This window comes from Colossoma macropomum, unplaced genomic scaffold (assembly GCF_904425465.1).
Source record: "Colossoma macropomum unplaced genomic scaffold, Colossoma_macropomum, whole genome shotgun sequence".
Classification (NCBI taxonomy): domain Eukaryota; kingdom Metazoa; phylum Chordata; class Actinopteri; order Characiformes; family Serrasalmidae; genus Colossoma; species Colossoma macropomum.
This window is the reverse complement of record NW_023494787.1, coordinates 24,840,746-25,107,419: the sequence shown is the minus strand read 5'-3', so window position 1 is coordinate 25,107,419 and position 266,674 is coordinate 24,840,746. Positions and strand designations below refer to the sequence as shown.

The 266,674-nt window shown below is 39.7% G+C and overlaps 1 protein-coding gene across 9 annotated transcripts; it reads left to right on the top strand.

Annotated features, from left to right (window-relative positions):
- The first annotated feature begins 97,318 nt into the window (after positions 1-97,318).
- trps1 (trichorhinophalangeal syndrome I) lies at positions 97,319-234,287 on the top strand. Of its 9 annotated transcripts, none has more exons than XM_036566610.1 (9): positions 97,319-97,666; positions 97,783-98,023; positions 103,061-103,375; positions 133,317-134,173; positions 138,471-139,058; positions 140,289-140,824; positions 154,341-154,950; positions 222,226-222,348; positions 231,599-234,287. In XM_036566610.1, the coding sequence occupies exons 3-9, from the start codon at positions 103,363-103,365 to the stop codon at positions 232,763-232,765; spliced, it is 3,894 nt and encodes a 1,297-aa protein (XP_036422503.1). In that variant the 5' UTR covers positions 97,319-97,666; positions 97,783-98,023; positions 103,061-103,362; the 3' UTR covers positions 232,766-234,287. The 9 variants fall into 9 exon arrangements, with proteins under 9 accessions (XP_036422503.1, XP_036422506.1, XP_036422510.1 ...); XM_036566616.1 differs by lacking the exons at positions 97,319-97,666; positions 97,783-98,023 and adding exons at positions 98,211-98,364; positions 100,258-100,351; XM_036566612.1 differs by lacking the exons at positions 97,319-97,666; positions 97,783-98,023 and adding exons at positions 98,211-98,496; positions 100,258-100,351.
- The last annotated feature ends 32,387 nt before the right edge of the window (positions 234,288-266,674 follow it).

Sequence of the window (266,674 nt, the reverse complement as noted above, 5' to 3'; positions counted from 1 at the left end):
GATGCCATGGTCTGTTACTGGTTCCGTAACTAATCTGGAGACTGAGCAGCGGTTGCCTATGGCATTTATCCGGACCCCTGACCTGCAAACCCACACACACACGCATACACACATGCACGCAAACACACACAAACACACTTGTCCCACCGCCATCCAGAGTACAGTGGTAGGGGCTGTTGTCACAAAATATATGTCACTAGCTAAGTGATGGCACCATGGTGTCCTGGTTTATAGGCTTCGAGCAGTTGATGGCTCCATTCGTCATCTTTGTATCAGGGATTGTAATGGGTGGTGGTGTGGCAGAGCAGTTAGGCAAGGTAAACAGGCTCAGAGTGGGGCTGAATGATTGTCCATTAGCAGCAGTGTTGGGAAGGTGTGGTGGCTGATGATTCAAACTTCATAGTACTGTCTATATGTAATCATTTTGTTCTGAAGGACCAAACCTGTCCTGAATTTCTTTATGAACAGCAATTAAGACCTTGAAGCATGACAGTATGCTCTGGTACATCAGAAAAGAGGTCAAAGCCTATATGAGTCTCAATAAATTCTCTTGAAGAATCAGTATTTTTGGATACAGCAGCTTGCAGTCAAGGTCATATTACTTCTGCTTCTGGGTTATATTACTTCTGTGTTTTGAAGATAACAGGAAAGGCCTTAACCTTTAAGTGAAAGTTTTCACTTATGTAAGCATATCTGTGAGAAACATTACTGTGTGTGACTACGTATATATATTCTGTCTGAACATACATGGCCTTGTAACCTTTGTATGTTATGAAAATGTACATTACAGTTTAAATTCTTGTAATATCTTTACATTTAAACTCTACAAAATAATGCAACTTTTTATCTAAAAAAAGAAAGAAAGTAAGCAACATGGTTAAATGGTTCATTTAAAATTTCACCAAGATACTTTTACCATGGCAACGTTTACATGGCTGCATGCGTCCACTAATAAGGCACTAAACATCACTTATTTACAATGACGAGATAAACACACAGCACTACCTGCTCCACTGTTTCCCCTGACTGTAGAAATGTAGCTGTGCTGAATTAGCACAGGCTTACAACAGGAAAATTGTAGTTTTCACTTATTTTTCCTAAACACATAGAGCTAAGGGCTGTAAAAGGTAGGACACTGGTTAATTAGCGTTTACCCACCATGCTGTCAGCTGTTGTAGTAAGTTAACTAGGCAGTTAAATGCAAGGGTAGTAGTTTTGTACTGTCTTTAAAATTTCTGTTTTTTTTAGTCTCTGATTGTAGAAGCCACAATGCAATATTTTAGCTGGCTAACATGCCTGCAGTAACACTGACGGGCTGATGTCAAAGAGGGCAGTGAGTTGTCTTCTGCCCATGCTGCACTTGTGCCAAAGTCTGCAGTGGCAGCTGATCTTCCTGGCAGGCTCCCGTTTCCCCATTTCCTGCACCACCAGTCACTCCACCGCCACTTGCTTGGGGGTCGCTCGGCAGGTTGTCTCCTCCTCAAGCTCCTCTGACACATAGCACTGCGTAGCTCACTGCAGCATCTCTACACCGAGGATGAGTTCTATTCTCTTTACCTCGGTAGCGGTTGCTTGAGGGCTGGCTGGTGTGGTGAGCTGCACATACCCTCTCAGCTCTGCTGGCAGCAATGTACTCAGGAAGTGTTCCAGCACCAACTCTTCCTGCACAGCCTTTTCAAATGTCGGTATGCTTGTCGAACCACTGTGCTGAGCTCCGCCATCAGCACACTTACTTTAGCCTCTACCTGTATCTGGCCAACCACCTGCAATGCAGTGGCCACCGGTGCAAGGTTATTATGTTGTTTCAGTGGCAGTTCCACAAGCACCTGTAGTGTTTCTCCTCCAGTGCCACACACAGCTGCATCAGGGTAAAGGCCATCGTCTGGATGTGATGCTAGGCGATCACCTCATAGTGATCATAGTGCCCGACTCGCTCTCTGCTGGTTGGACCCATCCAAGAGGGCACAGATGTAACACTTGGTACCCCCTTTCTCCGGGCTAAGTCTTCCTCGTTGTCTGCCTTTATGTTCATTGATATGCTGCTCGACTTCTTCCAGCTCGACGGCCATATCCTGCTTTTGATACCAGTGTAGCATTGACAAAGAAGAAGACGCAGGCAACAATGCAACGCCACAGTCTGTAATTTGCTTGCTACCTGTGGCAGCTGATTGTGTGACTTTGTGAATATGAGCATTACAGCTCGAGTGCAGAAAGTGCTGTAAACTCAGCAAGCAATCTTTTGAAGCATGTAGTCATGTTAATATGAAAAATTAAGGGATAAATATCACTCTGCTGAAGGAAAAAGAAGCCTGAGCCCAGACGTGACTCAAAATTCATTCAGAAACAGCTCTGTAAGCTTTAAATTTTGTTTTTAACATTTTTATTTCGAGGCAGCTTTTTTGAGCTGTTTCTGGATGGATAGCATTAACCAGTATAATTTTATTCAACATGACTGGCTGTCTTGCTCAACAGCAGGGAAACTGACATGTCTTTTTTAGTGATGTGCATTGTAGCTGGCAATTTCTTTTTAAATAAATTACAGAAAGGACTACCGACGTTTACGTTGTATTGTGCACAGATTAATATTTCCAGAAAGTAATCAGTAAGGGAACTACAGTTTGAGAGAAGTAATTAGTAATTTTTAATGTATTCCTTTTTTGGAGTGACTGTTGAACACTGGTTAGCAGTTGGTAACAAAAGGATAACATCAGTGAGTCAGTTGGTGAGTTTATCTGGACCATGAATTAACTTTGTCTATATATTCATTTTAAGTACCCCAGCTCTCCACACTGCTCTTAATTTGGACAAAAAGGGAGTTCAATGTCTTACAGCTCTAACATTGCTGTAACAATTCTGAAAGGCAGACTGCACAGTTTTATCATTTCAGCAGATCAGTATAGGGCACCTCTTATCTCTCTCTTGTCACAAAACCTTACATCAACACGGCAATGACTTAGAGTTTCACTGTTCTGGTACCGCTTATCAGATGAAGAACTGATGCTGACAACAGCAGCCAGTCATCATTGCGACCACTAGGTAGATTTCCCCCCAAGTATAATCTGATGCAGACTGATTTGACCACATTCTCATGCATGCACTAGTAGTAGCAGTGTCAATCTGAAAATGCACAGAAAAATGCCGATATTGCACATAAAATCTGTATGTGTATCCTTATGAGGCATTTGTGTCCTCATATTTGTGATATTTATTCTCTTTGGTTTAACGCTAATACTACAGGTTTATCATTACTTTAGATTATTCAGTATTCAGTATCTACTATGAAGAATTCAATAACAATCATAAAGTATACAATTTTCACTATAAAGTATTCAGTAACTTCTAAAAAGTTTCAGAAACCTCTATATTGAGTCAATCCTATAAATTATTCAGTAACTACTATAAATAATTCATTAACTACTATAAAGTGTTCAGTAACTATTATAAATCATTCAGTAATTACTATGTATTATTCAGAGCACTACACAGTATTCAGTTACTACTATAGAATATTGAGTAACTACTATAAATCATTCAGTAATTACTATGAATTATTCAGTGAGCACTATACAGTATTCAGTTACTACTATAAAGTATTGAGTAACTACTATAAATCATTCAGTAATTACTATGAATTATTCAGTGAGCACTATACAGTATTCAGTTACTACTATAAAGTATTGAGTGAATACTATAAATCATTCAGTAAGTACTAGGCTATACAGTATTCAGTAACTGATATAAATCATCCAGTAAATGCTATCAAGTATTCAATATAAAGTACTGAGTAACTAGTGTAAAGTATTGGGTACCTAATATAAATGATTCAGTAACTAGTATAAAGTACTGAGCAACTACTATAAAGTGTTCAGTTACTACATTAAGTATACGGTACAAAGTATTGAGTAACAACCATAAAGTATTGAGTAACTGCTGTAACATATTCAGGTACTACTATAAAGTATGCAGTACAGAGATGTTGAGAAGGTCCCCGCGAGCATCTTGTCGTAATTTGTCTGTGGGCTGAAAAGCCGAGTGTTTTTGTGTTGTGTATAAATAACTGTAGCTCTCCGTCTCCACACCTGCTCCCAGTGTCCTCACTCCTCCCATCCTTAAAAGCTGTTACAAAAGTATTGAGTAACTACAACAAAGTATTGAGGAACTACCATAAAGTATTCAGTAACTATTATATATGATTCAGTAACTACTGTAAAGTATTCAGTAACTGCTATGAAACTAATGTGTAATTTTGCAGTTATAAAGTTAGGGAAGTATGGGCTGACATACAGGCCTTAGCAATTCAAGTGGTTAAACTTGAATGTTACTCTGAATGTGATGTCATAACCCCATATTTATAGCATATTAAAGGGAGGGGTGTCCTAGCCACAGTGGCCGCTTAATTGCCGGATGCTGTTAAACAGGGTCATTTTCATGCTGCAACCATGAATAAATTCCCTGTGACAATATTTGCACTTTGTGAGTAAACAGGCACGGTGGCGGCTCCTCGTTTGCATATAATTAATTTGTCGGTGTCATGCTGCTCCTAGCCGGCGCTCGCGAAGCCCCATGTCAGCCGTCATGCCGCCATCACTGCCCCTCTGCCCGCCGCCCGCTGACGCCTTAGCATTTGTCTGAGAAATGCCAGGCCACGGATGTGACACGCCATGGACAGGCGCTCCGGCCTGATGGGGGCGACGTGGTCCCTGCCTGGGAGGGGGCCCTCGCCGCCAGCTCTGTAGTGTAAAACTCATATAAATTGAAGGGCTTTCTGATACCCCCCACGGGCCTGATGAGTGCACGTTTCTAAAATAAAGATGGATGCTGAGTTCAATTTGGTGCTCGTGTTTCTGATTTTGTCAGGCCAGGGGTGGAAATGACAGTGAAGATGAGGCAAGCTGTCAATCAGATGGAATGGGCCTGCTGTGCACTCACCCTGGCTGTACAGTATAATGGAGTTTAGAATGCCAGTTTACCATTTAAAAGTGTGGAATCAGCTGTTAAAAGTTTGGAACCAATGTTTTCAAGAATGCACAAACAATTTTGTTACAGATTAATGTGTAAAATGCATCTAATGTGTTTGTCTTGTGCAACTTCACAGGTTTCAAATCATGAGTAGAAAGCTGAGAAAAAAAATGAAGTGGTGTAAATGATTTCAAACAACTGAGAAAGCTGCATAGCACTGAGAATAAGGTTAAAATGAAATTAATACCCAGAATGTAGCATAATTTTCATCATTTAATATCTTCTTGTGGAAATATTGAATAAAACATAATAGGAGGTACATTAGTACATTATGTGAAAATCACTAAAATCACTAAAATCATACATAATAAACAATTTGTTAAGATTTTGTTACGTGCATTACTGAACATAATATAATCATCTACATTCACATCTTTTTAGTGTATAACATTTTAGTGTAGCAACATTATATTCCTCTAGGTTTAGGTAGCATCAAGTCACTTCTAGAGTTTATTACCTTATGAGTCAGTTTCATGGCTGGACATTAGTCCTGGACTACATTTGCTTTTGAATGGGAAATTTCAATTCAAAATGCTGTACTGAATACTCTAAATTCAGTTCAGTTAGGTTATTATGTCATACTACTATAGCCAGCTAAATTTGAGGAAAGTTGGAATTTTTTGTTCAGATGCAGTGTAACTACTCTCAAAAGTAATTACACACCTTCTGCTACAATCAGACAAGCTTTGTTGAAAAAACAGCAGTTCACCCAATTACACACGAGAAAAGTGACTACTACCAAGATACACTTAGTAAAACATGAAGTTGATATATATGTATTTACATAAGCTGTACTACTATAATCCATCTATAACAAGGGAATACATTATAGTAGTTAAAATTCTTTGTATGTATTGTTAATGTATGTAACTACACAGTTATTAGAGGCACTGAATATAATGTTGGACCTTAAAAAACATTAAGTTGTCAAATCACATCACAAATTAAATACCTATTCATGATATTTTCATTGTAAAAAAAAAAAAAAATGGAAAATTCTTCCATGCAAAAGGTTTATCCACATTTGTTTGTTAAACTGGGTTGCAACTAGAAATCGTTTGTATGTTTTTGGCTACCAAAAAGCCACAAAATGATTTTTACTTTAAAATATTGAAACAAACTAATAATTACAACTAGTAATGTGCTTATTAGTTATTTGCACATTAAATTCAATTATGCACTTATGCAGGTCATAAATACATAATTGAATGTAATGTGAAAGCAATAAAGTTTAATGTACATGTCTAATTTGGGCTTTATTGAACAAAGAAGATCTTAATTAATCTCCAGTATGTCTTCTATAAAATAGTGTCATCTAGAAGTGTTACCAAAATATCTACTGGTGTCCAGTTTATAAAATCTAAATGTACATTGTATAAGTTAAACTTGTATGAGTTATTAAACTATTAACGTGACAAGTGATTCCAAACTGAACATTAGTATTATAATTTAGCATCACACTGAAATCATTTGTACATTACTGTTTGAGTAAACTTTGCTGTGGCCTGCTGAGTCCTATGGAAGGCAGCTGAAGTAGCCACGTAGTGAAATGATCTATTTGCAATAATTTATCAACTTAAATGTCTCAAGATGTGATCCCTAAGAAGTGCTAGTGCGTGCTGCATTAGGACAGGATGTCTTTATGAATCTCTGATGGTGGCATATATTTCCTCCATTGTGATGCCATCCTGCCACTAATGCTTTAGCGCCACTAACTGTGTTATATTGCTGTCTGAATGTGAGTCTCACTGTGAAAGCACTAATTAAATCATTCACTTAAACCACATTAGCATGCATATTCCCATATGAATCAAGCATCCACTCTACCCATTCAGTCTCTCTGTGGCTAATTGCATTTCTCTGGATTCCTGGCCGTAACCTATTGGATCCAGCATCCATCAGGAGCCCATGTCCATCACTATATATTGTACCAATCAACAAACACCAATTAGGTTACCCACCCATTTGAAGGTCCAAAAATAAACAGAGTTACACTCCTTTCAACTGTTTTTTTCCCCCTCTCAAACGCCTCTGAACTCCGCCTAAACTCCATTTTCCTCTGTCAGACAGTCAACCATTTCTCCAGTTTTTCCCCTCAGACATTTTACTGGCTGTTTCTTTTCACCTGGTGATTGGTTTTAGTGCACGCTCTCTGCAATGAGGCTAGTGAGTGAATGCTGTCGCACGGCCTCTCTCCATGCGGAACAGCATTAGAGCAATAAAACCCTCACAGACACACTCGTGGCCCTTATTGACTTGTCAAAAGAATGGAGGGCTATAATACAGTACACTCTCAACAACATGAAAAAGTCACTCAGAAACAGAAAACAACTGGGCTTTTATGACTTTCCAACTGGGTTCTGACACACATGGTGATTTACTTTGGTTGTAACTATTTTTTGTGGAGTTTGTGTGCGTAGGGTCATTGAATGAAAAGCATTTATTTCAGCGATTGAAAGTAAAGAAAAAAGAATTTTAAAGAAATCCTTGCTTTAAAAAATGTATGTTTGCTTGTATTGAAGCGAAGAAAGCAAAATAAGGGCATTGCTGTTGAACCTTTTTAGACAAAGTATGGATGTTCATGGAGAGCCTGGGGACATGTTCTGTGGAGGCATATAAAGGAGTTGTTTGTTTGTTGGTGGTGTAGCAGGATCTAAATGATGAGAAGCCTGCTGAGTGCATTTATCCCTTACTGCAGTGTGTTTGACCTCCTGCCCAGAGACCAAACGCTTACAGCTCAATAGGTTTACTACTCTTGATGGGCTTATGAAACTGGGAAGGCAGTTAAGTAAGGAGCCAAGTGATTTTGTGGGTGTGTGTGTATGTGTGTATGTTTTAGTTTTCATACATTTTCAGTACATATATATATATATATTTATATATATATATTTGCCCATTCTTCTAGAACAGCATTTGTGGGGTCAGATGCTGGACGAGAGGGCCTGGCTCATAATCTCTGTTCTAGTTTGTCTGAAGGTGTTGAGGTGTTGATGGGTTTGAGGTCAGAGCTCTGTGTGGACCGGTCAAATTCTTCCACACCAAACTCACCCAACCATGCCTTTTTGGACCTTGCTTTGTGCCCTGGGGCTCAGTCATGCTGGAACAGAAAAGGACCTTCCCCAAACTGTTCCCACAAAGCTGGAAGCAAACAATTGTCTTAAATGTCTTTATCTGCGGAAGCATTAAGATTTCCCTTCACTGGAACTAAGGGTCCTAGGCCAACCCCTGATAAACAACCCCATAGCTTTATCCCTCCTCCACCAAACTTTACAGTTGGCACAATGCTTTCAGGCAGGTAATGTTCTCCTGGCATTTACCAAACCCAGACTGGTCCATCAGACTGCCAGACTGTTGGAACAAAAGCTAAATGTTACAACTAGATTTTTTCCAAGTAATTTTACACCATTTTAACATAGAACAATACAATGTAACGGACAAGTGGAGTTTTCAAATTATGCCAAAACAGTAAAAAATGACAAAAATGGAGATACAAAGTTTTGTTGTAACAGCAGCAATATATTTAACAATTACACAGAAATCTCAACAACTAAATATAACATGAACATTTTGTCCACTCTTTGCCCTTAATATGGCCTTCATTATGTTTGGGAGACCTTCAAAGTTCAGTCTTAGAGGTTGGTTGCATTTTTTGCTTCTCATAATCCAAATAATCCCAAACACATTCAGTGATGCTGGGGCTTGGACTCTGGGGTGGTCAGGCCATTATTCTGAGAACACCAGCAGCTTCTTTGTTCGATTCACAAGTTTTCTTCTTTTTTGTTCCTTCTCTTTTCTCAGTAAGGGCCTCTTGACATCTACACATCCTTTCAGACTCATAGTGTTGAGTTGTCTTCTCAAAGTGAAAGGAAGGACAGAAATACCTACATATTTTTCAGATCTGAAGCAACAGTGGAGCTCTTTCTCAAAGAGGAAAGCTTTAAGTACTGTTCATCTGATGGGGACAGTTTTGGTGATATACCAGGTCTTGCACAGTTTTTTGGAGTCCATTTTTTCTTTGTATCGTTTAACCATTTTTGATTTTCACACAAGAAAGCTACAAAGTAAGAACTCTCTGAAATGTTCTGTTTCTGTCTAACTTACAAATGTGAACTGGGTCTAGCAACTTATTTTGCCTTTCAGGATAGGACTCTGGCTCAAACTAATACGACAGAACCAATGTCATTGGAAAAATAGCCACAGTGGTGTAGGGACGGAACTTGTAGCAGGATGCTGCTCTGGTGGTTGACCAACTCAGAACAAAGTAAATGAGCTGACCAATCAGGTGGGGCTTAAAGACACAGGAGCTCTAACAGAGTGTTTCAGACAGAGGGTGAATGTATTCATACTGTATTCTTGGAACACTGATATATATGAATCTTTTCTGGTAGACTCTGAATATAAAATTATGAACATTGAAAATAACCATATGAATCCCCTTTAAGCTGCTACAGAAATTCACATCAATGGTTTTGTGCTGCTCTTCACATTACTGCAGTGTTTTAAATAGGATATGACAGTCACACTCAAACCAACCAAGTGCATAATGTCTCTGATCTCCCCCATGGTTCAAAATGTAATTTTGAATATAATTTTAATCCATGAACCTTTTAGCCTGAACAGTTGATCCTCCATATGATGTCTTTTGGCTGGCTGTGTTGTTTTGTCTCCAAATTAGCAGTCTTTGATTTCTCTCTGTGTACTGTGGATTAACTTTCCAGAGGACTGTTTATAATGGGTCTGAAGTCTATGCCCAGACAAAAAGTTATTATAGGAAAAAAAGGTCACCATGAAATGCCTCAGAAATGTCTGTCCACGCCATTCCACTCTGTATTGTTGTCTGTGATTTATTTGCCATCTGTAAATGTGATGGCTTTTCCAGTGTCCTTGTAATTATCTGGCCAAAAACATGGAACTGAGACCTCTCTTTCCCACCTCATAACCATATTATTAAAGAAGGCAATTTATGAAATACATTTTGGGCTACTATAGTTCTCTGAGTATAAAAGGACAGCGATATTTTATTTTCCCTATCATGATGTGCAACATTATAAAAGAGCTTGCCTCTGTCTCCAAACATTGATAAATGTTAACAAAACCAAGTCAATACAAAGAATAGTACTTCTTTAGATCGCAATATTTCACGGATATAATTATTGCCTTTTTTTTACCCTCAAAAGCCACAGCGCTATGGAGTGGGTTGCTATTACCCTGGTGCCATTTTTCTTCTTATCCCAAATACAATGGCTCTGATTAATTAGCGAGGACAGAGAATATCAATGGCAGCCACATTTGCTTGGTGCACAGAAAGCAGGACGAGTCGGTGAGACTCCACATGGTGCCTAAGTGCAGCTTGATAGCAGCTAATTGGCTCCCTGGGTTCTTAGATGTGCCTTTGCTGCTTGTTTCATTGCACTGCACCGATGCCACTGCATCAAAACAATTAACCGTTGGCTTTGATAAGAGATATAATACAAATACATCAACTGAACTCACCGAAACCCAGCGTGATGTCTGTGAGTGTGATGAATGCTTCTGCGTAAATAATCACCCTTCTTTTGCTTGTTTTAGATTATTTTTAATTAATTTAGTCCTAAAAATTAGAAACAGTAGAAATGTTTACTTACATGCAAAACTAATTTTCCTACTGTTTTTGTTTCCACCTAAATTGATCCTCCCAAATTGTATCGTTTATAACATGTTGGTTAATTAAGCATTGCAGCAGAATCCACTACACAAAGATTTTTTTCTGTGTTGTCATTCATGCGTTGACATTAAACATATTTAAAGCTTGTACGCAGCAGGAGCTCTGTAGGCTTCCACATTCAGAACTGAAAGCTGGCTGGGTGGAAACCCTCACAGAGCTGCAAAGATGCTGACCTACTACTTTGGAGGCTGGAGGAGCCAGTGTCTTCTTGACTTTAAACTATTTTAAGGCTTGCGCTAAGGGTGTTGTAACATGACATCAGCTAACGCTAACCCACCAAAGACCAACAATGCTGAAGGACTCTTTTCTTGTTGACGCAGGAAACCATGTAATCACTGATTAGCCAGAAGACACGTTATTTATACTTTAGAGTATTTTTTATTTGCTATTTTAAAGATCTCTTTCACTAAGTGAATAAGTGATGTCCATTAGCATGTTTAATAGATGACCAGGATTAATACTCCTCACAAGTTAATGAATAATTCATTTAATTAATGTCATCAGGCAACCACCCAATAAGTCAAATCATGTTGTGGTTCCCAGTACGGCAATTTGTGATCATTGGTGGGAAAAATAAATAAATTGAAAACGTGTGTCTGTTGAACTGGTGCCACTTGCCATTTTTGTTCGTGGCAAGGAATAACAGTTGATAGCTCACATCATTATATATCATTCCTGTCATAGATTCAAAACCTTGTAATTTTAAAAACATAAACATTGCCAGTAAATGGTCCAAAATTACTTGGAATAAAATTCCATTTATATACATATGAGTTAAGAATGTTTTACCTTCTCCCATGAGATCGTTTTTTGACAGTGATTATGGAGATAAGCTGGGAGTTATGTGGTTAGCTAATCATTCCTGAACATAAACATAAACATAACTTACTGTATGTCAAATAGTAAGACATGTTGTGCATGTTCAGTTGTGTTAAATGTAGAGTAGCTACTCAGCTAATCCTGGCTCACCAAAAGCAGCTTTAAGTCACGAACACTTAACTAATCAATAACACCCCTGTAGGCCTAAAATGTCACTTGACCTTTTTCCTGCTGTGTCCATTTTAATGATAGTCATCTGCTGCATCTCAATGGGAGAGTAATGGAGGAGAAACATTAGGCCTTCTCTGAAAGAGATAGCAAATATTAGTCCTGAAAAAACATTGATATGTTCAAAAAACTAAAATAGTTGATTGTAATTTATGTATAGTTACTGCCTTAACACTGTAGTGAACTGTAACTGGTTCTAGGCCTTCAGTTTGTGTCATAAATATAAAAAAACACCTCTAATTGCTAATTTCTGCCTGCACCCTAATGGGTTTTTATAGTATGTTAGCGCTAAGCTAAAGACGACGCTCCTGAGCAACTTTTGCCATTCTATGTTTAAGTGGACATTTGAAGCTGACACATTATCTGACATGATAGGCCTTCAGTTCAGCCCCTGAAGTCCTAACCAATGGGAGAGGTAGCTTGACTGTTTCTACTTAGATACCACTGAGAAAAAATCTGATTGGATAATTTTCATTGGCTGTCAAAATTTTAATCCTTTCCAACCAATTGAACAATGAAATAATTGCTACAATACATGCAGACTTTAAACACAACAAGGATGATGAACATATGAAACAAAAATGAACTAAAAATTAGGCTTTTTTTCACAGAGATCTTTAGGCCTTCTCTGAAGGCATAGAAGGCCTTGAGGGTTCCTCTCTGATTTAAAGTCTTTAACATCACAGTGGATAACACACAACCCCAACATGGGACCACCGGGTATGTTTCCCAGTTCATTTGAACACTGCTATTCCAGTAAAAATACTTTTATATGACTCCTCACACTACACTTACCTACCATAGTAAATCACTATGGACAAGAGTGTCTGCTAAAAACGTAAGTGTAAGTTTACAGACAGATATGTGTGTTTAGTGCACAGTCCATCCCTGTGCACCAGTGAAATTCTGAATGTTATTAAAGTAAGCTGCTGACGCCTATTGCTTAGTCACTGGATGGGGAAGTGGTGAAGATTAGGAAGAGATAAAGCTGTAAACAGGAGGAAGAATATGTGACATTATCTATAAATAACACAAAATCTGGTGTTATTGCCTTCATTTTGTAATATTATGTAGATTAGCCAGTGAACTATGTGGATCGCCTGCAGGGTTATGTGCGGCAATTTACTGATCAGTATGATTAGTATAAATGGATTTTGCACAGTAAACATTAACATTAGTGATATTAATGCTTAAAAACTGGAGTAACTGTCATGTCAGTTAACTTTCACAGGAATATAACATAATTTAATTTCTGTTAGTATGGCTGCTAGCAAGTATCATCCTGTTCTCTCCTTTAAATTAACTTTAAAACATTCCGACTTCATCTTCATTTTTTGGTAACTTTCTTCTCTTAAATGGTTTTCGCACACAGCGAACGCACAGCTGTTCTATTAAGTAAACCTCTGAAGCATGACTAAGGCAAACTGTTAGTAAAGCTGTGTTATTTTAACCCTTGTTTTCCCCTCTCAAATATAAAGACTTTTCCAGCTTTGTGGACAAACCGCTATTTTCATTCATTCCTTCCCATCAAATATGACACATTAGTCATTCTGACATGAAAGCGGGGGGCAGGATTGATGTCTGAGAGCAGCCCAAGTCTTCTGCTCCACTCTGTGAATCGTCACTCTGTTTGTGTCAGTCCTAATGGTTACATATTGCTTTCTATTGTGAAGCACTGTAACCACAGTTCCTCTTCTTCACAACGTGGACAGAGGATTATGTCAGACAAGCAATAGTCTTGAGGTGAATGAATTGCGACATGACGTTCACATGGAAGGACTTGCTCATGGCAATGTGATTTGTTTAGCCTGTGTTACTGTTCCAGTAATAAACAGATATTCTATTGGAATTCAGGTAAAAGTTACAGACTTCTATCAGTAAAGTATCGGAGCCCCAGTGCCTCGACTTTTCACATACAGAATGTGGCGTCTATATGCACACCTGCTAGACTCATTAAGCCCAGGGGATGAAATCGTTCCAAGTCCCAACAATTTGACGATTTAATGGTGATCTATAAAAATGTGTGAGAGGGGCTCTCTGGGAGAGGTTCTATGGCAGGGCTGCTCTCAAAGCAGAAACAAATACCGGTTCATTGCCTGGACATTATAGTCCAGTGGAACTCCAGACTGCTGGCTCATGTCTCGAAGGCTAGCCCTGTCTGTGTCTGTCTACACCATTCTCCTACATAGCGTTCTGCCTCATTCGGATCTCTCTTTATCTTTCTGTTTTTTTTTTTTCTTAAAAAAAAAGAAAAGCACTTTAAAGAAAATATTTTGTTAAAATATATTTTTATGATAAACTTGATGAAAGGTACTATTTAAACTATTTTTTTCCATCATATACATTGTTGGGAATGGGCTTTACACAAGAAATATCAATGCTATGTTATGATGAATACTACCTTTATTAGAGAAATACATGTTTTCCATTATACATCAGCTGTTATTCTTTCATTAAATCCTAAATTGATATAAATGGGAATTAACCCCTTCATTTAGTAGGTACAACATACTCAACATCAAAAATTTGGAGACACTTATTTGCCTTCTTTTGAAATTTTCAGAGAAATGTTTGATTTTGATTGTTAGTTAGGAAAAAAAATACATGCAAATATTTTGTTAACATAAAACAGCTATTTAGCAATATTGTGGGTATTTTTTGCCACACTCAGCTTCATGTTCAACAAAGTGTTTTGCTTGGTATGAGGAGCAGATGTTGGCGGTTTTCTTAAAACACTTGAAATTTCTGAGCGTTGTTAAGTGCTAACATCAAAACAAGGGAATAACATGCTTGGGTTATGAAATTATACTCAATGTAGCCCTTTCCTCTGCTACTTTAGTTTGTGCAAATGGCTAAATCTAGACTGCTTTCTGTTAAATATATTACATTTTTGCAAAAGAAAGCATTTAGCAAAAACATTTTACAAAGCTAGTTGTACCCAAACTTTTAAAGGGCAGTGTAAGTGGAAGACAGTTTGTGGTCAATTTAATTAAAACAAGGCAGTGATATAGCGACAGCCACTCTATCTGCTGTGTCTATGAATTTTAATATCAATAAAAACTTCAGGACAGCGTTTTGTTTGACTCATCATCACATATCCACGTGCAATATGGGCAACGCCCAATGGCAAGAACAAGCCAAGAATAAGTAAGCCATGTAAAGAAAGCTATGTGTTACATCTAAAAATATTTGAAATTAAACATTTGTGTTTTAAAGATAAAGGGAACAATGTGTTTTTCCGCACACATTTCCAATTTAATTTCCACTTCAAACTCCATCGGCACATAGTTGTGGTTAATTGTGATCTCTTTCCCATAGTTGGTGGCCAAAAACAATTGCTCGTAATCTCTGTGATGAGTTGAGAAACAGACGTATGAACACCCACATGACTTTGTTTGCCTTCAAAGCCCAAACTTTTTGAGAGATGTTTCTGTGTCTCGCCCACAAAGATGCAGAATATGTGTTTGATTTGCAAGCTTTCCTCATGACTATCAAGATTACTGCTTGGAGTCCATGCACCATTATTATCCCGGCTCTGCCATCACCTCTGATGCTTACAGAAAAAAAAAGCCCATAAAGAAAAAATTAACAACAAAATTTAATTTGCACATAAATCTGCTTTAATCAAATGCTTCTAGCTTTTATACAAGGGTCCTCTTTTTTCAGAGCAGCTGTCACATTGATTTGTCTGTTGTCTGAGAGGAAAGATGAGACCCTGTCAACCGTTTATCAAAGGATCAATTTCACTCCAAGTCTTTGGTCCATAACTCAGAAGATAATGGCTGCAGGACGGCTGTGTGTTGTACAGAACCTCTCTGCTGCCTGCTGGGCCCCGGAAGCTCAGGAGCTTGTTAGAGTTTCAGCAGGATTAATTAGCTGGATAGCTGCACAAGTGAGTAATAGTTGGTAGTGGACAGACATCCTGGTGTTTATTGTTAATTGAGGAGCCAATCGATTGCAGAGAGGTGGGAGTTAGCAGTTGGCAGACTCGTCGGTCGATTGATGCCAGAGACTTGCACTGAGTGTAGAGTGAGATCCCTGCCTTAACCTCTGCCACTTTTTTTTCCTTTCTCGCACTCTCTTTCTGGCACATTCATATTAAAGTAAGGCCTGGAGGGGCCTAAAGGTCAGATTTCAGTACGTCTGCACAGCACAACATCATCCATTAATGATGACCACAGGATGGAACTCTTTTTGGCTCTACATGAAAGAATCAAAGGAGAAAGTTGGTCGATTCAAGATGTTTCTGAACTATTTTGTCTGGTGCTTGCTTCTCGCTGGACTCAGAAGAATGTTGTGCATTCCTTAAGGAATCAGTGAATTTACCCTTTGTTTTTTTAAAAATTGTTTAAAAATTAATCATTTTTTGTACAGCAGCAAATAATCAGTACTAAAGCTAGATGAATTACTAGGTTATCAGTTGATCAGTCCACGCTCTGCTCACAAATGCCTTACTATCATAACAGCTTTTGGGAGACTGGACAAGCTTTACAGAATGCTGACAAAAATTACATTCAACCTCAAGAGAAATTCAGTTTTTGTCTTTTGAAAGATCAAACTAATGGGATAGATGGTATATAGTTTTTTTCTTCTTCAATCTAGTCATGCCTCCAAGACATTTAAAGCCAGCTACTGCAACTTTTCAAACTGCTGCTAATGCTATCATTTTACAGCTCATGCTTTGAGGAGAACACAAACTGCCAATATTGTTTCGTTAGCTAACAGTCACCTGTCTTGGCTAGCACTGAACTGAGTAACAAGGGCCACGGGGCGGCTATCCTACGCAGAAAGACCAATATGCTCTCTTAGACTCCTGGTCGCAGATGGCTGTGGCATCACCTGTTGTCAAGGATCTCCCAAAGAGAGGACCAATGCTTAAATTGTTGTACCACCACACTGTCACGAAAAAAGGTGCTATACAGGGACATTTTTATATATCGAAAAACAATGTAATTTTGCCGTACAACCATGGTCTTAAGGTTCAACTGTGTACCTTGAATATTTTTTTTCCCTCAGGAAAAGGTATGTAAAGCTAATGTTTTAAAACAGAACAATAAAATGAAAAGTATATATACATATACTTCGTATCTCAAATATGGTAACTTTATAGGAGAAACAAAAAAAGTACTTTACTTTTAATGTAAGTCACTGGAACCAGACTTTTTACCAAGTAATTTTAGGTTATTTCTTTTTGACCATCCTTCATGAGATTTACACACACACACACACACACACACACACACACACACACATACATACATACATTTTTTTGTAGTGTAATCTAATTTATACTTACTATTGATGAAGCTTTTCTAACCTAGCAACAGTTGGTACAAAAGAATGCATTTGTGGGCAGGGTGTGGATTGGTCAATTGAAATAATAATAACTGGAATAACTGGGCTAGATTCTAATTGGACAGTGCTACCCTAGATAACCATTTTACTTGCTCACTTGTTCATTCTGTGCTAAGCTATGTAACTGTTGAAGGAGCTTTCTGTTACTTTTATTACTTCATTCATCCAGGTCTATAAGATCTACCCTGATCAAGTCTTAACAGCCAGTCAGTACACACACCTGCATATACAAAAGAAAGCAGCTCACGTGGATAAAAGGTAAGCTTGATTTCACTCTTCTAAATGGTGCCATAACATGGTAGGCTGCATTTATGACTGTTTTATTCTGCGTGCAGTAGAGCTCGTTTATATGATATAGTGGAGTTTGTATTACCATTATTCAATTAAGATGCAGTTTGGCTTATGGTGCTGGAGCTATCAAAGCCCATTAGTGCAGTGGCTCAAGCAGGCTCTGTCACGCTGCCACATGTAAGCACGCTATGAGAAATCCTGTGCAGCACCGTGCTTCCACATGGGGGCCTCTCAGCCAGCCAGACTTTACTGTGGGTTGCTAGGGAACTATTGTAATATGACACTGAAATCAAACAACGTCTGTTAATTTCAGCAGATTGGAATTAAAAGCAGGTCTTTTTCTTCTTTGTGAGGCGAGTGAGGATTTTCTCTGCATTACGGGGAGCTTTTGCGAACATATGTTGCACCATAGGGGCTAAAATGAATGCTGTTTTAGTGAGTTGAATAAGCCCCCTTAAAGTACACCCAGAAAGTCAGCGTCTTTTCTGCTTGAAGCATGGCAGCTCCTGTCTTCCTGTTTCTGTATAAGATCACCCTAAAAGTTGTCCTTCCACACCGCGGCTGTTTTAATAGCAAAATTCTTTCTCATTATTATTTTAGAATGATAAATGCATTCTGGACAGCAGTTCCACCTAAGGCACTGTGGTGCTTCTGACAACGTTAGCATGTAGACTTATATACACTCACTCCTTAGTGCAGTCTGCCACTAAAAAGGTAGAAAAAACATTGCCCCTCTAGACAATGAACTAAATATTTTATCGTTCACAAATGTATGAACCCAAATAGATTCTCGTCTAGATTACAAGCCCAAATTCTGAATGATACATAACATTAATAATTCCCAAAAAGGTGACTTTGAGTATAAAATCTATAGAGTTCTGAAATAGTCTGTTTTATCTCTGCCTACTGTTGTTAAGTTTGAGCCATTTCCTAAATTCAATTCCTCAGAAAAAAAACCCTCAAAGATTCTCATAAAACAAAGAAAATATGTTGTTTAACAGATGCATTAACTTTTTAGTGTCTGACTCATCTCACCCAAGTCTTAGCTGACTAGTATTTACATAAGAATCTGTCAGATCTCATCCCTTTCTTTTTTAACTCTCTTCTATATCTCAGAGGTCTTTTAGCAGTCTATCCGTGCAGAGGAAGAACTCATGCCTTTCTCATCCATCACCAGAACTTCATACAATGCAATGCTTATGCTAATCTCTTGTTCTCTCCTAAGGGGAGTTTAGAAGAAAAGTATTTAGAAAGCAGCGATCCTTCATTAATGCAATACCAAAATCTGCTTTATTTCTCTTGAGACATTTTTCCAAACTTCATTCCAAAAAGTTTGTGAGTTCACATAGTTATATGTGAAGTGCATATAAAAACACAAAGCAATGATTTGTAAATCCACTTTGACCTGTATTTAAAACAAAAAGCACAAATACAGAATATTTTTTTACATCAACATTGTTCCCTGTAAACATACACTTATTCTAAAATGAATGCCTGCAACACATTCCACAGAAGTTAGTACAGGGGCATTTAAGACTAGGAATACTGTGAAATGTCAAAAACAAAAAAAAATCTTAAACAGGTGCTCGGGTATAAAAGAGCATTCAGAAAAGGCCTAGTCTTTTATGAGCAAGGATTAGTCAAAGCTCAACAAAAAGATATTCAGGGAATAATTTAAGAACAACATTCCTCAAGGAGTGACTGCAAAAAATTATTTTTAGTATTACACCCTGACCCACGTCAAACTGGAGTCCTGCCAGGCCAAAGTGCTGCAAAGATCAGTGTTTACCCTCATCTAAAGCTCTAAAATCAGTTCACAAAGGCCTTGCAAATTAGCTGATGAGCTGAATCAGATGTGTTTAATGAGGCAGTGTGCTGAAGTCTGCAGTGTTTTGGCCACTTAGGACTGGAGCTTGACATATGTGCTCTATGGTGCATAATATCATCAAAAGATACAGGGAATCCTGAGAAATCTACATATCGCAAGGTCAAAAATCACAACTGAGTGCTGTTGTGTTGTCCATTCCAAAGAAAATAAGGACCATCCAGATTGTTACCAAAGTAAAGTTGAAAATCCAGAGTCTGTCATGGTATGTAGGTGTATTAATGTACCTGTTATGGGTAACTTGCACATCTGTAAAGGCACTATTACAGCCTGAAAGATACATACACATTTCTGCACATCATAATGTCACTGTCTGAGGAAAAATATGTATCTCCAAAATGACAACTTCACAGTAGTGTGCAAAAACATTCTTTACTTTTAATATAAGTTAATGTAAGGAGATTGTATTTCAAGCAGATTTGGAGCACTTCTTTCATTTGGTCCAATCATAATGAAATTTTCAGACAACATAAAGGGCAGCTGCTGAGCTCAAATTGTACAGAAAACTAAAAATTGCAAAAAATGGAGATACTTGTTTGTTTTTAGACAGTGATGATGTGCTGCCTTCAAGACAAAGTCCATGCATATTTCAACTTGGCGATGCTAAGCCATGTTCTGCACATTACAACAGCATGACTGTGTTTTCAATATAAATCAAACAGAATTTACCAGCCACTGCTTTCTGCCTTTTTTAGCATTTTCACAAACTTTTTTGGAATTGAGGTTTGTAAAGCACCATTTAGCTTTTATCACCATCCAGTTGTACGTGTAAAAAACAGCTCGTGAGTTGATGGCTGAGATAGCCTGCAGGTTCTTGCGTGGTTGACATCTGAACTTCGGTGGGATAAATCTGTGTGAGGCACACACTTTCTGACAGAGCTGAAATCCTACACAGAGGCGTGCTTTATTACTTTTGTGACAGATTAAATCAGAGGATACATAAATACTACTGCTGTTTATCCATACCCCGAAGTGCACAGAGAAAGGGTGCAGTGTGACAGCGTTGCAACAAGTGAGCCAAATTGAGAGTGACAGTAAACTGGACTTTTGGCTCGAGCTGCAAATATTCGCCAGCCATGTACGCTCCTTCCACGACTCTACCCATTTCATCACATTGCCCTGTGACTTCAGAAAGATGGGAACATTTTTCTCCCGGTGACGGACAAGGCACAAAGAGCTGATTGTGTGGGTCATTAAGTTAACTAGTCTATTTTGCCTCGAATAGGCTCTGCTTCGAGTTAAGGTGAGGTAATGTTTATGTACCATTATACCAAACCACTTTTCCGAAACCAAAATGAGCACAATAGACATATTCACACACGCCGCTTCACGGAGCGAAAAAACCGAGTGTAAAGCGAAAAGATGAAGGGAGAAAAAAAGAAATACAGAGCAGAATGAATCCTATATTTCTGGGCTCTAATAGGCCTAATTATATTGCTGATATGGTAATGTGGAGCTGCTCCCCCCGTCTGCTGCGAGGGAACAAAGAGGCAGTTGTGCGATGCTGGCGAAAATCAGATGTTAATGATATTTCAGGACCTTGTTGAGTCTGGACAGCGGGGCTGGAGCACCTAGAGGGGAAATGACTTCCATGCCTAACCTATTCCAGCAAGTCTGAGTGATACTGAGGGGAGTGCAGGGAGGAGGATGGGGGGCGGGGGGCAGGTTGGCAACAGATTTAGCCCTTTTACAGTCTGGGCGAAGTGTGAAGTAAGACTTTCAAGACAGCCATTTGTGAGCTTTTTCCAGCCATCGCAAAATTCGCAAGATTTTGGTTCACTGCCTTACTGTTTTTGATTCCACATCAACAAGAGTGGGCGAGAGAGAGAGAGAGAGAGAGAGAGAGAGAGAGAGAGAGAGTTGGGAAAAGACCCTCAAACAAGAGCATTGCATGCACCATGCAACCCAAGTCAAACAGTTTGCACCGAATACCCTTTTTTCTTCTGTTCATTCCCCCTTTTTTTGGAGATCATTTGCACTTGGCACAACGTCATCCCGAATGCTGAGAATGCCAGATGGATTTTCCACAGTGCTCCCCTTGACGGGGCGTGTGCTGGACACGTCTTGCCAGAGACAAATCCACTATGAGTTTCTGTACCACAAAGGGCACTACTGTTCCATAAAGCAGCGGCTCAGAGCCCCGTAAACACACAGAGACATGCTCAGGAGAGCTAGCAGTTATTCCGCATATTTACATACTGTAGACCTTTATAGACATTTACTGGAAAAATCTCCACCCTGAAGGACCCGATGATGAAAGGAATCAAAGTCAAAACTGTAATCTTAAAAGGGAATAACACTTTTTTTCCATTTTGCAACATTTCTGCATTATAAAATCATTAAAATGTAAACAAAGTCATTCAGAGAAGTTTGGTGTGAAATGTTCCTTTCTAGAGAAACTTACTGAGCCAGAATTGTTCACAGTGGTGTTGATAGGAACCAGACATCTAAACTAAGCTGAATGGCTCTGAAAGCTCCCTAACAGAACATTATTGCATGAAATGGTTATAAATACATTACTGGATATCTAAGACTTTTGTGATAAGCTTTTGGCTTAAAATATATATTTTTATGATGCATATATATATGTGTGTATATATACATTTTTTCCCCAGATAATTTACTACTATTATACCATGTAGGTAGTAGGTATGTAGTTTTGTATAGTACATTAAATGGTTATATTTGTGTTGTGGACATTGTGACCCCTAGTTCCTATCACCACCACTATAAAGAACTCTGAGTAGAAATGTTTCTCTACAATTAACCATTTTGCATCAAACCACTCTGAATGACTTTGTTTACATTTTTGTGACTAAAATATGCATAAGTTTTGAAAAAATTGGTGGCATTCCCCTTTAACTCTGAAAGCTAGCTGAGATTTAAATCTGGTTGCTTAAAAGATGTGTAAAATAATTTACATAAGATCATTTGAAAAATATACCTCACAAAAGATGAGGGGACAAAGGTTTAAATTTATTTTTTGCAAAAAACATACAAGTCACATGCACTTCAGAAACTATTCTTAAGTGCACAATGGTATATTAAGATGGCCACAGCATCTAATTTCCTCTTTAATGTCCATGTGAGAGTACATTAGGCATGTATTTATCTTTCTTATTGTGTTCTTTATTCTTCTTATTTACAGAGTTGACCATTAATGATTCATTTTATTATTTGGTCATTTTGAAAAGCTCAAAAGTGTAAACATCAGTGGTAAGAGAGAAAAAAGAAATTCCAGCTTAGCTGAGAACAGAGCTCGGTAAATTACTTTGCAAGTCACATGGCTGTAAATGACAGAGAAAAGACCAAGATGACTTTAAAACATTTTCACTGAAGACAACTTACATAAGCTGTGCGTAAATGTAAAATGTATTTCAGCTCCTGTGAAAAGCTGTCATTTAATTCAGTCACTGTGCAGAACTGTTAAAAGGCAAGACCAACACTATTAACATGCCGGTTTGTCTTTCTGTACTGTAAAAATAGGCTTGCCGCTTTGCCTCATTTTAGGAGGGGGATATTAATGGCTATTTTGGGCTGTAATTTGCCGGAGAAACTAGATGGAGAGTGTGTGCTTTTAATCAAAACAGTCATTCGCATTATCTCACGAGCTAAAAATGGTAAGCACCAGCCAGCCTCAACAAATAAACCCAATTTTACCCTTATTTACTTTTCTCGAGTTTTATAATACCGGGCAGACAAAGAAAGTCTGGAGCGGTTGATTGAATTTGCCACTGCCTGATAGCTGTGATAACGCTGTGACTTCTTTAGATATTTTAGAAAATATGTGTTCTTTGTGCCTTTAATTAATTCGCTCTACAGTGTAATAGAAAACATATATCCAAAGAGCTTTTCTGGCTGGTGTTTTGTACACAGGACTGAAAGCTGTAGACCTGCAGTGGGTGCAACAGGTGCCATACTTCTTTTGAGCTTTATTCTAAATGTAGTTGTATTGTTACTGAAACCTTTCAAATAAGAATATTAATATCGTCATTGTCAGAACAAAACCTCAGATCTCCTACAGAATTAGAAACTGCCTGCTGCTCTGTGCAATGTGTTTAAAATTCCTGATATAATGGCGATACAAGGTTTTGGCATGACAGCAATCATACACGCTTTATACAATATAAGAAAAAAAAATACCATAGTAGCACTGGACAAATTTCAAAGTTCTTACTTTATGGAAAGAAACACTTAAATTAGTTTGCTATAATGCTTCTAGTGAATTATTATAAAACAGAACATGAGTGTTTAAATGTACACACACTGGGTCGCCAAGCCTTCAGAACGTATACACTGACAAACATCAAGCCTCTGCATCAAGTCAATTTCAAATCAAGACAAAGTACAGACCTATTAACTGATAGCTTGAGAATTCATCTGCAGAATTTGTGCGGATCAGCATTACATTACATATGCTCAGTGTAAATCCATCTTTCAGATCATTTTAGCTAGTTTTTTTAAGCTATTTTCCAGCTGTTTACAAATTTAAACACAGTATTAGTAGTAGATTCAGGATGAAAATGAAACATGCAGCTTTTGTAAAGAAAAAAAAGTTAGAACTGTTTTTCTCTGGTTTCCCTACAAATGCAGGACATTATTGTTCTTAAAGTGTTTGAAAACACACACACACACACACACACACTATGTATTTATACAGTAAATAACCCACCGGAAGCATTAGTTGCACACTGACAGACAGCCACCCTCACACTCGCCTGGTACACTTAGGTGCACATTAGTACATTTGGGTGCAAGAAATTTTACTGCAATTCTGTGGCATTTTTTCAAACACAATAACCCCTTATTTTACAAAGATGGTCTCATTTCTCAATCCCTCAGCTCTTTATGTGCTGGACAGGCTTGACTTTGACTTAAACTGAGAAAGCCTGCTTTGTGAAATACCTCCAACATCTGCAGATGCTTAATTGATAATATTAACATAAATTACATAGTTAACATACAAAATATGGCTCAGAGAAGAAAATAACAAAAATACATGTCTGTAATTTTTGGTTCATTGTTTATCATATTTGTTGTATTTAAAGTCTGCAAGTGTTGTAGTAATACTCCTTTGCATTTTTAGGTTTTGCTTATAGACAAAATTCTTAAAACATTCAATGGAAAATGATACAACTAGGATTTTTGTTTTCTTTGACATCTATGTGCATAATCTCATTGGTTAGGACTTCAGGAGCTGAAATGAATTCTCACACGTTAGATTAAGTACTAACATAATTAGGAAGTGACAATAGAATCAACGGGTTTTGATTTACAAAGCATGAGTAAAAACTACTAGATATATCACCAGCTGTGAATACAAATAGTAGCCTGGCCTGATCTGTTTCAGTCATATGTCAGAAATGGAAAACACCAGTGGTTGTTCTATTCCAGGGCTCTTTACTAATGGAGTCACTGTAAAGCTGCTACAGGGTGAAGTTAATGTTAACGTGTCTGTCACAAGCTTCAAATAAAACATAGCTTAAAAGGTCTAATGTGTGTGTTTAATTTAGAATGTTGAAAAAAGTGTGTTGGCCTAGAGCTAACATACTCCTAGAATCGCTCACAGAAATGAACATTACTATAGAGTTAGAGTGACATTTATATCCCAAACTGAAGTCCCAGCACTAATAGGTACAGTTCATCACTTTTTCGTTATGCCAAAACAAACCCTACAACTTTCTTTGATGACCATGGCTGATGGTAACGCTTTTTTGATTTTTATGAGAGTGATTTGGTGTTATCGTCATCAACCACCTGTTATGTTTACTGTTAGGACAAGGTGTAAAGCAGTACTACAGGAATATTACACAGAGGAGACAGTGCTGTTGATTGTAATTAAGATCATATACAATACTAAAGAAAGCCTACAGTTACTGTTTTTACTACAGTTCTTTTTCTCATGGGCCTGCTCCATTTGAAGCCCACTCCACCCACATTCATTCAGGATCCCAGTCTGTCTGAATAAGCTTTTACACACCATCCAATCCTAATCTGCCACTTCATTTAGTATTCGGCCTCAACTTAATCTATATGCCTGCGTGTCTCAGGCTCACTCTGCTTTCAGTTTAGACATGAAGCTTTCATGTGGCGCATTGTCTGGTACGCTTTGGAAAGCGAAATGCATTGCACCATATGCTCTGCTGTAACTCATTAAGCCCCATGTCTGCTTCAAAGGCCTGTGACAGATTGATCCTCTGCTCTAAGCCCAGCCTGAAATGCATTGGAGGCAGGACTTTGAAACAAATAAATAGGGTTTGAAATAGCTGAACTTTAAGTGATAATGCTCTGCCATTACTGCCAGTGAATGCTGCACATTTCTGATGGAGGCCACTGACTGTATGACAATAGAGACACGTTCTTTCTACAGATGTGTCTCTTCCTCCACCACTCTGATTGAAAGTGTTTGCCTTTGTGTTCCTGTGTACTCTTACTTCTCTCTGCTCCCTTCTTCTGAGTGAAGATGAGGGGTTATTGTGTGCGAGGGAAAAAAGGGGAGTGAAGAAAATTGTCAGTGAAATTTCTTAAGCTGCACATATCAGCAAATGTGCATAATTTATGTGCACTTAAGGGTACTGTGCAACAGTACGTGTGGCTGTCAGTGTGTAGCTAGTGCTTTCTGATGGGGTATTATTTTGAGTTTGTGTATGTGTGTGTTTGTTTTTGTACATTATCAGGACAAGAATATCCCGACTTTGTGGGAACATCTGAGAAAATCAGGAGAAACCTGCAATGCCTGGACCCTGACTTTGTAAAGCGCTATTTTAAAACTGTTCTGCAATTTATTTTTAAATGTAGATACTTCCCCATATATGTAATAAACATGGGACAAATCATTATTAGACAGAGGTAGTTACATACAGTACTATGCAAAAGTTTTAAGCACCAAAGCAAATTGTTTAAAACCATTTACCAGAGCAGTGTGTTTTTTGTTTGTAAAAATAACATTTAACATTAGAAAAAATGCAAGCAAATATTATTGAGGTTAAAAACTGACAATAATAAAAAAGTAGTTGATATCTGCTGAGCTTGTTTGAAGAATAGCAGTTTAGTTCTAGATTTGCTGAAATCCATCACGAGCATTCCTCATTTCATTTAATGAAAAATGATTTGCCAAACCAATATTAGATACTAAGGAAAGGTTTGCAAATGTGTAAACAATTAACCTGAAACCTATTTTTTTTTTTTTAGCAAAATCGCTTATTGAACAAATAAATAGCTTAGTTTTCAATGTAATTTTATTAATATTATTAATATTATATTATTAATGTGCCTATCTATCTATCTATCTATCTATCTATCTATCTATCTATATGTATATTTACATATGGTGCATATTACTATTTCATTGATAGATAATTACATAGATAATACAAATGGGGCATGATGAGTGGACCAATAGGAAGGGCCCAAAATCACTTGGAATAAAATTGTGTATGTGTTAACATGTATTAAAAGTTAAGGATGCTCTTTCCTTCTCCTTTAAAGGAGATACAGCGTTATGTTCTGACAGTGATGATTCATACTATGCATGTTATGTATGTGTGTAGCAGCTCATTTAGAAATGTTTTAGCAAATACAAAAGAGCTTTCTTGTGTGTGTGCATGTTGTGCGTATGTGTGGGTGCGTGTGCGTGTATGTGTCTCTGTGCATATGCGTGTGTGTGTGTGTGTGTGTGTGTGTGTGATTGTGTGTGTGTGTGCATGTTTGTATCTGAATGCTCCTCAGCAGACAGCAGGTTGAAGTGACGCAGGTGAGAGTGCTCGTATGTCTGTCCATCTGGTCTCCTTTAAAGCTTTGTTCCTTCACTGCTTTTACAAGCTCATGAAACACACACTCAGTGAGAGCCATGTGATTCTACTGTAAACCTGTCACAATCAATTGCCCTGCAAAAAGCATATCAGCTCCTCATAAATTTCTTTAAGAAAAAAACTGAATAATGCTTTGCTCTGCAGCCATCTGGTTCCATATAATTATTAATACAATGATTATAATTATTCATTCTCATAATTGTGCCTGTCCCTGTCATAATATTACAGATCTGATGAAGGTAAGAGCTGAGTACTGTAATTGCCTGTTTTACAGTATAATGACTCTACCTCAATAAAAGGTAATGCAATTTGCTCATTGGAAAGCATGTTTTAATGACTTGGCTGTGCATCAGATCCAGTCTAAATATTAGTTGGATTGTATGTGCTTTGTGCAGTTAATCGCCTGGGAATTTTCATTGCTTCCTTTAAGCTTAAAGACTGAAAAATTACCTAATACCATGAGAAAGCTCACTTTTACAGAAGAAGTGGGAGTGTGCAAAACGTGCAAACTGTTTTAATATGGGCTTTATTCAAGACCCTGGATTTGCAGAAGATGTTATCTAAATGAAAATGTGAGAGAAAACAAATGGAATCTCTGTATTTTGTTATCTGTTTAGTAAAACTTTCCAAAATTCTTTCAGTAAGTTCCTGATATGATGTTACATTTCCCAAAAAAAGCTGTAAAGCTGATTGTCTTTAAAATGCATCAAACTGTCAGAACAGAGGAGAATAAATAAAAAAACAATCACAAATTACATTGTCTTAGAACTTCAGATTGGTGAGGGCATATGGGTCCATCCGCCCAAAAACACATTTCCTCGCAACTAGCAGAGAATAAGCAAGCACAGAAAAGAAAAGACAAAAAAATGAAGAGAAAAGAAAATATCAAAATCTGTCTTCATTCAATACCACTCGATTTATCCCAGAAATGAAACACTTTTATGTCTTTACACGCAAATATGGGCCTTCATGGGGCCTCCGCCTGGCTGCTCAGTGAGCGTCCGACAGCATGTGGGTTCTATTTGGCCTGTACAGTAACATGCCATCTGTATTTGGGCTTGTAATTGTGTGATTAATACTGGGGAGGAACATCACACGCTCTGGCTGAGGGATTCAGGCAGGGCTATCAACATGCATGGCTCACTTTGATGTATAGATCGGCAAATTGAAGCCAAATGCACTAATGATGTGCTTTTGAAACAAGTCCTTATCTTTTATATGTGGTTACTGTCTCAAAACAACAGGAATCATGTGAGTTTTTTTTCTTTCTCTATGGCCTTTCAGCTAAACTGCGTGCACTTTGGAAATGCATCTGTGTCTGCTCTATCAGCAGCATCAGAGCCGATCAATAGGATTCAGATTTACGGTAAGTAATGCTGAAAAGGTCAGGCTGGGTCTAATTGTTTATTAGCTCGTTAAAAGGTCACGCTGGGCCAGATATGCTTTCACAAACTTTGGCAGACGTTCTGTAGTTCTGGCAGATTATCGCCATTGTCATGGTGGTATTATGTATTTCTGGATGCCGAACGGCTGTGTGTATTCGCCACAGTTCAATATGTGAAATGAGCCGTAATAAAAAGGCTTTGCTGAAGCTACCTCACAATCCTAACGGTCCTAGATAATATCTCATTTCACCACAGCTGGATGGTAAAAGGCCCATATCATGGAAAACTGAAATAAGAGTTGAATGTGGTGTGTAAACATTGTTACAGTTTCAGTCCATGAGGTCTATGTATAGAAACTAAGCTGCAAAAACAACTTTTTTTTGTGAGGTCACAAAAACTAGTGCATTTATAAGGCAATGGGTTTCATTATTTTTAGGCACTTTGGCAGTGTTTTTAGGCACTTCAATGTTGAAGTGTTTCACCCATTAAATTCCCAGGCTTATTACATATTAAGGATTATTATTCAATAGCTACAGGGACTTCAGTGCAAACTAGCTTAGTTGTTTTTAGATCACAGGAGTGTGTAATAAAACTTTGGGCCATACATTAATACAGAAATTGCAAAAGATCTGTGTAAATCATGATTAGAATTCACCTAATGTTCTTCACAGGAACTGTCCCACATGGCTGACATTTTTCCCTGTCCATATGTGGCTGCTCAAACTGTGCTGACCAGCACAAGACAGTGAAGGAAAAAGTCTCATTTTCATGTCATTAAAAGTTTTTGTTAAGTGTTTGACACTTCATTGTAGGCCTGTTTAATCTTTGCTTAAAATTTTCAGCTTTTTTCTGTTTCAGTTAAAACCGTTTAAGTTGTAAGTTAATGTAAACACTTTAATTTCAAGTCATTTTGGGGCATTTCTGTTGGTCCATTCTTCATGAAATATTCACATATTTGTAGAAAAATAAAAATCAACAAAAGTGTCTATTTTTTGTTCATTACCTTTGCAGCCTGCATGAGCACAAGAAGGCAAACTTTTTTTAAGTAAACACAGATAATTCTGTTGCAAGTGGTTGTGTTAGATACCCAAATAGAAGCATGCAATAGAACCTGTTTTTGGATGAGGCGGGAAATGTCACGCTCGTTATCCTGCTCTAACCCAAGCAGACGACGCGGGCCGCTCTCAGGGTCCTTTCAAACACTCCCTCTCATCTGTCAGCGTCTGCTTCAAAATACCTAGCCATAACCAACACTGACAATATGGATAATTATGCCATCCAGTCCATTGAAAACTCACAAAACCCGTCCGGAACTTGTGAGCTTTGAAATCAGGGAAGTAATTACGGCCTTTGAACAAAGGGCTATATCTTTCGGAATATACTCTCAGGTCCTTTGTGGAGTTGGAAACTTGAGATTAAGATGTTTGCAGTCACTTCTGAAGTCAGAGAAAATGTGGAGGTGGCAAATATCTACAATGACTTGCTATTGCCATGCACTCTTTCAAGACAATGGTACTGAATAATTTCATGGTGAACGGCTCATCGCCAAGTGAACAGACTGAAATTACACCTCATTGTGTGAATGTGTATGAATGTGCGAATAGATGAAAAAAAGAAAAAAAAAGAAAAAGACGACTGAAGCTTACTGAAGCTCCTTGTTCAGAGTGACTAGATCAGTATGTACAATATCTCAACCACAGCAATCTACAGCAGAAGGGAATCATTAAAGCATTATGATCTTTATCAGTGAACTTCTGACAAATAGTCTTAGTATCTTTGTTATGGAACTGTCAGTCTGATTGCACAAGTAAGAGTTTCATTTGGTGGAAAAATGTCAGAGCAGACAGTCACCAAGGTTGTTTCTGACCCACAGTGCAAGGCTGTTCCCCTGAACCCTTCATAGCACAAGGTCTGAAATTTTGGATTTCATGTCTGATGTTCTGGATTTCACCGACTGTGTACATAACCAGGGGTGGAAATGGGCCAGAACTCACTGAAACATTGTTCCACAAGTAAGAGACAGGAGGGAACCGCATTCCAGCTCAGATTCCAAAATCTAGCTATTTGTTTTTAAGGAAAGTAGTTGTTTTACACTGTTTCTAAAGGAATGTGCATGAACCAAAGTGGTGTTGAACGCCTCCAAATTCCAGCCTGCAGCCTGTTCAGCCAATGGAAATTCTCTATGCAGCAGGTCAGTCCACCTATGGAGCCAAAAGTTTCAAATAAAACAATAAAATCCACAAGCAAAATATTAAGTATCAACATGTCCAACATATTTTGCAAATACAAATAATGAGAATTAAATTTTGAACTTTTCAAAAAGATTATTACTTAGAAGAGGGCGTTCACCTGCACTCTCTATTGGTCAAATGATTTGAAGTGACACATAGCCACTCAGTGTGAACCACCCCCAGCATGGCGGATTTTATTATTTTATTTAAAACTTTTGGCACAAAATCAACTCCATATTGTGTTTACATCATATATGAACAAGATAATTTAGTATTTTTGTTGAATTTGAAGTGGTTGAATGCCAAGCATTTGAAGTTTTGTACTTTGCATTGATGAAAGGCTTGTTTGGTAGTTCTAGTGAAAGTGCTGTTCAGTTAACTTTTAGAAAAGGTATATTTAAATGTATAATTTATAAACCAATTCAGTAATATTTTTAAAAGTGAATTAATATTATAACATTCTCTTCAGTTGTTCTGAGTCTTTGAACACACTTTTGGCTTCACTTTCTATGGGAGCCAGCATCTGATTGGCTGAAGCTTTGTGTATCCTCCAGTCAGTGATCACAACACTGAAACTGTATCTGCAAACTGTGTGTTGATGGATCTGATAAATGCAGGCCTTCCTGCATCCAGCCTGACAGCAATACAATGGAACATACAGTGATTGATGTATAGAGATTAATTGATGTCACTTTCAATTATGATCGTGCTATACAAAATGGAGCAAAGTAATAGGACATTGACCACTTTTTGTTTATTTTCTGTAATATGCACAAATCCCTTAGACTGCAGGGTTATTTGGTTATTAACCTTTGGATTTATTATTCATTAACCACTAAAAATTATTCAGTAATAAAACCAGTATGTAAGTTTCTAAGGGTGTAATGACTTCAGTGTGGAATAGAACAATCTGAAACAGTGTAAATGTCTAACTGTATCACTGACACATTCCTTGGTCTCTCATTTGCTGTCTTTCATAGAGACCACTGTCATTCAAAGTTGGGAGGGGAGGACAGGGGCAGAGTTTATGCTATGCAAGCATCCACACTCAAATAAGTGAAGCTGCTTATATATATATATATATATATATATATAGACAGTGCACAAACAGTAATGTAAATCCATGAATAATGTAAAGGATGTTCAATTGGAGTTAAGTATAGTTATGGCCACGTACTGAAGCAAATATAAACAGCAAGTACAGCTAAAATTGAGTAGCTAATATACATGTATGTGTAATATATTTATTATGCGATAAATGAAGTGCATATGTGTAAAGTAGAAAATGTTCTTGTTCAGAAGACCAATGGCGTGGGACATACAGTGGTTACGTACATTACAGTGTATGTAATGTGTGTAATACAGTGCATGTGCTGCAGTTTAAAGCAGAGGGATGTGAGATGGGTCCTTGTTTAGGAGGATTATGGCTTAGAGAAAGAAGCTGTGAAAGTGACGGTTGGTCCAAGTGTTTAGGGTTCTAACCTCTTAAACCTCTAATAACTTAAAGCCCTATAAGATGTGGTTATGAGAGTAAAGAACTGAAGTGTGAGTTCTCAGACAGGGTTTGTCAGTATATGGGTTAATGAACATACTATTACAATACATTCATAGTTATTCAGAGTTTATTATTAATAGTTTAACAGTATAAACTGCTTTTTCAGGGGCTCAAGAAAAAACAAACCCACAAATAAATGATAAAGTTTGCATTTTACTTTTACTTTCTTCAAGCAGTTCACTCAGAATGCAGGAAGTCTTAATAAGCAGCATCAGGATTTCTGGCTGGATTTGTCGGAGTGAAGTTGTTTCTCTCTGCTGAAACGGAGCAGAGTTGTGGCACTCTGCATGCAGCAGACACACTCCATCTTCTTCAGTGTGAGGCTTCCGCTTTGTTCAGCCCAGTTACGGGGGGGTGCATGTGTGTGGGGGGGGGGTTGGCTTCCAGGGAGCATGTTTGCCAGCCCTATCGCGTTTCCAAGAAACCTCAAAGAACATCTAAAACATGTTTTCTCTCTCTCTCTCTCTCTCTCTCTCTCTCTCTCTCTCTCTCTCTCTCTCCTTCTCCCCCCTTCTCCTCCTACTGAGAGAGGTGAACGTACTCTCTCTCACTCTCTGTACATTGCAGTGGATGGCGTCTCATCAAAATTCATGACCTTGACAGCCTTATTGCTGAAAAAATTTGATTTCATTGAACTTAATTTTCTTTACATTGTTACTGTGTGTTGATTTCTTAAGATCAGCTTTAATTAGCCAGCACTAACTGATGACTGCGGTGGCATGACAGTGGTGGGGTGCGTTCATTTTCCCCAACAATGCCATGCTTTTGTTCAGAGGACACAGTAACTTTGATGTCTGAATTGACCAAGGACATTTCCTCACAGAGCTATGATGGGAATTAAAAGGAGCAGCGAGCTCACATGAAGAAAATAAACTAAAATTAAAGCCACTCAGTAACTTGGTTTTGAATTTGACTTGATTGTTGTTCAGTAATATGACGAGAGAAAAGCATTCTAAACATTTGCAGGACTTCTAAGAACAGAATCTTCACTTTGCAGTTCGAGTGCAAAATTCATTCTCTGTCTTTAAAAGCACGTAACACATTTAATCAATTTTCTCTCCTCCTGTCACTGAGAGACAAGCAAATATAAAAGTGATTAACTTATGATTTGTTCTTCACTAGCCCAATAGATATATTGATTGCAAAAAAATCAACATCAAATTGTTTTTGGGGCAGGTTATTTTAAAAATGCAAGAGCAAAGTTTTGATCCTAACTTATTACATTACGTGTGTCTTAAAGGAATAGCATTTTAATTTAAATACTGTCTGTTCCATCTGTAGCATTTGATTACCATGGATAATAACTGTGATATTTTTCCTTGAACTTAGAAAATAACAGCAGTATTTATTCATTTATTTAATTATTTATTTATTTATGTGCTGTCAAATTGGTTCTGACTCTTGCTCTTTTTGATCATATGGGTAGTATTTCCCAGAATATCCTCTTTTCTTCTGTTTGTGTCTTTAGACTGCTGAATGGCTTATTCATGATTCCTGATTGTCTCCATCCATCTTCTACCTTTAATTATTCCTAATTTTCCTGACTGTTCCGTAATCTTTTCCAAAAAAGTTGGTTTTCCTCATAATATTTGTTTGTTTTCTTCACCGTTGAAGTCTTTCAAGCATTATCAGTCTTTGCCGTTACACATCTTTAAACCAGCATTCAAAGGCATCAATATTTTTCCTAAGTTCCAATTTAACAGATCAGACGAAAAATCTAAAGTTTCTTTTAATGAAATCTTGTTATTTTAAAGCTATGCTATGTATGTTATGGAGATTTGGAGACCTCTCTGGTAGAAATATGTAATTGCATGCAGCCTGTGTAAGAACATTTAGTTATGTCGGTTGTGCTTCAGACCCCTTCCTTGAGTGGGTGAATCTGATGATAGCCAATGCATTGAAAGCATCAAGCTGGACCTTCTTTTTGAGGCTGTGCATGTGACGTCAATATGTAAAAAGCATGACATAGTCCAAAAACTCCCGATCAGAAAAAATCCGACCAGACATCTCTGACTTTTAACTGACAGTTCCAGGCTTTGCAGGGCGACCCGCAGCAGCGCCATGTGTTAATGTATTTTTTCTTCCTCACTCAGTAATGCTACTACTTTCAATGTTAATACAACAATCTATCTTACATAGTACAGCTTTAAAGTGCATTAATGTTGTTTTTACCTCTCTATAAAGTTATATTTTGTAGATGCAAGGTTTTTTTCCAATATGTTTCTTGAAAATGAAGCAATCAAAACCAAACACAATGACGACCACATAAGAAATGCTGGTGACTTGAACAGTCATTGACGAATATGGTTGAACTCATGTAAAGCATTACAGGCTGTTTGTTCCTGTACATGTTCATTTCCCTGAACGCTGCACTGCTGGAGAGAGGAGCTCAATGTGTATGACTCCTGAAGTCTCAGACTGACTGCAGTGCTCTGTATTCACACAAAGACGCCAGAGCCCTCCACAAATTAACTCCCCATGCAGGCCCGGGCTGATAAAGAAGAGGAACATCCCCCAGTGTGATTAATCTGTCCCTGAGTCCCTCTCTGTCTCTCTCCCTCTCTCCTTTTCTCCCAGTGTCTCTCTCTCCCAGTCCAGACTGCTGTCTCTAGCAACTGGGACAGCGTGAATTATTAACCTGCAAAACAGCCTTTTAACTTACAAATCATGTCAGAGTTGTGAAAAAGAGAATGCCAGGCGGATTTGAAACTTCGGAGCCCCCAAAAACTTCTCACATGCCGGCCACAACCCCCAGAGAAAGGGCTGACAGTGAGCGATGTGTGGCCATAATATGAATTCAGTGACTTATTCCTGAGTCAGAAAAATGCTTAACATCAGGCTCTTAAGCCTGCATCGCAAATCAATAATCACTTCAGAGGAGACACTCATTCTGATGCTTTAAATTCTCACACATAGGCCCTGTTTTATTCTGTTTTACGGCCAGTGCTAGAGCAGGTCACTGTAGCTGCCGTGTGATCTCCAGCCATGGGTCAGCAAGTCAATGTTTCTGTTCTGGTCTTTCACAATTGCTTCATAAAAAGCTTTATTGTCTAATTAAATCTGGTTTGCTACCAAAAAAAAAAATCATTCGAACATCAGTGGACAGGGAGTTTCATTGTCACTTTCAAGTGGTCGTAAAAAAGCCTTTCAAAGCATTGTTTTGGTGGAAAGGTTCAATCTTCTTACAACAAAAAAAAGAAAAATCTATATTTGGTCCACTTCATGTGGTAGATCGGGTCCGATAAATAACTTTGTTATGAGAATTCGACGTAGCTTGGCATGGATTGTCTGGAACTGTCTGGGGTTCTGGTTAGCCAGCTGCACGGAAACGGCTATAGCATTATCTCATCAATTGTGTGCTGATTGAGGTCACATACTACGAGAGGAGGATACGCATCAGTGCTCCAAATGCTGGAATAACGAGACATCAGGGAGTTTTTTTTCCAACGTAAATGAAGGCCCATATAGGCACAGCAGGATCAGGTACTTTAATGAAAAACATAATCAGATCATGAGTGCGTGCTGAATGTTGCATGATGACTTCACACTGCCGTCCACCATATAGGCCATTTATTTCGCACAGGCCACACTTTATGCTTGATTTTTTTTCTAATACGTTCAGTCCAGCAAATAAACAGTAATTGTGCATTAAAATGTGCAGAAGTGTATTCTTTGTATAGGAAGATATCTGAATACATATCCTGCGTTTTAAATGCAAACTACTAAATTCTAGTGATAAAATTCATACAGAATACATTCTTTTTGTATTTCCAAGATATTACTTGCCAAACATCAAATATATGTTATGCATGAAAAGAAATCAATTCCATTCTATTCATTAATCACCACATTACTTTTTAGTCTTTAGTTGTGGATTTCACATAGACTGACCTCTTAACACTGAACACTCATCAATTTTCACAAGTCAACACTAACCATAAAGTTGTATGTTGTATTCCAACAAACACAATACACTTAAAACTACGCTCTCAAAACACTGCTTAATGGACAGAGAGCATGCTACCAAACAGTGTTGGACAGTGACAGACTACTTGTAATACTTGTGATCAGAATAAGATGTCTTTGAAAATATGTGTAATCACATCAAACTTTTTAAGAGTGGTTTTGACTAGATAATATCAATAAATGAGTCATTTTTCCCTTACTGTGTCTCTAACTGCATAACGACCGTGTCACTGTGACTGATACCAATAGTTGCATGTGGGTTTTGGAGATGGAAACAAGGAGGGAGGGATATTATGGCTGTGTCTTCAGATGGTTTGAACAAACAATATAGAGTGGTCTGCATTTGCCTCATTGGATATACAGAAGCGACTTTTATTAACTTTTCTGGAAGCAAAGGGGAAAAGAATATAAGATCAGATTCCAAAAGTAATCCAGAAGCAATCAGACTACATTACTACATAAATAACAGAAAATGACTGATTACATGAAATTTATACTCAATACCAAAATGCATCTCTTAACACTGGATACTAATGCAGTGCTTTAGATTAGATTAGATTAGATTAGATTAGATAAGATTACACAAACATAGTTTATTATCCTCCTGAGAGGAAAATTCTTTCATGGTCCAGATACAAACGCTTCATACAGTGAAGTGTAAGATGTAAATGTAGACTGAAGGTCGAATGTTCAGGAATTCCGGATTTACTCTGTACAATTCACTCCCTGCAGCTGTAGGTTTCTAAAACTACACAAGAGATCAGTAAAGCAGCTGATCTCAATTAGAAGGTTCTTTTAAGACTCTAATGTTGCTCTTGGATGCATCTTGTTACGTGTTTTTCAGGCTTGTCAGATACAAATCATGAAGAGCTCAAATGCAGTTGAAACGTATTACAAAAACATACGACTGAAATGTTGCCTGTCTGACTGATTTGGCCACTAGGGGCACATGCATATAGGAGAGAGAGAGAGAGAGAGAGAGAGAGAGAGAGAGAGAGAGAGGGAGAGAGAGAGGAAGGGAAAAAGAGAGAAAGACAGAAATAGTGATAGCGAGAGAGAGAGACAGAGACAGAGACAGAAAGAAAGAGAGAGGAGGAGATAAATGGAGAAAGGGAAATATGAAGAGAAAAAAGAGAGAAACAGAGACAACTGAGAGCAAAAGAGAGAGAAAAAGGGAGATAAACAGACGAAGGGAAATAACAGAGAGAGAAACGAAAGAACCAGGGAAGAGAGACAGAGTGTGTGAGAGAGAGTGAGAGAGAGAGAGAGAGAAAGAGAGAGAGAGGAGATAAATGCAGAAAGGGAAATGGAGAGAGAGAAGAGAGAGAAACGGAGAAAACAGAGAGCAAGAGAGAGAGAAAAGGGGAAATAAAGGGACAAAGGGAAAAACAGAGAGAGAGGGGAAGAGATAAATGGAGAAAGGGAAATAGACAGAGAAAGGAGAGAAACAGAGAAAACTGAACAAGAGATAGAGAAAAGGTGAGCTAAATGGACAAAGCAAAAAAACTAAGAGAAAAACAGAAAAGAGAAAGTGGAGAGGGAAAGAGAGAGTGAGAAAGAGAGAGATAGCGTTAGGGTGTTCTCTCTTCACCCTTGAAACGCGCTAAGGCTGCTGTTTTTGTTCATCTTAACTGTGAATTGACCTTTGAAGTGGGGTGCAAACACTTAACTGTGCTTTTCTCTTTTGCTGTGACCCAGACGCTCGTTCACGGGTTGTGTGGATGCAATCTCTGCAAATAATATGAAAAATTCACTATCAGGACACAGCCTTTATATTTGCTATCTCACCTTCTCTTTCGTAAACAAACTCGAATGCCTTTCAAATGTTGCAAATATTTGCCTTCTCATTTTTACTAAGCCTGAGAGCACCTTCAGAGGCACTGAGTAATATTATCCACAAATAGACCCTTAAGTCTTCACAGGCAATAAACTGTTTTATTAACTTTCTAACAGACTGAAGTTAATCATTAGCAATGCCTCTTTGTAATCAGTGTGTTCATTTATTATTCAGAAGCTCTTAGAGTAAAATGTCAGTGAAATCTGCAGTCAGAGGTTGTGTTACCATCTATATGATAATCTCATGAAAGAAAAAAAAAAGTCTTCATATGTGAATCTGACCCAGGCCATCATTTGGTCTGGCATGAGTGGCGGGAATAGAGGCGAAATAAATTAAACGTTAAAGCATGGAGAGTTACATGCTTGAATGATTGGTGCTGATTGCAGCCTGATGTATTGACAGGGACATTTTCTCGTCGGCCCCTCCCACGGACAGGGCACGGTGTGACAGGAGGGATCGACGTGAGCTGTTATGAAATTTGAATTCCTTTCAATTCCCTGCACTTCCATGGCTGAGATGGGAAAAGAATGTGCTTCGCCAGACGCCCGGCCTGGCTGCAATTCCCATCATCAGAAAAGACGAATGGCAAATGAGGCGCTTAAGGCATTTGTCCTTTGCATGTGAATTCAGTCACCTGTGGACAATTCAATCAATATTCCATAGAGTGACAGCTGCCATCTAAAGCGAGTAAGCGCTAACCTTTACACATTGTGCTATAGCAGGTATGGCATGATGAGGTCATATATAATGTAGTCATATACAATATACTGAGCACCATCGTCTAAAGAATTTATCAACGTTTATAACAAGGGAAAGCAATTTCATTTCATTTCACACAAATAAGGTCATAAGACAAGCAATGAGCATTAAAGCCACTCTTAACCTTCACTCTTCACTTTTTCACATTCATGGCCATTCGCATCAAGAGATCCTGCGCATTATTCATTTTCATCATTTGAATTTGTGGTAACTTGTTGCCTGTGTGGTGCCGTGGATTTAGCTTTCACAGACTTCTGCCTGATTGTGATGGATAACAGAAAAACTAGGGAAAGAAAAAGCTACTGGAACTGCTTTTTCTTTTTCAACCATAGTGCTCCAATATTGGAAAACTGGATAAAACCTCATAAGAACAGCTTTGGTAAGACTCTCATGTCCTCATCAAGTCTGTCTCACCATAAGACCTGTCTTGTTAGAGTGTAACAGCTTATTGAACTCATGTTAAATTGTCATTGTCGTGTATCATAAACGGATTTCTGCAGTTATCCGATTATTCAAATGGTCATGTAAACACCATGCCCCCGATCTAGAAATCTGATAAAGAGAGCAGGATTTTATTTCAGTAATCAGATTCCTCAGTGCATGTGTACTCTTACCCGGATTTCTCAGTCTGCACATGTACAGAAAAGACTGCTGTACCGCAAATAAGCAAGCAATGAGGCAGCAAAACACTTTTGAAGCACCTCTGATACCAACTACTTTCTCAACACAATAAAGGATTTAAGTATTCTTCATCTTCTAGGTGATGAATGTTCATTTTTTTAGGTAAAGTGGCGCAATACTTTTTTTTTTGACTTAGTAAGGCATGGAAATGAGATAATTAAGTTGTGACAGTTAAGTTGTGGCCATGATTTAGTATGGTGTGTGAAAGAGTTATTTAAATCATGGCCATGACTTAGTAAGGCATGGGAACCAGATATTTAAGCCATACCCACAACTTAGTAATATGTAGGAGTGAGATAATTAGTTAAAAAGTTGTGTTCACCACTTAGTAAAGTGTGGGATTGAAACATGGTACCCATGACATAATAAGATGTGGAATGAGATAGTTAAGTTGTAGCTTTGACTCAGTTAGGCGTGGGAACGAAATATTAAGTTGTGATAGTAAGGCATGCGAATGACTTAATTATCTCATTTCCACACCTTACTTAGTGTGGCCACGACTTAACTATCTCGTTCTCACGCCTTACTAGCTTACTAAGCCATGCATTAGGATCCCATAAAGGACAGAAGAACGCTTTAACATTATCGTCTGTGGTAACTGACTGAAGGCTGGATGGATGCTGCAGACTGAGAATAGGTGGGAAAACACTTGAATATTCATTGAATGCACCCAATTATACTGATGTCTTTTCCATATGAAATAAAAGAAAGAAGCGAGGGTTTTGTTTATTTCGGTAATGAAAGTGAAATTCTGGAGTTCTTGGATGCCTATAGACATTAGAGCTGAGTCTCAGAAGTGCCCCCCCCCCAGGTCCTCCTCCTTCGCCTCTGTTTCAATCTGCAAATCTCCTCAGCTCCTCTCCTCACTCCTCTTCACACATGCTATTACAGGCTGGAGGAGTGTAGCTGTCAGCATGGCCGCAGAACACGAGTCCATAAATGTCCCAGGACTCTGCTGGGGCCTGCGCCTCTCCGCCACTCCGATTAAAGAGCCCTCCATTTGCACTTATTCATTTCTCTGATTTATGTGTCGTCGTGTAGCGGCTGGCTTCATGTTTTTCTTCCACTGAGGAAGAGAAGTTCATCTGAGGACCTCTTATGCTCCATCTCCTCTAAGTCAAGCCATGAAGTAGTAGTAGACACACGTTAATAGCATGCTAATAATCTAGCCCCGAGGACAGAGCTTTCATAACTACATTGAGTGCGAGGATGACAATAACTAAAATGCCTCTGGGTTGACTGCTGAAAGTAGACGACTTCCATTTTCTCTTCAACCCTTTTAATGTGTTGCTCCCAGTTGCCTTCATTTGACACATTTTGGCGGTCTAGGCAACTGCTGGTGCCTGCACCTGTACATACTGCAAGAATAAGGCTTAGACAGATGTCTTTTACCCTTCGCCATTCAGATGACAGAGCAAGCATGTCTCGCCGGCATTGCAAAAGGGCCCAACAGGATTGCTTTAATTTGAGAAACTGGCTGAAAAAGCTCTTTCTGTATGATGGCCAAGATCATCAATCATTTTCCCTGTGATTTCAGATGCATATGAGTTCAATTTAGCATCTCGCAGCAGAGAGTCATCTGAATGCGATGCGTAATCCGCCGGTTACGTGATACAGTGTGAACTGGAGACCAAATGATATTTTGGCAACTTGACTGATTTGTGGAAATTTACCATTAGAGGAGAAGCTCAGCAGGCGAAGCAGCTTCTCTTCGGTTGACATTTATAAAGTCCCTTTCACATCCAAAGCTTAATTAAATTCACAATGCTGATAGCCCACACAGAGCTGCAGACACGTAACTGAAACGCTGTATCTGAATGGATGGAGATCCACTGTGATTATGGAGTGTTTGTGCATTAGCTGACCTGTGCTTCTGGATTCATAAACCTTTCTCTAGGCTGAGAAAATTGATGGAGATTAAATGCAGAACCAGGGAAAAAATTTTGTTCTTTTTACTGTGGATCAAACAGATGAGGACATGGGTGCTATGCAAAAAATTTCACACTTGTTAGTGAGCGCCTCTTACTGTAAATATGAATCTTTACATAATTCATCAGAGGTTAATAGGTTCATTTACAGTGGAGCTGAGTGAGTGTTTACTGTGCTGGCAAAGTATGACTATTTAAGCTAAGCATTCACTTTCAAAATGCTAGCAAAACATATCATAAAAATTACAGTCGTATCATCTCATGTGATTGACCTCTCCATGCTCTGCATTTTTAGATGTGAAGCACCTCATAGAAAGGGCTTGTAACTCAATCACACATTCACCCATGTTTAGCAGACAGTTCATTTGTTTTTGATGTTTCACAAGAGCTTTTCACATCAATAACACTTTGTGCTTATGTTTTGTAACAGGTTTTGCTAGATTGTACAAGTTTTAGAGAACTTTGGCAAAAATCCTATTCAACATAACAAGAAACGTAGCACACACCTCAGTTTTGGTCAAAATGGCTCATTTTAGAATGTATTATCAATTTTGTATGTGTATGAAAAGTCACACTGTTAGAATAGACTTAATTTAGTTTTTTTAATTTGATGTTTGGGTGCAAGGTTTTGGGGATAAACATGTTGGGTTGATCAGAAAGTTCATCAGCTTCAGCTGTTTTAATGTCGCTAGCAAGCTAACCTTGTCCATCACTAGCTACGGTAGCATAGCTGAAGTCACTTTAAAGGATTTGATGACAAAATGTTGTCATATTTGCTGTATATACTGACATTATGGCAAAATTGAAGAGGCCATGCAAAGTCGCTAACATTAAGGTATAATTCAGTCATAGATACTTGCTGTAGCTGTAAGGCAATTAGAGATAACAAGTCAAAAACAACACAATCTGTCCTCTCAATCATGTGTCATTCAGTGAAATATCATTTGCAGTTGATAACATACTCTAAATGTAGCTACCCAGGGCTGTTGAAGTTAACATAATAATAACGCATTAATGCAATCTCACTTTGACGCAGTTAAAAAATGTTCTTTTTGACCCTATGAATCACCCATAGTCCACGCTGCAAATTGAATGCACCCCACTCTAACCTTTAAGTGAATCGTATTGTATCAGAAGTCGCTCTATACTCTTTGAATTGGTAAATGATGGAGAAAGGTCTCTTGAATGGGACATTCCATTTTAAAACTTTGCCAGACAGCTTGACAAAACTAAGGCTGTGTGTAGTTACCAACAGGCTAGGTTTAGTTATCCAGCCTGCAATATCACATACAAGCTAAGCACACATCTAATACCAATAGTGTTAGCCCTGGTAAAATGTGACAGACCACACTCGACAGTGTTCAGCAAAAAACAATGGTTGCGACAGTCTCCAGCAAAGTAACCCTTGAAAAGGGCCCACCTGCAGGCCCTATAGTTGAAGTCCCTGTAGTTACTGAATAATAACCCTTAGTATGTAATAAGCCTGGGATTTTAAGGGGTTAATGATATAAATTACGCAATGAATAGCCACAGTGTGCAGGCCGAAATAATTTGGATCACGTCCAGTGACGGTCACGCTTACTGGTGACTACTGGATATCACTAGGGATTCACAGCTACCTTGGGTTTACAGCCCATTGCACTGATGAACAGTGGAACCTGCATTCACATGCTCTGACCGTTATGAAAACAGAGGAGAGACGTCATGCTGAGGTTAAGTAAATTTGTATAGAGCATATTGTGTCTATTCGCCTGTTTAAAAAATATATTTGTGATTAATCGTGATTAGCTACACAAAGTCATCCGATTAATTGCAATTGAATTTTTTAATCGCTTGACAGCCCTCATATTTTGTCAAAAACTGAGCAGTGCAGTACAATGTCATATTAAGTTAAATGGGATTTTGGCCAGTGTTCTGTAAAGTTTGTCCAACCTAGCTACCAGAAATGGGGAGCATGGATTGGAAAATTCACAATACATGTCATAGAAACTTGTACGAGGAGTTGCTAAAGCAGCGGTGTAATTGCAGTCAGTGTAGGCAGGGCTTTAGTTATATTGCTAATAACACAATTTTACATAGGTAGCTATGATAATTTTAAAAATGCACTTCAACCATTAGCCTGCATAAGAGAACCAGCTTGACTAAAGAAGCAAAGGCATTTTTCATAAGGCCAAGTTTTTTTGCACTGAAGCCCTTAAGATCCTAGTTATACAACTGAGCCAAAGAATTGATGCCTTGCTACTAATTAAGATTCCCAAATGGTGCTGAGCTGTCAATGCAATCATAAAAAAGATGCCATAGATGCAACAACCAGCCAGAATTTAAGACATGCTGCCTTGCCAGAGCTGATTAAAAACACCACAGTTACATCATCAGCTCAAGTATCTCCGGAGACCACTAGAACCACACTGGTATACATTATTGCCAGGTTCAACAAGGTAGATGTCAATTTCACACTCACACATGTCACATCACCCCATTAGGAGGTGCTGGAAGGTGGATCCAGCTGACCTCATATTCACATTGCTTAAACAATGGCAGTGCAGTGGTCTAAAATCTCTACAGGTGGAAAGCAGTTAAAGCATTCTATTTTCCACACTGTACAGCCCTGTGTGAAATTCTGCTGCATTGCTTTGCTGCTTTGCAAATGCTACAGGATGCTGTGTGATGTTATCTGATTCAGGGTTTTCAGTTTGCCTCATCTCATATTGCTGCTGTCACTCTATTAAGCTTCCTTTTCGCTGTTTTTGTGCACTATTTTGCATAACAACGTACAGTACCTACCTGTTTTCCACAGCATGTCCTCACCGTTTAAACACTGTTACTCCGTCTTTTTTTTTACAGCATTTTTACATTTTACATCCATAATGTTAAAGTAGATTTTAAAGTAAAGGGAGCTCTTTTCTTTTCTTTTCTTTTCTTTTCTTTTCTTTTCTTTTCTTTTCTTTTCTTTTCTTTTCTTTTCTTTTCTTTTCTTTTCTTTTCTTTTCTTTGTTCCCTGGGGTTTACTAATGACATTTGTGTGGTTTTGCTGTGCCTTTAAGACTGATATACTGATATACACTATATGACCAAAGGTATGTACTTGATGAACATTCCATTTCAAAACCATTGGCATGGACAGGACGTTTGTCCCACGGTTTGCAGCTAGAACAGCTTCCACTCTTCAGGAAAGGCCTTCCACTAAATTCTGGCTTCTGGAATTCACTTACATTCAGTCACAAGATCATTACAGAGATCTGTACACTGATGCTTGATAATAAGGCCTGGCTCACAGTTGGTGTTCCAATTGATCCAAAAGGTATTAGAGGTCAAGGCTCTGTGGAGGCCTATCTAGTTTTTCCACACCAAACTTTCCAAATCATTTCTTTATGTTTATACATGGTTCACTGTCATGCTGAAACAGGAAAGAGCCTTCCCCAAGCTGCTGCTTTGAAGTTGCAAACACACAATTCTCCAGAATCTCATTGCATGCTGTTGAATTAAAATGTCTTTTTACTGGAAAGGGGTTCAACTCAAACCATGAAAAACAGCCCCAGACCATAATTCCTCCCCTATCAATCCTTACAGTTGGCATTATACAGGTAGTGCAGGCATCTACCAAACCCAGATTTATCTGTTAGACTTCCATGACGATCACTCCAAACAACTGCAAGGACTTTACGCCCCTCTGGCCGACGCTTGGCATTGCACATGGTGATCTTTAGGCTTATATACAGCTGATCAGCCATGTAATCCCAATCCAGTTCTTGTTCTGATGAAAGGGTCTTGTGATGACATTGCTTCCAGAGACAGTTTGTTGGCAGTGAGTGCTGCAACTGAGGACATACACTTATTACACGCTACATGCTTCAGCAGTCAGTGGCCCCATTCTGTGAGCTTGTGTGGCCTACTGCTTCACGCTTGAGCTGCCGCTGCTGCTCCTACACATTTTCACTACACAATAACTGTGCAAAAGCTGCACAATAACAGCACTTACATTTGACTGGGGCAGTACAAGACGTTCTACTGCCAATATTTGCCGATGGAGTTTGCGTTGTGGTATGTAACTGAAATAGAAGGGGTGTCCACATACTTTTGGCCATGTAGTGTATGGAAGTGACTTAATTGGTTGTTCGGTATTGTGGCTCATTCCAAAAAAAAGTCCAGCTTGATACGTTCCTTATAACGTCTACATGAATGGCTCAGCTGAACTGCTGTAAGCTGAACAGGTGAATATGTAAATGTGTTTCGTGACATCAGTTTTCAGTTTTTCATTATATGGACAATTAAGAGTAAGGCGGCTTGTTTACTTGTAAGAATCTGAAATTCATTCAGAATTTTAAACACACACTCTTTTTCGCTCTTAGTCTCTTTCTCTGTCTCTCCAGCTGAGCTTGTGAGTGGAGGTAGGCTGGCTTTGTTACGGTATATCACAGAATGCTCTTTCCCTGACCTCGGAGCCTACACTGATTCCGGCTGTTGAAATATTAATGGAAAGGCCTGCCATGCGTCCACACTCAGGCCTAATCAGCCACCGGTCATGGTTCTGATTGGACCCGCAGCTCGCAGTCAGGAGAGGAGCCGGGTCTTGGCTTGTTGAGGGACTGGAGAGCTCTCTCTAATCCAATATAGGAGGCCAGTAAAGGAAGCGGAACCCTGGGTAATTCAGCTCAGCCGCTGCGGGCGTTTCCATTTGAACTGCGGCCTGTGACTGGCAGACCGGCCAAGTCCACGCGTATCCTGGGTCTGCAGGACTGGGAGACGCACGGGCAAAATAGCGAAGGTCTCGGGCGTCTGAGGAGATCAAAGCTGCTCCACTTCCTCTATGGCTTTTGTTTGGGCTCCATGTTAAATGTATAATCCAAAAGAAAGAGGGGGAAGGAGGGGTGGGTGAAGAAGAGATGGAGGAACTGTGAGAGGAAGCTTCTAAAAGAAGTCCAAGAGGCACTATCCCTCCCTCCTCCCTTTCTCCTCTCTCCCCTTTCTCCCCTCTCCCCCACCAACCTCTATCTCCTGGACTTTCAGCAGTTCCGTCTTTCATTCGGTGTGTCGGGGATGAAAGTGAACGCGTGGCTCCAGGAGAGATCTCTCCTCTCTGATGCTCTCTCTTCGTGGAGGGAGGTTTTTGCCTGATGGCTCATGTTTGATTCCGTGTGAAGATGGAGGGTGTGTGTCATTGTGTGCAATGTGTGCATTTATGTGAGATTTGCTGGAGGACACTGTGCACTCTATGCTGGGCATTTTTCTGTTTACCAACAAATGAGAATGAATAAGGAGGATCAAACGGTCTCTTCTCAAACACATCTGACTAATCAGTCGTGCGTCAGCAAACAGATGTAGTCTACTGAGTCTGCATGGGAATATTAAAAGGATAGTCCAGCAAAAAATCGAACTTACTCACTTTTCCCCTTATCCCCAAAAGGAGTTGATCAACCTAGATATGTCAGGTATCTGGAGTTTGCTGCCAACTTAGCTAACAAGAAGTGAAAGCTTATATTGCACCAATAGTATATAGCATATATAGTATATAGCATAGCTAAAACAGCAGTAGTAGCCATCAGACTATTGGTGGGCAGGGGTGGTTTGTTGCTCTACCTAAGTGTTATTTTAGAAGATTTGGACTGTTATCAATTATTTTTAAAAAAGTTTATGTGTACTTTTGCTCAATTACATTTCCAAGACAAAAACATATGTTTTACTTCTTACATTTTCATTTACAGCTTCACAGTGCTCATTACAAATCTCAGCGGTCAGGAGTTTTTTCCGGTTTTACTTGCCAATCAGTTGATTTCCTGTGCATGCTGTAAAACTGCTCAGATTGAAACTGCTAATTTATCTTTGCGCGAGAAATAGCACACTTAGTCACCGCACAGCAGACGACTACATGCACCGCAAAAAAAGAAAACTTTCCATTTATTTGACAGAACCACATGTACAAACAGAATATATTTATATAAATGTTTAACATATAAAAATGTAAATATTACAAATGGACACTATTTGATATATTACATCTACATATGTTGGTATATTTAAACATATTTGCATATATGTGCTTGTTGGCATATATTTAAACATTTTTGAAAAATGGCACAGTTAAGTTTGTCACTTATGTTTCAAAACACCACATACAGCGAGACCACTAGTGAAAATGCTTCATCTCCAAATTAACCCTATAAGTTTTTCATTACAAATTATATCAGCATAACAATCTGAGTGAACAATAGAATCTTTGAAATTGTAACATGAATTTCAGAATTTCTTTTGTGGTTTTCCCCCTTTTGCTTTAATGACAGTGTGCACTCGAGCTGGCATGGACTCCGATCACTAAGAGTGACAAAAACCTCTGATGAGTAGATTAAATCCACCTGAGAGTCATCTGAACATGAGTCTCAAAGGAAGGAATGAAACAAAACAGATCAAAAAAAATTCTGAGCTTTTTGTACAAAGACAACTTTGAATAGATTCGAGTAGTGACCTAGAAACAGTGCAGAATCTTGAATATTTCTTTTTCCTTTTACTTGTCATAACTTTTCTTTGTTTTAAATTTTTCAAAATGATAAAGCTTTCTATTGTTTATTTGTAAGATTAAATAAAAAGAATACTACATTTCCAAAGTGGTCTCAGACTTTTCATTGCACATATATATTTTAGCAAGAGCAAAAATATTGTTACTGTTGTGCAAAAACCTTGTACTTCCATTTTTGACATTTTTAATTTTTTGCACAATTTGAAAAGTCTAGTTGCCCAGTTCATTGTGTTAAAACATTATGACAGATAGAGTGTTAGAAATAGCCCAAAATTACTTGGAACAAATCTTGTAATATTAACTTCCATTATAAGTCAGGATTTTTTTCCTTCTCCTGTAAAATGACCATTTTGGATATATGAAGTTTTGTTCTGGCAACAATATGTACATACATTTTTCATCCATCTGAGACATTTACTCTTCACTTTGATAAACCTGAGTATGTTTACATGTAGATACTTTTTTGCCTTCACTCACATATACTGAGACATTGGCACGGACGAATTGTGCCCAGGAAGCATCCTGGAATTAAATTGTTTTTATTGGCTTGTATTTTCAGCATGTATCTCCTAACACTCAGCAGCTAGCTAGAGTACTAGAAAGTTAGGGAAAACAAGGGGAAACAAGCCATCGGCCTCCCACTGACAGTAAAATTTCACAAACACAATCCCACTGGGTCACAGGACACCTACACACATAAACAAATGGAGCAGCACTCTTTCAGTTAATAACAGCGCTAACGCTCATAAACAGCAACAGCTTCACAGTTACAAGCAGCCACAGGGGCAAATGGGAGAATTCAAATGAACTGGCGACCTTGCAGAGCTCAGGGTCGCCACAATAAGATTTTGGGTTCTCTGAACTTATTCCACCCCTGTTCGTGGATATAAGCTTCCATTACTTGAAACAGGGCTTCCGCCACATCAGCCTCATAACCTTGTAGTGTCATTGCAAAACTGAAGTATTTCATACATCAAACATGCTTTGGTTGATTGACTAACCCTACAGCGTTAGGGCTAGGATCAGCACCAAGAAGGGATAGGACTGGGTTTTGGGCTGAAGTTAACCCCTTAACAATCCAGGCTTATTACATACAAAGGACATACATACATACAAAGGACTTCAATGCAAACTAATGGAGTTATTCTTAGGTTATAAAAGTGTGTAATAATACTATGGGCCTGCCAGTGGCTTGTTAAGGGGATTATGGGGGATATAAGCTACTTTACTTATTACAGAGTTTCCACTACATTGGCCTTACAGCCTTGTTTCATACATTAAACATGCCTTGGTTGATCAACTACATTTGCAGTAAGGGAATAATTGTGCATTTTTTGCAATTGCTTTAACTTAGAAATGATAAAACACAAATAAACCGCTTAAAATCCCAGGCTTATTACATACTAAGGCTTATTATTCAGCAACTACATGGGCTACAATGCAAACTGATTGAGTTATTCTTAGGTTATAGATGTGTGTAGTAGAACTTTGGACCTGCAGGGGGGTCTTGGTCATTTAAGGGGTTCAAATATTCAGACTAGTGGCTTTGTATTGCGGAAAGCATCTGTTTTGAATGTGGACGGTCAATAAGAAAATACTACATTGCTATTAAAGATGCTCACAAGTCAAGATCACCCTTAAATTGTGTATTTTCAGCAGTCCTACACTGAGGGATAGCAAAGAGTTTGGCAGTTGTGCTTCCAGCAGCAAACAGCGCCACTATACTCTAACTGCATTAATTTAATACAGTAAGACCTCAGATAGAGAAAACTGGCAAAGGTTAGAAAGCTCATTATGTGCAAAAGATCAAGCTTTTAACATGCATGCAGGAAAAGCTATTAAGTAATGAGTAAATGGAACACATTTAGGGCAGGGGGAGCTTTGTTCCCCGTGTCAGAGGACTGAGGCAAGCGATAAAATGAACATAATTTGTTTCAACTGGCTGACACGAGGCTTGCAGAGAGGGCTAGACAAAGCAGGGGCTGCTTAGTGGCTGCTTGTGTTGTTTAAATGAGCTGCTGATGGAAGTCTTATTGTCACTCAGCTGTCATAATGCGATATTGACTCCATTAACATACTGATCTTCAAAGACCTGAAATCTTACAAAGTGGGGTTTCTTCCTCAATTTGTGAAGCGGCAATGAGATTGCTTGTAAAGTAGCCAGTATTTATATGTGTGTGCGTGTGTGGGTGGGGTGGGGGATGGTTCCAGTCCATAAACATACATATGTCAGTTGTTAGGGCCAACTCTGCTACGGGGTGTGCACCAGCAGTAGTAATAGGAGAAAGATCCTCTGGATTTTTCTGAGAAAATTCAAAGTTTCTTTATTTAATATGTTTAGCTACAGTACTGTGTAAACGTCAGAGACAACACTTTGTTTATTGTCCAGTCAAAATGGCCATTAAGATCAAGTCTAGTCTTTTTTAAGGAACAAAAGCAGATAAAATATATTTAACAGAAAATTATACAAAAATATAAACAACTAAATTTAATATCAAAGGTTTAAGTATTTTCAGAAGACTTGCTTTCAGGTTTCTCTAAGAAATCTGGAGGCACATTCTGTGATGTTGAGGTCTGGACTCTGGGGTGGTCAGTCCACTGTTCTGAGAACACACAGTTTTGCTGTTTGATTTTTATCTATTTTCCTTTCTCAGTAAGGGCTTCTTGGCAGCTACACATCCTTTCAGACTTGTTTTCTCACAGTTAAAGGATGGACAGAAACACCTGTGGATTTGTTAGATCTGTAGCAAGAGTGGAGCTTGATTTTCTCCTCTATCTCAAAGATGAAAGCTCTAAGCACTATTACCAATGGGGACAGTTCTGGTGGTCTACCAGATCTTGAATAGATGTTAGGAGTCCTATTTTTTCTACATTCTTTTAACCCCTTAAATGGCCAGGACGCATCAGCAGGCCCAAAGTTTTAGTACACACTTCTTTAACTTAAGAATGGCTCAGGGATTTTGTACTGAAGCCCCTGTAGTCACTGAATAATAAGCATTAGTATGTAATAAGCCTGGGATTTTATGGGGTTAATCATTTTGTAAACTCCACTTCAGAGAACTCCTGTTTTTCACGTGTTTTCCTTTGCCTTTCCCTTCCTTATGCGAGTGAATTATATCTTATCTTCTCAAAAAATATCTCCTGATAAATGAATAACTTTTACTTAATGGCCATTTTGACTGGAAATGTGATAAATGACTTTTCACAGTACTGTGTATTACATTAGCTCAACCACCTCAGAAGTACTGCATGATTCAGCTTATTTTAAAAAATGTAAATGTGATAAACTGGGGAAATGTTGATATTCACACTTTTCTACAGAGATTTTAATGTCTTTAGTTAATCTGCAATATGTATCATTCTTGTCGTTATGCTGGAAAAATGCCAAGACAAAATTCAGCATTTTATTTGAACAGCCCCCATATTTTCTACAGATCTTCAAATTATTAATAAACTATCTAGTGAAACTAGGTTGATTCTTAGCAGCATTAGGGTTATGATCAGCACCAAGATTAGGTTTAAAAGACAGGTAAAGGATAGGATTAGCTTTTGGGCTGAAGTTAAGGTTATGGTTAGACTGAGTGTTAGGTGTATGATCAGGAAAAAAAGGAGTGAATTGAATAGATACTTAGATTTAAATGCAAATTAAAGGCAAGGCAAGCATCTATGAAGCATCTACAGTGGGCTATTCAAATAATGTGTCATTCTGATGAAAAGATCCACTTTTAAGATGGTAAAAATGATCTGGGACAAAAGCTGTAATTTAACGCAATGCTTTAACCCGGTACCAAGCCAGGTCTTATTACACGCTTCTATAACCTAAGGAAAGCTAGTTTGCTTTGAAGTCCCTGTAATTAATGAATAATAAGCCTTAATATGTAAAAGCCTGGAATGTTTAGTCACAATGTCACAAGGCAGCTTTGAGCCAGTCCCCTAATGAGAAAACCTATAAAAATAGAGGCAGAAAACCTTCCTGAATGCTGATTGGATACCCCATTTTCAGCTTCTATTGCTTAAACTGCTAGTTTGATACTTTTGTTTTAGAGCCAATATGTTTGAGCATACAATTGAGTTTGCATCATATATAATTTATTTATGTACATTTTATATGTTAGCATATATTATTCATATGTCTATATTATTTATTGATGTACATATCACTGCAGTGTACCAAAGACAAGCGCAAAGCTTTGATCATGGAATGTAATTACCTACCATATTCAATAATAATCCTTGCTTTGGAAGACACAAGCTTCTTCTCAGAGTCCTATAATTAAGCACGGCCTTACAGAAGTAGGATGCACACATGGATATGCAGATTAGCCTAACAGACAGGAACATGTTCGAGGATTTCATGTGAATTCCATCCAAAATCAATTTCTCATGCTTTTCTTCATAATTTTCCATTAAAATGCTCAAAACTCTTTAGGCCTACCAGATGCTGTCTTCAGAATGTATTTGTTTGTGGAAAAACTCCACGGTCAGATGCCAGTGTAGCAAAAACTACAGAATGGTCTGCTATTTCTTTGCGCTTGAAAGCATTTCAGACCACTTTTTAGAGCCTTAAAAGCAGATTACTGCTTTTCATACAGCAAGCCACAGATTAAAGTACCATTTGTTGTTTGCAAACATTGATAAATTGTTTCATGGGAGCTCTTGAGGGAACAAACCATCCTATAAATGTGTTTATAAATACTAAAACTAGAATGCAGAATGGCATTTGGTGTTTGTGAGCTCTTAAAATCGTGCCTTTAGTCAAATACTCTGCAAACACTTTGTTATATTTGGGTCTTTTGATTGTTTTTCTGCTGCCAGTGTGGTAAACATTGACGAAATCAATTGAACTCAGTTATGAAAGTGTGAGGTCAGGAGGAAAGCAGCTATCAGTTAAAACAAACAGTCTAGCTCATAAATTGTGTTTACTACTGTAGTATAACTATAATAGGTACACAGTGTAAATATTTTGGTGGATGGTTATTAGCTTGTTAGGCACGCTTACAGCACATAAATTGTAAGAGCTAAAAGAAACGCAATCTAATTCAAAGCGCAGCTACAATGACTAGCAGCCTTTTGCCCATTCGTCATGCCACTGCTTCGGCAGAAGCCAAAGAGTGATAGAGGGTAGAGAGGATTTTGACTAAATGTTCCCTGCAGAGCTAATTCAACTGAACTAACCACAAGTTCAAATGCAACATTTCCCTTTGTAATGGATGTTAAGTTAGTGCTCTAATTATCATTCCATGACATTAATTGACAGAGATAACAAGGCACACATGCGAAAATGAGGCAGGTGATTTGGAGTAATTACTGTGCTTTTTGTGTCTAGAACATTTTGATGAATCCGTTCAGCTCTAATGGAAATTATGATTAAAGGCCATTGATTTACCTAATGATCTAATGAGTCGATTTAATTATGCTCAGGGAAGGTTTTATGATAGCGCCGTGCACATACAAACCTGAGAGCACAAATCTATTTTATATTTTATTTATCTATTTATATAGTTTGAAGACAATATAACAAAATAGCTGCACGTGGACTGAATTATTGAAGTAAGACTTGTTTCTTTCTCAAAGGATAAAACATGTTTAATTCTTTTTTTGGTATATCACAATAGAGAAGGCTGTGGTATCGAAAGACTTCCAGTGGGAATAATGAATCCAGTTTCTGTACGTGAAGGTCCTAGGGCATGAAGACCCCTGAAGAAAGAAACACCCCCTTACAGTATAGTAGTTATGTCTGACTTATTGGGAAGAATACACATTGGCCAGGTTTCCATTGACTTTATGCGCATACAATCGATAAAATGAAAATGAGGTAAAAATGTTTGGGAATTTTTCTATTGGCAACTTTTAGTGATAAAAATGGTTTGTAATAAGGTCATTACCTTAAAAAAATGTTTAGATATTTGTGAAATTTTTACCTACATCCTCAAAAACTGGGACTGTAGCCTCTCTGGTGATGCACAATTAGTGATAGCTTCTAACTCTTCATCAGTCCACAGTTTTTTGGTGGAAGATGGATTTCCACAACAGACACTCATGTGTGTAAAAACTCTATCAACACAGCTCTACCTGATACACTCATACCAGCACCACACACACTACCATGATGAATGAGGTAGAAGTCTGAAAAATTGCACATGATATCAGATCACAGGGCTGCGGTAACAATTGTTCACCTGTATACTGGACCTATAAGGGATGTGGACCTCATAAAGTGTCCAGTAAATGGAAGTCAGATATGCTTACTTTCACTGAGGTGTGAATCCGAGTCGAGTCTAGATTCACTGTGGGGTGAGTGCAAGTTGAGTCTTCAGTAGAGAATTTTGGTTTAGTCTTGTTGTTAGCTGCAGGCCTAGCATTGTACAAAAATGCCTGTGGCCAGAACAACCTGAAAAAACATGGGTTTTTTTTGTGTGTTACTGAGCCAAACGCAACAAACTATTTATAAGGTTTTGTCAAATTGTACCAGTGATTTCAAAAATGGTAATTTGTCCTTCAGTTTCAAGTATTTTGGTCTCACCCCATTCTAAGGGATAGGGGTCTGGCCTTGTATGGAAATGACTGCCCGGTGGCATAACAAAGATGGCTGCCAAGTGGACAGACTTTCCTATAAGGACTTTATCCCAACTCCTTTAAACACTGCATTTTACACTTCAGTTCTTTCCTACAGACTGACTATTTTTCTTGAATGAAATGTTCAGCATTTGAAGCCGTATCCAACTTGATGCCACTGCGAGCTGTGCAAGAATGGCATTGCAGCGATGACTGCACATGACCAAATCTCTGACTCGAGTCCCCGTCTCTAGGGGAAGTTTAAAGAAGGTGTTTTCAATAAAGTGGTCTGTGAGTTTATGTCACTGTATATTTTTTAGGAAGGGGCTTAGGGCCTTTTGGACAACACAAACAGTTTTTGTTCACATAATTCATAAAATTGTGTCACACATGCAAAGCAGGAAGAGACAAGTGGATTTAGGTGCAAGTTTCAGTTTGTTGAAAATAAAACCAAACAAAAGCAACAGCTAACGGGAAAACCAGGAACTCAGAAAACTCACAAAACACAAAGTAGCATACACATTCAAACACATGGAACCATTCAAGACCTGACAAAGGAACAATGAAACACGATTACTCAAACACAAAACCATACACAGATGAAGACACTGATTACGGAGAACGGGGACAGAGACTGGGGAAGGCAGAGCCAGGACAGAGGAACCGTGACATCTAAACAGGTACATTTTGTAATATCTAATTTTATGCCTTGGCGTGGGGGAAAAAGACCTTCTGCTCACAGCATGTTCTGATGTCTCGAGGACCCTTATCCCACTGATTAGAAATGCCTGAGTGTACCATGGACATCTGTACCCTGCTCATGGTGGGGGCCTGAGCAACATCATGTGACAGGGCTCTGGCATATTCAGAAGGCTTTCTGACTGTTGAAGATGAGTTTGAGTGTGAAGAGCTACCCCTCTTCCCAGATATAGCCACCTCGGCCTGTCCTCACACGGGGCACCAGATGAAAGAGACTTCACTGCGCTGTTCTTCTCACCGCTGCCAGGGGAGCGGGCTGTGTGACACGGGGTGCTGGACGAGCTGATGCAGTGCGTGTGGCTCAGAGCAGGGATGTGCAGCCAACCGATAAGGCCACATCTCGGGGCTAGGGAAATTAATATCTCAACGCGGGAGGCATAGCTTTGAATACTGAGATGGTAGATGACATTTCTAAGGTCTTGGAACGAACACGAAGCCGCACTTCTGCAAGATAGACTGTGTAGGTTTACTTCAGTCTCTTGATAAGTAATATCATCCCAATAAGTGACAAGCACTGCTAATTCTCTGTAAGTAGTAGCCTAAACTTATACACACAGCATAAACCCATACCTTCAGCACCAGGAGGACTGCTCTCACATATGACAGAAGTCGCAGCCGGGGGAGTAGTGGAGCTGACTATTCAGGGTCCCTGAGTGTAAGAGGTGCTCAAAGGCAGTGGCATGTGTGGGAGGGGCTGAGGTGGCCCTGCCCCCCACAGAAATTTGACTCCAGCACAGGTGCCAGCGGGCTGCCTCACTGAAGCTGCTGGTTTATAGGTTATTAGGGTGTCAGTCCTGAATATGGTTAGTCATCATTCATTCTGACACGACCTGAAGAGCAGAAACTTTCTGCAATGCTGTGTTTTCACTTGGGTCAGAATAAAAGACAGCAATCCATGCAGCCAGATAAAGCCTCACAATTTAGCTTGCTAATTTTGTTGTTTAGTGTCATAGTGTAGATTATTGCTTAATTGCCTTGTTTATACCAGTCTGTCTTTACGCAGTTGTGCCATCATATAACAACATGGAATAGTCCATTATAACTATGACCACTGGGTGGGGCTGCATTGAAATTACTGAATAGAATCAATACAATTGCGAATAACAGCTAATTTTAAAATGTATTTACTTTGGAGTAGGTTATCATAACATCAACATGTATAGTGTAGCTATCTTTTATTTTCATGGTGCTTTTGGCTTACAGGGCCTAATTTTGCCCCTGGCCCTGACCCCCTGCCCCTACTCTTGAAAACTGATCTGGTTAAAGTTGGGAAGAGGATTTACAGAAACTGCATTTGCACAGAGCCCAGGCAAAAGACAAACTCCCTGAGTTTTCAGCAAGTGCAAAGAAGACTGGAGTCACTCCATCATCACAGCACTGCCTCTGCCTCACTCTCCTCACAGCAGATCAGAGTAGCAGAAACAGCATCAATCAGTCATATTCAGCGTGCAGAGATGACACCACAAGCTGAGTAATGAGTGCCATGCAGCCTCCAGCCACCTCTACCTGTGACCACACTGCGCTGCCATCAGTACTGCATGCCTGCACGTCTGTTGCCGTTTAACATATAACAGAACATATAGCCTATTAACCATTCTATTTACACCTGTCCACATAGATGCACCTCTGCTAGACAGCCTGAAACCTGTCATCAATGCTGATTTTCCCATGTTACATGCAAATCCAAGGAATTCTTTTCCAAAACCTTCTGAGATAATATCATGCCAAAAAAATTGTTCCATGTTGTTCTATTTTGTAAGGAATAAAATGAGAACCTGTTTCCAGTTTTTAAGACGCTTGCAGTAAGTCAACAGGAGGTGTTGTAGGGGAGGGCAGAACACAAGTTTATGCATGGCATGCTTTTAGTCACAGTCTTGTATTCCCATAGCAACATCATCTGCAAATTTGAACAGCAACCAGATTTTTTTCCAGATTCACCTTGAGGACTTTTGTACAGTCAAAGTAATTTTAATTCATCATAAATATGTTTCAATCATTGAGTCGTGTGTTTAAGTACTTTAGATTTTGTTTTTGAAGCATGTAAATAACTCAGAGTGTCAGCTAGCCAAGCAATAAACAATGTGACACATCCAAGTCTCCCTACAAAAACTCAACACAGTCCATTTTTCTGGAAGTTTTTTATGCACAGATTCTTCAAATACATACCACGGATGTCACGTAAATAAAATAAATTCAATTTTTATCACACTGATATTTGCTGTTCTACTTTTTCTACTTTTTTCACTTATTTTTACAATGTTTTTTTTATATAGAATTGGATTGAATCAATTGAGCTCCTCCAATGAAAAAACATATATTAACCATTCCATCTTTTTTGATTAGCAGTTATTTATTCTGCTTTATTTTGTACAAACATTTACATTTAAGAGCCAAATCATGCTTTATTTACATTTTAGTGACCCCCTTTTATTAAATACAGGGCATCAAACAATGCCATACCATGCTTATATGACTTTTACAACAATGTCACATACACTGCAAGGGCTCAGTTGTGTTTGCGTTCATTTACCAGACCTTTTAGAGACGGTCATAAGTAGCCACTCTGTCTATTACAATGAACTCCACCAAAGGGGTTAGTTATAACTTTTGCACTCACCCTGCTTCCAGCTGAAGGTTAGGTGCTGGAAACAAAGTTTGTTTTCATGTGCAGCAATATGTGTATGTTTCTAATAATATAAAAGGATCTTGCTCAAATGCTTTTAAAATTATTAAGCAAACACCAAACTGTGTTGGAAATTTATTTATTTATTTTGCTTGGTGATTTATTGTCCATAACTGTTTGGATTTGGGCTTTTGTGTTTTAAGGGCTTGAATCTTTTTTTGTTGTTGTTGTTTTTTTTTGTTTGTTTGTTTTTGTTTGTTTTTAAGTTTCAAAATGTACCATTCGTTTCCCAACTAACTGGCTAAACTGCAAAAATGCTCCATTTTGAATTCAATGCTTTGGTGATGTCACAAAAACCAACACATTTACATTTATCTGCATATTAAATCTACAGCATTTAGTCCCACCCATTCACAATAAAGATATAAGGAGTATTTCAGCCTGGACTGAACAGTGCACAATAAAGGGCAGCCAATCAGAACAGAGATTATCTAGTAAAAACTAATGAAAACAACCTGTTTAAAGTGATAAACATGGAAAATGTTCATGCAAAAATGATTTATTTTTACGTGATGTTTTTGGTATATGAACCTCATAAAAGTTATAAGTGGCCCTCAGGAAGAAAAATAAAAATGGAAATGAAAACATAAAAATACATGATAATGATTATATACGGACCTTTAGGGGCCTGAATCTGCACTCATTAAAACAGCTGAGTGACAGAACTATCTGACAGCGTCATTATATGTCAGGTTTAGCAAACAGCTCTAAAAATGTGTAAAGTCCACAGTCTAAACATCCTAAGTGAAGATTTCATCTTTAAATCTATATAAACATGATGGGGATTGGTTTAACAATATTTCTTTCAGGGTAGCTTTAAGCTCAGCAAGAGAAGCTGAGCTGAAAATGGGAAACTCAACTGAAAAATAGGACAAACACAAAATGACAGGAATAAAAATGTACAAGTACATGATATCCTGCCTGACAGTCCAGATGTGTCACTCAGTGGGATGAGTGTGACTCTCCTAATGACTGTGTGAACTCTGCGCCTCTGCAGTGTGGTAATGGAACAGATGAACGATGTGGAGTGTAACTCAGCCGGATGTGAAGGTCTCTTAGCAGCATTATCATCAAACACACACATATGCACACTTTTGCTTTCACACACTTAGTAAAAATGTGTCCTAATTGAGCACATTGTACACGGGCACATCACTGCCTCCTACCAAGAGCTCAATGTAGTGCAATTAGTAAATGCTGAGCCTCAGTACGGCTTGTTCTCCCAAACCAGAATGGTTTCTAAGGCATCAAACACTGATTGCGCTGTGTTCTTATAATACATGCTCAGTCATAAGCGCAAACTTGGCATGATAGCTAAGAAATGGAACAGTTTTGTGGACTCTGGGTCTCTATGGAAACAGCAGCTATGGGGACCATGTTCCACAAGCTTATTCTGTGGTCAGAATGGCAGTTCTCCTTGACACAGCATGACCTCACCGTCACGATTTGCATAATGCAGGGCTAAAAATTCTGACACAATTAGAGACTCCTCTCCAAACGAGCGTGGGCGCAAAAAAAAAAGCAGGGGCCTCTCCGGTGTGTGGCGTCTTGGTGAGCGGGACTGTTGTGTTTGGCACGGCGAGCGTGAGAGGGAGATTGAGTGAAGCCTTGTGCTCGCTCGCCCCAGGCCCACTCCCTGCTACTCCTGCCGCCATCAGTGGAGAAAAAAACAAAACAGGCAAACAAGTTTCCTAATGACTTCACGTTTTAGACGCGACGGTTAATGCTCCACTACTCTGTGCAGGAGAGTTTGTGACCGGCGCAATGAAGGGACAAATACATCTCTTCTTATTGATGTCCAGGAGTCAGCATTACCTCATCGAGCGTACAGTAGGAGCTCCCTCACCATATATCACTTGCCATTAGACTGCTTCATTAGTGACTGAAATAGTTGTGGTGCAATAGCAGCAGCAGCTGCGGCCTGCACTCCACAAAGATTTCTTATGCAGTCTTGGATTTAGTCGACCTAATGATTTATTATAGCGCCCAACCTTAGAGCGCCATCCCGCAACAGAATTTTCCAAATATCACAAAATGGCTACATAATAGTCAATTTCCCCAAGTCTCAGTGGTTGAAAAATGTACCAAATGACTGGCACTCTTGGGGGGCGTATTTTCTCAGCGAATTTTCCCATGCCCACGATGTCATTATAAATAAGACACCGATCTGTACTGCAGTCTTGTCCAAATGGACGAACATCAGTCAAGCATTCGTCCCTGAATGGTTCCATAAGCATGATTTATTCGTGCTGCAATCAAATATCACCCTTGTTTTCCTCCTGCTCTCTGTTGTGCGTATGCATCACTTTGTGCCACACTCTCAGTATGGCTTCTCTTTAAGAGGGTCCAGTCTTACAATTATATCTGCGCTTGCTCGGATTACCCTCAGAAGAGGATAGCAAACAGTGGACAAATCATTTTTACTCAGAAAATGGAACTTTAGACTAAAGTTAGTGTACACTCTTAAAAATAAATGTTCCTCAACGATTCGTGGCTTGAACATTATTACTTTGTACAGGGCAGGGGTTTCAAATTCAGATTATCTGGGGGCCAACAGCAAGGTGGTGTTCTCCAAAGAGGCTCAATGAAAAATGCAGGGGATTTTTTTTAAGTATGAATTTTAACCACGTACAGTTTTTTTTTTTAATCTAATGCTTACATAGCATTTTAAACTCAAATATGGGGAAAAAAGGTGTCCCATATTTTTTAACATATACACTCATTTCAGCACATCCACAAGCCATGACTATGACTATTATTATTATTATTATTATTATTGTTATTATTATTATTATTATTATTGTTATTATTAGTAGTAGTAGTAGTAGTAGTAGTACTCAACAATTACAACCCAAATTCCAACAGCAGGTGAAACGCTTATAAAAACAGAAAGCAGTGATTAGTAAATTCTGTTTGCTCTGTATTAAATTGAAAACATTACAAAATCACAACATTTGATTTTTTACCTTATTGACTTACCAATGTGTTACATTACCTTTCCTTTTAATAACACTTAATAATGGTTTGGGAACTGAAGACACAAACTGATCCAGCTTTGAAAGTAGAATATTTTGCCATTCTTCTGTTATTCAACTCTTCAGCTGTGCAACCGTATGAGGCCTTTGTTGTCGTATTGTGCGCTTAATAAGACACATATCTTCAATGGAAGACAGGTCTGGACTGCAGACAGGCCAGTCTAGCACCTGCTATTCTCTGACTATGCAGCCATACTGTTGTAACATGTGCAGAATATGGCTTGATGTTGTCATGTTGAAATAAGCATGGACATCTCTGAAACAGACATCTACAAGGCAGCATATGTTGCTCCAAAATGTGTTCAGTGTTGATGGTACTTTCACAGATGTTACCCACTAATACATGCCCCCATACCATGACAGACCCTGGCTTTGGAACTTTACGCTGGTAACGATCTGGATGGTCCTTTTCTTCTTTGGCCCAGAGGACACAAAGTCAATTATTCCCATAAACAATCGGAAAAGTAGACTCATCAGACCACAATACATTTTCCACTTTGAATATCCATTTTGAGAGGAGCTTGAGCCCAGAGAAGTCAGATGTGTTTCTAGATGTTGTTGATCTATGGCTTCCACTGGACATTCAGTTCAGTTCATGAATTTGGGGAAGGAGTGATGACAGGGTTTATAGACAACAGTTTCTGAAAGCATTCCAGAGCCCATGCAATGATATCCATCGAAGCATGTCAGTTTCTAATGCATTGCCATCAGAGGAGTTGAAGGTCATAAGTATTCATTTGTGGTTTTCAGCCTTTTCCTTTACACACAGAGAGTTCAGCAGTTTAATTTAACCATTTAATTTACTTAATTGAGTTTTAACAGTATAATTATAAGCAACTCTTATTGTAATAGCTTTGGTATTAGAGCTGAATGCAAGTGAAGCTATTGCAATGAAGTGTTGGCAAAACAAGCAGTTAAATCTGCATTTTCAGTAGATTTTGTTTTTTGTTTGTTTTCCATTCATTTCTTAATTCCAACACACTGTATTTACGATGTCATGAATGAAACCACCAAGGTTTCATGCTGCATCAGGTTTTTGTTTGAATGGTTCCTCCTGCATGCAGTGCTCACTTTTTGCTTCTAACATTGTAAGCATCAGCCTAAGTTGATTTTATATAGCTTATGTTGGGTAACCAGCCACAGTGTCTGGTGAGCAAAGCAGATCTACCCATCATATGTAAATATTTAGTTGAAGGAAAAATGTTGTTTGGATTTAAGGATAAATTGCATATATGCGATGAGTCATGTGAAGCTTCTTCACAAACCGAATGTGGCCCGCAGGTTGGTAGTTTGAGACCCCTGGTGCAGAACCAATTAAATTACATCATGTGGAGGTCCTTAAACTTTAAAACATTCTTTACATTCATGTATCTCGTTTACAGAAATGCTTCTTTAACCCATTGATTCAACAACTGTCTTCAATATAATAAGGCCATAATAATACCACAGAATTCAGATTGGTCTAAAGTAAAGGTTTTCAGTCCTGGTCCTGGAGTACCACTGCTCTGCACATTTAGAGTTTCTTCTGTTCCCACTACACCTGATTTAATTAAATAATTAATTATTGAGCCCTTCCTGAGGTGGACTGGGTGTGATAAAGCAGGGAGAACACTTCAAGATAGAAGAATGCAGGTCTAGGACTGAGAACTACTGGTCAAAGTGATGAAATATTGTATAGTTATCTTTGTCTTTCTTTCTATTGCTCTGTAAAAAAATAGTAGTCAAATGACTAAAAGACTGCATTTAGTACGATGAAGTTATAAAAACTCACTCTGTCGCCATACAGTTTGAATAACTTGAAAAATCTCTTTTGATTTCTGCTCAGGCCAGCACAGATAACATATGGACTAAAGGAAAGGTAAAATTTCAGTCTTAAAAAAGAAGCTTCTTCAAGGGTTCTTTAGTAAAGACAATGGATTTACTTAGAACCAATGAACACTCAAAGAACCATTTGCATGCTTGAACTGTTCTTTGTATGGTGAAATCGTTCTTCAGACTCTATGTAGCACCAAAAAGGGTTCATCTATTGTAACAGTGTCAAGCTTGTAACAGTAGAGAAACCATTTTTGGTGCTATATAGAACCAAAATACTACATTCTCCATCAATCTGAAGAACTGTGTCACCATGCAAATAACTGTTTAAGCATGCAAAGGGTTTTCTGAGTGTTCATGGTTCTATGTAGAACCTCTGTCATTACAAAAGCGTGGGTTAAAAAACATCCATTTCATTCTTTAGGCATGCATATGTGGTACTTCACCCCAAAGAACACTTTTCAGCCACTATTTTTTTTGGAAACTTTGCTGTCATATTTGTTTAATGTTGTTTGCCTGTTTACTGAATATGTGCTTGCTTCCATTAGGACCAAGAAGCTATCTTAAGCGCACTAAGTGTAATTAGTTCAGATACTACACAAGAAGGATCTTTGGTAAAATTCATTGAATGTTGTGTTTGAGAAGACTGCGTGTCTTCTGCTACTTATGTTTTAACATTATGTATGACTGCCTGTAACAGCCCTGTTCTCAAAGCTAGAATGTAAATAAAGACAGAAGCGAATGTCAGAGCGCAACATTGGCTTCGAGAGATGTGGTTTTCTTCATGGATATATAATAAGTTAAAGATGAAGTTTGGCCTCTAGCTCCCTTCAGATCTCAGTACAATCAGTATTGCTCTGGGTCTGTAATTCGAGTCTTTTCTCCCCATCCGCTTCTCTCCATCCCTCGTTTCTCGCTCTCCTCTCGTTTTATGTGAAAGCCACATTGGCATTGTTGTCGTGACTGTTTGCAATGTTGGGTCACAGTGCCTGGGCAAAGATGGATGAACTTAATGACAGTTTGTGAACATTTGTGGAATTTCCTCTGAAGAGGCCCCAGTCACACTGAATCACAAAGCCATGTGCTCCTGTGAGTTATAAATGACTTGTTAATCCATTCATCAATGTCACTTCTGGAGCATCCATATGTATCAGATGATGAAAAGAAGTGGGAGAAAATATGCTTATTGGTAAATATAACAAAGAGGGTTTATAATTCAAAGAGACTTGAGGAAAGAGCGATGATTGATAGGTGAATAATCTCTGAACGCTTCACATTTACAAGGCTACCTCTGTAATCAGACCACATCCTGTTATAACAATGTGTTTCCAAGAAAACACAGTAGCTTGAAAAACAAAGCAATGTGCTTAGCTCCATTCAACTGATCAACATATAAAAGATGGCATAAAAACGTCCATTAACAAGTCACAGTTAAATGATGCTTACAATGATTTCAGTGTTCTTACAAGTAGGAGGGATACCTGGTAATGCATCATTTAATCTCATAAAATTCCAGCTTTATTACATCCTGAGGCTTATTTTTCAGTAACTACATGGACTATACTGCAACCTGACTGTGTGATTCTTAACCCTTAAATGACCAGGGCCCACCAGTGGGCCCAAACTTTTATTACACACTTCTATAACATAAGAATATCTCAGCCAGTTTGCATTGAAGTCCCTGTTGTTACTGAATAATAAGCCTTAGTATATAATACTAGTAATATAATAATTATAGAGGTGCACAATAAACGTTTGAACTAGCCAGCAGGTCCTGGCCCTTTAAAAGGATAATCTACACTGTTGACCACCAAGTGTTGATAAAATTCTACAGTCATACAGAAGATTACCAGCCAACCCTGTCCTCCCTTTTTCTAAGAGGGTCACCACCCAATACTTTCGTTGTAAGCTCTGATTGTATGTTGCTTTTGAGAATCTGAGAATGGCCTCTTAAGAGAAGCAGCATTCCCACAGATAAAATCCAATCATGGTGTTAGTGGTTGGAAAGTTTTATGGATGAAAAAACGCTTTGGCTCCAGAAGAAAAAAAAACGACTGTTGTGTTTTGATCTTCGGGCATGGAGGGACGAAGGGGAGGAAGATGAAAAGACTGCATGGTTGCTTCTAAAGGAGAACAATGCCAACAGTGCCAATCCCAATGCATTTGTCATGTCAAAATATAGATGGCATTACAACATAATGTAACAGGCACTTTAACACTAAGATTTTTTTTAGTAGAACCAGAAATATGCTGGAGAAGACCTTCCATGTAGATAGGAGCAGTCTATTTTAAACTTATGATTTGTTTATTTCGCATAAAAACATGATTTAATTAACACTAAAGACATTACAAATAGATTCTTTTTTAAGATTTATTAATTTACACTTCAGTTCAATTAATCATTATGATCTGTTTACTTACTGCAATGTTACTAACAAGCCCAGCTCAAACTAAAAAAGTAAATATAGAGCTCTACGACACTAACAAGATAATTATCACTTTCATCATTATGTTCATTAAAGGCAGCATAATCATCTTATAAAGCACACACCATCATTGTCAAGCAGGGCACTTAATAATGACAACTTCAAATATGACATTTGCAAGAACCAGAAAAAAGCTCCCTTTACCTTCGTCTCATTTAGCAGTTTAAGGTCCTGCAAGGACTTCTGAATCATGTCTTTCTCCAAGTTTTCCATTGCTGGAGTCATGAAGGTGGTGCAAGAATAAATTACTCTGCTATGAACATAGAAATGTATTTTACATTTTTTACTTGGGCTGCCAGCCTCATTTATACAGTATGTAAAATGATGCAGGCCCAAGTTTAAATCCAAGCACTTCTGACAAGCATATTTATATTATACACATCGCATGCATGCACACATTGGCTCCTTTCAGACAGAATGCCTGAGAGCCATGAACATGCATGTTATCAAGGCTGATAACAGATGACTTGTGCAAATCAGGATAAAAAAGATGCCTTTTTCAATGTAAAAAAGAGTGTAACACAGTACTGGTCACTGACAGCTGGTCATAAAATTGGATGGGAGGGCTAAAAAATACCAATTATCAATATCCCACACAGTGTAGCATCACATCTCAGAGCTCCTTCCCATCTACAACAATTAACAATGAAATGAGCTGTCTAGCTTAATGCTATAGCAAGTTAACAACAATCACACTAAATTTCACACCAAGGACAGAACATGAAATGTTTAAGGTCAAATCTTTACTGAAGGACTCCACTGAAATATCCATGTACCACTGCTATAACATCACCTTTAGCTTGGTGCTAATATAACACTGCAAATCCCGTAGATGCACTGACAGAAACTGCAGTGGTGCAAGTCTTATTATGAAGCAAATTAAAATGTTTCTGTGTTAACCATTGCCGTGTAATGATATACATTTTGACTGCATCTGACTCTCACTGTAAACAAAAGTAAAATAGTTCATGTTCATGTTTATGTATACCACATTTTACAGTGGCTTCTAGTATGTTTCAACCAATTAGATTTTAGAATCGGATTTATCCATCCCGGATGGTACTGACTGCAGACTGCAGGAAGGTAGAGCTGGATATTACAAGCTTTAAAAACATTACCCCAAATGGATAGTGAATCTAGGGGGGAATTTACTGCATTTGACACAAAATTACAGACTGTGTCAGTTCATATATTTCTTACAACCTATTTGTGGTGCTATTGCTCTTGGGTCCACAACTCCAAAATAATCACTTTCTGGTCAAAACAATGCGGAAGCCAACAATTAAACTGTATTTAGATGCCCTTTTTTTTTATGAAAAAGAGGAAAGGTTACCTGATTAACTTAAATTTCCAAATTTCATAGCTCTAGTTAAATACATAAACAAGGAAAGATAATGAAAAATTAAGTGCATTTTTAAAGCACAGAGGTAAAGAGCAGAGGACTGAAGACAAATGGGCTCAACCCTTCTAGCCTATTTATATCAGCCGCCCAGTACTGATTAAGCTCAAGTGCACTCACAATATCACTGACAACAAGGAATAGTGATACAACTAGACCTAAAACTAGATCAAAAATACTTAACGTGGCACCACAAGCTGAAGGCATGTAACTATTTTTCTAGGACAGTAAAATTCCTTCAACCATCTTTGTGCAGATGCGTAACGTCTCCAGACCTTTAGTATAAACTCTGAACTAATGGTGAGACTGAGCATGGTATAAACATCCCTTTTGAGCTGCGTCATAAGATTTTTTATTTTTCTTTACAAAAAATCATGGTCAAAATGTTCTTTAATGGGCCACAACATTCAAGAGTACATTTAAGACTAAGCATTTATTTTGTGTAATTGGTAGAGTAGAACAAGTCATTTTCAATGTAAAATTGCAACACAGCCACCCATTTCTGGACATTCTTCAAATTTAAGCAATTAAATCTGTACAGTTTGAGAATAAAAACAACTTTCCAGACTTATCCACATCCCCCCCATAATAACTACTTCCTTTCCAAATGAATATTGTTTCGTTCTGAACTGTTTTCCGCTCTTTACACCAAATCTGACGTCTCATAGAACAGTGATTCAAATATCACATTGCAACAATAAACAGTGCCTCTGACTGTTTATTTCCCAAAGACTTTCTAACCAAGCCCATAAAATTCCATATGCAGAAAGTGTATTCTGGCGCTCTCCATTTCTGATTCAGAATGATTCAGAATGCTTAGTCATGATGAAGTAGCAGACTGCAGTGTTGATTCATTTGTCAGTGGCTCGGCTCGGTAATGTTGGGTAAGTCATATTCCGTTCAGTAAATCAATGACTTGTTTGGTATTGATTCATTATGCATTCATTCATGTCCACAGACATGGTTTGCGGGATATTCAGCCAGAGGCAGAGCTCTATGGGGCCTTGAATCGCTAAAGGAAGACACAGAACTGGTGAGAGTGGAAATCATTAGAAATGTCATGTTTCAGCCTTCAGGCGCTGATGAGTTTCTTGGGCTGCATATTTGAATGCTCAGGGTACTGGGAGTCCATTATTGATCAGAGCTTGTCTTGTTCATGGATTATATGGTTTACATTAGAGCTGCCCAGCACAGCTTGGTGATTTCATTGCTCTTTCACACCTGATTCAACCTGATTTCGGTCATTACCAGCTTTAGTATGTGCAGGTTAAAAGAGGGAAATCATCAAACTGTGCTGGACCCCTGCAGGACCAGAGCAGGGCTCAGTCAATACATTCACAAGATGTGTCAAGAATACTCTCAACTTAAATTCCCAGTAGCTGCAAGTTCAAATCCAAGGTAAAAATACATAAATTCAAAAAAGGCACGCTCCTATTCGGCAAATGTTTTAACACTTAAAAAATTTTATGTAGGCGATGGAAACTGTTATTGACAACATGGATGCAGGAAGTGGACCCCAGCAGTTTAAATTGTTTAAAAATAACTTTTAAGAACATAAAAAGAAATGAACTTTAAAGTAAAGTGGGTGTAATAGAGACCCACTTGTTCTAATGGGGAGTTTGTATTTTTATTTAAGGTTTTATTTACATAATATCAAAATCAGCTGTAGCCATGCACTGTTAATGTCAAGCACTGTTTAAGTTAATACTGCACTTTCTTTACATTGAGCTGAGTCACCTTCCTGGCGAACTGTTGGTCACTCTAAGGGCACGTTGCTAAAACTCATACAATGTTAGCAGCCTAATATTGTTTTTAAATAATAATAACAAATATCTGACATTGTAATGCTCCAAGTTACGAAAGCATACAGTTGTATGCACAATTTTGAATATCCCTAGTCAATTACATGCTTTGTTGATTTTATAAGTAAAAATAAATCCTCTACAGGGAATAAACACAAACATGGCATTTTCTGCTACTTTAGTGCACAGCTTCTATTTATTTGCTGAGCTTAACACATGACAAAATAAAATATATAAAACTTGTGATAACTTTTGCAAAAATACACAATTTACGTTTTTTTTTCCTGATCTGAAGTTTAGCAAATAAACAGAAAACGAGCAATAAAGTGTGCAGAAGTGTGTTCTCTGTCAAGGATCTGTTAACCTTTTTTCACCTAGAAAATCAACACAATGTCAATTGACCAGGGGCGCCAGATATCTCCTTCTCAATGTGTGGTCGAGCTTCGAATCTCTGTGTTTAGCTTGAGTGAGCATGACACAATCAGTTGCTGTGCCACATATCAACAACCTGATTGGTCTCCACTCAGTTTATTTGCATAAAGTGCATCTAGAAGGAAAGAGCTCTGAGAGAGCAGGGTGTACATGCTTTGATGTCAGTAACATGTATATTGTCAACACTTTTCCTTCAAATTTAGCAGTTAAATCATTTGTCAGTGCTTCAAATGGTAACTATAAAAAAACTATAGTAGATATGTTTTGGTTCCAAAAATTATGCAAATATGTGTCAATTTGGCATCATGTGACAGGATTTCCATCATGTGCATCTTCTTCTCTACACCCTCCCAGAACTTTCTTTCCCATGAATATGCTCTATGGTGCTTTAAAAAGCACAGCAATTGCTTAATTACTGCACTTTCTGCTTTGGAGAGAATATTATATATTATATACATTATAACTAACCACCATTATCAGTTGTACATTCTGTCTATTTTTTCAATCTTATCAGTCAGCTATGGAAAAGTCAGAGAAGCCAAACAAACGGAAGTGCAAACAATTTGGGATTTACATGAAAGTTATGGAAATGATGGGGATGAATCAAACAAAATACTTGAATTCAATAAAGCAAAATTTATTTGCATGAAATTAGCATATATGAAGAATTTTCATTGCTATACATCACTTTGTTTAAGCTGATGGCAGCAAAATTCACAAACCTTTTTTCTTGCAAAATGCATGTAAAATCAGTGAAAACCTATCTTTGTATATTTGAGTGCAAGATACTCAATATCCACATCTGCTAAGCTTAGTCTAGTCTGGAGCTCACTGCAGGTGATTTCTCTTGGAGGAATGGAGGGTGTGGCAGAGAGAAGAAGGAGCTCAGGACAGATGGTTGTACTTTTGATCGATGTTCACCGTGTCTAAAATTTGCCGCTTCATCTTCTCTGGATTATTCCGCAATCAACAAATGCATTCTCACAGCGAAATGCTGTCATCAGCTATTTCTGCAATCTCTTGCTGCACGTAAACAGCTGTGGGGGGGGCTCCCGTTCCTCTGCCATGCATAGTCCATCACTAGCCTGTGATCGCAGCTGAAAACTCATTCTTTACATACATAAATGGAGAATAGAGTCATTCGTTACTCCATGTCTCCTCCACTCTGTGCCAGATCCCGGCCTCGAGGTTTACACACTGGGAGATGCAGAGTTTGCAATGTCAGCTGTGAGTGCATGTCTGATTAAACTCTTTAGGAGCTTGATCATTAGCTTGAGCCGAATCAGGTGTTTACAGCAGGGGAACCCTGGAATCCAGAGGTTGACGTTACTGTATTTTTCAAATGTTTATCAAATTTACACTACGTAAGATTTGGGGATTTGGAGACCTTTTTGGTGGAAATAGCAGTGTTTGACGCTAATTCATAAAGACATATGACTTGGTCCGAAACACTACCGTAAAATCTGACCTACCACCTCTGACTTTTAAATTTTCAGGCTGTCTTTACCAGGTGACTCGCAGCTGTGCATGGACATCATATTTTAGCATGTTTTTCCCCCTTGACTTAGTAATGCTACTTCTTTCAATTTTAACAAAACAATCTTACATAGTGCAGCATTAATTACATTTTAGGGCTGAAAGTAGACTAAGAGAAACCCCTATCCTGCAAAAAGATAAAAAAATAATTAATATAGTACTGGAAAACCTTAGACTATAGAACTTACAGTAATTTGAATGTTAAGTGTTTTGTTTGACTACATTGTCATTGAAAACTTTATTACATTTTTTGACCATGGCCATGTAGTACAATCTGGATGATAACAGTGATCTTATCAATGTTGTATTTTAAGTAAAGGACACCCTTAGAGTTTACACTGACATATTTAACCTTGAAGCAAAAAATGTAAACAAAAGTCACACAAGTAAAACGTCACAACTGATTGGGCAATTTATGATGTACAATAACTGTGGTAATGTCCACCGAACTTTCTGAATCATGTTCTCTGTTCTATCCGGTCTTGTTGATTTCATTTATGCCTGTTTTATCTATTTATATTAAAGCAATAAGCCACTGTGGTTTTGCACAATGCAAAGCAGGGTGAAATCCCTGTAACAGCCTCAACCGTGGCACCTTAATGCATAATGTAATTTACATATGCAGTCAGATGTGCATGTCAAGTATTTTGTAATGACTTCAAACATGCCTCAGCCTTGTTTCAAAACTGAAACTATCCGTTCAATAATTACCGATTCTGAGTTTCTGAAGTGATGATAAAACACATGCACATGTCAAAACATCAGAAACTCATATTTTCCACATACCAAAAAGTTGTGCAGAGAGGAGACAGGGTTTGTTTAGATGTTTTTGGTCTGTATTGTGTTCACAAAAGAACCTCACCAGAGATCATTTTGAAGTGAACAGAGACCAACCTGCTCAGGGGGTCTTGGTCTGCTTATTTATTATTATAGCCACATTAACAGAGCAATCACAACAAGGTTTGTTTTAATAGAACCAAACTCTGAACCCACACTTGTCCCAAATACTTGAGTCTGCACCCAGAACATATTCTGGGCTCGTTTGGGGGAGGGGCTCATTATCACTGATTTGCTTTCACACACAAGAATTTCATCTGAACTATGGATCGATTGCAGAATCCCATACCTCACTTCTCTGCACACAGGTTGCAAAATAGGCACTAGCTTCATCCTTTGCTGATTTTTATTATTTTCTGTGGATACAAACACTCAACTGAGGAAGAACAGTGCTTTTTGGATACATGGCATTTCATCATGCAGGAGAAACTGCAAACAAGGAGCTGTTTAGCTATGCAGGCCAGTACGATGTGATGTAGTAAGTCAAAGGAGTCAAGCTACAAAATAAACCAATCACGCAACCCCACACGTGGCACTGGGAAAGGATAGCTTCTTCACACACAGCGAAGTATGACAGAGTTTGCTGGAAGCGAACACCATGCCACCAATTTCTGGAAGACCAGAAATCGGTTCTCTGTACCGGTCCTCGGCTCAAAAAACAGCTTTTACACTTGACCAAATACACCAAACTAGCAGAGCAAATGGTCCTGGGTCTGGAACAAAACTCTAGCGTGAAAATGCCCTAAGATGCTCCCGAAGACCTTCAACAACCAAAAAAAGTGTTTAGATTAGGGTTGAGACTATACTTCGCTGCACAGTACATCTCCAGTAGGGCACTGATGTTCTACTGTTTTCAAGAGTTTCTGGCCCCAGTGTACTCAGCATTTTGGGCCAGTTTCAGGTGCAAATTGGACACATTCTGCCCAAATGCTATGTGTGAAACTGGAAAGCAAACCTAAATGCACAGTTGGAGAAAGGCAGAATGCACTTACCTCCCCAATGCATATGCACACAACGTGGGAGGACTGTGTGGAAAATGGGCATAAACACTGGAGGTGTGGTTATTCCTCGATGTACTAAACTTTAAGTAATTAGTGGTGGATAGTTTTCCAAAGATTTTGCTCCACCTTTTAAAATCAGGTGTACATTTTTCTTAATGCCTTCCTTCAGATGTAGCCATAGCAACTACACAGAGGCACAAGCCACAAAAACATGCTAAACGAATATTTACCAACAGAAAAACACTAATTTAACTCAAGATCAAAATGTATGCATGTGAGAAGGCAGAGTGTAAAAATATGTTTGTTATTATTTTCCAAATTCTGTTTTTGTATCTAGAGTAGAGTAACACCTCTACACTCTCAGAAAATAAAGGTATGAAACTGTCACTGGGGTTGTACCCTCAAGGGTACATCTCAGTACCTTTAGTCAGAGAACATAATTGTACCAGAATCCATTGAAATTATAAGTTGTATTGACTCCACACACCCCGCCTCGTCTCCAGGCTTTTTATTTGTAATGTATTGTTTAAAACATTAAGTTATGAAAAGGTACAAATATGTATTTTTCACCTGGGAAAAACGTATTTACGGTACACAGTTGGACCTTAAAACCACTGTTGTACCTTTGTGGGTACATTTACATTGTTTGTACCTTAATGAACGGAAAAATGTAGCTGCACAGTATCTTTATTTCTAACAGTGTAAGGAAAGTTTTGATGGAGAAAACTTCTTTTATTAACATACTGTCTCTTCACCTCTAAACTTTCATTTTGTCTTTTGTCCTCTGGCCTGCCTTAGTAAACCAGACATTAATTTTAGATGCATTAGCAAAGCATTTTGTGCTGCACCTGCACTTCTACGTATATCTGACCCTCTGTGTTTCTTTGTGCCTTTGGGCCCAGTAGGCCACTGTTGTTGAAGCTGCTGAGAGGGCTGAGAAGGGATTTGTGGACACAACAATCTGGTTGCTAGGGCAGAAGGTCAAGTATGATATCAAAGATATCCTTCACTCTCAATTTAGGTTTATAATGTCAAACCTCGCAAAGCCTAAGCCATTGTCTGCTGCCTGCTCTGCAGTGTCTGTATTGTGGTGTGTCTTGCGGTGAATTGTTTTCCTGTACCATGCTGTCCCCTTCGTCTGGAAGTGGCCTCTCCTCATCGCGTGACAAGTTGACTGGGTTCAGTGCGTGCCGCAGAGCGAAGAGCAACAACAACAACAACAACAAAGGGATCAAAATTTCATATTGTAAATTTTATAACTTTATCATCTTCCCGCCATGAACAATCTGAGAGACTGTAATTATTACAACAAGGACAGTGCGTTGAGCAGGCCAGTTGGTTACCAAATGGCGACCATCGCTGCTGCTGCGACTGACCAAATGATGTAGCGGTCAGCTCTGTCGCCTGGGGCTGGAAAGTTGTGGGTTCCCACTGCATGCCAAGTTTGAGTCAGCCCAATCCTAAATCTAAAAAAAGGGGACTTCTCGGGCAGACAGGCTGACCACAGAGACATCAGTCGGCCCAGGGTTTCCCTGCCTTCTCATGAAGGCCTGTGGCCTGCCAGTCCTTAACAATACAGGTTCAAACGGGCCAGCGATACTCGCACTGTAAAAGACATTAGCTGGGAATAGCCGCGGCCGCCGACCAGCTGCTCTGTGCGGGACGTGCGAGGAAGGGTTGGCATTCGGGAGAACAAATTCTCTCTCTCTCTCTCTCTCTCACTCTCTCACTCTCTTAGTGGTGTTATTTCCTGCTTCATTTTTTCGTGCGAGGACGTTCGTGCCTCCCTCTGCTTCCTGGCATTTTTACACATGCCCTGTGCCTTTGAACACGCCTTATTTGTTGAGGTTTCCCTATTTGTTGAGGTTTCTTCGTCGCCCCATTCTCTGGGCCGTTTAATTGGTCCCGTTAAGTTTTTTTCCAGCAGGACGCTGAAGACACAGAACAGGGAGAGAGCTGGGCCGCTTTGCCCCTCTCAGATGCAGCAGCGGTGGTCAGGCTCTGCGTGCCTGGGTGTATCGCCTTACCCCTGACCACAGCTCCTAAAACAGAAAATCCAAGAGAAGGCAGAGATAAAGTCACGCCGCTTCCTCTGAGAGACCGGCTCTGTCTGCCAAATGCGGTGTCTGGACCCCGAAAAAAAGGGGCCCATACATCAGAACAGATGTCTCTGACTGCGCTAAACATCTCGCGACTCCAAAGACCAATCACGCAACCATTTGTCAGGAAAACTCTCATTAAGAAACCTGTCAGCTTTTTACACCTTGCAGTATTTCAGTCATACTCCTTATCGCCAAAACTGCGTCTCCTCTTCTGCTGAACGAGGGGAAAGCAGGAACGTATTACCGCATGAAATGCAGCGTTTTTGATTCGGCGAATTACTTGCGGCTGAGTGTTTTTCAAAACATTCAGGTTTTTTCCCCCTCAAATCAATTACAACTTGACAAAGTAACTAACGGCACTAGCAAAGACAATCCCCCTGTTTGGTGGGCGTAATTCACTTTGGCAGGCCTGCATATTTCGCTTGGCTCCACGCCTGCCTGCTACAGCTGTGCAGGAGACATTTCCTAAAGATCTTTTTTTCTCCTGCTCTCTTTCTTTCCTCCCTCTTCTTTTTCTGTGGGAGATTACATTGTCTTTTTGATGTCTGCCAGCAGATATATGGCACATACTCCATGCTCCTATCATGGTCCCAGTACTGCAGTACACCATGTCCAGAAAATGAATTGCCCCCATCACTTTGCAGGCCTGCCCTGGTGGTGCATTATATAACATCGATGATGGCAATCTCTCCCCCTTCGGACGTGGCCCGTGATTGATACTGGAAAGCATCCATTTCATGCTCAGTCACTGGCGCTTACAGCGTGAAGCTGATATTTCTCTCAGTCTGCATGGTTGGAAAATAGGGCTGTGTTTCTTTTCTTTCCAATTACCATCCAAACCACCACCAGAATGGTGCAGAAAGCAAGGGGATAGAGAGCGTATGCGGGTGAGTAAAAACAAAAAAAAAACCCTGTGAGACAGATAGAAGGGGAGGCAGAAAAAGATATCAAATCATTCTTTCCACCTCTCAACAGGAACGCAAAAGTCTCGGAGCTAATTGTGTGGATCAAAGAACAAAGGAATTCACTCGGACGTGATTGAATGGAAGCAGACCGAGGAAACCTGTTTCAATTACAGCAAGCAGGGACATTCCAGCAGCTGGACAGAGGCTGAGAAACTGCCCCCAGGGAAATGGCTGGCCATTGAGAGGAAAGCGAGTGCTGAAGGTGCTGACCAGATAGGCTATCGCACAGATCAATCACCCAGCCAATGAGGCTCAGCCAATAGCAGGTGACATAAAAATGCGATGGGGTGAGAAGTGAGTAGCAAATCATGTCAGGCCATCAGCAGTTGAGTGGCCAGTTACTGCAATTAATTCAAACGAGGAAGAAGGACAATAAAGGACAAAAAGGGACAGAATATAGAGGGATATCTCTTTAGAAACATTTTTTATCTTGTGAAAGATCAAGGCAAAGCAGGTTTGCTTTTAACTAACTAGTCTCTGGTTGATTTGTGATATGGCTCATGTCTCAACCTCATGTCTGGCTCACACCATAGTATAAATAGGCCATTTTCAAAGCTGAACAATTGTGAAAGGTGACTCATTTTCAAGCTGATCCTGAATGATTATGTGATACTAAACCTGTTCATTATTTATGACTCAGTATCCTGTAGTGTAGGGGGAATGGGCAGCTGGCTTATTTGAAATGCAGTATTGACATCATGCAGGAAAATCTGATAACCAATGAGAGCTGCGCTGGACAGAAAGCCTGGCTGACCACGAGGATAAAATTAAATTTATCCAAATGTCGATCATAAAGGTAATTTCCACTAGCATTCCTATGGGATTTGTATTGTTTTTGTACCATTCAACAATTGCTACATTAACTTTTTTATGTGTGATAACTTACACAATGTAGATTTTAATCTTGTGATCTATTTATGAAAGACTATTTTTAAATGTTTTATTCAACATTTAAAGAATTCTGCAAATTCTGAGCAAATATTTTGTCACATTATCTACCTTGAGATTTAATCATCATGAAATGTGATCAATTCTGGATTATGCAATTTTATTACAGATTAATTTTTGATGTTATACAGCTTTCTCTATTTTTTCCATTCATCGTTCAGGAAACATTTTTTTTGGTCCTATAACACGTTAAGCCACTCTAGTTTGTTTTATGTTATTGAAAACATCAGTTCCAAGCTTTTAAACTGGAAATTCCAAACTCTTGACCTGCAAATTCAAAATTTTTGAACAGTAGTGTTAGCACCAAGCCTGCAGTACTGTATATTCACTTTCCCACCCTGGATTTAATATTACTTACTAAAAATGAATGTAAAATTAATGTATTTTATGCCTATCAACACTGTAAAAACCACAAAAATAAACCTTTTTTTCTTTAATCTTTTCACTACAAAACACACACACCGCAACATGTGCTTGCTGTCATCCGGCATGCTTGTTCTGACATAGAGTCACATTTGTTCACGAGAAATTGCGCAAGATCCCAGGTTCTGAGAGACGAGGCGATTGATTATGATCTGAAAGTGTGAGCTGTTTTGTACTGGCCAAATCTTGTAATGTGGTGGCTTTGATGACTAGGGTTCAACGAAAGACACAAAGTACCAGTGAACCGTGTCTTTATGTGTAGGCCTCTCACATTTTGAACATCAGTTATGATTAAGTCCTGTAGTGATGGCCAAGCTATAGGCTGAGGTGAACCTTTGCCCCTCACTGAAGGTGTTTGTCTGGAAACATTTTTTTTTTAGCCTGCAAAAGCTAAAGGCGAAGCTGGCAACTTGTTTCTGGCAGATATGCAAAATGGCTCTTGTCCCAACCTAAGGGTGAGGTAAAACTCTTCCTTCCACCGGAATGGATGAGAGAAAGATGGGAAGTTCCTGCAGGTGACAGGAAGCTGCAGATGCTGTTTGCTATCAGCGAGGAAGAGGCCCAGGATGATGACATGTCCCTCAGAGCAGACCCTGTCACTGATAGCACACACTTACACACCTACACACACACATATATATTCAGGGGAGGAAGTGATATTTCATTTCTCATGATATTCTCATGCAGCTCTATAGATCAGAAGGTATTCCTATAACACATAAATAATTGATACTGTTTTATAACCTTTTAAATCAAAGCAGGTTTTTGTCCATAAAGAACTTCAGTCTGTGTGGAAATAAAAGATGAATCCTTTTGTTGCCTCCCTAAGGAGGCCTTATAACTATATTCAGACTGATGATGATTTGTGTTTGGGTGAACTGGAAGGTTTAAAAGTGAGAGCAAATGAAGCAGTTCAGGAGATCATAATGATTAGATATAAACGAACACTCTAAAATGCCCTTATCTCAACAGCTGTTTGGATATGGAAGGTTTCTTTTAAATACATATCAAATACACTGCCTGTCAAAAGTTTGGGGACATCTAGCTTTGTGTTCAAAATGAGTTTATTCCTTGTCAATCTGCAATAATGAAACAGATCAGAGACTAACCAGGTTTAGGTGTAAAAGGTGGTGTTTAAACTATTATTTGGGCTAAAATATTTTCAATATGTAGTTTTGACAATAGTTTTGGGGACAAAAATGTCAAATAATTATTTAGATAAAAACCTACTCTTTACACCAAGGAATGCATTTCAAATTTACATAAAGCATAGTGCTGCAAAAGTGTACTCAAGGTATTAGTAACTAACTGCTTTATATTAAGAAAACTTTTGCATGTGTCCAGTAAAATCACCCAGGCATTCAGGTTCTCTTACTTTGAAGGTTACAATATTAATTAATTAATGAATTTAATTAATTAAATTAATTAAAATTAATTCATTTTCATGCAGTCATCAAAATTTTCAAAACAAACACACTGTCCCCAAGCTATGTACAGTTGTGTCCCGTCAATACAGCCATAAATGTAATAATATTATTTATTATTTGATATTATATGATACTGTGGTATTATTATATATTATTATTGATATTGTTATTATATATTATACAATATTGATTACAAGATATTATTAAGAAGACTGTATATAAAAAAATACACTTGCATGAGGAACAGCAGTTTCCAAAACTGGTGTAAAAATGATTAAAATCTATAGACATCAATGGGATTCCTAACAACCATGCAATCTGGTAGACCACCAAAACTATGACCACATCAGATACACAATACTTAAGTACAATAGTCAGCAAAGTCATTCATTAAAACACATAAATAATAATCCAGGTTGATTTATGATTGTTAAATATTGTTCTTTATTATCATTCTGCCCAAGAAAATACTAAAAATGGTATAGGAATGTCCCTAAACCTCAACACTCAGTAGGAATATGAAGATCTATTAACATATGAGACAGTTAGAACAGATGAGATGAGGCGGACCAGAAACAAAGCTCCCAGTGTAACTTTATTATACTGTCTTTCTGTCACTCCAGCACCAGTCACTCCATTTCACTCACTCCGATTTGAGTTTAAATTGCTGGAATTGCAGGTGGTTTAGCTTACTAATTAAGCTAATGGTAGCCACTAGTGCTGACAAATATCAGTCTATATAACCATAATAAGCCACCCAAGAGAAGTTAACCATTTAAAAAACACTTTGTTGAGTACTGAGGGTCTAGTGAAAAAGGAGGAATCCTAACAACCACAAAAGACCTGGGAGACCACTAAATTCGTCACCATCAGATAAGCAGTATTCAAAGAGAAACACAGGTGTTTCTATCCATCCTTCCATTGTGAGAGACAAGTTAACACAAAGTCTGAAAAGATATGAAGCTGTCAACAAGCTGTTACTGAGGAAAGAAAATAGGCAAAAAAATGTGCTAAATCAAACAAAGAAGCTGCTGGTGTTCTCAGAACAATGGATTGTCCACCCCAGAGTCCAGACCTCAACATCATTGAATTTGATTATTTGGATCGTGAGAAGCAGAAAATGCAACCAAACTTCTAAGACTGAACTTTGGAAAAAAAATCCCTGCACATCTCTTTGAATAGTCTCCTAAAAGAATGTAAAGTGTGAACACACTAAACATTACAAACACTGAAATATTAGATATTATTTTTATTGTATTTAGTTGTTGAGACTTTCTATCTGTATAACTTTCTGTGACATATGTTTTCTGCCGTTTTCCTGATGCTAGAAATGAATAATTCAAATTACTTAATGACTGTTTTTACTGGAAATGAAATAAATGAAGGGTGGTCTCTGACTTTTGCACAGCACTGTATATGCCGTCAATATTTTATTCTAAAACTTTAGATTTGTTCATTGAAGCCAGTAAAGTCTCCATACGCTGCCTAATGTGGATCACAGTTGTACATCTTCATAGTTGGTTTAAGGTGGAATTTCTCTCTTTGTCTGCCGATGGAGAACACTTGGAGTGAGAAGAGGCCCATGATGCACAGAAGTATCAGGGGGCGTATCAGTTATCCTGGAGCCCCTCCATAACTCAGTTACTGTCTGGAGGGCCTGGAGAGTTGGCCTGGCAGCTACTTAAGACCCCCTCCCAGTCCCTGTCGTGCTGCAGGCAGCTAAGAGCATATTTTCTGCATTAGCACGGACGTGTGCCTCCGCCACCGGTCAGGATTCTACCGCCTGATGCTCCGGGATGACCTACACCAGAAAGTATTCGCCGTGCATGAGCTGCTGATGTTAATGGCACTGGCCTTTTTTGAGCATACGAGAGAGGGAGAGAGAGAGAGAGAGAGAGAGAGAGAGAGAGAGAGAGAGAAAGAGAAAGAGAGAGACAGAGAATATGAGAGAGTGGGGGGGGTGGTCTTTTCTGAAATCATGCAGAGATTCTCAGAATCAGTCTGTCTGTATGTCTGTCCATCCGTCTGGCTGGCTGGCTCTGTTGTCTTTCGTTCCATCTGATTTATATTTCTATAACAGGCAGTCACAGGCAAACAGACACACACACACACACACACTCAGTCACTTAGCATTTGAAATGAAAACAATTACATCACATTTGCCTTTGAAAACTCATTGTAAATCATTCAAATTAGTTACACAGTTAAATATGTGATGTAACAGTGGAGAACTGAAAAATCATTATGCATTGTTCAAATTAGTTACATAGTTACAGACTGTGATGGAACAATGGGGATACCCATATGAAAATCTGATATATAGCCATACATGCACATATATCATAAAAGGTCGGGCCTATTTTTCAAAATACATGTACATATATCTTGTGTACATATCTGTAAGTATCAAATGTTGGATAAATGTGCTTAAATTCTTGAGTATACATATATGTCTGATAGGTGAGTGAACACATATGCATAATATCTGCAGCCTCAGTTATAATTGTTACAATATAACTATATAAACTATTTATAACTATATAAATGATTGCTTTTAAATATGAATGAATATGAACGCTGTGCAAAATGTATATAAAAACAAACAGCAATGATGTGCAAATCATGTAAAGCCTATATTTAACTGAAAGCAGGCAAAGACAACACATCAAATATTGAAATTTGAGAATTTTTGTTGTTTTTTGAAAAATATATGCCTATTTTGATTTTGATGCCAGCAACATGTTTCAAAAAAGCTGGGACTAGGGCAACAAAGGGTTAAAGGTCTTTAGGTTCATTTATATAATCCCCAATAATAATGTAATATTAATATTACATTATTATATTAATAATAATTATAATATAATATATTCATGTAATAATAATATATTCATTTAATATCATTTAAAGCTTCAGAGAATCCGAACGAAATTTCTGTGTAAGCAAGGGACCAGGCCAAAAACCAGTACTGGCTGGCTGTGTTCTTCGGGCCTTAGGCAGCACTGCATTAAAAGCAGACATGATTCTGTAGTGGAATTCACTGCATGGGCTCAGGAATACTCCCAAAAATCACTGTCTGTGAACACAGTTCGTCGCTGCATCCACAAATGCAAGTTAAAACTCTATCTGGCAAAGAAGAAACCATATATAAAGAGGATCCAGAAACAACGCTGGCTTCTTTGGGCCAGAGCTCATTTAAGATAAACTGAGGTGAAGTGGAAAAGTATCCTGTGGTCTGATGAATCAAAATTTGAAAATCTTTTTGGAAATCATGGACGCCGGGTCCTCCAGGTTAAAGAGGAGAGGGACCATCCAGCTTGCTATCAGTGCACAGTTTAAAAGCCAGCATCCATGATGGTATGGGGGTGCATTAGTGCACATGGCATTGGTGACTCAAACATCTGTGAAGGCACCTTTAATGCTGAATGATATATTCAGGTTTTGGAGCAACATATGCTGCCACCCAGACAGGGTCTTTTTGAAGAAAGACCTGGCTAATTTCATCAAGACAATGTCAAACCACATTCTGCATGTATTACAACAGAATGGCTGTAGTAAAAGAGTCCAGGTACTGAACTGGCCTGCCTGCAGCCCAGACCTGTCACCCACTGACAACATTTGGCATGTCATGAAGCAAGAATGGAAAAATTAACTTTCAAAACTACTGCAACTGGTTTCTTTGGTTCCCAAACAGTTACAGATTGTCAAAAGAAGAGATGATGCAACACAGTGGTAAACATGCCCCTGTCCCAACTTTTTTGAAACATGTTGCTGGCATCAAATTCAAAATATGCACATATTTTTCACATAAGTTTCAACATTTGACATGTTGTCTTTGTACTATTTTCAATTTAACGTACAGTTTACATGATTTGCACATCACTGAATTCTGTTTTTTATTTACATTTTGCACAGCATCTCAACATGTTTTGGAAACAGGGCTGTACATGTTGAGCTACTTACATTCACATCCACATATATATATATATATATATGTACAGTCTTCTGCACAACTTTGGACAACCAAAAATCTTATTAAACAATATGGTAGCATATATAAGTAATGTATGTCTGTATATTTAAATAATATTTTCTATCATATATTGTTAAATATATGTTGTACATATATATTTGTATATGTTGATTTGTGGCTGAAATATAGGTTCCATGTTGGATGTTCAGGAAATCCATGTATGTTAGTACATGTTATATATTTGAAATTCATATATTGCCATATATCAGACTTCCATATGGGTACAAAACCATTGCAAATCATTTGAGTTAGTTACATAGTTATAAATTGTGATGTAAAAATTGAGATGTGAAAATGAATGTATATTGCTCTAATTAGTTACATAGATACAAATTGTGATGTCACAATAGGGATGTGAAAATAATTGTTAATTATTCAAATTAGTTACATGGCAACACACTAATGAAACAATGGATATCAAAATCATTGATTTCACCAATTGCAAAATAATGATTGAACTTACTGTTATATCAAGGAAAAACTCAAGAGAAACCTGGAATGAGCAGAGCAGTGGCAGTAAATTAGTCAGAATTATTAATCTAAGAGTGGTGAAGATGTGCTACTGAGGAACAAATTAATTCAAATACATGTTATCCTGATCATCTGGGTGGGTGGTGTTGCTTTTTAATTTTATTCCTAGAGTTTTTAATTAATCTATGCAGAAGACTACACTGACAGCTCAGTGGCAAAACTATTACCAGGCAAAATTATACCTGTTCTAAGATAAGCTGAAATTCATCTGGGTTACTGTATTTTCAGTGTACCTTTTAATACAATATCTAACAACAAATAACATTACAGAGCAATTTTAAAATCAGTGAGCTAACTACTGACAGTTAGCTTGAAAAGAGTCCTATGAAACAGGAATGTACAGTGCTTACATTTCTAAATAAAAATACTAACAAATTAATTCACTAGTATTGGGCATCTACACATTTGCTCTGACTAGCTCCAACGTTAGATTTAGCATTAGCTTTAGCATTAGCTCATCTGAAAGACCTCCTCCTTATTAGACATGAAAGCCTGGCTAGTCACTAACAGATTTCCCTGGTTTGATTAATGTAAACTTGGCTGAGCACGTTTATTTTTCAATAATGAAATGTTTCCAGAGGTACTCCTCTTTGTGCTTCTTAATGTTTCTTTGTGCTACCGAGCATTAGCACAAGTGTTATGGATGCTACCAAGTGGCCTGAACTGACAGTTTGATGGACATTACAACAGTGACTAAGTGAGTTGGGACATGTCAGAATTTTACAAGTAGCCAATTAGTTATGTAGCGATGTAATACTGAAGATATAAAATCAATCAAATTACAAAACAACTATTTAAGAATTATGATGCAACAACAGGGATATGAACAATCATTTTGAACAATTGTGCAATTGTGGTGTACAACTTAGGACAGTAACAGTGAGTGAGCATAAAATAAATCTAAAAATAATGATAGTACTGAGAAATGTATAAATAAATGGCTACAGCTTTCTGTATGTGTGTTTATTCAGTTCTCCTTTCTGTCTGTCTGTCTGTCTGTCTCTCTCTGTCTCTCTCTGCCTTTAGATAAATGCATGAATGGAAAGTGATTACTGGCAGAGATTAGCACTCAAGTGCAAAGACAACAATAATATCTGGAAGGATGTGAGTCAGACTCTCAATTGACTGTTGAATTGTTGATTCTCATCAATGACAAGAATGCGCTGTTATCCTGTGCTGAAGGATTAGCGCATTGTGACCGCCTCATGACGCTCACTCTACTATACTATTTTTATTCAGACTACATACAAATTTTCAGATGTGATTCCATTTATCCACCACTTGGTGTCTGTTTACTACTTATAATATTCAGCCTCAGTGACTGAAAGTGAATGCGAAGTATGAAATGTATGTGTATTCCACATGTCAGAAAGCTTAATTGGATGCTATTTATTGTGCTGCTTTGCCCCATATGTTAGCACTGCAGCCAAGCTCAGTGATTTAATAGTACAACAAATACAGCAGTGTTGCTTTATTATCCTTGGGAACCGGCCAAATGCTAAGCAACCATCACTGTCCCTGACTGAACTACTCCATATAGCACTTCAGCAGCAATGATTCTCTCTTTCTCTCTTTCTGTAGCAAGAGTTTTTAAATACAGCATGATCTGTATATGATCTAGATCTAGATTATACGGTGAGATAAAGAAGGAACGAGGGGAGGGGATCAGTGAGGTAGCCTATGACTGATTCATCTGAGAGAATTCTTCAGCTAATCTGTTTGCTTTAATCTATCGCTGCTGCATTATCTTATAATTTGCGTCCCCTTTTTGCATAACTGTGATGAAGGGGAGGTGAGGGGAAGATTCATGAGGGTGTATGGCCATCTTTCATATCAGCACACCTCCATCATTAGTATGCTGAAATATGAATAGTCACCTGCTGATCTCGCTCTTTAGCCGGCTTCCTTTAGTTCCATGGGATCACAGAACATCTTCTACCTGCTTTAAATGTGCGAGTGTCCAGAGAACAACGAAGGCCGTGATGTAACTACTGGGGAGCACGGAGGGCAATCGCACTGAGGCCCAGAGCGCAGGGGGGCTCATGGTGACAGGCTTCCTAAAATCTTTAGTGAGCCCCTCATATAGACAGTGACACAACTGTACACCCATGACTCACAGGAAGATCTAATTTCTCAACAAAATACTTCACCAGCTTCCATCAACACTGCACAGACAGCCCTGATGTCTATTTATCTCCTATTTTTCCTAAAGCATCTCATCCGTGGTAACTATTTTCAAATGTATACCTCACAACCTGAAACATAACTTGCAGATTTTAAATAGGCAGTCTAATGTAACTGTTCAGTTAAAGTTAGATGGTAGTGGGTGGAGTGTATTAAGAGCATCAACTTGTAACACTGGCGAGTGAACAATCAAATTGCAATGTTGTTGTTTTTCATTGAACATCATTTCCGTATAGGGGCCATTCATTCTTTTTGCACTTGGCCCTATTAAACCCTAGTTATGCCACTGAAAAGGCACTGGAGAAGAATTACATTGAGAATGAACATTATATTTAAAATCAGAAATAAAATAGAAATAGAACTGTTTTTGGTCAGAGATGCTACTTTCAAAGAATTTGTCTTGTCAGTAGCGTACATTAAGAAAACAGGTAATGAAACATCATCATCGTCTAAACTGCTCATCCCTCTGGGTCACAGGGGGGCGCTGGAGCCTATCCCAGCTGTCATTGGGCAGAAAGCTGGATACGTCCTGGACAGGTCGCCAGTTCATCGCAGGGCATGTAATGAAACAGGTACAGGTAATTATTTAGAATATAAGAGAGAAGAAATGTACACAATACGGTACAAAAGTCAGAGACCATCCTTCATTTGTCAATTTCCAGTCAAAACAGCTATTCATTTCAAGTTTTTCATTTTTTAGCATCAGGAAAAATCTGAAATTTTGTATTTGATAGAAAATTGCATAGAAGACCTGATATTAAACATATACAACACAGAAGTTTAAATAATGTCTTTTTTTCAAGTATTTAGTGTTCACCCTTTTCAAGGATATTTGTCCACACCTCAAAAGTTCAGTCTTAAAAATTGGTTACATTTTCTGCTTCTCACAACCCAAATAATTACAAACGCATTCAGGTAGGCTGTGATCTGGACTCTGGGTTTTTTCAGATCTGAAGCAAAAGTGGAGCTTCATTTTCTCATATATCTCAAAGGTGACAGCTTTAAGTGCTGTTTATCTGATGGTCTGACAGTTTTGGTGGTCTACCAGGTCTTGCATGGTTGTTAGGAGATCCATTTTTATTATAGCTTTTAATACATTTTTGCACTCCAGTTTTGCACTCTTCTATTTTTTCACTTATATTACTTTGACTTTCCCCTTATGTATGCAAGTACACTGTCTTATATCTGATCTTCTCAGAAATATCCTCTGAAACATGAATAACTTGTACTTAATGATTATTTTGACAGGAAATCAAATCAATGAAGGGTCTCTGACTTTTGCACAGTACTGTATTTGTATATATCATCACTGTTATAATGAAGCCTTATGTCTGAAAAATTGTAACTTTATTAGAGAAAGAAAAAATATTCTCAACCTTGAATGAGCAATGTGTAGGATTTTTGTTCAAAACATCCCAAACTTAACTAAAATTATCAACAGAAGGTGGAGAAATAACAGTTTTGTTTTTATGTCAAAGACATCTATGTGCTGTTTTGCAAAGATACCTACTGAAGTTAGCATGCTAACCAGCTAGCCCTGGCCCGCCCTGTCTACTAATACCACCTCAAGAGGTGATAGTGAGTCACTGTAGTGTCAATTCTGGCATCAGTCCAACATGAGAGGATGAAGATGCAGCATGCCCACTCCCAGCAAGAAACCACAAAGAAAAGAAGTGATGTAAATATAAGCAAAACAAGAGTTAACAATGGTTTTGCTTTCCACCACTGGAAACAGCTCTTTGCGAGTAAAGGAATGAAGTTTGATGCCAAAATCTCACAACGTTTCTTCTAGACTGGTAAGCAAATGGGGCAGGAGTGAAGAGGGAAAAGGAGGGACTGTGTGAAGTATGAATTCGACAGGTTGTGTCATCTTACATATTGCTTTTTTAATGTACGTTAATGTAAGAAAATTTCAGTTCATGCAGTTGTGGAGTATTGCTAATGGTCCATTCATCATAAAATATTCACACAGTGTAAAGGGAAGGTGGTGTTTTCAAATGCTGCAAACAAGAAAAAAAAATTACAGCTACTGATTTCTGCTTGCATAGATGTGCAGTATATCTCACCAAACTCACAATAAAAGAAGATGCAGAGACGATGATGTTTGACACAGTCCAACTGAAGAAACACCTGGAGACTTCAATTCAGGCCTGCAAATCCAATTCTCATGTAATGACAGAGAGGGGTATAGTACATTTGTTCAGAAATGACAGAAGCTTACAAAATAGGGGCGCCAGAAGGAGATATCAGCTACACTGAGAGATCCAGATGAAATGCAGATGTCTGATATTCAGCATCTGATCAGAATCTCAAATGGAGAACGGACCAGAGGAGAGCAAACCCTTATTGATTTCAATCTCTCTTGAAGCCACTCTTCTACCAGCTCTTTTTGACGTCTTTTTTTTCTCTGATACAAATGCTGGGATGTAATGCTGTTTGCGGACTGCCTCTACTGCTCGTGTCAAAGTCACATTTCGCACATCAAGATAGTATGAAATTGCACAGTCTGTTTCTTCCCTTCATGTCTGTCCTCGTGGCTATCTCAGCGTTCAGGGTGTGATGGAAAAAAGAGTGAGAGATACAGAGAGGAAATGTGTCAGAGACCCCAGAAGACGCAGACACTGTCACAACCAGCATCGGTAGGGAATTATTTATATTGGAGCAGTCATATTTGAAAATCCCAATGGAAATGAAACCATCTAAGCAGAGAGAGAGACAGCGAGAGCTCCATTAGCCACATTGCTCCTGCATTATAGGCTACATTCACATTATAAGCCTTATTGCACAGCACTGATTTTTTGCTCAGATTGGTTGACATCTCACATTCATGTTTGTAAATGATCCATCCATAGGCCTTTAAGGTCATATATTTTGTGGCTGAGGACATGCCCAAATAAGGAACTCCAGGTGTAAGCCAGTTTTGCCTGTGCAAAAAAAATAGCAGCATATGTGAAGATTGCTGTCATAAACACAAATATTGCAAAGCTGATATGTTTTGCCCTACTACATTTCAGCAAGATTAATTTATTGAGCTGTAAACATTCAGAGAGGTTTGATGTAAAATGGTTCATTGTAGAAAACTTACGAGCTCAGGTTTCTTTACAGTGGTGATGATAGGAACCAGGGGTCACCACGACTGCAGCACAAATATAGTCATTTCATTTACTGCCCAAATTGACCAATGAACCTACAGGTGTCATCTGAGTTTGTATATGTAATGTTGAAAATGGTAAAATTGTGGTAAATCTAAAAAAATAAATAGTTAATGAAATAAAATAGTTTTACTTGAAGACTGTTTTGCCTTACAATGCCTTTCATGTATCTCTCCACCATTAATGGATTAAGAAAAGAGTCTTAGTCCAAAATCTTATTTCAAAACTATAATAAAATGATGATTTAGGCATCAGGCTATGAAAGTCCAGAGAGGACTGTTATCTTGTGATAACGAGTTAATGATCTTGTTATCTTGAGATAACGAGTTAATTATCTTTTTATCTCAAGATAACAAAGTTGTTAACTTGAGATAAAGAGTTAATTATCTTGTGATCTCAAGATAACAAAGTTGTTACTTCTGAGAGGCACCACACAGTTATTCTGTAAAGTGGTTATGAATATGCTGCCTGATACAAAAGTCTGGAGAGGCCATGCTAGAATTTTATATGGATTGTTATCTTGAGATAACAAGTTAATTATCTTGTGATCTCAAGATAGCAAAGTTGTTACCTCTGAGAGCTACCACCACATTCTGGATTTTCTGGATTATTCTCTTGAGATAGCAAGTTAATTTTCTTGTGGCCTCAAGATAACAACTTTGTTAGATAATTCAGTTGTTCAGTCAAAATTATAGCAACAGTTTAATTATCTTGAGATCACACTTTACATAATAACTTTGTGTGGTGGTGCCTCTCAGAGGCATTCAAATCTTCAGACATCTGGTTCCTATTACCAACACTGTCAACAATTCTGTTCTTGTAAGCTTCTCCAAAACAGAGGAGAATTTCATATTTAGCCATTCTGTATGTCTTCAGTTATATCTTAATCTTTTAAAAATCAGTGGGATTCCCCATTAATGCAACAAGCAAGCTAGCATCTCTGTACATTCAGTTGATGAAAGAAAACAATACAACACACAATACTATATATAGATACTATCCCCCAACACTATTATATACCAAGATCAGCTTCTCAAACTGTAGCCTAACACTACCAAATTCACTACACACCTGACAAAGCTTGCTGATATGCATGTGGCTTTTCAGTGAGGTTGCCGGCTTTATGACGTCAATTAAATGCACAGGAGTGTTAGCTTGCTTGTAGCATGTATGTTGCAATATTCCCAATTTGACTACACTGTAAAAAATAGCTCATCAGATCTACTTTTAAAAATGACTTCATGTGGTAACAAATAAATTAACTAGTTTTATTCAACCTAAATAAACACTTTGAATGAACGATCCTTTCAACTTTTTTTTAAGTTGAATAAAATTAGTTTATTTACTTGTTACCACATGAAGTAATTTTTTTGAGTAGATCTGATGAGCCACTTTTTATAGTGTACTTAATGATCTCATAATTCAGAAGACCCAGTGATAAAATAAATGTACATTGGACAAAATGTATCAACTTTGGAATATTTTATTTAGCACATTGTATGAACATCAATTTTCAAAAGTACCATTCATTTTTCCCATAGGCAAAAACAGCTTTGACTCGGGGCTCGTACAGATGCTAATGCTAATGGTGAACTACAAAATGACAAAATGTCTTCTGAAGTCATGTCTTGCAGTAGTGTTAACAAGCCTCTGCTTCGAGGTGACCCATATGTGCACTTGCAAATCAGTATTGTCCTGTGTATCATCTACAATAAAAAATGAATGAACTAGCACTTCAGTTCTTCATTGTAAAGATTTTTTGCTCTGAACAGCTTGTCACCTCATTGTGATTAGACAGAAGAGGAAAAAATGGCAGATACATTCATGCTTTTACAGCTATTGATGGCTCTACTTTTAAATTGACCACAGATGGGAAATTTGGAATTACTGTTTTCATTAATGTGAAAGCAGTTTTATTGCAGATACAGTACCATTATTTAAAGTCCAGTCAAAAAGGATTTCATGTTATTAACTTCTCTGCATCTGGAAAAAAAGGAGGAAACATATACTAACAAAAAAATTACACAGAAGCTGGAACAGCTAACATTTTCTGTTTTTATTGAGGCTACGCTTTCTCTTGATTACATCTTTCATTCTTATTGTTCAAACTTGCTTTCAGTTTTTTAAAGAAATCTGAAGGGATATTTTTCCACACCTCCACACTGCATTTTTTGATTTTCACAATCCAAAATCCAAAAATGTTCTTCTTTTGTATATTTTCTATTCTCAGCAATGGCTTCTTGACAGCTACACATCCTTTCAGACTCCTAGTGTTAAGTTGTCCTCTCACAGTGGAAGGATGGACAGAAACACCGGTAGAGCTTTTCACATCTGAAGCAAGAGTGGAGCTTTGTTTTCTCCTCTCTCTCAAAGATGCTTTAAGGGCTGTTTATCTGATGAGGAAAGTTTTGGTGGTCTACCAGCTCTTGCATGGTTGTCAGGAGCCCCTTTTCCCTTCAAATTTGAATCAATTTTTGGAAACTCCTGTTTTATTGCTTATTTTTCTTTGACCCCCCCCCTTTCCTTACACGAGTGGATTATCTAATTATGTCCTCAGAAATGTCTCCTGAAAAATAAACAACTTGTAGCTGTTTTAATTCAACCTATACAACTTCATAGGTTTTAAATGATTTTAATGATTTATTGGGTTGAGGTTAAGGTTAAGGTTAGGGTTAGGGTTACTATAAGGTTTAGGGTAAATTAAGGTAAATCTAATTGATAATTAGTAAAACAGAAGTTAAATGCAAGAAAGGCATCTATGAAGCATTTACAGTGGGCTGCTTAAATAAAGTATTACAGGAACTTATAAAAAAACAGGATTTTTTTAAGTGTATTTAGAAAACAAAACTGTAATGATTCCATAATATTACAGAAAGCTGTAAAACACTGAGAATAAATTTAAAATAAAATGAATAATAAAATTAATGACTCATATTTGAAAAGTTCATGTCAAGTCTTGAGGTAGATAATGTCTCAAGAAATAATAATAAATAATTACAGAATCCTTATTTATGATTAAATAAATTCACCCCAAAACAAAACTTGTTAAGTATTGTTAAATAAAATAGCAGCAATTATTATTTTCACAAGACAGAAACCTTAATATGGTCTGTTCTCACTACAGTTGCATGGCCATGAAACTGTATGTATCCATTGTAGGACCATATATGATAGTGATTTTTAAAAGATCAGATTTGCGTTCACACAGCACTGAAAAAATCAGATCAGTGTCACATTAAACCAAAAGAATCTGATTTGTGCCATTTCAACCAGGTCATGTGAACTTAGCCGCAGGCAAATATGGAGGGAGTCGTCCTTTGGTGCACTCTCGTCCTCTCATTCTCTCTCTCTCTCTCTCTCTCTCTCTCTCTCTCTCTCTCTCTCTCTCTCTCTCTCTCTCTCCCTTTACAGCAGTGAACAGGTCTGGTTAATAGTTCCAATGCTCATGGAATTTCTTGACCTCTTAAATGGTGTGTGTATGTTTGAGAGAGAGAGACAGAGAGAGACATAGAGCAACAAGTCCAAGAGTTAGTTTGCACTATGATTAAGTACTGCGAGAGCACTTTAAGTGCCCATCCCTCAGTTCCAGTCACTTGGGTTTATATGCAGACAACTTTTGAGAGAAGAAGCACCAGCAGAAAGACGAGACACAAAGACCAGCTTGTTATATTCCTCACGGCAGAATGGATCTCTACTTCTATTCCGCCTCTCATTAAGAAGAGAGGGATGACCTTGGGGGGCATCATTTTGTCAAGTGACAGAGAGAGAAGAGATGTGGTTTTATGCCTATTTTAATGCTTTCTTTCAGTCACAAGGTGAGGAACGTTGCAGGGGTGACGGGTCCGCCGAGCTCCGAAAGCAATTTGGCAGCAGTTTATGTTCACTCCCTTACAGTGTAAATTGCTCTCGGATCAATTTGAATAATACAGAGTCTTTGGATGTTTCTGACCTCTTTCAGAAGTCTGGTGAAATCATCTTAGAATATTCAAGCCTTCTATCCTTGGGTGGAAAACGCATTATTTTACATGGTTACAATTCCATGCATACTCACAATTTCTACGATTTCCTTTCTTTCTTTGACTTTTGACAATTGCAGCACTGCACTCATTGAAGGGGACAGATTTTGGAGAAAGCTCTAATCTTTAGATGGTGGAAGAAAACACAAATTAAGTCTCCCGCCCATCTCTCTAGCTCTTACTTTCCGTGCCGGGTCTCCATGCTGAGTTTAACCACTCACACTTTCTGTCTGCTCCTGCATGGTGGAGTTATGGAGAGATAGATGCAAAGCTGCTGAGTCGACGACTCCTACAAACCACACAAGGGCTTCTGCTCATACCAGTAGCTCATATTATCTCATTTTGTTTTTGCGGATGAAAGAACATTAGTATCTTGTCTTGCAGAAATGTATGTGTGATATAAAATGAATAGCGCTGTCTTTTTCAGGCCCCTTTTCTTAAAATCACCCATCTTGCTCCACAGAGTGAACCTGTAGTGAGCAAGTCCTCCATTCTAACTTTTCCTTTTACTCAAAAGTTACAGTGTCTGAGTTCCATTTAAACTGCCTGGATGGAGGCAAACATTAAAATTGAAAACTGCTCATTTATGAATCGGATTTGTTCTGCATATACGGTTCCATAGGAGATGCACTTGGAATGGATAGTCAAAGAAAGAGAATGCGCCTGCATTTTAATGAATATCTCTCTCTCTCTCTCTCTCTCTCTCTCTCTGTCTTTCTCTCTCTATTTCACCTATAGGCTATTTTGCTGTGCGTGTGCTTCTCAGAATTAGGGTCGCGTTTGTTTGGACATTTTCGAGCACAGATCCCAGATTTCCCCATTTTGATCATGGGTTAAGCTCCACGCTGGGAGTCTTTTATCAAGTGGTCCTGAGTTCCGAACTGAATTAGACATTCTTCACGGACTCAAATTCAATTTGCGCTGTGCTTTAATCAAACCCTTTCATAAAGGTCATCATTATCCCTGATTTTCATATTGTCATACCCTGCGCTAATCTCAGCACAGGGAAGTAATTTTCATTTCAACCTCAATGTGTTTTATTATTTTCAATATTCTATTCTACACTGAGTTTATAAATGTCAAAATGACTCCCCCTAAGCTTTTTAAATATACCATTCTGTTCCTTTATTTCTCTGCGAAACTGCTTTCATTATAGAGCCAGTAGGGAAGACTATGCAGTGCTCTGTCTGTAACAGTTGGGTCAGACTGATACTCGACTCCACTGTGTCATTCCTCAGGGCTGGCATTTGCAGAATTTCACACATAAAACAATTAGCATCTGTTTTCTATATCTTCTAATTTCAGTATACAAAACTATTAGTGATGTAGCAAATAAAGACCACACATCTTTTTTTCTATACAGCAAAATGGAGATACCTTATGGCGTTTATCTGCGTCCAGCTAAACTTAATGACCACTCTTCAAGGGTTATTTAGTAAAGACAACGGTTTTTATATGTATATGTATATATATACATATATATATATATATATATAGAGAGAGAGAGAGAGAGAGAGAGAGAGAGATATGAGGATATATATAACACTGCCGTTGGAAAACTTTGTCTCTCCAAAATGAGAAGGAAAAATATATTTTACTTTTAATGTAGGTGAATGGAACTGAAAAATGCCAGAATATATATATACATATATATATATATATATTATATATATATATATATATTTAGTAAATGGTTCTTCTAAAAGGGGGTTCCGTATAACACTGAAAAGGGTTCCACTATTAATACAATAAAATACAATAAAAGTCCTTTTTTTGGTACTATACAGTTTTTACTTTAACACTGAGGATTTTACTGTGTATTTTTTACCTTTTGTAGAAATAATCTATTAATTATCTGTTTGTTACATTGTTGTTATCATAAAAAACCTCCAAAATGTTAATGTAATGAACTCTTATGATATAAGAAATTTTGAACTATTTCTGCTGGCCTATTCCTATATGGAATTATTCACAGAATTTAAAGGGTAGCTGATGTTTCCAAATGGCAAAAAATAATGATATTAATAAACTTCCAAAAATGGTGAAGTTTTAATATGACAGTGATGATGTGTTCTAAGTGAGTGCCTTGTCACAGGGCTAAGCAAAGCTTACTGGTGCAGTAAGAACAGTGTTTATTTCAGAATGCTCCTCTAGACAGGGATCCAAATGGCAAGTTAGTCATTCCATCAGATTCAGAAGAGAATGGAATATGCTGACTGTTACCACCCTTAAAGTGGTTAATTAGTGCTTGAGCTAAGAGAGTGTGCGGTATGTTTCGATTGGAATAAAGCGTTCAGTGGGAGGCAGTGAAAAGCTCAATTGAGGGCAGTCACCTACCCATGGGGAGTTCTAAATATGACCACATGATGTGTCTGGCTGTTAACATGGACAGACGAAAGGCAATACTGAAACAGTACCGAGCTGAGATAGGTGACAGTGAGTGCCGAGCCAGCTATCAGAGTATGTAATGTATCTTGCAGAATATAGCTACCCAAACTAAAAATATTATAGTGACGGCCACCTCATGGCATGATATCTCGAAGTGAGATAAACAGCTTTGATTTCACTCCTCAGGTTTCCTCTGGCCAGAGTCACGAGCAGTATAGCTCATAGTGTTGGGAGGTTATCAAGGGAAAAAGCAAAGCCTTAAAAAAATAACATTTGGGACTTTGGGTTTGGATAGACTTTCTTGGTGAACTTCAAAATATATCCATGGAAACATATAATCAAATTTCTGGAATACATATCGACTTCACAGAGGCATCATTTTTCGTTAGGTTTCCTAAAGCCATTTTTGCACTATAATCAGTTGGCAGAAGCGGCTGAGAGTTTTTTCTTCACATGTTATAAGTCCAGCAGCACCACCACCACCAGCCTGGACTGAAGAGAACAGAGGGATATTATACAAACTGCTGGAAAAGATGAGAGCAGCCTTCCTTTCCTTGCTCTGCACAGTGTAACTTTCCCATCATTTAAAGTCCCACGAAACAAATTGTGTGCTTGAACGTCATCAATCAAAACCAGCCAATGTGGAGAATTTTAATGCTATTCATTTTCTATACGGTCAGCTGGACTGAACACAGACAAAGAGCTAGAAAGGATGAAAAAAAGAGAAAGGCCTTAAAAACTTTTACGTGCAAGTATAAAAAAAAATACACACACATAACGAATGTTCTCCCTCCACTCTTTCTTTGCCATTTATTCAAAAATGAAAAAGCATACAAATTCTCACCGGACTGGCTGGAAAAAGAAAAACCCAGTGCCCCACGCTCCATTTACTTTTTCCTCTCACTGAAAAATTATTTCAGATTTTCTTAATGCAAAGAATGAGTCATTTAAGGAGGCTGAAAAAGCATCAATATTTGCAGAATTTCACCCAAGGCTTACATTAATCTTTAGCCTCTAAATGATTCTTGGTCATTTCATTTCGTAGATTTATAACAATCAGCTCAGTGTTTGTAGGACAGGACTTAAGGCATCTGTGTCAGGAATTTAATTTCAATCCTTGTTTATTTCTGCTTGTTCACTGTTAAGAGATTTCTTGTTCCAAGCAGCAATAAAAAGTAGAGAATCCTCAAAAAGTCTCAGACATAATACATTTTAATTTATCATTTTTTTATTACTGCTGTTTTGTGCTTCATGCTATTCTAATGAGAACATTACAACATGACATCTCACAGTGGTCAAATGATTTTAATAACCTTTAATGATAACTCAGCTCTGAAACTACTGTCTAAATCTCTTAGAGTTATTCTCTTATTTTATAATGATGTACAAAGTTCTTTGAGAGATAAAAAAACTAGAAAAGTATTTTTGTTAATGCTTCTATTTATATGCAATGTAAAATGGATTAGATTGTTTCATAGCTTTGTGTTTTGTTTTGGTTATTATTCATAGTAATTACTGAAGAAAGGCCCTCTATATGAGTATGAATGGCAAAGGTAAACTGATTCTGTGCTTTATTGCATTTTATCTGAATCATTTTCTAGCTATGTAAAAAAGATTTATATAAGAGCATAAAGCTATGTGTAGGTCAATGGCCATTTACTTCAGCTGAATATATCATCGGTGTCAGAACAAAACCTTGTATCCTATGTTTGTTTATTTTTTCTTTTTCTCTTCTTCAGAATTTAAAAATGCCTAATGGCCTTTACAAAATGTTAAAATTTCACAATAATTACAGCACTATAAATGATCCAAAATTACACTGATTTTTTTTTTTTGCTTCACCTGTTTTGCAGCCAGCCACTGCTGAGTTGTCACCTGTTAGCATTATGCATTAGCAGTAGGCTTATATTAACATCCAGATTGCAGACTGTACCTTCAACATTCTGACAAGCTAATCATTAGCAAACTTATGATGGTTGCATACAATTTCATATTTTAGCCACTTTCAAAGAAAAAGTCATAATAATGTGCTAAAATTTCTCTTGAAAAATGAAACTGCATTTAAAGAGTTAAAGGGGAATTCCATCGATCTTTCAAAACTTCTGCATAGGTCAACCAGTGAGATGTAAACAAAGTCAACCAGAGTGGTTTGCTGTGAAATGCTCTGTCGTAGAGAAACTTGACGAGTCAGAAATGTTCACAGCAGTTCTGATAGGAACCAGACATCCGAAGAGTTTTTCGGCTGTAAAAGCTCCCTCACAGAAAGTTATTACAAGAAATGGTTAAGTTTACGTCGCTGATGTCTGAGACACTGTTTTACGACACTCTTTTGGCCTAAAAAAACATAAATGTTTTTAATACACTCATGGCGGAATGATACATGCAGGGCGTTGTGAGGCAAAATACTCCCAAATAAAATTATTTTCCCCCAGATTTACCTCTATTTTACCATCATTGTTGCATTCAAATACTCAGAAGACTCATACAGGTTCACTAGTGGTTTTGGATAGTAAATAAAAAATCATTACATTTGCACTGTAAACATTGCAACTCCTGGTTCCTATCACCCCTGCTGTAAAGACATTCAAGTCGGTAAGTTTCTCTACAATGAAGCATTTCAGACCAAACCACTCTTAATGACTTTGTCAACATCTCGACGATTGAACTATGCAGAGGTTTTGAAAAATGGGTGGAATTCCCCTTTAACGTGAGAAGAGGCTGAGTGCGGCTACAGCAGTGCTCGGAGCTGAAGGTGTCTGTCCCTTTAAGAGCGCCCGCTCTAGGGTGGCGCTTCCCTCCGCAAGGGCTTCTTGATATTAATAGTGTTGGTGTCTTGAAACTGACGTAATGGTTGGAGTCTGAGGTCCTGACAAGCGATAACGTTTCTGATAAAAAAGAACTGAGATCACTGCAAAACTTCACCTTTTCTTCCAACCAGACTCAGACGGCGTTTTTTTTTAAATACCAAACACATTTCACCCCGGTTTCACTTGCAGAGGAGCAATCTTATGTGCCCACAAACAGAGAGCGAGAGACAGAGAGAGAGAGTGAGAGAGAGAGAGACAGAGAGACAGAGAGGGAGAAAAGAAACAATTCCCGAGATCAACAAACAAAACAACACAAAGACGGTTTCAATGGCTCACGCCAAAAGCTCCACCATCTTTCAGACCGCAAAGCCAAATGCAGTTTAATCAACAGGTAAGGAGAAAGCGAGATGAATGAGCATGGCGAGCACACACATCAGATGTGCTGTGTGTTTTTTCTTTAGCAGTATAGTTCCTGAACGGGCTTTTTTTCTTCTTCTTCTCGTCCAGGCGAGCGTTATGTAATGCTGGAGGAGGCTGAGGGATTTTCGCGAGTCACTTTGTGAGCTACTTTGCAGTGAAAAAGGGGAGCAGAGGCGGCTCGGATTCCCCATGGCATTTAGGTTTTGGTGGGTCAAACGCGTGAGAAATTGAAATCGGCTGCTTCTGCTCGGTGCCCCCCTCCTTCTCCTCCTCCTCCTCCCGGTAGTGGGGTCACGTTCACACACGGGGGAAGAAAACATGACTTCCAGTAGGTCTTTTACTCATTTTTTTAAAAAGTAATCTTTCCCGTTTCTTAAAAAACGACGGCGAGCCGCTTCGACCTTCCTGCGTTTTCGTAACGCCGCTGGCTTTGTTTTTATTATTACTGTCGCGCGCGGTTAGCATGGATGCTAGCAGGTACTTTGCTGTGTGAAATGCGCTGTAATGCTGTAATGTGTGTGTGAGCGAGTGTGTGTGTGTTGTGGGAGATGGGAGTGAGCGGGATGGGGTGGCTTTGTGCCGCAGCGTGGAAACCCTTCTGCTCCCTTATTGTTTGGAAGGAAATGCGTGGTGGGAGAGAGCAGAGGAGCTCTAACGTCCATATCAAAAGTAAAGTCCGAGCGGCTGGCTAGTTTGCTCTGAGGCGCCTTGTTTTTTTGACGGTTGTTAATAATCCCGTTAATCCTGGACAAGAGTTTTTTTACACGCAACTTTTCTTTTTTAAAAGAGAGAAAACTTTCCGTAAGTGATGTTTTGGTGCTGATAGAGCGCGTAGGCACGGCAGCATGCTGAAGGCTGAACTGAAAGAGAGCCCCGACTGTGTGTCTTCTGATGGGGAAACTAACTGGCCCACTCTGAGAAGTTTCTCTTGAGTGGATTAGCTCCTTTTTTGTGGGATTATTTGTAGCCTGTGCTCAAGTTTGCCGGGAGTCGTTGTTGTTGTAGCTTCTTCGAGACCTTCTCGAGTGAGTGGGTGAGCGAGTGAGTGAGGAGACATGGAGCAAGTTTTTGGGAAGAAGTTTGTGAATTTTCTGTGCTCCTAGAAAAATAACAGGACTGTACACACGTGATTTGGATGGCTGTGTATGTGTACAAGACGTGCGTGGCGTTTTTAATGCGGTCGTTTTGGTAAACCTGAAGGGCATTCTCTGGCTCTGCTTGCTGTGAGGCTGTAGAATTTTCTTGTAAACTTCTTGAATGATTAGGATCCACGGTGCTGCAAAAATGGTCAGAAATTCTCTTTAAAATATGTACTTAATTTTTTTTATTTGTTAACACATCCAGTGTTCACATCTTATAGTCATCACTTTAGTTATAAACTAGTAACTACACAAGTCTGTGTCTTCAGTGATCCAAAAAACAGGTGAAATTAAGTTGAGTTCTGTTAGCTTGTCTAGTTTGTGCTGCTGCTTTTACAACAAGTGTAACTTTGCTAAGAGTGCCAGTTGACTGGATTTTACGGCCCTAACCCACAGTGATACATTACTGGTAGGTTTAAGTGGGTGGAAAAAAACCACTATTTTACTTTAACCTGAGATAAAAATCACCCGCCTTTTGTGGCACTGAAGCATAACCCGTATCTGATTGTTATGACACAAAATTCCCAAGTTGGTTCCAGTAGATGGTTTGTACTGTTTCCTGTAAACTGTGAAAGCAGCCACACTCAGGCAGTCTGGAAATGATGCACGCACCGCCGCTGAAAGGGCTGCTTTCTTGTCAGTGAAAGTTTCTTAATGACAAGGCCTGTGCAAACAAACGCCGCTCATCATTTGGAGAAAAGAAGAGAGACTCACAGCTGTAAACAGAGTTTCAGATAGCGTCAACAAGGAACCAGTGGGTATTGTTCCACACTCACAGCCATGCCAGTTTAAGACTTTTGTGTTTTCAATGTGTATGTGAATCTTACATGTAAAAAAATGGACTTTTATTGTAGTGTTGGATTTTAATGTTGTGGTAGTTAAACTAGCGTTAGTAGTATTACTCCCTGCAGACAGCTTCACTAAATCCCCCCCTCCTTTATTTAGCATATCTTTTTATGCCTCAGAGTTTATACCTTTTCAAATATGAGTCCTGATGTTCGTCTGTGTGTATTGAGATTCACATTGCTGCTTTCAGTTCTCTTTTTAAAGAGAAGAATGAGATCTGCATGGGTTGTCTGATAAGGGCTGTTTGAAGTGATTGAAATGGCTGAGGTAGATTTGAAATGTAAATGGGTCCGCATCTGTGAGCCCTTTGGGCGGGATGCAATAGATCAGCGTTGTATAGTCAGGAACTTTACGGTTGACAGATGAATTTGGGCCTGGGCGTTTGGAGAAAGCACCAGTGGGGGGGCTTGCATTTGTTCTACATGGCTTTTGAGTTTGCACAACTTCTTTTCTGGACTCGCTTCTTATCACAGCAAGATGAGCCCCACACTTTGTCTCTTCCCTGCAGATTCATGTGCCTGCTGCTGAATGAAAAGGCTGTTGAGAAAAAGAAATCTTTTTTTTTTTTTTATTAAAGGGGTACAACTGGCATATTAAGTCTCAGCCTGGACTGTTATAGAGAAAACACAATTGAAGCTCCCTGCACTGTTTTTCTCAGCTTGAAAGGATTCGTAAGTGGCTATTGTGCATTATTTGTTTGACGATTTATACTTTTTTCATGTGCTTTAACAAAAGTTGATTTACTCACATGCGGTGCCAAAAGTAGCTGCAGATGAAGTGCTTGTAGAGTTTTGTGGGAATGTCTGCATTAAGAGGATTGTCAGCTAGAATTACTGAAAGTTGTTTGGATAGAGTTAAAATATGTATTTTTTAACATTTCTGGAAGCCTTCAATTTTTGGTGCACACACCAAATGTTGATTCTTTTTAAAAGATATTTTAAAACTGCTTTAAAATGATGAATTTAATGTTGTGACGGTTTATTGCACAAAAAACAAAACTAACAAACTTCTGAAAATTGGCGTTAGCACTGAAACGTCAAATAGGATTCTGTATTGATTTTATAGATAGTCTGTTTTCTTGCCTTTATTATTTCCACCTTCCACAGTTGTTAGAAGTGTTCAGATGGATAGTTATCAGGTAGATTTCTGCTGAGTAGTTCTAACTTGTCATTAAAACTGTTTAATCGATGACTGTTTAGATATAGGGATATTTTTCGGAATTTTTTTGTGAACCAAAGTTTACACAGAAAGAATTGTTTTCTGTAGTTGGTTGTCTCAAAGCGTTTAGAATAGAACATCTGAGTCATCCCAGTTTTTTCATTTTTTGTTTTAGTATTGCATCAAAGTGAGTCATAGTTAAAGGTTTTCACTGTGATTTGATTTTTCTTTAGCTTTTCTTTTTAATAGCAACATGGCTGAGATGTCTGTAGTGTTCTATGTTGTTAGCTTGTACTATAAACTGACCGCTGCTGGTGTCGTCAACAAAGGAGACCGCTCTCTAAGAGTGTGAAAAGTTTGTGCTGGGGTGAGAGGACAGTTTCCTGAAGTGAGGTGCTGTATGAAAGGTTGTTGAGATGTCTGTTTTTGTCATCCATGCGTGTGTGTGTATGTGTAAGTGTGAGAGAGAGAGGCTGAAAGTGTTGTCAGTTCTGGTGTAATTGAGCAGACGTTATCAGTTTGCTCTGGTGTTGCTGTCCACAGGTGGATGTGAGAAGTTGCTTCTCTTTAGGTCGCTGATATTACAGTTGTATTGTTTTATTGTCTTTGCTATGTTCAGTATGTTTAATTAAAACACTTTATATTTTATAATATGTTTTAAATATAGATTTATAGCTGAATCAGCTTAATGTGTTTTTCAAGCGAGTTTAAATTCCAGAAATTGCTTTGTTGCTTTTAAGACCTAGTAAACTGGTCATCTGCAGCTCCGGTCATCTGTAGTGTTTAATTTTAATTTTTGGGTTTGTAGCTCATGATGGTTTCGCTCGGACTCACCGTTCTTGCTGCTTGCTCGCTTTCTTTCTCTGGTGTGAGTTTTTAAAGGATAATGACTTCCAAGAGTTTTTTCAAGCCTTTTTTATTTATGTTTATATAATGTATAGTATAGTAGATTGGGTTGTTTTAAGGATAATAAGGGGAAATTTTAGTATTTGTGCATTATTTAGATTAAAGTCTTGAACTTATGTTGCAATCTAAAATTTCCACAAAACTTTAACTAGTAAATGATCAAATTTTATAAAAAAATGTGTTTAAAAAGTAAATACTGACCCATATTTTTTCCAAAACTTTATAAAAAATTGCTTATGTTTTTATTTGTAATTCTACTCTTGTATTACAGTGATATAACAGTGGTACTTTGAATGTCTGATGGACAAACTTGTCAAGCCTAGCTGCGAAAAGTAGGGGTGCATCGGGCCCATAAGTTTAGGTCATTTCTAGCAGACTCTGTCTCAGTGCCATGTCTCTTTGAGATGCGATTTCAGATGTGCTCATGCACCAAACCTCTGCTGTTGGCTGGGGAAAGTTTTCTAAAACTTTTCTAAAACTTTTGTGCTTCTCCGGCAGTGCCTCTTCCTCTCTGTGACTGTGGCGAGTTTCATGCATACGCGCCCGATCGCTGCATACAGCCTGCGTTTCTCTGGAGCAGCGATGAGTCAGTTTAGCCTTCTCCCCTTTTCTCTGTGCTGTGGCGTGCGTTCCCTTAGCACACTTCTAGATTTCCTTTTCTCTCTCTCTCTTTCTCTCTCTCACTCTGTCTCTCTATCGTGCGCTCTCTCTCTCTCTCTCTCCCTCTCTCTCTCTCTCTCTCTCTCTCTGTCTGTCTCTCTCTCTGTTTCTCCCCCTCATTGTGGCTGAGTATCCCTTCTCCATCTGTGTGGTCTTGGAGGCTTGTGTCATGGCTATAACATAGACTCCTACATTGTTGGAGACAGGTCGGACAGAATGAGTCGGAGAGAAGGTTGGCTGGGTTTGGAGGGGGGGAACGGAGGAGTATTCCTTCAGAATGTTTGTTTTCCTGTTTCCAATTTGGTCGGCCAGAGGGCCTGTTCTGTCAGAGATCCCATTCATGGACTCCGCCATACAGAGCTGCGCTTTTCTCTCTGGATGTTTATTGTGGTCTCTCTGTTGTAGTTATCACAACGTTGCCTTTTGAGTCGAGCCAAAATTGTTGTTCTCAGTCGCTGATTGTATGGTTGTAGACTCCACGGGAGGCCAAGATGATTTCCCTCAAAGTTCTGCAGCAAACTTTCATATTGTTTTAGCGGTATGCCCATTTACATGATAACTGTATGTGTGATGAGCAAAAGCTGAAGTTGTGTGTGTTCTGTGTTAAAGTCTGTCATATCTAATCTGTGGCTGTTTCTGTGTGTGTTTGGTGACAGGTTTTGCTGTGAAAGCGGAGAGTGGTGTGATGCAGCTCCCGGTGTCATCCAGGATCACTTGTGAGCACCTTTGAAGAAGAGACGAAGAAGAAGGAGGGCGCGTTTTGGAAGAGAAACGAATGCGGAAACAACCCCAACGCAAGTGAACTCGGCTCACGCTGATGGAAACAATGGAATAAATTTGAAGTCAGCATGGACGTGGAATAAAGGATACCTTAGAGGCAGGGCAAGGGCTTTGGATTTTTCTGCCAACTCTGATATCTGCCTCCCTGTGGAACTGGTACTGATAATGCTATAACCCAATGCTCAGCAGAGGTACGTATTCGCATCATTATGTGGCAGAAAAATACAGGGATTATACACTATTTGCGAGTGTGTGAGAGAAAAAGAGAATGAGGTATTATTGGGCTTTCTCAATTGCGAGTGAATTGCGAGAAGTCTACCAGAGTGACCAACAGCATAGCAGATGCCACAAAAAACGAGAAGTTCTTTTGCTTTGCTAAATTCCCACATTATTATTGTGGTAGGCTTATTATATGAGGTTATGTGAGGTTCACCTGGCTTTCCTAACTCCTTTATGGTCACTTCTAACCCAGTCTTCCTGTTCTCGGCTTCCTCCCAGTCATCTTCACCATTAGAGAACTCAGCTGTTAAAGTGCTTTGATCTTGGGCAAGGCCATCGTTCCATGCTTTAGCTTTAGGGTTCACGTGGAACGGCAGTATTTCTTGACTGTCATTTGCTTGCCTGCCAGTACGTTCCTTCATCTGTAATATTTTACAAGCTGTAGAACGTCCTAGACTGTTCCGCAAACATGCTACTTTCGGATGATATGCATGTGGAAATTGGTTACGTTTTATTGTCTAGTACAACTTTTTTAGTCATCCAAGCTCTTTTATATTATCTCAAATATATTGTAGCATTATTATTGTCAGCTTTGTTGTATGGTAACGTACATGTGGTTATATAATTATTTCTTTTATAAGTTGTTCAAGTGCCTTCTTAGTACCATGGCAGGACATCTCTGTTTTATATTCCCATCTGCATTTAGCACATTCAGTGACAGTTTCATTCATATCATGTCTTTTTCCCCCCCAAAGTTGCTTAATATTTTGCTGCATTTGGAAGTTGGCTTTCATATGCATGTCATTTTAAGCCATTGGACTGAGTGATGAATTAAAATTATAGCCCTGTAATACATCAACGTGAAGCACCATTGAGAAACGTCTCCAATAGTGAATTGCTTGTTGAGGTCATTTTATGCGATTTGCTGTTCTGGAACCCTTGACGTCGTTTTCAGTATAACACAATGTCCTCCGTTGTACTTTTGTACATGTGTTTCTGGCTTTAGTCTTGAACTAATAATGCAAAAGCAATGAGCGTAGAAATCCAATAATCTTATTAAGTTCCGAAAATGACCGCATACTTCGCGGTCTGGATTTCCAACAGTAGTTGATCCTAAATAAAGTAATGTGAAAGAATGTCATAGCTGACTGCTTTTCTCCTGTGCGGACGTGCATATTAAACGCCCTGTAACGAGTGCCGATTACGAGATACTCACTTTGTTAACGCTGCAGAAATGGAGGCTTCTCTGATGTGCCATGCGATTTCAGCAGATTAGTGTAATGTTAAACATATGCTATCTTTTCCAGACTGGGTAGGAAAATCTGTCTGTGCTTTTGCACTTGCAATTACCTCCTCTGCTCACGTCTGGGTAATGTGCTTTGGCTGCCTGCATTTTTAGATCTGGTGAGTTATGCAGGAAGACTGAGAGGGGATGTAGAGATTAACCTCCATGGATCCCTCGCTCACACACTCCTACAAAGGCTCCTAGGTCAGAGGTCACCTGACATCTCTAACTACTAAGACGAGTGCCTAGAGGCCCCGGTGTCTCCTGTAGAATGGCTTTGTGTTTCTTTGAGTGCCAAGGAGAAAATCTGTGATTTTTTTCTTGTTGTTCAGGGCATTTTCTTCGAATTATCATGCCTTTTCACAAGGCTAGATAGATGATTAAAAAGTAATTCCGATTTTAGGCTGCATGAAATTGCTGTTTCTCAGAGCCGTAACTTATATTGTTTCCAATTAGCACTTTTTAAGGAAAGCTTGGTGTGCTTTTTTTGTTTGAAAAGTTAAGTTTTGGTTATGTTTTGCCTGCTTTTATCCCAAACTCAGTCATAGTTACAGATGTTACAGTGCTCATTTCATAGCTTTACTGGAACCTTTAATTGTGGGAAATAAGAAACAGAAGGTACGCTAATGTCTGTTTTGATGTGCTGCACTGGCCAGAACAGACCGTGCACTTTTGACAGGCGTTCTGTGTTAGTAGAAGTACTGTATTCAACATGGCACCATGTACAGTGACTAAATGAAAATCATCTGAATTTCAGCTTGACCAGCTCTGCCTTAAGTGTAAATGACCCAGATATCCACACAGATATGCGGTTTCTATTTGTGTGTGAAAGTGTACAGTGAATCTGAGATATGCATGTGCAGGCTAAAGCTTGCCTGTTAGTATGGTGAGTCATATTTATGGAGATTTTATGTCATCATTTAAATGGTTTGTTCAGGGCCCGAGTGTCTTTTTTTGGAGTTATGTATACACAGAGCTACTCTGTGTATGAGCCTTCACCCTTTAAGGTTTGTCTCATGCGCAGAGACATCCCTTTAACGTCCATTTTTAAGTCTAAACAACATTTTATGCCTGCCGTTACTGCTGTGCTTATTATCTGTAACCTTGCAGTGTGCAATCTTGGTGACTTATGAGGAGAAAATGCAAGTGGTCTGCATAGTTCCCCAGAAGGTGCCTATGTGATCTACGGTGTGCCAGCAAACCGAGAAACGATTGGTGGTAAATGATATCGTAGTGCTAATGCTGAAGTTTAGAGTTTAAAAAATCCTCCAAATCTGAAGCTGTGTGGGCTCGCCATCTGCAAACGAAAGCAGAAGCACATGGTTTTCAGGCGTTTTCAGGCTACATTTAAGTCACATAGCCCTGTTTTCATTTAACTTGCGACATGCCACAGCGCCGAAAAAGTTCACAGCAGGTGAATGTCAGAATATTTTTTATAGCTAATCAGCTCCCAAAAAAGCTGTCAAGGCTGTGTTTCTTTCAGTTATGGTTTACATATAAAATTTTAGTTGGTGGAAAGAAATCCGCTTCCATCTGCAGGCCCGATTCCGTTCTGAACACAGGCCTTAATTAACTAGCTCAGGCTTCAGGAGTGAGAGTTGTCATTCGAGCGCATGCTTAATGAGACGTGCAGGTATTCTGTAGCTAACCTCCTCTATGGCCGTGTATGTTAACTCTCCAAGCCTGCGGTAAGCTAAGTAAATATGAAATTTGGAGACAGTTGCAAAATGACAGTAATGAGTGGTGGTTGCAGCTGGTGGGTGGGGTGAACCTGCTGAAGAGTGAGGAGGAAAGGGCTGCATCTGCCAACCAATTAGGCCTATCTCTCCCTCCCTACATGGCACCTTATTGTACTAACCCCAAACCCACCATCCAACTAATATAATTAGATCGAGAGCAAAAATCCTGGGCCACTGGCAGAATGCAAAATAAGGGAGCGATTCATTCTCTTGTAGTGTTAAAAAAAAAATAGAAGAAGGCAATGGTTGAGTGCAGGCCTGTTGTTTTTAGCGGATTGTTTCCGTGAGGCCTGCAGCATATGGTGGTGGAAAAAAGGGCCCTGAAAGGGGCTAAAGAAAAGGGGGCTGGACGCAGCAGTGAAGCTGCAAACAAAACGTCTTGAGTTGGTGAAACGGAGGGCGAATGGTGAGCGCCACACACTCAGGAGTTGTTTATTTAAAAAGCCAGGCAGAATTAATCACTGTCTTCATCATCATCTTTGGCAGATTGAATAATGAGCTATTTTTCACCCAGTGTTGTTTTTTCTCTTGTTTTTTTGATAATTGCCAATCCATTGAGTGGCTTTGACAAAGTGGTCCCAACCACACTCTTCACACTTTGAGTGATGTCTGCACAGCGTCAGTACGCAGTGCTGTACTGCTGGTTCAGGGCCCAGATCCCACACTGTACCCGCTGCACTGTGTAACAGGCAATTTGGAGTCGACTCTTGGGCTTTCTGAAAAGACGCAGATTGTGTTGCTTGATGCAAAGGCCTGCTTTGAACTACATGACCAAGCCTGCCACCTTGACAAGACAGTTGCTGCTTGGGTCATTTGCATCTCCCTCTTTCAGGCTGTGGTTTGAGACCCTGCGTTGTAAGCCCCGGTGGGTGAATTCAACCTCCTTGAATAGCAGCCCGAGGCCATTGAGAGTAGCTTCGTGTATCCAGGCCGTGTCTTTGGCAGACACAAACAAGGGCCTTCAAAGATCTCCTCATTTATTTAGACGAAGTCCCAAAGGCTTGTTCCAGTCCCCAGCCCCCTCCTCGTGAGGCTATCAGATGTTTCCCTGCTACAAGGAGGGCAATTTACAAATGTAGGTGTTGTTACAGCACAGATGAGACAACAGGCATGGTGTCAAACAATGGTGTAGCTTGCTGTAAAGCCCGCATTGTCTTGCTAATTGAGAGGATCAGGTATAGAAGTTTGTCTTAGTCCACTGGTTAAAGGTATGGTGTGACATTAGAGAAGTCCCTGCTAGCTTTGAGTTACTGTTTCTCTGCCTGTGCTGGCGCTGAAAGGGCACTGTTCCATTACCATATGTGCCTGTGGTCACATGCGGCTTAATTTGAGCAATGTGATTGCACAATCCGTCGTAGATGATGGAGTAGTGGGGTTTCTGTTAGTTTACCATTTGAGTAAACACAGTCCCCTTAAATGCTTTCTTTCTGATTTGTATTAGTTTTTAGGGAACCATTGCTAGTAACGTCAGGTCACGGTTTTTAATTAGGCCAAAGGGGGGTAGGGGTGTAAATTAATAAACAGAACATCCAGTATGTCTTCAGAAAGGGGGAAAAAGTAGATCGGTCTCATAATACTTTTACTTCTTTTTACTAAGCTCCCACAAGCGTGTTGCTAGCCGCTAGCCGTCTATGGTCTGGCCCATCTGCTCGTAGCCTCAGATAGGCATCAGGCCTGGAGGACAGGAAGGCAGAAGATGGTCTTGCAGTGTAAAACACAGTGCTGGAGTGTTGAACAGGCCCATCCCCGTCTCTCCCGGACTGAACCCTGGCTGGCTGCACTTTGTCTCTGTCATGGGGAGAGATGTAGAAGGAGAAGTTTAGCGGGCCTCCCTCCCCTCCTCTCCTTCGCCGCGGTCCATAACTCTTCAACTGGACCGGGGGAGCTGAGCCCAGAGGCGGTTCTCCCCTGGCCTGCGCCGCTCGCCACTCTCAGCACCTATTATGGTCATCGGGCCCGGGGCCCTGTCAGGCCCTGCTGCCTTTTTGATTCACCGCTAGCCTCAGATTCCGCCCCGCATTTTTTTTTTTTTGCTCTTTCGCCGTGTCCTCAACTTCCAGATAGGAGATAAAATATCCATAAACAGCACTTGAAAGAGAATGTAAATGTTTATAGGCTTCCTGCGAGACTTATCTGATATTGTTCTTATTTATATGTCGGGGCCAGTTGATTTGGAGGCAGACGGGACCGGCCGAATTGGAGCCAAATGGCTTTAAGTGCTGCCTCGGTGCAGCTTTGCCAATGGCTGCGGGGTAGGGGGGTGGAAAGAGGGGGAGATTTAAGTGGACAGTTGGACGGTGGAGAAGCTAGCCGGTGACACCAGGCTGGAAAGAATGCATAGACAATACAGCGCTGATTCAACTCTGGCTGCCAAATCATTGGCAAAACTTCACCTTGCGAAGGCCGCTACCTGCAGCTTAAGGGTGCGTGGGAGATGGCGAACGTCCTTCTGCTCAGTGGCTGATTTCTTATTCATTCATTCATTTATTTTTTCAATCAGACAACAAGAAGAAGTTATGAGGAGCATTTTCCATTTCACTGGAGTCATTATTTAGATTGGCCACATCAGGCCAAAATCCCGGCTACTTCAGCTTGGGCTCTTGGGGCCAGATTTGACCCCCTCATGGTTGTGAACAGCGCTCAAAGCCACACCAATTTCCCAGAGAGCTCAGGCATGCAGTAAATCAGTGCCGTGCTGCCGTGGTGCAGCATGGAGAGTGGCTGGGTGGGAGGCAGTTGTGTGGAGAGCTCAGTGTTGACGTAGGCGGAAGGATCGCACTCTTAACATTGCCGTCGCTCTCCTATTGATGAGTCAGTGCATGCCCTGAGCCCAGAGAGCCACACTCACACTGAGAGGCACGTAAATGGATTTTTAGGGGAATGGATTTGTACGTTCACATGTGTATGTGCACGCTTGCCTCACATTATTTCCTAAAAAAGGCCACAGTCTTTTTTTATTTTCCATTTTTGCAGGTGCTCTATCTCTCATGTAGAAGTCGTATAGGTCACCTATAAGTAATTGTTACACCCAAAATGTGGATATTAAAAAAGTACACCTTGAAAAAAAGCAGCCACAGACATTTACATTTACAAGTATTCATTTAGCACATGCAGAGCACCTTGCAAAATGTACCAAACAACTGAAGCCAAATTGAAATGATGTGCTCAAATATTCTGCAAGGATCTATGAGGCCTTATTGTAGCTTGACATAGTTAAATAAATACAAATGTCGATCTTGAGGACAAGAAGTTTTTCTTGTCTCTTTTTTTTCAAAAAACACTTTGTCTCCCCTTTTTTAGTGGTGTCAATGCTAATGGCATTAATAATGTGGCAATGCACTATATTATCTACACCACTAATTTTTTTAACGACATTAACTAATTTTCACTGAACGATCTGTAGTTACATCCTTAAGCCCAGCTGCTCACACGGTGCATATTGCTATGATTGACTCTGTGACTGTAGCCCTCTCTTTCAAATATAGCTTTTGAATGGTTCATTTAATGGCTCTCTTGATAAAAATTTTATCCAGCTACTGTCCAGCTGCTGCCATGGTAAATTTATTTATCATGGATGCTGGCAATATCAGTAAAGTTTGCACGGACGCTTCGAGCAGACTGCACTGCAGAGTGCTTGTGAGAGAACTATGGATGAATCAATGCACAGCAAACAAAAGCAATAGCAAAGTGGAAAACTGCAGTTTCTCTCAAAACAACTCAATGTATCGGTATAAGAGCAGTAATCGCAGAGCTGCTTGAATGTGCAGCCACTGTGGTTCTCATTAGATGTTAATGACATAAATTGGAAACTGTGTTCACTTTATTTTCATTTTCACCCTGCATTCATGTGGTCCATTTGAACTCTTCACACAGTGAAAATAATCATATTGAATTATTAAAAGTAATAAATACATTCTGATCCTTATTTTGTCCACCTATGCGGCTATCACAATATACACTGCTTTATAAATAGGAAAAAATCTTTCTTTAGGACAAAATTGTGAGCAAATGCAATTAATAGCAATTAACTACACAAAAAATGATGCAAAATAATGTAATTAATCAAAATGTATTAGCCTTAGATTTTTTATGGCTTAAATTTTAAAGGTTATGTACCAGTGAAAAACATTTTTTTCACTTTTTTTAAAATAAGAGTTTGATATAGCATGTAAACATTAAAGTTTCAAAGCACACAGTTCACTCTCCAGTATATGTATATGTAAACTAAGCTATTTCAAATTCGTTGTTTTTTGTGATATCAAGAGAACCAACACATTTGCATTCACGTTGAATTTATGAGAAGTGTTTCAGGCTGGACTGCTTTTTGAAAGAGACAGGATACAGGGCAGCTAATCAGATCAGAGTTAATTTACTTATTTCAGACTTAAAGGCATGGTAACAAAAACAGCTTGTTTAATTCTAAGGGAGAACAGAGAGTTTGGAAAATTGTAAAAGTGAATTTTAGCTTTTTTGGTACATAAAACCTGCACAAATATGTCATAAGTGAATTTCAGATAAAAAAAAAATATGATGTATGATATGGGCCTTTAAATTTTGAACAACATGAAACAGACCAATAAAGATGTACCAAAACTGTTAATTGTGAAATTGAGGGAGAACAGAAATCTCTTGGATGCAAGCAGCTCCACTGATATCTGTCCCTCTAAAAGCCAGTGTGCGTGATGTTGTTAGCTGTGCGCTCAGGCCTGGACGTGTGTCTGACCAGCCCTGACTCTGATCTCCCTCAGTTCAGTAGCCTAGACGTACTGACCCCATGTTTGGCCTTCTCACTTATCACTCATCACAGTGAATTACTGCAGATCAAGTAGTAGTCATATGTCATTGGTGAATGTGTAATTTATTTGCCTCTGTCTTTAAAAGTGATTGTGAGGAAGTGATTTCTTTCTGTGATTTCCTATTTTCACCTACAGATCACAGTGTTTGAGAAGCAACAGGAGGCAGCAAAAGTTTGTCGAGTATATTCATGTCACACCTTGTACAATTAAGAGAGATGAAAAAGATTATGGAACAAGAAAGCTACTAAAGCACATATGAGAAAGCTGCTGAGAGATTGAGTCTTTGACGTTACTTGGGACGTTCTAATGACTCAGGTTGTTCCCATGATAAGCAAGACAGTCAGGCCCGCTTTGCTGTTGTAGCTATTACAGATGGTATAGGTCAGGGTGTGGTTGTTTTATCAAACATGCTGAGATGACTAATCAGTCCTAGGGCTATATGGCATATGAAAGGAGAATCTTTGTACAAAGCAAATACAGGAATCTTGTAAAACCAGTGGGAAGCCCTTTATGCTTCGAAAACGCTGTACAGCTCCTCTAAATGCTATACTTTAATTCTTGAAGAATGGCACCTTTGCTTTGATAAAGAGGGGTTTGGGGTGTAAGGGAGTGCAGTGTTACGCGGGAGCAGAGGGAAAAGCAGGACCTTACACACAAGTGAAGAGATACGGGCTGGGTGGACTGGATGTTTATCACACCCGTATCCGATAACCAGGCAAGTGTCTTCTCTCCAGTCTTTATCTCATCCTATCTGTGTCAAAATCTGCAAGCTGATATTTGCCGAGTGTTTGCTTAGGCGTTTGAATTGTGTCTGGTAAGTCAGACAAGAAGTATTGCATGTCTTTTAGGATGGACCAGAGTGGTGCATGAAAAATAATCTGCCTATGTGTACGTCTATAGTATCCAGGGACAGGGGACGTTTTAAGTTAGGGGTCCTGAAATTGTTAGCTGTATACATGAACTCAGTGACATAATACAAATTGATAGATTTTAAGTGCTTTGTATAATTTACTTCAGACAGAATGTCTGACAACATGCTGTAATATAGTGAGAGACAACAATATACACATACAACTGACACATCAAACCGCTGATATACACCCTGTTCACTCTGCACTCTCATTCTGAATGAACTTTTTGCAAATGAGCTGAGTGGCAGCCAATCAGATTGTTGATATGTGGCACAGCAGCCGATTGTGTCACAGGCAATAGTCATATGTTGAGATTCAACACTCACATACACACTGAAGTGGGAGGACGGTTGAAAAAACAATTCATTTATCTAAAAAAAAATTTTAAAACAATATTAGGCTGCAACTCGGCATACACTCTCACTCTGGACACCTAAATCTGCTTGCAGAGAAAAATTACTGCAGAAAAAATATACATAAAAATACAGACTCCACTCTAAAACAAGCACACATAGGTCTTAACTGCAGTAAGATTATTTTAAAGGTGTTCTTTTATTTTTCTCTTAATTATATCTAGCAGTTGCAGAGTTGTAGCTAGACAATCCTGAAATCTGGGGTTGCTGCAGCCCACTCAGCACCCCTACTTGTTGCGTGCCTACATTCTCAGAAATAAAGGTATGAAACTGTCACTGGGGCATTACCCCTCTTGTCACTGGGGTTATACCCTCAAGGGTACATCTCAGTACCTTTAGTCAGGGAACATGATAAATGTACCTCTGCAGTACCTTTATTTCTAACAGTGTATATGTATGGAACTTCATTTTTCTTTCTTTTTTCTTTCTTTCTTTCTTTTTTCACCATTTGCTCCCACACATAGTCCGTACTTGGGTGCCCCCCCCAAAGTCTCGTTCTCAGTTTCTGTTTCATCCCTTTTAAACATTTCAGTGACCTAAACCTTCACTTTTGCCAAGTCCATCTATCTATCTGTATGCTTGTGTAGGTCATTTTTCAGATTGAAACAGTTCCCTGCAAAGTTTCTTTCCTAAATCTCTGAAAGTAGCAGAAATCACAGACCACAAGGTCACAAAACCTAATGGTATGTGGAGCTGCACTCTGCACTTGCATGATACTATGCAAATCTTTGCCTAAGGTGCTGGTTGGGTGGTGGCAGGCCTAATTTCCTTGACTAGCACGTTGCTGTGTGTAAGATCTAATCACATCAGAGGAAGGTTGAGAGCACAGAGGCAGCGTATTACCCTCGCACTGACACCAGGCCTTATCACTGCACACACACCGTCCCCTTCACTCCCCTCCAATTCTGCTCCTTCGGGTTAAATGGTGAAGAACGTTGCTTTAAAAACAGATTACTTTTTCCTGCTGTGACTAGGCAAGGTTTTCTCTTTTTTATTCTGTCCACCCTCACCCCCCATCTCCACGCATTGTGCTGCATCTCGCCATGAAATATTCATTCAGACAATCAGGCATGTAATGCCTCTGTGTTTTTGTCCTTGTTCTGCGTGGTTAGCTGTCGGGAGTAAGGTGAGGGGAAGAATAGTATTCTGCATGTGTGTGTGTGTGTGTGTGTGTGTGTGTGTGTGTGTGTGTGTGTGCTGGGGAGTGGCCTAGCTTCGGATTTGTCCTGTCAAGAATTTTCTCTGAACAAGGGTGAATTCTTGTTGAGCGTGAATTCTTTTACAAACGGTAATTCTGTCTCCTACATGTTTGATCTATACAAGATGTGATGTAAAGTAGCCTTTTGTATTTATGTAATTTTCTTGTTAGTTTTACTCAGATAAGGAATTTGTAAGTGGTCTGGAAAATACCCAAATCATGAAAGACAGCCTTTATTTGAGAGTGACTGCTTTAATGGTGCACCTCGACAACTTCTTTAAGCACATGTACACAAGCCATTATTGTTTCCAGATGTTAGAAACTTGCTTACTTGTTTTTTTGTTCCAACAAAGTAGCACACAGGTTCTGCCTGTTGTTGGCTTTCCTTTGTTGTGTTGAGTTAAAACGCTGCATTAACTGGCCTGAGCCTGAGAACGAGGTGACTGTGCCTTCTTTAGAGAAGCTATAGCCATGTCGCAACGTTGTGTGATTTTTACTCAGAGGGGAAATGCATCTGAGGCTGCGGTTTGTCGTCGGTTTCACACTGTAGCAGCAACGGTTCACTATGAATCGTAGGAAAATTGTTGCACCACAGCAGGGGAATCAACGTGATTTCGAGTTTTTGACTTTTTTCTTTTCTTTCCTTTTGTTTTCTGTAAATGCCATATTGTCATTTCAAATGCCCAGATTTTAGTCACCCGCCCCCCAACCAACAACTCAAGGCCTCAAAGTCTCGGAACCTTCTTATCTCTGGAGGTGTGCCACAGTGACGGCACGTTTGCTCGCAATTAGCAATTTCCTCCTGGCCAGGAGAAGGAGGGAGGTGGCAGTTTGTGGAGAACAACTCTCGTAACCATTTCAGTCGCCAGGTCGAAAGAAGGAAATGAAATCTGTTGTCCTGCCTGCAGGGCTGGCATAAGTGTCTGAAAGTCCTTCAGAAGCGTTCAGAACCTTCATCGAGTAGCTAGAAAGAAAGTCCATTTGGTGCTACGTCCTCAACAGTGCTAGATCGGAGGTGAAGCTGGAGAACAGAGGTGCCCCAGCAGAAGTGATTTCCCATCAGCAGCACATGGCAGCACATTGGGCAACATTGCCATCGCGTCAGGCTCTTTCCTGTTGCTAAATGCTCATATTTTTAGGTGGAAACTGCTGCTTTGTTTTTTGGAGTGTTTCACAAATGTGAAGCGTTGGTTCCAACCTGGCCCTGATGTAGGGCTGCATGATATGGACTAAATACAACGTCGTGATTCGATCGTGATAGCAATATGACAGGCAGTATATTAGAAACACATTGGTGAACGCTTGATATGACAGTTTAAAGACTGGGCTGCATTATTTTGACCAAAATTATTTACATTTGTTGGAAAACATGAATCTTTTGATTTGATCAGAACACCCACAGAAACTCATCTGGAATGGAGATTTGGTCAAGATGCTCACAGCACACAATAAAGCAACTCTGTGATTTGTTAGCAGGCTCATTTACATACCACAGCTTTCTGCAGTATCTATATATTTGTATATGAAGCATTTTGTTCCATAAAACACCACTTTCATGAGTTTTATTTTTCATGATAAATGTTGTTGGGAGTGGACTTTACACACATAAGATACAGAAAATCTATGTAATGATTAAAACCACCTTTATTCAAGAAATAAAAATGTCTTTTAGACAAAGTATGTTACATGAAGCTCCTCAAACTATAGGTTTATGTTATAAATACTACAGAGGCCAACATTGTGATAACATCTCTCGTTTTAACAGATAATGTATCTATACTACTGTTAAAACGTTTGGAATCACATGTTTCAACTAGTTAATTGTAACCTGAAAAAAGAATGTTGGATGTGTCCAGACTGATGAACAGAGCTGTAGATGATTCAGTAAAGACTAAGAAAGCTGCTTAACACTGGGTATTAAGTTGTAATAAAATTAATAACATCCAGAATGCCTTGCATTTGATAAGAGGTGATCAAATCTGAAGGCAGGTAACACATTAAGGAATTACTGTAAATCGATAAATACAGTATATAACTTATCATTTGGTAACTTTTTGGTGTTCTCAGAAACATGAAATATCACATAAAACATCTTAATCTGTCTAACCTACTACTAAAGGAAAGTATACACTTTACACACTGACACACATTTTTAAAAGTAGGACTACAAGTTCCTACATTTTGAAAATGTTAAAATGTCACTTATGTTACAAATGCAGTCCAGTAAACCCTCTGCTTTTCCAGAATATGGAATGAATATATTGTGCAGCCCTGTCCGCCCTACACGTGTTGTTGTTTTCCCTGCTCTAACACATCTGATCAGCTAATTAACAAGCACTTCCTGTGTTGAAGTGGGTGTGTTAGTGCAGGAAAACAGTAAAATGCACACGGCAGGAGTACTACACTGCTGCAAAGGAACCTTTCTGAATAGAGGAACTGGTGTAAAGTGAGTGGGTGAGAGGTGAGAAAGACCAACTTTCAACCCCCCCCCGACTCTGCCAAGGGTTAAGTCTTTACAGTTGTAGACAGAGATGCAAGTAGTAGAGTCAAATTTTAATGGAAAATTTTGAAAATTTGTTTCTTTCTTATTTTTATGTAATGAAAGAAGCCAGCTCACCAATTATTTGATGTTTAATCAAAATCACTTTAACGGCCAGGCACACACACACACAGAGTCTATCTACTTTCTCTCTCTCTCTCTCTGTCCCTGACATGACAATTTTACATTTGTATTTTGTCAAAGCAACAATCATATGTACATACATACCTAAATTACATATTTTATATATATATTTATATATATATATATATATATATATATATATATATATACACATATGTAGTGTGTGTGTTGGTTTACGCAAGTTTATCAAGATATATATCGAGACTAAATCAAAACTCTCTCTTTTACTCACTCTGCTTATCTCTTTCTCTTTTTGTTGTATTTTCCCTCTCTTTCTTTTTTCTCTCTATCTTTGCTCATCTGTCTTTCTTTCTCTCTCTCTGCTTATCTCTCTCTATCTCTGTATCTCTCTACTTGTCTTCCTTGCTCTCTCGCTCTCTCTTTCCCCTCTCTCGGTATCCGTCTCTCTGTATCCTCCTCTCTCGGTATCTCTCTCACTTTCTCTCCCTGTCTCCCTCTCTCTATATGCCTATATCTTTCTCCCTCTCCCTCTCTATATTTTTGCTTATCTATCTCTGTCTTACTTTCTCTGTATCCCTATATTGCTCTCTCTCCCTGTCTTTGCCTGTGTCTCTCTCTCTCTCTCCCTCTCTCTGCCTCTCTCTCTCTCTCCCAGCGCGTGATCTCTGGCCTGGCTGGCAGCTCCAGTGCTCTGATCAGAGGAAGTGGAAGGGAAGCAGTTGTTGTGTGTTGTCTCCGGTTCCAGCGTGCGCTGATTGAGTGCATGGAGGCCAGGTCGCTGAGACAGGAGGAGGGGGGAGGGGTGCAGGGGGCGGGCCACGAGGGCAGGGGCGCGGGGTGTTAGAGAAAAGGAGCCTCCAGAAAGGCCCTTCTTTTAGTTTTTTGCCTTTAATTACCGCTCACTGCTGTGCTGCCTTTGAAGTGCGTGAATTAGGCAGGTAGTTGTGAAGCAGTGCAGGGACGAGGGTGACTCCAGTATAGCGCAAGCTGACGTCACGTGCTGAATGAAAGGGCCGCATTGTTGCTGGTGTGTGCAAACTGCTGAGGAAAAGTTTCTCCCCTGAATGTGAAGTGATTTCCATGCAGGGCTTTTCAAAGCTTTTCAGTCGCGCTCCTGAATTCAGTCACTCGCTAAAAGAAGATGAAGCTTTGCGCAAATCACACTGATAAACCCCGCTTATCTGCATTCGTGTTGTGCACGGTGTTGTGGTTTTTACTTTCTCATGTTGGACTTGTGAAACGTGTTGCTAAAGTCGTTTCTGTTCTGAGCCGTGTGGCCTGCTGTAATCTCTTACACTTGCGCTTCTGATGAGAAGATATACAGTCACACCACCAGTGAAAAGTTTGGACACATCTGATTGAGTTTAAGACACTTTCACTTTAAGGCTTACGCTCAAACCCGTACTTATTTCACCAGCATAAAATATAAATAGTTGTAATATAAATTCTGTTTATTTAGCTATTTATAATGTAATGGCATTGTATATTTATTATGCTGTTAAATTACAGATAAAAAGAATTGACACGTCCGTATGAAAATATTTCTAAAATTTTAAGGCCCTACATTATGGGTGTATCAATGCTTCATGATATTGTGATATTGCAATACAAAACTGAGGATGTGAAGATGTGCATCATGGAGATGTGGTGGTGCATCATGGAGAATGTAATACAACTGCATTGCAAACGCCAAGTCAATCACCAATCAATACCTCACTCCAGCACTCCTCCCACCTCCTATTGTTATTAGCATGTTATACAGCAACATGATTACAGTCATCGTTTTTCTTCATTCAAATTTAGTTTAAAATATTGTGAAAAAATCCAGTCCATAAATGCCACATTAAGCTAAATAGCTTGTTTTGAGTTCATTTTTGTGATGTCATAACAGCTAGCACAATTACATATATCAGCTTACAGCAGTTTAACTCGTCCATTCCCATTGCAGTTATAATAAGTGTTTCATCCGTGCTTTTTTATGGGTCACCAAACACGGCAACCAATCAGAAAGAAGCATGAAGCGCAGTAACAAAAACAATTTGTTTAATTCTAAGGGATAAAGAGAGGTTAGAAGATGCATTGTGACTCTTTGTGGTGCACAAACCCACACACACTTCATAAATAGACCTAAATACAAGGAAAATGTAGAATATGGCCCCTCTTTTTTGAAACTCTCCCCCAACAAGTAGTTGTCAGCAGCAAACAAGTGCTCAGCATATGTGAAACTTCTTCAAGCCTCTTAGAAAAGTGTCCCAGGTGGCTCCTCGTGAAGCTGCTTGAGAGAATGCCAGGAGTGAGTAAAGCTGTATTGAGGCAAAAGGGGGCTTTGAGTAATGTAACATTTAATGTACAAATTTACAAATTAAAACCTAAATTTTAGGATTTTATGATCTGTTGATTTGTCATTTATTTGATAACTATACAATCCAGCATGTGTTCTTCATACTTTTAATATATTTAGTCATGATTGAATTATTCTTATAGCAATTACTCTATAATAATTATTGAATTATTTTGGTTATTCTAAAATATGTTAAAGGGTAGAAATAAGGAAAGCCCGATGAGAAGGTGTGTGCAGACTTATGAGTGCTGCTGTGCCTGACCGTGTGTAGAGCTGAGTGAGAGTGCATTGGTGAATCTGAGGGTTTTGGAGCAGTGAGGAGCTCTTGCCCAGGCCACGCTGCTGAAGGCACAGTTCTGAGCAGCCACTCTTTGATCTGAATGTGTGCTCATGAATAAACATGACTTGTCTTGCTTGTGTGAGGAGTGAAGAGGGAGAGAGAGGGAGAGAGAGAGAGGGAGAGAGCTGTGTTTTTTGCATTGTGCTTGATGACATGCTACATAAAAAAAGTCACAGAGAGGCAGTTAGTCACGGACACTTCTTATTGAGCATGGCATCTTTTCACACTCGTGCAAGGAAGAGAAAAAAAACAGTAGTAAGAAGAATTATGGGAAAAGCTCTTTATTTTTGACATGTCATCCCCTCCTCCTCCTCCTTTAGTCCATCAGCTTTCACTCTCTTTCCTCTCTCTCCCTCTCTCAAACCCCCCCTCTCTCTTTCTCTCTTTCTCTCTCTCACACTCTCCCTCTCTCTTTCTCTCTCTCACACTCTCCCTCTCTCTCTCACACACTTTCCCTCTCTCAAACTCCCTTTTTCTCCCCCTCTCCCCAGCAAATACTCTCGCCGTCTCTCTCCTTTTTTCTGTTCTTCTCTTTCTGTTTCTCTCTCTTGTTTTTCCTTCATTTCTTTCACTTTCTCTTGTCATTTCTCCATTGTTCTCTCTTTTCCCCTATTTCGCTGTCTCTCTCTTCCCCCTCTCTCTCTCTCTCTCTCTCTCTCTCTCTCTCTCTCTCTGTCCCTTTTTCCTTGATTTTTTTCACTCTCCCTCTTGTCATTCCTCTATTTTTGTCTCTCTTTTCCCCTAGTTCTCTGTGTGTCTCTCCATTTTTTTCTCAAACTCTCTCTCTGTCTCCCTCGCTCCTTTTTATGTCATTTCTCTCTCTCTCTCTTTCTCTCTTATTTTTTGCTTCATTTCTCTCTCTTTCCCTCTTTTCCTTATTTTTGTCTCTGTGTATCTCTCTCTATTGCATTTTCTCTCTTTTTCTTTCCCTTTTTCTCTGTCTTGCTTTCTCTTTGTGTCTCTTTCTCACACTCCTTTTCTCCCTCTTTTCTCAAATTACACACAGATTAGGGTGACAAGTCTTTCACTGACAGTGACTGTATCATCAGACCATGTGGGCTGAACATCAAACTGCTCTCTCCGTGTGTTTGCGAGTGTATGTGTGTGTGTGTGTGTGTGTGTGTGTGTGTTTGTGGACCTCTTCAACACAAACATGCAGGACTGAAATCCCGATCATGCCCCGCAGGCCTTCAACTCTCTGTCAGCTTCAAAGGCTGTGTGGTGGTTTAAGAACACTAAAGCGGGACGGAGAGTGTGGGCAGGTGGAGAGAGTGTCAGAGCGGGCAGATATTGCCTCGTGCTGGAAGTGCACATTTCTTAAAGTTTTTTGCTTGACCCTCGGTCCATCTCGCTCCACACTTCCATTTCATGCCTCGCTCAGAGCTGTGTGAAATAAGTATCACCCCTGGCTCGCCAGTGCAATTCCCTAAATTTCATACATCACCTCTGACATGCGTTAGCGCCTGGTTTTGAAGTCTCTGTTTGGGCTGGGAGGATTGTGTGTGTAGTTTCCGCTTCTGCTTGTAACTCAGTCTGATAAAGCTCAGCTTTTACTCCAGATTTATTACACGTTCAGAAGAAGTCTTTTTTGGAGTGATTTTTTTCTTTTCCTTTTTTCTTTTTCTCCTCTCTTGCGCTCAGAGATTTCCGAGTGTGTGGAACACCGGGTGTAGTGCAGAGTGGTGTGTGTCGGGACGTCTGCGCGGAGACAGATTTTGGCAATCTGGGCCTCCTTCAAAGACCTCAGTGTTGCAGCGGCAGTGTTGGATTTATTCTTTCACTCTCTCTCTCTCTCTCCCTCTCTGAGTGTGAGGATAGGAGGAGATTAGCATGCAGTTCTGCACTCACTGTCTGTCTACGTATGTGTCTCTTTCTCTCTTTCTCTCTCTTTACTTTCTCTTTGTGTCTCTCTCTCTCCACGTCTCTTACACTCTCTGTTGTCTTTCGTCTCTGTACTTCTGCCTTCACATCCCTCTGTCTGCTTATCTATCTTATGCTCTTTCTTTCTCTTTCTCTCTCTGTATCTCTCTCTCTCTCTCTTTGTCTCTCTCTCTGAGATCGTATGTATGAAGAAAGCTGTCTCCTCACAGGCCTGTCAAGTAAAAGTCCTGGGAGTTATTTCGGTCTCCAAAGAGGCTCTGAAGTGAGAAGATATCTCCTCAGCGCTTGTTTACATTAGAGACTGAGGCTTTGCTGAGCGCCTGCCTATAGCTCTCTATGCTCCTTATTTGATTTCCAGTGCTCCAGCGCAGGATTGGCTCACTTTGGAGCTGCCACAGTACTGAACATACAGGATAATCAGAGGAGACACTGCGAGGATGTCTTTGTTGCACACTTCTTTTTTGGAAAGGCAGGATAGAAGTGATTCAGTGGCAGCACGAGCAAGTAGCAGTACTACCTAAAAAAACAAAGAAATATACAGTAGTCAAGAATAAAGCAACCGGAGACCACAGAACAATAAAATCAATAAAATATACATATGGATTTTGAGATTCATTAACTGTGATTATTTATGTTCACAGTTAATTATCACATGCACCAAGTAAGCTTATATTAAATGTTGCTGTAACTGTGTATAATTTTTTGTACAGGTCGAGTCAGTCCAGTGTGCAGGCCCAGGCCGGCAGTTCGTAATGATGCTGTGCTCAGTGCATACTCATAGGTAGGGATGAGTGTCATCTGGAAGTTCCATTTCCACTGATGATTCCTCAAAACAGTCCTGGGGCTGTATCACAGAAACCTACTAGCTTTAGTCCTAATTTCCTAAGATCTGACAAGCTGAAGATAAGAGTTTTCACAAATTCATATTACAGAAGCCAATCCTGTCTTAATTTAGGAATTATGTCTTATTTTACAGCATCTTATCTCAAGTTAGGGAATCCTAATCCACTCATTCGAGGTCAATTATCAATTAGCATATCTGTTACCAAGCAGCTAATGATACGCACAGCTGAGACGTAAACATGTAAGCAAGATAATGTAACAAAAGTGTAACAGTTAGCTAAACAGCTACTGGTGTAAAAAAGTAACCTTGATGAAAAATATGAAGGATGTTGTCACTGCGCCTCTCCCACTGTTTAAATTTACCAAAGCCAAGCAGTCTGTTTTTTTCACTGTGCTATTTCTCCTAATAAACAGCCACATGTTCAACACTGTTCCTTATTATTCACTGCCATTGCAGCAGTATTTTATGTGGCAAGTTTTAATTTTGTGACTTTAACACAAACAGGTAAAGAGAGGGTATATAAATGAACAGAAGGCGATAGAAGTCCGTCTTTGATCTTTTGAACCGTGTGGTTAGAAAAAAATCACAGGTTTGCAATATGACCAAATGTAACATCATACGCTAGGCATTGGTAGTGATTTTGTTGGAAATTGAATCAGATGCTTGAAACAAAATTTAGGGTACCTTTAGGGTTAGTTAGTACAGGAGTTAGGAAATTTTGTCTGGTTAGGACAGACGGTAGCAAACCCTACTGACAGGACATCATCAAAATATTCTTCTGAACAGTTTGTGAGCACCTGTAGCATCTTCTGTAACACTTCCTCCCTATTTGGTGACTGGCTGAAAGTTTCTCTCTTTGTTTCTGTGGGAATGCAGGTGCATTTCACTATAGTATAAGATGGCAGGGCACATTTGAGCTTTTGACGGTGGAAGAATCTTCACTAAAAACTTCTAGCTGGAGAATTTTAAATTTTTCTTTTCCATTGTTAAAAGTTGTTAAATCTGCATGAGCAGCTTTAAAACCCAAAGTAATCAACGTTTCTGTGTTGTTAGCCTTTTAAAACTAACCAGCTCACTTTATCAGGATGATTAATAGAGTGTGCAAGTGAGAGGAAAAAGGTCTTTTTCTCCTTCTGAGACTCAACAGTCATCCGTAATGTGCACATACATTACATCGACATGCAGCTAAAGCATGGTTATCCTGATCTAGAGTCCTTTTTTCATCAGCATAGGCAGATTTTATCCCAGGGTCAAATTAGCGTGACACATGGCTACACGGTGAGTGTGCATGAATGTGTGTTTCTCTCAGAAAAGTGAGAGAGGTGTGTGGCGGGGAAGCTGAGTCATAGCCCGATTCCTCCTCTTGACATTTGGCTTAATGATAATTAATTGCAGCCCGTCTATCTTGCATCTCGTCTGTGTGTTTTCCATAGACCCTACACATGCTCGTCGCGTTACTACTCAGACACTAATGTGATTTATTCTTAATGGTCCAAATGAGATTAAACACCAGAGGGAGACAGGCTGGGGCGCTGCGAGCGCTGTTCCACCGCAGACTCCATGGCAGTGACATCATACGGGACAGGAGGAACAGTGAGGGAGAGAGACGCTGCAAGGTGGAATTGTGGGATTGGCGGGGGAAACACTTTTATGGCAGCGTGCTCTTAGACGTGACCGCACACACATGGTATGCTAGGCCGACTAGAGAGGGGGCCACTTGCCATGTGTGCTGCTCAATGTACCATTGTTTTAAGCAGGGGAAGGGGGTCGTTGCACTTAAAATGCATTTTTGGTTTAAGTATCAGAAGCACTGAGTTTTAGTCTTACAGAGGTGGTTTGGCAAAAAATGAAATTTATACTTTTTTCTCCTTACCCTAAAAGTAATCGATCAACTAAGACATGCTTGTTTTTTTAAGTTTGCTTCTTTAGGTTTGCACTGGAGCAGTGAGTCTAATGGAGCTAACAGATAATGGATCCTAGAGATAGTGCTGATCTGATACCCAGTATCAGTATTGGGTGGATATTAAGAGAAAATGCTGGATAGAATATCATAGGAGAAAAAAGAGTGAATCAAATTGTATCCTGTAACAAATCTAGTCTGACATAGAACAAAATAGTTGTTTTCAATAAAAGTAGATAATTTTAAAGCTTAGTAGTTTCAGCCATTATTGAAAATTTCTATATCAATATCGGTAACTGAAAAAGGTGGTATTTTGGCGTCTCTAAAGAACCATTCTCTAGTGGAGGCATCATGTCAACTGCGTGCCTAAATCATCACACACTTGCCTTAAAGTACTATGAGTCGTTAAAGGGGAATTCCACTAATTTTTTAAAAATTCTGTATGGTTATATCATTAAGATGTAAAGCAAGCCAAAATGTCTGAAGTGTTTAAAACCTTAAAAAGCTTAACAGAAAGTTATTACATGAAATCTCTAACATGTAGGTTTACTTGTAGCATTGGATAGTAAATAAAATGGCTGTGTTTGCACCGTAGACATTGCGACCTCTGGCTCCTTTCACCACCATTTTAAAGTTAGCAAGTTTCTCCAAAAGTGACTTTGTTGTCCGATAGTCACATTAAAACACTCTGAATTCATTTTTGGATATCTCAATGATCCAGGTATGCAGAAATTTAGAAATATTGATGGAATTTCATTTAAATACTCCTTATGTGGTTTCTGACATTGAATGACACTTGGGCGTTACGAAAGTTAAATTGGACGTTACATATTACAATAATAACAGCCATCTTTTATATGTGTTATTTCATCATGCAAATTGTATGATACTAACAGTTATAATAACCCTCTGTTACTTAGCTACATTAGTTTTGTAGCTCCAGTGTAAAACTAAAGAAGCGATGTTCAGACACTAAAGTTGTCTTAGCTGATTGACCACATTTGAGGTCAGGGGAAAACAGCATTAGTTTCAATTTTTGCTGAAGTAGTCCTTAAAGTGCTTTGTCTTGAATCAGAAAGGCTGTTCACACTTGGTAGTAACATCCTTCTCAAGTGATCTGATCATAAGTAAACAGTGAGGCCTGTAGCTTTTCACACCTGGCATTTCCATGCATTGTCTCCATTGATGGGATTTTGTGACACATTTACTATGTCAGTCTCTCGCTGCGTTTGTTTTCAGACAAAAATACTGCAAGTGTGTATTCTTGTGAATGAAAGTTCAGTGTAAACAGTACAAATGCTTAGACCACATGAACTGCTAACGTGACTTGTAAACGGTTGGTAGAAGAGGCAAAAAACTTCAGCTACGCAGCTGCTTTCGTCTCTGCTGCGACAATGCAGCTGATTAAGGCACTGTCGAAGAAGCATCACACTATAAATGTTACATGGTCATGTGCGTTTCTGACCACCTCCGAAGGTAGTTTGAGTGATTGCTTCACAGTGTGTCTCCAAGACGTTTTGTGCCCCACTCACACCTGTAATGCCCACTTACGATCGGATCACCCAGAGCGCATGTTAATGCCAAGTGTAAACAGGCCCGAACTGTATCTGTCAGTGTTGTAGAGGTTTTGCTACTTTGCTGCATGTAACCTGTCAAGTGATTTCTCCAGATTGGCATCAATCAATAGGTCAGAAAGTCTTGTTTTCATTATCGGTAACTCAGGAGTATGTCTTGCCTGGAGCGTGGGTCAGATAGCAAGCTTGTAGTGTCGCATGCTGACATGACATGAAAGCATAGGCAGTTTAAGAGCCAGGCGCAAATAAGGATATGGTTCGCCAAATTGGTGTTTCAGTTCTTTTACATTTCAGTCCTGCCGCCATGATACTAAGAGTGATTCATTTGGTGATGTGGCACTGTATGCTCTGCCGTCTGCCTGCTGCGACAGAAGGCAATCATGTTTTATTTCTTTATCGCTTCAATTTAGGAGGCCAGTAAATAAAAGATGCAAAATGAGTCCCATTGTCTAAGGAGTCTGGAAACTCAATTCTCTGCCTGACTGATCAGGACAGCGCTGTGTGTGTGTGTGTGTGTGTGTTTGTGCGAGGTTGTTACGGAGGCCTTTATTGAGATCCCTCACCTCCTCCCCCTCAGTGGACCTAAAGAACAGGGCTGAATTATGAGGGTCTGCTTGTGGTAATGTAGTTTTAATAAAGCCTCTCGCGGCCTGAGAGCTGAGTCCTGGGCCGCTCCATGGGGTCCTCCAGCTGGAGATGGGACCTTTGCTCTTCCCCCTGAGGCAGAACGACTGTACCAGAAAACACAGCAAGACTCTGTTAGACATTGTTAGACACTTACATTAGTGTTCAAAAGTTTGAAATCACTTAGCTAAAATGTGTCCAGTTTCGTTCTGTATACCTTGTATACAGGGATTGCGTTTAAGCATAAGTTATATGCAGAGGATTAGCTGTTAGCTGCATGTTTGGTACCATTCAGTACAAGTTACTTTAGAGCTATTTTTGTCATAAGGGCAGTACAGTTGCCCATCTCATGATAACAAAAGCATGTTTCAGTGCTACCAAGAGTATAAATACATGAGTGTTCAAGCTCATTGGTGTGTTTGGAATTAAGTCATCTCTCTGCATGTGAATCTCTTAATCACTAGCATCATAGTTTTACTATCAGGCTATAACTCTCAATCCACTCTCAAATGGCTGAGGGATGGAAGATTGTGCAGTAAAAGTCTTGATTTACTCACAGCCCTGAGTGCTCCTAATGACCTGGGAGGCCTGCAGGCTAATTTGGAACACCTGGCCTTTGTCTAGGACACGGCCGGAGCCATAGACTGGCAACGATGCCCGGGACCCTTCCTGACACGAATTAAACCCAGCACAGAGAAAAGAGCTCAGCGGACTGGGCCTGGCCCACTAAGGAGATCCCCTCCATTTGTTGTCGTGTGGGAAGAGAGGCAGTGAAACGGGAGCTCCTAAATGAGTTTGACATTTAAGATGACATATTTGGAATTGAGCTGCCTCTTTGCAAATGAGCCTGTCGGTGCCTCAGCTCAGGCTTGCGAGGTTGGGGAGAAAGAACAGGGGACTTTAGCATGACTGGACCATTTTAACAAGATTTATTGCTATCACAAGATGGCTTTCAGGCCATGGCACTTGTACCTGTTCCTCTCGTCACTGTGAGCTTTCAGTGCAAAGTTGATATCTGTCTTTGAGATCATGTCAACAAGTGCTTTTGGCCAAAATCTGTGCATGCATCATCCAGCTAAGCATTTGTTTTGTCTTATATGTTGCAGTTTAAATAAGGACGGTCTGGTACCAAGTATGACAAAGCCTCTGACAATTGCGGTGCATTAAAGGGGAATTTAACTGATTTTTTGTCATTTCTGCATAATTAAGATGGAAACAAAGTCATTCAGAGTGGTTTGAACTTGCCAAGTCAGAAATATTCATAGTTATGGTGAGAGGCATCAGACATCTGCAGAAGTTAATGTCTTTAAAACCTAAAGTAAGAAGGTATTATGTGAAGTTGTTATGAATATGCAGCCTGATGCCTGAGACAATGTTTTATGATAGTGTTGAGATAAGGTTTTGGCCTTAAAACGGTATTTTTACAATCTTAAAAATCATCATATGGCAAAATAGTCTACAAAGAGATTCTTTAAAACATTTACCACTACTTAATCACTATCAACATTAGATGTAGAAACTCATTAGGTTCACTGGTTGCTTTGGAAAGTAAATGAAATGGCTATATCAGTGTTGTAGACATTGTTACCTCTGGTTCCTTTTACCACAACTGTAAAGAAGTTTCTCTAGAATGTAACATTACACATCAAGCTACTCTAAATGACTTTGTTTACATCTCAGCGATTGAATTATGCAAAACGTGTGAAAATCTGTGGAATTTCCCTTTAAGTGGCTGTTTACGTTATATGAATCTACATACACTTTGGAACCATCCACTCATAATGTTAATTTTCAGTCACCTTGAGATAATGTGTGTTTAACGTCTTCGTTTTTCTAGTGCCTTTCAAATCAAAAAGTCATTTCACATTCCTCTCAGCCTGTATTATAATAAGAGAGAAAGAAAACATTGCTTTTGAAAGGAGCCCATATGTTACATCAAACAAAATGCGAACCTGCCTTCTTTTGTTCTTCTGACAGAGCACAAAAGGATGGATCAGGCTGGAGAATATTTTTAGGCTTGTTCATCTTGACTGCTGAGTTTTTGACTTTGTGTGAGCTTCGAGTCACCTCATCGTCAAGTTTGATGGGTGTGCACGCCTTTTGTACGCAAAAGTAATCCACCGAATGCCTCTCTTTTCACCCTGTCACTGGGGTGATGATGAAAAGCCTGTCAGCGGGCGGATTTTCCTCCTGATAAAGTGTGTCACGGTGTCACGTGCTAGCTTTAAATCTTAAAGTGCCTCTGCAAAGGTTGGCACACCAACCTTCCTATCTTGTTAACTGACTGCTCTGAATATGATGCTGATCCACTTGGCATTTTACTTTCCCTCGTACTAAACCAAGGGTGTCAAGCTCTAGTCCTGGAGGGCTGAAGTCTAGCACAGTTTGATGATATTTTCTGCTCAAACTCAACTACAAAAATTACTCAGAAACAGCTGAGGTGAATCATTTAATTTTCCATCCTCAGGTGGAACTGAATTTGGGCATTCCTTGGCCTAGAACCCATCATGTCCAGATTTATGCCATTTTTATTTGTGCATAACCCAGAACCAATTTTGTCTTTGCTTCTCAGTTTCTCTCTTTTAGCATCTACTGTTATGTTTCTACGTACACCTTGGCTACTTGACTCCAACTTGACTTCATTCTGCTTCGTCTTATTTTGAAGAACAGCAGATCAGCTCTTGTAAAACAACTTTACGTGGCGATATTACCCCGCCCTGCGATTCCTTGTGGCACTGGTTTTGTGGTTCCGGACCAGCTGGTTTATGAGGCTGAGATTTTGCCAGCCGAGAAACAAGATGCTTTTTTTGGTGGAAATGTACAGAATGATTAGAGTACCAGCACACTGTAGGTGGAAAAGGGGTATCATTTTTAAAAGGCGTGCATTTGCATGGAAAAATCATCAAGGTGTGATGAACTGAGAGTCTCCAGGACACTGCTGGTCACTGGGGCTGCAACATATAGTCAGCAAAGTCAGTTAATCAATGATAATGTAGACAGAAAAAGTCAAATGCACTGGGGACAACAGAAGGCATAAATGGTTCATCAGTCAATTGAATAATAGTTGATATAATAATGCTTTATAGAAATAATCATTGCTGGTAGGCCTGTGCCCGGTGACGGTTAACTTAGTCACCGCAGTAACAGCCCTCAATAATAATGTTAGAAACTAATTTTTACGCTGGTTTAAAAACCTGTCATTCATTTATTGTTTCATTTAATGCAAATCTTAGACACTAGTATTTCCTCACGTGAACATAATTAAACTTTTAAACCTGTTGGGTAAATTGATAGTCCTACATTATACCAGAAATGCTTATTTATTGCACCTGACATTTTAGATGAAATGTGAGATTTTTCTGTAAACATGGCTGTTGAGCTGCTGTGGTTAAACACACTCGGTGCTGCAGGCAGATATGACGCCTGTACAAAAAGCTGCCTCTGTGGTACGGTGTACATTTTGTGTCGTCCTCACACCACAGCATCAGGTTTCACACATCAGACAAAACAACTTCAGGTCTGGGGAGAAACACATGCATAAAATCTTGTTTTAGCTCTCGTACATCAGGCAAAACAGGCTGTTTTAAGTGCCGTCAGGCGAAATGGCTTTAGAGAAGAAGGCATCAGGCCAAGCTAAGCAGCCTTGGATGGTAAAGTTTGTGTACATTTGCAATTCCATTCATTTTTACTAAATTAACTGCAGTTTCGTGTCCAAATTAAAGATGTTTATATACTACAACCACAGCTTTTACTGAACTGCACTTTAGGTTCTTCTATTTCATTTTCTTTTAAGATGAAGCTTCAACTCACGTAGAATTACTGTATTTGCTCCTGTGTAGTACAGACATAGTTTCTAAATTCCTGCCTAAAAAGTGTTGTTGTTGGTATTATTATTATTATTATTATTATGTAATAAATATAAATAAATATCACCCACCTCCCCACATGGGATTTAACCATCAACTGCATTTTTTCCTTATACAGGCCTGCGTGTGTCCCTTCCACCCTAAACGCATGCAAGTGTTTTGTTTGGGGTCTCTTTTGTGAGTCGCGGTGGAAGGAGCTGTGCCAGGCTGCCCTGTGATTGAGTTGTGGCTCATGTCACTGAGCTGCATTAGTGCAGCTGTAGAATAGCACTTCAGGGACAGACCTGAGCTTGTCTCCTCTACTAATGTATGCAGGCAGAGGCTGCTGTCAATTGACCCCCCCCCTCCCCCTCACTTTTTTAATTAAGAAAATTGATTGTCCCGTCCTCTTCAAAAGGCATATTATACTTTATTAAGTAAGTTCTTGAGTAGGCACAATAACAGATGAGGAGCAGTATAATGTACGGGTGGAGGGGGTACCAGAAAGTGAACCGGCGATTTGAATTGACTGGTACAGGAACGCAGTGAATGCCTAGGGGCTATAAAAGTAGATTATTCTGTCTTTTGATGGGGGATTGGAATAGTAATGTCTTATTTCTTCCCCCCGAAGTTTTAATGTAATTGCGTGGCATATCAAGGATTAAAAACTTTTTTTCTCTTTTACATTTCATGCTAAATCACCTTCTCTGGTGAAGCGCCCTGCTTAGGCGAACTTGTACATCGCTGTGCTTCCTTCTGAAATGAAAAGAGAGAGAGAGTGAAGTAATGAGAAAGAGACAGTGCTTCTGCTTCAGGTAATGAACAGTGCTTTAAAAGATTACTCTGTCTGAAATGTGATTAAAGTTGGTATACAAATTTTTGATGGGGTTACGCTGATCCGGAGTTTATTGAAATAAAAATCCTGGCTAGCCGTTCTTTTTTTCCAGGGGGAGATGGAATGAACGTTGTGTTTATGCACAGCATTCTCATCATTGCCAGCCATTTTAGATCAGTCATCATGGCACTAATGTGGGTTTATCTTGCCCTGCAGATAGTGCTTTAATATGATAGTCTGTGGTGATGCTTTGTGTGATGCCACTAATGATGTGCAGTTTTAGAGCTTTATGACAGTTTAGGAATGCAAGCTTACATGAAAAGAAAATAAACCTCTAACTTTCTGTTAGATATCTCCCATAAGTCACTTTTAATAAAAAATATTGTATACCTTTTTTGTGTGGCGTAGGAAACTCTTCTTTGGAGCGATGTCCTAGCAGAACCACTTTTAGTTGCCTAAAAAACCTTTCAGTTGTGTCTTCAAAGAATCATTTGGGTAAATAAGCAAGTGTGAGGAGCCTTTTTAAAGTTTAAAGGCCTCATATCATGGAAAACCATATTTTCTTCAGTTCTTTAAAGAGTTTGATGTAGCATGTAAACGCAGTTTATGTCCTCCCTGGTCGCAGGTAATGTCCTCCCTGGTCTTTACAATCAGTTAAAGGAAACTAGACCGAAAACCTTTTTTGTGATCTCATGAAAATGAGTGCATTTACTTATATCCATCTATTCAGAATACAATGGTTTAGATCTGCCCATTTAGGCTGAAGTTATAAGGAGTGTTTCAGGTTGGACTGCTTTTTGAATGAGGCACAATAGGTGGACAAAGGTCATTTACATAAATCGGTCTTAAAGGCTTATTGAGAAAACCACTTATCTAGTGATAAAGGGTAAAGAGATCTTGGAAAATGGTCATGTAAAAGTGAAGTATGACTGTTTTTGGTAAATAATATTATAAGTTGAAGGACAGGAGAAATGATGGAATTGGGCCCTTTAAAAAATCTCCACATAAAGTAAAGGTTTTATACCAGTTAATGGTTTGTACTAGAGTTGTGTAAATAAGCCTGGAAACATTAATGAAGTGCTCTTTGTGAGTGTCGCTTTTTGTGTGTGTTTGTGTGTGTATTTTTTTTTTGGTGTATCACATCACACAGAGTGAGGACTGTAAAAGAGCGGGTGATGTCATAGTGATGGAAGGGGGTGTGGTGAGATTTGTGAACTGTTGGTTCAGATTAGATTTTCCTAAGGCTTTTATTAACACAGCCCTGGTTAAGGCGTTGTCTCCCTAGCAAACATAAATTGCTTTATTTAATACCCATTTGCTTTACAACCTAAATTAGGAAATTGCTCTCGATTGCTTGCAATAGAAATGAGACTGGCCCCAATTTTGTTAAATGATGAGAAATGGTAACTGCCCAAGATTGGGCAAAACACATGCACACGATCTAACAGCAGCTAACTGCTAAGTAGTGTTTAGTTGTGTCCATACTAAATGTGCAACACAAATCGTTTCAGTGTACTTTATGTTATGGTGAAGCCTATTTAATGTGAGATTTTTTGAGTGGAAGTTAATCTTCATTGTCTGCTCAGAACAAACATGCCTAGATGACCTCATTGAAAGCTGATGGTAATTCCTTTTCATGAGTCAGGTTATAAATTCCATTTTTTTTCCCTGTCTTGACTTTGATTCGGTACACTGGGTGAAATACATGTCCATAAGCCACATCCATCCGTGACATGAATGAACACATTTTATTCATTAAAATATCATCAACAAAGCCCGGCGCCTGCCATAGTCACTGATATTAGGACGGCGGAGCTGTTTATGGATTGAGCTGGAAAGACAGACTGAAAGGCCTGTTGTAAGCAAATTGCTTCTTTTGAGAATGGTTTTGGGAATCGAAGAACAATCGAGAAGCTTTTATAGAGTCTATTGTGCGAGGAAAACAGGCGCCATTGACTCTGAAAACTGGTTGAATATGTGAGCAGATGAAGCCACACGCTGGCTGTTTTTGCTTTAGCCCTAAAACGTCACTAACTGAGTGCTCAACTCTCAAAGAATCTTTATTGACATGACAGTATTAAGTTACAGTGTTGCCAAAGCATCTAAAAGTGTTTGTCAGTCTGTTATTGAGTCAATACACAGGGAACAGTGCACTTAATCTTGCAGATAAAAATGATATTTGTTTTTAAATATTTAACTTGGCTATAGATATTAACTGTGCGCATAATATTGCAATCTGATGTTGTTACTGCTGCTGTATTATTGATGTACTGATCCACTTTCCCTGAAGCTTTGCCATTATTGTATATATGTGACAGCCAAAGGAGAATTATGCCTTTCTCCAGACAGTTTTTTCAGTTTTTACTTGTTGGAGTTTACTGAATGCAATGATTAAGAAAGTAATGATGGTACAATGGTATAACCTGAACAATAAACTGTTGTAATGCTGCTAAGAATTTCACATTTATTTAAAATTACAGTTAATGTTAATAATATTTTTGGTGCTATAAATAATTATGAGAAGTTAATTTTCCAGTATAATATCTGTGGTGAAATGATGTCAGTGTGTATTGCAACTTTTTAAACATTTTCGGTGTATTTTGACAGTGTCATGACATTCTAAAAACTATAATGATTTTGGTCACTGATATTATGGTAGGAAAGTTTCATCCCATCCCTAGCAGACATTTCTTTTTTGAACTTAACAAAGCATTTTTGCTCTCTCTCTGTTACTACCTTTCAGATATGGTGAGGAAAAAGAATCCCCCTTTGAGAAGCTTTGGTGGTGAGCAAGAGGAGGGTGAGGTGGTGGCAGCGGAGGCCACGGGTTCAGAGAGTGGTGAGGTGGGCAGCGAGGCCTCGGAACCAGACAGACCGATGGCAGAAGAGCAGGGGGAGCCAGGTTCCCCTGGCCCAATCAATGCAGATAAACCTGGCTTTCATTACGCCGGGCCGGCAGACGCTGTGGCGCTGAACCCGGCCACTTCCCCTCAACAGTCTGACCCAGGAGAGGCGGGGGACCCGGCGCGGAGTCCAGCTGGCGAGGGTGAAGTCACCAAGGCTGGGGTGGAGGGCCAGCGGCCCGGCTGCATCATTGTTCAGGGCTGCACCACCAGCAATGGGGACGAAAGGGACCCCACCCATAGCCCTTTGGTGCTGCTGGGTTCTGACGTCCTCCATGGAGACGGAGTAGACCACTCCAAACTTCCCCCAGTCCCGCTCCACCCACGGAGGCCTAGCGATGGACCTGAGGAAGCGTCTAGCCCGCTGGGAGCCGAAACTGGAGCCCCTCCAGCCTCCTCCCCCAAGCTACAGGACTTTAAGTGCAACATCTGTGGCTACGGCTACTACGGCAATGACCCCACTGACCTGATCAAACACTTCCGCAAGTACCACCTGGGCCTGCACAACCGGACGCGTCAGGACGCCGAGCTGGACAGCAAGATCTTGGCCCTGCACAACATGGTGCAGTTCATGGGCCAGACCCAGACCCAGGCCAAAGACGGCTCCAGAGCTGCTGCCCTCAATGCTGGGGGTGGAGCTGGAGTTGAGGCAGGCTCGCCTAGAGCCTCACTGCTCAACGGCACCTACGACGTTCAGGTAATCACCACTAAACGGCATGTATGCTCATCTACCACAGGCCAAAACTTTATTTTCTACACGTGCAACATTGCTGTCAATTAGCATGGACAGTAATTTTGATGCGTGACCCACTGCACTGAAACATATTTACATTGATAGAAGAAAGTGGTCAGTTGCTAACAACGACAATACAAACATGATCTAGTTCAACCAAAGAAGTTTAGTCATTAAATTACATTGGCTTTCACTGATGTACATTCTTTCTTTATAACCGTCCCTTATACTGACCAATTTTTAATATTTATATAGTTTATTAATATAAACTTCTCACTTAACCCTTCAGATGCAGTTAATGATGTCTTCAGGAGCATCTTAATATGGGAATCCTGTTTTTAGGATTAAGGCTGCAGTAAAACTCCTTAGGACAGTCATCAGGATAAAAAATAAAGAATGAATCACTTTATTGCAGCAGACATTTAGTCAAACCCTTTTATAGTATGTTAATAAACATATAATTGCTGTTATATCAAAATGTTTTAACTCAGTTTTTTTATTTTTGTTTTAATTTTTTACACCATTCAAAAAATGCCAGCTGCTCTTTACATCGCCTGAAAATTCCATGAGTGGCAGTAAAATAAAATCATGTTACAAAAATCAAACATATAAAATCTTGCTACAGTAATGTGCAATAAAGCTAAGATTTTTTCCCTTTTCCTGTAAAAGTTACCATTATGTAGTTTTGTGTCATAGAGATCACTGTATTTTTTATCTCTTAAAAAATATAATTTTCCGTTTTTTTGTGTCACTTTCAGCGTATATTGTATATGCATAACTACTTAGGCATGATGGGCCCGAACTGTGGTAAAAGAGAAGCTCCCCACCATGAAAGGAAATGACGTGATGCTTACCAGTCTGACCACATTACATGTGAACAGGAAAATATATACGCTGCTTTAGTCAATTTGTGAACTCTACCCCTTTTTCTTTTACTCGTGAGAAAGGCACAAATAGCTCATTTTGCTTTCCCGTTTAAAGAGCTTTTACTTGATTTAAGTGCTGTCTTTGTCTTATCCCCTCTAAACACTTTACTACCATTAACTGCATGTCCAGTACTAGTTATAAGTTTGTACACACCTGATTATAGAAGGACTCCACATTTTAGAATAATTTTACAATGACAAAAAAAAGGGTTAAGCATATTTTAGATTCTTCAGAATAGCTGCCCTTTGTTTTAGTACAGCTTTACTCACTCTTGGCATTCTCTCAAGCACTTTCATGAGACGCTTTTCCAACAGGCTGGAAGTTCTGCATATGCTGAGACTTTGCTGGCTGATGAAAAGTAAAGTGGGGGATTCAAAAATATTTAGACTAATTGTTTTAAAGGTGAACTTCCCAGGCAACAACTCTCATTTGTCATAAAAACAATTTCAGGCATTTAAGAACTTTCGCTCAAAATTTGTTTAAAATTAAAGAAAACATGCATTTCATCAGCAGTGTCCGAACTTTTGACTGGACATTTCTTTATATGACTGGACATTTCTTTATATGATTGGACGTTTTCTTTATATATAGGTATTTATATTCTCATCTAGCAAAGTGAAAGTAATTGCACAGTAACTTACTTATCACAATAAGAAATATGAATGAGGGTGATTTTAAGAAGCTGTTTTGAACTGCTGCCAAAGCATTTGTTCACCTTTATACATACTTTAACAAGCAGGTTAAATACGCTGACAAACTATGTATTATGCAAAAAACTCCTTAAGCTTTTTTTTTTCCTACTACTGTGCCCTCAATCTTTTTCAATTCAACATCCAGAACCACAAATTGTCATTATACTGTATAAACCTTAAAAAAAGAGGAATAATGAATCTTTATTCAGTATTCATTCCTAGTGGAATTTTCCATGCAGTAATATCGAAGACTGCGATTTCTCATTTAGCCAATGAAAAGAGGGGAAAGGAGCATGGGGGCGTCGGGCGAAGGGAGCCAGTAAAAACAGGGGAGTCGATTTATTTTAAATGATGGGTAATGAACAGATGTCATAGCTATTTATCTGCCCAGCTTTCACTGTGGTTTCACTCTCGGCTTCAACAATGTCGTGTTTACAATTCAGCTGGCGTATTTAACTCCAGTGTTCCTTCAGAATGAGCTGCTTTTGGAGGCGTTTGGCTTTTGCCATGCTGGGCCCATTTGGCAGCGGCTCGGACCAACAGGCCATAATGGCTTTAATGTTGTTCTCCTCCTGAAGGCAGCAAAACTTTGCCCACATGTTTTTTTTTTTTCAGCGAGTTTATTAGGGCTTCAAAATAATTTGAATTCATTTGTTTATATATTGTGGAGATTTTTTTGCTGTCTTGTGTGATGATATTTTAAATTCTTACACACATTATTTCTCTGAAATAGTTTTTGCTTTTTGCCTTTTTTCCTCCCAAACATTCAGAGATAACTGTGCCGTTCATGTCCTCAAGGAATGTTGTACATCTGAGAAAGCTAGAAGTCATGTAAATGTAAATGCCCTGAAGCTTATGCAAACAAGACAAAAAGAGTGGAAAGCCTAGATTTTCTTGAATTCTGAGAAGTCGCTATTTGGAGACGAGAGATTTTCTCTGGGAAACAGCGACAGTGTCTGAACTGCTGGACATTTGTATAACTTATGTTGCTTCACATCTGAGATATGCTGAAAAACTCTCAGTAATGCCAAAAATCTTAACAAACCTGTCTGTTATCAAGTTCAAAGACAGCACTATATTTAGCTCTAGTTCTAGAAAAAAAGTGAGTCTGTTTTATCTTAATTAAACCTTAGCAAATGAATAACTGCAATGCATTTGGTAGTGGACTCTGTCCAGACATCAGATTAGTTCTCTTAATGTGGATGTTTGGAATTAAGTCCAAGTCTGTAGCAAAGTACAAGTGGGGGTGATTTGTTTAATCAGCTACTGAGCATATAGCTGTAGGGCAGCTGGTGGGGGAGAAATACCAGGAGTGTTTTGTCTAGATCCTGACAGTGGATTTTCTCGGTGCGTATGAGGATGAAGGGCTCTCACTTTGGGCTTCATCAGTCTGTCACTGCTAGCAGAATGTTCTGTATATGCATTGCATGCATTTGTAATGCACAGCAGGAGCAGGAGAAGTTGTCTGTATGAGTTAGGTGTAAGTGCCTTATAAAAATGAGGTTGTATAAAGCGTATGTTTTGAAAAAAATTATTAGTCGTGTTTGTTATTGTTTGTCAGTTATCGGACGTCCAGTTTTTATTTTATTTATTGAGGTCCAGTTACTAAATTAGTATACTAAATGATAAAGTTATGTCATCACATGAACAATTGCGCAAGTTATTGACAGTGTTTTGTCATTAATTCTACCTTTGAGGTGAGAACATTTTCTTTATTCTTCTTTTTTCAGCTAAACAGCGGGGCTAAAAGATTAATCATTTTTATGTTAAATTTTCAATTTCCAAGTGTAATTTAAATCAATATAGTAATGATTTAAGTCATAAGTTATCACAAGTTATTTTTCTCTTTTCAGCTAAACAGTAGGGCTGAAAAATGTATCATTTTTATATTAAAATTGCAATTTTCCAATGTAATTTCTCAAATTGCAAGAGCTGTAATTTTATTCATATTTTATTTTATACATTATTCAACATTGCCGTCATTTTCAGTGAGAAGACTGAACCTAAAACAGAACTTGCAGTCTGGCACACTGCATTTAGTGTTCAAATCTGGAACAATTGATGTGCTGATCATTTTGGCAAAAAAGAGCTCAATTTCTAGCTTAATTTCATCATGAGTTTGGCTAACCTCTTTTTCATTGCAATTAAGAAATCAGCAGTTAGCTTTAGAGTGTACCCATATGTGAAAGCATTATCTTGTGATGATCATTTCAGCACTCCTCATTTTATTCATCCCATTTTCAGCGGCTGCGTATAATACAACTGAACACTGCCATTTTGCCTTTTCATGCACTGTTGCTTTATTCCTAAGCTGTGTTCTGCAGACTTCCCATTTCTCCAGCCTGCTCGCTGAATGCTTTCCAAAGTCTCGCCACTGAAAAGTAATAAAAACATTAAAAGAAGCGTGATTTGCCTTTGTGTGGAGATAACCGCCATCTTCCGCCGCCGGATTTGGAACGTTATTGAAAACTATCCATCTGTTGTCTGTCACATAATGTCAGAGCCATCATATTTCCCCTTATTTCTCTGCACTTCTAAACTCATGGATCATTTATTCTCCATTTCTGTCTCATTTTCTCTCTTTCTTCTACCCTTCTCCTCCTCCTCCTCCTCCTTTTTCTGCTGCCCCCATCTTCTCTCAGGTGACGTTAGCGGGCACCTTCATAGGCATCGGCCGGAAGACACCGGACTGCCAGGGCAACACCAAGTACTTCCGCTGCAAGTTCTGCAACTTCACCTACATGGGCAGCTCCTCGGTGGAGCTGGAGCAGCATTTCCTGGCTGCCCACCCAAACAAGATGAAAAACCCACCCCCTGCCTCAGCCAGCCCTGAAGAAAAGGTCTCGGAGCGGAAGGGAAACTGCTTGTCCTGGCAGGGGTCAGAGAATCAGGGGACCTGGGCTGACCGGGTGGCGGTCAGGGCAGAGGACGACTCTGTGGCAGGTTACTCTGTACCCAACCGGCCTCCGGACTCCCAGGGCCGTCCTGCCGGCGATGTCTCAGTAGCTTATTATTGGTGCAAGTACTGCAGCTTCAGCTGTGAGGCCTCCGGCTCTTCCAGGCTGTTGGAGCACTATGAGAAGAGGCATGGCCAGGCAGCCGTACGGGAGGGAAGCCCTGGGGAGAGGGAGTGCAAGTCACAAGATAGAGCAGACCCCCATGTCAGGAGGAAGGAGCATCAGCGTGGGAAGGGCGACCCGGACAGCATGGTCACCAGCTACAGCTGCCAGGTTGAAATTTTTATATATATATATATCTGTATGCGTGCACAGAACATGGGCTGATAAATGCCTCACATCAGTACTAAATCTCAAGCTACATTCACATCATGCGATCTCTCTAACATGATGGTTCACACTTTTTTATGTAAGTGTGACTCAAATCTGTCATTAATGTGAACGAACCTGCATCCTGAAATGACCCATATGCACACATCCTAATCAGTAACGTCACATGAATGGATCACGTGAGTCATGAACAGCAAACCAGTTAACAGAACGAGCCTTTGCTGTGAAGATAATTACCTCTGAACAGCTCTTAACTGTTCATTATTAGAGTAAGACGAAGGTGAAAAGGATGAAAAGTGTTGCTTTTCCACCGTTTACAAGCTTTAACTTCTGTTTGGCGCTGCTGCCATGGTAACACATGTGCAGTGGAAAAAAAGCATATGAATTCCAAACTGAGCATTCACATTAAGGTCATATGGCCAAGAATCGGACACGTATACGATCTAGGACCACATATGAAAGTGACTCAGGTCGGATTTGAAAAGATGAGATTTGTGTGTCCACACAGCTCTGAAAACATCAGATCTGAGTCATATTAGAGCAAAAAATTGGATTTGTGCCACTTCAACCTGGTAAAGTGAACATAACCTCAGTCAGGCCTTAATTTTCAACTAATAAATACAGTTTCAGTCAAAGTCTTAGACTCATCTGCTTGTACATGTGTCTAAAATTTTGACTGGAACTTTTGGGAGGCCTTTCTTTTTTTTTTACTATTTTCCACGTTTTAGAATAATAGTGATGACATTAAAACAGTATAGTAACATGTCAATTCAATTGTGATTCTTTCAGAAACAATTCAATAAATTGTAATAATACATTTACATTTCAGCGTGATTTGATTAGATTATTTCAGTATGATAGAAAATTATTATTTATAGGAAAACTGTATTGGAAAGGCCTTTTCTATTTATTTATTTATTTGTTTGTTTAAAGTTGGCCATAGAATTTTAGTTTGCATACTTTGTTGAATACGTTTACCATAGATAATATGTAATACAATTGTATATTAATACATATAATTGATTGTATCATTCCAGAATCAATGCCGTTTAATTGACATCATCAAATCAATTAATCACAATACATTCATGTGTTTTAACCACCGCTGTTCTTCAAATACACACCCTTTTCCTTAATGACAACTTTACATGCTCTTGACATTCTCTCACCCAGGGTGGGAAGGGTGAGCCGGACACAGTGGTCACCAGCTACAACTGCCAGTTCTGTGACTTCCGCTATTCCATGAATCACGGGCCGGATGTGATTGTTGTGGCGCCGCTCCTGCGCCACTACCAGCGTGCTCACAGCATCCACAAATGCACCATCAAACACTGCCCCTTCTGCCCCCGCGGCCTCTGCAGCCCAGAAAAGCACCTGGGCGATATCTCCTACCCCTTCGCCTGCCGCAAGAGTTCATGCTCACACTGTGCTCTGCTCCTGCTGCAGCTGACCGCCGCCGGAGGCAGCAGCACCCCCCCACCTACCACGAGGGCCTCAGTGACCCACCTGTGCGACCAGTGTCCCTTTGCCACGACCGACATAGACCTTCTGCTGCTGCACTACGACAGTGCCCATGCCCCCCACACCCTGCTGGATGTGAAGGCTGAGGAGGAGACGACGGGTGAGGGGCGAGGCCAACAGGGGGAGTACGCCTGCACCAAGTGCCACTTCTACACCGAGGTGGAGGAGGAGATTTTTCGTCACTACAGGTAACGTCATGGCGATAATTTGGTTACATTTGAGTCTTTAAATGAGCTGTTATTTAAATAAATGAGTCTGAAAAAATATATATTGTTTACCCCTTAGTCCAAATATGTGAACTAAGCTGCAAAAATCATACTCACTGACCATTTAGCCGACAGCGGTTTAGTCCACCCATTCCTGTTGAAGTGACTGCAGACAGTCTGTAGCAAAGTTATTGGAAAGGAAGGTGTTGGTGGGGAAAACCACTTGAAAGTGCTAAGTGAGTGATGCTAAGTATTACTGCACAGCCAGATATCTGAAAGGAGTGGCTGAAGTTATTTACACACCTAAGGATTTCAGACCAAACCTAAAAGTAAATTAACAAAAACAGCTTGTTTAATTCTAAGGGATGAAGAGGGGTTGGAGAGAGGCCATTTTAAAAGTTATTAGATTGGTACCAGTGCCCATTTGGAGGCTGTTTATCTAGGAAGTTGAGGCTTGTGAAATTACAGTAAAATTGTAATGAAATCACCCATTTATTTAATTTCCAGTCAAAACCGTTGTGTTATTCAGGTTATTTTTCACCATCAGGAAAAAGGGGCTTTTTGACAAACGGCATCTTGACAGCTACACATCCTTTTAGACCCATAGCATTGAGTCTTCTCAAAGTGGAGGGATGGACAGAAACGTGGGTTTTTTCAGATCTGAAGTAAGAGTGGAGCTTGATTTTTTCCCTCTTTCTTATGTGTCAAAGAAGACAGCTTTTAATAGTTTTTTACAGTTCAGTTTTGGAAACTCCTGTTTTTCTCGCCTGTTTTCTTTTTACCTACCCCTTCCATATGCAAGTGCATTATCTTATATCTAATAGCTAAACTTTTGACCAGAATTTAAATAAATGAAGGGTGATCTAACTGCACAGTGCTGTGTAATTAGATGATGCATTACCTGATTAGCTCGTGTGTTGTGATGCAGCAGTACTGCTTTCCCATAAATAGACAGCAGGTTTTCCCTGCTGTTGCATCAAGCCTTATATTAAGAAACACAGTGGAGTAAATACACAGCGTTAAACACCAGGTAATCCTATCACTCTGCTTTAATATGTTCCCTTCCTTGGTTCTGATTTAGCTTGCCTTTGAGCCAAATGTGTACGTGTGTGAGTGTGTGTGTTTTCCGTATGCAAACACTTAAGCCGTTATATAGAAATCCTCTTCATCATACTAGCTGTGTGGTGAATGCTGCCGCCGAGGACGGGCATTGCAGTGCATTACTTCAACATAAGATCTCAATTATTGGGTATTTTCTGCCATACTTCACAGGCATGTGGTGGTTTGATTTATTGATAGAAATGAGCTAAGTGCACCAGTGCTGTGCATGAGTTTGGCTCAGAAGCGGCAGGAAGAGAAATGCACTTTGCTAAATCAAATATACATGTTGCATAAACACAGCAAACCACCTCAGTGCCCTGTGCGTTTGATAGTAAAACACACGGCTTGCACAACATTTTTTTTGTTTACTCACCCTGACATCTTGGTTTATTTATCGCACAATAAATTATTTACCTCCCAACAAATTCCTACATGCAATACATACGTTTTTAATATACACACATTTAAACATTGATGTCTATATATATATATATATATATATATATATATATATATATATATATATATATATATATGTATATATATATATATATATATACATACACAATGTAATACATAGACAATGTAACGGAGCGGCAAATTTCATCATAACCAGGGCTGTCACAGTCATGTGATTTTAGCTGACAATTAATTGTTATTTAAATAATTACGATTAATGATTGAATTGTCTTTTCTTGTTCATTGTTTACAACTATTAAAATACAAGCCTGAAGTAGGCAGACTGGCTATAAAGCCACCTTACTTGCTTGCTAGTTTACTCTAGTAGCTAATACTGGTTGTACTGTTGAGTCAGTACTGCTGCATCCTCACACAAATGTCTACAGTTACACAGAATTATGTGTAGTGTTAAGCAAAGCTACGTGTTCCTTAAAAGAGTGAACATCTAAACAAAACATTTCATCATGTCAGCATACATGCTAAAACCATTCAAATTAGCTACATGGCTAACAAATAAAAATTAATACAAATAATATTAGTACACCAAGTTAGAATTTATAAGTTTTTGTTTTCACAAGTCCCACAATGTCTCAGTGAAAGCATTCACTGCTTTCTTTTATTCAGATGTATTTGCCTCAACCCACTGCACCCAGTTCAGCATATTATGACTGTGAAATCTAACGACTGTTGAAAATAATTGCATTCAGCTTAAACAGCTGTGAGTATCTCAAATAATTGCAATATATAAATATATATATATGTGTGTGTGTATATATACACACACACATATGGTATGCTTTGAAACACCTCCAACATATTTGACTCTGTTGAAAGGGCAGATTCGAAACTATTAACTTATAATACATTTGTGTTCATTACTAAAGGAGGATTTTTTATTATGATTTGAATTTTATTAAAGTTTTCACTTTCTGTAGCAAATCCAATATGAAAAGACAATACGTTTCCAAAACTGTAATTAAAAATTCTTAAAATACGCGGAGAAAATGAGACTCCTAACGACTATGCGAAACCTTATTCGACAACCAAAACAAAATCTTTGAGAGAGAGGAGAAAAAAGCACTTAGAACATCTGACAAAATCCACAGATGTTGCTGTCCGTCTTTCCACTGTGAGGAAACAACTCAACACTGTGGGTCTGAAAGGATGTGTAGCAGTCAAGAGGCTGCTACTGAGAAAAGGAAATAGACACAAAAGAGGAAAATTTGCAATTCAAACACAGAAGCTGCTGGTATTCTCAGAAAAATGGACTGATCATTCCAGAGCACAGACCTCAGCATAACTGAATGTATTGAATAAGCATTTATAAACATTTATGTGGGGTTGTGTTAGTGGTCATGACAAATTTATGTAGGTGTCATGTAGCCTTATGAACAGTACCCTAGAGTAAAGTGTTACCAGTTTCCTTCAGTATGGTATCAGTAAAGAAACAACAACCGTTATGTGAATTATAGCAGATTATAGCCAGGTTATACACACTAGTGCCAGATTATGTGTGTGTAGCTCAGGGCTGGTTGTTTCAGGTGGCTGCAGAAGCAGGCTGTGCTGAGTGGAGTGGCTCTGTTTGCTGGTGGTGCATGCAGCGCGCTGAATAAGGCCCTGTTTGTATTCGGAGCCTGTAGCCCAGCGAGGAGAGAGCAGAAATGCGACCTGCGCGGCCTCCCTGGAGGCTCCGCCCTTTTCACCTCACACTATACAGCGTCTGAGCGTGGTCATGTATGCACAGTCCCATGGGCTTTTTCCTTTGTTTTTGCTTTAGCCTCAATTATGTGCGTATAATGTACATAGTGTGTGCGAGTGACTGTGTCAAAGCTTGTGCGTGTGCATGTGAATGCTTAAGTGCTTGTCACTGCCGCATCTCTGTATGAAAAAAGCCGCCCAGCAAGGACAAATAACCATACTGCAATCATATTGATGCATATTGCAGTTGCTTTGGCTTTTTCAAAGAATCTGCATAGATGTTTTTCCACACCTTCAAAGTTCAGTCTTAGAAATTGGATGCATTTTCTTCTTCTGACGATCCAAATTAATAAATTGTAATCATTTTTTTTTATCTCTAATTTCAGAAAATCCTGTTTTTTCACTTGTTTACTTTGACATTTCTCTTCCCTATGCAACTGGATATGCAGTCTCCTCAGAAATATCTCCTGAAATATTAAAAAAAGGTTATTTCTCTAGAAATTAAGTGAAGGGTGGTCTCGGACTTTTGCACTGTACTCTATAAATCCAGTCTTGCAAACATTCTGCAGCCCTACAATGTTTTTTTTAGTATATTACAGTTCAATGTGTGCATTTGACTGGCAGGATTAGTGTATAGTCATGTATGTTACTTTGTCGTGATGTTTACGTTCATGCTTTATGTGAAATGTCCAGGTGCAAATCCATGAATCTCTAAAGCAGAATATTTCCTTTATGCGTATTCATGTGCGTGGTGAGCATGTTCCTCTGCATGCTGCAGGTTTAGTGGAGATTTATGAGTGGAGAACTGACCCCTGCTCTCCATCCAGCCAGCCACCCACCACGAACGTGAACCTGATACTGATGCTGCAGCCTCCTCCAGCCCGCACCCACCCGACCCGCAGCATGCCCAATATATCATACGCTGTAATAGAGAAAAAGATTTAAACTAGACTTTGGGATTTTAACCGTTTTTACTGTTTGAATATGCACATTTTTGTACAAATTGAATTTGAATCTCAGTGAGAAGATCTTTTACATTATTAAGAAAAAACAAAAACACAATGTTTATCATTATCATTTATTGTGTGCAGCTATTATAGGTGACCTTTATGGGCATAAAATTCGATAAAGCTGTTGGATATCACAACAATGATATGAGAAGTGCTAAATTATGAATGAAGAAGACTGCCTGTGACTGGATGTGCCGTTAAGTAGAGTTTTTTTATGTGGCTGTGTACATAGAAATGTGACTAAACTCTCCTTTAGGCAAATCGCTGAAAATTCAAAATTACAAGGGCACCATTCACCATTATGCAAAATAAGAACAATGAAATACTAATAGCCATTTAACTCAGAAGCAAGCACATTTTTGTACACTGAAAGGCTAAGAAATGGTCAGCATTTGCTGAACAGCTTTTTATATAAACCCACAAAATTTATAAATATATGTTTCATTCCTTAAAAAGCTCCTTATAGTGATGTAGGTTAGTTATGACAACCATTATTGTTTCACACATTTTAAACACATCTCTGAAATTGAGAATAGTCATCACATTTAAAGTAATTTTACAGGCTAGTAGCTCAGGATGAGTATTTTTTGAGCTGTGCATATGCGGGTTTTGTAAATGGCCGTTTTGCAGAATGGAGATCAGCGTTCAAGTCCAGCGCAGGGAAGCACTTGTTGGGCTTCTTACACTCCCGCCTATCCAATTACGTTGCTCTAGCACTGTGCATGTGAGGTAATTTGATCTGTTCTGTCATCACGGCCACTAAATATGTGCTGGAACTCATCATGATCATGATAAAAATACGATTTATTGTGCAGTTTTAATCTGTACCTGATTGTTTGATTTATGTATTTTAGGCAAGTGATGTAACACACCTAGTAGTTGACGTACAAAACAGTAACTGAGTTGTACAACAAACCCTTACAAATTGCAACATAATGCACAGTTTGCTTTTTTTTCTTTTTTATTCCAAACTACACATGCCTCATTTCAATGTCTAATTTAGTAAAGCAATACTATGGCTATTGAATATTAATACCCCCTCTTCCCTTCTTCCCCACTTTAGATGAAAGCTGAAGCAGAATTTTCTGCTTTTTTAGTTTTTAACTGGTAACGTTAGCATGGTTAATCATACCTTATCATTTAAAAGACATAATTCTTGTTTTTTCTGTAATCTTTGATCAAGTGTGGTGATTTTAGCCCGCCTCAAACATCTTCTGAGTTTCAGTTGCGACACCATGCAACAGTGGGTGAGGAAAAGTAATATGAAACAATAATATCATGCACAGCCACACTCATAAAAAAGATGGTTCCTCAAGGAATCTTTAGTAAAGAGAATAGATCTTTTTAGAACTTTGAGTTCTATGTAGAACCATTTCATGCTTAAATGGTTCTTTGCATAATGAAATCGTTCTTCAGATTGATGGAGAATGTGTTATGATTCTGTGGTTCTATATATTGCACCAAAAAAGGGTCTACTGTCATGATGTCAAGCTTGTAACAATAGAAGAACCCTTTTTGGTGCTGTGTAGAGCCATTTCCTTATCTGAAGAACCCTTGACGAACCATTTTCTTAAAGAGAGTAGTTCAGAAACCCTTTTCAGAAATATAGCATGACATAAATGCATTATGACTTCTAATTCACATTAATGTGATGAGCTGGGTTTTTTTTTTTCCAAAAAACTGCAAAAATTACACCAACTACCAAAACTACCAAAAGTACAACCTTGGTAATAGTGTCATTCCCCACACATTCTGTCCCCTTGTTGTGAAGTCAGCACTCAAACCTTTCAGGGGTTTGGGGCAAAATATTTTGTATGTGCTTTTAACAACAGTTTAGAAAATAAAAGTCAAATCGTGATTTGGGAAAATACTAATCTTCATACCAAAGAAGACACTTTGATGAGCATCAAGCTGAGTGTTGCAAAGTTTTAGCAAAGAGCTGTTTTATGTTAGCAAACCTATGCAGTTTTTTTTCTTATTTAATTGAAAAGTAATTTTGAAAAGTGAAGATTACTTTGAAAATTTTCAGAGATGAGAAGGTGTCCCCAGACTTTTGATGAGCTTTGTATTTTCCAAGGCCGGTAACTGTATCTATGGTATCTTAATTTAAACTTAGGTCTCTGCTGCCCTTAGAGAAAGACCCCCAATCCCTCCACCTCAGTAGATTCTCTCTTCTCCCCTAAGCAGATTGGTCAGGTGGGCTTGTACTGTGCCCAGCTTTCCATTTCCTGTGTGATGTCATGGGGCTGGGGCGCGTCACACTGCTGTGCTTCAGCGGAGCAGCTCCACTCCTGTCCTGTAAAATGGCAGTATTGAGCGAATGCACTGGTGCATGGCTAAAGGGGTTTTCATTTTCAAAAGCCCAAATTACTGCCACTCAATACTGCTATTGGCATGGATATTGGTTTGGGGACTTTTTTCATGTTTTTTGCCCACCAAATCAATTCGAGGGGTTTTTGACACCATGCAAGAGAGAGGCAAATACAGCAGGAATTTTCAGCTGAGTGTTTTTGATTGCATGCACAGAGAATTGATACTGTTGAGATGTAGTTAGCATCAGGCTTGCTTCAGTACACACACACACGTGCACCCACCCACCCACACACACACACACTCCTACACACAGCCCTTGTAAATGGCCGGGTGCTGACGATAACCAGACAGGTGAATTAAACCTTTAGGACTGCAAGCACTTGTGATGCTGTTTGTAATCCTGATGCTCCAAGTGATACTCCAGCTAACATCATGGAGAAGCAGTGAAAAAAGAGCGGGGGATGAGGAAAATAGGAGGGGGATTTGTTGTGTGATCCATAGTTTGGAAAGTATAGAAGTATTATCTGAAAAATGTGGCTATTTCTGTCATTTATTCTGCTCTTCAGCTTTAATTACTGGATGTCTCAGTGCTGTAATTGCATTTACTTGATATGTAAAGAACATGATCTAACAAAGACAAAATTTCATACATTTTTATTTCGTTTTTCACAAACTACTTTTTTGTGAACAAAAATTTAATTTAATACTAAACACAAAAGAAAATTTACAAATAAATGCCCCCCCCACTCCCTCCCTCCCACTAACCCATCACCCTCAGTTGGAAAACCGACGTAACAAAATAAACACAGAAACAAAAGATAAACACTATAAATCAAAGATGGCTTAGTATATACGTCCATATATATAGATACACACACATCTATGCTTACATACCCTTACCAACCCACTAAAAAATGTACTGGAGTTAACAGAGTGGTGACATGAAGAGATTAATCTGCTGTCCTGTCCTAGCATGCATTACAGTATGGGTACTCTATATCCCTAATTTGCCATTTTCAAACCATTTACTTATACATTAAGTAGTTCACTAATGTTACTAGCCAAATCTTCACATATTTGAATTGTTGAAGCCTTAGCATTGTGAACTCTAGCGGTAGAGAGCTCCATCATAACTACATCATGAAAATAAAATAACCATTTCCTACTATGCAATATATGAGGGGGCATCCAATGCTGAGCTATCAGTTTTTTTGCTGCGGTCAAAGCAGCAAACATACATGAATGACTTGTTTGAATGAGCAAACCCATGAACAGGAATATAATTCCCACGTTCATGAAAAGACCAGGCGATAATAAGACTCTGATTGCACTTACACACTCATTTGGGAAAAATCACAGTGCAGACAAAAATAAAGGAAGCCTTGTGCATCTTACACAGTGATAGAAAACACGTGCTGTCACTCCTCTGGAGGCAGATTTTAATGAGCTTAAGGCGCTATCACCACATTCTCAGGATGGACTGTCGACAAGACACTCAGCTCAGTTGGGCTTAATGAAGCAATATATTTACAAAACATTTCAGAAATAGTTGAATAAGCTTAAATTACTATACTAACTTGACCAACTAAAGTATTGTCCACAGCACATTTCATGAATTACACTACATGTGGACTCCTGTTAAAGAGGAGTATTTAGATCAGTCGAGACAAATGCGATTTGAGCCTCAAATGTAATAGTAATAGAATGAGCTTGTTTTTCTCTGTTGTGTTTCTAATGTGCTGGAAGAACACTGTTAAAGAACAGTTAAGCACATAAAAAGAAAATGAAACAAGTGCAGATTACACAAGCTAATTATATATCAGTATTGTCCTAAGTTCATTTTGCCGCATTAAGCCCCATAACATAAAGTTCATATCGTTAACGTCAGTGTGAATCGTAAATAATAACACATTTTCCTTCTATGTCGTGACATGTTTCTGAGTGAAACACTGTAACAGGGAGGTTCAGGGAGGGCTACAAGTTGCATGGTGAACTCAAACGAAGTTTTAGAGGCAGGCAGAAGTCATTCCATTTTGATGGAAGATTTCAGAAAACAAGAATGTTGACCTATTATGTGATGAAATGTCAATTTCGATTTTAGACTTTAATGCAATGAATGGTTGCAGTGAACTTCTTTTCAAACTTACTTGAGAACAAAGAGGACTACTTTGGGCAGCATTTTTACTACAAAACTACTGCAACAAACGTGCCACATCCATTTTGTGTTTCGACTGACTGCGGACCAAAGCTGTATTGTTGTCTTCAAGGTGCGTTTGAGCCAGCCGACCGAAATGTGTCTCAGCCCTGCGAGACGCATGCTCCCTGCCGCTCTCCAGACAGGCCAACAATCAATTCCCAGTTTGGGGGTCAGCGAAAATATTTGTGTTTCTTGACAGTGGGGTTGAACGAGGAGGCCGATTTATGTTGGACACGGGCCGTGCTTTGTGTGACTGCTTATTGCGATCGAATGTTTGGAGAAGATGGAGGAAAAACACAACCAAAAAAAAACAGGGGCACAGGAGTAGCTGCTGTGTGCTTTAAAGAGTAATCACAAGTACTCACATCTAAAACCATTGACTAGACGCATAGCTCACTGTAATAAGGCCTTATAAAATCTCTCAGAATGAACTGGAGGACTTTCTCTTTTGTTCCCATAAAGCTGTAATTGAATCTGTGAGTGATCTCTGTTGATGTTATTATTTACATTAATAAAATGTTACCCAGGCTAGAGGCAAGTCACATGTTGAACATCTGTGTCTTTTGTCTCAGGTTAGTGTTTGTTAGGGGTGGGAGGTGTACTGGTATAAAAGTAGATAGGCTGCTGTTCCATGCAATATTTTTTAATTAATTACATTGATGGCAGGCACTGTTATATGGTGGTACTGGGTTAGGTAAAGATAGTGACAGTAGCAGTCTTCTTCACCACTCTAAAGCCATGCATGCACAGGAGTATGATGGAGCTGATTGACGCTGGTTGTGTTTGCTTACTTGTAACAGTACTGTGCAAAAGTCAGAGACCACCCTTCATTTATTTAATTTCTAGTCAATACGGCCCTCAACTACAAGCTATTCAATCTTCAGGAGATATTTCTGAGGACTTTAGATATAAGATAAGCCACTTGCATAAGGGACGGGGAAGTCTAAGTGAAAAAACAGGAGTTTCCAAAACTGGAGTTCAAAATATGATTAAAAGATACAGAGAAAATTGGACTACTAATAACCGTGCAAGACCTGGTAGACCACCAAAACTATCACTATCAGATAAATAGAACCGAAATAATCTGGTGGTGTTTTTGTCTATCCTTCAACTGTGAGAGACAACTCAACACTATGGGTCTGCAAAGATGTAGAAAAAGGAAATAAACTAATGCTTTCAGAACAACGGATTGACCATCCCAGAGTCCAGACCTCAACATCACTAAATGTGTTTGGGATTACTTGGATCATGAAAAGCAGAAAATACAACCAACTTCTAAGACTGAACTTTGGAGGTGTGGAAAGTATCCCTGCAGATTTCTTGGAAAACTGAAAGCAAGTCTCCCTAAAAGAACGGAAACTGATAAAGACAAAGGCTGGACACACTTATGAAACATTTTGTTTTGTATATATTGGGGCTTCTGTGTAATTTTAAGTAAGCTATATGTTTTCTGTTATTTTCCTGATGCTGGAAAATGAATAACTTGCATTTAACGTCCGTTTTGACTGAAAATTAAATAAATGAATTATGATCTCTGACTACTGTGTATTACTGCACATCATTATTGTCTAAATAGTGGAAAATATCATGAAACAGACTTCAGTTCATATTATGCACCTGAGTATGTGTGTTTATGTGATTTACAGTGAGTATGTGTGTGCTTATGTATGAGTCAGTGGGGTTTGTAGCTTTGGTGTGTTGGCGACTGCATGGGAGACCAGCATGCGTGTGTGTGTGTGAGTTGTAAACAGTGTGTTGGGAATGTGTTGTGTGTGCAGTGGCTGTGTGTACACCTTGCTGCATGGCGCTGGGTGCCGGAGCGTTTGATCTGGCCCTGTCGCTGTGTGCCTAAGCAGAACAAATGAGCGCAGTGTGTGCTGGGAAGGGTGGGCGGCAGCGCTGATGAAAAGCAGTTTTCCTCCCTGTCCCTCATTTGGTGCTGAGCAGAGCGGAGATGGCGGCTGGCTGTTCAGCTCTCTCTCTCTCTCTCTCTCTCTCTCTCTCTGTCTCTCTCTCAGCTACCCCCCACCCTTTCACTTCTAGTCTGAATGTGACTGGGGGAAGCCTATTGCTGGATAACAGATCTCAGTTGTCACTTATTCCTGTTCAGTCGAGCTCAGTCGTGTCCTTTTCACAATGTACGGCAGACTTTTCTCTCCTTCATTTCTCCCTCTCTCTCTGTCTATTCAGTTCAGTTCAAGATGGCTTTATTGGCACGGCTGTGTGGAGTGCAGTGTTGGCAAAGCATAATGGAGTTTAAAGCTTATCATGTGTTTTAAAGCTGATCGTGTTCAGTAGGGTAATAGTGGTCATAAGTACTATTCGGGTGGGATTAGTTTCACATGGGGAGGTGGGCTAATGTATTTTTACCACAGAACTGAGATAAGAAATTTTTGTAGAAATTTTATGCGTTGCTATGTCAAAATAAAAGCTCCATTCACAATATGTTCAGCTGCTCACATTTAATTTAATCATAATTTAGTTTACTCTAACCATTTGCCTACTTGTGTTAAGTGAATGCTTTTATCATTAGCATTATCATTAGCATGGGAATGTACAGTCAACAGTGAATGTTGCTACATAAAATCAAACTGTTTTCTGTCATTTAAAATATCCTAATGTTTGGAGTTGTACTCCTGAGAAAGAACAATATGTGTCGCCTTGATTTGGGGCACAAAGATCGCAGGGGAATGCTTCTTTGAGTGCCTTCATATTTGCATACATGCAAAAACATAAAAACACATTTTCCACAGGATATAATGGAATAGATACCGAAAACTGTTCATGGGCAGAACAGTGCAATATGTATATATATATATATATATATATGCATGTGTTTATGTATATATACAAATCGCTGCTGTTGGAAGAAAACCTTATATCTCCAAAATGCTAACTTTACAGGAGAAAGGAAAAACATACTATACTTTGTGTAAGTCGATGAAACCATATTTTTTTCCAAGTCATTTTGGGCCATTTGTTTTGGTCCATTCTTCATAAAATTTATACACAATGTAAGGGGAAATGAGCTTTTTCAAATTATGTCAAAAACTGAACAACGACAAAAATGGAGAGGTTTTGATCGGACAGCAGCGCTGTATTTATATATATATAATACACGTAATTATTGTATATATATTGTTGTCATCACACACACACTCAGACTTATAGAACACATATAAAATGTATTGCTTTATAAATGGAGAAAAATCTTTCTTTAGTGCCATTATGTCAAATAAACAGTTGTTATCATACGCAATTAACTACACAAACTAAGGTAATTAATCACAGTTAATTATTTTAATTGTTTGACAGCATTAATATAAATTAATAGAAATGCCAACAATCATAATAATAATGCAAAAAAATATTAAGACAAGATCAATTTAACTTCTTTACTGATTTCTTTGTTTGTTTACATAACGTTGAGTAGTAAGTACTGGCACTGAGTATCTGGCCAGCTGCTTCTTTGGTTGAGTGTCCGTGGATTTGTCCAACATCCAGGGTTATGTAGCAAAGCTTTTCCTTTAAAAATGAAGTGAAGTCCACCCGTGAATGTACCCAGGTCAGTCCTGCCAGAGCCTGTTTCTGATAAGTGATGTTCAGAGATAGCTGTAATGATGATGAAGGAGTGAATTGAGCATGGCTCTTTAACTCTGCAAAGGATTTTGATAGTCATCACTTCTAGCTGTCCTTTTCCTTTTGGTTGCCTTTCATTGAAATCATGCCGTGAAGCGGCTCCACCGCAGCGCTTTAAGGTTCAGAAGTTAAAGATATCGATCAGTGGCAAAGGTCCAAGCGTACTTATTGATGCTTGAAAAATAAACAGAGGCTAGATGCAAGCCAAGTGTGAGATTTTTTTTTTCCGTTTGTTTGCTGAATGTATATGAGAATTTAGTTGCATTGTCTTGTGGTGGTCGATGGCAGAGAGGAGGGCCGAGGCTCATAGGAAATCGTTCGGATTTCAAGGGGGAATATTACACTCATTTACTTAAAGTTCAGCAGACTGTTCATTTACTGCAGGTTTTGTGGGGAGCTTGGGCCTGAATTGTTGCTCTCTCTCTCTCTCTCTATCAGAAAGAAATAGAACAAAGAGTCATTACACAGGTGAAAAGAGCTGACCAAGCTGTAATTATACTGCATTAGAGAAATCCAGCCCTCAGTTACAGGGGCAGGGCTCTCAGCTAAAGCAGCGCTAGACATATTCAACAACGGACAAATCATTTACTATGTGTCCCTGGTGGCACTCTGAGAAGAATAAATACTTGCAAGGTGCAGGAGTGACTAATGTTCACGCTCAGTTTTTTGCTTACTAGAATGTAAAGTGTGAAAATGACTGCAAATCTGTTTGCTGTTTTGAAATGTTGCTGTTTTCTGTGACAGATGTTTTCTGTCTCTCTTTCTCTTTTCCTCTCTCTCTTTGTTTCTTTTTCTTTCTTTTTCTTTATATTTGTCGGTCTCTCTACTTTCCCCCTCCTCTATCTCCCCTGTCTCTCTCTCTTTCTCTTCTTTTTCTTCTATGTCTGTCTCTCTCTGTCCTCTCCCTTCCACTTGTTAGTGTCTCTCTCTCTCTTGCCCTATCTTTCTCTTAATTCAGTTCATTTCAAATCAAGATAGATTTATTAGCATCACTGTATTGAGTGCAGTGGTGACAATGCATAATACACTATATTTGAACATACATCTCTCTCTCTCTCTCCCCCCCCTTCATTGTCTGCAGGAGGGTTCACGGCTGCTGCCGTTGTCGCCACTGCAGCTTCACGGCAGCCGACACAACAGCCCTGCTGGACCACTTCAACTCCGCCCACTGCCAGGACCCTGGCGACCCCAGTTCTGCCCCTGCCAATGGCTGCTCTGCCCCTTCCACCTTGCGCATCAAAGAGGAGAGCAAAGGGGACCTGAAGCTTTACAGCTTGGCACCTCCAGAGGCCAAGCCTGCCGAGGCCGTAAAGAGTGAGGCCCCGGATGAGAAGGAAAAAGAGAGGGCCTGGTCTGAGGCCCCAGGGCCTGGAGCGCGTGGCACGGGACGAGGCGCAGAGCAGGCAGTCCCAGGACTGGTGTGGGTGCCTAAGGAGAGAGCAGCGGAGGTCCTGAGGGGTAGCCCCGCCCAGTTCCAGACCCAAGGGGCTCTGGGCCTGCTGAACACCGTTCAGGAGCAGCAGCCACAGAAGGTGCTTCGGGACTCACCAAGCCTGATGTTTAGCCTTAGCACTGATGCTAAGGGCTACCTGCAGGGGACACCAGCGAGCGTAGCGGAGAAGCCAGGGCAGCAATACCCCAGCTCTACAGAAAGCAAGAGTGCAAAGGAAGAGTCCCAGTCACTTTTACGGGTAAGGGCAGAGTTCTTTATTTCTCAGTTTACTTCGCTACCTGTCAAAAGTTTGGCCAATCTGGCTTGTTTTTCCTACTAATTAGCATGTTTTTCTCTGGTGCTTTGCAATAACTTGAAGTGGTGATTCTGCCAAAAGTAAAATTTACACTGTTTTCACTTTACTCCAGATGTAACCCATTAGCCAAGGCCTTTTTTTAGCGTCCAAAGTTTGCCTCTTACTTTGGACACTAAAAATGTTTTGGCTGATTGGCTATATTTGCGGAAATTATGCGTGTTACATTTTGGCTTAACTGTCACTTCGAAATATAAAAGACTAACCAGGTTTATTTTGAGGACAACAAAATCTTTATGTAGTTTTTGTGCCAGTATTTTTAACAGTACTACTGTGGGAAAACTCACATTTATCCTCTTGTAATTCTGGCATTTTTTAGGTGGGGCCATAATAGGGCCACAATTCCAGTTAAAGGGCCAAACAAATGCCTTCATAATCATCTCATAATATCATAATACATTTGTTATAAGGGGAAGAGTTTATTAAACATCGACAACATCTACTGACATAGCTCATTCCATATATTATTTAGTATGTTTTATGTTTAGTAGCAGACATGGTAAAATATCTAATTACAAAGCTAATAATTTCAAAAATAATTCCCCTAATTTTAACATGAAAATTAAGTGTTGTAAAATGATTCAGTTCATTCAGTTCAACAGCTATGCTAATACAAGACATGTCAGAAATTGTATTGTTTTCCTGGTATTTTGTCTTATTGCTTTCCCTAACAAGATCAAAAGATGAGTGTGTTTAGCATCTCCTTTTGATCTACACCATTTACACAAATACCATATTTATTGTTCACAATGGCAAAATGCAACTAGTTTGTGTGTATATCAATCATTGACAGTGACTTAGAGACTGTGATTGACAGGAGGGGGCACTTAAAGGGCCAGTCAGATTTTTCCTGGGGCTAATGCCTCACAGGCCCCACTCCTGAGTCCGTCCCTGCCTTGTTGTGATGTCAGCACTCATCCACACTCAAGCCTTTCAGAGGCTTCAAATAGTGATTCTTAAACCGGTCCTCAGGGAACTCCAGACAGTCCACATTTTTGGTCTATCACTATATCTTTCAAGTCAGTTTGGAGCAAAAATCTGGACAGTCTTGGTGTCCTTGGGAATCGGTTTGAGAACCACTTGTTTAAACCACTTTTTGGGTGAAAGATTTTGAATTTGTATTTTTACCAGTCATTTGACATTTAACAGAAAACTGTTAATGCATAATTTAAGTAAAACCTACCGTTTATACCAAGTAAGGCATGTTGCAGAAAGTATTAGTGCTAGAGAATAAAAAAAAAGAGTGCCCCCAAACTTTTGACAGTCAGTGTATATCTTTTTATCCCCTTCCACATATGATTGGAAAGCAACATGCACACATCGACTGGGATTTCTGGTAAGCCTAAGAAACATTGTCCACCACACAAAACACTTCACAACAACGAGGGGTCATCAATTATTTCTGTCTGACTCTCACCCTGAGCTGCTGGTTCGGGGATGTTGTGTATCTCGAGCCTAGATGTTCCGTCTCTTGCTCTCTTTCTCCTTTTCATTTCTCTCTCTCTCTCTGTACATGTGTATGTGTTGTTATTCCTGCTTGAGGTCAGTATTTGTGGAGGCCCTTGGCTGCTCTGTGTTGCCCTCAAAGCCAGGCACTCCTAATTGAGACAGGTGCCCAGAGAGCAGTAAACAGACCAATAAAGCCACTGCTGCTGCCGAGAAACAAACAAATATCTGCACATATCCCTGCTTTGGGCCCTAGCATAAGGGGCGCACAGCACATAAATGTAAGAGTGGACTGCCGTGTGCTGCAGACTTGATGTAGATATTTGTTTTGTGGGCTGGCTTGAAAGTGTTTGCTCCTGCTTTCAGGTACTGCATAGCTGGAAGGACTTTTGTGAATAAAAGATAATTGGATATAAAATTACAGATATATCTGTATATAAATAATCCATATGTTAGACTGTCTGTTATCTTATTGATGTAAGCCAGAGCGTGTTATATATGAAATGCATGCTGTCGTGAGTCATCCCACAGGCTTAGCGGCTGCCATATGAACGAGGTGATATGGCCCTGCCACAGTGCTTATGGCCTCATTAAGTCAGGTTTGGTGAGTTTTATAAATAATCCTGGCGCTGCGTTTCGAGTGTCAGCAGAAGTACTGACGTAGGCCCTCGGTTGTTGAAGACGAGCAGTCGGAGGATGGCAGGCTCACACTACCTTAAGAAGCAGCAACTAGCAAAGACGAGTGTTCCACAAAGGCTTTTATGTAACCCATTCACTTGCCTGAAATTGCAGCAGAATTGGCCTCAGTTGAAATGTCTTTTTTAAAAAAGCCAAGGTCATGCAGTTGTGTGTGCACAGATTCAACATTGTGGTGACATGTTATAAGTATTTATGTGCGCTCTAAATGCTGCACTCTACCTTTGATCTGGCTCTAGACTGACAGGGCTAAGGATGGGCTCTCCCGCAAAACTCTGACATCATTTCCCCCTGTCCAGCTTCGGAGCTTTACCCACGTTTCAATCAGGCCTGCTAACACAGAGGCTGTGAGTAACGGGGGTCCCCGCTGGGACTCGCACTTCCTGGCCGTCTTCCCCTCCAGAACCCGTCACTGTCTGATGTAACGAATTGGCTCCAAATGAAGAGAGATTTCTTTTTTTTATGTCTGGGGGAGCAGGAGGTTGAGAAAAGGCAGCTTGGCCTGAGACTGGAAAGGGACGGATGAATAATCGCTTTTTGGAGTCGCTCTTTTTTTGCCTGCTGTCCGTCATTGGCACTTTGCTGCCATTCTCCACGGACACTTCTGGAAGCTGGATGGCAGGCCGGGGTGTGGTACACTCGGTGGTTAAGTCATTAGCTGAGGCGTGTCAGCGAGTGTGTGAACGGATCGAAGCGGGGGTGGAGGCTCTGCTCCAGCCTTCAGGAAATGTTGAATCAGATTTATTTTTTGAGGGGGACGGGGATGGGCAGAATGGGTTTAAAGGAACAGTCCGACCAGCAAAACATATTTTCAGAATTTTTCCTGTACCCCAAATGTAGTCGAACAGCCAAGACATGTTTGGCTTCAGGAGTTTTAATCAACTAGCTAAGAGGCAAAAAGATGTCAGTAATAGCAGCCATTTGAAATCCTGAATTGTGTGCATATTTTCTGGGTTTGCGGCATTAGAAACCATATAAGCTTAAGCAGGTCTGTTTGAGATTACCTAACAACTTGCAGCAATTGCAGGCAATTGTGTGATAATTTACTCTCACAGGTCTAGGCGTGAACTTGTAACAAGAATAGGCGTCTGGGGAACTTTTAGTGCTTGATGGTGGCAAACAAAATCCACCACAAACAAGGGTATGCCATGTCTTAAACCTGTCCCCAAATTCCTCTAACTTGTGCTCTTTCGTTCAGAGCACAATCAATAGCACAAGAAAAACAAGCTACCTTGCATAATGGTCTCCTTAGCTAATAGTACTGTTTTTCTCTTGTTTGATTTTACCGCATGTAATGTGTTCTCTACACAATGGACACATCTGCATGCTTATTTGGAGTTTTTAGGGGAGTTTTTAGCCATGCTAACTTGAATTACATCCATGGCCTAACAACAGGCTTGTTGTCAATCAGACAGTGTTGATAAGCGCACCATTATCCCCTACTTTGGGCTCTGACTTCACAAATTGTTGGATTATTTTAGAATTTCCATGCTCAGTTCATTCTCCCTCTATGTTCACCCCCACATTTAGCTCAGAATTTCTCATTGTTGTTCCCAGATTTTCTCATTACGAGACCGCATCTGCCCTTAAGACACTATGATGTGAGGCATGCAGTTTTGCATGATGCTTATAGGTGGGATATAAGCTTCCATTACTTGTTAGCTTTATATTAGCCTTGTATCTCCAGTACTGTATTAAAGAAGGAAACATCAGACCCAAATGATTTGCATATTTGCTGTCTGATGTTTCCTTCTTACCTTCTTTAAAACTTCAGACACAATAATGTGAAGCAAACTTCAGCCACCAAATGTACCAAATGTGTCTGATTGCCTGGGGTAGAGGAGAAAATTGTTTAAATTTGATTCCTCACTGAACTGTTCCTTTAATAGGACTCTCTGAGGTCCATCACAATATTTTTTAAGTTACCATGACTGAGTGCATGAGTCACTGCACACGTTATAAAACCAGGCTCAACCAGGGAGGGGTTCCTCACTGAAAGACCTGAAGAACCCAGTCTGGAGCCAAGGCTCCTGGAAGCTTTACGGGTGTGAGAATAGAATGGCTGCACTGAACTCATCGAGGGATTAAAATGTAATCGTAGTATGAACAACCAGATAAGAGGCTCTGTGATGAGGCTTGGCCAGGGAGGCGCCCCACAAAACCACATAGCTGCTTCTTTCTTGTCTTTTTCTTTTTTCTTTTCCTCCTCTCTGCTTTTCTACATTCCGGATAGGCGTTCTTTTGGTCAGAAATTTAATATTAGACACCCTTTGAAAGCAGTGATGCACTGCAGTTTGTGGAAGAGATTTGGAATGGATTCTGGAATTTTGGATCATGACTGGTGGAATTCAGATATTAAGATAACAAGAAGTCATTGAATAGGGCTTTTAGACTTTTTCCAGACAGACACCGTCAAGATCTAACTTTCCACATTGGACATGTTTGTCCCACGTTTTTAATACCCTTCTTAAAATATTTTTCCATTTCTTTTAAATTTGAAGCTTCTTTCATACTGGATATTTTTTCAACACCCACCAACCCCCCTAAAAAAGGCTGGCTCAGGCACAAGAAGTAACCAAAACCTTCAAGGAAGCTTCTGTATTACAGGACTAAACAGAAGAAAGAGGGCCTAATTTAGTTATTCATCCCCGAAGGACTCTTCATTAGAAAGCAGGCTATTGGCTTTTAATTATGTTTTGTAATGCCAGTGTTCTTGCTCATTACCATTTGCTCATTCTGTTATTTTCTCTCTCTCTCAGTGGCTGTGTGTGTTCAATTCAAACATTTATTATCTGTTTCTGCATGATAAAATGAAGTTATTGTATCCGTATTGCACATCAATGATTCCATTACTCCTCCAGATGTCCTCTCCTCTCTCTCTTGCTCTCCCCTGGCCGCTAGAGTTATTGGGTCTCAGAGGAAGAGGATGGATTCGGATGGATTTAGATCTTTTCTTGTCTTGCTGCATGCTCCCTGCTGTTACTTACTTTGGCAAAGATAAGGGCTGATTTTAAGCTTTTGTCTTAGATGGCTGGTCAAAACAGCTAATGAGTTGCATATTCCTTAATTCACAGCTTTTCTGTGTTGCAAAAGAGGATTAAAGAAATGGTCTTCAGATTATGGCTCATCAACATGTGGCAATATCAGAACTTCCCCTAGTGAAGACCAGAATATTTTACTTTGATTACAAGGCAGAGTTTCCTTTAAATGGTGAATCACTGAGCAGTTTGTCATGGCAACCACGCAGCGAGGCTTATTATTTGTGCCAACTGAGCTGCTGGCGTCATGTGACTTGATCATTTCCCCAATCACAGTGTGCATGATGAAGCACTTTGCCTACTGCGTTTGCAGCCTTGTTTCTCCCAGCGAATCCCCTTAAGCAACCTTGTTCCCATTTCCTTATGACGTCTACAGTCCGTCCCCACACCCTCAAACCCCGTTTGTCCTCTGCATCTCTTGTGCAGAGCACCATGTCCCAAAGGCCTGCTGTGCTGCTCCAGTGCCCTGTAGTCAAGTGGCTGTAGTCTGAGCAATACAAGCTAGAGATTAAATTTAAACCAAAACTGATTGTAGTCTGAGAACATTTTGCCCAAGTCCAACCCTCCCACCTAAGGATGTGCGTTCTGACTAATTTTTATGTTCAGGTATCCGTAAGAGTTAATGAAGGGATATCCAGTTAGCCACAGTGTAGGGGTGCAACGATTAATCGACTTATTCGACTAAAATTGATGACCAAATTAGTTGGTAACTAATTTAATAGTCAATTAATTGGTGGCGTCATCGCAAGTGTTTCTCAAGCTAACTAGGAATGTTGTGACATTACCACTTACTGTAGAGGTAACAACAGTGCGATGGCAGCCTTGAGAACAAACAATGTGGGAGCATTCCACGCTTAACTCTGAAAAAAGTTATCAGTTGTGCTATTTGTAAAACTGACCTTAGCTGGCTATTGGAGCACATCTTCCATGCTGGAGCATTTGAAGATGAAACACATTGCCTCATGAAGAAGAGTCATCTCGGTAAGGTAGTTGTGCTAGCAAGCTAGTTAGATAATGTGAATGTGAAAAGTCGTCCTACTTCATGTTATGAGCTGAGCTGAAACGTTTTCTATTTCGAAATGCATTTTCTCTGGAATCGTTAATAGAGTTGAAACAGAGAAGCAAGTAGCTATTATTCACAGCGACCCTGTTCACATTTCAGATGACATTTACAGTTTTAAACATTGTCGTCTTAACATCGAGACCACGGGTGCGTTCAAATTTAGCGAACATGGGAGAACACTTCCAAACAGCTGCAAACAGTTTTCTGTTTGACTTGAGTTTTCCGTGAACGTTATTTATCTTTTGTATTAGCAGGAAAGTTCACTAAAACTGATTTTTTAAAATAGGGTATTCATTGTTTGTTAGCAAATTCATAAAACAACCTCAAGGAGTTATTTGGTTATTAAGCGATTGATAATCCGAATAATCAATTGTTCATTTCACTAATTGATAGATTATTCGACTATCAAAATAGACGTTTGTTGCAGCCCTACCACAGTGTAGAAAAAAATATTAACATGTCCTACAAAATAGGGGGAACTGGTGCTGGCAGAATCTTAAAAAATCAGTGGCACAAACAAAAATTTAGCAGCTTTTATTATTCAAAAATAACCGAGGGAAATCTTTTGATCACTGTACTTAAGTAAAGCTTGAGGAGGCTGTTTTAGTGCTGAAGTTAAACTAGGGCTAACTATTGAGCTAATGCTATCAACGACGGTGATGACTCATAGGCTTCTGCACAAGGTTTTTTCTCTTCCATGGATAATGTTTAAATTCCATTAGCAGAGGTAAGTATAGGCCAGAATCCGTTAAAGGTGGAGGAAAGGCTATGAGAAAATTATATGATGTTTGAAAACTACAGGAGACTGAAATATATATGCTATCATAAATGCTATCATAAATAAACTTATAATGAAAGAGTCCAAAATTACTTTCAGTTTTTTTGTTTTGTTTAAGTTATATTACCGACTTTTTTTCTTCTATGAAGTTCCTGGTTCTTTTTTTTTAACATGGCAGCAACCGTTTGAGAAATGATGTCCTAACCTGCCAGTCCCCAACAGGCACAGTTGGTCCAGTTGAGTTTGGGCAATTGCGGGCAGCCCAGTGAGGGGAGCTCATCTGATGCCACAGCGTTCAGAGTGCTGGTGTGTGTTACGGGCACGGACCTGTGTCAGAGCTTGTTACTCCTAGCTCTTTTTGCCCGCTGGCACTTTCTCCTCACCAACCAGTGATTATCAAATTAACCCCCCTGGGTGCGGCGAGAGCCCCCCCTTCCCGCTTCACAGTCTCCGTCCATGGCTGTGTTCAAAAGAATCTCTCCGGTTAGCAGTTGACCTCCGGCTAGTCGTGGGTCACGTTAATTGCCCTGGATGGATGTTCCTGCTGAACTTAGGAGCCTGGTCTTAGACAGCCTCCCGAACAAAAAGATATGTGTTTTTGCATCCAGGATGACTAATCACTCCCTTAGCCTTTTATGTTGCCTCTTAGTGCACTTAAGCAGCTCTGAAGATAGTGCTATTGTTATTTAGCTCATTAAAAGCTCCCGCTACAGCTTCATAGACAATGCTGAACTTGTTCCCAGAAAAACTATCTGAAAGCTTAGCTGAGCTTTTTCTCAGTGGTTTGGAAAGGAAGTTGCTTGAAAAGACTTTCCTCGCTTTACCTGTGAACTGTCAGAGAGAATAGAGAGATCCTGATCCTGCACAAAGACCTTTAAGATGAGTTTTTTTTGTTTTTGATGTGATCTGCATCTGAATTCTGCCCAGGGGCATCCATTTGTCTAGGATTCATTTGTTTGACTATAGTTTTTCTGTGTCCCAAAGTGCAAGTAAAGTTTCTTGTGATCAATAATTTCTCTGTCCTGTCCTCGAAGGAGCAAGCTTTGAAAATGACAGAGAGACAAAAAGACTAAAGGAAAGAGGATGGGATGACAGCTAGGCTTAACTTTCTAAAATTTAAAGCCATTTTTGCCTCAACAGCAACTCTGCTCAGTGAATTCAATCAAATACAGGCGTTGCAGGTGCCCCAGCTAAAGTGGCAACGTGCATCAGGCTATCAAATGATAATAGATGTTGTACTCTGTCCTGTCCTTCTCATAGACTTCTCAGGACAGAAAAAAAAGCTCTTATGAATTTTTCCTTGCTCTGGATCCTGGACTGTTAGATGTCCCCTGTGATGCGACGGGAGCTTTGGCTTTAAAGACTTGAGCACAGCCCAGTTACAGTCTGTTTGAGTCATACTGACTGAGAGTGAGTGTGCAGACGTGGATGAAGTGTAGATCTGGCTAAGCGCTTACTCTGGGGTCTGTCCCTTCTGGCACATTAAGGGTGTTCGTCTCCGTGTGTGGTGACCTCCAGCAGTGCTTTCTCATCTTTGCTTCGCGTTCTGCAGCCCAAGTATCCATTTAGATGGGAGCCTGCCCAGCCTGCTTTTGATCCTGGCTCAGGACTGGCTGCCGATTCCATCACCCATACCCCACCTCCTAGCCCACATCAAAGAGACACAGTGCACCCCAATGAACACAATCTGCTGTTTAATTTTTGCTGTGTTGGATTACCATAGTCTTTGAGGAAGGTGACACTTTTTTCCCTTTCCCCCCTCTCTTGTTGTTTCACTTTTTTCACAAGAGCTCCTAGTCTTCCCTTTACAGCGGTTCTGCCGAGTTCAGCCTGGAGTTTAGTGCACATTTAGTATGCTGCTGAGATAGACGGTGGGAGAAGGAAGGATGGAGGGAAGGAGGGAGGGAGGGACGGGGCCGCTGATGAGCAGCTCTGTGCAGCCTAATGAAGAAGCGGCTGGCTTATTAGTCTGGAGAATGGGAGAATGACGAGTGGCAGGGCCTGAGGATTTGGGCGACGGCACAAACAAACGCTGAGAGAGAGAGAGAGAGGGGGAGCGAAAAGCAGAGCGCCTCCTCGTCCCTGCCTAATGGCCTTCCACAGCACTGTAATGAGAGCCTCTGATGCCAGCCGTTTGAGGTGCGATTGGAGGGCGGGGCAACAGCGAAACAGGGGAAGGTGGGGGAGTGAGCTTATTCTCTGGTGACAATGAAAAGGAAGAGGAGGGGCAAGAGGCTTCTAAACAAACACACAAACAAGCAGCAGCTGTGGCTGGCAGCAGGCGAATGTCTGATTGCCTAACGGAATGCGGCCCAGCCGTGACACCGGGTGACGCGGGTGTGTGGGGCGAACCAGCTGCTCCGCTGCACTGGGGCCAGCTTTACCACTCTCCCACTCTGGCTCTGGAAATCTGTCTAATAAGGCTGCAACAATTATGGATAGGAGTGGTTCTTCAAATATATATGGGACATCCAAACTCATCTTAGTATTTGTTTATCATCAATGCAGTGTTTGCTTAAAAAATGCTCTATATTGTCCACATCTACATTGATGCATGGAGTCATTCTGACAGATTGCACTGCACAGCCACAGGCAGTGATTCTCAGACACTTCAAGAAAGCGTGTTATTTGCTAGGTTTGTTGATTGAAAAGAAAAATCACTAGGTTAAGTAGGTTAACTAGGTTAAGATTATTGACATAATTAGTAACAGCCCTACTGTCAAACCCAAGCTCTGCTGGATGAAGAACTTGGCCTTGTTTGAGCCTTTGCCTGCTCGCTTACCTTTGGGTACTGGCAAAGCCAAGGCCCTGTAGTTTACTGTGCAAGTAAATGTGGGAGATTGTGAATGAGTGTTTGCTGGTATAGCTGGCACTGGCTGATGGCTGAGAGATGCAGGCCTAGTGATCGAGGTGGCCCAGGTGAGCATGCCCAGCTGTGCTTCTGCAGACAGATGGTCCCCCCCCTCTCCCAGAGGGTCCAGACCCAGGCAAGCCAGCATTCCCAACTTCTCTCACAAAAGTCTGCTGTTTCTGCAAGCTCAGGCATCTCCCCAGCTTCTCGCTGACGCTGCAGCCAGCTCCTGTACACTTGCCTGAAGGAGAGGGGTCTGTTCTGCCCACCACAGGCCTCAGGCACAGACCCCAAGAGCTTCTCTTCTGCCCCACTCCCCTGCAGGTGAGAGGGACCGGACCAACTGGTGTCATCTTCTCCTGCTGATCCCCGTTACACCAATTAATTTTCCTCAGTCTGCTCTCCCGGCACCTGGGCTTCCGCCCAGAAACCAGTGGCAGCGCCAAAGTTTTGCACCGAACTGAAGAAATCAGCGATTCAACCCTTAAACACGCCTGTGGGCCTCTGCATGCATGATTATCCACGGCATAACAAAGACAGTAGGGAAGCAGCAAAACGGGGTACAAGGAGTGCAGTAGCTGTTCCAGTTATACTGTATATCTTTCAGGAGAAATTTCTGCTTGGCCTTTCATACATCAATGAAGAGTTTATTCACAGAAGGAGCTGTCATATGGAAATATTTTAGATTTATTAGGTTTGTTGTACTATATTTCTTCAGAACAATCTTCCAGAGCTTCCGAATTTGAAAGGATTCGATTCTTACATAGTGGGATAAGGTAAGAAGCTTTCTTTTGGAGATTGTGATTGAGAGTTGAAAGTTTAGTGGGGACATGGCTGTGTCTGGAATGGACATACATTGCTGTGTCCACACTCGACTAGAGTAAGTAGTTTAGTGTTGCTGCTGTGGTGATGAGCAAAGTTTTCTGTGACATAAACAAGCATCTTTACTAAGTCAGTATGCTGACCTAAAATTCGGTTTCAAAGTGAGCTGGAAGCCAGTCTTCGCTGCGTATTTGGAAAGATTCTGAAAGAGGTAAAAAAATTGTTCGCTGAGAGAGAGATCATCTCTTCTTTGTCTACAATAAACAATATAAACATACTTAAAAATGTCTAAGTCATGCTCGTGTTTGGTAAAAGTCTTAATCTTCAAAGTGAGAATCAGTACAAGCACTGTGCACCTAGATCTGTGCTAAGAGAAAGGTGCCATAATAAACCAGATGTCTGCTTTAGGCAGGCCTGAAATCACATCCATTAACTCTGTCATTGTTTACATTTCCTGATGCCGCTGCAAGTTATATTTTCAGACAGCTACTTTGATAGGCCGCAGTATATCTCCAACGTATTCAAAAACCTTTGGGACTTGGAAACTTTTTCTGTGAATGTTACAGTCTCTGTAGCCTTTTCTTTGCCCCATCCCTTCTCTATCTCTTGCTCTGCTTTTGCCAGGGGAGGAATTTTGTGCAAATGTACTTTCGCCCTATTGAAGCAGAAGAATAGGAGGGAGGGCCACTTCTTGCTGAGCAGTAAAAATAGCGTGATGAACTCTCTTTTTTTGCTGATCATCGATGTTCTTCTTTGGTAATTACTGATGACATTTACAGACGCTTTGGACATTCTAATCCGTGTTTTCAGCCAAGAGTGTCCACTGGAGGCTATACCTAGCCCCCCACCCACCCCCCCTGCCCCAATTCAGCCTTCTCCCTTATTGGCCCATGTACAGACCAGCTTCAGAGCAGGAAGTCAGAGCAGATGTTTGTAGGCTTTGTTCAAGGTCTGTCCATTTAAAGCACAAGCCACAGGATACAGGGTGGATCTCTAAGCTGACTTGGCACACAAGGGTTTGTAACATTGGTGTTTTATTATAGTGTTGTATTGTGGTTCACTGACCGGGAGAGACATGAAATAGAAAGTCTTCATGAAAGACTATTCAGTGACTGTACATACCTTTATACTAGGTATTTTTACTTTTAATTGTATATTTAAGATTGAACAAGCTTGATGTTCTAAAACTAAAACTGTGTAGCCTCTTTTAAATGAAACGATTTGTTAATCAACCCAGTGTGGTCTGCTTGACCAGTAAGTCAGGATTTGTTTAGTATATTACAAAGCTCTATTTTGCATTGTATGAGTGGCTGTTGGAGTTCTTCCACTAGTGTGTAGTTGGCCTTCATACAGCACCAGATGCTTGGCAGGTATATGGCTGGCCTGCCCTTTGAGGGAGTGGGCTTGATTGGCAGAAAGATAGTGGAGTTATTTTCTTGGGTGGTAATAAGTGAGCATTTCTATAGATCAGTGAGCAGTAATCGCATATCTCAGTCTGGAACCCATTACTTTGACTTTCTTTTAGCTGGATCAGCAAGGAGGGGGCAGTTAGGCGCTGATTTGCTCTGTGGTCAGTGCTTGGAAGACCACGGGGCTGGGCGGTGTTCAGTGAGGGCCCAGTGGAAATAGCCAGCCTTCCACCGGCAGAGAGCTCAATCTGAGAACAAGCTGTACCCAAACACTGGGAGGAAAAAAGCTGGATACAGACGACTGAGCTTTTTTTAAAGGATGGAAAAATATACATTCCCCCCCTTTGGAGGGAAATCAGAGCAGAATCATATTAGTCCATTAAACTATTAGCAACCTGTATATTGTTTTGCCAAGAACGCTTTGTCATTAGCATTTTTTTCCCTTCCTTTCATTCTGTTTTACCGCTTATTCACTGACCATTGCACATGTTAGTACGCAGCACACCATGACTGAGGTAGGCAGTGCTAGTGGCCATTTAGAGCCACTCTTTTGAACCAGTGCACCGTCCTCAATTTCCAGGCAACAGCGTCACTTGGATGTGTTTCACTACCAGCCCTGTCATTTTGGAGAAAGGGAAGCATGTTTCAAACACAAGCCAGCCATTTTCCTTTATTGAATGAAATCACAGTGAGACGAGACCTGACTACCTACCGTGAGTCAGTCATTTTTCCGTTGTGTGCGGTGCGTGCTAGCAATCAAATTCACTTTTCTCAGTTTTACTGTGATATTGTGCTGCATCTGTGTGGCATCACTGGAATCAAGACTAACCCAGTGTCTTCATAATGGAGTAAATCACTTATCTCCATTTTTTATAGTAAGGGAAATGGTCCTGTCACTATGCTGCCCATTTAAAGTTTGAGGAGACATAGCTTTTCAAAATCTTTTTTATGAACAAGCATACAAAAATGTATCATTAATGAGTGATCATGAGCCTAACTTTCTCCAAGTACAAGCTTTTTTTCGTACTTACAACCTGCCCCCCCCACCCTCCAAAAAGGGTTATGTGGAGTGATGTCATAGAAAAGAAACACATTATTGTAAATGAGTTTTGTGCGTGTGAAAAGAACCTCTTTAACAGTTTAAAGGACGTCCACATAAAGTAAAGGTTCCGTAATATTTAAATTTATTTGCTAGAAATGCACGTTCAAGCAAAGAACCCTTTAGAAACTTTGATTTTTAAGAGTGTAGTTAAAAAGTGAAGTAGCGGTCTAAAATCTGCCGAGTATTATCCTTTCTGACCTGATTATAGACAGTCAGTGTGATTTTGCAGGGAACATAGGGGGTCAGTGGACAGCTAATGCTAACTATCTAGCTAATTTGAGTGAGTGGGATGTACTGAAACTGTTATACTGGTTCAATGTTAAATGAATTCACAGGGTTAACATTAATGTAGAACTCAGCACGATGCAAAATTAATTAATTCGTTCATTTTGTCAGGCACGTTTTATTTGCCAATATTATTTAATATTATTATTTACTTGCCTAATATACCTGGAGTCAAGGTGTCCTCAAACCTTTGATGAGCTTTGTACATTCTTGGCACGGTTACAGTGGCCCTCCTTAGCCTTTAGTGCAGTAGACGCTATTGTGGTGCCTTAAGATTAGAGCGAAGGCAAAGAGAGAGACCCTGAAGCAGGGATAACACTCCTTCACACCACAACTGCAACTTATCAAGGTTATAACACAACCTGGCACAGCAGCTCACACTGTGCCACCCTCTCCATGTGTACTCATTTGTTTGGCTCTGTGTGTTTTTAGCCTAGTGAATTCTCAGAGTAAACAGTCTTCAACCTTTGTGGTTGTATTATTTAATTTTATTTTTTCCCCCAGGTTCCACAGTGCTTCTTCAGTGCTTTATTAGTTTTTCCTCCGGACGTGTCTGCATTTGCTTGTTTTGTTTGTCACTGTGTTGTGCGTGTGTTTACGTTTCTGCCACAGTGTGTCCCACTTCGTTTGTGTGCTCAAGCTTGCTCACTAGCGCTAATGTGGCGCAGACAGGAAGTGGAAAAGCTTCCAGCGCCACTCGCAACTGAATTCTGGAACAGAGTGCCACATTTTATGGGGGGGAGGGGTGGGGGGGTGGGGGTTAGATGTGAGTACCTGCCCCAGTCTACAGTCTGCAGGCCAGAGGAGTGCTGTGGATGACCTCACCGTCTGAGGGGGTGGAATACAGTGAGCCGTTTCAACCGCCTTCCAGGACGCCCCTGTTTATTTTTGTCTATGGGATGATGGGAAATTTGACTGCTGCAGAAACAAACTGACACCCCTGTGCAGTCGGCTTGGCAAGGCCAGACTAGACCAGGCTGGGCGGGGGTGGGTGGGTTGTGTAAATGTGTGTGTGTGTGTGTGTGTGTGTGCGTGTGTATGTGCATGCTCTGTTTCTGGGGTTTGGCTGTCCTGTACTGGAAGTATAATGGAAAAGATGGTGAGGCCATGTGCAAAGTTTGCTGTTCCATGGGCCATAATGGTCAAACTGTGTTTAAAGTTAAAGCGAGGTGGAATGCCACGATCACGTCCTGCTCCGTCTGAAATCAGGGCCTTTTGCTTTAGGCTTTCACAGCCACCGATTATTCAATTGAACATCTTTAATGTGTGGAATAAACTGTAAAATGTGAATAACTTGTAAAAAGGTAGCTTATGTCCCTGAGAGTTCTCACATTCATATTGCACCCTCTGTAAAGGTACAGTTATTAGGACTTCTTAAGTGTAAAGAAACCGTAGTGAAACTAAAAGATAAAATCCAGTGGCATCCCATTTACCTTCCTTTTCCGATAGCAGATCAGCGGGTGCTCCCTGTGCTCTCTCCTGCTTTCTCTCCGTAGCTGTGTCTATTTTGCGTGTAAAATATATGGATGGGTGGCGTGCCAGCAACCTGCCTTTTTACCACCCACGTATGCTTTGTAATGATAATAAAGTATGCCTACCCAGACCCCTTATTCTGACTTGTTTACATTCAAACCCAAGCAAAATATAAAATGAAACGGAGTAACATTATCTAGGCCGGGATGTGCCATGCAAAATACAGGGCGCCCCAACGCGTCGTCTTCTGGCATAATTCAATCTGCGACTGGATGGAAACCGGAGTTATTTTTATGCTTTAATTGTATAATGCGCTGTGTTTAATGTGAATCGCTCATTAAATTCAATTGGTCCAGACATCGTTTTTGCTGCGCTGTGTTGGTGTCGGTGTATGAAAGCTGTGCGGTTGGCTCAGTTGGGGGTAATGTAAACAGACCTGTATGTTCTAATGTGTTTTTGTGAAGCACTCATGATCTGCATCTTGTCTGTCCTGATTCGGCTGTTTTCTTTTTTTTCCCCTCAGCAAGAGCCGTTTGTGCTGCCCCGTTTCATTCCACAATAATATGAAGATGGCTCATGTTTTAAAAATAATCCAACTCCGTTCCACCAAACTGTAGATAAGACAACTGTAACCATATCTCATCACCGCGTAGATTTCATCTGATCCTGTGCAGTGAAATCTATTATTCACGACACAGCCCTATTTTAGTGGTGTAACACAGGGTCTGTGGATTACGGAGGGTTTTATCATACACTTCCCTCACAAAGGCTCCATTCTGCTTATGAAAACCACATTAATCGCTTTCCCTCTCTAATATGGCCAATCTGGGATGAGGAGATTATGTATGGCTGATACAAAATGGCAAAGGAAAAAGGAAAATGAGACACTTTTGTCTTTTTTTTGTTTAAGCATTGTTATTTAGGCCTTTAAAACAGTCCATGCAGAGACAAGGCTAAATGTGGATTGACGGCATGTCACAAAAGATCATACCTCGGGGTAATGAAGAAACGATTGCCTGTGCGGCGTGTCGCTCAAATCGGGATCCCACCCCACTAGTCCTGCCAGAATCAGCCAGGTGGCCCTAATAATCCAAGCGGGGGTTGAAACCAGAACCCAAACTGAGTTATTTATGACCTGGAAAAGAGAAGAAAGGTGGGAGGGGGGCTCCCTTGGCAGTGTAATTTGAACGTTTACATGAATTACGCATTTGATTTGGTGACCAAAGCGCCGTCAGTTGCTTGTTTGACCACAGCAGTCCAAACTCTCCTTCTTCACTCGAATGCAGTAAGTCTTCTGTTTTAACTATGTGTCATACAAGTCATTGACCTGACAGCAATATTAACAGGACCCCTTCTCTTTCTTTCTTTCTATTTGTAACCCCTCCCCTTGTTCCTCCTCTTCTGTGTAACGTTGTGGCGCTCAGGCCGTGGTGTCAGACAGCAGCTCCAGAAGGGAGGGGAGAGGTACCTTTGCGTGTAGATGAGTCGTTGTGCTGCGTGCCCGGCTGCAAATGAACATCTGGATGGCATATTGGTTCCATGTGTGAAAATGAGATCAGCTCGAATAATGACCAGACTCTGGAGAAAGACGAATGCACACTGGCCCTGATTTGCTCGACAGCCCAAATTGGCAGCACCTTGCATAATTAGGGAGCAATTGGCTGAGATTAGACGGGCTTCGGACCCTGACCAATCGTTAATTTGGACCTCCGTCTCCAGGCCGCACCCCCCCTCCTCCTCTTTACTCCGATGGCCCCCTCCAGCGTTTGCCAAAGCGCTATCAGCTGGTAGCTATTTGTCAGGGACACCCCCCCCCACAACCCCCATAAGAGCCTTAATTGTTTTAGACAAACAAGCAAGCTTGTGGCCTAGGCTTTTTACACAGGAAGACATGACTTCTTTGATCCATACAATATTCCTTAGCAGGGCCTTGGAGCTATTTACCAAAGAGATTTATCCACAGACAGTGGAGAGACTGTTCCAGCCTCAAAACGGCCACTTCACACTGGAGAGAAGAAAGACGCCCCAGAGAAGCTAGCTTTAGCGGTGGAACGTCGGTTTAGAGCAAGGGAGAGAATCACAAGGCCCTCAGTTACGGTCATTGTGTGTGTTCCTGTTTTGCTTATATTAAAAGTATTTTGGAGACGCTTATTTTCGGTAATGTCATTTTTCATATTTCTCAATGCAGGTGGCGTTTGAGGTGTGCATAGCATAATATTAGCATGGACGCTGACGCTAGCAGCTACGCTTCATTAGCCCCTGTAACTGCTCCTCTTGTGAAGAGAGGGAAAAAAGTACCTTCCCAGTACTTGGCAGCTGAATCTAAATCCTGAGCCGATGATAGCAATGACAGTTTTGCCTGTTATCACTATTCAGCGGCACACCCAAATGTATAAGCAGCCAAGGTGTGGGGATTATGTGAGGAAAAAAGCACAGCTCAATACGAACAAGGCAATTTTCAGGATGGAATAAGTATATAAATTGGGATGTTTACAGCAGTTGCTTGGAAACGGCAACGGCGTGAATAACAGAGCGAAAGGCAAGAAAAGCTCACATTCCGCTTCTGCCTAACACATGTAGCATGGCCTGCCTGAAATGAAGCAAGCAGGTCCATGTGTGTGATTGTACATGTCTGTAAACAGCTTGCAGGCAGTCACAAGTTACAATTACTGACATGAGTACGAGTGTAATCACAACAAGATGGACCCACAGCAAAACTGAGTGGCTTCCTGCCTTTCACTGCATGTCAGCACATCTGGGAGTTCAATCAGTAATGGTAATTGGCATTTGATGAATCTTGACATTTATGAAGCTTAGACAAGGGGAATGCTCCAGGAGTGTAAAAGAATTGTGTTGGGCGTAAAACCAACAAATCTGGTGTGTATTTGTGCTTGTTTTTGTATACTTCCAGGACACAAACATCTTTGCTATACTACCTACAGTTACGGAACAAATACAATTGCCCTGGCTTTGCGAAGTGCTTTTTACAAAAGCTACATGTTTCATTTTTTTAAAAAACAGAAAGAGCACAACAATTTTTTTTGGTTACTGAGATTAAGATTAGGTTTAGATTTAGGGTTAGGCTTACAAAATTAGAAGTAGATACTATATGTAACATATATGGTCAGTATCATTATTATATATAAAATATTTAATCACAAATAACTGCATTATTTTGTATAGTTAATCATAACAACAATTCACTTTTTTCTGCTTTTTGGTTTCTGCTGTGCATATGACAATAAAACTCTTGAATCTTGAATCTTGAATCTTGAATCTTATTTGCTCAAATTTCACCTCAAAGAAAGGAGAACTACAGATTTCCACTACTATTGTTTTTGTTAATTAGCTGCTTTTTGATTTAGCCGTAGGTATCTGGAGAACACTGTCCAGCGTAGTCTACCGAAGGTATTGATTTAAAGGCCGCATTTAATTGAAAAGACCATAATCCTAGGTTTTATCATAGCGACATACAGTGTGCAAGCAGTTGGGCTTTAGCCTGCGCTTCTGTGGAAGGTCCAGGGGTCAAACTAGGGACATCTGTTAATGGTATTAAAAAAATTGTGACATTAATAAATTATTGTGTTAATGTATTATTGATGCCCTTTACAGCCCTTATGTATACTATTGCGAAGGTCAGAGACTACTCTTCATTTATTTTATTTTCAAGCTTATCATTTTTTAGCATCAGATCAATTACTCAGAAGCCACAACAACTAAATATAATGTATTTTTAAATATTTAGAGTGTGCTTGCTTTCAAATTTTCAAAGAATTCAGGGATATTTTTCAGTCTTAGGAATCGGTCGAATTTTTTGCTTTCCGCGATCCATGCAATCCCTGAATTACAAATTCAGACTCATCAGTCCGTAAAACGGTCACATTTCAGTGCTCTAGTACAAATATTCTTCCTTTTTCGTCTATTTCCTTTCTTAGTAAGAGCTTCTTCACAGCTACGCATCCTTTTAGACCCAAATCTCAGAGTTATCTTGTTACAGTGAAAGGATGGATAGAAAAGCCTTTGGATTTTTTCAGACCTAAAGAACTTGTACAGTAGTGCATATACTGGACACACTATAATTACATATAGGCACATATAGGTTCCTACATGTATATACATAGGTATGACCTCACGTCCTGACATTGCATAAAAACAAGTGTGTGTATGTGTTGCATTCATGGCTGCGCGCCCATGTGCTGCACTACCGTAACCAACTCCAGCAGGCTGCCTGCTCACTGCCTGTTTGTTTCTCTCTTCTCTCTCTAATCATTTAATCCTGCACAGCCTCTGGGCCAGAGGGCCACACCTTTAACTGAGCTTTTGTATTCTGAGTCCTGCTCAGGTAGTAGCATGCCCCTGCTCTCTTCTTTATGCTGTCCCCCCAACCCACCCCCCTCCTCTCTCACTTTCTCTCTCACTCGCACAATCTTTTCTCTGTCAGTCTAATAACAGGAAAAACCCTTATGCTTGGTCCCATGGTGTTCTCCCTCTATTTTCTCTCTGTCTTTCTCCTATCTTGCTCCTCGGCTTTGTTTACAAAAGGGCCATGGAGACGGGGCGAGAGAAGGAGAGAAAGAGAGGAGGGAAGCACTCTGTTTTTGTTATTAAAAGATGCTTTCACTGAGGAATGTGTGCATTAGCTGTAGATTGTTTCCTATTAGCAGCTTATCTCCCAGGCTTTTGGCTCAAGGGCCTGGCCTAGGTAACGGGGGGAGAGAGAGAGAGAGAGAGAGCAAGGCAGGCCACATGTAGAGCTTAGAGCCTTTGGGAATTTACCCATGCTGCCATAGAAACTGTGCTAGTCAGAGGTGCTGGCAGCTTAATTTGTGACGTGGCACTGATGGTGGCTAACCAAGCAGTGCTAGAGTGCTCACCTCAAGAGGCCAGACTGATAGAGACATGTTTTCTGTTTTAACTCAGCTTTTTCTGTTTTACGTTTTCATACCTATGACATGCCCCAGAATTTCTTCAGTAACAGTTTTTTTCTCTGGCTTACTTGAAAGGCATCTATAGAGAAACAGCATTTTCTAAATCTGGAAATGACAAAAGGGACTGTAGGGGATCATATAATCAGATGAGGTCATACTGATGCACCTGTGGCGCATCCTGCAAGCAGCCCCTTTGAGAAACGAGGACGACACTAAACAGAGTAAGAGACTTGGAAACAATCTGAAGAGAAAATAAAAGCCAATTTGTGGTTCGCCAGACAAATCTAAGACATTGGTTCTGAAGTTTGTGGCTTTTAGAATGGGGTTGTTACATGAGCATACATGACATACCCAGGGGTGGGAAACCTGTAGACTAAATGAGTGATCTGGGTATGAGCCATTCTACCGATTTAGTTCAAACTGTGGTCCCACAGTAAAATGAATAAAAAAATAAAGAAAGAAAAAGAAAAATGTAAACAAAAATTAAGTATTCAGACCGTAAAATCTATTTAAGTCCAAGGTATTAATTGAAATAGTAATAAGCTAAGTATGTACAAAATCCTACCCTAAAGTTCAGCTTTTTCAGGTTTTTGATGTTGTCTTTTTTATCTTTTTCAATTTATTTGAAAGTGAGGTTGGAAGATTTAGATTTATGAGTTCATTGTTTTTAATATAAAATATAACTTGTTTCAAAAAATGCTGATACACATTTTCATGTCACTACCGTAACACAATGAGCCTCACTCCTACATTTTAGAGCAAGAAATGAGACTGCATCTCTGTCCCTCATGACCAGATAGTAAGCAGTTAGATCCCATTATTTTGAAGTAAATATGTTCCAAAAATATTTTATGTTTTTTATGTGTATACAGTTCTTCAAAGCTGTGTTTGCTAGCCTTGTGTTGGCTAGCATTTTGGGTTATGCACAAAATTAACAAACATTTTCACTACTGAAACATTTGGTGAAGTGTTGGTAGTCTTATGATTGTTTCGATAGTGACAAAATGGAATGTTCAGTCATTTATTTTAATAAAATAAACATTTTAAAGTTACTCAGTGCAAAATAAGTTTAAAGGCCAAGTCAGAACTCTGACTTTTAATTACATTTACAAATTAATTTAATTACATTCAAATTTAACAAAGCTAATGCTACTTTTGAAACATCAACACAGGGTGTAGAAATCAATAACCAAGATTCATAAAGAATCATTTTTAATCACATCTTAGTGCCCAGAATCAAAATCAATTTAAATTCTTAGATGTAGAGATTTCCACTCTGTGGTGGGTCTGTGACTTGTCAATATCCGTGCACAGAGGAGTGGTCTACTCTCTCTAGGTTTCCACTCCTAGCATTAATTAAATCGAATATAAGTCCTGTTTGTAAACTGACCTGTGTCATCTACAGCTTCACATCTTTGAAATTATAATATATTTTAATATAATTATAATATAAAATATATAATGATAGTGAATCTATTTAAAATCCTGTTGGCTATGATACTTATATTTGTGATGCAAACTCCAGTTAGTAGCGACAAAAAACATTTCTGAGTGGTAGAACATAGTATTAGACAGAGGGAGAGCCATTTTTCTTGAACTCGGAAATGAGGTCACAGCAAGAAAATTTAGGAGCCACTAATCTAAGAGATGTTTCATCACTTCACCTGTGAGCAGAGAGAGAAAGTGAGGGATTCTTCTATGAATCTTCTTCAGGGTACTTTGCCAGAAGTGCATCCATATGATGTCATTTGCTTATTACTAGCTTATTTTCTTGATTCCAGCTGCAGGGAAGACTGTAGTATTTCTGCAGATGTCCTTGGCTTACCCAAAGGTCATTTTAAAAACTGAGAATTGGTGGTATTCTTTAAATTCTGTTATATTGTCTCATGCAAGAGAAGCCAATGAGCATTATCTAGGAAACTAGAGCAAAACATGAGATGACACATTTTTTTGTGTTACCAATTAACATTTACAGAAGTGTTCAGATGTACGTTCAGAGAATCCTTCTATGTACTACTGATTCACTAACATTTAGCATACAGTGGCAGGAAATGCTGTGCGTTTTTCTCTCTGGCACTCTACTGGCAGGTCTGGAGAGCCAGAATCCCACACTTTCAGTGAGCCAGACTCTGACCCTCCAACAGAAGTTCTCGAGAAGCTTGTAAAAGCCATTCCTGAACAAATGTGAGCACAATTCTCGGCATTCCACCCTGCTGGAGCACTGCCGGCTTTGGAAAGTGCGAGGCTCTGAAAACATGGTGTTCATTTTCACTTTTATAGAGGGCCTCATTAGGGACTTGTGTGTTTTTACAAACAGGTTGTTCATGGATACAGATGTTGAGCTTCCTCCATGTTTGCTAAGCTTGGCCCATGGGCTTGGACTACCGCAGACTGCAGCCGTGTTTGCACAAGGCACCGTTTCCTGCTCGGCTAACAAACTGCTGCCTCATCGCTTCAGTCCTTTTTTTTTCTCCTCCTCCATTTGTGCATGCAATGCAGGAATACTGTATTTTGCGAGGGGCTTGTTGATATAAAGAAACTATTTGAAACTCAGTATGGCTTTTAAGTCGGTCTTGTTTGGTCAAATGTAAAGAGTAGCCTCGCAGCGAAAGCTGTCCTCACATAGCTGTCCCATTTGGGTGCGGTGTAGTGTGCTAGCATTGAAGTATTCTGGGCACAGCTGTGTGTGTGTGTGTGTGTGTGTGTGTGTGTGTGTGTGTGTGTGCGTGCACACGTTTGTGTGTGTCGCAAGATGGGTTCTGCCTTTAATGGGACCCCTGGAAGATCCAGCAGGAAAAAATAAGTCCGGCTGTGTCGGGCCCCTCCTGAGCTGCTGCTCTTATTTTTAACCTCATTGTTGTGGAGAGGGGGATCAGTGCTGGCTGCCCTCCTGCCAGTCGCTCTTGTATCTGCTGAGATTCTTTTGGGGGAAAAACATGTCTAGCAGGCTTAAAAAACAACCGGTGCTTTACGGATCCTGAAGCACAGCCTGTCCTTGGGTATTTAACATCACTTTTTGTTCACATCCCTGAAAAATTTTCTAATATCAGATGTGTCTTTAAAAGCTGTAATTCAGTAAAAATCGAATTTGTCTTAATAACCCAAATGTGTTCAGTCAGTTAAGACATGTTTGGTGTCTGAAATCTTTATTCTGCACTGGAATCTGGAGGCTAGTGTAGCTAAGAAGTAACGTAAACTTACACCTCTGGTAAGTTGTTTAATGATCTCGGATAGACCTGCTTATGTGGTTTTGGACACTGTATGGCATAATGTTATTAAAAACAGTTGCTAAAACAGTTCTGGCAGCCTGAATGTATTTTGTACATATTTTTACAGATAATATATTTTACAGTGTCAGAAACCAGCCAAGCATATCTATTTGAGATTACTTAATAACCCAACTTTGAGGCAAATGCATGATGATTTAACCATGCAATGCTAATTGCTAAGGTATAAGCTTCCATTACATGTTAGCTACATTAGCCTCTAAGTTCCAGTGCAAACAAGAAAACCTTGGACACTAAACATGTCTGTCCGAACATCTTTAGGATAATAAGACAGTTGTTCAGTTTTGACTTTTTGCTGTTTTCTTCTTTTAAAATCTTATCTCAGCATTGAACACATTCAGGTGGTCATAAACTTCCTTTACTTGTTAGCAACATTAGCAACATCACCACTCTCTGTTTGTTTCTCTCCCCGAGAGGGGCGACCCTGTGTTGGTAAGCTGCTTGTGTTGCAGTGGTATTTGGCTTAATCCACACATCGCCCACTCCAAGGCGAACTCCCTACAGATGTCCCTCTTGCCACTGTGCTGTGTGGGAAAATCACTGTGAGCTGAGAACATCTTCTCTGTCTGCTGAATCTCAAACAAAAGGTTCTGTTTTAGCTGAACTCACCGCTCATACTGACTCCATAGCTTGGAAGCCTTTTAAATCAGCTAATGCAATTGATTAGCTTCAGCTCTGCTGTTCTTTGTCTCAGACAGCATCACAGGAACAATCCCTGCTAATTCTCAATACTTAGCATCTGAAGTGTTAATGTGGGCTACGGTATGAGCTGCTCAGGGATAGTCTGCAATTAGCCCGCACACTCGAAGAAAGGTTAGAGATGTAGGAAAGGTTATTGCCGGCCCGTTGTTGGCTATGAGGATGACATTGTCAGGCAGATCAAGCTTAAAAATATCCGTAGAGTTTGTACCTCTTAACGCCATCCCGTTGAAAAGAAAGGTTAAGTGTGGATTAAGCAAATTGGTTTCATTTTAATCTTGATTGTTTTTCCTCTTGATTTTTTTTTTCCATTGCTTGTAATTAAACAAAGGAAGCATGAAGTGAAAATGAAATCAGTCCTGCTAAGCTGGACAACATCAGTAATAAGAGTTTTCACTCTGGAGGTTTGATGCTTGTTTTTTGATTGCTCATTTGATTGAGTTGATGAAAAAGAAGACTTCCCTGAGGACTGTGGGAAATGATTACAAATGAACGTCTCACATGCCGAACTGGATTGTGTCAGTCAGACAGTGAAAATGACCATAGCTCGTGCTAGCCTGATTAATGATTGCAGAAATGTAGCATGCGTCTTTTTTCCCCGGCACATTTATGCACATAGTAGCAAGCTGGCCGGGAGACCATTTTGATTGCTCATTTGTAATTTTTCTGTGTGTATGTGTCCACTCTCTCAGGTACAGGGATTTGTTTATGAATATGGATGGCCATGTGTCCGCTCCCAGTCAACAGAGGGCCACTCATTACTCGCATTTCCAAAAATGGCAGGCTCCTCCACCTCAGCCTGTTCGCCGAGAGCCACTAACGGTCTCCCCTTTTCCGTGCTGTCTGCTGAGATAGTGCTGTCTGGCTGAGACTGCACAGGGTCTGCACCTCCAGGCCAGCTCAGGCTCAATGAAGCAGGAGAGAGGAGGGGGGAGAGAGGGGGTGTCGAGGGTGAGGGGGGTGTCTGGATTAGGCTGAGAAGAAGGGAGAAAGTCTGCAGGATTTCTAATGAAGTGTTTGCCAGGAATTGGAGAGTCACCGAGTCATTCTGTGGCTGCCTGGCTGTGTCCAGATTTAGAAGGTAATGGAGCATGGTCCTGTTCCGGAACAGAATATGACCAGGCTCCTTTGGCTTTGGGTCTGTTCCTCGCCTGGTCCGAGTCAGGGCCGTTTCCGCCTCTTTAGCCACTGTGGTATGGATGTGTTGGTGCTGGGAGATGTGTATCTGTGTGTGTGTGTGAGCATACGGATCCCTCTTTGATTTCATAATCAGATTGAAGTAGGCCTTGTGATGATTTGATAATGATATTATTAAAATCAAACTTTTTTTTTGATGCCAGTAATGCATGTTTGAGGTATTTTTGACCAAATAATTATGCTGATCTAGTCTTTAATCCAATATTAGTTAAGAAAAAATATGTGTTTGGAACTTTTGCTAATTTGGTACACTTGGTGGGAATGTGCATCTTTTTCTTTCTAGAGAAAAATAGAGAAGAAGGCTGGCCATCCCGCAGTGCGGCCAGACAGGTAGCTGAGTTAACTAGACAACTAGCAGTATTGTTTCTAAAATCAGATGCAACACAGTTGGACAAGCTTGACAACAATGTGTGGCTGCCAAATAGTAATTTTATACCCAATATTTATCCAATATTAGCTTGTTTTACCTTAGTTTTGGTATAGCTTGGTATACTAGATGGCAGTGTGCATATTTTACTTGTTGACTGCTAGACAAGAAGACAGAAAAATGCCATTTACTCACAACAGCACAAAGCAGCAGTACAGTTAGTTGAGTTAACTAGCTAATTAAAGTGTTGCTTCTAAAATCAGATGTAACACAGAGTTTTGTGGCTGCCAAAATGGATAACAGTTTAATATTTTTGCATATCCTCATTAGAAATAATTATCAGTGCCATAACAAAACCTTGTCTCTCCAAATCCATAAAATAATAATTATTTTGATGTATGTCAGAGTGTAAAAGATAAGTCATTTTAGACCATGTCTTTTGATCGAATGATATTTATGATGTTTTTGACAAAATGATTAGTCTTTACTCCAATATTAGCTTAAAAAGGAGCTTTTAACAGTTGCTACATTGATACACTTTGTGGCAATGCGCATATTGTACTCACTAGACGAGAAGAGAGAAGAAGGCTAGCTATTCATTCAGAACAGCACAAACCAGCAGGGCAGTTAGCTAAATTAACTAGTTAGTTATTGTCAGTGCTGAAGTAGCTAGATAGTAATGTAATGTAAAATGATTGCATAATGTGAAGAGCAGCTTGCATAAACAGTGGGAATTAGGGTGATTGAAAATATGATAAGACTTTTGGTCATACTACCCAGCTCTAGACTGAAGCCTGTGAAAGTTAAATGTGGTTTAATGGCTGCTGTCACAGATTGACACTTCCCTACACTTGGACGGTCTCTCTTTCTCTCTGGTCTGAACACTGCGCTTGGCTACAGAGCCTTTTATGACCCACACAAAAGATGTTTCCAGTCAGGTGCTCGGACAATGGCACATAGCGTCGCTGACAAGGAACTGTGCTTCCTGGTGTTGTTTTACATCTCTGCTGCTGTTGGGTTTGAATTCATTATGATAAGTGTGTGCGTTTTTATGCATGTGTATGTGTGCATGAGTGTGTGTGTGTAAGAGTGTGTGTGTGTGTGTGTAAAGCAGTAAATTCTTCAGGCAGCCCTCAAGGCCAATGCCATGGAAACAGGGCAGATTATCAGGCCGGGGTGTTGGGCTCAGATTGGTCACAAAAATACTCACACTGCCTTCATTACACTCATCTCTCTCTCTCTCTCTCTCTTTCCCTCTTTGTCCCCCCTTTCTCTCTCTCCCTCTCTCTCTCCTTCTTTGTCTTTCTCCATTCAGTGCTGTGCAGTATACTCTATTCTACCTGCATCCAATTAGCCTGAGGAACATCTTATTCTCTATCTCCTTGTTTGTTTGGCTTTCTCTTCCATTTTCTTTATTTCATTCTTTCTACGCTAACTGTTTTGTGCTGTTTTTTTGCTTTTATTCTCTCTCTTTCTGCGCTTTGTATGTGTGCATCCTGTTTTTTTTCCCTCTTTCTTGTCTCAAACTAACCACACTGTCTCACACATGACATTAACTCCCAGTCATATTTTATCAGTGCAGAAAAAGCCCCGTGGTCTTGAAACTAAAACTGATTGATACCAGACAAGCCTCGCTGTTGAAAGCAGTGTTTATATTTCCCTAAAAATTCTTCCATCGCTGTGGCCTCGTGGGCTTCAGAGATGCCCGTAAAGTTGGCAAAATGGCATTCAGCCTTTAAGTAAAAGTAAAAGTGCTTTTCTTTGCTGGAAGATCTGGCCCACTTTGCTTGAAACATACATAACACCATATAGTGTTTTACATTAGCTATATTTTCTTTCCGTTTTCATTATCTTCACTTGTGGACTAACGCTTAATGGACCGAAGGAAAACTTAACGTATAGCACTCATACTTTTAAGCTTGGTTTATTTATTATCCTGTTCATGCATTTAACATGCCAAGACCCCCTTTTCTCACACCTAATGTCCTCTCTCCGATGATTCAGACTCATATTTCATGCAGGTTTTACCCTACCACAGCTACCACTCAGTTATTACCACATTTTCTTTATATTATGCTTCATGTAATGCCAGATGAGTTGAGCCAGAGTGAGATTTTTTAATAGCTGCTTTCGAGCCTGTTTTATTTATTATGTTTTATTTATTTATTATTTAATTAAAAAAAACCTCAAAACTCTTTCCTTATTCTCCAGATTTATCCTTCCTTCTTCTCCTCATTTACTCTTGTGGCCTTAACCATCCTCATCACCTGATCTCCAGATTCGTTTGATTCTTTTAAGCATGTTTATGCGTATGATGAAGTACAACTGTGAGGATCTGGGCTTGAAGAACACAGGACCTTCATGATGGTTGCAAATGACCCATGAGTTTGTGCCGTTGCTATGGCGGCAGGTGTTATGCAAAGACGTTCACAGTAACAGCCAGCCAATGTTTCACAGTTTACCTTGGCCAATCATGTTGGCCAAAGTTGGTGGGTTAAACATCGTTTCGTTTGAGCTTGCCTAGTAACAGAAATTTAACTTGTGCAGCTCTAAGCAATCAAACAGCCTTTTGAAAGCGATGTCCTGTTCATTTTCCATTCGGCCCATTCAAACGAAACAGGCCCTGCTAGCCTACGACTTCCCTCGAATTATAATCAGACCTTTAGCATCAATCTCTGTCACCTTTAACTGACTAATTACAATTGGTCCTATTAATTAGACCACATGACAACTGGATTGCACATTAAAGAGAATGCGGCCTCTATGGTCTTCACGCCTCCAGTGCTGCAGACCCGCGCGTTCAGAGAAAATGAATGGATGAATAATTGAAGAGAGAGCAGAAATTACTCCCCTTGCCTAGAGGCTCACTCCTTCTGCCTTCTCTCTCCAGAGGTTGCCTTAACATACTCAACCCTTTCTGAATGCAGTCCATATGTAACGTCGCAGCATATTTGCCGTTTCTTCCGAAGGTCTTTATTGACTCTGACTGGTAAGAAGCGAACACGTAAGAGGCGTAACTTGCTTCCATGTAGTGCAGTCATTTTTAACTTTGTTATTCTGTCTTGTGCCTTGCATCTTGTAATCTTTCTTTAACAATTTAAAACTAATGGCTTCAGTAATGCGTTCTCACATGCCTCCTTAATGACATATATTACACGTTTCCCATGCACAGGGTTTTCGCAAGTAAAACATGAGTATTTTGAGAAGTGCTTATGTCAACAGCTGCACATGTGTTTGCCATCTGTATACGGTACGCTCAGCAACTCAGGTGTTTCATTACACTACATGGACCATGTGGATGCAGGGAGCTGATTTATTTCTAATGGTCACGTTGCATTGCTTCCTTCATCGTGCATCTACTTCTATGCAGTTTTGCTAACTCGTTTTCTGCCTCACAGTGATGAAATGTGAGTTTTATTTTAGGAATCTTAATTGCATTAAATGGTGCATTTCTTCAGCTCAGCTTCTACTTCAGATAGTTAAATATTACGCAGGATCTCATTTGGTGTATGTACACATTCTGTAATAGAATAGAGAGCCTACAGCGAAGAACCACGCATGCACGCACGCACACACGCACACACAAACACGCAAAGCCCCTGCCATGCCGAAAATGAATCAGCTAGTGTCTCCAGATTGATGGAGCGATAAAGCAGCATTTTTTTTTCTTAAAAGACGAGAGTGAACATGTGTTTTGAATAAAAGCTTCAAGGCAAAAGCCCCATAGCCAGTGTTACATTACAAGAAGGAGAAGATTAAAACACAGAGAAAAACATGTTTCAACATTTTTTTTCTTCTTTTTTTTATCGTTCCTTATCGCGTTCCAGCTGGAGGTCCGCTCTGCTTAAAGTCTTCACTGTGAACCCATCGCTCTTCTTTAATCAGCACAGAAATGATACATGTGCGCATGCATTTCGACTGGAACTCCACAAAGCCGTGGCTGAATGGAAAGACTATACACTCAATCCTCCTTTTTACCTCCCTCTGTAGCTCTTAAGCTCCTGTGTGTGGGTACTGGGCCTGCAGGCCAGAGGAAGGTTATGTACAGCCTGCAGATTGAGAAGGTGGCGCTAATAGGTTTATACACAACTTTTTTTTTTCTTTTACTATTTTTTTCCCTCCCTGTTCCAGTCTGTCAAAATAAAGGTTGGGAGGCACGCTATCTTTTTTCACAATGGAGCAGTAAGAAGGGAGCTTTCAAAACAACAGCTCCTCTCCTTTAGAAGGGAGGAAAGCAAGCTCCTTTCAGGTCTTTCTCATATAACTCACTCACCACCTTGCAATTCATTGATTCATAATCCATTCATTCACTCGCTTGAAATTCATTCAGTTTATTCACTCTGACTTTACGCACTCGCACTGAGATTTCAGGATCAAGATGGCTTGTTAATAATACATGTCCATTGAGGGTAAATGCAGTCGTGAAATCTGCTAGACAGAGTGTGAGTGTGAGGAGTGATTTTTTTTCTGCCTGACTGCAGGCTGGGATATAGTTGCTGTTTAGCATGTGCTCTGCCCGTCAAAAATTTAGGGACAACTTGCCTTCTTTTGAAGTTTTCAAAGTAGTAGTTTGATTTGCACTGCTTATTTTTAAGTAAGTGACTGCGAAGGTTTGTGAATGTCAAATAGCTTGGCCTATTACATTAGCTTTGGCAGAGAACTGCTAATATATTTGAACACAACACATTGTGAAATTGTTTATAGGTTTAATTCACAGTGCGTTAATTAACCCTCCTGTTTATCATTGGGGTCAATTTGACCCCAACAGTTTAAACCTCTGGGAAATATCAAAGTTCTCATCAGAATTATGCTTTCCCTTCCCTTATGTCATCTGAACTGTCAGTGGTTCTCTGACTACTGGTACTAGTGGTACTACTACAGAAGGTGTGGTTATGTTAGGTTAGGGCCCTAAAACTGAGCGAAGTGTTTTGAAGATTATAAAATTGCATGTTGTAGTGACCTCAATATCATCCAAAACAACCAAAATAAATGTGTATAAAATGTTATTTCTTACGTTTTACCCAGCTAAAACAGCCTGGGGGTGCATGTGCACAAGACATTGAAAATACATCATCATGTTAATTTTATGTTTACCCAGCTGTCTCCAGTAAATAAGGAAAAGTCATTAAATATGAAGCAAAAAAAACAATGTCAATCATTTATTTAGAGACATTAAATATTAAGTGGGGTTAAACTCACCCCAAAGGTAATATGAGGGTTAAGTGCTGTGGTAAGTAAATGCAGAAAATATTCAATATGAAATTATATTTACTTTGTCCAGAGACAACTGTTTGAGGTTTCCCATACTTTTATCCATAAGCTCTTCAGTTGACTTTATTTCTATCGAAAATAGGTTTGTTTGGCTTTGGAAAATGTACTGTAAGTAATTTGGTCACAATAAGTACATATACATGTAAGACAGACATGTTTATAGGAAAAAATGACAAATGAGTGATGAACAGTATTTATTATATTATATATTATGTTTTGATTTAATATTTATATAAAGCAGTTTCAGTTGTACTTTTCTGACCTTTTTATGTCTTTGAAGATTGAAATTGAGGGACATGACCTGACACCAGCTGATTTTTTGACCCAAAATTACTCATTATATTTAACTGCATTTAACAACAATTTTGTATGTGAGAATGTGTTATGACACATAATAAAATGGTTTCTGTGCTTCATGCTAATAATAACTTCATTCATAAAGAATGTCTCATGCTGTAGCAGCTGTACTGTAAAGTGCTTTACAGTAAAATTGTTCATTTAACTGTACTGCTTTACGGTAAACTCGTTAAAAGTTAAAAGGAAGATAAAAAATAATGAGAGAATACAGTTAGGTACAACAGCATAGCTAAGGTGAAAAGTCAGTTTTCTCTGCCATTTAGAAATGACAAAATCTAAACAGCTTTCTATGTAAGTGTTAAATGTTTTTGATATATGTAGCTTTCAGTAGTTTTTAAATTGCTTTTTGTTTAATGTTTTTTCTTTCGAACCTTTGAAATATGCTTATTTGATAAAAACATTTTGAAAAGCTAAGTGTCCCCAAACTTGATGGGCTGTGTATGTCCAGTCTGTATGTCGATTCATCAGTGAACATTACGTACTGTTGGACACTATCTTGGGCTTAGATGCTGATTTTGTAAATACCTTAAGGCTTTTCACAGTTCTTACTGCTTGCAGTCTATCCATCAGAAAGTCCAGTGGGTAGCTGCAGATGGACTTTCTAAAAAAGTGCTGTTATTAAGCAGTAAGCTGTAATTGAAAGATAGTTCTGATATGCAGTAGGTGTTCTGAGAGTCGAATGCAGGGCTGTATGATGTTCCAAGTACGCTAAATCATCTACTGATTTGCAGGCCTGCTGGGGAAACTGTGAAAGGGCTGTGCAAATGTGTTATGGAGGTGTTTATGTATGATACAACAAGGTTTTCCAGGGCTTTCATGGCCTTTGTGTAGTGAGTGCTGCTGGATAAGGGTCAAGCCGAGTTACCTTGGGTAGGAGCTTTCATGAGTTGATTTTTCGGGTAGGAGCGCTCTGCTGGTTTATTGGGATATGCAAAGTGGAATTAAGGCTGAGCAATAGGATGAAGTAATCGGATTTCGGATACATCCTCTACAGAGAGCACAATTATGTACATTTTAATGTGCAATAGCTATTTATTTGCTGAATGTAACATAATAAAAAAAAAAAATGCAAATCGTAGTTTTAAACTCTGGGAGGTGTGTTTTTCCTGTTCTCTATGGAAGATAGGTTGGGTTATTTTCATTCAACAGAACATGTAAATTGACCAGGGGTGTTCAAACTTCTGAATAGAATACAACTGTATTATTAGATGTTTATTACCGTAAGGCGTTGTATTTCCCAGTGTTATTTAATATGAATTTCCTTTAATCAGTTAATCCTAGAAAAGGTAATATGGTAAATATAGCAAAAACAGTGGGCATAAGCCTCCTAATGGTGTTGTGTTAATGGACACCTGGGTGGCGATGTAAGCGATAATCCTGATTTTATGCATATAACCTCAGTTGCCTTCTTCTTTGTGTTCTTCTTGCTGTATAGTTTTATTCAGCATCTGTTGCTGTTGTTTTTGGGACCAGTCAGGCGGGTATGTGTGAGTGTGTCTGCACGAGAGAGAGAGAGAGAGAAAGGCAGCTGTGCTCTGTCAAATAGAGGTGCATATCACTGTTGTGTGTACTTACTGTTACCTTCTCTGCTCCCAGAGTCGTGTTAAGTGAGGTTTTCACACTCGCGGTAAAATAATCCCCCAACGGACCTTTTCAGCGAGCTGCATGTGAGGCCGACGCTGACATTTCAAAGGATTACAGCCTGTTATGGATCTGTTCTGCCTCTGTTAAGCAGAGTATTTGCATAAAGTTTTTATCAGCATGGCTCATCTCTTATCTGTAGTTGCTATCAGAGTGACACTTGCGTTTGTCCAGTGTAAATCGTGTTGTACTGAAAGTGGACCTCAAATGTAAACAGTGTGTAGGTTGGAGTGGAGTTTGTCCAGAGTGTTTGAGCGAGTGGTGGATAGCAGCACTGCTCACAGCTGCTGTATCTCTCTCTCTCTCTCTCTCTCTCTCTCTCTCTCTCTCTCTCTCTCTCTGCCTCCCTCCCTGCTCGCTTGACCCCACTTCAGGCTTTGCCTGGCTCTCCTCTCACTGTCTGCTTTTTGTTGCCTGCTAATGAAACACTTGTTCTCAACGTGCAACAATCTGCATCAAACCAAAGCGATGCACACGTGTGTGGAGGCAGCCGGTGGCAGCCGTTTTTGGACACAGTTTATGCCTAATAACTCAGTAACTGACAGCCGTTGCCACACGGACTCGACTCCGGAGGCCTTTCCTTTGTAGAAATGATGGATTTGGGAAAAAGTTGAACATGGAGAAGTGGGAGGGGGGGGACAGTCTTGTTCCAAATGACGGAGTGCTGTGTGGACTACCGTTGAACAGCTGCTGCCTACCAACACTCATTCTTACTATATCATAGAGCTGTCAGTGTTGAGGTTGATTCTCCAGGGATTCCCCCACTTTTGTCGTCCTTTCCTCGGCATCCCATAGCCCCGCCCCTTCAGCGACTGAGCTATGTGTCGGTGACAGAGCGCGGGTACGCTTGTCGTTAGCCTCTTCTTGTCAGGGTAATCCTCCCTTGTTGACATCATTTAAAGACAGAGAAGAGGCTCGGGCTATATGACGCTAAGCTGTATTGACAAGCTTGGAATAAATGCCAGAGTGCACGGTTGAGCACGGCTAGAATACCCTCGACTAGCTCCTAGACGTCAGAGAAATAAGTGCTGTTTATTTATAAATGAATGATTCATTTTTCCCCTTTGTTTGTCCTCCAAATGCAGCAGAGATTGGATGGAAAGGTCCGCTTGCCCGAACTGACTTTAATCCCTGCTGAACACTAGCTTGGGCTGTATTTAATGATAAACAAAAAGAGGGGAGGAGGAAAGATCAGCAGGGTGGGATGCTGTGATTAGACTGAAACTCGAAGCAAACCTAACATAGCAGGGGGAGTTACAAAGGGAGGTAAAAAAAATTAAACCGATTCTTAGACAGCCTCACCATGTCAGCTGTGATTAGACATGCTTTGCTAATAAAAGCTCATTATCACATAGCTGCAATGAGCAAGCCTTTTCTTCTCTTTCAACCCCGAAAAAAAGAACACACCGCAGAACCCCAGCTGGAAACATACCTCCACGCCTTGTGGTTAATTGTGTGTAATTAACTTTGTTTCCAAAAAGGTGCAAAAAGTTGGGAGGGCTGCATTTTTCACAAGGGATGTAAATAAACTGTCGAGCAGGGCTTAGCACCTGTGATAGCTTGGAGGTCTGTCGATCCACATCACCCACATGGCTTTACGGAAACACAGCTATTTTCAGTTTATCTCTGCCCATCTATCACAATGAGATGAAGCAATATATCAGCTAGTGTTCCATACAGTAAAATTTAGGGAAACCAGATTTGACAGTACTTACTTATAATCTGTTTTATACTTTTCTTGCAACGTTTCCAGTTCTAGCTCCTTTTTAGTGGGTGCCCACATTGCTTAAATGGATAGTTTGATGACCAAATGTACACAATTCGTACTAGTTAAAATGTAGTTGATCAGCTAAGACATGTTTGGTGTCTGACGTTTGTTTCTTTAGTTTTGCTCTGGGGCAAAACTACGAGGCTACCAAGAAATGGTACAGCTTAGTATGTGCAGTTAACAGACAGTGGCTGCTTTTAGCATTGTGCAAACTGGAATCAACACATATTTGCTTCTTTTCACATATTTACCCTTTGAAGAGATGCTAACATTCACACAAGCAACTATCCAAACAAGCCTTTGCTGCCTTGCAAATTTCTTGCTAAAATGGCTAAATGAGGTATTTCTGATGAGATTACCTATAAGATAATACGCTTGCATGAGGAAGAGGGAAGTCAAAGGAAAACAAGTGAAAGTGATTAAAAGATACAGTGAAAATGGGACACCAAAGTTCTGGTAAACCACCAACACTGTCACCATCAGATAACCGGTACTTAAAGCTTTCATCTTTCAGAGACAGCAGAAGATCAAGCTCCACTCTTGCTTCATTGAGAAGACAACTCAGCGGTGTGGGTCCCAAAGAATGTGAAGCGGTCAAAAAGCTGTTACTGAGAAAAGGAATTATTTGCTTCATGGGCTTATTCAGTAATATCAAAAAGACTTGCTCATGTTGTTGACACTGTCTGACTTGCTGACATCTATAATAAGGGCGAAGAAGGACATTTCATAGCTTAAAAGATGAGATGGCAGTTCCACTTCTTCTTTTCTGATACTGTTATTGAAATCCAGTTTAGAGTTTTCCGCTGATACCAGCCTGATAACAATACCTATCAATACTAATATACTATCTCTTGTAGCAGCTACCTAGAAGGCCTGAAATTTGTCTGTACATTTATCCACTTTAGCTGTATTAGCCTCGTAGCTTCAGTATAAAATAAAAGAAGCGAACTTAAGACACCATACATGTCTTGGCTGATCTTCAATTTCGGTAAGGGGAAAACTGTGTAGATTAATATATTTTTTGGCCAGTAACTGCTTTAAACACCACCATGCATGCCAAGTATCAGCATATTCCTCACCGCCATGCTGCCCCACAGTTACAGCCACCTTAACTATTACAATAACACAGCTACCCCAATAATCAGCAAAAACATAAGAATACATACTATTTCAAAATGAATAGCTTTTTTATTTTTCAATCATACTTGAGCAGTATCTCACAGGAGTGCTTCAGCTTATGGTCAAGTGGCTTTTCTGTGACGCTACGGCGCTAGCTCTAATTGAGCAGGCCTATAGTTTTTCGGCGCTCGTCCCGGCCATGCTAATTTCACAGGCGGTTGAGTGTCTCTCAGGCATGCGAGCGCGTCACTGTGCTCTGCACACCCCTCTGAATGTTGCGTTGCAACCCCGCGACAGCCTCGTCTTCCTGTGAGGCACCCCGGCGCAGATTCCTTCATGCTAAATCAATTACAGCCACCATTATTCATTTATTATGCTGTTTTCTGCCTCTGCCCCTTCTCACACCGGAATGACAGTGACCCTTGTTCCTGCTCTTGAAAAATGGATGTGTTGCATCATGTTTGTTTATTTTTTTGTGTTGCTTTGGGAAGGGGGTGCTGGGGGGAGAAATCGAGGGGGTGTGGTGGGGGGGGGGCAAAAACAAAAAAGACCTATTGGCAAAGTGATAACATCTGTTTGGAGGCATTGTATGCCAGGAGTGAAAATGGTTTCCTCTGGTGCGGGCCAGCAAGCGTCTGATGCTGTGCAGATGTGCAGCTGGGCCCCGACTGTAAAAGTTATAAGTATTGTCATAACATTGTTCGACTTCTCCAGTATTTCCTGTCTTCTGCTTAGCACTTTATTACTGATTCTGGACGGACTCCAGCCCAGGAACGCTCTGAGAGCAGGGGAGACAAGAAGGAGGGAGGGTGAGAGAGTGAGAGCCAGAGTGAGAGAGAGAGAGAGAGGTTTCGGACTTCTTTTGTTGGCTGTGCTGGTGTTCAGTTATTCTTCTTCCTCCTTTTCTTTTGATAACACTACAAGTCGCTGCTTAAACAGCATCGCAGGAGCTGAGAGATAGAGTAGCAGAGTGATGCGCAGTGGGGGACAGGCAGAGTAAAGAGAGAGAAAATGATGGAGGTAGATGGAGGGTGAGGAGATGAGCAAAGAGGAGCAAAAAGGGTCCACAGAAAATGATCCAGTGAAGAGAAGGATGGGATATTCTATCTGCCTCTCTCTCTCTCTGTCTTTCTCTTTCTCTGTGGGAACAGAAAGGCAGAGAGTGCGGGTGTGATCTCCAGCTGATTCAGGCAGGGCTTGTGTTCATTTCCTGTGGAAGATGCCGTCTGCAGACAAGGAGAGAAAAGGGCCTTTCTTTCTCTCTGGACTCAAGCTGAACTCTTTCTCTGTCTCACTCTCTCCCTCACTTGCTCGCGGAGTACTCTCTCTTTCCTCTGTGTGTCTCTCTCTCACTCACTCTCTCTCTCTGTTTCTCTCACTATCTCTAAAACACACTCTCATATACAGACACATGGCATTACACAATATTATGCAAAAGTCGGAGACCACCCTTTCAATTATTTAATTTCCAGTCGAAATGGCCATTAAGTACTAGTTATTCATTTTTCTGTGTCAGAAAAAGCAGGAAACATATTTTAAAGAATATTACCCAGCCTCCAACACTAAGTAAGATATCAAACGTATCAGTATTTCATCTGTCCACTCTTACTTTTGTGCACTCTACTACCACTTTAACACTTCCATCCTTCCAATATTAAAACCAACAAAGTGCAGCTGTGCCCCAAAGGTGTCTCTGACATTGTTACCCTTTGAAGAGATGCTAACGTTCACACAAGCAACTATCCAACAAGCCTTTGCTGCCTTGCAAATGTCTTGCTAAAATGGCTAAATGAGGTATTTCTGATGAGATTACCTATAAGATAATACGCTTGCATGAGGAAGAGGGAAGTCAAAGGAAAACAAGTGAAAGTGATTAAAAGATACAGTGAAAACGGGACACCAAAGTTCTGGTAAACCACCAACACTGTCACCATCAGATAACCGGTACTTAAAGCTTTCATCTTTCAGAGACAGCAGAAGATCAAGCTCCACTCTTGCTTCATTGAGAAGACAACTCAGCGGTGTGGGTCCCAAAGGATGTGAAGCGGTCAAAAAGCCATTACTGAGAAAAGGAATTAGACATAAGAAGATGTGGAGTAAGATTTTATCGACTGATTAGAAATTGGGATTATTTGGATCATGAGAAACAGAAAATGCAACCAACTTCTGAACCTTGACTTTTTGGAAGTTGAACCCTACAGATTTCTTTGAAAAACTGCAAGCAAGTCTCCCAAAAAGGTGTAAAAGGAAGTTAATGGCCGTTTTGACTGGAAATGAAATACATGAGAGCATGGCACCGTACTTTATATAGCTAAAACATGAAACGTGAAAACATTTTCATATATAGAAATGTATCATGATATTTAGATTTTCTGAGGCTTGCAAAAAAATTTAAAGGGCCAAATTGCATAAGCAAGAAGTACATTTGCAAAAACAATTTTAAGTGGTCTGACCTTTAGACCTACATGCATTATGATGCATGCACTTGTCTAATGTTCTGCGAGTACAAATGTTACCCAGAAGTACACATGGTATACTCAGAAAAGCATATTGCGGCAAATTTAATACATAATACATTTAATACATAAAATGTAATATAACTTTCTGTCATAATGTCCAATCCTACTTTTATATTGAAACTCACTCACAAAGTCAAGCTCACACCACATTGTCTTTCCCTCTCTGGACCTTATCCAGTGATAAAGAGGAGATACTTTTTCAATAACACGCCTTTAAACAGGACCATGTCCTCTAGACCTCCTCACTACACACACCTTGGCCCCCGCTATAGCCTGCAGGTACACAGGGCCAGATACATGCAGAGGGAAGGGAAGACGAGGATTTTTTCCCCTCTTGAGTTCTGGCAGATACACAGATCAGCCCCTGAACATCTGCTCTGGACGTTTTGAGTGATAAGCATGATAATCCCTGAGTTTCATGCGTAGATTGATGATCATCTCAGACGTTATTCTTAACTGGCACGATGTAGCCATGCCTCTTGGGCTGTCAGTCAAGCTTCATGCCAGCAAACATGATTTGCAACACTCTAAGATGGGAAAAGGATGTCAGCCTTGGCGTGGCTCGGAACCAATCTCCATTAAAATTCAGAGTTCATGCATCCCTCTGTGTCGCTGCATGGAGACATTGTTCTTTGTTTTGACTGGTCCACAGCCTCAGCTGATAAGATGATTCAATAAACACACGCTTGGTAAGCAGTGACCGTTCACTTTGCACGGCTAAGAACTGATGGAAAGTGATCTGTTCATGGGCGAGATGCAACATTAGCTTTCAAAGACGGGCAGGACGATATGATCTTATCACACTGTGTTTCTATCCAGTGTCGTCCAATATTCATAGTTATTCCAAATAATTAAATGTGCTCATTGTTAAGTCTGAATAGTATTTTGAAGCCCTGAAGAAAAGACTTTTTCTGCAATGGTTTTTCTGATTTCATTAGAAGGAGACCTTTCTTTATTTTCTGCACTGCAAAATGATGTATTGGCAAATGAGATCATCTTAAATCTAGTCAGTATATCTGATATTGCTCATTATGAAAGTGATTTTTACTTGTTTTGATTATTATCTAGTGAATTTTTGGAAAAAATTAAGTTTGCTTATTTTAAGGAATAATAGTTGAAATTATAACTATTATATTATGTTATAAGAGTTTAAATTACTTTAAACAAATAAGTGTCTAGAAACAGGTTTAATAATCTTATGATATTCCTGCGACAATCTCATAATGAGCGATTTTAGAAAGATTATGTTGACTAGATTTACAATGATTTCACAAAGATTTTTTTTTCAGTGCATAATTTCAATTCTGAAATTAGCTAAACCTGCCAACTGTCACTGATTTGTGCTGTGACAAATAGAGTTGTGCATGAGTACTTGGCTACTGTTCAAGATGCTGGTATTCGAGTACTGAAATCACTTGCTGTGTGTACTTGCTCTGTTTCATCAAAGCAAGATGTAGAATCGTTGCTGATGGGACAAAACCTTATATCTCCGAAAAGGTAACTTAACAGTAGAGGGAAAACACCTTCTTAACTTTCAGTGAACGTTAATTGAAAAACATTTTTTCCAAGCAGTTTTGGAGCATTTCCGTTCCATTCACCATGAAATTTGAAAAAAATGTAAAACGCAGCTGGTATAAAAAAAAAACTACAAGGTTTTGTCCCAACAGTGATGATATGCAGACTAACAATTCAGTGAAACACTACTTTCATGTTGTAACAGGACTGTAAAATGTAACTTTTTTGCTCGTATTTGTGAGTAAGTACATAGTATTATGCTATGCTGCTCTAAAATCTTTGAGCACGCCGCCAAAGACATGTTGTTTAGGATGTGACCAAGAAAGCAGTGCAGCTTCATTGTTACCTAGGCAGACAACTCTAGTTGAAGTTAGCTAGGTCCAGACCCAGTGGAAGTGTATTTCTTTGACCAACTAACATCTGACATATTGGAACATCATCCATTGAAGAGAAAATACCTTGTGTGAGACGAGTCCTCATCAGAATCCATTGTTGTACCAGTTAACTGTAGTTTTATCTCACATCTGAAGAGGCAGCCTCTGTTACTCATGCAACACAAAAATCTACCAATTTCCCTCAGCTTTTGAAAAATAAACCATAGTTTTTAAATGTATTCCTCTGCTGTTGTGCTACTGATTTTTAGCCTCTTTATAACAGTCCTATCGCCTAAAAGAGTTTGCACCCTACGTTAATTTCAACCAAATTATTATTTTTTTTTTGGCAGTTTTTTTCTCCTTACCCCTGGTTAACTGCACACCCATTCATTCAATTCTTGTGGATACTTGAATATCAAAATTAGTCAGAATGCACATCCCTAATTACAAGTGAGTGATTAGTTTAGTTCTTCCTCTACAACTAGCAAGAAAAACCACCTTGTGTAATTAAATAGGATGTTTAAAATTCAAGTTTTTGCTGCTAGTTCTGAATAGAGGAAGATGATGGCTTAATGATGTTTTATCAGAAAAACTTGTGTCATCAATTTTGAAAAAAATGTTCTTTATTGTTACTGTTTTATTGCCCAGGTTCACTGAAAAGGAGATGTCTTTTGAGCAAATCGCTGTTGGTCCCCTGCCTGTGCATGTGTATATATGCGTATGTGTGTGTGTGTGTGTGTATGTGCATGCTCACCTCCATAAATGAATCACACCGCTTGTATAGGATTGGAAATACAAGCAGGTTCACTTTGTTTCAGAAGTGCTGATTCATTATGATAGAAGTGAAGCGCATGCAGGCAGCGCTCAACCTGCCGCTCCTTTAGCCCTGAGCGGTGCTTACAGTAGCACTGATATGTCGCGCAGCCTATATGTGTCAGTGTGTGGGTGTGCGGATGCACATTATTCATCACGCATCATGCACACGTGTGCTGTGATCATGTCTTGACATTTAGTGTATGATTGTGAGAAAGAGAGAGAGAGAGAGCGAGAGAGCTTATGAAAACATATGCTGTGCTTGCTGGCCCTTTGATTTTTTCCCACTGCTGGACAGTTATGAAGTGAACATTAATATTGGAGGAGCTTACTCTGTCTGATACTGGTAAGCTCCCATCTCGCAGTGACACAGTGCCTTCTAAATAGTCCTGCTGTAGCTGCACCTTCCTGGATTTTGTTTTCAGTGGGCTTTTTTTTCCACTCTACAGTCTTTCTTGTCTCTTCATCCTCGAATACGATCTTTTTTTTCCCCTCCACATGATGAATATATTGCTGGGGATAAAACAATGGAATTGAACTGGAGGCTCTGAGCCTTAGCCAGCTACACCCTACTCCCTCATCCTCTGCTCTATTTCCCACTCTATTTCCCTCTGTAATTCTCTCTCCCAGGCCACTCCTGCTCATCTGAAACACTGATTTTTCCTAGAAGTATAACAATATACATATTTCTAGATTCAATATGATTTTTGATTCTGAAGTAAAGGTTCGACTTATTCATTTTTTTTAAGAATATTTAGAAACACAACAAAAACTATTTGATTTGAGCTCGAAGTGTTTTGGTTTGTGAACGAAGTGTGTGTGTGAAAGTTCGCACAAGAGTTGGAGTTTTTGTATCTTTTTTTCATTTGGTTCATTTGGTTTTGCATTGCAACAGCTTACACATGCACTGGAATACACACGTGAGTGTTTGTTTGTTGGTCAGAAACTTTGCAGGGATACAAGCATAAGTAATAATAGTAAACCTTACTTGATATCTGCTTCTGTATGATTTGTTTGTGAGATTGAATTTAACCAGTCAGGTCACGAAGGCAGTGAGACGTTTAAAAAATATGTTTCAAACACAATACAATATATTCAAAATACAAATCAAATACATATCTTTACTATTATTTTATTGCTCATCTGTCATCAGCAGCAGCCCGTGCTGTAGAATAATATAAGCATCTGTCAAGAGTCAGACGTTACAGGCAGGTTATGTGGACAGGACAGGACTGATGTGTATCTGAAAGAAGAGGAAAAACATGCTTTGACGTTGAATTCCATTGTTTGGTGCGAATCATCATAAAAATGTTTTCCTACCAGCAGCGAATTGGAAGCAGGGTTCACTTGGAAATGGGCTTACGCACAATTTTTGGTGGACCACTTTTTTTTTTTGTGGATTCAAATACAAGTGGAGTGTTCACACCTGTCAAGACTGAACTAAAGAAAAGCTTTGATAGGTTCACACGAAACAAGGTATGTGCATTAGCCCTCTAACAAAGTAAGCTCTCAAAATCCTATGCATGTACCAAGCCAGTTGAGCCTGGGTACATGCATAGGATAAGCCCTGCCCCCTACCACTTTATTCTGACTGATTGCATGCAGGTGCCTAGTTTTTAATTACTGACATTACTTTCCACAAAAGACCCTCAGAAGAGTCTGTGGGTATATCTGAGACACAGGTTCCAATGTACTGCTTTAATGTTCATTTTTTCCAATTTTTCGAAGTTTCACTGAAATCATAACACCCTTAGTTTGTCCTCAGATTTGAGAGGAAAGCTGTTTTCATTCTTATGAACCTTTCAGGAACACCTCACTTTTGCCACTTCTCTTTTTTTGTGCTTACTGGTGACAAGGCGGCCTCTGCAAAAAAATTGTCTTCCTGTTACATCAGTAGTGGCTATTCGAAGAAATCAAGTTTTCTATCCTCAAGAACATCATCTCCACATTGTCTCCCAGTGTAGCTCAGCTCCAGAAATAAAGGTTGAGGATGCTGCTGGCTAATGCGGCTTTGGGTGCTGTGTGTGTATTTTTGTCTCCTCTGAAGAAGCGCATGTTAGAGAGGCTAAGGAGGGCCCATGCTGGGATCCAAGTGGGTGTGAGCTTTTAAAGACGTCGATCAGCCGTTTCTGCTTCCTGGTTTGCCCACTTGATTTGGTCCCAAAAATAGTAACAGAGGTGCATTTGCTTAATGAATGTTCCCGCGTCATATTAGCCAATCCTGCAGAGCTCTTTCTCTGTGGGTGGTTACAGCTGCCTTGCTCAGACGTAAAGAGAAAGGAAGGTTATTAGAGAAGCTTAACATTTTTAATTTGGCTTCCAGCGTAATCATCTTGTAGCTAAATGATGAGTGTTATGCGTAGGATTTAGTCTAGTAACATGGATCAGACATCGTCAAGAAGCAACAGTTCACAAACATGTTAAGAACACAAAGCAGTTCTGTGAATATACACACAACTGTATGTACATATTATGTATTTAAAGGCTGTAGATAGTAATGGGCAGTGTAATATTGCATGATATTTGTTTTCTGTAGAGGGTGTGTTAAATGCTTTCAAATCCACAAAACATGCAGTTTGTTTGGGGATATTTAAACTTTATCATATATTGTCTAAGCCTAAGCACGCAGCAGGTTCTCTAGGCCTGGCAAGAACAGTGCTAAATGTTGTTTCATGTCCAAAGAAATGTGTCTAATATGTCCATTCCATATACTCTGGCTTACACCTATGACCATCAAACATAGTTAGATTTGGTAAGTTATTCATGCTGTCGGTACCAGCTGATCCTCAGCTTGTTGCGATGAGGCCCCAAGACAGTGTTGTCATTTGATGCAGGTGACTAAAGGAGGCAGGGCCACAGGTAATGCGAGAGGAAACAGAAGTATGCCCAGTGGACTGGTGTCCATGCAAGGCTAAAAGCATGCCCCAAGAGTCCAGCCATTCATATAACATATTACTCTTTTATGTCTGCTGTCTTAAAAACAAAGTGGACCACCTTAAGCCAAGGTGACTGCACAGCGGGAGGAACTGCTGCATTTTCATTTAAATGACTGAAACATCCCTGACTCAGCCATTCAGCAGTGTTGCACTGTTTGTACCTTGCGTTATCTGCGCTTATTTGAGGTATACTGATGCAAAGGTTATATCAGATCCACTCAGGAAGAATTTCTTGGGTGAGGCCAGTATACCCCCCACTACTAGTTGGCAATAGTATTAGCGTAAAGACTAACGTAGTTACATGGTCTAGCTTGGTAGGGATGAACACACATGAATGCAGTTGTCCTCAACTGGTGCACCAGTGGACAAGGGAAACCTACACACACCAAATAATAATAAAGCCTATTTGAATGTTGCCTGTATGGCCTACAACTTAGAGCTTGGCAATATGGAAAGATCATTGTCATGAATATTTTAGTAACATGCCTTGATAATGATGAATGTACCGATGAAAAAGGAAAAAGGAAGCACCATTAATTACTGTTGCAGTATTTTTACAAGCAAGACATTGTCTTAAATGTTTACACATATAGGTAAATAATGTGAGTTGACAGTAATGTTAATATGATAAACTAATTAAAAATTTTGATTTGCTTATTTTATGTAATTTTACAGGATTAGCCTTATTTACCAACAGCTGTTCCAGATTTCAGTACTGTATTAGTTACTGTCTTTAACTGCTTCATCCCTTTATGCTACTGATGACACGTTGCTGTGGCTCCTCCAACTTTTAAATACCCATTCAGATTCCTTCTGCTGCTCAGCCCTCTTAATGAAGTATTGAATCTTACTCACAGAAGCAGCAGTGACCTTTTGCTTCTTTATTGATCTGGTTTGACATTTTGGCAGTCGCTTGCTCCAAAGGTGATTCAGGCCCCTCGGGGCACCGTGATGTCACTGAGTGTCTAAGCAGTGACACCGACTGCATTGATGCCCAAAATTGACCAGGGCCCCTGTCTTCAACGGTCTACCACATTTGCTATGGATGCAACCCCCAGCACGGTCTGTACTGTTTACTGTCTTTTACAGTAAGAAAGCAGAGCGAAGAAAATACACACATGCCTGGACAAACTCCAGTTTTAAGGAAAGGGAATAATAATATTAGCAGGTGAGAGAGAGAACGTTCTGGGTATGTCCTCCACAGTTAATGCATTTACGCTGTTGACTCCACGTAAAATTGCTCAGCAGAAAATTTCCTGCAGGCATGTTTGCAGACAGAGTGGAAGTGCTCAGAAGTGATGAGAGCACCTGCCTTCTTTCATCTCTCTCCAAATTCCTGTGCAGTCTTTCAGAAGGGAAAAAATCCATAGTGAAGGACCTTTATGCTTAATGCAGTTGTGAGAGCATCCTTTAAAAGAAGGAAAGAAAAGAGCTTTTCCCTTCTTGTCATATATTTGAAGCCTCTCTCGAGTCCTAGGCCAAATTTGAAAATTTTGCGAGATACATGAAGCATATTCTCCTGTGCATTTGCTGTGAAACCCGCATCTAGCTTATAGTGTAGATGGAAATGACTAATCTGAGATAAGACAGGCTGAGAACAAAAGGAGTCCAATTTTGATCCTTTATCTATTTATATTTCACGTACCTAGCTATAAAGCACTGCATCAAAATATGTGGTATTTAACCATAACCTAGAACATGCACTTTGTAAATAATTTACCTAAGAGGGGTTTAACAATTCAACATATGATGATGTTTAAGACAAGGTGGTTAATGAAACAATACATTCAACAGGCTTGAGCAAGTGCTCTTTTTAATACTGCTTGTGTTGCATGAATTGTAGTAAAAAACAAGCAAGCCCACCATACCTCCTCTGAAAAAAGACTTAGTTTTTACCTCAAAATCAAAAACCTGGTGGAAAAGCACACCCATCATAGCCATGTATTAGTTTAGACTCTGGGGATAATGTAGTAAAAGCCAGCAATAGCACGTCCACTAATCTGCACACATCACCCTTCCCTGTCCCTGTGAAATGTAAAAAAAAAAAAACAATTCAGTTCTGTGGTTGTTATTTCCTGTTTTTGTGTGTACATACAGTGCTGTCAGAGACCACCCTTTGTAGGTGAGAGACCACCCTTCATTTATTTACTTTCTAGTCAAGTTCTTCATTTTCAGAGATATTTCTGAGGAGATTAGATAAAAGAGAATCTATTTGTATAAGAAAGTCAAAGAAAAATAAGTGAAAAAACAGGACTTTCCAAAACTGGAGTTAATACTTCTATGTAAAGATACAGAGAAAATGAGACTCCTAACAACTGTGAAAGACCTGTTAGACCACTAAAACTGTCACCATCAGATCAGCAGCATTTAAAGGGTTCGTCTTTGAGAGAGAGAAGAAAATCATTCTCCATTCTTGCTTCAGAACTGAAGAAATCCACAAGGCAGATAGGCAAAAAAGAAGAAAGTCCAGACCTTAACATCAATGAATGTGTTTGGATCATGAGAAGCACAAAATGCAACCAACTTCTAAGACTGAACTTTGGAGCTGTGGATAAATATCCCTGCAGATTTCTTTAAAAAACTGAAAGGCTGTCTCCCTAAAAGAATGAAAGCTGTTTTAAAGACAAAGGGTAGACTCACTAAATACTGAATAATGTGATATTATATGTGATTGTTTAGGCTTTTGTGTAATTTTCTGTTTTTTTTTTGTTTGTTTTTTTTTGATGCTGAAAAAAATGAAAAACTTTTGCACATGAGAAACCAGTCTGAATCAAATACATCTTCACTGTTTCATTCTAGTCCTAAATATAAGATATAGTTACCTTACTAAACTACTAAGCTTGCATGTCAGAGATACATATATGCGCATATATAAACTAAAAATGGAAAGGCTACCCTCATCTGCATTGTCAGAATAAAACCTTGATTTCAAGATTCGGCTGCTTTGGGATTTTTATCAGTAGGCTCATACACAGATCCATTCCTGATCTTGCTCGGATTCCGCTCACGTTGGTTTTGATTATCACGCGTGTTGAATGTGCTTCGATCCAATCCGCCTTTGCTGTGCCCAAAGCACCGCTGCTCCTGTCGGCCCTCCAGAGGAGCCCCTCTCCCCATGGACGTTGAGTGTGAGGGAGAATGCAGAAAATAGAGAAAAACTGTAATTCATTTATTGATTTCTGTGGCAGCTCCTCTCATCTCTTGCTCCAGCTTTGAGAGCAGACTGCGGCTACCTCCTACAGTACATATGAGCATTAGAGCACGCAGGGGCGTGTGACAGGGTGGCAGTCTATAGCACAATCTGCAGGATGTTAACAAATAAGGAAAAAGAGCCTGCGGTCAGAATTTGCCTCCCGTCTAAGATTCACTGGCACTCTTAATCTCTCAACCACTGAGACCACCATTAAAAAACACTTTAATCACCAATGCTCCAGGCTGTTGTACTACAAAGGGCGTATTTAATGAATAACATTTTACACGTAACTTCAGCTGAAAGTTTTGTGTTGATTTGTGTTTATTAAGTTCATCAAACTAATTGTAAGTGATGATAAAAAGTCATTGTCAATCCAGTGAATAACTAAAAACCAGTTTGATGTAATCAAGTCAATCTAATTGGACTCTGGCATTGTATAATGGATTATCTGCTAGTCATTTTCTGTTCCCATTGGTATATAGATTTTCTGCAGATTTGGAGCACTAAGTGTATCTCATTAATACATGTGATATCCATAAATCTCCAGCTCTCCAACCATTAAGGTCCATTCTAATTAACATGCTTCATAAGATAGTCACTTCCCACCATGTTCCTTTTTTTCTTCTCATTATCCTATTTTCAGCCTTGTTGGTGTATTGTCATGCAGTTGTATGGCAGAATGAAGCTGCATTGCTAAATAAGCCTCTACAAAAGAAGAAACAATGCAATCACTGTTGAAAAAACAGGCTTTGTTTGTCAAGGTGTCACTCAGTGGGTGTGGAGCACTCGGTAGCTCATGCTCATTTCCTGTAGCTGTTCATATATGCATCTCTCACAAGTTTAGTACGAGGGCATGTCTGTCATAAACAGATCAGGATTACTATTTTATTTCATTAATATTAACTCAATTACTATTAAATTACAGTTAAAGAAGCCATTTTTGTGTTCATTTTGTATAGTTTTCTTTCTTTTATATTCTTAACCTAATTTGACCTGATTTCTTTCCTAATGTTAGTTTTCCACAGCTGTTTTAGGCTCTTCTTTTGTACGGCACCCAGAAATCGGGTTGCGGACCTACTTCTTTTGAAACACATGAGGCCAGCCATCTCATCTTTTCAAACTGTTTCTCACATATTGTTATAGACAGACTTGGGTAGGAGTTACAGTGTTAATCACAACACAAAAAGGTAACTGTATTTTATATACAGTTTTAATTCAAATACTGTTTGATTTTTACTAACTTTTGCAGGTGGGATTTACTCTGTCCTCCAGACTCTATTGTCTGTGATTGGCATGGCAGCAGCCATGCTGATCAGACCGTTGTGTCCCTGCCACTTGTAATAAACATAGAGAGGATTTGTTTATTTTCTGCTTCGTCTTGTTTGGGGCTGCATTTCCAAAAGCAGCAACAAACATCCAAGCTGTATGTGAAAATGCTTGAAGTTTCATTTCATGAACAAATGGTGAAAGTCTCCTTCCTGCATGCCCTAAGTAGCCTATATTTTTATTTTGTGAGGAGCATCTTTTTACTTGAAAATATTCACCAAATCCCCCCCCCAAAAAAAGTTGCATCCAATGTGCATACTCCTTTTATAAAACGGTGCTGATTTTCTCTTTGCCTTGTGTTAAGTTAAATTCATCTTGTTGAAATTTGTTTTAACTTGTCTTTATTTGATTATATGACTTTAAAAAGGGTCCCACCCCAGTGACAAGAGGGGTACTGCCCTAGTGAGTTTCGTACCTTTATTTCTGAGAGCGCGGATTAGATTACCGTTTGCATTTTTTGACAGGTGATCAGTAATTTGTACCAAAATACTTTTCTAAAGTAACCCTCTTAACCCTGGACGGTCACCCGACTGTGCTTGTAGGCACACACAATTCTAAATATGAGACTCCAGAAAGCTATGATTGGCCAGCACTGCTGTAGACAGATAGGAGAGAGAAACTAAGCCATCCTTTCCAGCTGGAGAGCAGGCCTGAGTGTGCTGTCTTGGACTTCCATCCATGCTTGGCTGTGGCATAATTGGGGATGAGCTTTTATTTATTAAATATTTAAAAGAGCCCTGCTCTACCTTACAGGATTAGTGCCCGATCCTTTTTTGCACATACACTCCCTGCCACGTCTCTGCAATATATGTGCATTTGACTTTCACCCACCTCATTAAAAAGAAAGTGAAAGTCGCTAGATGCCGGTGGAGCTGTCAGTATCCCCACCTCCCCATCTCCCTCCTCCCATGTCGGGCCCCCTCAGATGAGATTTACAGTAGCAGACTTAATGAAATGACCGGTGCTACTATATTTAAGGGATTGGAGGTATAATTAACGGTGGCCTGTGCTCGTGCTAGCCTGTGGCAGAGGTCAGGGAAGACCAAGTGATTTGATGTAAGTAAGGGATGGAAAAAAAAAAGCGCAGGCAGCATGTTGTTTCGCCATTAAAGGGGTCAAGGCTAAAATTGTGCTAAGCAAGTAGGAGAGTGGATGTATGTATCTTTAGATACTGGAGTTAGAGAAAATTGGAAACAGGCTAGTCGTTCAATTTGCCGGAGGGCAGAAGGTGGCCCTGCAGTTCAGCGCTCCTCCAGATGGAATTAGTAATAGGCCTCGGCTCTGCTTGCACCCATTAATGCACAGCAGCGTCTGGTCGCTAATGCACAGCCTGTGCACGGCCACTGGCCAATGTACACACCACACTGCATCTGGCTGCGTTGAAGAAAAAGGCTACGAGGTTTATCGCAAATTAAAACACAAGGCGAATAAAGAAGGCCTGTGTGAAGCCAGGCTAGGGCAGTTTTGACCATACTGGTAGCTCAACAATAGTCCTTCTTTCTATCCTGCTTCAAGAAACATTGCGTCCTGTGCTTGTCTGACATTTATTGTGACATTTATTGGAAAGATGAAGTATATGCTACAAACATATGACTAATTCAAAGAGATGGGAGGAAAGGCACATTCTATCAGTGTCCCTATGTGTATGTGTTTGTGCCCACAGTATTGTGTCCTGAAATAGGTTATCTTGTCCTGGTGCTCGACTGCCCGGTGGGCAGGTGAGGGTGGCATGGCTGTGTGACCTGCCTGCTCTGATTAGCTCAGCGGTGGGGAAAGGGGGTATGGAGGTTTGTGGGCGAGCGATCCAGTCAGACCGGCAGGGTCAAGGTGAACATGGAACACAGCAAGAAGACAGTCCAAGCTCCAGCACAATCCTCCCTTGTGTCCTCGTGCTCTGTCACCCTGGAGCTTTTATCAGAGCATGAAGCATTTTTCTTTCTTATCCACAATGGTAGCTTCAGTTCCTTACATGCCAGTGTCCTTTAAGAAAGTTAGAGCAGCCAAGGTTAGTTGTTGTATAAAATGTATAAAATTCTCTACATCTTATAGGGCCCATATCCTACTTTCTTCATGTATTTTAGTTTTTAACTTCACATATGATGTTTGTGTTGATTTATTTACCAAAAAAGTTTTTAACTGATTCATTTTAATTCATGTTTACATGACCATTTTCCAACCACGGTTTATCTCTTTAACAGGCTATTTTTACTAGGTCTTTAAGGCTGATATATAATATGTAAATGATCTGTTCAGTTGGCTGTTCTGTACTGTGCCTCATTTAAAAGGCAGTCCGGGCTGAAACACTCCTTATAACTTCAGCGTGAATGGGCGGAGCTGAGTTGCTGCAAGCTGGATAGGGGGATATATAAAAAGTGCTGGTTTTTGTGACGTCGTAAAAACAGTAAAATAAAAAAGGCTGATTTTGCAGCCTAGTTTCCATGTATGTGCTAGGAAAAGAACGGTATGCTTTCAGACTTGAACATGTTTATATAAAAATTTCAGTTTTCCATGATATGGGCTCTTTAATAGGTTTTACATAAATAGTAGGATGCTTTAAAAAAGGGAAAAAAAGAGGGTTAAGAAATTTTTGATGCAGCCAGAATGATATACATGAGTACAGAGATGCAGATGATTCTGACATGACTGAGCTGTATAACATCAAGAGTGCTATAATGAATAATAATAATAATAATAATAAAAATAATAATAATACAATTATTACCTAGAATGCCTCACATTTTAAAAATGGTGATCAAATCTTGAATAAAACATTATACATAAATTTATTATGTATTAAAAGTTATTATACATAAAATTATTACTATGAAATCATTCCAGACTACGTATTTGAACAGTATTGTTTGTGGTTTTACTACACAGGTTTGTGCAGTGTTACTGTGTCCTTTGAGATTCCGTTCCAGCATCCCATGACATGGACTCCCTCCAAGCTAGACTATCCAAACCCAACAGCCAGCCACTAAATCAAGCCTGTGAGCTTTATTGCAACTCATTACCTTCATTTGGTGCTTTCAGAGGAGCTCTGAGTCCTCCTCTGCAGACTGATGGAGGTGTTGGCCCCCTTAACTGAGATGTCTTTTCCATATTCCAGCCATTTAGCCCAGGAGTTAATACAATAAAATGCCATTCATTATCCCTCTCCCTGAAAACTCCCATAATTATCCAAATTAAACACAATGAAATTTGCTCCTCATGTCGCTCAAACCTCTCCGCCTCCTCAGCCACTAATTTGGAGGGCTTACTTGTCCAAGGTTGCCAGGCAATTAAGACCTTATAGCACTGGGTTTGGTTGCTAAGCGGGTCACTTAGATTGTAATGCATGATCGTGCTGTATTCTTGCAGGCCAGAGTATTCTGTCATTCTGCTTAAAGGGCCAATATTCAGCATTTTTCATGTGTTTTTTTTCTTGGGGGCCCCTTTATGAAATTTACGTGGGTTTATGCAACACAAACGGTTGTAATTTATATTACCTAACCATTTCCCAGCCTATCTTTGTCCGTTAGAATTAAACAGGCTGCTTTTGTTGATGTGTTCTTAAGATTAGTATATTTAAATAGCTTGTATTGCACCTCATTCAAAAAGCAGCCAGGCTGAAATGTACGGAACAAAAATTTAGACTTAAATCCTCAGGAACACCAGAAAAAAAAGACTTTTAAATTTCTGGAATAACTGGTTGTGTTTCATGCTTATTTTTTACATGTATTCAAATCTTTATGTAATATACAGTAAATATTAGTTATTATATGTCGCCTCATACCTTGCACAAATGTGCATATTCACATATTCATCTCTTTTAGTTCGGTCATATACTTACTGTCTTATTCTTTATTCTATTTATTCTACATTTGTTTTCTTTTAAATATTTTGTTATTGTCTTATTTTCTTTCAAATATTTATAATTGTAGTCTTTGTACTTAGTACTAACAGTTTGGTGTGTTACATGTCATACATGAGTGCACTCACCAAGACAAAATGTGATATCACAGCCATGATGAAATCAAACCAGGCTGTTTTGGAGCACAATTTTCACATATGGTCCAAGAAGTGATCAGTAAGTTACCGGTGTTTACAAGTTTGTCAGACTCTTATTGCAAAAAAGTTAGGAAATTTGATGTTCCATGATATGGATCCTTTAATTCGTCCTTACTAGCTGTATTCTTTTTTTTTATTTAAGGCAAGCCATGCTTTTACAGTGAGTGTGTGACAATGACTTGACAGGCCAAATGTAATCCTTTGCATTACTTTTTAAGGTGTACTTCCCAAAGCCTAGCAGCACATTCCTACTCTCTTGCCTGGACTGTTTGATCCCTGCTCAGTGTCAGTGCTCGGTCATTTGGGCCACAGGCCCTGAGCTCCATAGAGGCATCATTAGCGGCAGCCGTTCTCCACTCCTCTGCACCAATGAGGAATAAAATGATGGAGGCCATCTCTTTAGGCTGGATTTCCATAAGACTGGTGAAATCACCAATGCTAGAGAAGAGAAAATAGACCAGTCATATTTGCAGATTTGTTTGGTGGTGTATACTGTAGCGAAAGGGAAAGTATATCTATTCCCCCTGAATAAAGGAAGTGCAGAAGAGAGTCAAACGGGTGTGTAAAAGTGTGTTTTTCTTCATTCTGTATCTCTCTGTATCTCACTCTGCATCCTACTGCTACACCCTCTGCATTATACAGCATCCTCTCTCCCTCTCCTCCGGCTATTTGTTTTGATTACTGTGGGTTTTTTTATTTCTTCAGTGGAATCCCCTGTGGATTTTAGCTAATGGAACTGGAGTCACACACACTGAATGTAAGAGGAACAAAAGGTGGCCTTGGAGGAATGTTTCCTGTAAAATTGTCATGTGTTACATTGCAACTGAGTGCAATAGTGTCATGGTGTTTAAACAACTGTCGATTTCTACCCGCAGGTTCTTAGCAGATAATCATGAAACGCCCTATGTGGTCATTTAGTTGTGTGAGCCGGAGTTAAAGAAATGGTGTGACGAAAAATCTAATTCACTTGATTTTTCCACTTAGTCCAAATGCAGTTGATCAGGCAAGACATGTTTGGTGTCCAAATTTTGCTTTCTTAGTTTAGAACTGGAGCTGTCAGGCTAATGTTGCTGAAAGTCAATAGTCTCCCAAACCGTTTCCATAAATGCATGCCCAAAACGTCTCTCAACCATCCACACCGCATCCAAGTCTTAATTCAGGTCAAGCAGACGTCAGTGTGGTTTAGAACACAGTATTATTTGCTATAAACTGTAAAAACTGTGTAGTTACGATAACCAGAATTACTTCTTTCCTTAAGCAAAACTTGGACACTTAACATATCTTAGCTGATTGATTGCATTTGGGATGCCATATGTAAAAAATATGTAAATTTAGATTTTTTTCCCGACTATTCCTATTTAAGGCATATACACACAGCCCATGATTAATTTATTTTTATTTTTATTTATTTATTAATTTATTTTTACATCAATAAATTAGCTTGAGCATGTGAATAACTGATGGTATTTTGCACACCAAATGTGATTTTTCGGATGGCGAAGATTGTAATGGATGGCATCACTGCTGTCTCTGCAGTTGGCATGGCCACAGCCAAGCTGCAACTAGAATTTTTTCACAATTGCCAAAAAAGTTTGTCTTCTGCTCCTCCAAAAGCAGCTCACTATAGGTTAAGGATATCTGAGCTGTTTCAGCTCCTTAGGGAAGTGAAGCTCTCTATTCTATTTTCCCTTTTCCAAAATGGAGAGAAGCCTGTCAGTGTTTGCCCATTTTGTAAGACACAAGGGATTTTTTTGTTTGGATTTGAATCCACTGTGTGCATTTATTTTTGTTGTGGCGTGAATAACACAAGGAAAAAAAAGCATCACCTATATATATGTGTATATAGCTTTGTTAGTTTTGAATACTTTGCATGTCATTTATTCACATCTCACCCAGTGTGTAACAGCCTTTAGACCATTAATTTGGTGTCTAGTAAGGTTTGTTCATTTTGCCTCCTGCTTGGTTGCACATCTGAACTAGGATGGTAGTGTTATAATCTTTTCTAATCTTACTGTTGGAAAATAAACTGAAGAGAATTAGACTAAAAAAAGAAAGAGAGAACGTACAGTTCAGAGATTTGCAGTGACATCATAGGACACAAGGATGGGAGGCATCAAAAGATAGGAAGAAAGGAATTCTGAACAACCTGGATAAATCATAATTGAATGCGATGTTTACCTTCAATTTATTGAGATTTTGGACAATTGTGTCTTTTGAAAAGATTTTTTTTATTAGACTCATTTCATAGAAGGGCTGTTTTTTGATTAAATCTTTGATTGATTTTTAATTTTCTGGTTGTCTGAATGGAGTCTCTGGCCCTGTGCAATACACAGGTCAGTTTGAATCAGGTCACATTTCTGTGAGTGACACTCCACTCTCAACTTGACACTCCACTCTAGGGGTGTTTTGTGCTATATAAATAGAAACAGCAAAATCAGACAAACGCCTGCTGTCAGCTTTCTGAGACGCACTATAGGAGTCGCTGTGGGCTTTTAATTAGTGCTGCTTTTTACTTTTTCAGAGTCACACAGAGTCACAAATCTTTTTCTTTTTCATTTTCTGAGCAGGAGCACGCTAAACTTGGTGCTGAGCTTGATCCATCTGGAGCCACAGAGTCTGCAGGTATTTGTTCCAATCATGTAGCACAACATCTGATCCCACTAATTAGGTGCTCATTAGGGGAATCAGGTTATGTAGCGTAAGGTAACTGGAACAAATACTTGCAGACACTGCAGCACTTGACGGATCTGCTGGGTACCCTGTGGGGATGTGAATTGCGACTGTTTCTGATGTTTGATTATCCGTAAAAATTAATGAATGGATTTTAGGTTAACCACACAGAAAAAAGGACAATATCAACATACTGTAAAAAGTTTTCCACTGCAATTAAGTTCTTTCTACAGTTGGCTAAAAAAGCAATATACAGAAATTATATATATTTTTTTAATATACAGGTTTGTGCTCAAGTCAGAGACCCAATCACCCCTTTACTACATAAAGCAACCATTAAGAAACAAGTTATTTATTTTTAGCATCAGGAAAATGCAGAAAATTATGTTTAAAACTAGTGCAAAACAGTGAAGGTTTATCTGGTCCAGACTGGTTTCTTATGTGAAATGTCAGTTGTTTATTTCATTTCCATCATTTATTTCATTTCTATGTCATTTATTTCATTTCTGTATTCCCATATTTATTGCATATTTAACAGAACATTATACAGAAGCATCATCAACTCAATGTGATATACATTTTTTCAGAATATATTCTGTAATTTTTTGTTTGTTTCTTTTGTCTTTATTACAGCTTCCATTCATTTTGAGAAACTTGCTTTGACGTTTTAAAGAAATCTGCAGGGATATTTTTCCACACCTCCAAAGTTCAGTCTTAGAAGTTGGTTGCATTCTCTGCTTTTTACAGTCCCAGTAATCCCAAACACATTTAGTGATGTTGAGGTCTGGACTTTGGGGTTGCCAGTCCATTGTTCTAAAAACACTAGCAGTTTCTGGATTTTTAATTTATTTTTATTTTTTTTTGTCTGTTTGTCTATTTTTGTCTATTTTGTCTCAGTAACAGCTTCTTGACAGCTACACATCTTTTCAGACTCATAGCGTTGAGTTGTCTTCTCACAGTGAAAGTGAAAGCAAGGGTGAAGCTTGATTCTTACCTATTTATCAAAGATGAATGCTTTAAGTACTGTTTATCTGATGGTGACAGTTTTGGTGGTCTAGCAGTTCTTGCACAGTTGTTTTCAGTCCCATTCAGTCTCTATAGCTTTTATTTTTTTTTTATTTTAACTCCAGTTTTGGAAAGAGTTTTTTTTTCGCTTATTTTCCTTCGACTTTCCCTTTCCTTATACAAGTGGATTAATTAATCTAATCTCCTCAGGAATATCTGCTGTAAAATGAACAATTTGCACTTAATGGCTGTTTTGACTGGAAATTAAAAAATGAAAGGTGCTGTCTGACTGCTACACAGTGCTGTACTGCAAAGCCTACTGAAAGTCAGCACATAACTAAGACAAGCATTTTCTTTTTTGACATCAAATTTTCCCCTGATTTTCTGTGAATACCCAAATAGTGAATTCAGTATTTGAACACTGGAACCTGTAATGGTTACCTGAACTTTCAATTAGCAGAACACATCCTCAGCTTGCTCTTATGCAACTCCAAGCTTACAACTCCAAGCTTGTTAACTCCAAGTTAACAAATCTTGCTTGCTGGCTGCATCTCGAAATGCCGATGTTATTCATTTGACCTGGCTAAACTTTCCCTGACTGCTGAGGTAGCACTCTGTGCTTTTTGAACTATCAGTGTGGGCATCAGCACGGTTGTCTGGCCGTATTGTTGAAGCGGTCAAGGAACAGGTATAGATTTCATCAGGACGTGACCATCCACCCCCGGACCTGAGACGTGTTTGGTGTTTCAGCTTGCTCTTAATCAGCCTGGGCTTGTGGCCTTGGCCTCTGATCTCCGCTCCATGTGGGCCTACATCTACGAGGGTTTTTTTTTTTCTTTGTTATCTGGGCCTCCTGCCACCTACTCATAGCCCCTGATCCGGACCCATGTGCTTTCATTGCAAGATGGGGCCACAGTGATCGGGGCAAAATGGTGTCACTGCCATCTCTGATCTCACGCAAACCTCACCTCCCTTCTGCTTACAGAGCAGTTCGAGCAGTAAACAAGATCTTTTTTCCATTTAAGACTTCTGCACTGAGAGGCTTTCTCACTAAGGCACTGGCTTTACAGTTGCTACCTGAGGTAATTTACTGTTAAGTGCAGTGTTAGAAATGTTTGCTCTGAAAACCAAATACAGAAGAATCACTGTTATTTTAAAAGGTGATTGTCAATGTTTCGGTCTTATTCAGATGTGAATAGAGTACCAAAACCCATACAGAAGTATACGTATTGTTATTTCAGTGAAATGACTCAAGTGGAGATAAAAGTAGCTTAACTTGAGTAGGAGTTCCCTATACAACAGCAGTGGAACTTCTTGAGAAGACGTTGAGATGACACCTTTTCACTCTCTCAGGCACTTTTCTTTTTAATGTTTTAATCTTTCTATGTAGCAATATGCACCATGACTGAAGAGCACTCCTCTAGCTTTCATGTTTTTATACCACACATTTAAGTAGAAAAACCATCAGCTTCTGTGCTGCACTGCAAAAAATGTTAACTTGGCAAGCGAAAGCATCTTAAATCTAGTCGATGTAACTAATATTTCTCATTCTGAGATTGTTGTAAGGATATCACAAGATTAACATTTTTTACTTGTTTAAAAATAAAATATCAAAATAGTGAGAGATCTCACTCTTCCAAAATGTAGGAATAAAAGTGTTCAGAATGTGCTGTTATGTATGGGAGATGAAAAAACATTATGAAAAAAACATCACATCCAGTTAAACATTTGTTTGATGTAGTTTTTCACAAATACAGCCTGTTTGATTCTAGGAGATCAAGCAAGGGTCCCAGGGTTGACTATGGTTATGCTCTTGAGCCAGGCACCTAACCCCCCACTGCTCTGTTGGTGACGCTGTGCTGCTCTCAGACCGAGTTAGGCAGCAAAATGACAAATTTCCGATGTAGAACCAGCTAAGTACATAACATATCATGAACAAAAACAGAATGAAATGAAACACCAAACAACAAAACAATTGTTAACTCACTGTCACAAATATACTTGAGTCAAAGTAAAAGTATAATTTGTGAACAGTCAAAAGTGCACATCAGTCAAAAATTACTGCATGTGACTGACCAAATGTAAAAATCACTTTCTTCTTGTATTTTATTGTTTTCCCGTGAGATCCACAAATAACATTTGCATGGTTATATATATATATTATATATATATATATATATATATATATATATATATATATATATGTATGTGTGTGTGTAAATATATTTAAATATAACAGCCATAATTCATGTTTACATGACCATTTTCCACCCTTGCTTTCATTGTTTTCCCGTGAGATCCACAAATAACATTTGCATGGCTCTTATATATATATATATATATATATATATATATATATATATATATATATATATATATATATATATATATATAAGAGCCATAATTCATGTTTTTACATGACCATTTTCCACCCTTGCTTAATCTCCTTTGTGAAAAACTACATCAAACAAATGTTTAACCACATGTGATGTTTTTTCATAATGTTTTTTCGTCTCCCATATGTAGTGGCATATTCTGACCATTTTTATTCTCATACCTTTGGCCTGCTTTAGCACAGTGCTGAGAAGTTTACAGTAGAGTTCTGTGATGAGTAAAGAGAGATTGTCTTTGTTAGAGTGTGGAACCCCTCATGTTCAGTGGCTGAAGTGCTGTATAATATACACTGATACTACACTGCTCCTTACACACACACAGGCTCAGAATGGCGTTTGTGTGCTGTGGCATTTGTGTTTCTCCTCCAGGGCAAGGTGAATTGAGGTTTCCATGTCCTCCTTTCCACACCGTGTTACAACACAGGCTATTAAGGCAAAGTGTGCCAGAGTTTACCTCATGGCAGTTCCCAGGGTCTGTATCCTCATATATTTTACAGAAGCATTTACAGAGGCATTTAACAAAACCATGCTGTTTGCCACAGGTTAGGGGTCACAAATATTAAACAATTAAAGCATGATTTGAGCAAGTTGGAGGGCCTGTGGCAGTCTGTACAAGTGTGCTTTTCTGCACATCTTTAGCACCCTGAATGAGTTCTGTGTCGGACTGAAGTAAAGGTGGGCAGTACGGCAAAAGTGCACAATACATTCGCAGTACATGATATTTCAGTATCACAGTGTGAAATTTTGCAAGCAAATTGGAATGGACAAAGTACAACAACAAAACAGTAGTGTTTTTTCTTAAGGTGGAATTCCACCGATTTTTCAAAAGCTTCACATGTTGCAGTCATTGAGATTTAAACAAAGTCATTCAGAGAGGGGGTTAATATGAAATGGTTCATTGTAGAAAAACTTACTGGCTCAGATTTTCTTTACAGTGGTGGTGATGGGAACCACAGGTTATGATGTGTACAACACAAGTATAGTTACTTTATTTGCTATCCAAAATAACTAGTGAACCTACACCAGTGTTTATATGTAGAGTGGATAAAAAAAAATTGTAAAAATGAAAAATATGTTTTCTGTTTTGCCCCCTATGTTTTAGGCCCAATCTTATTGTAGAACCATCATAAAAGGCTTCATGCATTAAACTAAATGCTTCAGATGCCACTCTGAACAACTTTGTTTAAATTTTAACAATTTAATTATGCAGAACTTTTGAAAAATCTGTGGAATTGTCCTTGAATGTGGTTTTTGCAAAAATGGGAGAAAAACTCAAGCAATCGGTAAAATAAGTTGACATAAAAAGAAAAGGGTTCTGGGGGCTGATATTCAATCAGCTACATGTTACTATGCAGTCTATGCAGTTATTATACACTGGTTGTTGTTTATAGATATTTCCTTAGATTTTTTAGGTACATATAGGCATCTAGTTTTCTAGAAGTACTGAGGATACTCATTTTGTACTATAATGTAATTTATTATGATAACAACAACATCTTGGCATATTATTGTCAAAAATAATAATGTAAAAAATGTTTATAATCTAAACTAGTGCAGTGAAGTGATGTCCCCTCCCAACCCAATTTGCAGTTGTCCCAGCCCGTAACTGTCTTTTCTGACACATGAGAAGGTGTGGTGATGGTGGTGATGTCATGGTCAGGTTCCCATTGGCCTGTGTCTCTGCAGCTATTATCACAGGTCGCATTCTCTCATGCCCCAACATCCGTGCCAGTTTGCCACAAACAGCAAGGGGCTGATGCGAGCCTGGGAGGGACTGGTTATCGGTTAGCAAGGCGACAGATGACACGTTTAGAAACTGGCTGTTGTGTAAGCGGACTTCCTTCCCTTGTCACTCAGACAGGATGTGCCCTCGAAGCCACTGAATGTAAGAGGATACTATATATCTCAGGAAGCCTTAGATAGGGGACACTGAGTTCATTGATACTTTCTGAAGGCATAATGCCTTCGCATGGATAAGGAGAGACTGGAGCATTGTTCGAACGCTGGAATGGATTTTTCCAGAATACATAATGCCTTTATCTAATAGTGGGGGAAGAAAGAAAGACACCTTTGATATGTGTTTTTATTCAGTTCTTGATTTTCCCATGCAGGACTGATGATAGTGATTGGTAATAGTAGGCAGAGAAAGAAAGAGAGCTTTAGTTTTTACTTAACTCTTGGCTTTTGTATATGAGATTTCACTTTTATATAGGCCCCAATTGATGTACTTTCCAGCATTGATGGCTAAGCAGGACTTTTGATGTCTTTGTTCATTTGCATTTGTGTCCAAACAATAATGTTTTAATTTGCCTTGACCTACAAAGCTTTCTTTATGCACACTGACAGAAAAGTGCAGCTTATCTTTGTCCTCAGATTTCACTGATATTTCCTGTCAGAGTGGGAGAAAGGTTAGAGATGCTCTCATCTGGGGGTCTGTCCCCTCTGAGCTTCACAGTTAAAATGATTGACCTGTGGCCCAGAAAGCTAGCCAGCTGGGCCAGGTCAGAGTGGAAAGAGATCCTTGTGTTGCTTTTCTTGGGTCCGACTTCCTACCATTAGGGTATCTGTTTTGAAGCTCAGTGCCAGTTGAGTCATTAGTCCAGAACACCATAGCACAGCGCATTCGTTAAAAAGTGACTTGATAAATCTTTAAGAAAACACAGATAGGATGGCCTGGTTTTATTTTAATGATTAAGTGAGTGTGCTCTTCTGATCTTGCTATAAATACTTTGACATTGTTCCACCTGAAGCTCCTGAAGAGTGGCACTGCTTGCTTCCCTTTTTAATAACGCAAGCTCATTCTGCCATGAAGTGTGTCAGGAGCAAATTGGAGAGCAGCAGAAGTGGATTTGAAATGTTCACCACTTATTACACAGAGACATGACCTCCCAAGCTCGCTTCTTAAGATTCTAGATGGAACAAATCCTTGAGGAATAAATTAAAAATTATTTATTAAACTCCGACTGAATTATACAATTAGGGCTGCAATTTAGCAAGAGACATCAGATTTGTGTAAACCTAGGATAACCTCCTCATGAAGCAGGACTTGATGGTTCGATATGTCTAGAATTGTAACCAGATGTTCGCCGCCGGCACTGAGATGGTGCTGCCTGAGCCACAAAATGTTGATGCTGAATTTCTGAGATTGAAATTGTCAGCAGGGGTTCGCCTAATTTCCCCGCAGCTGATTAAATAATTGTTTATTTAATGTAAGAGGGTCTGTGGATTGCCTAAGTGAATTAAATTAAATTTAATTTCAGTGGCTTTGTGTGTATAAAGTACTCCTTTCAAACCTTGCTATTACTCCTGTCCATGGAGTGCATGTTGAAAAGGTTGTGATTTATTTACCTTCTATTCTTGATTAGTGTCGGTCCAAGAGCATCCTCATGGTGAGTCCTTTCTCCCCCGTTATAATTAAGAAAGTGCATTAACTCAGACACGCAATCATACAGTTGAGTTCTCCACAGCTGACCATGGGAAAAGTCTGTCGGATCAATGTCAAGAAGTTGCCCAGTGCCATCAATGTAGAAAACACATTTTTTTTTTTCTCTTCTTCGTTTGACTTCACTGTCAGTCCAGAAACTATTTTAGTAGTTCATCAGAAGTGAGACTATATCAGCTTCACCTCTGCCAATAGACAAAGCTCATCATTGAAGTGTAATGGCATGATTGACTCGTTGGAGAAAGGCATGATGGCAGTCTCTCACCTCTCTCACCTGGGAGCAGTAGAGGGATTTCACCGGAACGTGGGAACATGTTCGTTAAATAAATAGATGTAATTAGGTCCCGGATCTAATTACTTCAGATTCCTTTCACGAGGGCCAAATCAGCCAGGCTCCCTGGAGCACCTGGAGCAAGGCATTAATAATCAATCACGTACAAACAGAATGCACTGGGCTACACCCACAGAAAACGCCAAAGAGCAGTGAGGCCATTCATCACAGGCTGCAGTGCAAATGCAGAGAGTCGACTTGATATTTGCTTCGAATAAGGGCCTCTAACACCCACTCTACCTGCGCACTGCTCTGCTGCTTGCTGCACACGAGCAAATTACCCCTGAAAAGACAGAACATGGCCCATAATTACACCCCCAAACATTTCACTGAAGTTTTTAGCCTTGATGGTGGCAAGACACTTTATGAAAGGCAGTGAGAGCGAAGCGGCTCAAGGTTTCTTATGGTTGCGGTAAGCCGCGTGTTTATTAGGGGTGTAAATCTCTGACCTCCCAAGGGGTCAATTTGATTAGGATTTTTTATGAAATGATTCAGTACATTGTGAAGTCTCAGATTCCACCACGATTCGATTTTGATCCGATTTGATTTTGGTACAATTCAATATAATTTGTACTATATTAATTGTTTATGTAGACAGTAGTGGCATAAAGGCAATAACAGCAATACACAATTTTTTTTATGTTTTCCATACAGAGTTTCAATTTGGCCAAAAAATTAGTGCATACTTTATTATATTATTAAATGTGATCTGTTATAATTTCAGATCCGTGTGGTTGAACTGACACCTTTAGATCAGTGAAGGATCATGAAGCATCAATGCTTTTTTTACATCCCTAGTGTTTATGAACGTATGGACTTGTGTGTGGGCAGCACTGGGTGTAGCCTGCAGCATAATGCATGGCACCGGGGGAAGCCCATGACGGTTTCCATGCAGCAGCAGCAGTGTGAGGAGCAGATGCAGTGATGAAGTGAAGCAGGTCAGGAAAGGAACAGGACCCAGGCGCTCTGCGGCCCCCTCTCTCTGCTCGCGAAAAAACAATACATCACCCTGCTGAGCGGCCGACGTGGCAGGCGAGAAAAATGGCCGAGCACTTAGGGAAAACAAAGACAATCAGGGCTTTCTCTCCTTCCTCCTCCCCTCTTTTTCCTTTAGAGAGCAGCTGCGGCTAGCCAGGAGAACGCAGAGTAAAACCTGGCAAGGCCGAGCACACGTTCGTTTTTACAGATGGCAGAGCAGACTAGTTGATAATTGAAAAGGAAGTCTGGGATTATGAGCCATTGGACAGGAGGGAGGCTATTTCTGTGCTTTCCTGTGTAATTGACACTTGAACTTGCTGGATCGAAACCCCTCCAAACACCCCCCCTCCTAACACCTCTTCCCCTGTACACACATACACACCTACCTCCCATCATGTTTTCAGCTCTTACTGCCCTCTAACTGCCCGAGGTCCACACGCCTGACTTAAACAACACAGCGCTCTAGACTGCAAAGACATTAATCAGGTCTGTTTTAGGAAACTATTGCTATGTGCATACATTACACTAACACCTGTGTGCACCTACTTGATGTGCAGTTGTACACAGTACTTAATCAGTAGTAACAGATGTAGTCTGCTGCTCCACAGCCAAAAATACATTATAAAAAGTCTTAGCATATTTTAGTAGCTAGACTAAATATAAATAGCTATGACCCATGTCAATGCCTGCTTTTATTTGCTATTTAAGTTTTTCCCAAACCTTTAAAGTTAAGCACTACTCAGTAGTGCCAAAATCAGCTCTGAGTTGTTGGCTAAGCATATCAAACATGACTTACAAATAAAAATAAATAAATTAGTGGTGTCAAAGTTAACACAGTAAATGAATACACTTAATGCAATTTCCTAGTTTGACTAGAACTAGTTCAGGCCGAAACCCTGCTCGGACACTGTATTTTGAAATGTCTGATCCACAACTGTAGCCCTTTTGTTCAAATGCAGCTTTTAAATGGCAAGTTCCATTGATGGCTGCTGTGATAAAACCAAAGTTATTTCCAGTTACTGCCGCTGGAAATAATGTAGACCTGACTTATCACTGAAGTAAGTCAGGTCTGCATCATTTACAAGCAAAACACACCACTGATGCAGGACTGTTAGTAATATCAGTAACTTTAGCACTGGAGGGCGCCTTGTGGAAGAACTGTGATAATTCAACAAGCAGCGAACTAACAGAGGCAATAGTAAAGTAGAAATCTACAGTTATCTTCAGCAATCAAGGAGTCCAATTAAGCAAATAAATGTGATTAACACACTTTATTGTACAATAATGTGCCTATTATTAATTATTTTAATTATTATCATTTGGCAACCCTAAAATAAATAGCTACCTGTATGACCAAACAAGTAAACAAGGTGTCTTTACTTCTACAGCGTGGTATTGTTGATGGAAATAAACATATAGTGATTCATCATACAGTTTGGCAATTTGGCTGTTTAGGAATTTTTAAAGCTGTTTTTCCATTCCATTCCATTTTAGTCCATTTCATTTCAATTAATTTTTAGCGCAACTTGTGTGGCCTTGTAGTGTAATGACACTGTTTGCAGACAGTTGTTCTCTTGTGTGTTTTGGTATGTCTGTAATATTGTCAGCTAAGTGTCCATCACTGATAAATTATGAAGGTTAAATAAATCCAGATACACACATTCAGTTGTCTGAGGCAAACACACATGTACCTGGTCTATATCAAGAGTAAAGAAACACCTTTGTGAGGAAACGCGGGTCGATTACAGTGCAGCCATGTGCAGCGTCCAGTGACTGTTGGGCGCTGAGTATGGATTTGCTTTAGGAGAGGTGATTTTTTGTTTGATTTTGTTTGCCTTGGCACTTTTGGGCCTGGTTTTCTGCTGCAGCTGAACAGTACCTGGTTTAGGGTGCCTTGACAAATAACCGGCGAGACCAGCGAGACAAATAGAGCCGCATACATCAGCTCTGCTCTCAGTAGCTGTGCTAATGCAGGCAGTCGAGGCAGGGCACAGGGAAACACGTGTGAGTGATTTGGCTCGGCAGGCCAGAGGGCCGGAGAGAAAACTCCGCTGAGCTGATGACGGACACTCTGTTTGCCTTGTAATGCTAGAACAGGATAGGAAAGAATAAATCAATCAATCATGGCATGCCTGTCAGGCCTAGCATGTGGCCCTCTAAAAACCCCACTGAGATAAGAAAATATATACATTCTCGCTTTAGGGATGTAGGAAAGCATTGGATTAGATGTAAATTATCTGTAATTTGATTTTAATCTAATTCGCTCATGGAGTATCTTGGATTTGAGAGCACACATTTGGACATTGGATACTTGGACACAGGTGCAAGATAAAGTCATAATTTAGGTTATTTGTACATTTACATTTCCGTGTTGTGTACTTCAATATTGTTGGAATTTATGTTGACACCTGCACCAAGGGAAATTCCCTGTACATCTTGTACTTGGCCATTAAAAGGGTCAGATCCTGCTATTCTGATTCAGTGAATGGAGAATTTGACAAATGTTATTTTCAGACATCCAAAAACCAAACAGAAAAAGAAAACAGTTGCATTTGTTTGGAAATAAAATTACACATAACGTCAAGCAAGTTTTCAAAGAACTGATGACAAGCTGATAGTCTAGAGAAGTAGAAAATGTCCAGAGAAGAGCCCCAATGGAGCAGGCAGGAGGGGTTTTAGAATAGCCTCTGGCCTGAAGCATGACCGGCCGGTCAGAGCGGGACTGCTACGCCTCGCTTGAAAAGGGCAATTGTCGTGGCGGCTTTGCACTTGCTGATAGCTCCACTAAAAACATTTCTCTATCCCATTAAATTATTGCCGTCATTTGGAGGCTTTATGGCCATGCCGGCTACCATCCCTCATTCCCTTTCATTTCTTTTCACTTTGCGTGTATCTGTGATTAATGGCGGATGTCGAGCGTTAGACTGAGCAGGCATCAGCGAATGCAAGATCATAATTAGTTTAGCTGACGCGGGGGCTCTCCGATAGCGCTCGCATCTGGATGGAAAAATTACCCTATAGGGAACTGGCTGCTCCCCAAAACTTTTTACTGATACGTTGTGAAACACCCGATGAATCAAGTGCCCTTTCCCTGCCAAGAAAGCTCTCCGGCCTCTGCGCCAAAATTATGTCTGCAGAAAGCTTTCCATTCGAAATGTATCAGAGCACAATTAGGAGCATTGTATTTTTCTGGCAGGGGGAACATACTCCCTACACAAGCCGTCTGAAGTTAAATAAATCGCACATATTCTATAAGGCCAAATGAGTTTTACAGGGGCCATAATCTGGATAATTCTCGCATGCTGCCCCGGCTGACTCCCCCCCTCCCAACTCATGGGATTCACTTGTAGTTTCTGTCACTGATAAAACCAGAAGTTCGCACATGATTCATGTGCCCATCTCTTTTTTTGTGGCTCAGTGGACCTCTTGTGTTGGGCTTTGTGGAGACGTAGAGTATATTGAATGTAGCCATATATAGTAAGGACGCGATATATCTAAAGATTTAGATTTTCTGTAGAGAAGATTCTAGATTTGTCACTCTCTGTGGAGACTTAGAGTCGGTAAGTGGTAAATAGGTTTCTGAAAGTGGGATTCCGCTGAGGGGATGAGAGTGGTTTGGTTGCTGAGACGCTCTAGGCATGTCAGTGCAGTGTGACTGACCCAGGCTGAGGCAGCTGGGGGAAGTTGGTGTTGTCCCTTCCAACACAGTGGTATCTTACAATTCCCATAAATCAGCAGAAGGTTAATTAGAGTGAGAATCAGTTGGGTTCTGCTAATCACGCTATGGTCTGACCTTCAGATTGGACAGAGCATGTCTCTCCCCATCAAGCTGGATTGCTTAGCTACTAGAATCCTCATGATATGTTTCTTTTTTTTCAGTTTATCTCTGAGTTTATCCATCCTCCCTCTTTGACTTTCTTTTTTCTTTTCCTTATCCCTCTATTCAGCCTTGTTAGCAGCCTGCAGCCTCATTCACTCAGATTCTAATTCTCTCTATGTCTTTTTTTAATGTTTTTTAGAGACGGCGGGGATCAGGGGTCTTCTGTGCCAACTGTCTGACCACCAAGACCTCTCTGTGGAGGAAGAACGCCAACGGGGGCTATGTGTGCAACGCGTGTGGCCTCTATCAGAAGCTTCACTCGGTAAGGGGGGCGCTTAGGGGAACAACCCAGTGAGGGAGGAGGTTGGGAGGGGGGGGGACGTTTTACCAGCCCACCTACGAATTCTAGAAAAAAAGTAAGAAAAGTCAAACCAAACGCAGAGGTGGGAGTGCAGCCGCTCCTGACTGACCACTGCATTTCCGTGCTGTTAAGCTAAGACCTGACGGCTGCTCCGAGGAGTCACTGGCCTTTTGGCCTGTGGGACAGCTAATGGCCCTCTGGAAGTAATCCTGCACCCAGCCAGAGCCTCAACTTTCCAAGCACCTCAACTCTGACCCCCTGGGCCAGGCACAATAGCCTTCGCCAGTCCAAAAGCCTGTCGAGTTCACACCTTCTCACACGCGCTTGCATGCTCTTAACCTCCTGCACACATCTCCTGATGCAATCTCACTCACTCTTCCTTTCCGTCTGAAAGTGTTCCACTCGAGGAGGTTTTTCTAGCTCACTGAGAGAAATGATGGCATTCCTTATCAGGCCAAAGTTATGATGTCAACACTCTAAAGGATAGATAAAACCTAATTTTGGCCCTATATCGAATAGATACATATTTGTTGACGCACAGGGCAGTCTACTTTTGATTTCGTTTATTGGTTTATATGAGAATCCTTGGAGCCCACATAATAGCAGAAAAACAAGCTCCTCCTACGTATAGACACAGCATGTCTCTGGGCTCAATCATGAAAGGACTTTACAATTGGATTGGGTTTATAGCGTTACAGTTTTTTCCTCTCCGACTTCAATTTGATCCGAACGAGCAAATTTGAGTCCATATGTGTGTGTGTGTGCGCATGTGTGTGTGTGTCATCTAACTCACTCATACTTGCCTGGAATCTTTAAGCGTACTTGTGCATCCTTTGAAACAGCATCTGGATAAACACGACGGGTAAACAAATTTGTCAACATGTGAGGAATTACACAGCCGAAACAGAGTAAGCATTGTGCGTGTGCCCAGAGTCCATTGCTAGAATTTACTTTGGTTATATATTCATACATTTAAGCTTTGGAACTCAGCTGGAACTGGGCTGAGCCAGTTTCCCCCCTTAATATGAGAAGCATTTGATCTAGGAGGCTCTCTTTCTCTGTGGCGGCCCTGGGCTATCAGCCCCAGAGCCTGGGTGGCGGGGGCCCCGATACAGGAGTCTGCCTGAGTCGGTGTGGTCGGCTAGGTTAAGGCAGCACGGTACGGCACAGCTCAGGCCACAAGGCGTTCTTTCAGAGACCGTGCCACCTGGTGGTTTGAGTGGGCTCGGGGCCCGTTGACAGCCCACCACAGACGCTCAAATCTGACTGTCTGTCTGCACCACTTACACTCAATGCTGGTTTCATGGCCAGGTTTAGGAAACACCGTATTCACGACGTGCCTTGCCACATGCAATGGAGAAATTAGATCCTTTGTGGTGTAATTTTGTCTTTTCTTTAACGTCTGCTGTATCTTGCTTCTGCCTCAGGCATGTATCGAACTTCAAAAATTTATTGACTTGATTCAAATTTGATTTAATTGACTTTGATTGAATTTATGCAAATTATGTGTCATCAACATACACTTCAAAATAAGAAATTGTGGAAAATACATAATCCAAACTATTTAATCCAAAACTGTGCATCTCAAAGCTCAAATTTTGACTTACTCAGCTGAGGTCAGTTTTAAAGGGCCTATATCATGGGAAAAGTTTTCTTGTAGTTTAATGTAGTATGTAAATGTTTCCAAATGTACCATTTACTTCCCATTCCATACAGTGTATGGAAATCAAACTGCAAAAACAGCCCATTTTCAAATAGTTGCTTTTGTGATGTCATGAAAAGTGAATCATTTACATATACCCCTTCCCTCTCAGCCTACAGCAGTTAAGCCCCACCCAGTCATATACAAGTTACAAGAAGTACCTCAGCCTGGACGTTTTTTTGAATGAGACATAACCCAAAGCGGCCAATCAGAATAGAAATCACTTACATAGATCAGTCTGGAAGGCACAGTAACTGAAAAGCCTTTAGTTCTAGGGGATAAAAAGAATTGGAAAATGGTCATGTAGAAATGAATTGTGATTGTCTTAGGTACATAAATCCCGACAAACGTGCGCCTCTGGGGGAAAATAATAATATATATATATATATATATATATATATATATATATATATATATATATATGGGCCTTTCAATGTATATGCTATGCTATCAGTAGTTTTATTAATAATTTAGTATTCAAGTATGAGACCAGGGTCCTTTCTGTGTGGAGTTTGCATGTTTTCCCCGTGTCTGCGTGGGTTTCCTCCCGGTGCTCCGGTTTTCTCCCACAGTCCAAAGGCATGTGGCTAGGCCAATTGGACATACTAAATTGCCCCTAGGTGTGTGAGTGTGTGTGTGAATGTATATGTCTGTATGTCTGCCCTGCGATGGGCTGGCGATCTGTCCAGGGTGTTTCCTGCCTTCTGCCTAAAGACCACTGGGATAGGCTCCAGCCCCTGCCAATCAGGCTGTGTACACCTCACGCTCCATCAGCACTTAATAAACAAGATGGACACAGAATTATCAGTGCATCAGCTTCCCTGAAACGTCTCTGATTGGCCACAGGATTGCCTTATTTGTTAACTTTTTTCAGCATTAGACCCCCTTTTAACTGGTGGATGCTGACCCATGTTCACTTTTATAGCTAAAGAGAGGAGAGAGAAGGAGGTAGGAAGAAGTTTAGGAGACTTTTTTTTTTTGACGGCACTTTTTCTTAGCAGCTAATTAATCAGCTTGACTGTTTCATGGATGGCACACTAGTGTAGAGTAGAGGCCTCTGTCCTTCATTCGGACTTGGCAATGGGATTCCAGTAGTATTTTTATACTTTTGAATAAAAACTTTTATATGCCGTACAGAAATCATTTCATAATATCACCTCATAAACCCACGCCGTAGTGGGCTCTAAATGGAGGTCTGGGCTCCTCGTGCTAGAACACATTGCAACAATAAATGTCTTTCAGATTTTATCTTCTAATAATAGGACTCAACATGCGCACAGTGCTGTGCTGTGTCACAGCCCAATATAAAACTCAGTGAAAAGCCTCTGTCTCATTTTTCACACAAGACTCATTGACACAGCCTTTTTATTATGTGGGACACAGACCTGAGGAGCTGAATATTGCCTGAAAAGTTTCTCTCAGCTCCTGAACTTTGTGAACCTCTAAAATAAAAAAGAAAGTTGGGAGGGATCCTCTAAAGCCAAAATGTAAAAGGATGATAACTCTGGAATAGCATTTATTTATTTATTTATTTATTTTTTGCTTTCCTCATGCACCACACTTTCAAAGAAGTGACCTCAGCCACACTGCTTCATGTTTAGTCCCGTAAAAGCCTCCTCCAGCCTTCTGAGCTGCACTGCAGCGTTGAGGAGGCTTTAAACGGCATGGAGGCAGGGGAACAGTGCTGGTTTTGAAATGTAGAAAACAAGCACGTGCGGGAGGAGCACTGAAAGGAATTGCGAAGTGAGGAGCACAGCGAGGTGCTCAGGGTTGCAGAGGAAAGAGAAACGTGAGGCTGAAGGTGGGCTTGGTTTTGTCTGTTGTCAGCAGAGTCGGGTGCTGTGGTCCGTTGCCTCGAGGCACACAGAAAGCAGTCAAAGAATCTCACTGCTCTGAAAACTTTTAAGAATGAGAATGCAACAAAATGTGAGAAAAACATGGAATGTACGTTATATATATATATATATATATATATATATAGAGCACTGTTCAAAAGTCAGAAACCATCCTTCATTTCTTTAACTTCCTGTCAAGTACAAGTTACTGATTTTTCAGGAGATATTTCTGAGATTAGATAGGAGATAATCCACTTGCAAAAGAAAAGAGAAAGTCAAATGAAAAAAAAAACAGATTTCCAGAAACGGGAAATTATTAAAAGTCATTGAAGAAATGGAAATCCAAACAAACTGTGCAAGACCTGGTAGACCACCAAAGCTGTCACCATCAGATAAACAGTTCTTAAAGCTTTCATCTTTGAGAGAGAGGAGAAAATCAAGCTTTACTCTTGCTTCAGATATGAAAAATCCACAGGTGTTTTTTTTTCCTGCAGATGTATTTGAAAAACAGAAGATTTGACCCACAAAATATTAAAGTTTTATATTTAGTCGTTGAGGCATTTGTATATTTTTTCTTAAATATATGTTTTCTGCTTTTTTTCCCCAAGCTGAAAAATGAATAACTTGTGCTTAATGGCTATTTTAATTAGAAATGGAATAGGTGTAGGGTGGTCTCTGACTTTTGCACAGTACTGAATATAAAAGATATATTAGGTAAGAGAAGCTCCAGCTGCAGAGCATTTATCTGGGAGGAATATGCAGCATGATCATCAAAGAGATGTAAGATGTGAATCACAGATATCTTTGTTGCGATGCACACAATCCTCCTGCATTATTATTCTTTTATATTATTCATAGGTATAGATAGAAATAAGAGCAAGAAATGTATTTCTGTTTCTTTCACTTGACTGTGTAGTTTGAAGGACTCAGATTATTTTATTTGCTTAGGTATTTAATTTTTGCATGATTCTAAAGTTATGAAGCAAAAATTACTTCTAGGCTTCCACAGGACAAACTTAACAAAGCTTAACTGTTTAGAAGAAAATTGAGTAATAAATGCTTTTGAGGGAAAATGTTACATGAATTTGAATTTGCAGGTATAAACTATAGATCCTGTTAATACTCCACTATATTAAAATTTTAATTTTGCCCAAATGCTTTTAAACCTCTGTACTGTATTTATTAGAGCCAGCATTGTAGTGAAGTGCAAAGAGAGAAGAAGTCTACCTAACATGCACTCATTTTTAATAAAAGCAGTATCTGTAGTTAATCATAATGCTATGAACTTAACTTTCATTTTGCTGTTCGGAAACCTTATAAAGAAAAAAATTGAAGACCTAAATGAAATTTCGCCTGGATAAAGGTATATAGAGAGATGATATGAGGAAAAGAGAGGCAGAGAGTGGTGCGTGTGTGCATGTGGTGTACGTGTGTGCTGAGGGCCAGAAGTGGTCCAGCAGTAGAGGGCACTCTTTCTTTTTGTCTGACTTTTCATAGAGCTCTTCTCTTTGGACAGACAGCCTGACAGCTCCCAAAGAGCCGAAGCTTTCATTTTCGCACCATCCAGCGCATGGCATTAAGTGAACTTAAGCAGCAGCGTGAAATTTGTGTAACTGATTCAGCTTTATTCCCCAACGAACAAACATTGCTCAAAAATATGTACTTTCTCCCATTGAGATTGAACATATGGTGCAGAGCCAGATAGCTTCTGTGGAAGGAGCGTCAGTAAAAGTGTGCGTCTACTTAAATCCCATTTCCCACAGTTTTGGGGTGGGGGTGGACCGTTGGGGGATGGGAGAATGATATGTTCTTCCTCTCTATCATCTTCACTTGCTGGGCTTCTCCCCTTTTCCTTTTTTTTCAACCCTTTCTTGCCTTCCTATTGCCTGCGTTTGCCCCAGGAGCATGTCGGCGGATCACGGTGCAATAAAGGCAACCAGCTGCCATGCGAGTTTAATGTCCCCTGCCGGCTTTCACTCCTCGCAGCCATCCAGCGACCCAGGCAGGAGGAAATCACAGCACTTTTATTTGCATTCTCGTTGCTTCTGGTGGCAAATTTGCTCTTCGCAGCCCCGCAGAAAGCATAAGAGCGAGAGAAAAAAAAAAAGACATGGCTTCACCTTCTTCTCCTGCCTCTGCCCTCCCAATTAGCTGTGGCTCCCGGGGGATTGTGGGAGTTTTCTGTGGAGAGAGGGAGAGATAGAGGATGTAGGAGTGTGTATCTGGTGGTGGGGAGAAGCGAGAGATGAGCCACGTCACCTGACTGAAGTTTGCTGCCCACATGCCAAAGTCAACCCGAGGCATGATGGGATATGAGGGCAGTAGAATAGATTGCAGACAAATCATGATATTGTGGCCATGGTGATGAATGAAAGCACAAGCAGTTCTTTCCCTTTCACCTGTAGGTACGCCACTGAGAGAAAAATGTCTTTCTTCACATCTTGCCGACCACAGTAGTTTCCAGTGTAGCACAGAAAGAGAAACCAGGATAAATGGTTTCACAAACCAGGATAAATGATAACCGTTCAGTTAGAAACAACAGCTCAGAAGAACCCATTTTAGGCACCTTTATTTTAAAAAGTTCCTTAGTGAGTCTTGGTCATACAGTTCTAGGGAAAAACCTTTAATTGGTGTAGAACCTTAACACTATTGAAGGTTCTTGAAGCTTTAAAAAGGTTATTCACACTCATATCTCACTTACAAAAGTTCAAAGAACCCTCCACTGAAAGGTTACTTAGGGAACCAAAAAGGTTCATCCATGGCATTGCTCAAAAGAGCTGTTTTTTGGAACCTTTGTTTTTAAAAGCTTCCTTAAACATTCTTGGACATTCAGTTCTAGGGAAAAGAATGTTTAATCGGTATAGAACATTTACATAATTTTAGGTTCTTAACTCATTAAAAAGGTTCTTTACTCTCAAATCTCATTTACAGAAGTAGTTGTTTTAAGAGGCATCCATTGAAATTTTACTTATGGAATTAAACGAGGTTCTTCTGTGGCATTGCTCAAATTTTTGACACCTTATTTCTTTGGCCAACTCCTAACCGCTTAATGCCTATACTAATAAGCAGCTACTTCTGCCTTTTCTCCTTTAATAACTTGATATCTCAGTGTGTTGTCGCATATATTTTATTAAGTAAAGAATCACAAATGACCTTTTTAGCATGGATGGAGATACACTTCACATTTCAGTCACCTTTTGTTGTTACTCTGATTAAGTAAATAAAAAAATAAGCTGTTAGTGAATGTGAGTGCATGCTCACTCTCAAACTGTTGCAGGGCATCCAACAATAAAGACAGCATCGTACTACTTTTATAAAGTAATAGAAAACATTAGCACTCAGAAACCTCCAATTCTACATGCTGATCTATTTTACTATGCCCAACCTGAAAATACACATTAAAGGGAACATCACCGAAGTCTCTACATGTATCGTTCACAAGACCGTAGTTTTCACAGTGTTAGACACAGGTTAATGTTTTTAACACTGTCCCGTCACACAATGATGTTGACTGACATTAAGGAATTAACTGCCTAATCCATGAATGAATATTTGCTTATTTGCAGAAAAGCTGTCTTACAAATGTCTGTATAAGAGAGCCTGGCGTAACTCAGCAGAACTAACAGAAACAAAGCAGTAATAATTAATAGTCTTTTGATGACCGATTATTACGCTAACCAGCCTAATTAGTGGAGTGTGTCCTTGGAGTCCCAGAAGAGATGAATCATTATGATGAAATCTCATTAGAATAGGGACCGTTTGTAGTACAGATACATGGAAGTCAAGCTTCAGCACTCTTCACACAAGGGGCTCTTTGGGTTCTTTAGAGTCTCCTGAGCATCTCTGTGAATCACACCTAAATGCTTTGTGGAAATAGAGACACTAAAAGGCCTTAAATCTTGCAGTGGAAGTGTGGTAGGAAATTCAGAGACTACGAAAATCTCACACATTCTGAACTCTAGCTGAGTAAAGGTAGCATTATGACCATGCAGTAAATCACAGTCATTTTTAGGGACATTTTAAGAATATATGTTTATCTTGACACTTAAGTAGTGTTTTTCTATGAAGCCATGGAATGGGAGATCCTTACTGCTGAGTGGGGCAGTGACCCCTCTCAGCCAGTAATGGACAGTTGAATATCTGCTTAAACCTACCAATACACCCAGTCCAGCTGTGTCATCTTGGACTTCTGTACCACCAGTGAAAGCAAGAACACTGCAAAGTCAAGTTTTATCCTCATGCTTTCCTGTATCTCCCCAATTGTTAGAGTCGTGATCTGGGAGTCTCCCTGTCCTGCACATTTTGGTGTTTTTCTGTAGGACTTATTTTTCTGCAGGACTTATTAATTGGCTGATTAGTTGGATCAAAAGTGTTAAAACAGAGAAAACACTGGAATTTTGAAGGGTACCTCAGGCTTAAGTATCTCTGTCCTATATATATATATATATTTATATATATTAGTGGGGTCAGAGTTAACATGTGACTGGTTTTCAAGCTGTGGTTCCAGCTTGAAGACCAGCTGTTGATATGACTCCATGATTGTATCCCTCTCATACAAATACAGTTTTTAAATAGCAAGAGTTGTTGATGCCACTCTTGACAAAAAAAAAAAAGTTATTTCCAGCTACTGCCATGCCATGAATTTATTTATTACCAAATATTACTTCATGTCTGAAGTACACAAAACAAGGTGCTGATGCCAGCAAGAAATATCAGTAATATCAGTAACGTGACCACCGGAGAACGTCTTTGGTAGACTATGCTGGACGATGCTCAAGGAAGAAAAATGGACAAATCAGTGAGGCGTAACTTAGTGGTATGAAAGTGAGAGGGCTTCAGTCGCCAAGGAGATGAACCATGAACTGTATATATGATATATAAGACATATACACTAATTGGTTAAAACATGCAGCCGGTGCTTTCACTGGACATGGGTGGTGAAAACTGGTAACTGTGGAAATGACGGGACTTTTGTATTCAAGTTCATATGGACTCTACATTCACACAATGAAAAGATTCAAAAATGTAATTATTGAGTAATATATAGAGTTATATATACATTCTGATAAAGCTTATTTTGTCCTATCGTATGGCTAAAAAAACCATGCACTGCTTTTTAAAATTAAATTTCATCAGAACTCTACGTCTCTTGGTATTTGTCTTTTATTTTGATCTGTGTTGTCTTTTTATGATTTCAAATTAATACTCATTATTTCTTCTATTACTGTGAAGCTTTATCACCTGTCTGTTAAGCACTTTGCGCAGCCACCGACATGAAAGGATTATTATTATTATTATTATTAGTAGTAGTAGTAGTAGTAGTCGTAGTGTAGTAGTAGTAGTAGTAGTAGTAGTAATGCATTGGAAAATCTCGGCAATTAATCAAAATGAACTACACTATGCAATTAATCACGATTTTTGCTGACAACCCCCCTTTTTTGATTTCACAGCTGTTTATAACCATCAATAATGATGTGATAAATGATAAATGATGTGTCCCAGCTTTAATAAGCTTTCATAGTGCTTAGCTTAGCTTAAACCCTCATGATGTGTCTCTCTCTCTCTCTCTCTCTCTGTCTTACTCTCCCCTCCCATTTTTCTTTTCTTCCCCATCTTTTCATTTTTCTCCATCTCTTCCTTTCTGTCTCTCTCCATATCTCTCTTTGTCTCTCAGACCCCCAGGCCGCTGAACATCATCAAGCAGAACAACGGTGAGCAGATTATCCGCCGGCGCACGCGAAAGCGACTCAATCCAGACAGCCTTCCGTCCGACCAGGTGGGCTCCAAACAGCAGCGTGTTAACAGCGAGGAGCGCTTGAACGGCAGCCCGCTGGAGCGCAGGCCAGATGAACCGGGTGCTGACGGGCCACTGCCTCGTGCTGACTCTGCCCAGGCCCAGCTGCCCAAGTATGAGGGCTATGGCCCGTCAGGCCCAAAGGGCCACCCCAGTCCCCGCTCCACCCATGCCTTTCTGCTCAGCCAGACGCTGGAAATCCACAAGCGCATGCCACCATTGCACATGCACAAGAGCCCCGTGGAGGTCGGAGCCGAGGGCAACGGCCTGAGCGGGGGCTCGCAAGGTGGTCCAGACAGCAAGGGCGGCTCTGAGAGGGGCAGCCCCATCGAGAAATACATGCGTCCGTCCAAGCAGGCCAGCTATTCGCCCCCCGGAAGCCCCATCGAGAAATACCAATACCCCATCTTCAGCCTGCCTTTCATCCACAGTGACCTGCAGAGCGAGGCCGACTGGCTGCGCTTCTGGACTAAGTACAAGATGTCCGTGCCAGGCAACCCGGGCCATTACCTCGGCCACGTGGCCAGCCTGCCCAATCCGTGCCAAAGCTTCGTGCCTTACCCTACCTTCGGCTTGCCCCCTCACTTCCCCCCGCCGCCCCCATCTTCTTCTGGACCGGATAGCGACACCCCTCTCGACCTGGCCATGAAGCATTCCAAACCTAGCCCCGTGCCCAATGGCGCCAATATGGCCAAGGAGAGGGCCCAGCTGGAGAAACGGGCCTCGCCATTAGCAGACAGAGAGAGTGAGCGGGACAGGCCAATAGAGGCCAAAGAGGTGGACACTGCCCCGCCACAGCCCACCAAACCAGATAGAGTGGATCAGAGCACCCAGGACGACCTATCCAGCAAGTGCGCCCACTGCGGCATTGTGTTCCTGGACGAGGTCATGTACGCCCTGCACATGAGTTGCCATGGCGACGGTGGGCCCTTCCAGTGCAGCATCTGCCTGCATGCTTGTGCTGATAAGTACGACTTCACCACCCACATCCAGCGAGGCCTCCACCGGCCAGCTCCAGACGCCAGCGCAAAGGCCACGGACGAGTGAAGCCTGTAGCCCAGCAGACCTTTCAGCACAACTCGAGCAGTATCTAAGGAACCCATCAGAAAATCAGTGCGAGAAAAAAAAAACAATGTACGAATGAATGCGTAGAATTTTCTTTCTTCTTCTTTTTTTGCCAAGATGGTTCCTGGTGCCTCTGCAATCAACATAGGGAGCTTCAGTCAGCATAGCATTTCTATTCGAGTTCAAACACAACAAACTCTTGGCTGTTTTCACTTTTTTAAAGAACTGCTTTTGAGGAAAATGGTACAAGTAGTTTATCAATTTAGATTTTTTTTACGTACTTTAACCCAGGCATATAATTTTGACAAAGCAGTTCAGTAAACTGGGTTCATCTACTCAAACTGAATTTCTGTTTATGTTCAGGCTGTTTCCAGCCTTCTGGAAAGTTCTCTTACCTGGTTTTGAACAAATCGAGGATGTGGGACTCCTGCATGCGTGGCAAAGAGTGTGCAAACATGCCAGTCCTCTGTCACTATGGCAACAGCATAAGTGATTTTTGTCCTCAAAACAAACATCCTCAGGGAATGTATATGGCTGAAATAGGCAAGACACATTAGTTTAGGCCTTTCTGTCTCTGGTTAACATTATACTAAATATCTTATGGTTTAGTGTTGCTTTTCATTAATGTATTTTTCCCCTCCAGTGCGTAGGGTCGGGTTATTATTGTTACATAATTCCATCAAGACATGTTAGCTGCTGCCTTAGTTGCAGGGATGCAGAGCTAATTATCACTCTAGAAATTTGGGAAGGAATGGAAAAAAAAGATATTTTTTTTTTCTAAGTTGTTAATAGGAATAATCATATTATCAGTGCCTGATATAATGTACAAAGTATTTTCTACCTGATATGTTGATATGCAACATTGAACTTGCATCTGAATAAGGGCCTTGAGCACGGCTCTGAAAAAGTTTACATTTGCAAATGTAGCAAACAAGGTAATGAAGCAAACACCTGCTAATTTTGTTTTTTTTTTTCCACCTAAACAGGAGAGATACGATCATTCATATTTTTCATGTTATTTTTCCTTTGTAGTTTCTTTTTTAAGGTGGAACATTCTTTGGCCACCAAAGGCACTATCCATTCCAAGTGTTGTTCTTCATGACTTTGTTTTGCCACCTTTTTTTCATGTACGTGTGCTTTATAGTCAAATGGCATGTTGTCTTGGACTTCAATCTCCCTGTGTTTGTCTACAGACATTGAACAAATTCAAGGGAAGCTGATAAGGCTTTATGTGCTAATTTTGGTGTGAATAAACCTCTTTGGCCCCCCACTGTCCAGGTATTTCAACTACCATGAATTCTATTGAATTCCACATTTTAGAAGAGTATAGGATTATCTTTATGTGATTTCCTATAGGAAACAGACATGGAAACAAACCTGCCAGTTACTCCGCATTATGTTCAAACATAGAGAACTGTTGTCGATACTTAGTAAGTGCAGGTGTTTTAGGTGCCTTTTGATGAAGCTTTCCTTAGAGAAGTGCAACATTATAATGCTGTACTGAGATACACTTTGGTTCAAGCTCGCTTTGCAGCTCCTTGTTCTTCTATTATACAGAATAGATATCAGACTATTACTGATCAAATGTTTTGCCCCAAAATGTCTCCATTACGCGTTTGGAATCATCTCCAATACTAAGTCATGATGACTTTGCGAGATCAACAACTTAGATTGTCAGGTGTGCATGCATTTTCACTTTTCTGTTTAGTTTTCAATTTCCTTTCAAAGGAGGAACCTCTGCGTCTAGTGTAACATAGTCCACAGCAGCTCATGTTTTTGTTTACTAGCAGCTTCAAGATGTCTGTACCCTCTGTTTTGTTCCACTGTACGTTTCTCCTACCCACAGTTCCCATTTTTTGGCCATGGGCTCAGCGAGCTGGGTTTTGCCTGGCTACACACAGACATTATTTATATGAACTGGGGAGGTGAGAGGGAGAGAGAAAGAGAGAGAGAGATACTCCGGATGTCTCAAGGTCTCAAGGACGTCTCTGCGTTTCACAGATCCTCACTTATAGCCTTACGATGCTGCTTAACTGCAAAGCCTCTTGGAAAATAATTGAAATAATTATAAACTGTCGCTTTTCATTGGAGCATTTATACAGTTGGGTATTACATGACGTAAGGATTTTTTTTTTTTGGGCAAACCTTTCAGTTAAATTTGTAATTATGTTAATGCTTGCACTTCAGTTATTCTGTTTATTGCCAAGGAAGAAAGATGAATCGTTTTATTAGCATGCTATGACTATGAACAGGTACTGCATTGTAATAAGTGAACAAGATTGTGCCTTTTTTTGTTTTTTCTTTGAAGGCCTTGTGTAAGGCTTTACCAACATTGAAACACAAAGGAGTATTTGTTCGTGCCTGGAAGCCAGTTTAGCCCTGGTCGAGGCAGAAGGCAAAACTATGTAAATGTTTTAACTATTATTTTTAGAACGTTATTGTTTTTACACTTGCTGCATTTAAAGTGCATAGAAGATGGTTTAGAATTTCTTTATTTTGGTTTTCTTCAACTGCCACCTTAACTTTTTTTTTTTGTTGTAGGTTTTTACATGCAAAAAGATTCAACAAAGATGGCAAAGATGTCTGTTACATCTAAACTTGAATAATGATGATGACGATAATAATAATAATGATAATAATAATTAATAAAGTAATAACAAAACATTTTGGCAAATGTTGTGCATGCTGTCGCATTTATTGTGTCATTTAAGCTTCCCCGCTCTGCAGTAAGTACCATTCTGTGGCATTTTATGCTCTTTAAAAAGAGATACCTACACATCCAGAGCCATTTACTATCTCCATTTTTCTTCAAACAAACAAAACGCCAAATCTCACACCTATCAGCTTCAAACAGAACAGAGCCTTGAGTCCACTGGTCAATGGTCAGTGCCGTTCAGATCGCCTCAGGTCCATTGATTATTCTGTCCAGTGTGGAGAGCTAGCACAAACCTGAGATGTTGATGAGCTGAACTGAGAGGACTTCCACAGTCACGTGACACAATCCAGATGCAACCTATGACCCCTCACTCTGCTACGTGAGAGCTCTGTTGTTTGCCATCTGACTGTTCTGCTTGTTGTCCTACTAGGCTGTTGGTTAAGGGCTCAATCATATACTGTCAGTCTGTTCACAACATCAACGATACCAAACGAAGACAGCAGAATTTAAAGATATTGCCTTGGCTCTTTTAGCTGAACAGCAGGGCTTTGACTTGACACATTAATTCTCCTGCAAAGGTGTTAATTTCTCTCAGCGTATCAAACTGAAGCCAAATATTTGATTAACACCTACATTCTGTCCCTGCATATGTGTTCATGTGAATGGAGCAACCATTAATTAAAAGTCGACAAAAAAAAATCTGGTTTTCAAACTTGAAGGAACTTTAAATGGTGCGAGACTAACTTTATAGTGTTTTTATTAAAATTCACCAGCCCAGGATAGATAGTAGACTGTTATTAAATAATTACGCTTTTGACAGCCTTGTGTTTGTCAAACCCAAATGTCCCAATGTCCTTCAAAACTGCAAACAGCAAAACACTTAAAAATAAAGCTGCCAATAAGGGCTCATTTGAAGTGATGCCATGCAGCGTCAGAAAAAGGGGTTCTGTAAAGGTACATTTTTGTTCATCAAGTTACAAACAGTGTCAGAGTACCCTCAAAGGCACAAACCCAATTCCTTCAAAGAACCACTGCCTGGAACCAAACACGTATCTTCTATGTTCCAGAGACCAATTTTGGCACCTCATTTTCAAAAGTCCACTGGGAAACAGGGAAATTGTTGAAGAAAAACAGTCCAGAATAGGCTATGCAGGCCGAAGACCTTCCGTTTTTCGCAAAAAATAATAGATAACACTTAATTTGGGGTGATCCTTTGTAGATAATTAATAAACCCATAACAGATTATCAGTAACACATCAACAACCTATCAGTGAAGTAGCAGTAGTGAAGCATCTGAACAATTGAAGTAAATATCTTGTAGATGTTCTGTTGATACATTACTTACGTTAAGTAGATGTATTGTTAATATGTTACTTCCATTACACAAAACCTAACCTTACCCAGCCTTACCCCAATCCTAAACCTCACCCTGGCCCTAATCCTAACCCTAACCTTAACCTCAACACTAAACCTAATCCTAACCCCTTATATGTTTTTGACATGTTACTGAGAGTCTGTTGAGTGTTTGCTTCATCTAAAAGGACCACTCAAATAAAGCGTCACCAAATAATGCTATCCCTATAAAGATGATATAAGACACCACCCTGCTTTCTTTGCTGGAAGTTACAGGTTTGGCACTGACTAGATGGTGGTTTTGTTCACTGGCATGTAGGAGTTATTTGAATCTGCTGTTTTTACTTTTCTAAAGTTGCAAGCATTGGCCTCCTTCTGTTGCAGCTTTTCCCTTATTTGTCATGTACTCTCATGGTTTAACATTGCTGCCTCTGTGCCTGAGACAGCTGATATTTAGATACCAAATACTTGGCATTTTCACATTTTCTACAATTTGTTATTTACATGCATGTCTCAGTTTAGAACATCACATTTTAAGTGTTGATTATAAAATGTCAATCAACAGCCAGAAACATATTGGAGACTTGTATTAGAATTAACAAGAAATGGATGGATTGTTTTCAGTACACCATCTCATTTGGCATGTTCTTTATAAAATCCTATACAGTTCAGTAGTGTGAAATAAGTCAGATTGGCTGATTTCTTTTTCTGTGCTTTGGAGGCTATCTGAGAACTTCACACCAGGCTGCAGTCAAAAAAAGCCAAACTGACATAAGCGCTGACTTCTCTCTTTTCATTTGGCCTGTTCAGTGCTCGTAGAGTCCATTTCAAACCATTCCTTTGAGATAAAAGCCCAAGATGGATACCATCCACACCTGGCATAACCTTTTCTGAAAGGACTCTCTTATGGTGGTGGCCACAAATGGAGGTTTTAATGGGTGCCCTCTTTTTTCCCTTCTCTATCCTTTTTTTTTAGTCTTAATACTTTCTGTTCACTTCCACAGAAGTGTGCAGTCCTGCAGTCTGAACGTAAAATCCTCAGACCTTAGTGACCTTTGCTAGCTGCCTTAGGGGGAGGAGGATGAATCCTGTGGAGATAGAGGGACTTTCTCCAGGGTGTCTTTGAAGGCTCCTCATGGGGTTCCGCTCTTGTACTGGCACCTGGTCGGATCCAGACTCTGCAGGGTCCCAGCTCATCCTAAATGATGAGACGGCTTGGCAGTTTGGACTTGGATTATACAACTGTGGAGCTTTTGAGCCTAGTAAGGCTGGCACACATCAGGAGTTGAACGTTTAGTCCTGTAGAGATGGAGCCAGCTGTGGTTACATAACTAGAAGAGGTAGAGAAGTGGCACTATATGGACAATGCTTGTTCTTATTTCAGTACAGTGTTAACATACTGGCAGAGCCTTATGTTGTGGTGTACTCAATTCATAAATTCATTCCATTTATACGTTGTGTTATATCGTAATGGTCACGTGAGAAAAGATCTTAAAAGCTTTTAAACAAAGGGTTTATATATGTGAAGTTATCAATCCCCCTTTCTTCCTCCAGTGCTTTCTGCAATAAAGACCAATCAGGAAGTGTGCTACCAATCACTCCAGCCAGCCCTTCATAGATTTCCAGCTCCGTCCTGCTCATCTGACCGCCGCATCAGAGCAAATTTTGTAGATGAGAGCATCTCCAGCAGCACTTCAGTGAACAACTTCATTCCAGCGTGCCAGCTAACCCCTGCCACTCGCTGCAGCCTCCCTATCCCACCCATCAAATTAATCAACACGCTATTCACTTTACAATTTCAGAGTTTCCTGAGGGATCAACGAGGACCCCTACCCCTTCTGCTGTTCCCCACCTCCTCCCATTGATTGGACGGCTCCTCTTCCTCATTTCTATGCTCCGTGCGGTTCAGGACGCAAGCCTATCCCCTATAGTTGAAAGGGTGCCACCCAAGGCTGAGGTTGATTTTTGTTGTTGTTGTTGGCTTGGTTTTCATTAGTGTTGCGCCCTTGATGAGCAGTTCGATTATCTATCAACCATAAGGGGGCTGCTTTGCATGTAAACAATATTCTGTCAAAGCCAGAGGAGGCTCTGTGAATATCAAATATCCAGCTTGGGTCAACTCTACAGCCTCAATATCATCTGAGGTGGTGATATGGCTTTTTTAAAATAGTATTGAACTCATATGAGAACTCATATTCTCAGAGGCGCGCAGACCCCAAGAGTAGCTGTTGTAGGTTTATATAAGCGCTGCTACAGTTTGACTTTATTGCATGGATACACTGAGGTAAATGTGCTTTAAATGAGATGCAGAAGTTCTCCTATGTTGCTAAAAACTATTAATTTGTGTGGGGAGACATGCTTGGTTGGCCACCGACCATGCAGCACCATATTTTGACACTCAAACTGCAAAAGCATTTCTGTTTGTGGGCAATTATCCAGCTTCACCTACATTCACTAAACCAATGTGTAACTTTGGGGATGGGGATGGTGCTGCTAGGTTAAAGGGCTCATATCATGGAAGGGCAAATTTTCTTTATTTATCTGAAGTAATCAAATAAAGAGAAATCATGGATCACACTACTCAAGACTTTATTTCCCATATTTAGGAAAAAGAACATCTAGAAAGGTCGTCTTGCTAAATATGGAAATAAAAAAGTGCAGATCTCTCTTTATTAGAGGCACTAGAAATTTCATCAGCCAGCATTTCACATCCTTTTTTCCTAGTTATTTAAAATAAAAGAGTATGTAAATATTATTCCAAGACATACCATTTACTTTCCAGTCCATACAGTCCATATATTTACAGTAATTTGCAAAAACATTGAATTCTTTATTTTTGTGATGTCACAAAAATCAATGCATTCATCCGCCTATTAGGCCTGTAGAAAGTTAGCCCTGCACTTTTAAGTGATATGGAGTTGTTTCAGCCTGGACTGCTTTCAGAATGAGGCACAATTCAGGGCAGCCAATCAGAACAGAGGTCATTTACATATATCGGTCTTAAAGGCACAATAACAAAAACAACCTGTTTAATTCTAAGAGATTAACTGAGGTGGGAAAACAGTCATGCAGTAATAAATTATGACTGTTTTTTTTATTAATAATTCTAAATAATAAACCTAAACAAAACCAATAAGACACAGAATACTGGCATCATATTTCAATCATGTTACATGTTGATCTGCAATATATACATTTTATATATGAATCTCAATTCTAAGGGATACAGAGAGATTGGAAATGGTCATGTAAAAATTAATTGTTTTTGTCACCCAAAACTGCACCAGTTTCATGAATAAAATGGAAGAATGTGGGATAAAATGGAGGATATGGGCCCTTTAAATGCACTCGAGTGTGTCAGACCAGCACAGCGTGTATATCTGTGCTTTCTCAGTGTGAGATTGATTTTCTAAAGTTTCTGACAGCTCTTCATATGAACATTCCTCACCTTTGAAGTCACCTGTCAATTAGCAGGACAGCCAGGACACTGTCCTGCACGTAGATAAGGAGAACTAACTTTCAAAGCCCTCACTGTCCGGTTTCTTTGTGAGCTAGCGTAAATATTCTTATCTCCCACCTCTTGATAATTAAAGAGACACAATGGACATCTGCAGACAATGGTCTTTATCATAACAGGGTGATTGTGCGCTCTATGAGCAAGGATTTCTTTTTTTTTTCCCTTGGCTGTGCAGCTGGCCTTTGGGCCAGTGCGAAAGCAGGATAAGCACCATCGCTCATTGATATACAAAACACCTTGTTCCTTGCCCTTCAGATTTCAGCTTTCTTTTTCCCTCCACCAGTCCAATCTCATTATTCACCAGGAATAAACTGATTTCACCCGGGTTGTTCCCATAGTCTACTTTTGTTTGAAACACAGAGAACTTTGTGCAATTTGCTTGAATGAATATTTGAAGGGGATACGAAAGTAAACATTGTTAAAGTCTTGACCGGTTTCAAAATGCTCAATGTCACGAAAAAAAGAGTCAACTGCAAAGTGAAAAAATTAAAGGAACCAATTGGTGAATGGTCCTGTCACTTCAGGAAGAGGCCCAGGCTGCTCTTCCAATTAGAGGTATGTTTCATCTGCTGTGCCTTTGGCCTCTAGTTTAGAGAAAACTCAATTAAGACTGCATGAGTGTGATTTTTGTCCTGTTGTAGATCAGTTGTAACTGGATATCGCTAGTCATTTGTGATCTGGAGAGCATTAAGCCTGTGCATGCAGTTACTCCACATTCCACCTCAAATTAACAATATTATAGGAATGGTTCAGCAATATGTAACATGTTCTTTTGTGGTATTTTAACATGTTTGCTACTATTATTTTGCTCTGAAAGCTACAAGGCTAGTATAGCTAATACATAATGGAAGTCTATGTCATCTAAAATGTTGTGATATTAGGTAAAATGCAAATAAACAGAAAAAAGAAAGTATTGATATGTAAGCTGTCTTTTACAGACATTTAATTGAAAACAGCTCAAAGAAGAGATATTTAATATTTTATCTTATTTTATATTTTTGTAAATATATGCCAAATTTGATGTCTCCAATACGTTCGGAAATAGTTGGGACAGGGACAATGTAAGACTGGGAAGTTTGTGGTATGGTTAAAAACTAGTTTTGGAACTTTCCACAGGTGAATAGGTAAGATAGGATGATGCTATCATGATTGGGTATAAAAGGAGCGTTCACGAAAGGCTCAGTCACTACAAAGCAAAAAACAGCATAAGCAAATAGTCCAAGAGTTTACAAATGTTTGTCAGCGCACATTCGCAAGGACTTTAGGGATTTCAACATATACAGTCCATAACATCATTAAAAGACTCAGAGAATGTGGAGAAATCTCTGTTCATAAAGGACAAGGCCAAAAAACAATATTGACTGCTCGTGACCTTCGATCCCTCACACAGCACTCCATTAAAAACCGACATGCTTCCATAGGGACTATGCGAAGAGGAATGCGTATATTAATAAAAATGCCGCTGACTTCTCTGGGCTTGAGCTCATGTGAGATGGAATAATGCAAAGTGGAAACGTGTGCTGTGGGCTGATGAGTCAACCTTTCAAATTGTTTTGGAAATAATGAACATCGTGTTCTAACGGTCAAAGAAGAAAAGGACCATCCCGATTGTTACCAACACAAACACAGTGTCTGTCGTGGATTGGGGTGTGTTAGTGGCATGGATAACTTGCCACCTAGACATTGTCTTTTTCAGGGACATCCTTGCTTGTTTTAGCAAGACAATACCAATCCACATTGCTGCATGTGTTACAACAGAGCAGCTTCGTAGTAAGAGAGTGCAGATGCTAGACTGGCCTGCCTGCAGTCCAGACCTGTCTCCCATTGAAAATATGTGGCAATTATGAAGCACAAAATATGACAGTGGAGACCCTGCACTGTTAAGCAGGTGAATTGTTATATCAAGGAAGAATTGGAAAAAAAATCCACTTTCCCAACTACAATAATTGATGTTAGCCGTCCCAAATTATTACTGATCATTGTCAAAAGGAAAGGGGAAGTAGCACCGTGGCAAACATGCCCCAGTCCCAACTTTTTTGAAACATGTTCCAGGCATCAAATTTAGCATGAGTGTTTCAGGAGCAGAGCCATGGGTCGTACTCGGTAAGCCTGGGCCTGCCCAGATTGATCACAGGCCTACACCATTAAATGAGAGAGAATATTTATTAAGTATTTTTTTAAGATAATGAAATTTGATTTGTTTTCTTTGAGTGCTGTCACTGTATTTTAGCCAATCAAAATCATTATGTTCTTTGCCACTCTTCACCTTAATTCCTCAGCCCCATAATTACTGCTTAGCAACTGTTGCTATTGCCTCAAGCCTGCTTTATCTTTATGTGGTACAACGAGCATAAGTTCACTGTTAACAAGCACATTGGTGGCATAGTACCATGTAATGTAATTCGGAAACCAACATGTACATTAGGCTGTATTGTGTTTCATTAACTCTATGAGTGGCCTGTTTTCCTGTTAGATGGGGTTTGGTATAGAGAGCCTTTTATGACATATTTTTAAAGTATGCTTTTACAGTAATCAGTGAGTACCAAGAAGCCAGAGAGAAAAAGAGACAAACAGAGAGACAGAGAGAGGCAAATGAACTATAATCAATGTAAAACTATTACCTGATTTAATGTTGTATTGTGTTGTACTGTATTTTCAGAAAACATTTTGCATGCCTGCCGTGGCAATAAGTTTTTGCGTGCGATGGTTAGGTTTATGTTTTTAAGTTTGCTGTGTTGTTTTTCCTTCTCTTTGTACATCTTAGCTCTCTGATTTTAGCTTAATAATTATGTCGTCTGTTGGACAAAACTTGTGCCTGTGTTGAGCGAACACATGCTTTATAAGGGTGCTGTTGGTGAGTGACATGAAGACATGAAGGGTTGTTTTTGTGTGAATCCAGCATTCTGGTTGATGTCAGTTGACACAGTCTTACTATTGTTTTGTATCAGGGTGGAAGTGTTGGAAAAGGTATAATGATAACTGCACTGCTGTTACAACATTGTGGTACTAAGCACACTTGAAAAAGAACTAACTTGTCTTTGTACTGTTTTCAATTGGATTTAGGTAAAAAGCAAATAGTTGTCTGTTTTTATTTACATTTTTCTTACTTTCTAACTGTTTTGGAATTGGGTTTGCATCACGTCCATTACTTAAGGCTGTTAACCTCTGAATGCAATATGACAAAACAATGCAAAGATTCAAAATAGTCATACATAATTTTTTGCATCAGAACTATACTCATTGGATGTGATCTTTTTTTTTATTTTGGCAGGCTACTTTCCATTTTGGACAGTAAAATAAGCATGAAGAATTTCACCACCTCATTCAAGAGCTGAAACAGTGCCACTTTACAATTAGACCATCATTATAAAGTGTTTGTGAATGGCTTAAAATTATTTTTCCAATCGTTATTAATTAGGTTCATAAACACCTTAAATCATTAATAAGCATTTATAACACGTGAAAAGGTCAGTGAACTGTTATATCTGATGAGTATGAAAATCTGGTGAAGCTGACAGGCTTGTAATGTTGACTGATAGAGACAAAGATAAGACAAAGATAAGTCACCACCAAGATCTGAGGTTTAACAGCATAGAGGAATGGGGGTTCACTATTCAGCAAGCAACAAGTCTCTGTTGCCCTTTTTATTTATGGTTAATAACTGATTATTAAAAGGAAAGTGGTTTGAAGTGAAATGGTTCATTGTAGAGAAACTTATCAACTCAGATTTCTTTACAGTTGGAGTGATCAGGAAAGTACTGATGTCTACAAAACATATTGGCCAACAAGTGTCTGACTTTTCATATGTTATGTTGTTAATGGCAAAACAGCAGTACATTCAAGGAAGTACGGTTTTTGGGTGTTATTTTACCTCACAGCACCCTGCATGTACCTCTCTGCCATGAATTTATTTTACACTTTGAATTATATTTAACACACTTAGACCAAAGGTTTATCTCAAAACTGTTATAAAAGAATGTCTCAGACATTAGGCAATGTATTCATCACATTTAATGTAATAATGTCCTATAAGGGAGCTTTTAGGGGCATTGAACTTTTCAGACAATTCTATCATCACCACTGCGAACAATTCTGACATGATAAGTTTCTCTAAAACAGAGCATTTCACATCAAAGCACTTTGAATGACTTTGTTTACATCTTAACTACTGAATTATGTACACATTTTCAAAATTGTGGAATTCTCCTTTAATGATTTTTAAGGTGTTTATGACCTAATTAATAACCATTAATGAACTAATTTGAAACCAGTAATAAATGCTTTATAAGGGTAGTTTTGTTGCAAAGTGGTACTTTCATGTGCAACTTGGATGACTGTAGCCCAGTTTGAGATGGTTTTGGATATGCTAGCATGATATGTGATGAAGCAGGTAACTAACCCTTTGTAAAAAAAAAGGTTCTATGCTGGGACATAGACAAAACTTCATCTTTGTTGTCATCATGCCAACAACAGAGACAAAAGTGATCTGTCAAGTTCATGTCTCCTGCGAAGGTTCACAAAAAAGCAAACAGAGGGTAAATACGATGGTGCATTTTCATCACCTTAGGTGTGCATGATATTGTCTATACACGTGTTCAGACTTACTGACATCCAAGTAAATCACACATATACATCATGCTCAGTGTGCAAAGGCCTTAAAGAAACAAACTAAACACTCAGCCTGTCTTGGCTTATCACTGAACTGGAGATAAGAGGAAAACAGGGTAAACAAGATTTTTTTTCTGAACCGTTCCTTTATTTCCAAGATTATAACTGCATTGCTTAATATTGAGACAAATGTATCTATCCTAACGAACAGTTACGTTCCCTAATCATATAAGGTTATTCTTTATGCTGCTTGATAACTTATCAAAGAGTGCTATTGAACAGCAGTTGACCCTTCGGTACTGGCTCAGTGGCTCTCTCTTTTTGCAGCCGCCCAAGGCCTCCATCTTCTTTTTCCTAATTAGCACCTCATTAGCGTGAGGTGGCTGTGCTTAGGTCACAGTGTCTGGCGGCCCTGGCCCTAATGGCTGTCTGTGATGCAGGCAGAAGAAAGGAATGGAGGGCTGCGGCCCAGGCTGATGACCTTAGCCACAGACTCCCTCGTGGTCCCTGGAGGCAGCAGCAGTTCCGCATGGTGAAAGAGCCTCACTGCTGCCACATTAATGATTTATGGTTGACCACCACTTGCCTTGGACTCCTGCAAACCACCTGATAGACATTGCTGATGGTGAGTCTATTAGAGATGTCAATCTTGCACATTTACAGAGGGTCTTGAGGGGTCCATTTCATGGAAAATACATTTCCCTAGAGTTTATTTAAGTAAAAGATTTGATGTATTATGTAAACATCAGTATAGTTTCAAAGTCACCACTGACTACCAGGTCCATGTAGTCGATATTTGGAAACTAATTTGCAAAACAGCTTAATTTAAATTCGCTGTTTTTGGTGATGTCACAAAAAAAAACAAACGTATTGACTCATTCAGCCCACAACATGTTATAAGGAGTATTTTGGTCTGGACTTCTTCTTCAGTGAAGCATTACATGGCAGCCAATCAGAACAGTTTATTTACATGTATTAGTCAAAGGCACAGTACCAAAAACAACTGTTTCCTAATCTGAAATTGAATAATGACTGTTTTTGGTGCATAAAACCATCAAATGCCATAAGTGGATTTCAGTGTGTTTCAAGGAAAAAAAAATAAGAAAAATGTGGGATATGAGTCCTTTAAAATACATAAACTCAAGATAACTAGGCAATTATAAGTTATTGTCCTTGTTTTGGACAGTAGCGTAAATTACATATTGTATTTAGATGGTAAGTTATAAGGAGTGTTTCAGCCTGGACTGATTTTGGAATGAAGCATATAAGTAGACTTCAGGGAACATCATGTAATTCTTGATAACTAGGCAATCGACCTTTCTCACAGTCACTGCGTCGTCACATCCGGCTATAAATAGTAGCATTATTGAACTTCCACCTGCACCGCTTACTAGCGTGTCAATGGAGGGTTGGTGGTTTCCAGCTTCGCTCAAAAGTTAAAAATGTTTGAACTTTATATGACCCTGTGCGTCTGTCACCACGTACTCCGTTTTCTGCTGAGCTCTGTGCAGCAACAGTCTGTGCCTTTGCTGCACATCCCATTGGAAATAATGCCCTTGAAAGCGCATCTGTGAATTTTACGCGTTCAGGTGCGCAAAAAAATATTTTTCAGAAAATCTGCACGCGAACTGCGAGGAATATGCCTGTGAGAAGTTTTGCAAAGCAGAGAAGGATTGGAGCAGATCTGTATGAGCAGTGTTAGGGTGGGAAGCTTGACGCCACATCTTACATCACAGTAAATAGACTAAAGAAACTAGCACATATTATGCTTCATTTTGTAGGAGATCAAGTCCACCAGGTTTAAGTCCTCCTACTCAGCCCATGTGAATATTTGCAAGTGCCTTGAACAGCATGACTGTGAACAACGTCATATTTCTACATTAAAGTAAACTACTCACCAAGCTACAGTGGTGAGGGGTGCTCATTTATTTCTCATGGTTTTTAAGAAAATCTCAGAGGTAACAATTTCAAGGATAGTATATACACTAGTGAATTATTATTTATGTTTGGGCTGAGCATTTATTAATCACAAATATGAGCAAAGCTGTCTTACTGTACATCCCTGCGTTGGCTCTCCAGTTCAGTTTTACCTGCCCTCTTTATTGACTGGTTAGCTGATGACGAGTGGAGCATTTCATGGAAACTCAGGTAGGGCTTTTCAGCTGAATAATTAGTGCATTCACAATGTGTAAGAATGGTCTGTTATAAGTTGGTTTCTTTGTTGTGGACAGAAGCACAGCATTACATATAGTATTTAGAAGTTTATGCTACAATCTTCAATGGACATTTCATATCATCTATACTGGCTGCAAATTTGCCAGTGTGTCTGAGAAATGAGGCTCCTCCTGCCCTTTATATCCTTAACCAGTGATTCCCATCCCAGTCCTTAAGGACCTGGAGCCAGTCCACAATTTTCATCTACTCCAATTCCCAGCACACCTGAGCCATGAACTCAGTACTTAATTGCCCGGCTAAGTTGTATTGGGAGCTGGGAGGATGCCCTTGAGAACTGGGTAGAAACCTCTGCTACAGATCACAGCTTCAACGACTAAATTCAGGATTCAGAAATACAGATATTTTAAGACATAACGGCAACATTTTGTCCGCAAATTGGGTAGATTATTATCAAATACTGCCCTTACAACGGCAGAGCACATTTACTCAATACTTTATCTGGTCATTTAAGGAGCTGTTTTCCTGAAGCAATGAGCAACACAGCAATCAATGCTCCTACTAGGTGAATCCATAAAAGCATGCCAAAAGCTGCCTGCAATTTTCACACAAGGCAATGGGCAAATGTGTTGGGTGGACTAGATATAGGTGTGGTGGTTAATTAGGATCCTCTCAGCCAATCAGATTGCTTGTTTCATTCAGTTAAGCAGCTGCTCTAAGCAAAATGGCATATTAGAGAGGCAGCCAAGAGATGTTTTAGCAGAAGAAACAGGTGTCGGACAGCCGAGCAACACAACAGTAACACTAGAATCAGTAATAAAGCAAACAGGTAGGGAATAAAAGGAAATAGGCTATGAAAAAGCAAAGAAGGTTGACTTTCTAGAGGCCTGTGATGCTTTAATTAAATTCAGTTCCTTTGTAGGAGCAGCGAGTGGAGACCAAAAGGAAAGGAGAAAGCGGCATCATTCACTACAGTCAAAGTCTTAATGACTTACAGTCAAATGTCAAATTAAAGGAAAAACAATCGAAACAAAATGTCTGGTGGTGCCACCATGAGCCACCAGAACAGCTTCAGTGCTCACTGCCATAGATTCTACAATTCTCTGGAACTGTACTGGAGGGATGAAATGCCATTCTTCCAAAAGATATTTCCTCAATCAGTGTTTTGCTGATTGTGATGGAGAGCACTGTCCAACACAGATGTTTCCATAGATGTTCAACTGGGTTGAGATCTGGTCACTGTGATGCCCATAGCAAATGATTTGAATCATTTTCATACTCATCAAACCGTCTCTCATATATCTTCTCACAGCTGCATTTGCTCATGTGGAAATTTGGTGAAGAATGACTCACCTGACCATACCTTTGTTTTCTGTTTCTCTGTAGACCTGAGTAATATGCCCTACTGTAATATCCCTGTCTATGTAGTTGTAGACAAACTGTTCGTGCACTGACATTCTCAGGCACCTGAGGAACAGTTGCCTGTTCTTTACACATTGCACTAATGCGTGAGCATCATGCTCATTGAATGTGTGCTTTCATTGAAACAATATCCAGCTGAGCAGTCTTTGTGACTGAAGTTCCTGCCATCCATGACTCAATAATGAACACTCTTTCACAGTCACTTAGATCTTTTCCTCTTGCCATCTCAGTCCAAACTTTTTAGGTCAACTGGGCATGCTCGGTACTTTTACACACGCCACCGAGCATGGTAGGAGCTTAATTGCTTGACCCCTTAAAATCCCAGGCTTATCACAGACTAAGGCTTATTATTTAATAACTACAGGGACTTTATTGCAAACTGGCTAAGCTATTGTTAGGTTGTAGAAGTGTATAATAAAACTTTGGGTCTGCCAGTGGGCCCTGGCCATTTAATTGTATCATGCAGTTCACCTGTCTGGAAGCATCTGCACTTGTTAGAATTCTACACTCATTTATATAAGGTTTTCTTTTAATTTGTCACTCATGTATAGGTGATGTGTGTTGTATATATATCCATTTCTATGGAGTTGCTCTAACTGGCCCACTGTGGTGCAATGCAAGAAGCACAGCACTGGAAATGAGCAAATGTGTCACAATGTATTTGGTAGTGGCAAGCTTTGCACACCAATGAAAATGAGGTACAAAATCAAGCACATTCTGTTCACAACTTTAACCCCTTAAAATCCCAGGCTCATTAGATCTTAAGGCTTATTATCCAGTAAGAACATAAATAGGTTATGGAAGGGCATGATAAAAGTTTGGATCCACCAATAGGTACTGGATGAAGGGGTTAAATGGTAGATGGCCAGTGACATCCAATGTCTGCTGTTACACTGGTTACAGCAGCAGCACATTGTTCAACCCAAATGATCCAGTACTTCACTCAGAAATCTCAAGTCTCAAACAGCACGCAAGAGCATGTGGATATTTTCTGTAGCCCTTCCTCTAAAAATTATTACAATGATATTGAAATCCAGCTTTATTGAGTCAAGTCATTCACAGTCCCCTCAGAGTGGCAATAAGTTCTCTGGCTGGGGAGATGAAGGGGGCAAGGCACAGTGAGTTGATCACCTGTTTATCTTGAACTCCAGAGGCCAGGAGGATGCCTGTGAAAAATGAGTGGGAAGCTCAACTGCTCGCAGTGTATGGACTTGACATTTGTGAGCAGGGAGCCAATAAATTGTACTCTCACTATGCTCAAGTTCTGGCTCCAATAGAAAATAATGGGACATTCATTCACTCATACCCGGGTTTTGTGTAGAATTTTTGGCAGTGGCCAACAGCACGTTCTCATTTGTAGAGAGGTGTGTCAAGTACAATTTAAATTCTAATAAGAGCAGTCAATGTACTGTACTCATGCCAAAATGATAGCTATGATCAGGAGTATTTAAGAGTAAAAAGCACCTCAGGATCTCATGTGTCATAGTGAATTTGTTTTACATACAAGCTATTTTGGAGTATGCCATATGATATCTCAATTACAGTGTTTTTCTTCATTGCAGTATTTGAGCTATGTTTTGCTTCTAAAATTAAATTTGAGGGACATTACGGTGGTTAGTATAGTGAGTAACACATCCGCCCTGCAGATTGGGGTTTGGTCCCTTGCCTGGCCAAGCACATTTTGCCACCCCTATTCCAATAAGAGGCCTTGGACTTCTAAAAGTATTTTGGTCTACCTGATCAAATAATTGAACTCTAAGTCACTTTGAATAAGAGCGTCTACTGCTGTAAATGTAAATGCAAACTACAAATTACAACAATAACACCACAAAAACAATGTGGGTTTTATATGGTTTATAAGTGGCATATAAAACTGTGCATTTGAATTTCTGAAAAAAAGTAATTGCAAAATATAATACAACATTCATGTCCACCAACTGTTGTTTTTTTTTTAAGTAGGCACCTAGAGTTGGTATCTGTTAAAATGTCAACATATTACATCATTATTTATACTGAATAGCTGAGAAAAATGCAAACCCAAAAAACCCTAAATGTATAATTTTTAAAGAAAACTAAAGACTGGATTTTCCACTTTAGGAGTTTACTGGAATGCATAAAAACACATTTATGACCAAAATATATTTCAGATATTTCACATCAGGAAACAGGCAAACCAGCAAATGGAGATCACAAACTTAATTTAAAATGCTCCAAAATCAACTTAAAAGAGACTCTTCTTCCAAGAAACTGGACTCACATGGTGTAGAAAATCCTTCTGCTGTGGGTTTTGAATCCGCGTCTGCTGCAGTACGTGAAAAACATACGGTAGAGTGAAATCGGGGCTTGGGTAACCAGTGGTCAATTATTCAGGCCCATCCGTGCAGAAGCTGACTAGCACACATTACAACAGCTGGCTGTGGTGTTTTCGCTCTAAGGGAACAATAGCAGAAGTGGCAGTCTCCACTCCAGGAGCTGTTCTCTGCCATATGGCCCACTGAGGTGCATGCAAACAAGCTCCTTTGTTAACAGGTATAATTACACAGCTCTGATGGCACCAGAGAGAGGCCGTGCTCTGCGTGATCCAATTAAGAGCATAGTTTTAGTGCTAGAATACTTTCACAGGGAGCTGACGTGTCAATAGCATCATTTTAGAAAGACATGGCACAGGTTGAAATGGATGGATGCCTCAGTTTAATGCTTAAAGTACAGTACAGTCACTGAAAAGGTGGATATTATAGGGTTGCACATCAAGAAGTGGCTCCTGTGGGGAAAATGAGACGCTATTAGCCAGAAAAAAGAACTGTCAAAGGCACGGATCTCCATGTGATAAAACGAGATGATTAACATCAGAGTTTATTATGTTATTTCTTGTGTTATAAAGAACTCTGTTGTGCAGCATTATGTTCCTCAGTCTCATCATTTTGTCAGAATTCATGGTTTTATGTCATTTTCATGTTTTTATTCATACGTTTTCTCTCACTACAATATCCAGCATACGTTATGCAAATATATCATAGTCTACAACCATTGGGAATCCCTGTGTTGTCAGCTAATGCTGACTGCTAGCCTAGCCACTGCGCTACAAGCAAATAAATACAAGCAAGCTAGCATTAGTGTAACTCTTCCCTTGGCTGTCAAACTAAAACCGAAAATTGTATCTTTATTCAGGGCAAAATGGACTCCAGAGAAGTTTTTATCCTTTCAAAAAACCAAACTCAGGTAATGTGTCCAGATAGCCAGGTAGCTACCTTGCTAACATTAGCTTTAAGCTTGTTTTTCTCCTCATTTAGCAGTAACATTAGTTATCTGCCTTTCTTAGGCATTCACAGAAAAACAACACAGAAATAGCCATAGTTTTTCATTGGCCTTAAAGGTCAATTGTGTTTGCAATGATTTACCAGAGTTTTCTAGCCACTGTTACAGCTAGCCCCTCAGTCTGTTGCAATTAACTCCACATATATGGGGGAAGTTTTAACATTCCCATTCAAACCTTTGTCTGAATTATTTACAAATGGTAGGTGCTGGGAAAGAGACATGGCAGAGATGTGCGGGTTAAATATATCATAGCTGTCAAAAGAAAACCATGTATCTCTACCAGCTGTCCTTTACATTTTGTGAAAATTTCATAATGAGTGGACCAATAGAAATGCTCTAAAATCACTTGGAATAAAATGTCTTTACATTAAGTTACATTGAAAGGTAACAGTTTTCTTGCCTTGGCCTGTAAAGTTACTGTTTTAGAGACACTTGTTTTTCCTTGGACGGCGACAATAAAAAATTTAATAACTCTTTCCCACTCATTTTAAGTTCTTTTGCAAAAATAAAAATGTTGTACATTGTGCATTACACCACTCAAGTGCTGTTGAGATCTTTCTGCCAATTGTAGTCCACCATTTCTATTTAATGAGTTTAACATATTGGAAAAAACATTAAATCTAAAAAAATTTTAACTTTTGCACAGGCCACATTTTATGTTTAACTTTTTCAATATGTTAAATTGAGTAATTCTGCACTAATATTCTGGAAATAATAGTTCTCTGTAGGGGCTGTGTTATTTTAACATCTATCAACAAAACATATCATTTTACTAGGGTCACCCAAATACCTGCATACAACTGTAAAGTTTAGCATAATGGTAACAGCTTTACAGCTAACAGCTCTAATGTTCTATTAGAATATTGTAATAAAGTTATTTAAACCCTTAAAATGCCAGACATATTACATTCTAAGGTCTATTAGTCAGTAACTACAGGGACTTCAGTGAAAACTGCCAAAGCTATTTGTAGGTTGTAGAAGTGTGTAGTAAAACTTTGGGCTTAAAGGGTTAAACTAAATATCATAAGACCAGAACTTGTCCCCAGCACCTCTTGACTTGTGCGTGACTTTCTTTATATTCTTCCTTTAACTTGCCTAAGAAGCGCTGATTCACAGCACCCAAGTGTCTCCTCTCCTGTGAGCTGTTGAGGGGTGATGATGCACGCTTTGCCACTGAAGTACAGGATGCAGTGAAGTCCTCAGCGAGTCTCGCCCTCACATTTTTCATCAGGCCTGAGTAAATAGGCAGCAGTGTAATTAGCGGCTCGTGTATGCTGAATGCCAGCATTAATTCTGCCGAGTATTAATGAGAGGTTATCATGGACAAAGTTTCAAAAATCCACACCTCATTTATCTCCCTGGCATCTCCGCAGTCTGACTAATGCAGGATGTCACCGGACTGGAGCTTAATTAACCACTTTACGCGAGACTCCGTTTGCTCCACAGCTCCCCCTCACTTGCCCAGTGACTGCCAGCAACATTTGGAGAAATTGCCCTTTTCCACTGATCCAGTTCAGCCAGTCATGCGGTTTATCTTAAACGAAGAATCTGGAGGCAGAGTCTGATCTCATATCTGCATGAAAAGCCAATTTTAACCCAAATAAGCTGTCAGCTACCAACAAAGCTGACTGCATTGCATTAGTAATAATGTGCAGGAAGCTTACTTAGCGAAATACAACTGCTACAACAGGAGCATCCACAGTTAAGAGATTGAGTTGAGGGCTGCAGGTAGTAATTTGTTCATCTTTGAGGCTTGCTCATTTGTCTTTTCAGAATCTCATTTCATCATCTTTTTTTTTCCCCATCTGTGTATATCTGTAGCAGACACCATTTTAAACATTTATAAGAATGTGCTCATGAAAGTTAAGCAGGCACAATACTAAAGAGGAATTGGATTTTCACAACAAATAAATTGGTGCGGAGAGACTGTGTAATTTGACTTGCTAAAAGGAAGTTTCTGTTTCTGCTGAAGATAATTACTCTCCTGATCTGAGTTTTTGCTCTAAATGAGCGTGTGCGGTTTGTGTTAGGCCTGCCTGGAGGCCAAAGTGAGACCCCCTACACTAACAAACTCCCTACACTGACAACCATATACTCAGCTGATTAGACATTAAATATGGCTGCCTTATTCCAGAATGTTCTGTTTTTGCTGTTGTTTTGCTAATAATTAAATCATTGCGGTATAAATAAAGTCATTAAGAGTGGATAGATGTGAAAATTGCACATGAGTTTGTTACAGTGGTGGTGATAGGTACCAGTGGTCACAATGTCTAAAATGTAAATATATCATCTTGCCCCCCCGCCCTGTATAGCCTGCTATATTCCTATATTCTCATAGCAACATCATCTGTAACTGTTCACACAGATATTTTTCAAGATTCACCCAGAAGACTGTTGTAATCTGAAGTGCTTTTGATTACTGAGTTATATGTGTTAGTTACAGAGTTCACACAGTCTCCTTCTTGGTGGTGATGTAGCCAAGCTGCTGAAGCACAGCCTCCACTCAGTGGGGTTATTTGTCAGACAGTGTTACAACAGCATAACACAGTGTTTTAACTAAGCCTCCCCAAATAAACAAGGAAAGAACTCCATAATCTCACATTTAAATTCTAAATAGTCCATTTGCTAGAAGTTTTTATGCTTAGGTTCATCAAATGCACTATAGATAAATGCATTGTAGATGCACTATAGATGAAATTTGCCATATATGACACACTCACTTTTCACTAATCATACTTATTTTAGTCAATATATTTTTATGTCTTTAGGTTGGAAAGCTTGTCTGATTCAAACAGCACAGATTTGTGTTTAACCCCTTAAAATCACAGGCTTATTACATATTAAGACTTATTATTCAGTGCCTTCACGGACTTTAATGCAAACTGGCAGAGCTATTCCTAGCTTATAGAAGTGTGTAATAAAACTTTGGGCCCACCAGTGGCCATTTAAGAGTTATTTAAGGTTAAATAATTGTTTTTGTCATTGGGTACCATTTTTCCTTTCAATGCCCTGTATGTACATCTCCATCACTAATGGATTTGAACAAATATGTTTTAGTAAACCATTGTAAAACAATGTCTCAGGTATTAGGCAGTGAATTTGTAACTAATTTGTGTAATAACTTTCTGTGATGTAGCTTTAAGAGCTATTGAATGCTTCAGACATCTGGTTCCTATCACCACCACTGTGAACAATTCTGACACTATGTTTCTCTAGAATGAAGCGTGTTACAGCAAACCTTTCTGAATGACTTTGTTTACATCTCAATGATTTAATCTTGCAGAAATTTGGAAAAATCAGTAGATTTCTTGTTTAAGACTGGCTTCATAGTATGATGCATCAATGGTTCAAATTTCTTTTCAGGTCTTAAAAAGTAATTTAATATATGGCTATATGCTGTATTCTCAGATCATACGTTTTTAACAGTCGGGTAGAACGATCAAACAGAAGGTCAGTATGTTTTGTGATGACACCAACTCGGATTTGATTGAATGTGTCTTTCAGCCATACACATCGATAGAGCCTCCCGTCGCCTGTCGCCATTAATATCAGTCAGAAGGAGGGCTTATTTTAAAATGGATACTCAGTGTTTTATTAAGAACTGTCTCTAGACATTTGCAGGCATAAATTGAGGACTTTAAAAGTGGCCCAAAAGATTTTACTCCATTCCAAATTAGATCACCTCTTGGGCAAAATGAGTACCATCTGCAGACATATGAGCAGAATCTAGCTCAGGTGACCACTGAAACACCAGGAAAGGAGGGGAGAGTGATAATCATGGTTGCTTCTCAGCCAGAAACACAGGGACAGCAGCCTGGAATAAATCATACTGCTGTCAAACACAAGCAGATAGAGAAAGAAGGTGCAGAATATTTGATCCAGTCCTCAGGAGCCTTTGTTTGATACCGCTGTACGTGCGCCAACATATTACTAAACCGAGTGCATACGTCTTTGCCAAGTGTTTCAAGTGTTTTATCAAGATTCAGTAATGGCAGAGGAATACCAACATCCACAAGCGCGAGAGGGAGATGAGTTAACGTGTAGCCACTGTATATCAACAGCTCCTCCGAGAAAATGAGAAAAGAATGGACAAAAATTGAGTAGGAATGAGTGAGAGTCATTTGTATTTTTCATAAGATGAGCGATATGATTCAGCTGTATTAGATGCTGTTGTTCATTCTCTTTCTCCGTCTTTCCCTTTCAAGAGTTGCGATATACTTTCCCCCAAAACTGCTAGCATTATTCTTTCATTCTCTTTCATTGCATGGCTTTCACTTTGAATTTTTTGGGTTTCGGAAATGGACTGATTAGAATTTCTCCAACACGATAGCCTCCAGTCTGATACACACTATATGTCCAAAGGTATCCAGACACGCCTTCTGTATAGGGAATTCAGCTACTTTAAGGAGCACCTATTGCTGACACTAGTGTTTAACTGCATGCACATAGCTTGTTTAATGTGCATAGAAAAGCATAGCTAATTGAATGGAATAGTAAAGTCAAATCAAGTCAAGGTTTATTTATGTAGTGTTTTTTACAACAGGCGTTGTCACAAAGCAGCCTTACAGAAAATTCTGGGTCCGAGCCCCCATGAGCAAGCCAATGGCGACAGTGGCAAGGAAAAATTCCCTAAGAGCAAGAGGAAGAAACCTTGAGAGGAACCAAGACTCAGAAGGGGAACCCATCCTCCTCTGGTCGACTATGGCTATGATAAAATAGTTAGAGTCTGTGCAGCAGTAGCATCAACAGGAGGGACAGTGGCATGCACTTAAGGTTTGCCCAGCAGTGTACAGCCGGTGAACACCAGTTCCATGGTGGTCAAACATCTCTAGGAAACGGGCGAGCAGTGTGCACCTGATCAAAAGGGAGAGCCAGAAGGTAACTGGCATGAGGACTCCCAGATGTTATAGCCCCCCCCCCACTGCACTGTCAACAAACTTGAGTGAGCGCGTGAGAGCACCACCACTCCCAGTTTACCATAATACTCTACGTCCATGAACCCCCAGATCTGCACTTTTATCTGATGGGATTCTCTGGAGCAGCTGCACATGAGCCAAAGGTCATGCCCAGTGTTAAGCATCAGATAGGTGCCTCCAGCATTGGACTGTGGAGCAGTGGAACTACATTCTCTGGAGTAATACAGCTCCATCCAATATCTTTGGAATGTACCTACGGCTGACCTTACTAAAGCTCTTGTGCCTGACCGCGACTACATCCTCACAGCTATGTTCTGATATTTAGTGTTAACCTTTCCCAGAAGGACAAACTCCCTATTAATAGCCTTGATTTCAGAAGAAATGTTAGATGAGCAGGTGTCTGCTAACTGTCGCAGTCATGTCAAAAGTCCATAACTCCATTTTTTACATTATTTGAAAACACTAGCTGCCCTTTACACTGTATGAGAATGTCCTCACAAGCAGACCAACAGAACTGCTCCACAAAGATTTTAAATAAAACCTCATTATATTATTATACATTAAACATAAGAATGCTTTCTCTTCCTTTTCCCCTTCCTTTATATAAAGGAGATAAAAGGTTTTGTTCTGATAGTGTTAATAGATATGAATAGTGACCACTGCTTTAATTCATTTAGTACAGTCAAAATTTGTCAGTGTTATAAGATATCTATGCAAATTAGACAGCAAGTGAAGGATTTCATGAACGTATTAAAATAATCTTACACCATTATGCAGTGAGTTCATGAAAGGAGGGGCTTTTAATAGTTTTAAAGTTGAATAAATGCATTATCCCTGTAATCGCTGTCAAGTCTGGGGTCAGATGTTGATTGGCTCAGGCTGTGAGCACCTGCAGAGAGCTACACGGTAACTCTCAACTTTGTGCACTCACTCTTTTGGCCTTCATCCCTCCCCCTCCTCTTCCTCCTCCTCTCAGCAGGCTGGCATAATTAGGCCGGCACGTCCGTGCAGCACTCGCAGCATCTCCAACCCCAAATGTAAGCATCAGCTCTGACATGCACGCTTCGTTTTGACATGTGTGGGGTAAACATACAGAGACCATCTCTCTCCGCTGTACGGGATCGTAGAGGGAAGCCGGGCCTGATGAGGAATGGGAAGTGTGAATTAGGGCTTGTGCGCTCCGTGGGAGTCTGTAAACATGGCAGAGAATGCGACTGGATCATTAGATGCTGAAACATTAATTAAATCGGCCTGGAGCTGCAAAGGGGGAAAATATGGGAATACATTCAAGTAATTCACTCGGGAGCATTCCTCATTGTGTCCGTCAAGCAGAACGAACCATGTGCTCTGACCTTTCACCTATGCTAGTAGCCACCCCGGATGCCATGCAGTGTTTTTGGCATGTATGACATGAGGTATGTTGACAGATTCTGATGGTGGACAAGGTCAGAGAATAAGCTTCAAAGTCACCACGCTGGCCTTGTGTATTCCCACTGCTGTGTAAGTAAAATGCCATGAACATTTAGGGGACAGTGCAATGGGGGTCCCTCCAGTGCTTTTCCCTCCAGAAGCTGTTAGTCTTGGTGAAGGCTCTATTTACTCGAAAAAATACGATAGCTTGTGTCTGGAACTGTCTTGGACTTGGAAGAAAAGCAGACTAAAGCACTGAGCCCTGCTACTAAGGCAGTAATCGATTGACCTATTCATGCTTGGCCCACAAATGTGTTCTTTGCAAGGTTGGACAAGCTTTACAAACCCCATTCAACCTAATGAATTTAGGCTGAGGTTTAGCTTCGCTGCATAGCATTGAGCTTACAATTTTAAATTCTACATGGTACGATTCGCTTCCTCTACTAAAACCAGTATTCTTCATGAACTTGACACCACAGTTAAAAAGGGAACAAAGTCAGTGGAGTGGTCCACCTCCATCATTCCTGAATGGTCAGAGGCTCTGGTCATAAGGGATGATGATCCAAAATCTGATCTTAACCTGCCCTGGAGCAGGTTAGGCATGAAGCATTAGTTGCTATGGTGATGTAGCCTGGTAAAAAGTGATCCATAGTCATGAGACAGAAAATCCCAGGTTAGAACTAAGCTTAAAGTTAACTGTCAAAGCAAGAAGTCATGCTTCGTGAGACAGACCCCTGAACTGAGGAAGAGACGAGTGTTTTTAAAAGGAATGTTACCTCTTTTCAGCTCTTACAGAGAGAAATCTGTAAAACAGTTCTTTTACACAAGGAAAAAATTATAATAACCTTTATTAGTAGGTTGTGGGGGAGCCAAACACAACTTTTTTCTATGCATGGACCAAAACATATGCAACTGTTTTTTGCAGAAAATGACATAAAATAACATACATTTTTATCGTTAAAACTGAGTTTGACAGAACAAGCTGCAGGGCAGCGAAAATATATATATCTATTTTTTTACTCGTTTTGACTTTATTGCTTGTTGTTTGAGCAGAAAGTGGAGAGAAACATGGCTAGTACTGCCTTTCACACATTAACAAAATAAATATCATTAGAAAGTAATAAGATAAGATAATAAAATATTTGTTAACACTATTTTGATGGTCCACTGCAGATAATTTGTAGATGTTCAGTCTGTCTTTGAGTAACATTTAATTAAATATCTATAAACCCCTTAAATGGCCAGGGCCCAGCAGGCCAAAGTTTTATTGCACACTGCTGTAACCTAAGAATAGCTCAGCCAGTTTGAACTGAAGTCCCTTTAGTTGCTGAAAAAAAAAGCCTTGGTATGTAATAAGCCTTGGAATTTAAGGCAATAAATGCTTGAAATTGACTGTAATTCTATTTATGTAGATTCTATTTAATCTAACTCTAACCTTAACATCAACACAAAACCTATTTCTAAACCTATTTCTAACCATAATGTTGTTGATAATCAACTGAGTATCACCAGAAGGCTTGTTAATAATTTAAGCATCTGTAGATCATCTTTATGGGACCATCAATATAAAGTGTGACCAGATATTTTGACAAAAACCTCTCATTAGACTGAAAGCTATTTTTGTCTAGTGCTACAAAGCTTATTCAACTTAGTGAAAGTAGACATATGAAGTTGTGTTGTCTTTCTGTAGACGGTATAATGCCCATATTAGGAACACCACGTCTAAGCTGGTTTTCTCTATGGCTGTGTCTCAAATGGCTCCCTATATAGTGCATTATGAAGGTCATGAAATAAAAGCTTTTAGACTCAAATAGTGCAGTATGTGTCTAACAGAAAGATATTTATATTCATCTAAAGATGCATGGCTCTCTATCTAACATTCTGTGCACTATTTGAGTGTAGTTTTACGTTTATGTCCAATCTTATTAGCAGATGGCCGGTGTGGCTGCAGGTTTTTATTCCAACAAAGCAAGTGCTCAAATAATCAGTTGTTGAAGGCTGAGACCAACTGATTAAACAAGCAGAATCGGTTGTGTTCCTGCTTGTTTGTAATGAAAACCTGCAGCCACAGTGACCCTTTAAGGATAAGATCGGACATTCCTTATGTAGGGAATCAGAAGCCTTTTGAGATTCAGCCTGTGACAACAAATCGAAAATCACAGCTGTCTCTTCCTCTGGTAAACTAAAATGTTTGAGAGCTAATCTGTTTTGCTGCACAGACATTTTACCTCTGAACCAAATCCTCTGAATTATGAGGTTGTTAAGGAGCCGAAATGTGACTATTGCTACATGCGAGCTAACACTGCTATGCACTCAACTCCATACGACTGGAAACCTCACCAAAATACCTCACACAAACCAGCAAGCCTGGTCAGCTGTGGTAGTTCTGAGGCTTTGGCAGTAGTAGACTACCGTTTGAGCAGTTGGTGTTTGGAGCAGTTTACTAGTAGAATTACTTTCTTGTGAAGTCTTTTTAGTGAGCAAGTGTTTAGTGAGCTTGCTTGCAGCATGTATATAGCATTATTGGTATTTTGAATGATGAACAACCTTGGAATTCAGAGGTTCCAGTGACACTTGGGGGCAAAGTGTTCAGCTTTGGGGCATTTTTGTTTGCCACAAGGTGCAACAAGGTGGTTTTTGAAAATGCCATTCATTTTTCTCATAGAGAAATTTAATAGGTCCTAATATGGGCAAAACGGCAACCACAAAATGATGCAGGGGTCTGTTGTTATGAAGCAAGACATTTCTGAGCAGAACATAAATACCCCAGTTCACCACATAAATGTCAAATCATTCCATTCTTGCATTTATCTCCTTAAAATCCTGGGTTCACAATATACTAAGGCTTTTTACTCAGTAACTACAGGGGTTTCGGGGTGAACTACTTGAGCTATTCTTAACTTAGAAGTGTGTAATAAAACTTTGAGTCCACTAGTGGGCCCTGGCCATGTAAGGGATTAAGCTAATAAAAATATGAACCAATGGTCAGTGCTTGATACTACAATAATCAAGTTTATTTTTAGCAAACAACATCCATTTATATTCAGATTAGATGCGGGGCAGTGTTTTGATCCAGATTTAGCAATTACATTATGATAATAGGTTCAGGGAATCAAGAATAGCAGATAAACACACAGAAGCTAATTGTATGTTTATCACTTAGAGATGTCAGCAGTGGTAAAAATGGCACTTAATGCCGATTTTGAATGATCATCCCCAGTTTGTCTGAACAAAATACCTTTTTTTGTCTTTTGCATAGCTTGATTTTATCAGCTATGATCAATACAAGAGACATATGCCAAATGTCATGACACGTCCTTTCATGTACGTGTTCAGACACCTTGTATTTCCTGTGGTAGACATAATCGCTATTGATAGACGTAGCTATAGCACAGCCATATGACGTTGTTTCCTGAATGCTCATTATTGTTGATAATCAACTGAGTATCACCAGAAGGCTTGTTAATAATTTAAGCATCTGTAGATCATCTTTATGGGACCATCAATATAAAGTGTGACCAGATATTTTGACAAAAACCTCTCATTAGACTGAAAGCTATTTTTGTCTAGTGCTACAAAGCTTATTCAACTGAGTGAAAGTAGACATATGAAGTTGTGTTGTCTTTCTGTAGACGGTATAATGCCCATATTAGGAACACCACGTCTAAGCTGGTTTTCTCTATGGCTGTGTCTCAAATGGCTCCCTATATAGTGCATTATGAAGGTCATGAAATAAAAGCTTTTAGACTCAAATAGTGCAGTATGTGTCTAACAGAAAGATATTTATATTCATCTAAAGATGCATGGCTCTCTATCTAACATTCTGTGCACTATTTGAGTGTAGTTTTACGTTTATGTCCAATCTTATTAGCAGATGGCCGGTGTGGCTGCAGGTTTTTATTCCAACAAAGCAAGTGCTCAAATAATCAGTTGTTGAAGGCTGAGACCAACTGATTAAACAAGCAGAATCGGTTGTGCTCCTGCTTGTTTGTAATGAAAACCTGCAGCCACAGTGACCCTTTAAGGATAAGATTGGACAGTCCTTATGTAGGGAATCAGAAGCCTTTTGAGATTCAGCCTGTGACAACAAATCGAAAATCACAGCTGTCTCTTCCTCTGGTAAACTAAAATGTTTGAGAGCTAATCTGTTTTGCTGCACAGACATTTTACCTCTGAACCAAATCCTCTGAATTATGAGGTTGTTAAGGAGCCGAAATGTGACTATTGCTACATGCGAGCTAACACTGCTATGCACTCAACTCCATACGACTGGAAACCTCACCAAAATACCTCACACAAACCAGCAAGCCTGGTCAGCTGTGGTAGTTCTGAGGCTTTGGCAGTAGTAGACTACCGTTTGAGCAGTTGGTGTTTGGAGCAGTTTACTAGTAAAATTACTTTCTTGTGAAGTCATTTTAGTGAGCAAGTGTTTAGTGAGCTTGCTTGCAGCATGTATATAGCATTATTGGTATTTTGAATGATGAACAACCTTGGAATTCAGAGGTTCCAGTGACACTTGGGGGCAAAGTGTTCAGCTTTGGGGCATTTTTGTTTGCCACAAGGTGCAACAAGGTGGTTTTTGAAAATGCCATTCATTTTTCTCATAGAGAAATTTAATAGGTCCTAATATGGGCAAAACGGCAACCACAAAATGATGCACAACTTCAGGGGTCTGTTGTTATGAAGCAAGACATTTCTGAGCAGAACATAAATACCCCAGTTTGCCACATAAATGTCAAATCATTCCATTCTTGCATTTATCTCCTTAAAATCCTGGGTTCACAATATACTAAGGCTTTTTACTCAGTAACTACAGGGGTTTCAGGGTGAACTACTTGAGCTATTCTTAACTTAGAAGTGTGTAATAAAACTTTGAGTCCACTAGTGGGCCCTGGCCATGTAAGGGATTAAGCTAATAAAAATATGAACCAATGGTCAGTGCTTGATACTACAATAATCAAGTTTATTTTTAGCAAACAACATCCATTTATATTCAGATTAGATGCGGGGCAGTGTTTTGATCCAGATTTAGCAATTACATTATGATAATAGGTTCAGGGAATCAAGGATAGCAGATAAACACACAGAAGCTAATTGTATGTTTATCACTTAGAGATGTCAGCAGTGGTAAAAATGGCACTTAATGCCGATTTTGAATGATCATCCCCAGTTTGTCTGAACAAAATACCTTTTTTTGTCTTTTGCATAGCTTGATTTTATCAGCTATGATCAATACAAGAGACATATGCCAAATGTCATGACACGTCCTTTCATGTACGTGTTCAGACACCTTGTATTTCCTGTGGTAGACATAATCGCTATTGATAGACATAGCTATAGCACAGCCATATGACGTTGTTTCCTGAATGCTCATTTCAGTAATTCTTATTCAAAGAGCTGCCAACACTATGACTTGGTTTCCCTTCACCATGATTAGTCTCTACACTCAATGTCCCTCTAGTTTCGTCACTCTTTTGCGTTTATTATACCCTTCCTCTTTCCTAAAGGATGCTTTCTTTGACTGTAGTCTGATTGATTGAGCTCCTGTACAATGAAAAGCATTCTCTTCTGTGCTTTTTTATGAGGACTCTGTGGGCTGGTGAGAAAGGTATGAATTTCACTCAGAACCCTATTGTAGAGGATTCATTTTCTTACATTTTCATGTCAAGGAAAAAAGGAATGACTTAATGGAACTGAACAAAAAAAGGAAAAGGAAAACTAAGAGCACATTACTTTTTCATGGGCTGTGACTCAATTAGTCAAATTTTTGAATTAGACAAGAACATAAATATTTCACAATTCTGCTTTTTTAAAGTTCTAACACAGGCCTTTGCCCATCTACCCACCTCACCTATGCAGTGCTTCCTTATTGCCCGTGTAGGCTCCTTTACAATGCAATAGTTGTAATAATACATTGACTTTGCCTTGTCCAATTTTTCCATATCCAAGTGATGTTTATATGAATCATGGTGCAGATCTTGTCTTGATCGATAGACCCCAACGTCGGATCTCAAGATCAATGATCAAACACTGCAGTAGTGATGACAACCAACAACATCAACAAGGATTTATCATGGAGTTAACTCATTAAAAATTAATTACTCACTCATAAACCACTGAAGACATTTACCAATGTCAGTGTCTGTCGGTTTTATACTCTGCTGCTGGGTTTCTCTGCAGGACAAAGGCACATTCCCAGCCTGGACTGCTGATGGACAAACTCACCTAAAAAAAAAAAACCTGTGTTCAGCTTCATAAGCAGCTTCAACTGTCAGGCTACAGTAGACCAGAGTGTATGTGAGTATCCTTCGAATATCACAGTGTTATAAAGCATTGTCTACAGAAATTATGCAAAGAGTGAAAAATCTTATGTTATTTCAAGTTATAAAAAACATTCTTGCACCGCTATCCAGTGGCCTTCATTGGATGCAGTATCTTTCACTGGATGCAACAATGCAAATGACAAACATACCTAAACACATTTTCTGCCACATCCATTTTTTACTAATCTGAATCCACTACACTCAGTATCTCAAGAATCAAGACTGACTCCAGTCCTATTCAGATGAGATTAGTTTTAAATGGGGAGGTGTAGTAATGCAATTATTATCAGTATTTTTGTGAAGTGAAGTGCCATCTGAAATAATCTTGCCAGTAATTTCTTACAGATGCATAATTTGTAAAATGTTCCTGACATGTTAGATTTAAACACCACTGAAATGTGAGAATGTAAAATTATGACACTCTCATCTGCTATAAAACAAACTCCAGAACAGCTGTTATATCAGCCTTCATTCATTCATTCATCCATCCATCCATTCATTCATTCATTCATTCATTCATTCATCATCTAAACCGCTTATCCTCCTGGGTCACAGGGTTGGCTGGAGCCTATCCCAGTGCTCATTGGGCAAAAGGCAGGAAGTCCCAATACAGACTGTTAGTAAATATTCCATCATATTCTGTGGGAAAGGAGTTTAAGCACTTACTTGTGCTCTCTGTGACCCAAATGAAGCTGACAAGCAAACCGAGTTGCCTCTCTCACTTCTGTAATTTATCCAGAGATCTCTTATCCCATGCGAATCAGTGATAAATATTACAGACGTGCTGTGGCAATGTTACTTTATAGACCTACAAAAGTTTGTGTTTGCTCTTCCAAAGTTTGGAATCTATGTTTTTAATTACATAAAACCAATTTGGTTGCAAACCAAAGAGTATAACATGTTTATAACATGTTAGCCCTGTATCATGTCATTTACATCATATTTTGAAAATAGAAATTTTAAGGCAGATAACTTGACAAAAATTATATTTATATAAAAGTATGTTATACTGTTATATAACTTCTTGTTCACAGAATTCTACAAATATTGAATAAAACATTGAATAGTGTATACTGTAAAAGTTTGTTTATTACGATTTGTGCAAAAGTCAGGGACCACCTTTTTGTTTCCTCAATTTCCAGTCAAAACGGCCACTAAGTACTGCCAACTCTTCCATCCTCCCAGTCTAAAAACGTACAAGTTACAGCTGTGTCCTCCCAACAAAAGCTGCTCTGAAAGGTATCACTGACAGTTCCCCTTCAAAAAGACACTATCATTCACAAGAATAAATTACAAGAGTATACTTGCTTATCATCAAAAACCGGTTATTAAAAGTAACCAATCACATGCTTGAATTTTATCTTTTTCTACTTTTGGACTCATTATAAAATTCCCACAGAGAAGTCAGTGGACAATTAGCATGCAATACTGTGTGCAAACTCTTATGAGCAGGGCATGTTGGGTTAGGGGCAGTGTAGGGCAGCCAGATCAAGAGAATAGGGGGAATGCACCAGCTGGTGGGATGGAAAGCTTTCTGGTCTGCCACGGCAGGGCTGCCAGGCCTGAGGATGGAGCTACACATGAAGGATGATGCCAAGGATGATGCCAAGCTCAAGCCTCCAGGAGACACGATGGCAGCAAGGCCGAATGGAGGTGATTAGTGATTGGCATGTTACTAAAACTCACAAAACTTCACAAATGAATTCAACATTTATTGAAATTGCTTTGGCTGAAAGCTCATGAAGGCTTCAAGTAGCTCAGGTCATGACCTTCCCCACAGCAGTACACTCCAGTTCAGAATTGCTCGCATAAGCATGTGTTAATCCTCCAGGTGGTAGCTGAAAGTGTCACGCTTCACCTGGAGGAGTGTCATTTCTTTTATGTAGGGCTCCGACTTAACAATGCCTTGTTAAAAAATTATTGACTTGCTCCGTGCTGTAACTAAAAGTCCAATGCCTTCTGACTGCATCTTCTGCCTGGCTGCGGTCTGCAGGGAGGGTGTGAAGAGAGCTAGAATGAAATGCTCAGCACGCGCTGTCAGCTTAGCTCAGGTCAATGTCTGTAAATGTATGGTAATGAGCCCCTGATCCCTGCCGAGTTTCTTAATGTGTTCATCATTGATGGGGAGTGATGAACGGCCCTGGCCCTTAGGGAGGTGTGCAGAGATGTAAAGAACCATAAACAGGACGCAGGATGGAG

Bases quoted from the DNA above. Each gene is read 5' to 3' on its own strand.
- trps1 (XM_036566613.1), top strand. The intron at 139,059-140,288 runs GTTGAAATTTTT...TCTCTCACCCAG, and splicing joins TCACCAGCTACAGCTGCCAG to GGTGGGAAGGGTGAGCCGGA. The intron at 154,951-222,225 runs GTAAGGGCAGAG...AATGTTTTTTAG, and splicing joins AGTCCCAGTCACTTTTACGG to AGACGGCGGGGATCAGGGGT.